The sequence below is a fragment of the Bemisia tabaci genome, chromosome 6 (assembly GCF_918797505.1).
Source record: "Bemisia tabaci chromosome 6, PGI_BMITA_v3".
Taxonomy (NCBI): domain Eukaryota; kingdom Metazoa; phylum Arthropoda; class Insecta; order Hemiptera; family Aleyrodidae; genus Bemisia; species Bemisia tabaci.
This window is the reverse complement of record NC_092798.1, coordinates 9,615,078-9,856,583: the sequence shown is the minus strand read 5'-3', so window position 1 is coordinate 9,856,583 and position 241,506 is coordinate 9,615,078. Positions and strand designations below refer to the sequence as shown.

The window sequence follows — 241,506 nt, the reverse complement described above, 5'->3', positions numbered from 1 at the left end:
CTCTTTGCAAGTAATTTTCATTTTTCTGTCATCTGTGATCGATTACATTAGGATTAAGCCCATATTTATTACATTCCATATGCCTTTTACCTCAAAGTTAATTAGTAGCTTGGGTCCGTGACATTTTTGGAAGGGGCCGAGTAGCATTACGGGGGGGGGGGGGCGCCCGGCCCCCCTATTTACGCCCATGAGTTTAGATAAAGTTAAATTTAAGTAAAGAAAGGTCTTGAATGATTCCTACCCTGCGCTGGGCATGTAATTTTTTACGCGCATAAAATTTATGATAAAGTAGTTTCTGAAATCATAATTTTTAACACTTTTTGCACAGTTTTTGAGAAGTGCCTGAACGGTGCGCGCGGTGGTCGTTAGTGTAACCAGGATAACTAGATAGGTACTCAAATTTATTTTCTTTTTTTTAGAGTTGGGATGTTATTCATGCCTAACAAAGACTCGTAAACTCTGGAATAGAGAACCATGGTTCTAGCTTGGCTTGGGCTTGGCCGGATGTATGTATGTACTACCTATCAACATTGGCATGACCATGGACGTAGGCAATTAGCAATTCAAGGGGCATGGGAGGCCTGGCCCCCTAAACTTTTAAATAGTATCAGTTGCCCTCCCCCGAAAAAAATTGGACTTCTGAAATTAGCCTGAATTCTTTTGCTACGCAATGCAAAACGAGGAAATAGATTTAAAAAATTAATAAAATACAAAATGCACGCACAAATTTTATGAACATTTTCGTTGGAGTAATCTGCAAATGAAACTAAAAGGTAGTCAATTTTTCAAAATTTTCCGGAGAAGGCCTCGCGCACTACCTTCGCACATTGGGATATTTTATACCCCCCCCCCCCCCTCAAACTTTCTGTGAATGGAGTCACGGTTGAATATCACATTTAAAAGAGGGTCAGCACTCCTTAGGAGAATAATCTCAGGGGCGGACTGGATGCAAAATTGCTGGTTGGGCGAAGTTAGCTTGGGGGTCCCACAATGGCCTGGTAAAGTGGGGGGGGGGGGGGTTGAGAGACCTCTTCCGGAAAATTTCCTAAAAAGAGGCCCTCCCAGATTTAATTTTAACCAGTTCTAGCTTAAGATTTTTGAAATATTTGAGTGAATGAAATAAACTAGGTATCAGGAACCCGCACACAAACATTTGTTAAAACATAAAAAAATTTAAATTTTTTTAAAATTTTCTTTATAAAAACAGCCCACGTGCACGTCAATTATTAAAACTCCTGGGATTCTCCTTAAAAACTCCTCCCGGGAGTGTTAATAATTGACGTGCACGCGAGCGTTTTTTCTTAAAAAAAAAATTAATTTTTAAATTTTTTTTATAAGTTTTAAGTATTTGAGTGTTCGAAAGTGACGGACTTTACCTCTTAACTGTGCTTTTTCTTGAATGTACAATATTTTTTGTGTAACGATGTGACCCAGCATTTTATCGAGGGGGGGCTCTGTTCCCCAATTTCAGAGGTCAATATTTCGGGCAGGGATGGGCTGATTTTGAACTAGTTGGTTTCGACGTAGGTCCAAAATTACCGTTCTTTCTGATTCGGATCGATAAATGTCAAAATTGTGACGGGAAGCCCTTCCGAGGACAGGACTGGACCCCCTTACATCATAATACGAAAATTTGAATTTCGCGCTGAAATGACAATTCCAAAATGGTGGACGAATCTGCAGAGTGGTTCCCCTCCTCTCCATTCCCCTCTCCACACCCGGGGTTGTTTGCGTTGCGTTTGCAAGGTGCAAATAAAATTCGTGATTGTTCTCCTTTTCGTTCTTCCATTCATTGCCCATTACTACGAAATTACTAAATCACAATGAATATTCTGTAAATATTGCTCATCTCTGTCCACTTGATGGAATTAGTAATTCAGGAATATTCGCTCTCGCGATTGTAGTTGTGGATCAATAGTGTTTCGTTCTCTTTGATAATTTAGTGTAGGTAGATAGCTCTCAGATAATGACTTTCGTACTTCTATGACATTAGTTGATTTGATTTTTCAATTCTTCCTGGACTCTTCAGAATACATGAAGTAAGTATGTTCATTGAGTTTTACAACTTATCAGCAGCAGTTCTTTGCACTCCATGTTTCCCTGAATCTTCAACTGCTGGAACAAAATGTCCTCTCGATTTCCTAAATTACCAGTTGCACTTCCATCCTCTAATACCTGATGAATTATTCATTTTTACTTTTGCTGGTCATTTACAGTACTCTATTATCTGTGTTTAATGCCTCAGCAAGGCTTTCTGCCCAACTGGCAGTTGATATTGATTGTAATGGAAAGCGGAACGTTTATCATTCGGACGATCCATCATCAACAATGCGTGAAAGAGGATAGATTTCTGTGACCTCTCTCACAGTTTAAATCATTTACCCTGCAATTTTGTATCAACTTTTAACCGCCCTGCCTATCCTTTTAGCCTCAATTAAACCACAGGTAATTCTCTAATTGCATCACTCGCTCAACTTCACCTTTCACTTTCTAACCTCAAACATTATTTCCTCACATTCTTCTGAAATCTGGAGTACACTACAAGTATGTAAATTACTTCTAATTGTGCAATATTTGCCCCTAATTATGGTATATTGATATAGCACACCGATGAAATTTACCGATGTGTAGCAACATTGAGTTTACCTCTTTTTAATTTGGTCATTTTCTCCTGGTCCAAGATCACGTCATATCAACCCAATGTCACCCATTGAATAATTTCGCAAGTCAGTCACTTTTCCATCATTGTTATATTCTGAGAAATTTGATGAGTAAGTAAATGATGAAATGAGTCCCATTGTAGATTGTCTTATCAAGTTTTGCAGTCAATTAAGCATTCGTGTATTGTTAACATCGTGTGAGGCATCCTGTATATTGCCAAATGCTAGATTTTAAAGTTCATGCCTAATGATCTTTAAGTATTGCCCTTAGTTTCCTTCTTTATATGTTAGAAGAGTTGAATTTGTTAGAAATCATCATTTTACATTGACTACATACTTATTCTATGGAAGATCCATGATTGACCTATGTCTTAAGGAATTTATTATCTTAACATACTGCAGTGTGAATAAACATTCTTCTCCATTTGTACTCTGTTATCAAGAAAACGCATCCTTCACAAGGATGTGTATTTTTCAACCAAGAATTCTCCTTACTTCAAATCCTAAAATTTTTCTCTCATTAAGTAAATTCATGACAGTTATCTAAGGTAACCATGCATAGCGTGGGAGGTATTACTGCACTTAAATTTCCTAATAAATTACTTTAAACTCATTCGGTTTCGCTGGAAGGACTCAAAGATGTGAAAGAGGTTTGAATAAAAACTTTCATTCAGCAGCGTTGATGGATTGTTATATTGGATGGACAATATCTTGTCAGTCAAACAACTGTTGTCCTCCTACAATTGGTCATAGGTTAAATTGTCCAATCTCAATGAATTCAAAAGTTTGACAATCTAGATGAAATGACAGCAAGTATCGCAAAACATGAATTTTTGTCATTATTTTTCACGTAATAGTATGATGGAAAAGAACATATCACATAGCTAAAGTATAAACCTTTTGAGTGATATGAAGGATGGTGTCATGCGTGGAGAATCAAGACTAGTATTCTCACTGTGTGACTATTCTGTTTTCATTCTCTCACTAGTACAAGATTCCTAACCATTTATTTTATTTTTTCACAGGATGAGCGGTAATCCGCCAGGAATGGTACCAGTCAGCAAAAAACGGAATGAGAGGAGTTCCTCTTCTAGCAGTGGAGGAAGCTCTTCGACAAATCTCTCTGGTCTCGGTCTAAGTCAAGATCTTTCCAATTTATTTGAGTGTCCCGTATGTTTTGATTATGTCTTGCCTCCAATTCTTCAATGTCAAAGTGGTCACCTCGTATGTTCTAATTGCCGGCCAAAACTCTCATGTTGCCCGAACTGCCGAGGCCCATTAGGTAAGCTACTTGAATACTCAGTAAACTTTGTCGTATCAGTTAATAGCTGTTATCTTTAGGCAAGTCGACATCTTTTTATGCATGCAGAACAGAAGAAGTGGGGATTTATAACCTGAGACTCCGATAAAAATTGTGTAATCACTGCGAAAAGACTCTACCAGTGCAAATGAATATTTAGTGGTTGTCTTCATTTTTGGTGACATCTTTAATGGGAATGAAATAACATTGAAACAAGACTGCCTACTTATAGCCAGTCAAATTTGCAGACTTGCCTCTTAAATTGATAAATCCAGTAAAAACAGCATTTTGACAGTCAGAATTGGGAACCATGAACATCAGTTTGCAAAGATGCTGATTCCTGTCACAGATACAGAATTTGTTGTCTAGAAAACTGTGGGGCATAACTACTCAAAAATGTCCACTATTTTTCTCCACTGTTAAGTAGAAGAATATCCCGTCAAACTTTTAAGTATTTAAGTTAACCAGTTTTCTTTAGAGAAAATAAAATATCCTCATAATAATCAATCAGCAGCGGAAATTATAAAACTTCAAGTGATACTTGATGCTTACATTACCATACTGCACTCCTGATGTAGATGATTATAGGGTTATGCACATGGGGATTCGTTTATGAAAATCTGTTGCGCATATTGATGGCTAGGAAAACGCGTATCTTGTTAGCTATGTATCGAAATCTGCTGCTTTTTTATTTTTTTAAAATTCATACATCGTTCCTGAGAGAACGAAGAAAGTTATATCCTTCTTGGAAAAGTTCATCAAAATTACTATCATAGGTACGTTAAGGCAACTAGAATCTCATAGGGCGAAGAAATACGTATGTCTGGAGCAAGTCGACGGTGTAAGTCGGCAATCACATATCTCATTTGCGGTGTCTGAAAATCTCCGCCTCTATGTTATTTTTTAGAGGAGAACAAATTGAAATCATTCCTTGAAGTTTTTGCAGAATTTTCTTCGCATAGAGAAGAAAAATCACGACAATTTTAAAGAATTGCCGTTGAGTAGTTTTCCGTATAAAAAATAAGGTATGACAGGAAGTCTGCGACGTCGCAAACTGAGTAATGTGATTGCCGACTTACACCGTCGAAGTGGAAAATGGGATGGAAAAAATTTCTGTAGAAAAGGATTTTCTACTTTGAGGAGGTTCTGCTTTAACTAAGCTGCCTTGCGCTTGACCTTACTAACTCCATGCTCTATGTCTTGCAGGCAACATCAGGAATCTGGCCATGGAGAAAGTTGCTGGATCCGTTTTATTCCCGTGCAAGTATGCCACATCGGGCTGTACTATCTCGCTTCTCCACACGGAAAAAATCGAGCACGAAGAATTCTGTCAGTACAGGCCTTACACTTGTCCTTGTCCAGGGGCGTCTTGCAAATGGCAAGGCACTGTCGAGCAGGTCATGCCACACCTCATGTGCACTCACAAATCCATCACAACCTTGCAAGGTAAAGTATAGTAAGAGTTGCTGAATAGTACTGAGTAAATGTTGATAGTAGGCCGATAAGTTAGCTTCTCCCAAGGAAGTTGTTTTTTTTGTTTGTTTTTTTTGCCATCAAAAGGTTTACAGAAGAAATACAATTACATCACATCGAGAGAGAGAGGACCAAAGAAACTGTGAGAATCAAAAGAGTTAAACTATACACTGAATAACTATAAACTAATTATACACTTTGGGTGGCTGCCGGTATCCGCTGTTAGACACGTCATCAGCAGTCCCAAGGAAGTGAAGAACTAAACATTGCCAGAAGTGAAGCGCTGCAAGAAACGTTCTCTCTTTGAGAGTTCATGTAGAACATGCAGAGTATACTGGAAATGGTCAAATTTCTTGAATTTGAACAAGTGAATAATAGGGGTATCTAATACAAAGAAATAGAAAGAGAGTGAAAGGTATCATGGGTACAAAATTCTCTTCCATTTTTTATTTCATTGTATTAAATTCCTTGTAAGTGAAAAATTAGCATTCACAGTTTTTACTTTTCTTTCATTATTTATTTATTTTTATGGCATCATTATTCGTTTCATGTGGCTTGGAACTTGCCTAGACAGAAGGCAAGCCCAAATGCTTATTATTTACATTCTAGCGGAAAAACTTATTGACGGTGGAACTCCTGAACCACACATCTCATTTGCGGAGTCTGAAAATTTCCGCTCCCATTTTCTTTTTTTGTCTGAGAGAAAATTAACATAATCTCGCAAAGTTTCCACAAGATCCTCTTTGCTTAGAGCAGAAAAATCTCGAAATTTTTAATGAATGAAAGCTAAGTGGTTTTCTGTTTAAAAAAGGAGGTATGACAGGAAGTCTAAAACATTGCAAACTGAGATACCTGGTTTGGGAGTTTAACCGTCGTTATATTCTACCAAATGGAAAGGACAACACAGCTTGGTGTCGTTGAACTTTATTTTTTATAAATTATTTTACAAGTATGTACATATTTTGATGTACCGCTGTTTAATTCATTTCCTGTGGATGCTGATTGGCACTGCTCTCTTGGGCATTATCTCTGTCTACTAATTTAGTGAGGGGCAATTTGTTTTCCATTCCTAGTTTCTCATTTCTATTGTTTTTTTTTTTTTTTTTTTGCTTACAGATCTATTTTATTCCAGTTTTCTTTTCCTTAGATTATCGATTTTTTTTTTTTTTTTATTCCTCATTTTTTTACAGTTTTTCTTTTTCCTTTTTAATTGTTTCACATTCACAGTTTTTATTATCAGAATCAGTAAATTTTAACTTTTCGAACAAACCAAAATGAAACCAACCATCGAAAACATGTGAAGGCATGACAATTAACTTGAGGTGGACTACGCCTAGATTGCATTTTGCAAAAAGAAACCAAGAGCATTCCAATTTCGCTAAGATTATGCAACTTTTTTTACTTCGCAATTATTAGCTGATCATCTTTACAAGTTTTATCTGTACTTACTTCCAATAAACTAAAAATTCAAAATTACCTTGGTAAAAAATTTTTGCATGACTACAGTAATTTGATTGCAAAGAACGGGGGTTGCACAATCCCCAGTAACATCGGAATGCTCTTGGTTCCTTTTTGCCAAAGGCAATCCTTTTTTTCCTCTCCTCTTTTGTTACTACATAGGGTGTTCAAAAAGTTTTGCACACTTCCGGATTTTGAGGGAACAAAAGCAGCTATCGATTTGCGGTTTATGTATGCTTAAAGAAGACGTAATTACCAATAAAACAAGACCAAGAACAACTCTCTAGCTTAAAAAATGACAGAGATACAGGGTTTTGAAAATGACATGTAGCGTGACCGCCTCCAGGATTTTTAGCTACAAATATGTTTATCAAGGGAAAAAAAGTTAAATGAGAATTGAGTGTTTTTATTGAAAAAACTTACAAAATCTTACGGAAATTGACGAACTTCAAGTTTCTTCATCGGATGACACGGATGACTCAACATTCGGCTGTTTTTCGAAGTATTTTCCACCACTTTGAACACAAAGCTTCAGCCGCTCTGTCCAATTCACAAGGATCGTCTTTTCGAAGTCTTCTTGACGGAGGATTTTGAAGCTTTTCGAACAGCGGTTTTGATCTAGGCTATGGAATCAAACCGTGTGCTTCTCAGAAATTTCTTTAACTCAGGAAAGAGCCATTCCAAAGCCTAGATCAAAACCGCTGTCCAAAAATGCTTCAAAACTCTCCGTCAAGAGGACTTCGAAAAGACGATCCTTGTGAATTGGACAGAGCGGCTGAAGTTTTGTGTTCAAAGTGGTGGAAAATACTTCGAAAAACAGCCGAATGTTGAGTCATCCGTGTCATCCGATGAAGAAACTTGAAGTTCGTCAATTTCCGTAAGATTTTGTAAGTTTTTTCAATAAAAACACTCAATTCTCATTTAACTTTTTTCCCTTGATAAACATATTTGTAGCTAAAAATCCTGGAGGCGGTCATGCTACATGTCATTTTCAAAACCCTGTATCTCTGTCATTTTTTAAGCTAGAGAGTTGTTCTTGGTCTTGTTTCATTGGTAATTACGTCTACTTTAAGTACACATAAACTTCAAATCAATAGCTGCTTTCGTTCGCTCAAAATCCGGAAGGGTGCAAAACTTTTTGAACACCCTATGTGAGTAAAGTAAAACTTGCTCATACTGGAACGCATCCAGAGCTGCCAAATTTTCTAATACAAGGAGCTTCCGAGTGAAACATGTTATGCAGTTTGCACTTGAATTTTTGTATGTGTTAGGTTTTTTACTGTCTGACCACTAATTTTTTATCACTAGTGTGTTACTATGTCCCCCATCCCCTGTCTTGTAAGTAAATGTGGATATTTTACAGCTGAATGCTGCTAAGCACCATGTACAGGGTTTCAATGGTGGGGGGGGGGGGGGGGGATTGGGAAAATCTAGGGAATTGAATTTTTTGAGGGAAAGTACAGGAATTGAATTCAGAGGGAAAATATATGGATTTTGAATTATAGGGGAAAATATAGGGGATATGTTAACTCTGGAATTTAAAAGAAAAAGTATCAGTGAAAATATTTACTGGGCAAAACAGTCAAAGCTAAAAGCTGCCTGTCATCTTTTTGCAGTTTTAAATAGCTATTCACAGCCAATAGCGCACGTTGATTTCTTAGGTAAATATCTTGATCAACAAATTTTTATGACAGGTGTTTCAACGTCAAAGAATTACTATTCATCTGATTACATGAAGCAGTCAAAAATTTTCATGAAAGTGACGTAAAGTATGCTTTTAAAAAGTTTATCCATTTTAAGAACAGTAGGTATGCCCAATATTTTGTAAAATAGTACTGTGAAATAGCGAAGATGGACAGATTTTCACAAGTCAAAGGTACCTTTTTTAAGTTGTCAGCAACCTTGATCTCGGCAGGATGGTTGAGTTGCGCCTCTGCGACAGTTGCGTTTTAGTAGAGAGTAATTTTCCGCAAATACTGCAGGGAAAACACAGGGAATCTAAAAATAGGATAATAACTAGGAACCCTGCATTTAACCTGTTTTTGGCCACTTGTCTTTTCATAATTTTTCTGTGGCTCGTTGAAGGTGAGCCTTTTATTAACCCCTTACCTGATGCTACCGTAGTGGTGGGTTCTAATTCAAATCTACCTCAGATGAAGAATGTGTCTTTTCATTTTCTCTTTTCTCTCTCTCTTCAGGTGAGGATATTGTCTTTCTTGCCACAGACATCAATGTACCGGGAGCTGTTGATTGGGTCATGATGCAATCTTGCTTCAATCATAACTTCATGCTCATTCTAGAGAAACAACAAAAGTACGATGGTCATCACCAATTCTTCGCTATTGTTCAACTTATTGGGTCAAGGAAGGAAGCGGAAGGTTTCGCATACAGGTAATTTGATCTTTTGACTGTTCATGGAAAGATCTTCCTCAACTTTACCTAATAAGTGGTTCAAACAACACTCAATGTATGATGAGAACCCTAAATCACTTCTCTATAACTTCCTGAAAATAATCATATTGGGGCCGTCCGGTTTCCCATCCTTAGTTATTACAACTGTGATGAGCAGTCTTGAATGAATGGCGTTCAGGATGGTCCTTGAACGATTAAGTATGTGCAGTAATTTCAAATTTTTACATTTTTAAAAAGTAAGACAGTGCAATTAGTTCCCGGGAATTCAACTTGAATTTTTCCAAGAAATTAACCTGCGAATAACGATTTTAAAGTTACTTATTTTGAGCTCTCAATTGTAACGCCCATAAAGCAAATATTTCGTCTGAAAATAGAAATACCCCTATCTTCAAGGCCACTATTGCCATCGTGTGTTGTTCTTGATGCTCTTTATGGTCCATTTGGCCTGTGGCCACTATCAGTGCATGGACTGTTTATCACATCAGGCTAATTGTGACCAATATTGGTGAGGTATAGCTTAAATTTTATCATTTCTTCTTTTCGATGGAGCCAACTCTCAAGGGTAGTTAGTTGTGCTCAAAGAACAAGATCCTCTTCTCATTCAAAAATTATTCATTCTTCAATGATTGTTGCTTAAAGAAAATACCTTTTTCTTGTAAGTCTGATAATGATGCCAGGATTGACAGGTCAGAGAAAACCTGAAAATTTCAAGGAAAATAACGAAAGTGCCGGGGCATAATTGTTAAATTGTCTTTCTTTGCCTCATAGAATGGGTTTGATGTTTCGAATAACAAATTTTGCCTTAAAACTATCTCAAATTATGTCTTTTCCATCCATGTGGTGTATCTTGCCAGGGATTTTTACCAAGATGTGTCAAGGAATTTTATTGTGTAAATTCCGTAGCAGCCTTGTAATGTGTCCGGTTACTTCACATTTCACCTCTTGTATGAGGCATGAAGAAAGTGTTTCAAAACAAACAAAATATCCTGCATTTTACCCTGATTAATGTTGGATTCATATACTAGACTTTGTGGTTAAAAAGGCGACTTTTATAATCAAAGAAGACAGACTTTGAATTGAAAAATTCTAAAAAACGCAAATGTCCAGTGTATGTTTTAATTAGAGCCGAAAATGGATTGAACCCATCAGTTTTAAAAGAAATTTATAAACAGGCAAATTTAATGAAGCCGATTATCATCTCAGCCAATGCCTATCATTTACCTCTATTTTAATCATTCCTCTCGTTTCGTTTTGTTTGCGAATATTTTAGTTATATTTTCTGGATTTCAACTGAACCGTTTGCGTATGAAGAGGTAAAAAGATTCCACAGGAATGAACACATATTTTTTTGATCAACAGGTTAGAATTGAACAGCAGACGCAGGCGTTTGTCGTGGGAAGCCACTCCGCGCAGCATTCACGAAGGAGTCTCTTCTGCAATCGTGAACTCAGACTGCTTGGTTTTTGACACAAACATCGCTCAATTGTTTGCAGAAAACGGCAACCTAGGAATCAATGTGACTATCTCAACTACTTAATGACCTCGGTGGAATTAATCTTATCAGGTTGCTTAGTTTGAGATTGAATTACGTATGTTTTCTTCCTTGATGTATTGATAGTAGTTTTAAGTTTAAAATGACTATCAACACATTATGAAAGAAAAAATAGGTAAGCCAGTCTTACTTAACCCACCCATTTATATTTGCGAGGGGCCAGGCTTTTTTTTATTTCGCAACTTTGTAAACCATTATTATGATATATTTCCTTGCAATGAACCATAGGGAAGAGGAACTCCTCAAGAAAAGGAGTCCCTGATCTTGGCGGAAGTCATAAAAAGTCATTTAGGTATTAGCGTTAAGAGGCGTACATCGGAATGTGATATCTTTTAAATCTAATTGTTTATTTATTTTTATTCACGTGTAAATATCGAAAAGTTTAACATCAAAATTTTCTTATTTAGATTGTATAGTTTCTTTAATATCTCCGAGCTGTAAATAGCCAATCTTGATTAAGAATCCACGTATCTCAAACCAGAGCCCACATGATTCATTGAAAAAGAATACACCTTGAATGGGGCTCTCTGTTTTTTAAAATCGGAATTTTCAAAATTTGCGCCCTTTGCCATCTGCCCACCATTACACAGCGATTTGTGTTCAAGGAAGGGATTCTTTAAGGAAATAGAATAATTTTTGAAATAAGTTGCAGACTCAAGCAGTCAACAGGTTTTTTTGGTTGAATATTTGGCACCGTCCAATGCCTACTCACAAAATTTTTCCACAAATCAGAGCCAAGGTTTATTTTATTTTATTTTATTTGAATACGATGTTGTTTCCGTTTGCTTGCCAGAAATTCAGTGAAAGTTTCATTTTTTTGGCAGAGCCTCCAGCACAGAAAAACTGAATATATGATCAAGTCATGTTCAAAGTTCCTCTGGAAAGTGAAAGGGTTTGATTTACCTTCTTTTTTGTCGATCTTATAAACTTGAATAGCATTTTAATGATCTTCGTGTATGTCTCTCGGTATATTTACTGCATTTGTATGAGTTATGGATGGGACTGTAAGACCACCCTATTATTCAATTTATCAAGTGTTTCCTTAGAGCAGTGCGGAAGAGGGAAAAAATTTGAGTTTGAAAATAAACGCATAATTATTTAAAAAAAATATAACTACAAGAGTCTCGAAGTCCGAAACTAGTGTCTGAGGCATCACATTGAAATTTACATTAATGTATGGATTAAAAATTCTTCACTGGTCTAGGGGAATTTTCTCATAAATGTACATTGCACACTATATGAGAACTCCTTACATTCTACTGTCAATCGTAGGTCTATGCTAGTGTTTTCATGGTTTGAATCAGTGGCAAAGTGTGAATCATTGTCTATCAAGAATTTTCCATTTGGAGCTATGGTAGAGAATCGATTAGTGGGGTGCTCATTGTGAACACCTTAATAATTGATTCTCTTCTGTAAGTTGAAATGGTAGATAAATCACCATAAAGCACGCCACGTCACTGGTTTGAATGCAGCTGTAACATACCTCTATTTCTTCTTCTATTTAGATTATTATGAAGAAAATTAGTTAAGCAGGGATTAGTTCGATCTATAATTTTTATGACCATAGCCGCACAGTTTGTATGAATGATCATTAAACTGCTAATGCTTTGTTAGCATCATTAAAAAATGAACCATCAAAGAAAAACTGTCACAGCCTAAGAATATGAATGATATCCAACATTTTTGGCATCTTAAAAGCGTTCTTTATATCAAGGAAAGCATTTAAAGACTCCTGCATAGAAAGACATTCCGTGTTATTTTAATGTTTTTGCGATTTTAAATCTTTCAAATGCACTGACCCTGAAGAGAACTTTGAATACCGTAATATTCAAATTTGAGAGTTTTTAACATTTTCGAATCGCGACAGTGAAGAGGAGAATCAATGAAGCTAAAATATCAATGGTAATCCAATGTGATTCCGTCTATCAGTGATTTTGTCGCTTTATTTTACAGAAGTATTGACTTGTGCACTTGTTACAACTGATAACTTTTGTTATCAGTCGTCAAAGTTGTAAATTTTTATTATTACAAACCGATGTTTCTTTGCACTTTGTCTACAGGGGTAAACTTGTGTTAAACTACTTTGATGCTCTTCAGTTAAACTCATGTGTGGTTAGAGAATAGCTCACTCTGCCTCCCCAAACCAGTTTCAACTGAGCTTGATGAAGGTGTAAAACTAACTGTACTGTGTTGGCAGAATAAGTTTTCTTTGAATAATTTCTCCTAAAAATTCTTCACACCCTCGAGTCTATAAGTATCAAGCAAATACGAGATACAACTACAATATTATTTGAGTTGTCAAATCAAAGTTTTTTAACTCTGCGGGTGAAGTTTGCAATATCTGTTTTGGTTTAGTAGAATGTCCTCGGGCAATTCTCCCCATCCTAAACAACTTCTTTCATCATTATAAATTGTGTTTGAACTTGTCCAAATGCAAATCTATTGGTTGTAGGTCATTTAGTGTGCTTCTTCTTTGAATAGATTCAGTGGTCACCAACCGTCTTCCAACTCTCCGTCAATTTCAGGATCTATTTTCAGAGCTCTCTTTGCAATTTTACATAGCTTTTGTAGATTTTTCTGTCAGCCCTGCTCATTCTCCAGCTGTGTTTCAACGGTCATTTTCCATTTTCTTTTCAATTTTTCATAATCATTTTTTGTTCTGAATTAATTTTTGCGTCAGATTCTAACATTTATGGATACATTCTGGAAATTTTCTGAAAACAGACACTTTTATCAGCGTAATTTCTGTCCAGTCGTGGTGTAAGTGCCTGCATGTTTGGCAATGGGACCCACGCAAGCTATCTTCACAGTTTTGCATGAGTTTTACTGTCGAAACATTTTTGTTGTTTTTTCATCGGCGAAAATTGACCTCACCGCTATATTTTTCTTGCTTCTTTGTGTATAAATCGCAGGAAATTGGTTTTTTACTTTCAGTGAACAAGAGATCCAAGAATTCAGTAGTATTTTGAGAAAGGTTTATTCTCGTGTCATTCAAGACGTTTAGTTTACCCCTCTCTTTTTCCCTCAGTTTTACTTTTGAGTCTGCTCGCAAATTAATTCATACATTTAAAGAAGAAATATTTCTTTTTGTTGCCGTCACGGTCAGATCACCTAGTGTCTACTTGACATCCTTGCCTTTTGGTTTTTTACTGAGTAATAGACGTTTTACTATTTTAAAAAAGACAGTGAATAGAAATAACACAGATGGAATATTGTTGTTAGGACTGTCCTTTTCCACCAGCTGCCAGGAGAGAAATAATTAAGGAAGTTCCCAGAAAGGCCCATAAAACATGGGCAAGTTCGTCTCTTCACTCTGTTTCATCTAGACAAATAGCTAACCTAGAGCACTGATCATAGTTATGCTGCTGTTTGCACAGATAGCCCCCGGCTCGAGAAGTGAGCACACCTGAATTATTATAGGCCCAGCCAGAATCCCCCTCAATGGGCCTCTAGAAAGGGTATTAATTAAAGCAGTACTTGACATGTTTCCTTTTTAAAATTTCAAGAAGAAAAGGAATCGCTCATCGGAATGCCTGGAAATCAACTCCTTAACAAGGTATAAGTGTTCACCACTAACATTGGTCAAATGGCAAAAATGCAAATGACATCATTCGTATCATTCAACTGAAGTTTGATCCATACTAAAGATTTTTTTAAAATTTTGTTCAGGAGTCGTTTTCCGAAGTTCCCGTCTGTAAATTGTTTTTTACATAAGATTTTGAAGAGGAAACATGTGACTTTTATTCTAGGCTAGACCTTGCCTAGTGGCCCAATCAAAAATTGTGAAATCTGAGTTGTTGAAACATACAATAAAATAGTCGCTGGACTGGATGTATTCAAAGTTGTGTTTTGGGCTCTGATCTAAAGTTGTGTCTTGCGCAAGAACTTGAATTTGGTAATACGATTTCTTTAAGAATTTAAAGAGGCTCAGTTTCACTCACCATAGTTATTTTAATATCAGAGACACAATATTGTATGGCAATTCCAATCATTTTCCAGAACAGCATACAGTTAAGTCAAGAAAGAAAGATAATGTTTTAATCATGATGGCTCTCCGAATCTTTTATTCTCTTGATTACTTATCAAATGTTAGTCCATGGGCAAGTGCGACAGATCCAACGAAACAGTTACACTAAAAAAATCAAGCAGGGACCTTTCATCCCCACCATAAGCTGAAGGAGACAGAGGAGAAAATTCTAGAGAAACCCTGGGTTACAGAGAGATATCCTCATGAACATGATCGCCAAACCATAATTTACAAAGCTTAGCCAGAGAACTGTGCTGTGCAAGTCACAGAAGCTCATTTTATTAAATACTCTATCCAATGTTATTATCAGAAAAGTTGCATTTCAGTTATGGAAAGGTGGAGCGAGCGCTGAACAAACAGGACGCATTTACAAGACAAAAGAATTTGATTTACATACAATTTCCTTTTTAGGTAGATTTTTTTTTCCTGTAAGTGAAGAGTATCAGTATCGGAGAGAGCCCAAGGAATTCACTCATCAATGATGGAAGTCCAAATATGTCTACTATCTCAGATTTCAATGTCATAAGTCTTCACGTATGTTTTATTTTTTTACAGGAAAACTACTCAACAGTTCTTTTTGAAATTATCTGTGAATTTTTGTCACTCATTTTATAAAAATCATCCCATTTTAAAGAGAAACAATTTAATTAGTTTTCCTGAAAGAAAATAAAACTCACAAGATTTTGACTCTAGACGGTAATCGCAGGCTGAAAATATAACTTTGGCTGCTTGAACTGTTTTAAAGCCGAGTTTTCTCTTCTCCATCTCGATGATACAACAGGAAAAATTTAAGATATTCAAAATTTGGAAAATTTAATGTACCTCGATAAATGTATCGAATTAGCGTAGGTAGGCAGAGCCGTACTAGACTTCAGATTCAATCATGTCAATTTTATTGTGTCAGTTCTGTAGCGCTCTTCCTTCTTATGGTGGTAAAGATGACAAAGGTGAGCATTATCAAGAGCTCTTCAAACTTAGAAATGTAAGAGATAGGTGTTAAGATCTCAAGTGAAAGGTACACAACTACAACCAGCGACTTGAAGTTTGTAGTTGAATGAAAATCTTGTTTTAGTGATATTAAGTGTGATGGGTTTATTCTTGATTTAATCAATGCCTTAAGATTGTGAGGCACTAGGGTCATATTCATAGTCTTACCTTCAATAATTCCTTTCTTTTGGAAGGCGCTATCTAGTTCACATTATGATGAAGGAAACCTCTAATATAGCATCATAAAAAGGACATTTTCTACAAACTTCGGGTAAAATTCAACAGTGCAAATTTCGAATGGGTCCTTGCGAGGGATTACAATGATTTGCCACAGCAAAAAATTTAAACTTCAAAAGAGGAAATATTGCATACATACATATATGTCGCTCCTTCAGTGCCTCATGTGCCTGTCTCTCCAAAAGTTATTGGGCAACTGATATCGTTAAGTTTCTTGGTGGACGCCTTGCCACTATCCCCTCATGGAATATATTGCTACTTTTAAAAATTTTAAGATAGGTTTGTACCTACCTTAAAGTTTTTCAATTTTTTTTATTTTATGCTTTGTATTTTTTATAGTGTTAAATCTTTGTAATCCCTTGTAAGGATCTATTTTCAAAGTTACTCTTTTGAATTTTAATCAAGGCCTGTTAAAATCGTCCCTCTATTGATGCTATTTCAAAAGCCTCATTAATCACACTAAAAACCATACTGGGTGTCCGTAAGAAAAGGAGCTTTTTAAAGATAGACTATGAATACGACCTCTCAGTTCTCTCTCTCATCTTGAATTTCTAAGTTAGATTCTATGAACTTCTCACCGGGTATTTCAGTTTTCACGGTTGAACCAGAGGTTCTCTTTTGATACCCAATGATTAAAATTGCTGTGGGTTAGTCAAAATCGTTTGATAGTTTATTCTCGTTTTGTAAGTTGACCATCAGTCTCTCAAGTGAGGCGCATTGTGTTTAGGGTTTTTGATGCATCTCAAAATTTTTCTGTAAGATAACCTAGTTAATGGATTCACTGAAAATAAAGTGATTGTTTTGAAAAAAAACGTTCTATTCTTCATTCTTTTACAACTTTTACCCTGTAAAATTTTCCCTTGAATTTTTTTATTTTAGTGTCTTTATAGCATCATCATCATTTATCTACACATTCTAATACATCTGTCTGAACATCTGAACATTCATCTGAAATTTATTCTTGGTCCAAGAGAATTTAATTTTAGATAGTCAGCACTGAATGTCGAGAATACTTGATTTTCTTCTCCATGTACTGTAATATACTGGAATTCTGACTAGACGTTACCTATTTGAAAGTTTCTAAGCAAGGACAAACACTCTCCTAAAAAACAAGTGGGAAAGTCATCTCCTGCAAAATTTTTGTTAAAAAACTGAAATTCGAAGCATTATGTAATCTGCTGATGAGCTAAGAAATATTGTCCACTGAGTTCATGCCTCTTCTTTTCCTTTTGACTAGGGCATAGGCCCTGTTTGTTTTACTATTAATGTATTAGACCGTATAGTACAAGTAAAATTGATCAAATTATGTGTTAGATTAACACGATAAACAAAGGACGCCGCCTCCACACCGCGTATGGAAGTTCCGCACTGTGAACTGTCCGATAGGTTTAACACATAATTTTAGACATGATTTTTGAAGTAAAGTCTACAGATAAGATTAACAGAATAAATAAAGGAACTTTGATGCTCATAATTAAGTTATGTTATATGTAAGTAATATAAATTATGAGCATCAAAGTTCCTTTATTTATTCTGTTAATCTTATATGTAGATTTTACTTCAAAAATCATGTCTAAAATTATGTGTTAAACCTATTGGACAGTACAAAGTGCGGAACTTCCATACGCGGTGTGGATATAAATCAAAGGCACCGTAAAAATAGACGTACGGAACCATGAAGCGCATGAGATATTCAATTGAGCCCCACTATTTAACGACTTTCGACTTTTCCAGCATCCAAGAGCTTGCACAGCAGATCAGAAGTACCTATGCCCTAAATACATGTATTATGTATGTTATGAGACTCAATATTGCGACTAAAAGTGCTGAGTTTAACCTGATTCAACCAATCTTTAAATGAAAATATCTCAAATTCCTGAAAAAATTATTTTGCAGGATTGAAGTTGGGTGTCCAAAGAATGAGAAAATGTTAACCACCCGGAGGGATATCCCTAGTTATCAAGTAAAGTTTATTTAAAGTTGTCAACTTAAATACTGTGTATTTTTTGTGACAGTTCCTTTTTGATCGAATTTATCTAAACTTCAAGCCCATGACCAAACGGGTTCTTGGAGGAAAATAAACAAAAATATACCTTTTTAAGAAAAAAATTGTTCTGATCATAAATGAATCAGTGAGTTCGAAAACACACCAACTCGGAAAAAAAAATTGTTCAGGAAATACCGAAAACTGCGCAGCGGGGGAAGAAGTTAGTTTAAGAAAAACCTTTTTGGTGTCAAAGGACAAGTACTTAGAGACTTTGTAAAGCACCAAGTTGAAATCGATACACCATGTTTGATGACAGAGAATTAAGCATTTAAAAATTTCCGAGTTGGTGTGTTGTCGTTCTCACAGACTTTCAGATACTGATTTTTCATAGTCTGCCCAGAAAAATTTATATTTTTCGACCTGGATAACGCTTGAATATTTATATAACTTGTTGGCACAAGGTATACTGAACTGAAAAAAGAAAACCGCAAAATAGGATGGTCACCCGTTTCCCTTGAAATGGCCAAAAATTGGTATTTCCAATGAAATACTTCGATTTTTCCCTTTTCCTGTCGCTGTTTCGAGCACTTCCGATTGCAATTTCGAAATTTCCTTTTGCATGCAGATGCATCCATCCATAAGTGTTACTAAACCGTAAAAAAGTGAAAATCGAAAAAAACCCGAGTTGGTGTGTTTTTGAACTCACTGATTCAAATATCATAACAATATTTGGTAAATTTGAAAGTCACCTTTCGATTTTTGTCCATGGGTTCCGCACTGTGCAGCTGTGTGGAACTATAAAACATGAAGCACTTTCATTTGTCCTCTGGGGATGAGAGCCAGCCCTGCCAAAAGCGGCGGTTTTGGGCGGTCATCCAGGCATACTTTGAGAGTGTCGTCAAGATGAGCCAATGTAATGTTTTCAGAATAATTTTTTCATTATTCTTTTAAAAAAAAGGAAAATTCACTGTCCATGCAGTAGTGTATTGAAGAAGTAGTACTTAAAAATACTAGAATTTTTCTTTTTCGAGCCTGAATGAATCATTTGTAAGGTTTATCAATTTTGGAAGAGTCTTATTTTGTAGTTTTGTTAGATCTGGGATAAAACAAATTGTTTTGGGAAATTTTGTAAGCAAGGACAGAACCCCTCTAAAAATTGAGCGGGAAAATTACTGAAACCTGTGGAATTTTGGTAATCACCTCGAATCAAATCCAATTGTGTGTTGGCTAAAGTTAAGCAATAATTCATCATCTTCCTGTTATCGAATGCTGTAGTGTCTAAGTTGCAAAGTTCCATTACTAGTGAGCCGCAAATCTCTCAATAAGTCAGTTCAGATGAGTCATCCCTAACGAAGGGTTGATGGGAGCTGAAATCAATGTTACCAGTTGTATTCATCACAGAACAATTTATTTTACCTGTATAATGATTTTTTTTTTAACTGAAACATTTACGAACAAATCTATTTTTGCTGAAATGAAAACAAATGGCAAAAGAAAAAGTAACGTTTCACTGAAACGACGATAAAAGTTTCTTTTAACATAATTGATTAAAAGTACCTAGACCTAACATAAAAATCACAGTTGAATTGATGTCCCTTTCATCAGTTCAATCTGAAATCTTGCCATCACAAAAATATCCGCCTCAGATCCGATGGAGATGTGATAGTATTACACTGAGGACATAATTTTTTAGCACCCTGCAACAAAAGAAAAAGGGATGTCAGTACATTTGTAAATAGAAATAAGTATAAATGCCAGGACGACACAATGAACGACGCAAAATTGAGATTCTGTCATTTTTGCTTTTACAACTACAAGTACAATGGCTGTATCAAAAATAAAGCAATGGTTTGTTTTTAAACAAATTAAAGTAGGAACTGAAATGTGAGTTTTTAATACTCTTGAAATGAACATTTCAAACTGATTGAAATAAATTTTATAAAATGAACAGGTCTGGCGAACTTAACAGCTTCTGGCAACTGATTCATGAAGAATTTCAGCAATTTCCTGGGCAATGCATTTCAACGAGACTTATTTTCATCGGGTACCATTATTTCATTGTTGGATCTATCCAAAGGTTTTTTTCATTTTACGATTTCATTTGAAAGTTCTTTTTTTTTGCAGAGAAATATTCGGAAAATCGAACCAGACATTACTCTAACCTTCATCCTCTATAGCTGTATCTCAGCAAATTTTTCACAACGTATTTAAATTGAACAGCGCTATCTCCAGTAAGACCTGCGATCTAAGACCCATAAGAATACATACATGACAGGGCTCATGCCACAATGAGGATGGTATATTTTGATTTAAATAGGTACGTTCAAATGAAATGCAAAAAGCATTGTAAGTTAGGTACTATGTTTAGAGGTCTGCAAAGACTTCATGCTAGAGGTTTTTTCTATTGCATCAGAAATGCAAATTTTGCACAATTTTAAGGTAAACCTGTGAAACACTCAGTTTATTTCTGTTTGATGCTAGGTAGCTTCATGGTCTGATTTTGCAGACAAAAATAGTAATTGTGAATCGGATAGCAGTAAAGAAAAACATTAAATAAAATAGAAGGTTTGGTTCAAGAACAAAAACTTCTACGACCTGTGCTCGATACCCATGCGCTGGTCCAATTTGACAAAAAAATTTAGGTTCTAAAAATTTTTGATAATGATAATATGTAATGAGATATTAGAAAAAAACTTACTAAAGTTTGAAGCCAGCATTCTTCACAATAAACATGCCAACAACAAACAGATATGACGGGTTTTTTATAGTGTTCCTGTGGGCAAAAACAAAACAAAAAATATAGAAGTTTGAAGCAAGGCTATACTTATCAGAGCTTAAAAGGTGAATATACATACTGTAAGGATTAAGCAAAGCTTCTGAGAGAATTATCAGTTTTGGTCAAGGAGTTAAGCTCCCTTATTTTGTTCTTAAAGCGGTACCTACTCCGACACAAAATCAACACCCCTTCATTTTAGCTGGGCAACTTAAAACTTTTTGGGGTGAAGATATCTCCTAAGCTAGTATTTTTCCACATCTTTTCAGACCGGTCGCACAATTTTCTGCAGAAAAAGAAATTTAATAGATTTTGAGACATAAATCGTTGCGGTAGTTTATCAACTTCAGGGTGAGCTTGCGTCCCCTACAACCTGCTGAGGAGTGATTTTGCATTTTTTATGACGAGTATTATTTCCATTTTCTTCTTCAAAAATTCAATTTTTTGGGGGGATTGACAAACAAAAACCAAGTCATATGTAATGAAGTTTTTCAATGAAGACTAGAATTAGGCCTGTTAATTTGCCAAGAAATGACAATGTCTGAATTACTCATACCTACAGCAAGTGATGGAGCCACCTTTTTTTTGTTCAAGAGCATTCAAATGAGCAAAAAAATGATCAACTAAAATATTTAGATATCTCGGCTAAAGGGACAAAAGAAAATTTAATGAGCTGACCGAGAAATGTCGTGATCTGAGAATGGTCATGTATGTTTATGCAAGTCGGATATCAGTGGAATTTTGACTCAAAATCTTAAGATTTGATCGAGAATGAATATCGAAGGGCATTTACTCACCATGCAGATTAAACAAATAAATTTATCACCATTCACAGCTTTCGTTTCATTTTCTAATTCTTTGATTCGCCTTTTTAAAGCTTCTACGACTAAACCATCTGTTTGATTCGCTAAATCTGACTTCTTGGTTAAGTTTTCTGTTGAGGACGGCTCTTCCTTGACTTTTGTCATGTCGACATCTTCTTTCATACTACTAGGACTCCTGTGACAAAAAACACTACTGTTAAATAAATATTCTACGGTACAAGACCAGACACCAGGTGTACTGAATGGGTGGTTGGAAAATTAGATGAACGAATACAAAATAAAACTCATAAGAGAGCTTCCACAAATGGATTACATACTTAACAAAGGGAAGCCGTTGATGTCGGAAAGGAGAGTTCTACTCATTGAGGTACGGGTAAAATTTTGCATTACATGGTTCATGCTTTTAAAGAAAACTTTAAAAAGGTAATTGATTTTAAGTTTCATGTTTTATGCAGTATTAAATGGAAACGGAATGGATGTCAACATCTGTCATTTTTAAGAATAACAACTTTTTACAGTCTTTAAATCTTCAAGAGTGATTTGAATAAATTTTTTAACTCAGACACGGTGTAGAGAAGTTTCACTATCTGATATTTCCATGATTGCTGCAGAAAAAAACCTTGATAAAAACAAGGTATTTCCTCTAATTTTTCTTAAGATTCTCATGGAAAAACAAAATTTTTCGCGGAGATAGCAGAAGAAGTTAAGTTTTTCGTCTTATGTCAGATTTTTTGAGGCCAAATTGACTTGAACCAACAATGTTAAAAATTATTGATCTTAGATTAAAGAAAGATGAGATTTTTGGTTTCCATCACCAATTTTCTGACGAATTCCTGGATTTTTCTGGCTATATTTCATTCCCGCATGAGTTCTGGTATTTTCTAGTACTAGAGTGAGTGATCAATCAAGAACCAAGTTACATGTAAAAACAGCAGATTTAGAAATCTGCCCAAAACACTAGAAAACCAAATTAAACGATTTCCAAGAACTTTCTAGAGGGGACCTAAACGAGAGGATTCACCGCACTAAGGACTCAAACCATCTGTTGAGGGTCCCTCTGCCTCTAAAACCCTCAGGAGTTTATTTTTTCACATGTTGAGGAAATAGTTCTGTATGTTTGATTCTCTTTCAGATAAATGAGTTTATTTCTTTCCTATGTCAATAGTTTTGTTTCTTTTTAGGATTTTTTTTTTTTTTTTTAAAAAAAAAATTATAAAGTAGGTAAGTAGGCATAATATTCCTGATAATTTCATTCAATTTATATCACACAGATCCTCTTGAACTCATTCTTTCAGCTGTAAGAAAAAGCTATCTATGAGAATGATTGATGTCTATTCTTTTTAAAACTGACTATACTTACCCACCATTCTTTTGATTAAAATCTCTTTCATTGGTTTTGTATGTTGTGTGTAAATCTCCCGCACTGGATCCTTTTAGTTTAAATGATGTCAAAATTCAAGGCTTTGAAGACTATGAGCAAGTTGTTCTCAAAAATCAAAGGCGCAATATCCTTACCTCTCCTAGACACCTAATTTTTTTCCTATTTTCGAACTAAAAACTTGAATTCCCCTCTAAACTAATTTTTTAGCTGATGCTTTAAGTCACCAAGTTTTTTCTGCTTCTTGCAAAAATGTGAAATAAACTGCTTGTTGCGTTTTCTGAAGAAATCTCAAGGATGAAAATTTAGTCTTGATGAAAAGGAACCACCATCAAACTGATTCACATTAATTGAGGGGCTTGGAAGACGAGGCGCATAAGTGCAGTTTTTATTATTTTGAAAAAAAACGAGTTTGAAGTTCTAGATTTTACTCGGACCTACAGAGAGTTCCGAATACTTTTAAAATTTACAAGTATTTGTCTCACACCTTCATGAACATCTTCTGGAACTTTCAGCTCAGTTGAGCCAAATTGAGGCCAGCAGTTGGGCTTTAAGTGACGGTAAGTTGCACTTATCCCGCATCCCCTTTAAACGAAAAATGCACTTATCCCGTTTGCTGTTTTCTTCACATCAAATGACTTCCAGATAAAATCGCCAGGTATTCTGATAGACTTTACCTTCAACTACCAAAAAACACGCACAACTCAATTTTGATCGAAGACATAATTCTGAGCGCACGATTTTATTTTTATTTCCATCCTTCCTTTTTCAACACAAAAAAACACGAAACGGTCCGGATTTCTGTTTCCCTTTTGCCATTCCTTCCTGTCTTTATCTAATGTGCTTTTAGTGAGGTCAAGTCGTTTTCTTGTATCTCACCTGTTGAAATACAAGAATAAGGAGCTATGGCAAGCAGCTGAGGCGGCTGGGCTCTTAGAGTACCTGTATAGCGAGAGTATAGACAGATGTGAAACTCCGAAAATCCATCAGGCCTTCACCAATGCCTCCGCGAATAAAGTTAGGGCCTAGAAAAGCAGCCAACCTATGAATTTCAATATTATCCAGAGCAATTTATTAATACAATTTTTACGAACCATCGTTTATATAGCCCGTATTTGATTTAGTTTTTGCATAAATTTACTCATTTTTGCGGAGGAACGCTCATTTATGTACATTCTTAACCATCTTGGTTAGAATTGGAATCTACAGACTGGCAGTGAAATTTTGTGCATTAGAAGTTGGTTAGAAGAGTGGCTGCACTTTTGGGCCCTAAGCCCTCCATGAAGCGATCTGTCCATACTCTCGCTATACAGGTACTCTAGGCTCTAAACTCCAGTCTTGAATTTCTGTAACTGCACTTATGCGCCTTGTCTTCCAAGCCCCTCAATTGTCATCAATAGAGAATTTTTTCCATCAAATGATGAGCTGGTCCTTGTGCTAAAATCTTGTTGGAAAACGTTAATTTCTTTCTGTACATCTTGTAAAATTCGTTGAAATCATGTCTTTGTAAACATTGCATACATAAAAAATTCGTCATTTTCTTTCAGATGCTAAAAATATCCTCCCCTTGCCTAAGCACTTTATGTATTGAAAAGACAGAGCCTAAAATTACTATTAAACCAAATGACTGTAAATAAGAGTTGAGAGGGTAAAACTTACTCTTGCATGCGCTCAGAGGCACCATTTTCATTATGACTAGGCGTTGATGAGATAACATCATTTTCACAATATTGGGGTCTACCAAATACAGCAACATCATCTCCATCGACCACGAGATCCTCTTCTTCCTCTGCCGCACTGGCTCGAGTTCCAGCCACCATTCCCACACCTAGAACCAAAATCCAAGGATTAATTATAGGATTTTAGGATATATGCTGTTATACACCATTTTAGTATAACAGAGGAAAATTTTCTATGCATAGTGCAATTATCATTTTGTTTTTCAGTGATTGACAGCTTTTCAGTAGTTATGAGCTCTTTCTCTTTAGATGAAAACAGTAAAGTTTACATCAATTTTAAGTCGGTTTTTACTTAATTAGTGATGATAGACAATAGACATAGCTTAAAATGCTAATTTCTTTAAACAATTTTATGGGCAGGGGAAGGATTCAGTGAAGATATTTTAAGTGCAGAATTAATTTTATGACTTCTGTTCATCAAATTATGCATTTCATTATTTCAAGTGATAATTATTACATTTACTCAGTAATTAGAGTTATTTTTGTTTAGACAGGATTCCGATTAATTCAATAATTTTTCAGGAGAACAGAGTTTCTCTTTTTAGGAAGTGGATTACACTTTTTGTAAGAAAAAGTGTTCGAAACTTGAAGGGAGGAAAGGTCTGAGAATCCATTTTCCTTTTTAATTTTACATCGAAACTAATTGTGCATGAAGAAGTAAATTATGCAAAATATTTATCGGCATTAAGTATATGGATGATAGAATTTTAAGAAACTTGAGGTACAAGTGAAGATCTTTAGGAGTCGATTTCATTGAGAGACTTTAAAATATCAGAGTGAAGTTGGTAAATAAAAAGAATGGGCCAATCTTATGATTCAGCAATACACTGTTCCACATTGATGGCTAAATGCAAAAAAAGCAAGTATCTCTTGTGCAATGTTGAGATATATTTGAGGATGTTTGAACTGAAGTTTTCCTTGGAATTTTGTGCAACTTTTTTTAGAGTGAGTGAACAGGAAATTTCAAGAGAATCTGTAATTAGTTTTCCTTTAAAATAACTCACAGCAGAAACTTACAACGTTGTAATCTGAGATACACATTTTTCGATTTAAGCCATCAATATGTCACAAAGATGAACTGAATGCGAGCAACTTTTTCTTCCAAATACTGACAGTCATTTCTGTCAAAAACCTTTTCAATTTCCGACTTCGCTTGACAAAAATTGCTCCTTCGAAAAATTCTCCTTCATGTACTGAAGTCCTTTTTTTGTGTGCGATAATATTTAGGTGAAAGCACTTATTGAGCACATTTGGAGTTCATTTTCAAATGAGCTCCAAGGTGCCAGAACTTGCCTTTATGCACAATATTAACAGCAATATAACAGCCTGATAATAGAAATTTCATCACTTCGTCATGGAAAAACCATGGTCACCACTCGACTTGGACTTCGAATCTTTTAATCTGCCCTGCTTAGGAGGAGTGCCATCCGAGTATTCAAATTTGGCCTTTTCTACCGATATAGCATATTGATTTTTGAGATTTATAAGTATTTTTCCTCCAAATTTTCAGATGCAGTATATTTTTGAGATCAAACCCTCGGAAAGATTCACTCATTTTTCCAAAAATCAATACTTTCTCAGAAGAAGAAAAGCACTGTTTGAATTCTCACTAGACATCCTTCCTTGACACAGAACTAATGTTATCTGCCTAGCAAGGCAATTCGATAAGTTGACGATAGAGTTTCATCAAACGGCTTTGAGCTTCTAATCTCATCGGAGGACAAACAAACAAGTTCTCTTCCGATGATAAGGGCTCAAATCCAAATCAAATAGACTTCATTTTGCACTAAGGAACTATTATTTCTAGCTCATCTGTAAAAACACTCACGTACATGGGAAAACTAATAGTGCATGCGTTGTTTCTAAAATGAGTTAGAAATTGTAGTTCCAACTTGCAAAATGCAGTCCGAATACGTCTGGACAAGAGTACTTTACCTGTATATCCACCAGTCAGCAAAGAGGCTGCACGTATCCTTCTCTGTCCAGCCCATTCGTATTCTTCGAATGATTCTGAGTAGCCCTCTACATCCACGGTTTCATCTTCATTATCATACTGGAAAAAGTACAACATAATAATCGTCAGTTTTGGAACATTGGACACTTATTTGACTTTAAAATTGAGAACTTTTCTATGACAATTGAGGGGCTTGGAGGACAAGGCGCATAAGTGCAGTTTTTACTATTTAGAAATAGTGAGAAATAGTGTTTGAAGTTTCGAAATTACATGGATCCTCATGGCGGAAAAAAAAGTTCAAACTGACTTTTAGATGCTTAAAAATTGGAATTTGGGAGTGAATTTTTCACAGAATATCCATTAAAACTAGTTTTACTTGAAATTATTAATATCTTAATTTTTTTAAAAAAACTGCACTTTTGCGCCTTGTCCTCCAAGCCCCTCAATTACATTGCTTGACGGAGTAATTATTGCAATATTTGACCATTTGCAGGCGAATGGTTAAAAATTAGAAAATTTTGAATCAAGATAAAATATATTTTTCTACTTTAGCCAACGATATACACAATGAGTATGTAGTTAGCAGAAATTTAGTTTTGTCTGATCCATTCTTTACAGCATACTCTACACTTTTTTTTTTCTTACAGAAAACCAAACTAAAAATTTTGAATTTCTGCAAAGTTAGGCAAGATGACGGGTACAGAGGGTGGGTAACATTTGAAGTTTGAACTCTCTTTTAGGTTGCTACGGAACTACACCCCCCGACCGCTTCGCGCCTAAGGCGTTGTACGTTACTTTTAAGATTTTATATTACATGAAGTAAGATTTGATCAATTATGGCGAAATTTTCAAGTATTTTAGAAGTATAACACACTTCCCTTAGAAACAATTACAATGGAACCTCCAAACATTTCATGAAAAAAATAATATAATCAGTAAAATAGACTCATTTATTAAAAACATGCCGAAAATTTCAGCTTAGACAGGTTTCAAAATCAAAATTATTGTGATTATTGATCACGGCTCCAAGAAAAAAAAAAAAAAAACTGGTAGAGCTGAAATGATTTTTGGTGGCATTGTCACGACAAACTAAGCATACTCAACTCGATGATCACTGTGACTCTCTACGCTTCACCTAAAAAACGTAGGTATCCTCTAGATTGGCTTAATATGTAAATTATACTAGAGGCAAACAAAATGTACCTTGTGCAAACACTTTTCTACATGACCATTAAGGTCTTCAGGGGATCCAGAAATATCTTCGTTACATACCGGACAAGCGACGTCGTCCGCTTTTCTCTTCTTATTTTTTATCCTTAGCCGCCCTTGTCTATTTGTCTTGATTCTTTGATACGTCTGTAAACAGAAAAAAATACAAATTAATAAAAAGAAGAAAAAAGGTACTTATTGAAAAAAGTAAGTAAGAGATATAATGGAAGATACGAGAGAGAAATAAATCGTCTTCCTCTAAAGCCAAGAGTTATTGATACCTTCATGATTTTTTATCGTTATCGAAAGATCCTCTATAGATATATTCCTATATTAGAACTGCTGTCTATCGAATAAGGTCATTCAGTGACGATTCAAAAATCGCATAGATGACGTTTAAAGATTTGACTCCTTCAAGTTACGATGAAACTTGCTGCCCGTATTTTTTTTTTTGGCATCCCAGCAGAGAACCATCAACATAGGACATTTATCTTCGTTTCCATTTTACGAAACTTTCAAACGGTAAGAATGCCCAGTGCCTTTGAGGCTTACTAGGTGTAGCGTTGAAGACGAAATCAACATACAACTATTTGAACGTGAAGGAGCTGTTCTTGCCTAATCGCTTAAATGAAGGCGGAATATGTTCCGTGCGACAGAGTATGAAACTTAATTTCGCGCACGCAGAGCGTGGCTCCCCTTCAATTGAGATAGTAGGCAAAACATTAATTCTTTCATCAAAATAGAGTCTTATCCTAGAGGATTGTCTTGCCAAATCGTTTAGATAGGACAAAAAACGCTACGTGCCGCAATAGGTGATTCTAGATCAGCAACAGAATGCGATTCCCCTTCAATTGAAAGAATAGGCAAACTGCATATTGAAATTATCATATTCTGAACAACTGTAGACCGTATTCATAGTCGTTCCTTTAACAGCTCCTTTCCGTAGGGAAGAGAGGTCTCATGCGACAGGGGTCGATGATATTCCCCGCGTAAAAATTGTGGAAAACCCGCGAGCATTGTGGAAGCCCCTAAATTTTTCCTCCTTTTTTTCCTGCGACATTCGGCATAGGAATGGTAAAATAAGCGTTGATTAAGCCCTTCTAACTACCATACGAAAATTTTCTCCCCATCAGTCAACCGAAAAACGTAACCACTAAAAAACAAAACAAAAAAGTAATAATTTTTTGAGGCATTACTTTTTCGGCTCCCGCAAAATCGTGGAAAACAGAGAACTTTACCGACCCCTGTCATGCGGTGCACATTATGATTAAGAGAGATTTGAAGATTCCTTTTACATATCACCATAAAAAGCATCCTCTTTATGAAACTTGAGTGACATGCAACCATTAAACAATGGAATTGAATCCTTACAAGAGATCACAATGATTTGACACTGCGAAAAATACAAAATACAAGAGCGAATATATGCCATGTTTTGAAAATCTCGAGGTAGGTCCCTGGATCCCACCGATCTTAACCGTTTTCAAAATCATGGAATACTTTCTATTATACCTCACAATTTTTGCAGAAGGAAGATTATTTTAATCCCTTGCAAGGATCTATATTTCCGTGGTTAACTGTTGAAATTTTTTCAAATTTCGCAAAAATTGAACCTTTCATTATACTGCGTTAGAGGCGTCCATTAATTGCAATGCAAACCGCATGGCGTTATGGACGGTTAAGGTAACTATGAATATGACCCTCTTCCTACCTAGTTGAAAGCAATTCCAAATGAGCGGTAGAACTTGGTTCTCCTTCAATTCAGAGGGTAGGCAAAGAGCAGTTCCAACGCGCTGTAAAAGCCGCATCCTTAGATATTGTCCTGAGAACGCTTTCTTTGTGCTCGGCTGACCTTCGCCCTCTTTTCACTCTTTGCTCCCCGGTGAAAAACGTTGATTGGACGTAATTAAAAGTGAAACTCTCGGGAAGAATATGTAAATCGGTGCAACTCCTCGCGACGACGAGTATAATTACTTCCATTCCGTGACAGATAACTCCTTCAGGTTTTTAATTAAAACTTTCGCAGTTCCACTCTCCGCTTCAAAGAAAGCGCAGCGGTCCGAGTTTAAGCTCGAAAGGGAGGCCAGCTTTTTGGATTCGATATTTCTTGGCGCTGAGACGAATCAGGAAAGTGCAGAGCACCTTCCACACTGGAAAAAAAAACCACATTGGATCTAGAGTCCAGACTTTTGAAAACATTGACAGGAAAAAATACTATTGACTCAATCAGATTTTTGCTTAAATCAAAAGGAAATCCGCTCAAATTAAGAGGCTTGGTTCTTGATTTAAGCAAAAATCCGATTGAATCATGAGTATTTTTTCTTGTCAATGTTTTCAAGAGTCTGGACTCTAGATCCAAAGTGTTTTTTTCCAGTGAGAGCACCTTCCAGAGCTTCTTTTCCTTTAAATTAGGTTTTGACCTGCTAAGAACGTGCCTTTGAAAGGGGACTGTATATACATTGGCGATCTTGAAATTTGGCAACATTGTTTTACCTCCATTTAAATGTATACAAACAATCGATTCTTTGTGAGGCACCTTGCCTCACACAATATCGATATTTTTAAGGGATTTAATTGAAGGAAAAACAGTGTTGCCGACTTGCAAAATTGCCACTGATGGGATATGACTGCGTCGTGTGAAAAGGGACCTCAGTCCATGGAGGCAACTTCAAAACTCGGTTTCTGACTGATAAGGGTCCTTTTCTGCCTTACATTTTTTTTTGGATGAAGAGATATTAAAGGAAATCGTTCGAAAGGAAAAACAAATATCAATATGCAATATCCTATTTTCCGTATTACTTCACAGTATTTGGAATGAGTTCTGGGTTTAGCAACACACATGACAAGATTTTCCAAATTGTTTTGCGTTCTATTGTTGATTTGAGTTCCTCTTATTATTTAGTTAAATTTCTCCTGCATCTTAATTTTTAATTATTCTGCAAAAATTATCCATTTGCGAAGTACAATCCTGGCTTTAGCGCCCTTAAACTACGGCCTAACGGTCGAAACTGCAGTAGCGGCAGAGGAAAACCGAGAAACCAAGCGGTGACGCTACTTCAATATTAAGCTTCCATCGCCTTGCTAAGGCGCAGGGATACAACTATTTGAACTCTCCGGAACGCGTGAGGTATCACGCCTCAATTGAAGGCGTTTTCGAATCTTCTGTATTTACATGACAAGATTTTCCAAGTTGTTTTGCATTATATTGCTGATTTGAGTTCCTCTTATTATTTAGTTAAATTACTCCTGCTTCTTAATTTTTAATTATTCTGCAAAAATAATCCATTTGCGAAATACAATCCTGGCTTTAGCGCCCTTAAACTACGAATTTAACCGTCGAAACTGCAGTAGCGGCACAGGAAAACCGAAAAACCAAGCGGGGACGCTACTTCAATATTAAGCTTCCATCGCCTTGCTAAGGCGCAGGGATACAACTATTTGAACTCTCCGGAACACGTGAGGTATCACGCCACGATTGAAGGCGTGTTCCAATCTTCTGCGTTACATGACAAGATTTTCCAAATTGTTTCATTATACTGTTGATTTGAGTTACTTTTATTAATTAGTTAAATTATTCCTGCTTCTTAATTTTTAATAATTCTGCAAAAATTATCCATTTGCGTAATACAATCCTGGCTTTAGCGCCCTGAAGGCGTTTTCGAATCTCTGATACATGACAAATTTCGAAATGTTTGCATATATGTGATTGAGATCCTTGTAATATTTAGAAATTGGATGACTCGGCATACATGTGCATAATACTCGGATTCATCATTCTAAGGGGTAACTTTGTCCACGTGGCACTATTTAGCACGAAATGACCCATTATGTTTCTAAGCCTAAAATCTTTCAGTTTACCTTCATAAAAATTTATGTTCCTAATCCTGCACATCGGTCTTTTTTTCAAACTTTCTCGCATGCATTAAATCTTAGCCCTGGTCATTTATTATACCATCCAACTGATTGTTCCTTTTCATCACAAGGGATTTTCGAACTTGGAAATCCTGGCGGCTACATGGTAAAACTATGGAAGCGTTCATAAATTACGTAACATACTTTTTCGGCATTTATGACCCCTCCTCCTTCCCTCTTGTAACGCAACCACAAACACCCCTTATCCCCTCTTGAGAATGAGATCCCAAAAATTGTGGGATACTGTTGAAAATTGGTATAGCTGGATTAAATTTCAAGTATTTTAAGGATAGTGTGCCAAATAACCTCGAATAAATGAAGATAATACATGCATTTCATTGATCGCGATCGCCATGGCGACCTGCAAAAATTGCCCAAAGTCTCGTAAGATTTTGGGGTTTTTACCAATGGAGAGGATTACGTAACGCTGACAATGAACCCCTCCCCTTTAGAAACGCAGCTTAACGTAGGCTCATGCCCCCTCCCTCTCCCTAGAGCGTTACGTAATTTATGAACGCTCCTTGTGGGTCATAGATGGATTCAGGGGGCTCGAAAAAAAAGTGGAAGAAAAAGGAAGAGAAGAAGAAAGAAAGGAGGAAGGAATGGAGGAAAGAAGAATAGAAGGACACTTAGATTTGGTAATTATTCATGACGATTGACTCAAGCTGCATAGCTTTAAAATTTTGAAAATTTTCTAGGAGGAGCCCCCGGACCCCCCTTATGCCCCCCCCCCCGTTCGAAGTGTCTGAATCCTATGCTGCCATTCTAAGAAAGAACGCCGTATGAACATTCGAGAGTTGCAAAATTTCCTTCAATAAAATGCTTATTTTGGAGGAAAGATATGAATATTTTTCCTTGAAATTTTCAGGGACTTCAGGTGAAATTGCGAACAAAATTATCTGAAAAATTGGAAGTAAAATATTCATAAGTTTACCAGAAAATTTGTGTTTTATCAATTGAAATTTGGCAACGCCTGAAGGTTCATTACGGCGTTTTTCCTTAGCACGGCAGCATGTTGTAGGTGCTTGTTGGGTCACTGATAAGAGCGCACAGATTAAAGTCGAACATTGCGCCTGCGCGCAGATACGAGCATGCGTACAAGAACATTCCAAGACTCACCTCCCATCGCCCTTCCAGGGATCCGTCAACAGCGGCGGCCGGGTCGTCCCTGTGGTTGTTGGTCCTCGGGTGCGGGAGCGAGGGGCGGCGCATCCGGTTCTTGGAGATCTTCGTCAACCGGTCCAGCTCCTGGAGCAGGTGCGACTCCAAGTCGTTGGCCCTGATGCTCACGCCGCAGACCGGGCAGCAGTTCGGGTCCTTGGGCGCCTTCTTGTTCCCTGCGACATCCGCAAAACCGAGACTATCAGTAAACGGAACCCCGAAACCGAACATGGACATGGCGCTCGCGGGGAGGCAGGCGGCCTCCGACATGGTTGAAACTAGACTGCGGAGGCGCGGGGATTTCGAGGTTGACTTGTGTTCCGGAGGGGCTGGTTCGCTTCCCCTCGGACCGGGGTGGTGGTGGAAACAGCCCTTACTAATTGTTGCAGCGGTGAGCCCTGAGCTCCCCCCCCCCCTCGCCCGGGTCTAAGGGTAGCCCGGGGCGAATTCTTGGGAGTCACGAGTCAACCCGGAGCCGGGCTGTCTCGCACGCTCATTCATTCGTGGCTTTTTGTCGTCGTCCCGTGGCTCCCGCACAATGGATCGAGTCGATAGGGGAAGTTGGACAAAATTTGGAAACTTTAAGAGCTTATAACTCCGTTTATAAAAAATTTGAGGTTCTGAATATGGTTTCATTGGTTTCCTCGTGAAATTTCCTTCCAGAAGCACCCCTTGAAACTTAAAATGTGACGAAATAAACGTCAAAATTTGCAGTTTAAGTCAAAAATTTCATGTCCGAGCTCTCTGATTGACTGGATCCACTGTGCGCCGTCGTGATACCAGCTGGTGAGAGATGACTCCGAGAGGTGATGGGTAGTCACCGTCGCCAAATTGCCCGTTTTTCGACGTTAATTGGATCGTTTGGATGGAAAACGACTCAACTATGAGGCGGGAAAAATGCAAAACATTGAGGGAAACTGACTGGTTCCTGGATTGAGTTCCGTTGGGCTGAAATAATTTCTTTTCGATTTTGCACTTTTCACCTCCTCTGGCTATATGATGTTCTAATTTTTGGTGTGAAAAACTTTTTCCACCTTTGCTTTGGACAAGATAAAATGAGACTTTGATACTTCCGTGCGTTGAACTTTCCGTGATGCCTTGAAAAAGCGCACCAGAAAAAATGTTAAAAATATGATAACTTCGGCCTCCAATCGGATTTTCATTTTGCACCCTTTTAGCTCCTTAAAATTGGGTAATTTTTGGCACCTAACACACAACTTCCTTCAGGACAACTATGAAAAAAAAATGTCCTCTCTCATGTACATTACTAGATTGTCTATAATCATTGTTCTCAGTGTGCCGAAACGCACCAAGAAAAATAGCACGCATTTTACAAAATAAAAAACATCCCTCAGGAATTGCGCAGGGGAAAACTGAATGATTTTCACTGAAAGCTACCCACGTCTACGGGGTGAAATTCAAAAAACGAAAGAAATTGGTTGGAGCCGATAGTTTTCAATGATTTGAAAATATCTTGGGCGCAACGCATGTTGTTCAGCTGTACAGAAACTATCAGACAACGATACTGTAGTTCTGCTTCTTTTAGGCTAAATATTCACTTTTTCATGTGATTCAGGGTCGGGGTGCAGAAAGTTCTTCAGTGCAAAAATTAGTCACAAACTCATCCCAAAATTTCCTCAACTCGCTAAAAGTTTAGAGGTAGGTTTGGAGCCAAAATATTTCAAAAATTAGCGCGCTTTCCTCTTTCAATCAGTCTCCGAAGGCATGAAAGGGATGAAAAACAATTCATCGAAATTTCCTCACGCGCTTTCAGATTCTTTCAAGCCACGTGCGAGTACGTAGAAATTTCTGCACCCCTGGTCTACAGAAAGAAGGGACAAATTAAATATACGGGACACAAAAGTGGGAAGTAATTCGATGTTAGCCTCATAATGCGGTGTTTTACGACTTAATCCGGCAATAACGGCGGTCCCGATTCGCGGGCGGGGGGAGGGGAGGGGGGCGGATTGTTATTCTTTCGACGTGCCCCGTGTTTCGGATCTGGTCCGGTCCTTTGAAAACAACCTCGGCCAAATCCTTGTCGCTGGCACCACAAAAATGCCGGAGAGAGTCCACATTTCGATACGATAATAATTTTAACGGCCGACTAAATTATCAACGCTACTATTTAACGAGGTGGACTTATCACTGTAACTGCATGAATTACTCGATCCGTGATTTAGGGTTATGTTCGCATGGTCGCCCCGAATTAGCTCCTTCCCGTAGGCCCCATTTGGTTTACATCGGGGTTGAGGGAGGTATGAGGGAAGTTTAGGGATACCCTTGACATATCATAATATGGATTGCATTTTGCAAAAAGGAACCAGAGGCATTGCAATGATGTGCAGATTGTTGATGATTGTGATTGCAGATTGTGCATTTTCATCCTTTGCAATAAAATTACAGAAAACTTGAAAAAATATGAAATTTACATGGTAATTTTTGTCTTAAATTTACAGTTTTGAGCGAGTAAGATAGAGACTGTCAATGGATAATAAGGTTTTTCTTCCAAGTCAAAAGAAGTTGCACAATCTTTGCTACACTGCAATGCTCCTGGTTCCTTTTTGCAAAATGCAATCCATAAGAAGAACAGTTTTTGTAAACCTCCAGTAAAAAGTCGGCAGCATACTTTTGGAAATGCGGACACTGCTCTTAGGAGGGTTATTATGATAAAAAAAATTTCACTGCTTAAAATACGAAAAAAAAAAGAAAGAAAAATGCCACCAGTTTGTCAAATTCTAATGTTACCTACCTTAAAGTTTCTCAAATCATACATTTATTTGTTCCGCATTTTGCATTTTTTTGGTGGCAAATCATTTTTATATCGATAAAGTTTATTATTTGCTGAGAGTTACAAAAACCCTAGAAATTGGGCTGGAGGATACTTAAATATATTTAGTTGCGCCGACAAATGAAAAATTGAAGAGAAAGAGCAAAAGAGTCTGGAGTAATGCTACTGTTGCGTCTCCAATCCTGCCGTGCTAAGGAAGAACGCCGTATAAGCATTCGAATGTTGCCAAATTTCCTATCGGAAAACATTCGTTTTCGAAGAGAGTTATGCATATTTTCCTTGAAATTTTCAGCTTTTTCAGCTCAAATTTCGAACGGAATCCTCCGAAACATCGGAAGAGAAATATTCGTAAATTTTTCCGAAAATTCGCGATTTGTCAAAGGAAATTGGCACTTCTGTAGGCTCATACGGCGTTTTTCCTTATCACGGCAGAATAATAACATATCCTTTATACCCTTAACATTTATAGGATAAATAGCCGGTAGGTAGGGGCCCTGTAAAATACGATGTCTCTGTTCTCAGGCGAGTGGTAAAAGTTGGGGGCACGACTACCGGGAGTTAACTCTTCCTCTCGTCCCTTTTCAACTCTCTTCCTCTTCATCCACCGGTCTGCTTCAAGCGCACATTCTACCCCACCCCACCGGTCGGAGAAAAGGGGTTAACTGCCCCACCTCCGAGTTGGAAACGGTTCAGAAAGAGGGCACAGGCGGATTCGGGCTTAAATTGACATTTTTCTTGCTCCGCTACCGTGCGATTACCTCCTAATTCCATCTCACCTTCCTCGCTCCTTCGTTTATTCAATTCCTCGCGTCGCGGATTCGTCCTCCTCCTTTTCCTCACCTTGTTCGTTTTTTTATTGATCCACTTTGAAACAGTGTCGCTTCCCGAGAACGCGCTATAACGGCGAAGCCACGAGTGAAAAAATGAAAATCCCCGTGTAAAGTGCAGTCGTTTGATCTGCGAACGGCGGTGCGCGGGAACTCGGGATGGTTTACGACCGGCCGGCAGCCAATTAGGAGCGGATGTGGGTCGGACCTCTGTTGCGAACTGCCGAGATCGCGTCGCTTTTCGCTCGTGAAAACGTTATCGTTGCACTGCGATGGTCGTAAAAAGCTGTACTTTAAGCTGGAGTGAATTTCACCTTGTAATAGCGGTGCAACTGACATTGTGGCGAAAGTTGCGACTTTTGAACTTGTCGGGTCAGGACCCGATTTGAACTGAATTTGGCAATGCGGAACTACGATTTTTGGCTCATCCCTAAAAGAACATTATGTATATGGGGAAATTATAGGTACATACAAGCTGGAATTAATATCACCTCGTAACAGCGGTGCAACTGACATTGTGCCGAAAGTTGCAACATTTGAACTTGTCGGGTCAAGGCCTGATTTGGGCCGCATTTTGCAATGCGGAACTACAATTTTTGGCTTATCCGTGAAAAAACATATGTATACAGGGATATTGATTATTATTTTTATACTGAACCAGTAATGGAGATGTTGCATGTGTGAGGAATTTGCGATTTGACTGTTGATTCTTGAGTAAAAGTTCGCGAGAAACACGATGGTGCCGCTGGTTTTCTCTGAAATCAACTCCCAAGCTCAAAAAAAAGCTCTCAAGTTGAGGCCAAAATGGAGGGAATATCCCACGCTATCCTGAGAGTCCACCTCTACATCAAGACAAACTCTCCATGCAAAGATAGGGAGCAAATACATTGACAGGGCTGCTACTTTATTTGGGGACTCTGAAAACTGAAAACACGGCAACCCTGCTAATGTATTTGCTCCCTATCTTTGCATGGAGAGTTTGTCTTGATGTAGACGTGGACTCTCAGGATAGCGTGTGATATCCCCTCCATTTTGGCCTCAACGTGAGAGCTTTTTTTGAGCTTGGGAGTTGATGTCAGAGAAAACCAGTGGCACCATCGTGTTTCTCGCGAACTTTTACACAAGAATCAATAGTCAAATCACAAATTCCTCACACATGCACATTTCCATTTTGGCTATCCGTGAAAAACAATGTATACGGATATTGATTAGTTTAACTGACCATAATGTATCTATTGCAAAATATCGTTCATTTATGCATTTGCACAAGGTAATCAAGCTCCAGCTTGCCGCGATGTTGTGCCATTGACTTAGAGGCATGTCAAACTATGTGATTTGTTTGATGAATAGATTGGTACTGATCAACATGTTTGGTCAATAGTGACCATTTGGGGGCGATCATCAGTGACGATCCTTGAAAAAAACGCCCGCATTACCTACTTCGTAGCTCCTCTGCATGACAAAGGGGTTACTTTATTTCCACTTGAACTATATTTTCCATTTATCTCCATACTTTCCAGGACTCATGTGAAAATGAAGATACGCCCTTCATATCGAGGTCAATAATATGAACCAAAGTCAAATGAGGATCGAATATGAAGAGAGAGATGCATGTGAAGATCTAAATATTCCCACATGAGACTCACAATCGATGTAAAGGATGTTAATGAGACTCAATTTTAAAGATGATGGACATACACAGTTCAACGCCTTTTTTACGGGTTAAAAATTTGTTTTCTCACGTAGATTTTCGACAAGGAAAAAATACGGCTGAGGCTGTCACTACTCCTACCTCATTTTTTCCAAAAATTTGACTTGGTTCTTTTCTATTTGAGGTGGTCTATCCTGGGGTTGAACTGGCGTGCAATGTATCGCATTCATTAAAGAAGATATGTATATCAGCATATATTAACTTTTCAGCCAAAAAACGGAGGATAGCCGCTGCGCATAAGTCAACAGAACCATTCTCAACAAAAAGGAAAGAGAAAAATTCGTAGAAACCAAAAAAAAAGTTGCATTTAATACGGTCAGCGACTTCGGTGTCGAATGCAGGCAACATTTTCTACGTAGCCAAATCCAGCTTTCATTTCTCAAAATGTTGCAATTTTTTTTTTTTGAAAATTTTATTTGGACACATGCGCAGGGACTGCTATATTTTTCAGTTTTTTTTTTTTTTTTTTTTTTTTTTTTTTTTTTTTTTACGAATAGTCAATATCTGCCAGGATTTTCGACTTAACGGACGCGATGTATCGCACGCCAGTTCGACCACGTCAAGGACCTGACAGGAAACAAATTAATCACCTAAAATCAGCTCACTTTGTCTCAGGTTAAGAGAGAACCTCTCAGCGTCAAGAAAAGACGACATTTTTGGATAGAGCGACGAGTCAGACAATTACAGCGTTCGAAGAGCTCAGAAAAAGGAAAAGAGAAGCGACCTGACGGCTAATTTCGTAAATCATCGTTTTTGCTAGCGTGAGAAGCACAGAGGTGTAAAAATGGAAGACTCGAGTTAAAAAAATAGAACCCGCGGATGGTGGGGGGGGGGGGGGGGCATCATCGAGGCGAGAAGACACCGTTTTTTCTTCCTTAAATAAGCTGAGGTGGAAAAAAAAGAGTGAAGGAAAAAGAGAGACAGAGAGAAAGGTAAAAAAGAAGGTGAGAAGAAAACCCGGACTGGGTTCACCGTCTCTTCCAGTTCCACGAAACGAGCGAAAAAACACAAGTTCCGGCCTAAAACGAGAGATCCAGAGATGTAGACGCGGTCTGAACGAACACGAAAAGCTCCACGAAACGCGAGAGGGGGGAGGGAGGTAGTTTAGTGCCCCCCTCGGGTAGTTTAGTATGAAGAGGGGAGGGGAGGTGCGAAGTGGCGAAGTTTAAATTTAAAGCCCTGGGGGCCGCGGGCGGGAGATAAATGGGGGGAACGGCGGCGCGATTTGCGTCACGGGCATTAATCGCGGCGGAATTAGCGGGGGGCGGGCGGGGGCACGCTCCTCCCAGCCGCGGCCCCGCCCACCGGCGAATCGCGGCGCGCCGCGCCCGGATTGGCCGAGAGCCCGCGAACCGCCGTGCCCCGGCGCCGGATTGGTCGTCGGGACGCCGCGACGCCGCGCGAGGATGCTCGCTCTGGCGTCCGCTTCGATTTGTTGGAGAGCGTGTGGTGCGATTAAAAATCCAGGTTGATTGTAAAACACTGGGAAAAAAACACATTGGATCTAGAGTCCAGACTCTTGAAAACATTGACAAGAAAAAGGACTCTTGATTCAATCAGATTTAAGCTTAAATCAAAAGGAAATCCGCTCAAATTAAGAGGCTTGGTTCTTGATTTAAGCTTAAATTTGATTGAATCAAGAGTATTTTTTCTTGTCGATGTTTTTAAGAGTCTGGACTCTAGATCCAATGCGTTTTTTTTTCCAGTGTATTTTAAAATGAAGCTCCAGTAACGATGGCTGGTTAGGGTTACCTCTTTATGGCTCACAGCGTAAAATAAGTATTGGAAATTGGGATATGAGAGAGTGCCTAGAGAAAAATATCAAAATAAGAAAATAAGTTAAATGGTAGTGATGCACTGCCGTGCTAAAAAAAAAACGTATGAACATTCGAGAGTTGCCGAATGTCTCCGGGTAAGACATGTATTTTTGAGGAAAGTTGATGCTTATTTTTCCTTGAAATTTTCAGATATCTCAGATTAAATTGCGAACAAAATTGTCAGAAAAATGAGGAATTTCGCAGTTAATTCTTTTTTTATTGAGGGAAATATGGCAACGTCTGAAAGCTCATACGGCGTTCTTACTTATAGCACGGCAGTGCAGTTGCGTTGATGCAGTATGAAAGTTCATGACAAACAATCGAACTGCATTTTGCAATTAGGAACTACAGTGTCTGGCCCACCCGTAAAAACACTCATGCGCATAGGAGAAATAAATGGTACATACGTCGTTTCTAATCTAAGACAGACACCGTAGTTTCAAATTGTAAAATGCGGTCCAATTTTTAATAAGATTCGAATTTCACGACAAACGGAAGACCCTTTTTCTTGGAATTATTTACTACTCTTTAGTGCGGAGTCAAACTTCGGCCACTTATTTCAAAATTACTCAGTATTTTAAAAATTGCAGATTTATGAATACATGTTTAACGATAAATATTTATTCGCAAATTTTTTAATTGAAATGTGGGAGATTGCCAAACTTCAATAGATTCTGTTTTCCGAATTTCTGAAAAATTGAGAAATGTTCATTAAAAATATGTAAAACGTGATATCTTCAAGAGTCGGCAATACAATTCACAACCAGGTATATTGTGATTGGACGACAATGTACAGGAAGTTAACATCTATTGATCAATCGACATTTTGAATGAGATCCGTAGCTACCAAGGCGCTAAAATATGGAAAAACGTGATTTTTTCTTAACTCAATATGAAATCCTTTTCAGTTAGATCATATATCAAGTTTGCATAAAGCGAGGTCCATATTTATGAGATAAAACCGGATAATTCTAGTTTAGCATATCTATCATATTGAATGTCACCTTTAAAATAATTTAAGCCATTTGAATGAGCTCCAAGAAAAATGGAATTGGTGAGAGCAAAAATAATCCATCTTCGCGAGACGAATATTTAGGGGACAATATACAACGGATAAGTTTTCTGAAACTTTCAGATGGACCAATACTTTGTGGTGCATGCTACACGTTTATACGAATCGCGATAAAGGCAAACGCGTAAAAGTAACAGCTTACGTTTTTTAGCGTTCGGAAAAGTGCCATTGTTGGATCGTTTTTATTCTAAGCTTATTGAAAAAAAAAAAAAAAAAAACTTTGATAGGGAAAATTATTTTCGTTGAAAATGAAACGTGTAGTAAAACTAGCAATTAAACCGACAATACGAGCCACTGTGGGCTTTGAAAATTTTGTACAACAAGCATTAGAGTCAATCATTTTCACGTACTAAGCCTGGACGAATTGTTGGAAAAACGAGAAAGAATATCCGCCTTCAATTCGATTGATATGCAATATTAGCTACTCGGAAGTTAAAATAGTTGTATCTTTCGTAATAGTTGAATTTTCATCCGCGCAACAAACGTGTTCCTTGTCGACACAAGACAATAGAGTTTTTTCCCGTGTTTTTCTTTACAAAAAAATTAAAAAAAATTAAAAAAAAAAAAACAACAAAAACAACAAAAAAAAACGACACATTAGACTGGGTTCTAGCTACACACAGTAAAAATGTTCGATAGCATGAGCTCTATATTTGGTGTTACAGATCGACTTAAGAGTTCTTTGGTTCGTTGGATAAAACATATTATTCGATTCGTGCAACGGAACATCTCCTATCAGGTTCAATTATTGAACAGTTCGAGGTTTTGAACCGAATTTACGGTTTGACAAATGGAAAGTTCGGTTTGATAAAACGAACAGTTTGATCGTCAAAGAACACTGAACGTTCGACTCGTGCGATCGAATTTTTCTCTCCTCAGAATATACTCATATCATTCACTGGAAAAAAAAACACATTGGATCTAGAGTCCAGACTCTTGAAAACATTGACAAGAAAAAATACTCTTGATTCAATCAGATTTTTGCTTAAATCAAAAGGAAATCCGCTCAAATTAAGAGGCTTGGTTCTTGATTTAAGCAAAAATCCGATTGAATCAAGAGTTTTTTTTTCTTGTCAATGTTTTTAAGAGTCTGGACTCTAGTTCAAGTGTGTTTTTTTTCCAGTGTTAGTGAAGTTGATCGATTAACCATTCGTTTATAGAGGGGCGCTCGCATCAAGAGTCGTGACATTTGTGGTCGTGATGAATAAAAAACACTGTCATTAGGGAGTTTTTGAGCGTAGATCCTGTTAAATGAACGGTTTCACTTCGTTACAGACCTGTAGATGTAGGTCGGATTTACGAGAGTGGAATTGCAACACCGTTTGCTACTTCTCCACTTTATAGCTTCTGATCCGGAGAACTCCGGACGGAAAACGATTCAACCCGCCTCGAGGGGCTTAGAGCGGTCTCGTTGGACGTCCGACGCCATTTTCTGGCTTAACTGTAAATTTGCTCAAAAGGGCAAAGGTGAGAAGCCCCACGTGGAATCATTTATTCGGAGAGAGAGGAAACATTGTTCTTTTGCAGAAACTTCCTTCTGAGAACATTAGCGAGGTTTTTGTGCTTCAGCGTGAACTTCCCTGAACTGAGGAATAAAGTTATGAAAATAAGAGAGGAAAACTGCACTGGGAAAAAAACACATTGGATCTAGAGTCCAGACTCTTAAAAACATCGACAAGAAAAAATACTCTTGATTCAATCAGATTTAAGCTTAAATCAAGAACCAAGCCTCTTAATTTGAGCGGATTTCCTTTTGATTTAAGCTTAAATCTGATTAAATCAAGAGTCCTTTTTCTTGTCAATGTTTTCAAGAGTCTGGACTCTAGATCCAATGTGTTTTTTTTCCAGTGCAATACAAGGGAAATAAAATATATACACCGGGTTATCCAAAAAAGCACTACCTCTAAGGTTCCTGTCTGCTCGAGTTGATCCCCTGAACATTTTGGGGGGCAAAAGTCGTTTGATTTACCACGGAGCAATAACAAAATTACAAGTCTATGTGTCAATTAGTTAAAAAGTTCCAGAGGTGATGCTAGGTGTTGTTTGTACGGGCATTAGGGTCACCACTCACCCTGTATAAAGGTTATTAGAAATGATCAAATAATCGGAATAAAAAGAGTGGCAGTAAAAATGTCGTATATGTATGTATTTGACGTATAAAAGCGAAGCGTTTTATTGAAGTTATGTGACGGAAAATGTGTTTTTTCAGCGGCAACTCGTCGTTTCACGCATGGCAGAACAGAACTCCATTCCAAGATTGCGATGTTGGCAAAAAAAATTTAATTTCGTAAAAAAATAGCAGTGGAATTTTTGTCTAAAGTTTTACTGCTTTTGCACGAAATCAAAGGAAAAATCACAAAAAAACAAAAAAGGAGAGAAGTTTCATTATCATGTATAATTTTGGTTCAATGGAGTTTTAGTTCACCAAGGTTTAATGTTAAATTGCATTCCTTTTTTTTACATTTAAAAAAAAAGAAGTGTAAAACTTTGATATCCTTATTATACAGGGCGCTCCCTGAAAAGGGGATTTTAATATCAGTAGAAGCACTGTCCTCCCTCCCAGGATTTTCTTGCTTAAAATGCAATTTTCGAAGGTAAATGTGGCAACATTGATATATATAGTCACGTTCTTTCGTAAGGAAAACGGCGGACTGGCCCATCTTACGAAATTATTCTTAATTAAAAAAGAAACAAAATTATTGCTTATTGACTAACCAAAATGAAGGCACCAGCCGAAAAATATGATCGCTTAATGAAGATTGACATCGTAAAATGCAAAAAATCAGTTGTTGGGGAGAGGCCGATTATTCGTTTTAAAAGAGCAACATCACAACTCTCGGAAGACCAAAAGCTTTTCCAGTGAGTTGCTAAAGTAATTTGCGTGCAGTGTTCCTTTTCTTCACCTCAAACGACATACTAAACGACTTTATCGAGGCAGGATGACTCGAGGATATCTTGAGCTAAATTGAAAAATTTTTGAGCTCTTTTCAAAAGGCAACTAGAAAAGTCTCAAGCTTAAGAAGCCAAGTGGCGTGAAAAGAGCGAAAAAATCCACTGCGACGGTCGATGTTGTCAGATTTCGACGACTTCAAAACGATGGAAGGCTCGTCGGCATTCACAGCCACACACATAGAGCATTGATGAAAATAAGGTACAGGTATAGGAAAATTATTGTTAACCTACAGTAAAATTCAGTAACTTTGCAATTAAGGGAGATTGCAATAGTTTACCACTACAAAAAAGGCAAAATACGGAAGAAAATAGATTGTCAATTTTGTAAATTTTAAGGTAGGTCCGCACCTACCTTAAAATTAGTAAAAATAATTGAGATTTCTCTTTCGTATTTTGTACTCTTTGTAGTGGCAAATCATTGTAATTCCTTGCAAGGATCCTATTTCAAAATTATACTGCTGAATTTTCCTTCAGGTTGGCAAAAATTGTCCTTTTTATGATGCTATTTTGAGGGCTTCCTAGTCTCTCTTAATCATAGTGAAAACTAAACAGCGGGGTGATTGTTGAAATTGATAGACAAAGCTTAGACGAAAAAGACAAAAGGTATCGAGGAGGGATCCTATTGGTGAAAGCGGATGGTTGCAATGGACAAAGGAGGTAAGTAAATAGACCAACTACCGGCAACCCACGAGAGAACTTATAGTTAGTGTATCATTTTCTCCCTTAATCTATAGGAACCACTCATTTCAACCAACAGGATCCTCCATACTCACTATGTTTTCTTTGTCTATAGCTTTGTCTATCAATTTCAACAATCAGCCCGCGGAGCCTCCTGAAAGAAAGGAGCTGCTTAAAGAACGACTATGAATAAAAGCATCCCTTTCCAAAATAATACTGCTGAATTTTACTCGAGGTTGGCCGAAATTGAGGAGCTAGGAGGACATGGCGCATAAGTGCAGATTTTGGAAAAAATTGAGCTATCAATGGTTTCAAGTAAAACTAGTCTCCATGCATATTCTGCGAAAATTTGCTTTCAAATTCCAACTTTTACGCATCGAAAAGTCAATTTGAACTTTCTTTCTGCCATGAGGATCCATAAAATTTTGAAACTCAAACACGTATTTCTCGAAACAGAAAAACTGCACTTATGCGCCATGTCCTCCAGGCCCCTCAATTGTCCTTATTCTTCTTATGCTGTTTCGAGGCCAACTTAAAGACTCGGTCACTCAGATTTTTCTAGATGGCGTAAAAACGATGTCCACTCGGATCGGTCGTGACAACGGTGTGGCGGAGGGCAGAGGGCGGCGGGTCAGCGTTGAGTGGAGTGAAGTGATCCAGAAGGAGGAGATGAGATCAAAGTAAGGAACTCTGCCGAGCGTGAAATTGCGATGCTCCCGGAATCTCCGGACCGGCCTTTAATCGGGGCTTCATTGATTTGTCAACGACTCGCCCGCCGCCGGCAGCAGGACGCGACTCCCGGCTAACGAAGGAAAAAGCGCCGTCCCAGACTCGGAAAAACCAAATTAAGGGTTTTCGTGGACTCGAAAAATTGCACTGCTCAATACGAGGGAAGCGCCTCCTAAAAATTGCAGTTGGTTTCGGAAATTAAAGGAAATTATTGGCCAGAAAATCGACGGATAGCATCTCCTTCGACAGCCTTTCTTCCGACATCTTGTTAACAGAAGATGCTTGATTGGGTTCCTCCTGAAAGGAAACGAAGTGGACAACGGGGGGTTTCAGAGGAAATTAGGGAGTGCCAACTCCCTGAGGGGCTTTGGGAGGATAGGGGATTTTGGCGGCTAGGTGTTGCAAGAGCGCGCTGTGAGAGCGGAGCTTTTATGTGTGCAATTGTGCATGTAAATGGAGATGTTGCATGTGTGAGGAGTTTGCGATTTGACGGTTGATTCTTAAGTAAAAGTTCGCGAGAAACACGATGGCACCGCTGGTTTTCTCTGAAATCAACTGCCAAGCTCAAAAAAAGCTCTCAAGTTGAGGCCAAAATGGAGGGGATATCCCACGCTATCCTGAGAATCCACCTCTACATCAAGACAAAATTTCCATGCGGAGGTAGGGAGCAAATACATTAGCACGGTTGCCGTTTTTTCAGTTTTGGAGTCCCCAAATAAAGTGGCAGCCCTGTCAATGTATTTGCTCCTTATCTTTGCATGGAGAGTTTGTCTTGATGAAGAGGTGGACTCTCAGGATAGAATGGGATATCTCCTCCATTTTGGCCTCAACTTGAGAGCTTTTTTTGAGCTTGAGAGTTGATTTCAGAGAAAACCAGTGGCACCATCGTGTTTCTCGCGAACTTTTACATAAGAATCAACAGTCAAATCGCAAATTCCTCACACATGCATTATGCAGCCTCGTAGCAGTATGTCCAAATAACGCTGATTTTCAAAGCGCAATAAACATAAATCCCCACTCCGATGAGAACCCGAAATGGACATAAGATAGAGCGATTCGAGGACCCTCTCATCCAAACATTTCACCGAGGCGTGAAGTGGCCGCGGCGAGTGCGGGGCAATTTTTTGTGTGGAATTTTCGCGGGGGGCGGCGAGGGGTGGGAGGGGGTGGCGCTTGGCATCGGGACCGTGTCGGATTAGCCGGAGAGACAATCCTGCGGCCACTTCCACTCGGGACCGCGCGCCCCTCGGCGCCCTTCGCCCTCCGACCCGGGTGTCAAGGGGGCGGGGGGTGGCGAGGGGAGGGGGAGGGAGGGGCGGCTAATAAAACGTCAAACGGCCGTAGATCACGGCTAACCGCGAGATAACAAAAGATGAGTCGGGCCGAATATTTCGCATTCTTCGCGGCGAGACATGACTAATCGTTTATTTGATTTGATATTGCTCCGCGCCACCGGGTCCCGGCCCGCGTTGCCGTTTTCGACGTCGAAATTCCGCCCCGGAATTTTCCAGGGGTGAATTCAAATGTTTACAAATTTCCAATGCAGGTGTTTCGATGAGGAAATTAAAAAATGATTTGTGTTGAAACGCTACTCATTCCGATCACATCCGACTTTTTTTGAGAGATTGTTTAAAGATTGGTTGGCCTTACAAGAGAATGCTCTGAAATTTCTATGCCAAAATAATTAATGAATGTGCTCCTAAAAAAGTAAATTGCGAGCGAAAATGTTGAAATATACAATCACATACGCAAAAATACGAGTGTGTACACATTCGTTAAAGCGTGGCAGCATCACGCTAATATTGGTCCCTTTCTGCAAAACGCAACCATATGGACCACCAGACAGATTGGGGCATTGGCCTTTCAAAAGCGCCTCTTAAATTTGAATTGACGAAAAAAAACCAGTATTTTCTCACTAAAGCGTAGATAAAAGAAGACTGTTGCATGGGTGACCAACAGTCAGCGACCGGTCTATTTTCATCGGAATTGGTTCGGAATTTGATAGCTTCCTTCGAGGCATTTACAATGAAATCCACGAATCAAAAAATTTCCAGTATGAAAATGAATTGGCGAGGCGAAAACAGAGCTTTAAACTCCCATTCCTCTGGCTAAAATTATGAATTCGCTCCTAACATTTAAGGAAAGTGGGGTCGCTTTTGCTTTCATGTAAAATGTTCAAATCTTTCTTCAATATGGCAACAGTGTAAAAAGCCGCACCCGCGAAGGGACCGCCGTTTCAGGAGCTCAGCGGTCCAGCCTCGCTGTAATCATTCAAGCCCTGGTCAGCCGGAGACCGCATACGCAACATGGCCTCTCGAACATAGCTTTCCGTATAACTAAGTCGTTATTTCGTTCTGCGTGGGCTTTCAAACGCGTTGAGAGACCAGCTAGCCTTTACAATATGCTCACTGAAAATATTAGTAACTGAATGGAAGTGAGCAGTAGAGACATTCCACATCGAGGGTTTTGAAATAGAAAAAACCTACAATCTGGAAAACTGGTAACATTATGCTAGATAGGAACACACGATAGTATCAGGAGTGTAACAACGCCCCCGATAAGAGCCCGGAAAAGAAACGTATTTGCAGAAACCAAACATTGTTCCATGAAGACCCAAGACCAAATTTTAAGGGGGGCGTAAAAGTATTCAGAGGAGATTTGCTTGGGGAGAGGCAAATTTTCGAAAACCTCTAAAAGCGCCTAAATGTTTTTTAAATTCATCAAAAATGACCTATGGAAAGACAGATGTCACTAAAAAATCATTTTACAGCTGTTCTCGATATTTTACAGACATTTTAAAAGAAATTTTCCGATTTTTTTGCGCGAATAAATTGACACTCGTTTGATTTTATACAATCCAAAATATACAGTGAATTGAATCAAAGTCACTGTTCCTAGCCGTTAACTGCATGAAGTTGGAAAATGCTTGACGCACTCGGATTTTCCTGATTTTTTTCTGATGGCATCGACTTTCCATCAGGAAAATATCGATTTTCCAGGTCCTCCGACTTATCGGTACGTGCTTAAATAATATATGTCTTTGTACTTGACCCTTCCCTATAAAAAAAGAGGAAGCCCAACTTGAACCACGTGACCCTCGATAGGTCTCTACATCAAAAACAGATACTGAGACGATGGAGCGAGCAATTTTGAGCGACTCCCGAAGAAGGAAAATCGAGAAGCGGTTGTATTATTGAGCTGTCACAAAGGCACAAGCATAAGACGAACGGAAGATCAGGCGATCAGTGAATCAGTCTCAGTCAGCTGCGAGCGATGGACCGGTCTCCTGGACTCAGTTTGGCCCCTCGGCCGACTGACCCCCAACAGTTCTGCTCCGAATTCGAATGTGCCCGTAATAGAACCCGGTCTCGTTTTCCGCCTCGATGCGGTGGCACGCTGTCTACTCGCGATATCCGAACAACGCTCATTGTCAGAGAAATTTCTATGAAGGCCTCATGGAATATCGAATAAAAAATGGAATGATTCACAGCTACAAAAAACGGTGTTCCTGGAAGTTAACGGAAAAAAAACACATTGGATCTAGAGTCCAGACTCTGAAAACATTGACAAGAAAAAATACTCTTGATTCAATCGGATTTTTGCTTGAATCAAAACGAAATCCGTCTTAAATTGAGCTTGGTTCTTTGATTTGAGCTAGATTCTGATTGAATCAAGAGTACTTTTTCTTGTCAATGTTTTCAAGAGTCTGGACTCGAGATCCATGTGTTTTTTTTCCAGTGCCGAAATTGGGACATGCCTTGCTAAAACGAAGCATGAGCTATAGCTGCTCAAATTGAGCAACTTCGTGTAATTTGCAGCAAGCTAAAAAAAAAGCATATTTATGATTTTTGCGGCAAAATGAGTAAAATCACTGCTGATTTTTGGGGTAAAAATTTAATCAGGACGTTTCTGTCGTTCGGTTGCAAATCAAGCTCAAGGTTGCTCGGTCTGGAGCAGAATTGCAAAGCTCATAAGTCGTTCTTGCAGAGAATAGCTCATTGTTGATCGATTCGCCATTGATTTAATGTGACTATCCATGGGAAAAGGTGCCTGAGGCCACACGGCGAAATTTGCAAGGGAGTAATTTTTGTCGAGTTTCGTTGAGAACTCGAATTTCGAAAACTCAGTTCAGGTGCGCCTCAAAAGTCATAAGTTGGGAGTGGTTCAATTCCTTTTCGAGGAAAAATTGTAAGATATTGGCCCCAAATAATGCTCTATAAGATGTGCTTTTGTCAGAAAATCCTTAGGACTCCTGCTGGAATGGTATTAGGCACCCGTTGAGAATAGTTCTTGAGTAAAAACTTATTTTTCCTTCATTTCAACGGTTATGCAAACACAGCTACTTTGAAGTTGATAGTATTGTATCACGCCGAATGACTCTCATTGCGACGTTGAGCTGTTAACTAGTACATTTTCAGTGTATGAATTTGAAAAAATTGGACTGCATTTTGCAATTTGGAACTATAATATCTGTCTCAGTTTAAAAACGACGTATATGTACCATTAGCTTTCCACATGCACATAAGTGCTTTTACAGATGAGCCAGAAACAATTGTAGTTCCGAATTGCAAAAGGCGTCTAATGTCATATAAGCAATTGTCTAGAGACTCTAAAAATCAGAAGAGATAATGGTTTTTACTTAAAGCACAAATCAACAAATTTCGGAACGTTGGATTTAGCGAAATCTGATTATCAAGGTATTTTTCGCTGAACAACATTGGATCTAGATCCAGACTTGAAACATTGACGATATTGTCAAGATTTTCTGAATCAAAGAAATAATGGAGCTGTTCTGATTAGCTAATTTGATTGAAAAGTGATTTTCTGCGTGTTTTAAGAGTTACTCGAAATGGGTATTTTTGTGATACAAAGCATTCAAATCATACATTTTATTACAAACATCGATACTGTCTTGTACTGCAACTGTACTCATGACAAAGTATTTTTACTCTGCATGACATGGAGCCTCTATATATTCCCAAGTCTGCAGTTAATGGGAGCAAGACGACTATGACGACAACTTCCCTTGAACATAGCACTGCGTCTGGCCTTCACCGGCTACTTCAAGTCTCATGAATTATATGCACTTATTAGTCGCAACAGGAATCAACAAGTTTGCGAATAAATCATCTCCCCGTTGGAGCAGAAATGCTAATAAAAATATGTCTTTTTCAGATTTTCTGCACTCGGACTAGCAAGTGCTCCGCGAAGTCTGTTAGTAGTTGCCAGGAAGAGTTATCACTCTCCTTCGACCAAGAACTTCTCAATCTGATGACTCTGATCTCGAGAAGTTTAAATGTTTGATTACATACAAATGTATATGCACGGAGACGGGCTGCAATCTTCGCTACGTCAGTATATAAAAAAAGCTTATTTGGGAAGGGGGGGGGGGGCAACAGAACCGGCGGAATCTTACTAAGATTTTGATCCACATGGATTTTCTGTCCTAGGAACCGTGTCCTCGAAGAACCCTCTTCCTACTCGTTGTTCCCAGAGACAAGAGACCCTCCACTAGTAACTTGGCCATGGTGGAAGCTTTTACTTTCGGGACTTCAGCATTCTACTGTTGACTTACCTACATGGTTGATGTTCAACAACGTGTTGGCAGTTTCGTTTTGCAAACAAGCCGAAAATGGCCGACGTTTGGGAAAGTTGTTTGGCTTATGACGTCATCCGAAGCTCATCATCGACCATGTAGTAAGTCAACAGCCGAAAAATAGGGTGATGACTGTTGCTCGCTCATAATTGTTCATAAGGAATTGTTGAAACCCCGAAAGTAAAAGCTTCCACAGTTCCACCTGTCGCTAGGAGGCCAGCGGAGGGTCTCTTGTCTCTGGTTGTTCCCCAGACAAAGGAGCGTAACTCAATCCGAAGGTTGCAAAATTGACTCAAACAATTAAGTATTTCACAGAAATATACTTGTGCAAATACTGTCCAATTTTTTGTTTTGTTTTTTGCAAGAGATCAGAGGAAAAATCAATGAAATTCTCAGTGAGTAATGCCCAAGATTTTCCTGGTAAAAATACAATTTACGAGAGGAAATTTGGCAACCCTGAGATGTAGTTACGTTCTTTCGTGAGAGAAATGACGTACACTGAAAAAAAAAAAAAAAAAAAAAAACACATTGGATCTAGAGTCCAGACTCTTAAAAACATCGAGAAGAAAAAGTACTCTTGATTCAATCAGATTTAAGCTTAAATCAAGAACCTAGCCTCTTAATTTGAGCGGATTCCCTTTCGATTTAAGCTTAAATCTGATTGAATCAAGAGTCTTTTTTCTTGTCAATGTTTTCAAGAGTCTGGACTCTAGATCCAATATGTTTTTTTTTTCAATGTACTGTGACCCCACAGGGACAAGGCCCTAGATCCATGGACCCAAAAGGCGGTTTATTCCCTGAATTTTTACGATTGAGTAAAAATCTCTCTTCCTCTGAGTGTCCATAACCACTCAAGAACTCGTCATGCAGATTTAGTTATTTCCTTGCAAAACGGGTGAAAACCCGCACAATCTTTCCACAGCGGACATTTTCCCCCCGACAGAAGGGGCACTAGCTCGAGACCACCTCCAAATCGAGTCAAGTCGGAAAAATGAAAAGTCGGATCAAAGCTTTCCACGGGGGAAGGGAGCGAAAGTCGAAACGGATCCCGGTTTATTCGCGAGTCTTTTCCCGTCAACTCTATTTGTTCTGCCGCGCTGAGCAGGGCCTCTGATCTCCGCTCTCGCAAACTGTTTACTTTTTATTTGTAACCCGCGTATTTACAGATCGCCGATGATTCCCTGTCATCCGGGCGTCATCTCTCCCGAACCTATTATCCCTGACACCCCTCCCCCCTCTCCCCCCGGGGGTGCTTCCCCTTGTTACTTCCTCGGGTGCACGGCTACAGGAGGAGTTAATCCAATTAGCCGTCCTAATTCACTTGACTCCCGCCAGCTTTGTTGGGATCCGATCCCCTCCTCGGAGACGGAGAAAAATAAGAATAATATGTTTACGCATGGATTTGCTCGCGACATTGACTGCAGCGCTCGAGTGGCGGGACCTGGAAACAGGTAAAAGGATAACTCCTGGGTGTTTTCTTTGAATTTTTTGATGCTTCGCCCGCTTTCTGGAGGGTCTGGTTTGGATTACTGCTTTGCTTAGGAGAAACGCCGTAAGAACATTCGAGAGTTGCCGAATGTCCTCCATTAAAATGTTTATTTCTAAAAAGGGTCATGAATTTTTCCTCTTGAAATTTGCTGATAATTTAGATCTGATTGTGATCAAAATTTACTGAAAAATTGGAGGAAAAATATCTACAGACTTCGCTAAAAAATCGCATTTTAACAGAGGCAATTTTGAAACGTCTAAAGATTCACACGGCATTCATCCTTAACATGACAGATTAGCCTTCTCTTGGGTTATCATGGAATCCGTTTGATGGGAGATGCGGTTGAGCCTAATTCGAAGTGGATGAGGTTGCACGGGCGAAAAAATTGGTTGGAAGTAAGGGTAAAGTGTGACAAAAAGCAATGGCCTCCTCGTTAGACCAGTACCATCTTTAAACCATACCGAACCTTTTATCAGAGTGTCAAAGGAGACACTCGAAAAATTGAGTCTATTGTTACCATAAGCGCGTAGATCCATTGCCGAGAACACTGAACTTTTTGTATGGATCGTCAGCTGACTCAATTTTTTGGGAAAAAAGGAATTTCCCTCTTGGGACTACCAAAAAAAGTAAAATTTCCAGTGAGATTTTCTTGTTTTTACAATTATTTTTTGTACCCGTTTTAACAAATGGACTAAACATATTGCAATTTGGAACTATGATTTCTGCCTCAGGTTTGAAACAATGTATGTACCATTACCTTCCCTACGGACGTACGTGTTTTGACAGATGAGCCAGAAATTCTAGTTCCGCATTGCAAAATGCAGACCAAATGGGATCGCTCCATTTTCCCTTTGTCTGATTTGTCTATCGCTTTGCCTAACGATTCGATAATCAGCCCATAGGCAATTTCCTCGGGATACCTCAAAACATAAAAAATGGAGTTACGACGTTCTTGCTCTAAATCTACAGATACAGGGTGTCTATCAAAATAGGCTGACCAAAGATAAGTACTTTTACAGTACTTTTTCAGTACATTCCCAAGAAATTCAGTACCTCTTCAACAAAAGAATTCAATACTTTTTCAGTGCCTCCACTTGAAGAAATGCAAAAACAGTTAAATATTTGAATTTCTCGCTCAAATTGCTACCAATAAGACAAAAAAATGAAAAAAATGCCGGACCTTCTTGAGGAATTTCCGCACTTTTTAAGTACTTCCAGACCTCCCTTAAAAAATCAGTACTTTTTCTGAACTTTCCGGAAATTCCAGACTTGCAGCACTAAAAAAAATTCTGGGCGTTTTTACCAAGGTCCGTTGGTACCTTTACCATCACTTTTTTTTACCAAATATTGGTAATTTTACCAAGACAGACTGGTAAGCTTACCTAAAAACCGGCATTTTTACTGTTTTTCCCGGCAAGAATACCTCTTTTATTGGTAATCAATTGCCGGTAACTTTGCCATTATATCTCGGTAATTCTACCACAGTCGATAAAAATATTGGCGTTTTTATCAAGGTCCGGTAAAATTACCGAGAAAGTTCAATAATTTTACCGAGATTTCTCGGTAAAATTACCAATTCCATAAATGGTAATTTTACAAAAAAAAAACTGGGATCAAATAGAGCCCTGAATTCTTGGTAATTTTACCCTTTTCTAAGTAAATACACCGAGATTTTTTTTTCAGGGCGGCGCTAAAATTAATAACGGCCGCGTGCGCTCCGGGCGTAGGTCATCGCAATTCGCAATGTTTTCTTTCTGAAATTCGGGACGGTTCACGGGTTGGAATTAATAAAACCAGCGCGACGAATGAAGGAGCCCGTCGCTCGGGCGAGGGTTCTGCCTATCGCCATTCCGAGCTGCTACACCGCGCGCCCGACACCGGGGGCCGGAGGAGGTCAGACGAGAACATATTGGTGCTCGCTCATGCGAAATATCATTTTGTGCAATAAAACGCCAACGAGATCGCGCTCTCCAAAGGGACAAACACTACAAACATCCGTGTTAGCGGTGCATACGACACAATACATAAAATGATATTAAAATATCGGCTAATATGCCCCTCCTCGCGAGGGTCGGTTACGCCGCGCGCCCCGCGGTGCCGCTTCGTGCCGTTAATTTCCACGTTTTAATGCTCTATTAGTCACGATCTGATTTAAAGCAAGTCGTAGAGAACGATTGAGCTAAGCGATGGAGGTAGACGTAAAAAACGATTCACACAACAGGAAGGTTTAAAATCAATTCTTGCGGGCTGATAATTGCACTGGAAAAAAAAAAAAAACATTGGATCTATAGTATAGACTCTTGAAAACATTGATAAGAAAAAATACTCTTGATTCAATCAGATATTTGCTCAAATCAAAAGGAAATCCGCTCAAATTAAGAGGCTTGGTTCTTGATTTGAGCAAAAATCCGATTGAATCAAGAGTATTTTTTCTTGTCGATGTTTTTAAGAGTCTCGACTCTAGATCCAATGTGTTTTTTTCTTCCAGTGTGTAATTGATAGACAAAGCAAAGGACAAAGACGACAAATGGGAAATGTAGGTCAGGTTTGGTTAAACTGGTCCTTAAGGTTCCAAAAAAGGACCAAAATTGATGAAGCAAGCAGAGAACGAGACTGACAAAATACTATTCTCCATGGTGCCACACAGAAGAGCCGAAAGCAACAATTTTGGAAAATCTTGATGATCATGCACTGAGTATGCTTAAAAAAGCATCAAGATATGAAAATAGTCCCATAGCGATATCTTCCGCCAGACGGTAATTGCCAAATTTCAAAAATGCGAGTTACGTGGAAGAAATAGAGCCAGTGGGCTGATCATTGAAATTCATAGATGAAGCATTAGACATAGAAGATGCATGGAAAATGGAGCGATTCTGTTGGTGGAAGCGGGGTGGTTGCAGTGGGCGAAGGGGAGCAATTATTGACTAACTGACGACAACCTATGAGAGACCCTATAGTTAATCCATCATTTTCACCCTTTGTCTATAAGAACCAACCGCTTCAACCGATGGAATCGCTCCAATTTCACTTTGTGCTCTTTGTCTATCGCTTTGTCGATCAATTTCTATAATAGGCCCGCTGAACGAGATGTATACTGGGTGCTCTTGAATCCTAGTTCATATTTGCACATTGGTGTAATAAACACGAAAGATACAGCAAAGTGGGTAAACTAAACGGAGATAAATTCGCAAAAAAATCACAATAGACTCTTTAGAAATGTCTAAAATTCACTCCGAAATGCACGATGGGCAAGACAAAGGTCTGAATTAGAAAAAAAAACGACATATCACGGTGAAATTACCAAATGACGTACCTCGTTTGCGATGTTATAAAACATTCGCGAACAAATCAACACCATTCCTTGCAGTTTTCACAGAATTTTCTTGGCACATGGGAGAAAAGTCACTGCAGATTTTAAGAAATACCGTGGAGGAGATTTGGCATGCTTGAATATTGATTTCACTTCTTAGTATTATAAGGATCGTGATTTAGTTGAGATATCAATGGAGGAACTTGAGGCCTATCGTATTAACCAACCGCACATAAAGTCTTGGATGCTGCTTAAGTTTTGATACCACTATTCGAACTTCTAAGAATTCTCATTGCATACCCGCCCAATTGAAGGAGAACACTCACTGACACTGCTGCAAAGGGGTCCTTCAGCTGATTTCCTTAACAAAACATATTTCAAAGCGTGGTGTTTGTTAGAGAGTGTGTCAATTGTCAATACAGTTCGATCCCTCACATCGACGGATTATAAAAATATCTTATTACACTTTTAGCTCTTGGGACAAAAGAGTAGGCCATTTTTTTTCTTTTGTTTCCGCCATGACTTACAGAGCATGAAAAGTGCTCCTTTTTCCGATAGAGTGACTGTATCCAAAAATACTGTGGAAAAAAACGTGGTAATACAAATTATGCTGGTTTTTTCATAGCCTGCGGATCTGTAATCCTTTTAGTTATTGAATGTTCGATTTGAAATATGATTAGATGCAGCATTGCAGCTGCTCTTGTGCGTTCCTCTGGTCCCCAAATACCATTTTTCAACGGAAAAATCGCAATACTTTGAAATTAAGTTGAGCCTTTCTTTATAATTCGTTTGCGAAAAATTACCAGGATCATGAACATCAGAGTGATTATCCTCAATCTTGTCGCAATTTTATCTCTATATAATCGCGTTCGAAAAAATATAAAATTTATCTCAATTTATCACGATTTTTTTCTCGATAAATCCGCGATAAATCTCCGTCGATAAAATGGAGATTTTATTGCAAATACATGCGATGGCATCGCAATTCATCGCAAATTCAATCCGAAAATACCGCAATAAATCGACGTCAATAAAATCGCGATACCTTCTCCGATCAAATCGCAACCTGTGGCGAAAATGGCGAATTCCGGATTCGATTCGGCGGCCGCGGACGGAACAGGGGCACTTTCATTCACACGTCAGGAATAACGCCGGTGTGATTCTAATATGATAACTTCACTCTCATTTATCACGAGGTCTAGTTTTTTGGGCCCCCTCCCCGCGACCGGGGCGCGCATTGTTTTACACGTCTGCTCCAAGCTCATCCCTTGCCCTGGGTTCCGGGGCGAGGGCCAAGTGCCTGTTTACTTGTGTTTTGTCGACGTGACGCCTCGTAGAGTGCTTCAATAAACCCGGGTGCTGTTACATTATGAGCCACAACTCGCTCTTTCCTCTCGACGAAATGCTACGTTTCGTAACGTTTTCTTCTCGTCAACGGGTGGGAGAATCGCGGGTTTTACGAACCTGCATACGATTTGTCCGCACAAACCCGAGGTGTGGGGGGGAGGAAATTGTACGTTCGATAATAAATGAATGGACAACTAAAAAAAACCACATATCGTCGTTTCCCTCATGAAAGAACGCAACAACATTGCAATGTTGCCGAATTTCCCTGCACTAATTAATTGTATTTATACCTTAATTTGTGCATTGTTCTTTTTAGCATAAATACCTTCACGTAGACACGCTTCTAAAACTTTAATTCAATTTCTTGTAATGACTCTGTTGAACCCAGAGCCATAGCTAGACTAAATTTTGCAATAAGGAACTACAATGTTTGCCTCAGTTCAAAAGCAACGAATGTACCATTAGTTTCCCTACACTGGAAAAAACACACATTGGATCTAGATCTAGAGTCCAGACTCTTGAAAACATTAACAAGAAAAAATACTCTTGATTCAATTAGATTTTTGCTTAAATCAAAAGGAAATCCGCTCAAATTAAGAGGCTTGGTTCTTGATTTAAGCAAAATCCGATTGAAACAAGAGTATTTTTTCTTGTCGATGTTTTTAAGAGTCTGGACTCTAGATCCAATGTGTTTTTTTTCCCCAGTGTAAAGACATATGTGTTTTTCGGATGAGCATCCAAATTGTAGTTCCTGGTCGCAAAATGCAGTCCAGCTATCAATGAGTAGGCTCTGATGGGTAAAATCACACAAAAATCACGTAGAGCACATTCATATATATCACGTTTTTAGATGCTGAGAAGACTCCAGCATCAAATTTCACCTCTCGGTTTTTAACAGTGAACTTTAATTGTTAGTTTCGCTCTAGCAGCGAATCGCGCTCAGAATTTTCCAGGGCTCGATTCGGAGGCCCGCCGAAAAGCGGAGCGTGCTGCGGTTGCGATCGCGGCGTTAAGCGTTAAGCGTTAACCGCGGCTCGGAGCACGCACTCGCGGAGGAATGCCCGTAAACGAAATTAATTGCGTTTCCCGGGCGTCTGCTCCTCCTGAATTTTTATTAGCCGCACGACGGAACGCGGACGTGTGCCTCGCCGAATAAACGAGCGTTTCGCGCCGGCTTTCGGCTCCTCTCATTGGCTCGAGCTTTTTACCGCTCGCGCTTTACGGAGCTTTACGGCCGCTGACTAACCGTTCGGGACTGCGCCTCCGGTTGCACTCGCAGAGGAAATTGCACCTCATCCGCTGCACGCTCAAGGAATTGGGTTTTAGTGCTCCTCACGTGCTACCAGGATAAAAGATAGATGGGTGTTAGGACTTGCACTTGGATGTCTTTTTGCTAGAGGGGACTACCGTGGGTTACTACGTGGGTTAGAGCACCTGTATAGCGACAGTTTGGACAGCTCGCTTCATACAGGGCTTATCACGGAGAAAAAAGCTTCGTGCGTGGAACCCGAAGTTTAGGTCATATGGATCTCTGAAGTTTTCGGATTGAGCATCTGAACACTTTAGGTCCAGCTGCTGAGGTTTGGATCACACATCTGAAACTTCAGTTCTTACATCTGAAGTACTTCGGTTTTCACATCCGAACAACTTCGGTTCTCACATCCGAAAAACTTCGGTTCTCACATCTGAAGTACTTCAGTTGTAAGAACTGGAGTTTCAGGTGTGTGATCCGAACCTCGACAGCTAGGACCTAAAGTGTTCAGATGCTCAATCCGAAAACTTCAGAGATCCATATGACCTAAACTTCGGGTCCCACGCACGAGGTTTTTTTCTCCGTGTAGGACCCAATGGAGTCGACTTTGGACCAATGCAATGTTTCACAAAAAGAAGCCAACTTCCTTGAAGAAGAAGAGGTCTTGGAGAAAGGAGATTGCACCTGATCCGCTGTGACTCACAGATTCGGGATTTAGTGCTATTCATGTGCCACAAGGAAAAAATAAAGTTGAGCGTCAGTGCTTACACTTGGGCGGCATATTGCGAAAGGGCACCAACTGCCAACTTTCTTTGAGGAAAAGAGCGGGTCTCCAACTCTGCACGTAGAGGAAATGGAAACGAAATAGGACTATGGGTATCGCCCAGGTACTACCAGGAAAAGAGATGGCTAAGTATTAGGACTTCCAATTAGATGGGATTTTACGAAAAGGAGCTAACCAACTACTTTTGCAATAAGGAACTAATAATTCTGGCTCATCTATAGAAGCACCTGAACGCATAGGGAAACGAATGGCACATGTGATGTTTCTAAAATGAGCCGAACATAGTAGTTCCTAATTGTAAAGTGTAGTTAAACTTTCCTTAGAGAAGATGATTCTACTCGTTGAAAGTAATTGGCAGAATCCTGCAGTCAGGCTTAAGAAAAAGAGGGCCGTTGATAAGGAAAAATGTTGAGTGGGCAATCGAAAGTTGTCAAATTTTCTCTGGTGCAATATTTAATTTTGACGGGAATGATGAAGGATTTTTCTTGGAATTCCTGGCACACTTAAAAAACAACATGTGTCCTGTTAGTTTCCCTACAGACTTGTTTTTTTATCGGATGAGCCAGAAACTGTAGATTCGGATTGCAAAATTCAGTCGATTAGTCTATCTCAAACATCTTTTGAATTTCACGCAAAAGGCGTTAAGAACATGCTGAGAATGTTCAAACTCATTTTCCGAGTAAAAATTCTACGTCCGTAATTTCCATTTAAATCGTAAAGTTCTCTCGCATCCTCGAAAACCAGAAAGAACGAGGATCAAATCCTAGTCAGCCTTTGAAAAAAATATGTTGGGGAAAAACTTAGCCCTGGTAAAAATTGGCAGTAGAATGTGTGTTCCAAAATACTATAGACCTAAAGCCGGCTGTAAGATTTCCAATAGCTTCTGTAGCCGGCTGTGCAATTTCTTATAGCCTTTTATAGCCGATGGCGATTAAGTAACAGCCAGACAATAAAGTTTATGCTAAACGTTACTAAATACGGATACTAGGACTTAGTTGGTTTTTGGACTACCGCTCTCTTTTTGTGCCATAGTATCTTGATTTATTTTGCGAGGAAAGCTCCGTACTTTAGAAGGATGCCTGTCATTCTTAATATGTTGGAGAGCCTTCAATTTCTTATGATACTGCCCAATACCTCTGGTGTGAAACAGTTGCTTCAGACGCCACGGCACGCTGCGGGTCGGCTGGCAGGCAGAGAGCGCGAAACTTGCATTGGCGCCTACAAACCTAACAGGGATACTTCATGCATTGCGCAATGCGTGAAGTATCCCTGTTAGGTTTGTAGGCGCCAGTGCGTCGCCGCTCCGCTTTGTGTTAGGCTCTAATATTTAATCTCGCGGAGTCAGCGTTTTTCAACTCATGATTTTGAAATGTTTGCACACTCTGTACGGACCATCTCATTTTAAGTGATGAAAAAAAATATGTTTTAAAGGAAAATATAATGTATGTGTTTTGTAAATATAAAGGTAGTTCCGTATCAAACTTAATGATTTCCAAAGCACACGAATTTCTACACAATTTCTTATAGCCTTTTATAGCCAATGGCGATAAAGTGTAAAGCCCGGCGATAGGAACTACAGCCCGACTGTATACTTTTTTATAGTTTCGTATAGCCCGGCTATATGATTTGCTCCGCTTTCTACAGCCAGCTATATGATTTTCAATAGCCTTTTTTAGTCGGCTATAAGAACTCCTATGGTATTTTGAAACGCAGCTCCTATCGCCAATTTTTACCAGGAAGAGTTAAAGTCTGCAATGATTTAATAAAAGTTCAGCGCTCTTGAGAATTTTTTTATTCTTACAAAAAACGCTGTGTAATTAGCTTGATGCGCAGTCTTTGGCTTTCCGACAAGCGGAAAGGTTGAACAGACGAAGACGCAAAACGCTATTTCCTTGTTTAGAACTTGATTTTGGAAATATCCAAATTGTTCGCCACATTAATTGTGGAATCATGGTGCGAAATTTAAGAAGAGTTAATTCCATTCCGCACAATACCGTCCAGCTAGCGATTGGACAATCAAAGGCTGAAACGCGCATTTTGACACGCGCAACGAATCGGACATAAAAGTGAGGTTAGCCAAAGGCCGCGCAATCCTCGACTCGCCAGGGACGATTAAACCACAAATCAAAATTGAATTAATACCCGCATTGTTTTACGAGCAGCGACAGCCATTCGTCCGTCATTCACACAAACCCACACCCGAAAACAACCTATCGCCCCACTCCTCACCCAGCCGTTACGCGCTTCTACCCACAACAAGCACAATTATCGCGTGGCATCTCTCGCCTTTACGGCCGGCCCCCAGTAACCACCTGCTATTCTCGCTCCCACTTTTCTAAACAAAAACCACCTACATCCATTGTATTTCCAGTAACGTTGCGTGGTTGCTACTTATGAGTGTGGTTTTATGCTCCGTGCGTTTCCTAGCGCCTCCTACCGGGCCTAATGACCACTTAAGTAGGTGTATTTCATTTCACCTCGCCTATAACGTCCCACCTCTAACATAAAGGCGTAACTACACATAACGTTGAGCCCCGTTTTCCATATAAGTTAACGCTTTCTAGGTCTCACAGTGGAAGTGCAGTTACGGCGTTACGTCAAAACGGCGACGATAATTGAGTGCTCTGCCTCGTTCCTCCGGACGTCTTTACCCACTTTTTAATCCCCCCGGGGGAGGGGGGCGGGGGGTCGTGTCAGGAATGAAGACGATTTTTATGCCACCGTTGGCTCGAGACGTAGAGGAATTTCCACGCTACTGAACGGTAGACGCAGCAGCGGTGATGATAACGACGGTGCGTTACAAGCTCGGCGTATGACAGTAACGATGGAGGTCGCGGCCGTTGCATCGTAGAAATTACTTCCCGGACTCCGTTTTCTCGGCTGTTATGACAGCCGAGTTGGTCTTTGCGCGAGGATTAGCCTGTCCTGTCAGCAGTGCGCGTAGCGTGGGTTAGTTGGACTGCATTTGGCATTATGGAATTATAGTGTCTGACTCGGAGATAAAAACACCTATCTGCATAAGGAAACTTGTGGCACATGTGTTGTTTTCCACATGAGGCAGAAACTAGTGTTCCAGATTGAAGCGCTGAGGTGTAGAAAGGGCATTTCTTGGTTAGGGTGTCTCAAACTCTCCGCTAGCGTTTCATTCACTAAGGTAAAAGCAAATTTGCAAATTTGTTGTAACATTGACTGAATATTCTTCATGATTTTATAGTGCTGAAAATGCAAAATTCCAGAAGATTCACCCAGTGTAGTTTCCTACCTAAAATAAAAATTAGTACTGGAGATTCTGAATCGCTGCAACCGAAAAATGCAGTTTCTGTATCTTAAGAAGCCTCAATAGCAAAATGTGGTCCAATAAGCAGTGGTCACAGAATGCAAAGTACATGTTCTCACCCTGTCGTGCAAGACAGGGTGAGAACTACAGAACTTCAAGATCAGTAGTTCAGGCAGAATACAGTAAACTAAAAGCGCCTTCATTTAATGTGATACTTCACCGTCCACACTGGAGTTAAAATACTTGTATCCGATTTTACCATGTAGTGTTTAATTTTTCGCTGTTTCTTAGTGTTTAAAAGTTCAGTACTCTTAATGAATTTTGAAGGAATAGCCACGATCTCAAACATTTTCCGCGAGGTCCGCAGGTATTTTCACAATTTCGTGGATTTGCTGGCGCATTGAACTGTGTTTCGGAAAAACTCAATCGAATAGGTTCTCGATGTCGAAAATATTACTTAGGAGTCCATATACTTAAATCGTAAGTACCTGACACATGCAAGAGCTCCATTGTCGTCGTGATAAAAGAGGGTTACTCATATAGGCGAAAAATGTACCCAGCCCGGAATGTACGAAACTTTGTAGGCTGATAGTACTAGTTGAGAGAGGCTTATCCCTAGCTCCGTTTTTGCAGGAACCCCAGGGAAACAGCGTTGCCATTTTTTAAAGTCGTAACCTTCAAACATCCATAACTTTCGCAAAAATGCAGTTACAGAGCTCGTATTTATACCAAAAAACGCAAAAAATTACGTTCTATCGACCTATGCAAAAGAAATTTTAATTTGACTCCACTGTTGCCACGTTTCGGTCATTTTTTTAATTTTCGTAATTATTTAAAATCACGTTACCGCCTAAAAAAGTGTTTGCGGTTGGTGGGGATTGAATAAAAACCTGTCGGAATTATTGTTCGTTCGATTCCGCATCCATTGATATATTATACTTTTCTGAGAGACTTAGGGAACACGAGTTATAGCGATTTGAAAATTCGGCAACACGCCCGACGCCCGATATTGACGCTCGTTTCGGTACGTTTCGCGACTCCGTGTTAAAGCAAAACGCCTAGACCAAGCAAAATTCGAAAAGTCAGCCCATGATTTGCACTTTTTTGAAACTTTTACACGATTTTTAAGAATTCAAGTAGCGGCGGTGTTGCCGGTTTTCAATGAAAACCACCGCTGCGATCACAATTTAAAGTAGTACTCATTTAATCACGTTCAGCTAACCTAAACTGACCATTTGCGACATGGTGTTCACAACATTGCCTAATTTCCGTCGGAATTCGCGTAGAGGCGGGGTTGCCAGTTTTCATGGAAACCGCCACCGCAATCACAAAAAAAATGTATTACTTATTTAATCACGTTCAGCGTTATTCTGTAGTTGGAATTGTTTATTTATCGAATCGATGGTTTCTGCTATCTCTCTGCAACGGCGGTGGTGCCCGACAGTAACGAGATATCGATATTGTATAGAGATCAAGAGCAATGGATCTAGGTCCCTGCCAAAACTACTTATCGGACCGATTGAGTGATTTATATATATAATGAGTCGCTTTTATAGCGCTCTTTGGCGCTGTGCGAAGCCTAATCGCCACAAAGCTCGGTCTTCCCACAGGTCATCAGGGAGTTGACAATCTCTTATCTCATTAACACCCCTGTCGCCAACCTCTCACTGGGCGTCCCCTACGTTCCTCCCAGGAGGACCCAATCAAGCATCTTTTTTGGCAGCCTCTCTTCCGTCATCCTATTGACATGACCATACCAAACAAGTTGTTTGGTCATGACGTCGAACACGATGTCATTTTCGACTTCCATTATCTGACGCACTCTATCATTACGGACCCGTTACGATTGAGTGATTTGTGGGCTTAAATTTCGATATCTCGTTACTGTCGGGCACCACCGCCGTTGCAGAGAGATAGCAGAAACCATCGATTCGATAAATAAACAATTCCAACTACAGAATAACGCTGAACGTGATTAAATAAGTAATACATTTTTTTTGTGATTGCGGTGGCGGTTTCCATGAAAACTGGCAACCCCGCCTCTACGCGAATTCCGACGGAAATTAGGCAATGTTGTGAACACCATGTCGCAAATGGTCAGTTTAGGTTAGCTGAACGTGATTAAATGAGTACTACTTTAAATTGTGATCGCAGCGGTGGTTTTCATTGAAAACCGGCAACACCGCCGCTACTTGAATTCTTAAAAATCGTGTAAAAGTTTCAAAAAAGTGCAAATCATGGGCTGACTTTTCGAATTTTGCTTGGTCTAGGCGTTTTGCTTTAACACGGAGTCGCGAAACGTACCGAAACGAGCGTCAATATCGGGCGTCGGGCGTGTTGCCGAATTTTCAAATCGCTATAACTCGTGTTCCCTAAGTCTCTCAGAAAAGTATAATATATCAATGGATGCGGAATCGAACGAACAATAATTCCGACAGGTTTTTATTCAATCCCCACCAACCGCAAACACTTTTTTAGGCGGTAACGTGATTTTAAATAATTACGAAAATTAAAAAAATGACCGAAACGTGGCAACAGTGGAGTCAAATTAAAATTTCTTTTGCATAGGTCGATAGAACGTAATTTTTTGCGTTTTTTGGTATAAATACGAGCTCTGTAACTGCATTTTTGCGAAAGTTATGGATGTTTGAAGGTTACGACTTTAAAAAATGGCAACGCTGTTTCCCTGGGGTTCCTGCAAAAACGGAGCTAGGGATAAGCCTCTCTCAACTAGTACTATCAGCCTACAAAGTTTCGTACATTCCGGGCTGGGTACATTTTTCGCCTATATGAATAACCCTCTTTCCGACATCGACACCACTCGATTTTTCCAGACAAAATTCAACACTGAAAAAAAAGTAGCTTGGATCAAGCATGATGATTCTTGAATTTGCCGCCAAGAATTTTTTTTTTCTTGCTTTAAGCTGACTTTTTCTTGATACAAGAAAAATAATGCTTGGGTTAAGCAAGGAAGTAGCTTATATTAACCAGAAAAATTCTTGATTTAAGAAGAAATACTTCTTGGCGGCTTTAAGATTCTTTTTTTTCCAGTGAAGTGCTATCAGAACCACGAAATCCTGTAAATAACAAGTACCACGAGGAAAATTGATGAGATCGTGCGGCAAATCCGCCGAAATTCGCTATTTTTTGCGATTTTCCTGGAATAAAATTGAAACATTTTTGTTACAAAATGAGCCGATGATTTTTTCCTCTCCATCCACGCACCGTGTACAGAGTATACACTGGCGAATTGGAGGCCTCGGGGGAGATGACGGCGGTGAGCGCAGCGTGTCGTCGGATTCGCGCCATAACTCTCACCTGGGAGCGGGCCCGGCCGGTGACAGACGAACAGACGAACACTCGTCCGACTAATAATCAAGAGCCTGGCTGACAAATACATTACCCCCGGGACCCGGGTCCGGTCCTCCGCGGTCCCCACGGTCCCTCATCCGCGCCTCGACAAGACGAGCTGCCTCCGGCTCGTTCATAGTTTTATTACGAATAAAAATCAAGTTGTATACTACTTGCACCGTGCACTTGTATACGAGCGCTGCGACTGCCTCGACGACCTGCGAAGGTGTGTGAACGCCCTGGTCCCCGTGTCCCGGTCCGGTGGTATTCGACTCCTAGATCCAGCCGTGCTGCCACTCTCACCCGAGAGAAAAAAAAAGCTTCAGGTACAAGGACCGAATGACCAAAGTAGGTTGGATTCGATCGACTGTGAAAATAAAAACTTGGATTCTAATCAGACAGACTAGAAACGATCTGAAAAATATAAATGTGATTTGGATTGAATCCAGATTGGTAACAATCCCGTAGAATCGCCGAAAATTCGTAAATCGATCAAAAATATAGGCGTGTTTTGATCCAATCCAGTAAATCGATTCGGACAAAGTATCGATTCCGATAATGGTAAATTCGGAACTCGATCAAATATAACGTGATTTGATTTACTTTCTAGAATCGGATCGGGTACAAGGACCTGAATCGACCGGAAATTCGTGAATCGATCGAAAAATAAAAACGTGATTCAATCAACAAACTAGAATCGATCGACAAACCCGTGAATCGACCGACAAAATTCGTGAATCGATCGAAAAATATAAACGTGATTTGATCGACAATCCAGAATTGATCGACAAACCCGTGAATCGATCGACAACTCCATGAATCGATCGCTAACTCCGTGAATAGATCGACAACTCCGTGTATCGATCGACAAAGCCGTGAACCGGTCGAATTTCGTCGATCAAAACACGTCGACTAATTCACGTTTTTATTTCTCGATCGATTCTTGTTGATCGAATCGGTTTTTGTCTATTGAATTGACACCGGGTTTTTAATAATTTGTCGATCGGTTGATGTCGATCGATTCACGTTCGGCTGATTTATCGAAACTGATAAACAAAGCAACGATGAACAAAAAGGAAAGAGGGAAAATGGAGCTATCCTATTGGTGGAAAGCGCGTAGTTTCAATAGACAAACGAGTGATAGATCATAGAGCAACTAATAGCAAGCCGCGAGACATCCTTTAGTCTTCCCATTCCTCTTTTGTCCGATGAAACTACCCGCTTCCACCAATAAAGTCGCTCCATTTTTCCTCTGTCTTACGTGTCTATCGTTTCAGCCATCAATTAGAATGTTCGGCCCACAGGTGACCAAATTTTGTAAAACCGAAATCAGAAATGATCAGTCACTTGATCGACGATGGAACTGTTCAAGAGAGTGCAATAGAACTAACATATACACTGGAAAAAAAATATCGGTGTATTTACTAAGAAAAGGGTAAAATTACCAAGAATTCAGGGTTCTATTTGATCCCAGTTTTTTCTTGGTGAAATTACCATTTATGGAATTGGTAAGTTTACCGAGAAATCTCGGTAAAATTATTGAACTTTCTCGGTAATTTTACTGGACCTTGGTAAAAACGCCAATATTTTTTATCTACTGTGGTAGAATTACCGAGATAAAATGTCAAAATTACCGGGCATTGATTACCAATAAAAGTGGTATTCTTACCTGGAAAAAACAGTGAAAATACCGGTTTTTAGGTAAGCTTACCAGTCTGTCTTGGTGAAATTACCAATAATTGGTAAAAAAGTGAGATGGTAAAGGTACCAACGGACCTTGGTAAAAACGCCGAGAATTTTTTTCAGCGTACAGTTCAAAACATTTCGAAAAAAAATTAAGATTTTCCAAAACTTGGCAACCTCGGATGCGGGGTGTAGAATGCTCAGATTGAGAGACAAGCAAGTAGTTAAATCCCGGAGATAAATCCGATAACACTGTTGGCGATGTCCTCGTTTGAGGAATGGGCATCGAGTTATGACTGCGGTTATAACAGAGTGTTTTGCTTCGTAAGACTCGTCCGTTTCATATTCCTCATTCATTTTATTGACTCGGCCGCGAGGCTCACGGTAAAAATACCTCCGAAACGGCCACTCACTATGGGTCCCGGCTCGATGACTTTCCAAAGGTCCAGGAAAACAATACCACAGATATTTTTACTGCCGGAAAATAAAATTCCAGGTATGGGGGATGCGTATGAGTGTGGGTGCAATGCACGACAAAGTGAGGAAACTTGTTGTCTTTCGATTGCATTGTGCGGGTTGGAAGGTTAAGTCTACTCTGGAGTATAATTTGTTGGGAGACTATGAACATGTCATTTGATGGAGACCTCTAGCCTGCGTTTCTATTGGACGGATTTGATTTGATCAAACTAGACGCGGATTTGATTTGATCAAACTAGATGCGGATTTGATTTGATACTACATGCAGATTCGATTTGACGGCAGAGACGTGTCAAATCGTGAGCAAATCAAATCTAGTCTGGAAGTGTTTATGCTCATTGTCAGAGACAGTATTTCTTGAAAACCTCGCACAAACAATCGAAGCGATGTAGTTGAGGAAGGCGAAAGATAAATTCTGAAGTCAACACTATTTTTTGCCTAATGATCGTTATGGTGGGCACCTTTTTGAACGGAAAAATGAAATAAAATTCGCCTGGTTATAATTGATAGAGGGCAGGATGAGCATTTTTCTAGGCGAGTTTTTGCACATTGCAGTGGTGCAAACAGTTCTGGGCCTCCGCAATTTTCTACTTAATCATGGGTTTTCGCAAAAGGCCAACATAACGCGCTAATCAACATTTTGTTAAATTATTGGACGTGTGCCAAAGTCACATTATTCCACAAGGGTTGAAAAATTGAAAACCTTTGAAAAAAATGAGAGAAAAAAGAAAGAATGAAAGAAAGAAATGGAAGAAAATAAATCAGGCTCCACAATTTTTAGGACACTTGCATAATTTGGTCGCCGATGGTACCGATAGTATTCTCGCGCTCCACTCATTCAATAGTTTCCATTCATGAATTATATTCATCAAATTTTAGACACCTGCAAATCTTCAACAATGTTACAAATAAGAAATAAATGAAAATTAAGAAAGTAGTCAAAGGCCCTCAAGCCATTCCCGGTACATTTTAATTTTTTCGAGTAGCGATACAACGATAATCACGAATTTTTCGAGGGTGCTGGGCTTGTTTTTCGCGGAAGCTGTGCCGGCGGCCGAATAATTAGATGAAAGGTGAAAGAGGGTGATTCGAGCCTGCTCGGCCGGGGAGAGGCCCGGATAAGACGGCGACGACGACGGATAAGAGAACTGAAGAAGCTAATATTAATTCGCGGCAATATAAACGATATTTAGCACTGATCCTTACAAATTAATAAGCGGAGGAGTCGGGGCGGCCCGAGCTCAAACAGATTTAAATGAATTCGTTTGGGGAACGAGCGACGGCGATGCCGGATTTATCAGGAAAATAAGTCGAGGTGCAAGGATATCTCAATTTGTAAAGGAAAATTCTTGGCTTTGAAACATTATTTTTTCGCATAGCACCCTTCGGACTTCGGTATTTCTTAAATGCCGCACTGGAAAAAAAAACACATTGGATCTAGAGTCCAGACTCTTGAAAACATTGACAAGAAAAAGACTCTTGATTCAGCGATTTAGCTTAATCAAAAGAAATCCGCTAAATTAAGAGGCTTGGTTCTTGATTTAGTAGATTCGGTTAGAATCAAGAGTACTTTTTCGTGCTCGATGTTTTTAAAGTCTGGAACTCTAGTCCAATCCAGAAGAATCTACGCTTAAATCAAGAAAGCCGCTCAATTAAGAGGTTCGTTTTGATTTAAGCTTAAATCTGATTGAATCAAGAGTATTTTTTCTTGTCGATGTTTTTAAGAGTCTGGACTCTAGATCCAATGTGGTTTTTTTTCCAGTGCGCTTAAATTACCGAACACCTGAAGCGCTAATTTCTCACTTATGAAGTGAATTTGGAAATATTTAAGTTGCCACGAGAAATGATAAGCTTCGGAACCATACAATGTGGTGCTTCATTTTCTGCCCTATCTAGTGTTCCGTTCTCAGTGTTTCCTTACTTTTTTAAGGGTAACTTATCGACTTTTTGATTTTTCCAGGACTTCCAGATGCGCATTAACCCTAAGAAAAATGTGATAAAACTAAGGCAAAAGGGTCCTTAAGGTAGAAAAAATTAAAGAGATACCTATGATCCACAATCACCTTGAAAGGGTTGATCATTTGGCGCAAAGAAAACTCAAAAATTTAAGTAATATACCCTTCAACCACACTTCAAAGTCATAGAACGAGAAATCGAGAATTAAAGAAAAAACTGATGAATTTGCTGGTATGCTGATGCTGGTTTCATTGTTTCAAAAATAATTTGATTCCAATGCTCATAAAATGATAGATGATGAAAAGTATGTATTGAACTTCTCGATCGATTTCTCAAGAATGTCAGTGAACCTATGGCTTAGAAAACAGAAAATCGCTCTTTTACACTCAAAATCGGGTTCTTCTTGCTCTGAACAATTTGAGCTTCCATTTGAGGGCTTCTTTTGCTGATTTCCTCACAAATTACTCCATTACCTCCTCAATTGACGTGCTGAGACAAATAATTGGACTACATTTTACGAGTAGAAACTACAATTTCTGGCTCAAATTAGAAATAACGTGTGTACCATAAGTTTGCCTACGTACTAAGGTGTTTTTTGGAGTGAGCCAGGAATTGTAGTTCTTGATTGCAAAATGTAGTCCAATTCAGAAACGCACAAGCTCACAGTGGCGAAGCGATAGTGATCGATTATCGATATTTCCCCATTTGAAGCTATAATTAAGAATCGACTATGAGGGTGTTCGTTGCGAACACCCTGTTTTATCGATCATTTTCCATGAGGTTAAATGGCAGATCAATCGATCTATCGAAAAACACGCACTGGGGAAAAAAAAAACACATTGGATCTAGAGTCCAGACTCTTGAAAACATTGACAAGAAAAAGGACTCTTGATTCAATCAGATTTGAGCTTAAATCAAGAACCAAGCCTCTTAATTTGAGCGGATTCCCTTTTGATTTAAGCTTAAATCTGATTGAATCAAGAGTCCTTTTTCTTGTCAATGTTCTCAAGAGTCTGGACTCTAGATCCAATGTGTTTTTTTTCCAGTGCGCCACACCACTGAAGCGGGTTCTCACAAGTTGCCATCACTACTCCTTCGCATTTCAATCCACTGTAAATAATCGCTTCAAGTCGCGGCAAACAGTCTGGATAAACATCGATACATTTACATGCATTCAAACGGACGAAACCCAGCTACACCAACCTGCATAAGGCGCACAGCGGAAACCAGGTGCGAAAACTCGTCTCTCATTTGAATCAATTGTAATTAATCGAACCAAGACGCTGCGGCGGCAACCTGTCTCGATAAAAATCGATACATTTACATGCATTCAAACGGACGAAACCCAGTTCTAACAACCTGCAGGAGGCGCACTGCGGCAACCAGGTGCGAGTTCCTTCCTCCCCCATCCGACGGGCCGTAATCTTAGATAATAATTAACGTCGACTATTCAACTTACCGCAAAACCCACTTCAATCCTCGCCACTTCTCGCCATTATTATTAAAATATTTTCACCGCCATTTTTTATCCCCCCTCCTCCGCGCCGACCGGCGGCCCGCCCCCGATTACAAGGCTATTAACGGCGGCTTCGGCTCCTTGTTTTATTCCGCCGATGACTCGTGAACATAAACCAGCAACAAAAAAAAAATACCGCGAGGAGGGGAATAAATATTCAATTATACAGTGAAAAATATTCCACCCCACTATAAGCCTCTAATACGGAGCAACATTAGCACGACACTTGGAAGAATGTATTACTGATCTACGCGCACATTTTTTTTATTTTATTATATTATTCTGGGTGACGCACTTGTGACCGACCACGAGTAAAGGGAGCTTAGCTTAGTCCCAAGAGGGAACAATTTCTCAAATCGCTTCATGAAGTCAGAATTTGAGATTACAATTGCATTTAAAAAAAGAAGAAGAAAAACGGATTACATAGACATGCCGTCTGTTCCGGGCTCAGAGACCAAAAATTTCGGGTGCTGACCGTGCTTTGACTGCTCCGTGCTCAGTGGCCGGATCAACGGGTGCTAAGCCCGGAACGTTCGGCCTCTGAGACCGGGATGGCCGGTATGTCTATGTAGCCCGTAAGTACAGCCAGGGGTTTTTTTTTAGTGTAGAGATTCTTCACAGAATTCTTAAGAATAGGCTGGGAGTGGTTTAGTTCCATTTTAGGTCCATAGAGAGGGTGAAATGATAATATGAGAGGGACAATTTTAAGTAAATTCTCCTCGAAGCTGCGTTTTTTGAATAGAAAACGTCAAACCGTTTCAACGACGGGTTTTTTTATATACATTATTAGAATTTTTTGTCACGAAATGTTAAAAGCTCCTTAGGATCCGGTACTGACTAAATTATTACTACATTTTGCGTCTTTTTCGGATAAGATCCCTTTCTTCGTGACCATGCACGTTCAGAGAATCTGAAGAATATTGCAATACTTACGTTTGATCCAATGGGCGCAAAATTTCAATAGAAAACTGATTTTTGAGTGATGTCAACACTTACCTGGAACAAAATCAAAAGAAAATCGAAAATTAAAAACAAAAAACATGGATTTTATTGAAAATGGAACAAAAATTAAGAGACGTGCGATGCAGTGCAACGTTGAGCTGGTGTAGGATTAAAAGCCATCAGAAAAACTTTCGGTTAGGATTCTGCTCCAGGGATGTGATCTCCCTTAATTATTGGCATTGCACGTTTCAAACTGTCACAAAGAAAGCACACAATGTTGTCTCGAGCATACGCCTGAAAAAAGTAAAACTCTGGCCCTCGTTTTTAGACTAGATCGATAACTAAAGTGTAAAACCACGTATCTCTATTGCGATGTTTCAAAATGTCCTCTTTTATTTTATTTTTTCAAGAGGAAACAATCCAACTTTATAGCTTGAAATTTTTACAGAATATTCTACCGATGGAGAAGAAACATCAAGGAAGATTTTCGATGAAGTACGTTGACCTATATTTTTTTAAAAAAAAACCATGAAGTATGACAGGAAGTCTGCAACATCGCAAAGGGAGATACGTGGTTTCACACTTCGGTCATCGAGATATTTAAAAGTTAATATGAGAGAATTCGGGACGGTCAGATCAGGGTAAAAAGGTATTAGGGTGATTTCAGTAGACATTTTGACTTTAGTTACAAAAGATGTAGCGGTAATTTTATGGTTGACTGCACATCTTGGAGGGTTCAACAATAACTCGATGCAACGAATTCTCACACGTGGGTTCTTCTCCTTGATTATTAGTAATGAATGATAGGACCATACAGCCTCACCTTTCTGGCACCTAAATTCACTCTAATTCTCGTGAGGGGATATTCTTTCAGGGCACACGGATACTTTGACCCTAATGAAGGGAGGGGTCACTAACGCCTCGGATTTGGGCTAAGGGTGTCTTAGAGTAGCTTCAACCAATCAACGAAGGGGAGGAAAGCGTACACAGCACAGTAGGCTATAATTGAAACTGATAGATAAAGCGATCGATAAAGAGGACAAGAGAAAACGAAACGATCCGATTGGTGGAAGCGGGACTAATAAGGAGGTGAGTAATAGATTAACTAACGGTATAGCACTCGAAGGACCCTTTGGTTTGTCCATCATTTTCCCTCTTAGTCTAAAACAACCACCCGTTTCAACCAGCAGGACCGCTCCACTTTTTCTCTTTACCTCTTTTGTCCAACGCTGTGTCTATCGGCTTCAATAATCAGCCCGCTGGGTTACATATTCCGGAGCCTCTGAATTAACCAATTTTATTTTGGTTACGGCTGATATAAATTTATGCCGTGAACGAGAAAACGCACTAAAAAATGGCCCCACCTGTATGCAACAGGGCTGAGATGGTGCTATGGGTCCACACCATTTCGCGGGGGAAACGAAGCCAAGAAGTCCCAAAAGATTCTCAATTAAAGTCAAATAAATGTTTTTGATCTAATGATTAGATCAAAAACATATGTACTCATTAGATCAAAAACATTTTTTGACTCTAATTGAACAATTTTTGGAACTTCTTGACTTTATTTTTCCCACGAAATGATGTGAACCCAGCACCATTTCTTCACCTCTTTGCCACGGCGTTTGAAAAATCCTAGATTATGCACGTGCGATAAAATGACCGATACCGTTCTTAAACGGAAAATCGTTGCTTACTTTTATCAAAACGTTCTGAGCTCCATCTAATTTTTCAAAGCTCCACCAAAGAATATCCCTATTTGATCACCGCAACCACGACACTCCAACACGGTGGGATCCCGGGGAAAAAAACCTCCCTTACCACCGTCAAAATTCCCCAACATAATCCAAACTTTCCCAACTTTTCCCAAAGCGCACGGCCCTGCAACCGCGGAGCCTCGCGAAAATGCAACGCGGCGGATCCCACGGCGAGGCAAAACGTCTCGGGAGGAAAAAAAATCCCTATTTACCGTTAAAATTCCCCGCAACAATATAAAATTTCCCAACTTTTCCCTAATCGTACGACCCTGCAACCGCGGAGCCCCGCGAAAACGGCAATGCGGCGGCGGAGCCCATCGAGGAAATACGTCTCGGGAGGGAAAAAAATCCCTATTTCCGTTAAAATTCCCCGCAACAATCTAAATTTCCCAACTTTTCCCTAATCGCAGACCCCGCAACCGCGGAGCCCCGCGAAAACGGCAACGCGGCGGCGCGCGGAGCCCCACCGCGAGGAAATACGTCTCAATACTCGCGCTAATAAATAACTCGAGAAATTTATATACTCGGAATTAACATGAGTTGCGACTATTGCCAGGTAACAACTTTGTTATGTAAAATTTATTTTAATGCCTCACACGTCAGCGAACGCGCTGTGCGTCCGGCCCCGGTGCGGAGTTGTAAACACGACCGCATCGCGAGCCACGAACCGCTTACGACCCCGCTTGAAACACGAAACAGATACGCGGTTTCTAAATTACAGCCCGCGCGGGGGTCGGAGCGGGGGTAGGGGTCCCCGAACGCGGGGGCAGAGGGCAAGCGCCCGATGATCACGATATTAATCGCTGCTTTTACGAGGAACCCGGATTCGGAACCCGAGCTTTCGCTGAGCTTTCGAGAAATCTCCGTTTACGATGTGATCAGTGATGTAGGTCTGGAGGACTGGTCGTGGTTTTGATGTCCCGTTGATCACCGAGTAATGAATAATCTCCGAGATACTGGATTCGATGCTCATCGACCGTTAGTTTTTCTGCTCCTCTCGTCTGGATATTAAACTGTATGCTCATATCATTGGAAGAGTTAAACAGAAAACAAACACTGGATAAAAAAAAAAATTGGATCTAGAGTCGAGCTCTTGAAAAACATCGACAAGAAAAAGTACTCTTGATTTCAATCAGAATTTGCTTAAATCAAGAACAAGCTCTTAATTTAAGGGATTGTCGTTTTGATTCAAGCAAAAATCCGATTAATCAAGAGTATTTTTTCCATGTCAAATGTTGTCAGGTTGTTCTTTCTGCTTAGATATCATTAAGAGTTTCTTTGCAGAATCAAACTGAACACTCTCTCCTGTCAGTCTTGTAACTGGTATTCATTAGAGCTCAACATTTTTGACTTCAGTTGAAATTTTTGACCTTCTTTTCACCGCAAAATAGTGTAGACCCATCACTATGTAACCACCTTGTTATTTTCGCAAAAATAGACCCTTAAGGTCCCTTACCAAATATGCCGAGAGAGCAAAAATTCGATTTTTCCAAAATTATTAGTTACATTTTTTTGACTCTGAACTACAGATATCAGGATAGTAAAATACGCTGCTTTCTGTTATGATATCGAATAAATAAAAATTTCAAATCGCGATCTTCCCTGATACCAGACATAGGCCCGGAACCTCCAGAAGAAAATTTCTGACTGGGGCTTCCCTGAAACAGGGGTGCAGAATCTTTCAAGCTTCCACGTTTTCACTCGCTCGCCTGCCGGCTTTCCACATTTTTCTCATTAGCTTTTCCAAAAATTTTCCCCTCGGCCTAAAAAATGAGGACCCTCTTCTTCTTTTCTTTGATTTCCGAATTCGGACCCCTCCCCTCAAAAATTGTCTCTTCTTTCTCAATTCCATGTATCTTTCCACATTTTTATGAGTCTTTCCGCACATTTTCACGCACACTGGAAAAAGAAACACATTGGATCTAGAGTCCAGACTCTTGAAAACATTGACAGGAAAAAGGACTCTTGATTCAAGCAGATTTAAGCTTAAATCAATAGGAAATCCGCTCAAATTAAGAGGCTTGGTTCTTGATTTAAGCTTGAATCTGATTGAATCAAGAGTATTTTTTCTTGTCGATGTTTTTAAGAGTCTGGACTCAAGATCAAATGTGTTTTTTTTTTTTTTTCCAGTGCACCCGCCCGGGCACGTGCTCGAGTATTTTCTATCACGCCTCCTCTGAAGCTCAGAAACTCGATGTTGGGCAGACAGAAATGATTATTATTCGCTAATCCACAAGCTGCAACGATCCAGGCAACACGCATGTTCCTTGCGTCAACTCCTGCATGTACCAATTCCAATCGTCCTCGGAGTTCTTCGGGCAGTTGGCCGGCCGACCCGCGGCCGCGCGAGAAGAACACGTCGTCGGTTGTCCGAGTCGAAGTGTCGTGTCGCGTCTCGGAAGCAGCGTGTCCCGTCATCATCCGAGACATTAATCGTCGAGTTAACCTTATCCAGCCTCCCGGAGACCGTGCCCCCGCCAGCCCCCCTCTCCCGACCCCACAACCCCCCTCCGCCATCAGGTCAGCGACGATTGAGTCGTCGTCGTCGCTGTCCGACGCCAAATGAGAATGAGTCAATTAGCCCTTTGTTTGCGTCGCAGCGCACACTCGGGCCGGTTGTATGTCTTTATTTAGGAACTTGTCTCTTGGATACTACAACCCCCCTCTACCCGGGGGGGGGGGATGGGGGGTTATGAGGAGTTTTCCGCGGATCTTCCGTGTTCGCGCTGCGAGATTCGCTCGGTGAGAGGATCTCGAAAAGTTGTCCCTTTTTCCGGGAAACCGGGAATTATTTGAGATGCGGTTGGTACGGATGACATAATGCAAACTGGGGCCCGGGTTCATTGCGGAAGAAGAGGTACGTTCTGCCGTGCTAAGGAAAAACGCCGTATGAACATCTGAGAGTTGCCAAATTTCCTTCGATAAAATGTTTATTTTTGAGGAAATTTATTCGTATTTTTCCTTGAAATTTTCAGAATCTGTAGGTGAAATTGCGAACAAAATGATCTGAAAAATTGGGAGGAAAAAATTTAGAAGTTTACCGGTAAATTCGCGTTTTATCAAAGGAAATTTGGCAACGCGTGAGGGTTCGTACGGCGTTTTTCCTCAGCACCGCAGCGTTCATCTCAAAGCGACAGTGTTTCAAGAGCAATTTAATGTCATGTATCTGAAATTTTCATAGAAAAAGAAACGCTGTTGCTTAATGAAGGAACCAGTAGGATAAGATGTTTCCAAATCTTTATGGACGTTTTTTTATCTTTTTTTTTACAAGAGAAAATTTCAGCAAAACCTCTTGAAAATTTCATGGTTTTCATTTTTGCCTCAGTCAACAAACCACTGAAATTGCCAAGATAATCAATACAACTGTTTTCTTGGGGGAGAAAATGTTCCGAGGATGGTCGGCGACAACTGATGCCACTTAGTTTGAGACATCATCGTATGAAGAAATGTCCTGCTGAAGTGCTGAACTAATGTGCTGTTGTTTCTCTCGATGTCAGTTGGCGGTTGCGACTTGCGATTGGCTAATACCTACTAATGAATATGAGTCCAGGTTCGATCCTGGCGGTTAGCGCCTGATTTGTAACGAGATCACATTTCAACCAAAAGTTGTACCTACCGGCCAATATAACCCGCAGAAAAACTAACCAAAAAATATTAACCCCACCCTCAGGTTACTTTCTTTTCTACTTCCCATATTAACACAAAATGTTGGCTACTTTTTCTTACTGTGCATACGTTTGCATCAATGACCCAATTTTTAGTTGTTGTAGACTAAGGTCTCTACCTCCGTAGATGAGAACATATCATACTTTATAATATCAAGTCAGGCCAGGGCCGGATTTACCTACTTGCCGCCCATGAGCCACCTATATTTTGCCGCCCCCCTCTCATTCGTTCTGAAACATCAATAAAAACCATCAAGTGAACGTGCCGGAGGGGGATGGGAGGGGTGCATAAGACGCGTTTACTCGTGTTGGACACATTTTTTGCGCAAGCCCTGTCAACACTACTAGCAAAAGTTCACGGAACTTTGCGCGAAAATTAAGTTCCGTAAACCTATCTCTGTGTGGACAAGGTCTTCCATTTGTAAGAAATGAACGAAAAATCATGCAAGAACAAACATAAATGTGGTTTAATAATTTTAACTTCCGCCGCCGCAACGCGCTGACCGCACTGTGTTTGGCGCAATGCGTGAAGTATTCTTTAGTCTTGTAGGCGCTATGCGTTTCACGCCGACCGCTGCTGACCGCACTTTGTTTGACGCAATGCGTGAAGTATTAATGCAGTCTTGCAGGTGCTAATATGTGTTACATGCCGACCGCCGCGCTGAGGGCTTCTCCTTTTCATCTCAAGTCATCATCATCATTGCTCTCTGCGCCGCGTCGCTCCATGCCAAATTGCGTGTTTGGTTTCTCTCTTAACTCGACTGATTAAAGGTGCTGTCTCTTGTGTCACCGAAAGACGCTTTTTTCATTTGCAATTTTTTTTTCTGAATCCGATTTTTTTATACCTATATTTAAAAAAAATTGCAAAATTTGCCGCCAATTTGCCGCCATGGGCCGCGGCCCATGTGGCCATCCCCTTAATCCGGCCCTGAGTCAGGCAATCAACGCGTAACTCATAAAGCCTGAGGCGCGAAGCGCTTCTTTGGGTGATATCGCGAGGCGGTCAGGGGGCGTACCCCCTAATTTTCCATAGTCCCAATACTGCCCTTAGAACGACGATGAAACATTCTTACACACAAAAAAAATTCTCGGCGTTTTTACCAAGGTCCGTTTGTACCTTTACCATCTCACTTTTCTTACCAATTATTGGTAATTTTACCAAAACAGACTGGTAAGCTTACCTAAAAACCAGTATTTTTACTGTTTTTTTCAGGTAAGAATACCAATTTTATTGGTAATCAATTCCCGGTAACTTTGCCATTTTATCTCGGTAATTCTACCATAGTCGATAAAAAATATTGGCGTTTTTACCAAGGTCCAGTAAAATTACCGAGAAAGTTCAATAATTTTACCGAGATTTCTCGGTAAAATTACCAATTCCATAAATGGTAATTTTACCAAGAAAAAACTGGGATCAAATAGAACCCTGAATTCTTGGTAATTTTACCCTTTCCTTAGTAAATACACCGAGATTTTTTTTTCAGTGGGTCACGAGGCGTACCCCCTTAGGGTGTTCCGTTTTTAGACAACCATCTCAAAACCTTGCTCCCGGGCTTTTTCCCATTCCTTTTGGTTTCCAAAAGATAATTCTGAAGTTTCAGCACCATAGCTTAACTCTGCACTTTCCCCCAAAGCGATGAAAATTTTGGAAGCAATTACATTGGTTTCAATGAGGAGAAAATAGGCCGATTCGCAGAACTACGTTTTTCCGCTGTAAAATGCGCCGAAATGATTTCAAACCTGACCATCTCTTGAGAAGTCATACAGAGGCCTCTTTTGAACGAGAAAATTCCACTTTTGACCCAGAGATGGGGGCAGGATGGGTCACGGTGCAGTCAGTTTTGAGGCGCTGCGCGCAGCAAAATGATTGCATTTGACAGTTTTTGATCAACTTCAAGACAGGTCCTCCGAAGCTAAGGAAGCTAATGTATCTCATAAATTGTAATAAAATAATGTACAAGAGTTGTTTTCATCCATTCAGAACTATTTTCGACCATTTACACTGTTGCCAAATTTACTTGAACCTGGAAGGAAATTAGTGTATACCATGTTCTGCACTTGAGTGATTTTGGCAATAGTGTATAAATGGTCGAAAATAGTTCTGAAGGGATGAAAACAACTCTTGTACATTATTTTATTACAATTTATGAGATACATTAGCTTCCTCAGCTTCGGAGGACCTGTCTTGAAGTTGATCAAAAACTGTCAAATGCAATCATTTTGCTGCGCGCAGCGCCTCAAAACTGACTGCACCGTGACCCATCCTGCCCCCAACTCTGGGTCAAAAGTGGAATTTTCTCGTTCAAAAGAGGCCTCTGTATGACTTCTCAGGAGATGGTCAAGTTTGAAATCATTTCGGCGCATTTTACAGCGGAAAAACGTAGTTCTGCGAATCGGCCTATTTTCTCCTCATTTAAACCAATGTAATTGCTTCCAAAATTTTCATCGCTTTGGGGGAAAGTGTAGAATTAAGCTATGGTGCTGAAACTTCAGAATTATCTTTTGGAGACCAAAAGGAATGGGAAAAAGCCCGGGGAGCAAGGTTTTGAGATGGTTGTCTAAAAACGGAACACCCTAGTACCCCCTAGTTGTTAATAGTCCCAATACTGCCCTTAGAACGACGAGGAAACATTCTTACAGAGCTTTGATTTCAACTCGTCCACCCCGTCATCCGGGTGGAAACCGAACTGCGCCAGGGATGGGGTTAGCGGGTTGACGGGTCCCTCCGAGAGGGGCGGGCGACTTGAGCGTCGGCATCTTCACGAGGGTGCTCGAGTCATGTCGTCAGGGACGGGGACAGCGGTCGTGAGCGAGTCAAAACGTGATTAATAGGACTCAACATCTGGTGCGGGGTGTGTTTGCGTCCGAATCGGCTTAGCCCGATAACCTAATTATCCGGCAATTTGTAATCCCGGCCAACGCGACGCGAGACGAAAGAACTCGTCTTCTCGTCGGACATGCTCTGGGTTCTTATCTGCCACCGATGGAGCATCTGATTCTGAAACCGAATATGATCATTATGAGATGAGCCCTGGAATACAAGCAGTCATATAGAGCTCAGGGCTCATCAAGAAATGGACGTGCCCTGTTTTAGCATCGACCGGTTTGTGTGCGATTAGTCGAATCTGTTTCGACTGTGGGCAAGTTTCTGGGAAGGGTTGCTGCATGAGGTTCTTGCAGGGCACGCAGGACTTACGCGATTCAACACATCGTACATAGTATCTCTGACCACTCATCCTTTCACGTTGCCACTGGTCAATGAAGTATCGGTTATTTTCATTCAACTCGTGACCCTTAGACTGCTGGACTACATTTCGCAAAATAAGGAAAGACTGTGAGAAAAAGCGTTTTGATTTTTCAAGATTGTGTCGTTCCTCTATCTTACAAGAAAAACTTGAACTTTTAAAGGCGTTTTTGCGTAAATTATCTGCAAAAACCGCGAAAATTTTTCCCGGAGACGCGACAGGGTTATCGATTCAGCTAACATCGTACATCCTGTCCCTGACCTGCTCATACTTTAACGTTGTAACTTGTTAATGATGTCAGAGTTCTTGCCATTTTTTTAGGACTGAACTTTGCGATAAGAAAATTGTAGCACTGCAACGTTGCTGAAATTGAGAGTAACTGTTTTCATTTTACAGGAAAAAACGTAAAAATTAATTGACAATAAGTGAGCAAATTGCCCAGAGATTTTATTTTTCATTCAAACGTAGAAGTTGCACAATCTTGGTAACATTGCAATTTTGATACTTCTTTCCTGCAAAATAACATTCTATTGAAAGTCGATCGATAGCTTGTCTAACGATAAAGATAATTCGACAAACGAGCTATAAAGTTTCAATAGTCAACCCTGTGCGCCTTCAAAATCGAAAACTAGGCCGAACACAGTATCGCTATGCACGAATAGTTATTAGTTATCTCAGCTGCGCCGTTCTTTGTTCGAGAACCCTTTCATGAAAGTCGCACGATAGTGGTCTCTCGAATGACTTCGTCAGTTATTGCTGCACAAATGGACGTGCCAAACGAAACTATGTGCATTAACACATGAGCCCTGAGACCCATGATAATATATGCATGACAGGGCTCACGTCATAATGCACATAGTTCCGTTTGGCAGAAATACGTCCAAATCGTCGTCGTTTCCTAGATGAAGGAGCGTAACTGCATTCCAATGTTGCGAGATAGACTCGAACCAATTACATTTTTAGAGGAATATTATTGTGCAATTTTGGTCTAAAATTGTTTTAAATTTTAAGCATAATCAGAGGAAATATCAGAGAAATTTTCAAGTAGAAATACCCTACACTTTCTCACTGGAAAAAAAAGTAGCTTGAATCTAAGTCCAGACTCTTAAAAACATTGACAACAAAAAATGCTCTTGATTCAATCGGACTTTTTGCTTGAATCAAAAGGAAATCCGCCTAAACCAAGAGGCTCGGCTCTTCGAATCGAGTAAAAACTGGATTGAATCAGGAGTATTTTTTCTTGTCAATGTTATTCAAAGTCTGGACTCTAGATCCAAGCGACTTTTTTTTCCAGTGTATAGTAAGATTACAATTTGAAAGTACGGGGTGTCTACTGAAACAGGCTGGCCAAAAATCAGTACTTTTACAGTACTATTTTAGTACTTTTCCAAGAAATTCAGTACCTCCTCAATAGAAAAATTCAGTACTTTTTCAGTACCTCCATTTGACCAAATTCGAAAAATTTAAATTTCTCGCTCAAAAATGACAAAAATGAGAAAATTTCCAGACCCTCTCGCGGAATTTCCGCACTTTTTCGGTACTTCCGGACCGGCCTTAGAAAATCAGTACTATTTCCGGACTTTCCGGAAATTCCGGACTTGTAGACACCCTGAAGTAGAAATTTCGCAAAGTTGAAATGTAGTTACATTCTTTCGGTTCCAAGGAAAAAGGACGAACTTTGAACGGTTGAATAAATTTTCCTGATTTTTCAAGGTTCCTCCCTACTTTTCGACCACTTTCCACCCTGTTCAACTTTCAGAGCACCGTTTGTGGGTCACGCGACGACCTCAAACACAACGCTCCTACCGAGGGGCATCCCCGGAAAGTTCGACTTCAGATCGCCTTGAGTTAGGGGTGCGGGCGAAGAGGGGAGGCGTTCAGTAATGAGCAACTCCGAAAAGCCACTATATTACGCTCTTACACCTAACCTCCCGAGTTTTATTAAATTCGCGCCCGGAATGAATCGAAGTTAATTTTTCAGGTCGGATCACCGGCCCCCTCCCCGCGTGGCGGGTGGTTATAAGTTGGGATAATGGCCGAGATGAGGACCCGCACAAGTGCCCGGGAGTTTAACTTGTCACCGAGGGGGCGGGGGTGGGGGCGCAAAGCCCCTGGAAATCCTCCTTTGATTTACCGCCGTTCCGCGGGGCAATTAACAGGTTAGCCCCGGCCCCCGGGTCCGGGTTAATGCCGCTGTATTTATTTTTAAGGTGTTAGCCAGGTGCCGAAATTCCGCGCCCAAGACCCCGCTCGCGCGCGCCGCCTTTCGCCTTCCAAGGCGCTGCTGCCTTTTCGAGAAAACGCGCTGTGAAATGAGTCGATAAGAAATTGGAGTTCATCTCCTGATCGAGTTAGAACTCTGATTAAATCCTGGTTACTAAACCTTGTGTTTTTTATTTAACAGGGTGTCTAGTTTTTCGTCATGCTGGGAAATCCTAATTTTCCCTGATTTTTGACTGCTAAATCCTGATTTCATAATTTTTCCAAATCCTGATCAAATCCTGATTTTTTGCGGAGAAAAATTAACGGACGTACGACGGATAATTGACGGAAAATAAGCGGACGGCCGACTTTTCTTAAATCCTGATTTTACGACCGATTTTTCCTCAAATCGTGATGAAATCGGGATTAAATCCTGATTGACCTCAAATCCTGATAGAATCGGGTAAATCCTGACGCTAGACACTGTTTAAATTCTAAGTAGTACTACTACTAAGCGAGTAGATTACGTGGTGATTTAATTGAGTATTTTTGGAGCGAAAATCCCGGATAAGCTCGCTTTTAAAAAGTCCAAAGACTCGAAGGAATTTCAAACGCCTCGGAATGGCGGGAAAATGAGGAAAGTGATGTACGAGTACTTTCCTCTGCTAATTTATTTATTGCTCTTGATTGAATAAAAGCTGCACAAAAAGGCTAAAATTGCCCGTTTTCGGGCCCTCGAAATTGGGGTCGGTGTGAGGTATTTTTTCATCTATAGGGTGACCCTTTACACATAATAAAATTTCAGATTGAGTATACGCACCGTTTTTGAAATATGGGGGGGCAAAGTCCCCGATTTTTACTCATATTTGCAGGTATTTTATAGTCGAACTTCGGCTGCTACAAGGTACCGGATGTAGATATTGAAGCGCGGTTTGCGGTGATTTGTCAAGCTATTTCTGGATTATTTTTTCACATCTTTTACAAACCCGCAAATGGTTTTTCGGGGGGGGGGGGGGGGGGAGCTTTATTCATATTATCATGACCGTTCGTATACGTCTTACTGGCATTAATTGCTTCGTTCTCGACTCCTCTCCACGCCGTAATCATGATGGTATTTTCTGTTAGGAATCTTTCTTCTTCTTTATATTTGACCAATTCTAATGTTGTCTCCCCCTTTTTCCCTTTTTAAACCCCCCCCCCCCCAATTCTAAACACTCCCTCTCAAGTGTATATTCCTGTGCGGCAGATATGAAGGTGTTATTTGTGGGGAATTATTTTCTGTCTTTATGGTTGATAAACTTTGACCCCACCTATTTCCTCCTTCCCCCCTTTACCCCTGTTTCACCCCCCCCCCATTTCCACCGTACCTTACTCGAAGTTGTCTGCTCCCTCTGCAGCAGAAATGAGGATGTTTCCGGTAACTATTACACTATCCGATAACTATTATACTCTCACAAAAAAAAGTATTCAAGCATGTAAAAAAGAGAAAAGAGGGGGGGGGGCAGTGGAAAGAGGGAATAAGGTAGGAAATATGAACTAGTGAGGGGGGATGGGAAAGAGAAAAAAGGGTGGGGGGTGTCTCCCTTGTATTGAGTTTAAAAAAGTAAAAAATTCTTCGCTGGAAACATCCTCATTTCTGCTGCGGAGGGAGCAGACAACTTCGAGTAAGGTACGGTGGAAATTGGGGGGGGGGGTGAAACAGGGGTAAAGGGGGGAAGGAGGAAATAGGTGGGGTCAAAGTTTATGAACCATAAAGACAGAAAAATAATTCCCCACAAATAACACCTTCATATCTGCCGCACAGGAATATACACTTGAGAGGGAGTGTTTAGAATTGGGGGGGGGGGGGGGTTAAAAAGGGAGAAAGGGGGAGACAACATTAGAATTGGTCAAATATAAAGAAGAAGAAAGATTCCTAACAGAAAATACCATCATGATTACGGCGTGGAGAGGAGTCGAGAACGAAGCAATTAATGCCAGTAAGACGTATACGAACGGTCATGATAATATGAATAAAGCTCCCCCCCCCCCCCCCCCGAAAAACCATTTGCGGGTTTGTAAAAGATGTGAAAAAATAATCCAGAAATAGCTTGACAAATCACCGCAAACCGCGCTTCAATATCTACATCCGGTACCTTGTAGCAGCCGAAGTTCGACTATAAAATACCTGCAAATATGAGTAAAAATCGGGGACTTTGCCCCCCCATATCTCAAAAACGGTGCGTATACTCAATCTGAAATTTTATTATGTGTAAAGGGTCACCCTATAGATGAAAAAAAACCTCACACCGACCCCAATTTCGAGGGCCCAAAAACGGGCGAATTTGTGCATGGCTCTTTATGGACTTGGTTGAAATTTCCACTAGTTATCTTTATAATTTTACAAGCTGAAAACGGAAAATTTCAGAAAATTCATCCGATAGTTTCCTTTCTAAAATATAAATTAGCAGAGTAGATTCTAAAACATAGCGACCAAGAAATGCCCTTCCTGCACCCAACGCCTTAATTCTACTTTGCAATATTGTATGAGTGGACTTTATTTCATGATTGCAAAAATTCACAAAAAGTTTCAAGGTGTTATGTTGTTCAGTTTTCTGTTAGAAAAAATAAAAAAACAACCCACACACCCAGAAAATTTGTCACCCTGATATGCGCTAGGGCTGATACTGAACGAATCCGTCAGATTTCCTTGGATTTTTATTTTTTCCGTGAGTTAACGGTGAGAGTAATTTTTGGATGCGACGTGGCAAGGGTGGAGACTTGCGTGTTTGTAGAGCGCGGAGCACGGAGCATCCCTCGTGAAATATTTTGCATCATCCGTCACCTTAACTGCCACCCCGCCAAGCCCGCGACGCACTGAGCCCCTCTCCGAAAGCTTACGTATGCTCTTTAAAACAACTTGTTCAAAACAAATACGCGCCACGCCTCCTGTATACTCCTCGAAAAAATTATTTTAAATCCTCTTCTTCACGCGTCATATTTCGCGTCCGTGACAAGCTGGTCTTTTTCAAGCTGGTTCGAGCTTTAACAGCTCAACCTTTTGTTGAGATCTGGTGCGATAAAATAAAATTTTTCTGGAAAGACATTGGAATGCTAATTTCGACTGGCTAAGCTATTAAATAAGAAACAACGATGCTACATTGAGCTACAAGCCAATAAAAAAACAAATGCAGTATATTCAACCACATTATGCTACAATTACAAGCAAACAACTGGCAAAGAAACTTACAAAGTAACATACAAGTAACTTACTTGTAAGTTTCTTATACCATTTTGTCAATCGCTTGCTTGTAGTTGTAGCATCATGTGATTAAATATACTGCATCTGTTGTTTTTTTGGCTTGTAGCTGGACGTATCATCGTTTTTTCCTTAATTTCTAGAAAGCTTTTGGATTTTTTAAATGAATTTTTCCCAAAAACATTCATTCAGAATTTTATCTTTGGTTTCAATGGTTGAATCAAAAATTTCGAAGAAAATACACAAACGATACACACGTGTTACCGTCAAAATCCTAGTCAAACCGCTTTTTGACTGGATTTCGATTTTTGACAATGACATGTTTTAAGTGACTTTTCTGAAAAATACATGTTTTAGTGGTAAACATTTTTCAACATTTGAAAGCTCAAAGGGTGTTCTACCTTAAAGGGAACTTTGATAGAGCAATATACACACATGCCCACAAATACGCATGGAATTCACTCTGACTCAAAAGTTTTCTCACCCTGACGTATCACCATCTCAGACGTAAGTTTCACCCACATTTTACGGAAATGAAGTAGTATGTACAATGTACATCCTATAATAGTATGGCAATCAGTTATGACGAGTGTTGATCCAGGCAATCCTCTACTCCAATTTTCCTCTGTTTATATGCTCATTATCAACCCTCCTCTCACTCTATTCCATGCAGCTGCCACATGGTCCACACTCGAGAGCGTAATGCGCTTTCCGTTCCGTTTAACCGCGAGGAGGAACGAACGGTGGCAAGGAATTCTAGCGGAAGAAACCTCGTGCGGGGGCTCTCTAATGGTGCGAAAGTTGTGGAGTCCTGATCTCCATCCGAGGCCCTCGTTGCCAAATTAGAGGACACCGGATAATCGAATCGTTCATTTTTCTTGGAATTTCAGAAATTTTGGCAACTTCTTTTTGCAGCGAAACATTTTGTATCAAACGCATTTTTAAAGGGCTGCCGAGAGATCATTCCAATGATCTTGGATTACAGTGTACATTCACATTTACATAGGTTTCCTCCTTCTTACTTTCATTCTCTCTCGTCTCACTTTTCTTCCTCTCCTTCTTCTACTAGGCCTTGTCTCCTTCTTCTTACTATCTTTTTCACCTACCCTCCTTCCTTCAATAATATCGTAGGAATACGCATTCTGTAACCTCCGTGAAAATTAAATCGAATCCTTGCATAAGAATTCTGAACGTCAGACAATTGCCAATTTTGAACATTACTTGAGGCAATTTATTTAAGCAAGTACAGAGGATTAAGCGAAGTACCTCCAACAAAACCTCAAATGTAGTTCCACCGATAGAAACCAAGAAAATCCTAAAATCCAATCTTCCATCACTTTGATTTAAAGGTTTTTGAGGGAGCCATCTCGAAGGATCCGCTTTAAGTAGGTATGGGTTGGTATGCTATTCCCTATATGAGAAAGTATTTCAATTCTGACTACGGATACTAATTTTTAGTAACGCGTAAATTTGACATACTTTTTCCTCAAAATACATTGAAGGGATATTAAGTGAATAAAAACTGTTTCGAGAGGATGTGTCCAAAAATCATTTAAAATCTTTTCTTTCGGAGATTGTCCAGACTTAATTTCATAGACATTTGCCTCATTCCGCATTCTGAGTTAGGGTGAGTAAAACCACAAAAAAAGGCAAAAACAGGGAGATGACTCCTCCTACAACATCTTCAAACGTCGGCAACAGGAGACCGACGATTTTCACGCTTTTCCAAACCCCGCGAATCGCGCGTCCGCGGAAAATGCGAATTTTCTCGCAGCTCACGCGTTCAATTTTTACGAAGGTTTCCATATCTCACGGTCCGGCGGAGGTTGGGTTTCCGATCCGCTGCGCTTCTTGACCCGTCTCAACCCCACCGGAAGGAGTGGCGTCCATCTCGAGTCCATCGTATCGCACCGAAATTCACTTTCCTCGAGACGCGAGGTGCAAGCATGTGTAAAGTAAACTCGGAAAGTTCCTATTTTTCCTTCGTCACCTTGTGTCTTCAACCGAAAGACCCAAGTGCCAAAATATCTTGAGCTTTAGTTTCTTCTAGCTGTTCTGACTCAGAGGAGCTTTCGGCGCTGAGGTCCTTTCGTTGGTAAAAGGTTGTTTCATCCCCTGTTTACGCTCCGTTTGACAGCTATTCTTTGGCCAGTTTCCGGTCGCCACTTTATGATATGTCGTCCGACAAAGCTCTACACTATTTGCCTATGCATATATTAGATCTGTCGTGTTGGTTGTCTATCCTGCCAGGCGAGAAATAGCTTAACGCTCTGAGAAACATGTGCTGGACGAAGTGGAATCGTTCGCTGCGCTGTGAGTGAAATGTACGAGTACGTTCAACCACGAAAAATGAAAAAGTCCAGCTTTTTGTTTGGTAATTCACTATTTTTTGTGTGGTTTCCTTCTTTCTACTTTGTTTTGTTCCTTGAGAAAATAAATAATGAATATTTTTTGCAGTAGTAAAGATTTTTGACATTTCAATTTTATGAACCGAGCTAAGTTTTCATGAGCCGAATAGTACGGCTACACCGTCGTATGCGGTTCATCTCGTCGCCCGGCATCAGAAGGCGGATCTAGTAATTTGGCAACAACGGAATTCGTCCATATTATGAACCTGATGGCTAAATAATCGATTCTAGTGTCGGAACACATGGAAACCTTCTCAAGATCGAAACTATTGGCCATGGTTTAAATGGAGGAAAATCCGATAGTTGCCAAATTGCTGGATCTCCAATGCCATCGCATAAGGGTCAGTAACCACACCGTTGTAATGAACCGATACAACGCTTTTCCAGTCACATCGCAATGTGAAGTTACGCCCTTTCATCAGCCGGGGCCGGGAGACGAGATGATCGCATTTCTATCCTCAGCGTATGTTTCCTCTGCGGCCGCGGCATGCGCTATCCTCCTCGTCATAGCGGTTCATTTTTCCGAGCGTCCTCGACAAGAATCTCTAAATCCAAGCACGGTGGTCACCGGGATTTAGAGAAGGTCGCAAATACGAACCAGAGGGCGTGCGCCGCGCCGTCGTCGGTGTCCGCACAATATCTCCCCATCTGAAATGCCGGGCACAGGTGGTTCTACGACCATGTTAATCTGATCGTGAGCATACCCGGGTCACGAATTCGCCACCACCGTTTCGCCCTCTCACTCCCGTGCAGGGAGCCCGGTGCGGCGTTGGAGAGAGATGGAGACAGGTCCCGGTGTCCTTGCCTCGTCGACGACCGGACCGGGGTGAACGGAGACAGGAGACAGGTCCGCCGGATCCGCTGATCCGGTCGCTCAATCATAGATCACTTGCATACAATGCACTACTTGGGGCCACCCCGGTGCAGTGCCCCACTTCCCACCGACCGGGCACTTTGTCCGCTCGGGTATTTGATGGACGTTGCGCATACGCGGTACACGACGAACCGTTCGGATGGACGGAGGTCCACGCAAGAACAATAAGAACATCTATGCAGAGGCAAGGGGATCTTAGTCTCCGCACTGGAGAAAAAAAAAAAAAAACACATTGGATCTAGAGTCCAGACTCTTAAAAACATCGACAAGAAAAAATACTCTTGATTCAATTAGATTTAAGCTTGAATCAAGAACCAAGCCTCTTAATTTGAGCGGATTTGGAGGATCCGTTTATTCGTAGTCATTCCTGAAGAAAAAAACAGATTGGATCATAGAGTCCATACTTTCTTGACAATGTTGACAAGAGAATGGACTCTAGATTCAATGTGATTTTAAGCTGTATATCAATAGGAACGCTCAACATTTACGTTAGCTTGAAGTTTTGACTTTTTCAACGCAAAATAGTGATTGACATCAAGAGTCATTTTATTTTCGCAAATAGACCCTTTCAAGAGTCTGGACTCTAGATCCAATGTGTTTTTTTCCAGTGTGGAGCCAAAATAGATCCGTTGCAAACATTTTGACCGCGTTTAGCAGAAAGGGAGCAAGCCACATCAGCTTTTGCCAACTTTAACTGACAATGAGCAATTGAATTTTTTACAAGAGAACGTGTGTGCGGATACTTTTGAAAATGTTAAGGAATTTGCTTCGAATTATGCAGGAAATTTACTGAAATATGCACAAAAATCCGCACAACCGTTTTCGTGTAAAAATAGAATTGCCCGATCAAATTTAGCGTGGCTAGGTTTCTTTCTGCTTATCGCGGTTCATTTGTTCTGCACAGGAAGAAAAAGTAGCAGACATTTTGTGTTAAAATGGGAAATAAAACACAAGGTAGCATAAACACCCCGTAACTAATTTTTTGCATGGTTTTCCCTCAGGTTACATTGACCAAATCCTTGGGTTGAAAATTTGAAACCTCGTTAAAAATCAGACGCGAGCCGCTAGGATGGAACCTGGATCGCATAGTCCAACACTCTAGCCATTCGCAAGTTGCAACCTCTCAGTGACATCGAGAGAAACAAAAGTACATTACTTCAGCGAGACACTTTCTTCATCCCCAGATGTCTCAAAATAACCTAGGATCTCGCAGGGCCGGATTAAGGGGGTGGCCACATGGGCCGCGGCCCATGGCGGCAAATCTAGGGGGCGGCAAATTTTGCAATTTTTTTAAATGTAGGTATAAAAAAAATCGGACTTAGAAAAAAAATTACAAACGAGAAAAGGCTACAAAATCTCTCATTTCCTGAGAGTATAGTAATTTCTAATTGTGTCGTCTTTCAGTGATACAAGAGACAGCACCTTTAATTAGTCGAGTTAGGAGAGGAACCGAACACGCAATTTGGCCTGGAACGGCGCGACTCAGGGATAAATGATGACGAGGACTTGAGATGAAAAGGAGAAGCCCTCGGCGCGGCGATCGATCGGCATGTAACACATATTAGCGCCTACAAGACTGCACGAATACTTCACGCATTGCATCAAACACAGTGCGGTTATTGTGGTCAGCGTGAAACGGATAGCGCCTACAAGAATGCATGAATACTTCACGCATTGCGCAAAACACAGTGCGGTCAGCAGGAAACGCATAGCGCCTACAAGACTGCGTGAATACTTCACGCATTGCGCCAAACACGGTGCGGTCGGCGCGGCGCGGCGGCGGAAGTTAAAATCATTAAACCAAATCTTGTGTTTGTTCTTTCATAATTTTTTCGTTCATTTCTTACGAATGGAAGGCCTTGTCCATTAGAGATAGGTTTACGAAACTTGACTTTCGCGCAAAGTTCCGTGACCTTTTGCTAATAGTGTTGACAGGGCTTTCCCAAAAAATGTGTTCAGCACGAGTAAACGCGTCTTATGCACCCCTCCCCCGCTGGCACGTTCACTTGATGGTTTTTATTGATGTTTCAATACGAATGAGAAGGGGGCGGCAAAGTACAGGCGGCCCATGGGCGGCAAGTGGGAAAATCCGGCCCTGGGGTCTCGATCGAGTTAAGCAAAAATTTGGTCCAACAACGAAGTTTATTTGGTTACCGAACACCGAAAAAAACCCGGGAAAATAATAAGTCAAAGTATCCCAAAGTAACCGTAAACATGGACATATTTAACATGGTGCTGCAAAGTAACGGTAAACATCGACATTTTTAACATGGTGCACACGTGCAATTATTTTTAAGCCATTTTTCACGAAGAACAACATTTGTTTATGCAGTAGCTGAAGTTTACACCACCGAATTAATTTGAAACGCTCCCAAGAGTAGATTCGGTTAAAAGAACGACAATCCTATTGATTTGCATTCGGCTCAACAAGTCGAAACAAACCCCACATTTGAAACTCCCTATTATTTCCGCTCCTTCCGATTATCACCCCGTTGCGAGTTCGGCAAAGATACTCAAATTTCCCGACACTAAACATAATTGAAATCCCTGTTTCGGCAACACTGGATCCCTGCAGGAGGAACGGGAGTCAGCACTCGGCGCTGGGGATCGAGTCATCATCGGTGTCATCGAGGATCTTGCGGGCACCGGTGTTGGCGGCGGGAGGAACTCATATCGAACGGGATTTTCCGGGATTATCCAGTCTGGGCAGGAGGATACCGCGACCGGGTCCCTGGGGCCGCCGCGGCTGGCGATTCGCGGGGTTGTCGCGTCCTCGGCGAAAAATCGGTTACAATATCAAATGAGACATGTCAACATGAAATCCGCTCAAATTAAGAGGTTTGGTTCTTGATTTAAGCAAAAATCCGATTGAATCAAGAGTATTTTTTCTTGTCGACGATTTTAAGAGTCTGGACTCTAGATCCGATGTGTTTTTTTTTTTTTTTTCCAGTGCAATGCTTGGGAGCAGTTGTAGCAAGTTCGGTAAAATTAGACATTAATACGGATTTGAACATAATGAAGAATTTGCACGCCAATTTTTTTTCGCTTCAACTAAGAGTGCTAAAAGAGCCGATTCCGCAGTATTTTTTATACTTTTTTCTGGAAAATTGTGCAAAACTAGATTCAAAAGTGAAAAAATGCGACGCCTAGTGCCGTCATCCGGCGTCTGATTTCCCATGTGAACACAGGTATTTTAGCAGATTACATAATTTTGTCATATCTCCTCCAATAATTGTTCAATTTATGAACCGAGGATATCCTAGTGTTCAGTTTATTTAAAAGTTTCCACTTAAACACGAAATTCATCAAATTCTAGACACATGCAAATTCCCCATTCCTAGGCTATAGGCAGCAACCAACCGGATATAATTCTGTGGCACGTGGAAGGCGGGACCAACACTTTATTTCCGATGAAATATTTTTATAATTTAGCGTGGGCATATCAATTGGACCCTCTACACCGACAAAATCAGGATTTCAAGGCAAAGTAAAGTTCAAAAACAGGCCAAATTCGATTTAAATCTTGCAACCACCGCTACCCGCAGGAACCGCGACCAGCTGAGGGGCGGGCACCGATTGATTTGTGGTTGTTTAGATTGCTCCACCGTAGGCTGCCGGATCAATAATAAAATTCGCCTACTTAGGGCAGAGCTGAATGGGAAAAACGGTTTACACATGCCATCCGGCGACTACGCTTTGAATCACTTCCTGCATATCCGGAATGAGGATGCTTACATTTTTATTGTTGGTTTTCGATGACAAGAGGATTCGAGGGAAATTAGGGTTGTGGTAAAAAAACAACCGCGATCATTTGACGACTGGCAGTGATGATCCATAAATCAGGTTCATCGTTTTCCGCACAAGCATGGAAAAAAAAAACACAATGGATCTAGAGTTCTGCAGACTCTTGAAAACATTGACAAGAAAAAATACTCTTGATTCAATCAGATTTAAGCTTAGAAGAAAATCCGTTCAAATTAAGAGGCTTGGTTCTTGATTTAAGCTAATATTTGATTTAAGAATCAAGAGTATTTTTTCTTGTCGATGTTTTTAAAGAGTCCGGACTCTAAATCCAATGTGTTTTTTTTTTCCAGTGAGGGAAAGACCAGCATATGAGGAATTTTGTTACAAAAGCCAGTTTATAGAAAAGAGACATTCGTTCAAAGGGAAGAAATCCTTAATGGAATGATTTTAGTCGGGTCAAAAATTAAATTTTTGAGATTTTGAAGGAAATGTCTCTCCAGTGTTTTGACAAATGATCGTAGCAGTTCAATTCATTTTTAGGTCAAAAGAGGGCATAAAATTGCATTAGAATCTAGCATTTAAGAGCCCTGAACGCTGTAGTGAAAAACTTTAAATAGCTCTTTCTCGGAACTAATTTTTTGAACTGCAAAATTTAAACTGCCGCAACCAAAGTTTGGTTTAAAAAATTTGTGGGATTTTTTCGTCTAAAAAGGTTTGTGAAACATTCCACTCTGCTTAGGTATCAAGAATTCAATTCAGGACAAGTGGGTATGAAGAACTCATCGAGCCATTTTAGACAAAAGTTCCTTTCTCCGCGAGAGGAGCTGACATCAGCATGTGACGACATCCTTGCTTTGTATGGAATTTTCTTGAGATAAAGAGTAATTTCACGTAATTTTTAAAAATAACAATTATCGATCCTCCTTAGTGGTGAATCGTCACGACGAAACTAAAATCAGATCATACGATTAAGCGCTCTTTGCAAGTACTTCCACTCACTTACTTCCCGCAAACTATATCCCGCCAACAAAAACCACCCTCGAAAAATTACTTTCTCCGAGTACTCCAGTAAAGTAACTCCACCACCCTCGACATTTTTCCCACGCGACGCCGATTCACCGACTCCAGCACGTCGGGCCGGCGGGGAAGTGGACCAAGTGACGGCGCGGCTGAAATGAGCGTCATAAGCTCCCCGCATCCCCCTCGGCGAAACTTTCCACCCCCGAACTCGCGGCGGAGGGGCGGAGGGGGCGGCTGAAGATGAGCGACGGCGGCGGCAGATAATTACCGATGTCAAACACGTAGCCGAGGCACTGCGTTTTACCCCCATAATTTGTTTGTCCAATATCTAGTATTTGTTTAGTACTCAGTAACATATGGTCGCACCCCCGCCCCCGCAGGCTCAACCCTTCCGGCTCCTTCGCTCGTCTCGCTTTTACGTCTCCGCGCGCACATATTCATCAACATAAATTTTACAATTTCATTACATGCCGTTTTTAACGGCCCCCGCTCCGCCCCGCTCCTTCGCCGCCGGAAGATTTATCCGGCCGTGTACCTTATGGTATTTCGCTTTTATCCCGGCGCACGTCCCGAGTTTCGCGGGGGAGGGCGGTCGCGTTGTGGTTGCGGCTCGGTTCATTCCCGAGGGATAATCGACGGTTTGGCAGCTCATTTCAAACTGGAAAAGGAATATTTTAGGAACTGCACTGGCTATGCACTATTATTGACAAATGCTGTAGACAGTATTGACTTATCAGTGGAAAAACAAGGTTGAAAAACGGGAAACAAGGCTAAAAATACACAATTCATGAAACCCGAGACGTTTCGACTCAAAACTGAGTCATTTTCAGTCGGAAACAATGAACATTTAAAAGAAAAAACGATAAAAAACCTGAGCCCTACATGGTGGTGGCCGGGATCTGAGAGAAAAAAAATAAAAAAAAAAAAAGAACGACTCAGTTTTGAGTCGAAACGTCTCGGTTTCATTAATTGTGTATTTTTAGCCTTGTTTCCCGTTTTTCATCCTTGTTTTTCCACTGTTATTACTGTCTTGGGCTGCTCTTAAAAATGTGTATCTATTGACTTATCTCGATAGGTATCGATTGAATGCCTTCATGCTGAGAGCTGAAACATAAAGAATCCACTTCTGATTGGTTCCTGTTTTTCAGGACTCCGCAGTGTCACAAACTGGAATGAAGATTACATTTTTACCGATTCTAAAGATTGTACTGAAACTGGAATTGACCAAGGAATTAGGGGTATACTTTAACGTCAGGTGACAGACGAAATGACCGAGGGAACGGAGGAAAGGATTTCGGAAATGAGTTGATCAAAGATTACGAAAAACGTTCAATCCGTGAAATCTTCATTTTGGTTTGTGCTAGCTTATGAGCCGACTGTCTTAACTCTCCCTATAAAGTGACTCTAGGTATAAATTAATCTGTCTGTTGCATACAAATAATGAATCTTCAATGATTGATAATGATAATAATGATTCATAATGGAGTTTGCCAAGGTGAAATAGTGCGAAATTCACACTGGGCGCATTAGGAATGTCTAAAATAAACTGCAGAAATGAAGAGGGGAACCTGCTATGTAAAATAAAAAAATGCTATTATCTTAATCAGGTACTTGTCCTAGTAATGTTCACCCCGCAAATCATGTTTCATGTAAGATTTTGGTAAAAAAAAAAAAACAGGAATCAGAATTGTTAAATTCGTCTCCTCACTGGAAAAAAAAAAAAAAACACATTGGATCTAGAGTCCAGACTCTTGAAAACATTGACAAGAAAAAGGACTCTTGATTCAATCAGATTTTTGCTTAAATCAAAAGGAAATCCGCTCAAATGAAGAGGCTTGGTTCTTGATTTAAGCTAAATCTGATTGAATCAAGAGTATTTTTTCTGTCGATGTTTTTAAGAGTCTGGACTCTAGATGCAATGTGTTCCATGCTGTCTATTCCATTGACTACCTCTCAAGACCTGAGCACTGAGATGTTTTTCTGAAAGGAAAAACTTCATTATTTACTTCACAGGCGGAAAAGTCAGGACATGATAACTTAGAATGCGGTCTATTTTCCGTTGAGAGCATCCCGGTCATTACGTAGCTTGAGCGTTTAAAGCCGAACTTAATAGCGTATCAAGTCTGTGAGCTTTAACGCACGGAGCTCCGGGCGACGGACCGGGACCGGAACCAGGAGAGCGCGAAAATCACACCCGGTGCTAATTTTTTCTTCCGCGCGCGGATCGTCACGTCTAACAAACTTAATTCCCAACTCAAACTAGGTTAGTTCCTCCGGTTCCGACTCAAAGTCCACCTTCCCGAATGTGTAACCTGATCCGAAGTCAACTGTAAAATAGCAGCAACGGAGTTCACATCGTTGCCGTTTTGCAAGTATTTTCATTACGTGCACTGTTAGAAATTTTGGAGAAGAATTCTGTGCCGGAATCTACGTAGTGCCCAAAAACCCCGAGCGATTTCCATGCGGAGCGGAATCTACTCTCCTTACGGAATCACACTAATAATACGGAGCGGAATCAACTCTTTATGCGGAGTATCATACGCTTTTATGGTGCTAATTTCACCTCGCATTCATATCGCTCGGGTTTTGGGCGCTACGTAGACTCCGGCACGGAATTTACTCCTCAATTTTAAACAGTGTAGACGTATTTATGCTGAAAGAAACTATGTACAAGGAATGGAATCAGAGGGAGCAATGGAGGACGCAACTTTTTACGTACACATTTACGAATTTTACTCCTCGATTTTAACAGTGTGGCATATTAAGCTGAAAGAACTATGTGCAAAGGAATGGAATCAGAGGGAGCAATGGAGGACGCAACTTACGTACACATTTTCCCTTTTGATTACATTGATTTATGCATCGTTCTTTTTACAATAAATACGTTCACGTGGAAAATCGATTTTAAAAATTCAATTCAGTTTTTTGGAATGGCTCTGTTGAATCCAGGAGACACTGCTGGACTAAATTTTGCAAAAAAGATTTACGATTTCTGGCTTACTTCAGAAACAATGTTTGAGCCATTAGTTTTCTTGTAGACGCATGCGTTTTTATGAATTGGCCAGAAATTGTAGTTCCTAGTTGCAAACTGCAATCCACCTATCACTATGTGCTATAGGCATATGTGGCTTCGATAGGTAACATTATACGAAAATCACGTTGAGCACTTCATAAAAGGACTACATTTTGCAATTGAGAATTACAATTTCTAGCTCAGTTTAGAAACACAATGTATGCATGCATATTCATGTCTCCTAGTTTCATGGGAGACACTGAGTGACGAGTTAAGCTCAAAACTGTTCCTTGCTCATTTTTCCCCAACGAATGACTTAATTCCTTTCTATTTGATTCAGTCCAATCTACCCACAGTATTTGAGTTTAAAATAAATCTTTGCCGAAAGAAAATTGGCAAGCGGGCAAATCAGTGGCCCGGTAAGAGCAAAGAGAAATTCGCTATTTTTAGCCGGGGACCGAGTTCGGGTGCCGCGGAAAATAAAATTTGATTGAGGACTCGGTAGGTCTCGACCTCTGGGGCCACCGATAAATGAACGCAATTATTAAGTTACCTCGGCTCCTCAACGCCGCGCCAGCGCCGCCTAAACGGATTCATTCCCTTTAATCATCCGAATTAACACTTCACTCAAATCCGTCCCACGAGCTCATTTTTCGAATCTTTTTCTTGATTTTTCCACCCTCCGCTCTGAGTAGAGCCTCGACGAATTGATTTTATTTTCCACCTTTGGGTGTGTTTAAAGCGGTAGCGGCGGATCTGTCACCGTGGGGGCAGTCTTACTTTTGAGAGAGAGGAGATACAAAATGAATCTTCAAGTGAAAAAGCAAAATATAGGATTCAATCTCCGATAAAAGTGCAAAAATATTTAACAAAATTTTAGACTATAAAAAAGTTTGGAAAAAATTAAAGGGTGTAAAATGCAGGGTGACGAAATGCCTTAACTCCACCGGGCAACGTAGTGCAGGTCGCGTTGCTGAAAACTTTAGAAATGTAATGGCGATAGATTTATAGCACTATTTCTGCAAATCATTTCAGTTTTCCTTGTTCAGCTTGATCGTGCCAGTAAAAATGATTGCAACATTTGGGTTAGTAACCTAATTTATTGGGATACTACCACAACCATTTGGAAATGCCCATATCATCCAATAACCCTCACCTCTTTTTTACCGCGATCCGATACAATTTCAAGCTTGATAATGCTTGTAAAAATTGAAGTTTTCCAGAAAAATTGGTATTTTCTGGGGAAAATCTGATTTTCAAGTACATCGCTACATGATAAAGCAAACCCAAAAAATCAACCAGACCACATCCGAATTTCACGAGGAAAAATATACACGAATACATCAACGGCATGCTTGAGAATTTGCATAGTTGCTTCTACTATCAACGAAATTAGTTTTAATAGCACCGCAACGTTCGGGTTAGTAACCCACCATTAATTTGACATTCCCGTATCATCCAACAACCCCTACCTTCTTTCTACCGTGTTCCGTGAAATTTTCCCCTACTAGGCATGTTTTCTCCTGGAAGAGGCAGTCACTTTAAGACCAGTCGAAAGAGGCATCCGATAAAACCGCCCCACGGAGGAAAATTTTCCCGTAAAAAACCGGGGAAAATGCGCGGAAAAACACGTAAGCCCTGCGAGACCAGTCGAAGGAGTCTCCTCGGAAAATAATTTACGGGGGAGCGAGGGGGCGGAGGGTCGTGTGCGGCTACGGCAAGTAGCAACTTAATATGCTCGCCACTCGCGCGTAATATTTCGTCGGCGGCGGTGAGTATCACGCTTGGAGCGGGGGTGGCGAGAGAGTGTCGGCGAGAAAGGGGCGGAAAAAAAGGCGACTAATAATTGGATCAGCTGTTAAGTTGGTGGGTAAACTATCAATACCTCATCAAGCCCGGGGCGCAACCTGGCTCGCTTAAGGGCGGATTTGGCGCGGATTTCCAGTGAGCGCCCGCACTCGTATCAACCCCCCCCCCCCTCGCTCCTTCCCCTCCCCGCCCTTATCCACTTATCTATTTTGTTTAGCCCCCCATTATTCCCGGAGAAATTGGCTCCCGGCTCCGGACCCGACGATCTCACCTCTTGTCGCTATAAGCTCGGGCTGAACTCCAGTTCCGCTATACTCATGAGGGATTTTTTCACGCTGCTCTGTATGGAGTTTCCCGAAAGAAAGAACGTAACTCGATGAGCAAGGTGCAAATTTAAACGTTCCGATATGTTCCGTAATCGATATTTAGAGTATAATTTGATTTATGCAATGATAATTACTGAAAGTAACTTTTCCGTGAGATTTAACGTTTATCGATGCACTGGGGAAAAAACACATTGGATCTAGAGTCCAGACTCTTGAAAACATTGCCAGAAAAAATACTCTTGATTCAATCAGATTTAAGCTTAAATCAAAGGGGAATTCGCTCAAATAAAGAGGCTTGGTTCTTGATTTAAGCAAAAATCCGATTGAGTCAAGAGTATTTTTTCTTGTCGATGTTTTTAAGAGTCTGGACTCTAGATCCAGTGTGTTTTTTTACCCCCAGTGATGCGTAAATAAAAACTAAAGTCCAAGTGAGTCGAATCGCGCACTAAACGTCACCAAAACATTCTCTCCGATATGAGAATGTGACAACCTCAATCGCGGAGCTTTTGCACATTGTTTGTGGGGAAGGAGGATCACTGCTCGAAGCCTGCCAAAATTATTGTGTAGTACACGAATTTTGCACGATTTGATTCATCTTAGTTGGACTATATTTTGCAATAGGGAACTCCAATTTCCCGCTCATTCGTAAAAGAAACTAACCGCAAAGAGAAACAAATGGGACATACGTTGTTTCTAAACTGAGCCTGAAACTGTAGCTCCTTATTGCAAAATGTAGTTCCGCAGTTAAGATTTGATTTCTTTAAATCTCTCTTCGAATACAAGGATCAGTTTGACATGTATGTATTTCTAATTTCGATGATGAATAGATCGGTTACTCACATTCTCGTTGATAAAAGAGCCACCAAAGCCTGATAAAAGTTCAACTTACCTGCAACAAAAAGAAAACAGACGAAAATCAGAGACAGGTTGATATTAAAGGCAAAAACAATCGATAAGCACACCCTCTGCCACTTTTTCGAGACAAACTAGTACCCGTGATCCAGGAGAATGTTAGCAATACAATTTTCTTTTATCAACTCTCAATTCGATTTTTGACGATAGGAGGTTGATCGATCATCCTACAGTCTCTCATCCCGACTTTAATGAATACAAAAAGGAAGAGGGGTCGAGAAGGCAATCAAAACAATACTACCGTGCTAAGGAGGAACGTTGTATGAGCATTCGTACGTTGCCAAATTTCTCCCAATAAAATCATTTTCTTGGTACTCTAAGAGAATTCTTCTTTAAATTTTTCCAGAATTTTCTTCATAGTCAATACCTCATTATCACAAGCTCGCTGACCCCAAAATTTTCATTTTTTATCACAATTCTTTCTATTGTTCTGGGCCGATTTCCATGATAATACGGCTATCGACAGATGATAGTCCATAGATGAGGGCCGATTTCCATGATAATGCGGCTATCGACGAATGATAGTCCATAGATGAGTTCGTTCTACTCAGATGTTTATGACCCACTGGAAAAAAAACACATTGGATATAGAGTCCAGACTCTTGAAAACATTGACAAGAAAAAATACTCTTGATCCAATCAGATTTTTGCTTAAATCAAAAGGAAATCCGCTCAAATTAAGAGGCTTGGTTTTTGATTTTAGCAAAAATCCGATTGAATCAAGAGCATTTTTTTTTTCGATGTTTTCATGAGTCTGGACTGTGTAGATCCAATGTTTTTTTTTTTCCAGTGCCCCGATGTTTGTATATCACGTGAAAAAGTTGTGAATTCTCCTATTTGAACAGAGACAATTTTCTTTCCTTTTTTGTAACAGTGTATTTTCAAGGGCGACCAGGCCGATTTTTATGATTTTCGCGACTATCGGTAGACGATAATCCCCAGATGAGCCTGCTGCGCTCATTTTTACATGACCTCACGCGGGCCCTCGAAACTGGCTTCAGAACTTCAGAAGGCGCTAAGCGCCCTGTTGGGAATGGGCCGAATAGCGGCCTCGGGGTGTACCCCATCATGGTTTAATGTAATGCGTCTGAGGATTTCAAAGGAAAATATCTGCGAGGATAAATGGACGGAGTTAAACAGAAAGGAACCAAGCCACATCGGGATCGAACCGAGAAAAAGAGGTTTAAAGCTTAGCTCCTGCATAAGACACAATGTAAAAGATAAACTTCAAGTTCAATTTCTGCAAAATTTGCTCCAACAAAAACTTTGATTTTTTGGCGATAGATAGTACAGCAGTGGTTCAGTTCAAAAGCACTCATAACTCAATTTTTTCCAAAATGTGGGTTGGTTCCTTTCCACTTAACTCGGTCAATATTAAACGAGAGGAAAATTAGCAACGGTGGAAAGTTCACACGACGTTCCTCTTTAGCGCACGGTAGAGCAGCGATTATCCCCGATTGACAACCCGACAAAAAACGGCGTCAAAACGTTCCCGGACTCGAGGATGCGGTCGGACTCATAAACAGAACAACATCAGGGATGACCACCCCCTCCTCCTCTCTACAGCCTTTTCCTCAGGGTCAGCCCGAGGGCCGATTTGTAGCCAGGCGACTCGCTCTAAGCCCGTAAATCCTGCTCCGCTATCTATCATCGCCCGATTCCACCATCCTTCATTTTTTTTCGCGTCCACATTTTTCCTCGTTATTTTTTGAGCCCTCCCAACAACCCCCCTCTCCCTCCTCGCGGCGATGATCACCTTGTCAGCGGATTTCCATCTGTCTGGCTTGTTTTTCCTCCCCCTCCCTCGCGAGTTTACTGACTTTGCTGATCCTCTGCGTGAAGCTGTGGCCACTCTCCCCCTCCTTACGGGCTTGGAAGACACTTCTTGGAGCAGGAGTTTGAAGACTCAATTTCGTCGCGGGATAGAAGGAGCGATAACTGTGGGTAGTTTACAGTGGCGCAGCGCGCTTTGCGATATATCGATTTATCTGCCACTTAAACTTATGGAGATATTTGCAATAAACACCCCAATAATCGATTCTTTACCATAGTCTTCAAATGGGGAAACATCGATATAATCGATCATTCACGCCTCGCCACGGGTAGTTCGGATGCGCTTCGGAGCTGAGGATTTCCTTTCTTGAAAGGAGCAATGTCTGGTAACACCACCATGGGTGTCCATGAACTCGTTGGGATAATTTCAGGAAAAATTCCCGGAATTGAATTTTTCCTGGTCAAGAAGATGAGAATTCCCTGACTTTTCACCGAATATGGATGTTTATTTTTGGCAATAACACGGCAATTTTCTTTAGGTATTCATCATCCATGTAATTAAAAGTGAAATTTCTTATCGAAAAGAAAATCTACAACGCCCCAACCGAGATACGCATTTCTGCAGTTTCACCATCGATATATCGTCACGTTCCGGGCAAAGTATCACAAGCGGCATGCGACGTTTAAAAATTTCCGCCGCCACTTTATTTTTTTACGGAGAAATTGTTCAACGAAGCTGTCCAAAAATTTCACTGATTTTTTTTTGTGCTGCCAATAAAATTCAGTGAAATTTTCGAACAAATTCAACCAAGAATTTCTCTGTAAAAAAATAAAATGGCGGCGGAAATTTTGAAACGTCGCATGGAGCTTGTGATACTTTGGCCAGGAGATGACGATATGAGAAGCATTTGAAGAGTTCGAGACAAGAATAGTTCGTAGATTTTCTGAGTTATTTTCTCCACAATATAGAAAACTTGAGAGCTTCTTCAAAAAGCTCATAATAAATTTCATTTTCATAAATTTACAAAACTTCGTAAACTGTCAAAAGACCATCTACCCCGGGCATCTGATTGAATGCCTGATTTGACTGATTGCCTGCGACACATATATTAAGATAAAAACCATGACCCTTAAAGAACATATCGTTTCCGAAGGTGGCAACACCTGAGGATCATAGTAAGAAGAATATTGGATCGGTGCGCGAGGAAGAAAAGTACAAAAACCGACGTCGCGAACGGGAAATATTGAACGTGGTGACGAAGGCGGGGGATGAGGTTTCGGGGGAAAAAGAGTGATAAGCAGTTGAATCTTGTCAAGAGGCCGTCACGTAAGACCCCATTCTATTGTCAGGATCCATCACCGTGGTCAGGGGCGCGCTTACCGCGGGGTGCCACGCCAGGGGGGAGGGGGGGAGGGCGACACTCGCAAGGGATGATACGCAGATGGGTTTCTGACGTCGGAATCTCGGATTTATCTAAAATTGTCATTTCGCTCCTTCGTCGCGAAGCGGTTTCCCACTTCGACTGGAATCGTTTTATCGTCTCGGCAGGTTGAGAGAGAAGGTGTTAGCGGATAGTGGGAGGGGACTGATATGGGGATCCATTCGGTTACCCCGTTCGCTAAAAAAAAATAAGGGTGAAGGGGGGTGGGAAAGGTGAAAAATGTTTCTTCATTGCGACTACTTAGAAAAATAAAGAAACCAACGTTATGTGTTGACATGAGAACACAAAGTAACCCAGACGTACGGTGCTGGTGCGATCCTGGCGGTCCAGATTATAAACGAGGACACAAATTTTCAACCTGAAGATTTGGTCAATGTAACCAAAAGAAAAACTAACCAAAAACTGTAAATCGCACTTACTGGTTATTTTGTGTCCTACTTTTCATCGTCACACAAAAATACGTCAGCTACGTTTTTTACTGTGCGTAACATTATACTCGGCATAAACTCCAATTTCCGCTAGAAGTGCGCCATGTGAGAGGGCTCGAGATCCCGCCGCGCCGCGAATTAAGTTTTCATTTTTCTGGCCGAACCCGATCCGATCCGATGGGGGAAGGGCGAGGTTATTGGAAGAGCATCCCCGATCTGGCGGAATCCCTGGACGCGGGTCATGCAGATTCCTTGACAGGAAATTTGAATGCTCTCTCTGCGGGGATCAACGGCTTTGGGTCCGTTTGTTGCGCGCCCGTTTTATTGGACTCGGGGTCCTCCTCAGCCCGTTCTCAACTTCGGCAGGGATGAGCCCGCACCCCCCCCTCCTCCCCCGCCCCGCGGGCTTTGCCCGTCAAACGAAAGTTGTCAAACTTTGACTTTGATCTCCCTCCGGGGCTATTCGAGGGAACGCGTTTGACCGATTGTGAATCGGCCCATGTAAAAAACCCAACATATCTGAAAAATGAGTTTTTCCCGAGTAGTTTGTTTCTTCGAAGGACCTCCATTGTTGGTGGGAAGATTTCACGAAAACGCCGAAGGGACGAATGCCCTTCAGAGTCTTGGTACCATGGTGACTTAGACTAGAATGTTTGGTAACAGAGAACGAGTATTGTAAGAGATGGCATTCTTCTCTATATACATGGAGAAAAAAACTTCGTGCATGGAACCCGAAGTTGAGGTTCTATGGATTTCTGAAGTTGTTGGATCACGCATCCGAAAACTTGAGGTCCAACTGCCGAAGTTCGGGTCAGACCTCTGAAGTACTTCGGTATAGATTGAAGGGTTCAGGTCACACATTTGAATTACTTCGGTATAGATCGAGGGGTTCAGGTCACACATTAGAAGTACTCCGGTACATACCGAGAGCTTCAGATGTCTAACCCGAACTTCGGCAGTTGGACCTCAAGTTTTCGGATGCATGATCCGAGAACTTCAGAGATTCATATGACCTCAACTTCGGGTCCCAGGCACGAAGTTTTTTTCTCCGTGATGTGTATTGACTTCCAGTCAGTCCAGGTTGCCAAATATCCTGTGATAAAACACGAATTTCCTGGTGAACATACAAATATTTTTCTTTAAATTTTTCATATAATTTTATTCGCAATTTCACGTAAAGTTCTCGAGAATTTCGAGGAAAAATATTCATAACTTGCCTCAAAAATAAACATTTTATCGAAGGAAATTTGGCAACTCTCGAATGTTCATACGGCGTTCTTCCATAGCACGGCAGTATAAAGCGACCTACATACATACATAAAGGAGGAGCGACCGAGAAATTAAAAAAGTTAGGAGTGACAAGTAGTTTCAGAAAATCAACGAAAGACCGTAAAACAGGGAGGGGGGTAATTTTTTCGCTATCAGAGAATCAGAGCATCAGAGCCTCGAGACGAAACGAGATCAGGGAGGAAGTGATCCAGGGAGGGGGCGGGGGTTGAAGGTAGGAGAAAAACGACAAGCTCAAAGATGCTCAAAGTTGGAAACACTCTTGAAGGAGCACGAGTCCGGACCGTCGTCTCCGGAAAATAAATTGAAAGCAAGATGCCGGAAGAGATACGAGAGCGCGGGACCGGGAGCAAAACAAAGTGAAAAAAACCTAATCTTAGGTGACGATAAAAGGACCAGCCGAAGGATAAATGAATTTATTAACCACCCCCCAGCCCCCGCCCCGCTGCACTTATATTTCGCTCCCTCTGATCCTCTAATTTTTCCATTTTTTTTCCGCCGCCGCCGCTCAACCTTGTTCTTTGGCCGCGGAGAAAGCATAATCAAACTACCTTTGAGCAGTCCAGATTAATTGTCTGCGCCGATGTGAGGCCCTTAAGTATCAAACCCGGCGGAAAATGTCTCTCGAGCAATTTTCGAGGAGGCGAATCATCCCTTATCTGGGGCCTTTTTAATATCCTCTAACTAAGAAATAAAATTATTAATATTAGCTCCGTTCTTCAAAGTCCTTTAGAGCCCTATTTATTTTGCCTCCGTTACTTAATCTTTCGCTGTTTAGAATTTGTTAAGGTTTTTTCCGCCTTTCTCCGGGATGGCCCTCGCTCGCTCGTTACCGCAATGCGGATGAAAGCGGACGGTCTTTTGAATCGACGATTCTTAAAACCGCGTATCTATACGGCTTTGCCATTGGAGTTAAGTGGTTTCCGCTCGGCGGAGCAGCGCTGGGGTAAACCGCCGAGAAGTCATTTGACTTGCACCGAGGATTCTTTCAAAGGCGTATGAAAGTTAGAGCTTCCTTTCGCGTGCGATTCGCTGAGCGATTGTTATCAGATAAGCTACGTTGGCTCTCGCAAAGAGGTTTGAACTTCGCCGCCCTTTGAACTTCTGCACTTGCGGAACGGTTCACCTGTGATGTAAGGCTTGTAGGTGTGTAAGGAGCGGGTATTTATTGAAGGCAATATGTACGTGTTCTTTGTTGAGCAAACTTGGCTTGACTCAGCAACCACCGACCGTCTCGTGAGGTTTCTAATAAAAATTATTCCACAAAGAAAAAGTTATATTTTAATCAAAAAGAACTTTGGTATAGAACAAAATTAAACAAAAATATACATTTTGAGACATTGTAAATAAGATAAACTGTGATTATGAGTTTAATTTGGGCGGTGGAACGCAAATCATTACACGCTTTCACTTCATTCTAAGGATATCTGGCTTTTCCATTCCTACCAAAAAATGTTTATTTTACCTACTGTGTTTAATTCGGACTGCAATTAGTAAGTTTTAGCCTGTGTTCCTTCCAAAAAGTTACATTTTACCTGGTTGAGAACGGGGATGTCAGAACCCCGAATCGCCCGGGTTTTGAAAGGTTATGGTTCTTCCGCTTTGGTTATCCGTTTATTGTGTTTTTTATCCTTATCACCTTTCGCGCTATTGCAATGTTTTCATTGTTAGACTGAGAAAAATGTTTCTTTTTTTGTGGTGTGGTTTTTTCGATTAATGTGAGGAATGTAACGCAAACCGACTACTGGTGTTAATATTGGGCCAATTCGCGGTTTCTGCTCTAAGAATTACACCAAGGTTGGCCAAATATCTGGCCAGATGCATGTTCGATCTCGATACGCCATTTCTAGGACGAAGGAACGTAACTTCCTTCCAACGTTGCAAAACTAACTCAAACAATTCAATTTCTTATTAAAATATACTGTGCAATTTTCGTCTAAAATCGTTCTATTTTTGAGTCAGATCAGAGAAAAATCCTGCAAAATTTTCAGTAAGAAATTACTTAGATTCTCCTGGTAAAAATGCCACGTACGAGGGGAAATTAGGCAACATTGCAAGGTAGTTACGTTCTTTTGAGAGGGGAACGACGAACATAAGTGTTAAACCAGGGTGTCTAGAGTGTCTACTAAAACAGGCTGGCCAAAAATCAGTACTTTTACAGTACTTTTTCAGTACATTCTCAAGAAATTCAGTACCTCCTCAACAGAAAAATTTAGTACTTTTTCAGTACCTTCAATTGACGAAATTCGAAGAATTTCAACAATTTTAATTTTATGCTCAAACTACGACGAAAATGACGAAAATGCGGACCTTCTTGCGGAGTTCCGCACAATTTCAGTACTTCCGGATCGCCCAGAAAAAAATCAGTACTTTCTCTAGACTTTCAGGAAATTCCGGACTTGGAGACACCCTGGTGTTAGTTAACTTTTACTATCGATATTTCATATCAGCAAGTGCTATCTTCGCACCCACCCAGGTATCACCAGGAAAGCTTTCAGGTTTTCCAGGGGTAGCTTTCCTCCCGATACGAATCCAGAGGGCCGACTCAACCCGGAAATTGATAATATTAATATTTATAAGGGCGGCGAAAAAGTTAGGGCCCAAGTTGAAGAAAAGACGGCCGGGGTCGGGGTTATGTAAAAAGTGTTGATCCAGTAATCATGAATTCATGATGTCTGAGGCGGCGTTAAGTCGCGTCGAGGGGCAGCGAGAGGGCAACGGGGCCGAGGGGTGGCGGAGCGAGACCCGGCGCGGGGTAGCGTGAAACCGCTCCGTAAACGGAAGAATGGAAGGAGTGAATGATTTCGCAGATGAGCGATCTCCGAGCTGATTACTCATGTAAATAGTAAGACAACAGGATCGGTCGCGCGGTTGAGCTTCCAGCCGCCGCTGCCAGATGGCGCTCCGAGCGCTCGCATTTTGAGCTTTCGGTAAAGGCCTGGATACACGCTCAAATTTCCGTCAATTTCCGATCAAAATGATGACGAAAATGGCGGTCGAAAGTTAGAAATAAAATCAATTAAAACAGTGGGTTGATTGGAATAAGCACGGTTGCGTGGAAATAAGACGAAGGATGAGACCCACTGTTCCATCATCTACCATCAAATTTTTGAAGGCCGCATAAATTTGATGGTTGATGGTGCGCAACCAGTCACCATTTGATCGGAAATTGATGGAAATTTGAGCGTGTATCCACGCCTTAAGGTTCCTTTAGTCTGGAGGTTTCAAATGGCCTGGTTACACGCTCAAATTTCCGTCAAATTCCGATCAAAATGATGACCAAGATGGCGGTCGAGAGTTACCTAGATTGATGAGTAAAATTAATTAAAACAGCGTGTTGATTGAAATAAGCATGAAATAAGCACGGTTGTGTGGAAATCAGATGAAGGATGAGCCCCACAGTTCCATCATCTACCATCAAATTTTTGCAGGCCGCAGAAAATTGATGGTAGATGGTGCGCAGCAGTCACCATTTGATCGGAAATTGATGGAAATTTGAGCGTGTAACCAGCACATAAAGGCCTGGATACACGCTCAAATTTCCGTCAATTTCCGATCAAAATGATGACAAAAATGACGGTCGAACGTTAGAAATAAAATCTACGGATAACTCCATAATCACCATAAAATCATAAAAAATAAAAAATAAAAAAAAAAAAAACCAAGGTCATAATCTACCATAAAATTTTTGAAGGTCACAAAAATTTGGTGGTTGATGGTGAGCAGTGCGCACCAGTCACCATTTGATCGGAAATTGCTGGAAATTTGAGCGTGTATCCACGCCTTAAGACTCCTTTGGTCTGGAGGGTTTTTACACTGTTCGCGGTTTTTGAAGGCCTGCCGGTTGAAGGAAGGTACCTGTATAAAGGGAGTACGGACTTGTAGGAATATGGAACTCTTGAGGCGCAAGAGGGTAGCCGACCTTTCGAACACGAAAAACACCAGGAAAATTTCGCTGGCAATCTTTAGATTCTAATATCAAACCAAGATTGCCAAGAATGTTCATAAATGAGCGTCCTTCCACAAAAATAAGTAAATTTATGCAAAAACTAAGTCAAATACGTGATTTACAAACGAATGGTCGTAACAACTGTGATGATAAATCATTCTTGATAACTAGAGAACAATGGTAGCATGCACACTACCACTACCTACATAGAGGCGAGCGAGGGAGAATTTCCGCCACGATTTATTTTTACACGGCACTGGGTTCGCCTGCAATTGATACAATAGGCAAAAATCGCTCCTCCGTGTTCGAATAGTGGTAGCAAGAGCCACAACCTAAATACAGGCGAGCGAGCGAAAGTTTCCGTTACGAATTATTGCACTGCACCCGATTCGCCTTCAATTAGCAGGATAGGCAATATGCGCTCCTAAGTGTTCGAATAGTGGTAGCATACATTGTGACCTAAGCTAGTGAGCGAGATTCTACAGCCAATCATTGCGTTGCACCGAATTCGCCTTTTGTTTATTAGGGTATGAATATATGGGAGAGACTCTGACCTGAAAAACGGCACCGAATAAAATATAATTTCGAGGAAACTTTCTAACGCTGAACTTTAAGAATTCTCCAGCTTGCACTTGCTGTGCAAGAATCGAATTCAAAGGTCAGCCGAGCGGTATGTTAATCAGAGTCAAATACTTTCCCTCCTTATTTTTAAGAGAGTTCTACACCCTTAAAACTCAAAATTAACCTTCTATACCATCACACCATGGACAAACAAAACTTTAGGGATAGAAAGTAAGTTAAAAGTCTTTAATTTTTGACGGAAGGATAGCAGCATAAAATTAGTTTTCACTTCCGGTCAAATCTTGAATCTTTCTACGGCAGAAATCTACCCGAAAACTGAACATACCTACGTCTCGCAGCGACCATGATTTTGGCTTTTGCAAAATTAAGCTCGTTTAACCTTGTTTTTTTCATTTTTGTCGCCTTCTCTAATAAGAGCGAGTGAAAAAAATAAAGAAACAAAGTAACCTTTGATGCCTTAAAATATTCAATCTCTACTTGTTCTTTTTCTTATGTTTTTGGTGCTGGTCAAAATATTGGCAAAATTAAGTACTTGTTCTGTGAAGAAAATTAAATACTTTTTGAAGGATTTTTTTTATAATTTGAAGTAGATTCTTCTTTCTGGGAAATTTTGCCAAATTTTTTAAAGAAAAAATCTGCAAGAAATAATGTGCAAAATTCATACTTCACTGGATCTAGGGTCCAGACTCTTGAAAACATTGATAAGAAAAGGACTCTTGATTCAATCAGATGTTAGGCCTAAATCAAAAGGAAATCCGCTCAAATTAGATGCTGTTCTTATTAAGCTTGAATCTTGTTCTGTGAAGAAAATACTTTTTGAAGCATTTTGGTTATAATTTGAAGTAGATTCTTCTTTCTGGTAAATTCTGCAAAATTTTTTCAAGAAAAAATCTGCAAGAAATAATGTGCAGAATTCATACTTCATATAAGTACTTAAGGACCGTCCCCTCCCTAGAAAATCCCTATGCTTCCCAAGTTCTCCTGGCATTACACACTAGCACTGCGACCGCAGGCAAAAAACCTACTCGCAGAACAAGAATCCAGCGAGCATAAGCTCTCAATCAACCAAGCCACGAGCGGCGACACGACGCGACAGGCGACACCCTCGAATATAAACAACCGTCGTAACACAAACAAATTATCCGCGATTAGTCGAGGCAATCAATTCACCTGTTAGCGGCCGGCCGAGCCCGCTGCACCGGGCCACTGTGTCGCAGCCTTGCCCCCCCCCCCCCCCCCCCCTCGGTGGCGGGAGTGTTTTTTGGGGGCGCGACACGAGGCGGTGAGCGGCAAGTAATGGGCCGCGAGATGGACTCTTGTTACGACCGCTCGAGCTTCGAGGCGAGGGGGCAAAAACTTTGACTAATTAGCCGAGCTTCGAACCCCGCGTCCGCTCAGCTGCCCCGCCGAAGTTTCTTCTCCCGGATCGATGCCCGACCCCCTGGTTGTCGACTTCGCGACGGCAAAAATTGGAAGTGTCGCGCGGTTATTAGGTCCGCTCGGGGTTCAAAGTCCTATGTTTTGCGAGGGTTTTCTGCTACAGGACGACCATAAACAACTTGACACTGAGTACGGTAAAAACTGTTTAAAGTTAACGGCATTACCTTGATTGTGGATAGGTACAAGCCCTGCTTGGATGAAAGTCTCATCCTGCGACTCAATGGCACCTACCCCAAATCTAGGTGATGCCGTTTGACCTATCGCCTTAGGCAAGACATAATCGTTTAACTGATCCTTCGCTGTGTAAAGTGTAAAGCAGGGTTCCCAGCAAAGATAAAACGGATTGCATTTTGCAAAAAGGAACCACTAGCATTGCAATGTTGCTAAGATTGTGCAACTTCTTTTGTCTTGGAAGAAAACCCGATTATCCATTAATAGTTTCTATATTTTACTCGCTAAAAACTGTAAATTTAAGACAAAAATTACCATCTTTTCATAGTTTTTCACGATTTCCGCAATTTATTGCAAAAGATGAAGTTGCACAATCTTAGCATCATTGCAATGCTAGTGGTTCCTTTTTGCAAAATGCAATCCAAATAAGAGTCCGCATTTAATATAGGGAAAGTACGTGACCGCTGGATCTGTCCGCGCTTCCTTTTCAGTCAGACAACCGACGACCACTTTTGAATTCCTTATGAAAAATAACATGGGAAATCGAAACCATATATTTTTTTTTCAATTTTTCGGGAAAAAAGATGTCCATAGATGTTCTCGAGGATTTTGTGTCTCTATTAATGTGTTATATGTTCTCTTTACTGCAAAAACACCAAAAATCTTGTTTTTTGAAACAATTTTCTTCCACTTTTGTCAGCGGGACAGTAGAAAATATCGACCCAAGCACTGGAAAAAAAAAAAAAACACATTGGATCTAGAGTCCAGACTCTTGATAATATTGACAAGAAAAAATACTCTTGATTCAATCGGATTTTTGCTTGAATCAAGACAAAATCCGCTCAAATTAAGAGGCTTGGTTCTTGATTCAAGCAAAAATCCGATTGCATCAAGAGTATTTTTTCTTGTCGATGTTTTTAACAGTCTGGACTCAAGATCCAATGTGTTTTTTTCCAGTGAGTGGAAGAAAATTGAAATTTCAAAAAACAAGATTTTTGGTGTTTTTCGCAGAAATTGGAATGCAATAAGGAAATACAATTTCTGATTTTGTTTAAAAACAACGTATGCACCACTAGTTCTCTTATAAACATATGAGTTTTTACACATGAGCTAGACATTTTGGTTCCTAATTGCAAAACGCAGTCCAACTGTAGTTTCAAAAGTGATGTGAGAAATATTTGCGGATACTTCTGCAGCAAATGTTGAACTTGATCTAACTGCTGGCTGGATGTCAATCGCTTAAAGTCGTCATAATGAGGCCCAGAGAGGACACGGATCATCAAGGGTAGTTGAAGAGAGGAGGGCCGAGGCGACAGCTGTTGCAAGTTCCTAATGATACCCGACTTTAACTTCATCTCCGTCCGAAACCCATCCCTCAGCTTTCAGTCACACCGTTGCCGAACGGCCAAAATTTCAGAAAAATCTCATAAAAACGCAAATCTGTAGACATAAAGCTTTAACGCGTGGAGACGATGAAGCCGTAAGATGGTTTTCGATCGAAATTCGGCCACATTCCCAAATTGCGCATAGTTTCCACGTAGTATGACAAACTCCAAGGCGACGGATGAGAAACGATACCGCCTAGCTGCAAATTGACGATTTTACAGGTCACCGAGAGTGACCGGCTCATAACTGACCGACAATTTTGTTATTTTCGTTTTGTTCCGTTTCATTCCTCTACGTTGATTCTTTATGGTTCTTTAAGTTTTTTTCGTTTTTCCAGGTTTTTCGGTTGTGTTTTATACGGTTTGTGACTGGTTATCCGGTGGCCAATATACGTACTGACCTCGCTAAGTTTAGTGCGAAAATGAATTATACACCTGAAGATAGAGCATCGCTACGAAATGGTCATTGCATAATCGAATGGTATTTTGCAAAAGGACAAGCATTTCAATGATGCTAAGATTGTGCAACTTTATCCTTTGTGATAAAGGTACAGAAATCATGAAAAAATATAAAATTTACATCGTACTTTTTGTCTCAAATTCACAGTTTTTAGTGAGGAAGATGGGAACTGTTAATGGATGATCAGATTTTTCTTCCAAGACAAAAGAAGTTGCACAATCTTGGCAACATTGCAATGCTCCAGGTTCCTTTTTGCAAAATGCAATCCAACTTTAATTTGACGAAAATCCACTGATAAATGGAGAAAAGTGATCGAGGATAAGCTGTAATTTTCCTCGCGTAATCATTCAACCTCGATAAAATGAATTCACCTCCAGTTGTTAAACCACTTGGAACCTCGAAATTTGGCTATTTGCGGGAGTGAAATCCCGAGCTTTCGGCGAGCGATTTGGCAGCGCGGCGGGTAATCCGCGGAAGTTGGCGCGAGCCGCCTCTCGCGCGGGCCAATTACAAGTTGGACCCACATCCGCGCCCCCTGAACCCCCCTCCGCCCCCCACGACTCCCGCCATTCCCCGGTTACAGACGTCGTCGTCGGGCCGCCTCTGAACCCGCCTTCCGATTCACGACTCCAAATTCGTCCCATGTCCGCCCGAGTCCGACCCGCTTCCATCGCCGCCGCCTCCAGGCCAAGCGCTTCCAGTTCCATCGATTCGATGAAACGCGTTTTCTCAAGAGGAAGTTTAAAGGATCGGTGGGATCTGATTTTGAGGGGAAAACGAGGGGAAAGTATTACCGCACATTATTGTACTGAATTTTAACAGAATTCTTAGCAAGATACAGAAAAATTGCTTGAATTTTTATGCAAGATCGGTGATTTGTCATCAGTCAAACGAGTAAATCGGACACCTCTTTTCTCTTTCTTTGCGCGACAAAAGGGCGTAACCACGTTGAGACCTGAGGCCTGGAAAGCATTGAGTTGTATGGACAACAAGCTTTATCGAGAAGTATTGTTACGTCCGTACATCAGGAGGACGACGAAATGGAATATATTTTGCAATGAGGAATTATAATATCTGGCTCATCCATAAAAACACTTATGTGCATCGGGAAACTAATGATACATCCCCTAAAGTGAACCAGAATGTGGAGTTCTTAATTTATTGCAAACTGTGGTCTAAATAATAATTGTGTGCAACTCTTATGTTTGGATACGATAGACGTTATCCTTGGACAAAAAAACATACCGACGGAGGTAGCGGACGAATCTGTGCCGATTCGCCTTCAATCGATTGGTTATGCAACAAATATTCCCAGAGGTTCGAATAGTTGCGCGTTCACAACGAACCTTGTCTCGATGCATTTTATCGAAAGACAAATAAAGGGCTCTGGCTGCTACGCAAGTATAGTTTCATGTGGTTTTTAGCGGATTGGACTTCGTGTCTGAACAAAACTTCAGTCATCCAAAAATCTAAATCTGCACCAAAAAAAGCACTGAGTCGGAAAACCGTTATCTAAGTCTGCATAGACTATACTTCGGCTTCATAAACTGAGGCAACAGCTTTTCATGTCACAGGTTTTCTTTCTTATTGCAGAAGTTATTGCCCGATCAACTGTCACAAGGACCATGATAATCGACCCTGTAGAGCTCTTGATGTAAATAAGACAAAAATGAAAGTTTGGGAAGCCATGAAGCTCATAGTAATGAATTTTCGCAACCCTTTCCCTTCTAATTTCGTTTAAGATACAATGAAAGAAGAAAAACCACCACAATTACTGAACACCCCGAGACCCTTCCCAGATATTATTGGATCCCCGAAAACACTTGTAACTCACAGTCGCCGCATTCCTCCAACCCGCGGGATCCCGGCTTCTTCCCCGTATAATCCCTACTGTATTTTGGAAGAGCGCTTTAAGAGCATTCAAACGTTGCCAAATTGCTTCCGATAAAGAATAAATTTTCCGGAAAGCTCTTGAATATTTTCCTTCAAATTCTTTTGCAAAATTCAAAGCCAGTATGATACATTCAAGTGTTTAGAATCTGCGGCCTTCTATTATTAGATGGATTTAGATAGCACAATCATATTTAACAGGAGATTTTTGAAACAACACAAAAATGCAATTGCTTAGGACCCACCAAGTATGTCAGAATTATTAGGTGGGAATGCATTAGAAATTTGAAGAATGAAAGGTAGGGAAAAGCGGATGAGAAGGAGGAAAACGAGGAGGTAAGGGAAAGGTGGGAGAAAGGTGAATAAAGTAAATGAGAAAAGGAAAAGAAGTAGAAAAAGAAGAAGAAGTAGAAAAAAGAAAGGAGCGGAAGAAGGAGAAGACAAGGAAGAAGAACAAGAAGAAGAAGACGAAGAGGGAGAAGACGATGAGGGGGAAGAAGAGGAACGAGAGACGGAAGAGGATTGGGAATACGAGAAAGAAGAAGAAAAAGGAGAAGATGAAGAAGAAGAAGAGGAAAAAGAGGAAGATGAAGAAGAAGAAGAAGAAGAAGAAGAAGAAGAGAAGAGAAGAAAAAGAAGAAGAAGAAAACTAAGAAAGAAATTCGAATGCGCTTCTATCTGACATGCTTCAGGAATCCTCAGTTATTGCACTTCCGCGTTTTTTCAAAACTCCTCATGTAAAATGTAAGGGTCTGAAAGACCCGGGTCGATCAGAGCAGACCCAATCGCAATTTGATCTCGGTTGGTGGAAAAATTCAAGGTAAAACATTAAAACTTTCCTTGAGAATACATTTTTTATCGAAAAACCACTCGGCAACTTCCGAGTGCTCATACGTCGTTTTTCCTTAGGGCGGCAGTATAATCCGGCGCGCTCGCTCGCGCTCGGTGGCGGAGTTAAAACTCGGTAATTAACAAGAATTATTCGTGAGGACGGCCCGTTGTCTCGAACTCTTCAAAGACGGAAGAGCAAAGGCGGGGGACGGGAGGGGGGATGATAAATCGTCGCCACGCCGACAAAACCACCTATGTCCCTCCCGAACAGACCGGGAGTTACGCGGTTTCGCCGGGCGGGCGCAAAACGAGCGGGGGAAGCTGCCGAGAGGGCTACAATCTGGTACTTGCGGAACGAGCCTGTTAAATGAAATTACTGTTTTTGTTTAATTTGATGTTACTGCAACGCAACGCCGACTGCGATACAAGCTACAACCTAATCAGCCATCATTAAAAAGCTTATTTTCTTTTATTATTCCGTTTCACTTCTGCGTCCCCTCCCCCTCCCCGCGCTCCGCGCGAATATTTCACGGGCGCCTCTTTTTCAATTTCGAGGCCGTTTTATCTGCAGTTTAATTAACAATTTCTGGGCATAATAAGCACTGATTTGGCCCCGCTTTGAGTTTGAGACGGAGATGCTACTGCGGTAGAAAAGGAGCGAAAAGCCCTTGAACCCCTGATAAGATCGGCGTCAGAAGAGTGTCTTTTTTTTTCTTTAATTTTTTTCTCCTTCGATGGCTCAGGGAAATGAAGTCAGGGTTGAGATGAGCTTTTTGAAAAAATAGGAGAACCGTATTATCACATCTTTGTACGATGGCGTTTTATTATTACTGTATTTTGCTTAGTGTCCCTCTTGATTTTGAATTTAGTCTTCTCGTTTCAGAAAATGAGGCTTCTTCCTCTCTCTGTTTTTCTTCCTCGCGAAGAGAAAAGATCAACTTAACGCGTTTTGATATTTTGGTCGGGAAAGAAATATTTCGGCTAACAGGGCTCTTCACTGTGTGTAGTGCTCTGGTAATCACCAAGTTTCGTTAACAACCATGTGCGACCTCAGAAAGAAATTCCTGGAATTCTTTTTTGTGCAATACACATTTGAACCCATTGTCAAAATGGTTCAATGCGTCTGGTCCATTTGGTAGACTATTCACGAGTAAAATCCCATAAATATCTTGTTGAAAATATCAGAAATCTCTGAAAACTTTGATCAGTCTTCTACTTATCTATGGGCAGGACTGTGCAGTGATTTTTAAATTTCACGGCTTTCATCTTGCTCTATCAGGGGTAGAAAAGACACAATGGACCACTAGACAAGGTACGAATTCAAGCAATCTGATACATGTTTCTTAACCAGAATTTCACGTAGAACACGATTCACACTACGAAAATTACCGAAATCAACTTCTAACGAAGCTATTAACGTTTTTATTTCGCACTGATTACGAGGAATTTGAACTGCCCGCTCACAAGAAACTCAAAGCTCTACGTGAGTCAAATCGCGCACTACAACGGTTTCAGCAAGCTTCTCAATCGAGCAATGTTCATTTTCCACCATGTGTTGTTCAAACTATTGGTAATTTGCTATAGCTGAGCCAAAGTGTCAAGATTGAAGTTGAAGATTTTTACATCGCAGAGACTGTCATGATAAACATTTAGCGCGCGATGTGAATCACGTAGAGCATTGAGTTTTCATGAGCGGGTGGTTTGAATTCACGCATCAAAAATCATTAAATATCTTCGTCAGGAGTTGATTTTGGTAATTTTCGTTGTGCGTATCGTGTTCTACGTGAAATTTTGGTTGAAAAACATGTATCAGAATGCTGAAATTTGTACCTTGTCTAGTGGTCCATTCAGCATTATTACCATTCACACAGCAGAAAAATTGGATTTTCACCGAACACCAGTGTTAAATACCACAATTCGCGGGTTTTTCAGGGAATTTCCCCCAAATCTTCAGCGATATCCATGAATTTTTCTTTATCCCTGTTTAATTCCCCGAGATTTGCAGATTTTCTTCGTTTTTCCGGTCACGAAAAACTACGGGTCTCACTGTGGATTCTCTGACCTTCCTAAACCTTTCCCATGCTTTTAACGACGAGCAAAATAATGTACCTTGTACAGACAGAGAAAAAAAGTCAGGTTACCTAGACCAAAACATTCGTTGTGTAACAGGGATGCAGAGAGTTCTTTGCTTTCACTAAAATCCTTTGATTTATTTTTTCCTGCATTTTTTTTTCTCTCCACAAACTTTGGTGAAAAGGCTTGGTGTGTATGAAAGAGCCTGCTTCTCCCCAAAAAGAAAACAGCAGGTTCGGCAAATTTCTTTACTAAAACCAATTTACTAGTCGGTCCCGTTCCCTAGCATCTACGCTTTTTCCGGCTATCAAAAAATAGAAAAGGAAAAGAATTAAACGAAAATCCTGACGGCGCACAGTGGATCGAGTCAATTAGAGAGGTCGGACATGAAATTTTTGGCAAAAGCTGCAAATTTCGATGTTTATTTCGTCACATTCTAAATTCTGAGGGGTGCTTCTGGAAGAAAATTCCACGAAGAAACCAATGGAACCACTTTTAGAACCTCAAAATTTTGTATAAGCGGAGTTATAAGCATTTCAAGTTTCCAAATTTTGTCCGACCTCTCCTACTATCCATCTACTGTCCTATCCATTGTGCGGCGCTCATAAGTTCTTGTCTTTGACTGTTTTTACAAAAAAGTCCGGGAATGCGCTCCAGCATTTTCTTTCCTGATGTGACGTGTGAACGGAAAGTCTTCATCATTCTATGACAAAACAAACCAGAAAACACTTGAAAAATATGCACGAAAAAAAAAATGAAATTGGATCCACTCGGCAGAGTCTGACCATGTGCACAAACCGAGAACAGCAGTAGCTCGTCTCGAGTTTTTTAACTCAATTACGCGGGCAAAACACCTCCGGAGGGGCGGCATTCCACGGTCGGCAGATGAAGTTGCAGGCGAGTTCCTCCACTTCGGCGAACCGGTCGCATTTCGTCGCCAACTTCCAACGAACAATGCCGCGGTCTTTTCTTCTTATTTTCGCGACCGGCGACCCCCCTCCCCCTATTGTTCATCCCTTTTTCGCGGGAACAAGTGTTGATTACTGCCTTCCTAAAACAAAACGTCATACAGGCCTTCAGGCGTTGCCATAATTCTTTCAATAAAGGAAGAATTTACTGGGAAAATCGGGAATTTTTCTCGTTAGACTTTTCGGACGATGGGTAATGATGCGCTGGTTTCAGAATTGCGTTTTGATGGTTAAGGCTTAAGGATTAGCAAAAAAATCGTATTATTTTTTACTGATATACAATCTGAAATCATAAAAAAACGGAGTCTGCGATTATAGCGCAACTGACGCATTTTCTTCGCAATTTGCTCTAAAATACCTGCAAATGAGGGGTATCGATAAGGGCTGTTTTACGGCCCACTCTTAATCTCCTCAAATCTACGATTTCCTGCTCATCGAAGGTCTACATTTTGCAGAATAGGTCTTGATTTGGTCCATTCCGGTCTATTTTCGGGTCTAATACTTATAGGTCTGAAACATAGGCCTGAGGCTGATTTTGGCGAAAAATTTGGATTTGCGATTGAATGTCAAAAAATCCGAATTTTTCACCAAAATCGACCCTTGAAACCGTGTTTAGGTCATGCAGTGTTGGACCCGAATAGAGCCCAGAAATGACCAAATCATGATGCATTCCCTAAAATGGCCTGCATTTTGCAATTTGGAACTATAAATTCTGGCTCGGTTTAAAAACAACGTCTGTGCCGTTACTTTCCCTATGCACATAAGTGTTTTTTCAGATGAGCCAGAATTTATGGTTCCAAATTGCAAAATGCAGTCCAAATAACCCCAATAACTGGCAAACCGTTGAAGAAAAAAAAAAATCGTAGAGTTGAGGAAATTAATCTGGAAAGGGCCCAAAACCGATCTTTATCGATACCCCTCCTTTCAAGGCGGAACACGCATATAACTTACCTCAAAACTCCACCTTTTATGGGGGAAATTCGGCAAGGCTCGAAGGCTCATAGGGGGTTTTTCCTTAGGCCGGCAGATTAAGTGATGGCCGGGCGTTTAGCGCGGAGATGAAAGGTCCCGCGGCGGCGGCGACGCTAACTACATTAATTGCGCGATTTTGCCGCGTCCGTCCGTGGCCGGGGCCGGGGCCGTCCGCGGGCATCGCGGTCCGGTTTTTATTTCCCCCGCGCGCGGAGTCGCGGACCGCGCTTGAATAATGTGTCTGCGTGTCACCTGTCATTGTTTATTCTCTCGAAAGCGTCACAAGTCACAAGTTTATTGAATTGTAAGCGTTGCGTCACGTTCCGCAGACTCGCTGCCGCGCTTCTCGCCGCGGAACTCACGTCGTTGCCATCGTTACCCACTGATTTTTCGCGGGAAAACTCCAAGGGTCCAGAAAATGTGGAAAATGCCCAAAAATTTGGAAGGAGGGAACATTTTGAGGGGCCAAAAATCGGAAAACAAGGGAAAGAAGTCATCTTTTTTTAAATTGGTGGGAGATTTTGTGGAAAACTGATAAGAAAAATTTGGAAAGCCGGTTAGTGGGCGCTTGAAAATGTGGAAACGCCCCAAAAATGTGGAAGGAGGGAACATTTTAAGGGGCCAAAAGTCGAAAATCAAAGGAAAACAGAAGAAAGAGCTTGCAGAGCAGAAAAAAATGTGGAAGCTTGGAAGATTCCGCACCCCCGGGAAAATCCACGCTTTTCCTAGGGTTTCGGGCAGTGAAACGTGATGGGTCGGTTACGCTAGTCACACAATCGTTTTTCAATGATTTTAATTTATGGATCAGCAAAAAATAATAAGATATGTTCAGAAGACCGTTCCAATGACCAGATTTCCACATTCAGCGATGACATCACCCTTGAAAAAATGCAGCGTGCTACGTTATCAACTGCGGCGGTGCTAACCAAGGTTTCTTTCATTGTGGTTTCATCTACGATATAACAAAATAGTGCAACAATTGCGTATGTGATTATTAGTTATTGATTAACAGAGGGTGTGAAAAATCACGACATGCACTACCATGGTGGATGACATCATGCAGATGGCGTTTAAGACTAAAAGTTTCAGTCGTTTTGACGTACACGGTGAAAAGATTTTCGGCAAAATTCGACCCCCAAGCCCCAACACGTCGGCACCTGGAGCCGAGATTTTAAGTTCCGGCTGTGACAATTTGGCAGAAATGCCAAGGAATCAGCCTAGTACGTCGAATTATCTACAAATCTGTCGATTTTTCTACAGATCTGTCGATTTTTCTACGAATCTGTCGATTTTGGCAGTCGGAACCAAAATTTTTTTTGGCAAAAATCTCAACAGGTGCCAAGTTTTTCGGGGTGTGGATATTGGCGAAAACTTATTTATTGCGTATCGATCAATTTACACCCCGAGATAGCCTTTCTCGAGTGCATTCGTCTCGATTGCCACTCGTCCAATTTCAAAGCTACGTGCTTCAGAAATGTTTTCGTTGGAAGGTTGGCAACGGGGTGAGGACTTTGGGCCGGTTGCTGCTGGAGTTGGTCGCGCAAGCGCGGCGCGGCGCGGCGTTTGATTGATTCCTGCGAGCTGGAATCCCGGCTTCATTGTTCCAAATTCACTCAAAGCCGAAGCGGCCGAGACTCCGACTCCACTCTGGCTCTGACCACCTCAAATCCCCCCCGCCCCGGTCCCCCCTCCCCCATGGTCCCCCCGCGAATAAATTAGCCCGACAACACTGCCCTAGACAGCGTTGCCATCGATCGAAGGTATGCCTGAAGGAAAGTGCAGAGGAAGGACTTCGAAGGAAGTGCATGAGGTAGGTCCTCCACAAATACAAGAGACCTTCCCTTGGAAGATAGCTTGGTGGAAGCTTTGACTTTCGGGACTCCAAAATTTAACTGTTGACTTACCTATTGGGTGGATGTTCAACAGCATGTTGGGTATTTCCTTTAGCCCGTATCAGACGATCAAAGTAGAGGCTTCAAAGAGACTCGTCGATTGCCCCGACTTATACCGCTGGCCAATGAGAGGGCCAGGGAAGGCATCGCTGAACCTCTTTGAAGCCTCTACTTTGATTGTCTGATATGGGCTTTTGGCAAACATACGGAAGTTTGGTAAACTTGTTTACCTCATAACGCCACCCCATTACGCCGTTAGGGTGATGGAGGGTCTCTTGTCTCTGGTTCCGACTGGTCCGGACCTGTCCGTCGTTTGCAGAGTAGGTACGAATTTGACTTAGTTTTAGCTTAAATTCACTCATTTTTGCGAAAAGACGCTGATTTGTCACAGACATTCTTGGCCATCTTGATTTGATATTGCGAAGCTGAAGAATCGCAGCGACGGTTTCATGGTGTTTTTCGTTAGAAGGTTGGCTGCCCTTTTGGGCCCTCAGAGCTTCATATTTAGACGAGTCAATACTCTCCCCATACAGACACTCTCGGTTCTACCACCTCACTTGTCCACTAAAAAACACTATTTTCGAGAATTTTGGGTTTACATGTTGAGCTGTATGATCCGAGGGATATATTCAACTCCAAGAGACATTTCGACTCTCAAAGTTTTAACTTCGGTTAAAATTACACACTCACTCAGAGTGCTTGTCATATTTTAGCTAGAGGTTAAACCCATAACAAAACTACAAAATGTAATATTAAAAGATATGATGATTTCTAAATATGCAAGTCTTGGGATCGTGAATTTCAAAGAAATCCCGTCAAAATTTTAGAGGGCGTTGCCTTTGGCATTTCCTAGAACATGCCCAATGACAAAAGCAAAGAGAACTCACGGTAGGCGAAGAAGAATTAATTGACCAGTAAACTACAGAGAGACTCACCTGAAACAGAAAAAAAAATCAAATTATTCATCAGTTTATGTTATGGCACAGTTCGTAAAATTGACTGTGGGGGTTAGAAATAAAAAGCGGTACATTGAAATTAAAAGTCACGTTTGAAAAATACGTCACAGGAGCTTTATCACACAAACTAATCAGTGAGAACGAAAACACACCAACTCGAAAAAAATGAATATAATCAAGACACATAAAAAAGTGCACAGTAGGTGAAGAAGTTAGCCCGAGAAAAAGATTTCTGGTGCAGAAAGACAAGTACTTAAAGATACTTTAAAGGTTCAAGTTAGAACAGATTCGCTAACTTCAATGGCCTTTGTTAAAATGGACTGTCTTTGATGAAAATTGGTATTTTCGAGTTACGAGTTGGTGTGTTTTCGTATCATTGATTCAAATGTACTAACATCCCTATGTCCAAATCATCGACATACGACCCAGGTCTTTTACTCCCACGAGGCGGTCTACGAGGGTGCAGAGCGCCCCTGTAGGTTGGGCCACTCAGCGGCCCAAAGGACCCCCTGGTAAACGATATTGTTTCATCCACATCCACAACAAGTATTATTCGATCGAATGAAACGTTTATGAAATTCTTATCCATCAGCGAACCAACGTCCGAACGGGAACCTCCTTCCGACCCGACTCTCCGGGACATCATCCCGCCCATCAAGTTCAAACAAAGCTCGCGCAATTACACCCGTCTCGCAATTCGACGCGGAGTAACCCCCCCCCCCCCCCTCCCGCTCTCGATGAGGTCATCCATCACACCGGGCTTTTAATAACGCCCGCGACGACGACGCGGCGACGGGACAAAAGACGCCCGCTCGCGAGTGGGCGTGGCCGCGCGCGGCCGCCGGATAAAAAAGAACAAAATACCGTCGCGGTCCCCCCCCCCCCCCGGGCCGGCTGGAAATCTAATATTTGCGGCACATAAATCCCCCCTAATAACGGGGCGAAAGGGGGAATGTCATAAATACGGCAATGATAAAATTCGGCGGGAAAAAACTCGAGGAAATACCTATTATTCCCGGGGCGGGCGGGCGGGGGTGGGCTAATATTCATCGTGGAAATTCCTGAGGTCGCGGCGGAAGGGTGCTTGGCCCGGGAGGGGACCCGGGGCTCCCCCCGTGATAACTCACTCGAAACTCTAATAACTGGTGAACATGACTCGGTTGTATCTCGCCGCACGATGGGCCGGGATCAGTCTTTCGTGAATCGACGATGTATGTGAGATATCAAGTGCTCTCGAGTAAGTTTATGGAATGTTGTTGAGGTTGAGACATCACAATGGACGGTATTAACCGAGGCATCGTAATGGACTATTTTCATTAAAGGTCTTGATAGGAGCTCATGATTGGACCAAATTGGAAGAGAGGAACAGAATTTTTGGTGAGCGGAAGAAATAACGTATCTGCTATGGATTTGATCTAAGGGGTGCAGAAAATGATTAGCATTTCCCGTTTTATGTAATTTGCCTTCCTCAACATTTGATGTTTTGCTATATATTGCGCCTCTACATAAAACAACGCGCTTAACAGTTTCCTTCTCCAAAAGTAGTGCGCTGAAAGACTTCCAGCATGAATCAGGAACAACAAAAAATCATGAACAAAAGAAACTAAGAAAGATAACAGGAATTGATGTATGTAGTTGAATAAAAGTAGAAAATATTCATAACAAAATAGAGCAAAACTAAAAACAAAGAGTCCAGCGTGTCGTTTGATGGGCACCGGCGCTCGTCATCACTTCATTAGCCTTCAATTATTCGGTTATGCAACAAAAAGTCTTCGGCGTTAAAATAGTTGCTCGGCCAGCGCCTAGCGTCGATTTGGAAGTTTGGACAATCGATTGGACGTATCTATGCTGCTTTATAATGGAACGAATTAAAAAACGACAGCGTTAATCCGCAACCACGTATCTCGTTTACGGTGTTTAAAAATTTCCGCCTCTCATTCGCTTTATTGAAAGAACAAATCAACATCATTCTTTGAAGCTTTTTTCAGAATTTGTTTCGCATCAAGAGAGAATAATCATGAAAGTTTTTAGCATTGACGTTGAGTAGTTTTTCATTAAAAAATGAAATAGGACTATAGACAGGAAGTCTGCAACGTCGCAAACGGAGATACAAGGTTTCGCACTCGGCCATCGATGTGCGGAGCGAAACTTTCTGATTTTCATCCTCAAAAGTTTCGATCTTGCTCACAGTGCGCTGTGCGGCACATTCTCGAGTTTTGATTTCAGCCCTAAACCCGCGTATGTGGGTGCGACAAGCGACAAACCCGGCGGTTATAAGTTACAACAAAACCGCTTAGTGATTAACAGGTAAAGTTGCCTTGTTTATGCGTTGCTCATACTTCGGTCGATTCACGGCTTATACAGTCGCTCCGCAGACTAAAGACCATCCCTTAGAACGTACCTGCACTTTCGGCTCTACCCTACCGTCCGTTTAACTTTGTGCTTTCCACGGTTCATACTGCCGTGCTGAGCAAAAAAAGCCGGATTAATACTTCAAGAGTTGCTAAATTTTTTCGGATAAAACATGTACTTTGAGGGGAGTTCTCCTTCTTTTTCCTTGAAATTTTCAGATATTCTAGATCAAATTGCAAACAAAATTGTCCGAAAAATTTGAAGAAAATTATTCAAAAAGTTTCCAGTATATTCCAATGATTTGCCACTTGAAAAAGTACAAAATACGGAAGAAAAAATTCCATGATTTTGACAAACTTTAAGGTACGTGGGAACCTACCTAAAAATTTACAATTCTCGCATAATAATAACTTTCGTATTTTTTATTATTTGCAGTGGTTAATCATGTGTATCCCTTGCAAGGACCCATTCCCAACGTAATTGGAAATGTCCTATTTCCATCTCCACGTAGTTCCCATTTCGAAAGTTATACTGCTGAGTTTCACCCGAGGTTAGCGAAAATTTTCCTTTATGTGATACTGTAAGGGTTTTCTTGAACCTCCTTTAATCACACTGTATACTAAATGGAGCCTCCTACAGAAAGGAGCTGCGTGGACAAAGTGATAGGTAAAGAATACATAGGGAGTATGGAGCGATCCTATTAGTTGGAATGATTGGTTCCTATCGACTAAGGAGGAAAATGATGGACTAACTATAGGGTCTCTCGTGGGTTGTCGTTAGTTTGTCTGTTACGATTACCTACCTTCTTTCACCATTGCAACCACCCTCTTCCACCAATAGGATCCCTGCATATACCTTCTGTCTTTTTTGTCCATCGCTTTGTGTATCAATTTCAACAATCAGCCCGCTGCTTAGGGAACGATTATGTATACAGGGTGTCTACTAAAATAGGTTGGCCAAAAATCAGTACTTTTACAGTACTTTTTCAGTACATTCCCAAGAAATTCAGTACCACCTCAACTGAAAAATTCAGTACCTCCAATTGGCGAAATTTGGCTAATTTAAAAAATTTGAATTTCCCGCTCAAATTGCAACTAAAGGGACAAAAAAATGAAAAAATTCCGGACCTTCTTGCAGAATTTCGGACTTTTTCAGTACTTACAGACCGCTCTTAAAAAATCAAAGGGAATTTCCGGATTTTTCGGAAATTTCGGACTTGTAGACGCCCTGGTATACGACCCTTCGATCCCGGACCGTACAGCAGCAAGGGGGGGGGGGGGGGGGCATGACGGCGATCGGTCTCCATGGTCTCGCGGTGTCATACAGAAGTACCAGTGGTGAAGCGTGATTGATCGTCTATCGATATTTCCCCTTAGAAGCTACGGAAAGAATCGATTATTAACGAATTCGTTGCGGACACCCGTGTGTCGATCCTTTTCCATAGGTTTAAATGGCAGATTAATCGATATATCGCAAAGCACGCCATAACAGCGGGAGGCACGTACACGCAATGGAGACGTTGGCCGCGTGCAAGTGCGGGTGGTGAACTTGGGAGCCTTTTGAAAATCAGCGCGTTCGCACGACATAATTCAATTTGGCAATTTGGCACTTTTTATGACTCCAAAGTGAGCGCCCCGACAGACGTTTATCGTCGTTTCAGACTCGTGCAATTTGCGCCATGGTTTTCCCGGCGCTGCCAATTCGCAGGAAAATAGCGGTTAATGGGTTTCTTCCGCACACGTCGGAACTACATTTCGACGTTGCAGAATTTCCACTCGCAAATTGTATTTTAACTAGAAAACTAATGAGAGCTTCTTCCTGTAAATTTTACCAGAGTTTTTCTTCAGTATTAACAAAGAAATTGGTATAATTTTTAACAAAAAATGGACAGAGATATTCTCATAAAAAAATTTATTGAATGACTATTTGAAGCAATTCTGCAACCTTGGAATAGAGTTACGTCCTTCGTCGGGGAAATGACGCCAAGAGATACAGCTTAATGAATGGACTTTAGAACGAAAATGATGTTGAGCACATAAAAAATGTCTAAAATACAGTATACGAAATACACATCTTCTGTGATTCGTATTTTAATTTTGCGGAGACCGATCTGGATAGGGCTGGTACCAGGGCATACCTACCCAAAATCTATACAAGGTGTCATTTGATCTTATCTCCTGGTATGAGCACTAAACAGTTTTTTTCCGTGTATAGGGTTGATTTCCGAGCTTAACTTCGGTTCACCCAATTGGTCGTATATTTCTGCCAAACGAAACTATGTGCATTATGACGTGAGCCCTGTTATGCACATATTCTTATGGTTCTCAGGACTCATGTCTTAATCCACAAAGTTCCGTTTGGTAGAAATACGTTCAACTGGTCGTCTCCCGAGCGACGGGACGTAACTCCATTCTAGGGTTTCAAAATTGACACAATCAATTCAATTTTTCACACGAAAGTATGCGCAGTTTTCGTTAAAATTTTCCTGATTTTCGCATAACACCAGACGAAAATTCAGTGAAGTTTACAGTTTGAAATTCCCGAGATTCTCCTGGTTAAAATCTATTTTTCCGGGAGAATTTGGCAGTACTGAAATGTAGTTACGTCCTTTCGCGAAGTACACGGAAAAAAAAGTTGGCTAGCAAATACCATACTCTGGTTAAAAAACGGCACAACCAGACATAGTATGGTAACTTCCATCAAAATTATTGTCACAATAAGGAAAAATCTTTTAACTTTTGCGGCAATTTTGATGAAAGTTACCATAATCTCGGGTTGCGCCGTTTATGAAACAGAATATGGTAAATGCTACCTACACTGAAAAAAAATATAATAGCTTTTACCGTACTCTGACACAGTGCGATCCGAGTATGGTAATTAACACCAGATTGTATGGTAGCATTTACCACATTGTGGCAAGCATCACTCGAGTTCTAGTGATTACTACTTTAAGTCATTATCACTAAATAGTATCACTGTGTGAATAATCAAATAGACTCATTGTAGCCGTTACCATACTTTTTTTTCAGTGTAAATTTTTTCCGTGTGTACAACGACGAAATATACTGTTCAGATTGAATTGTAGAATTTCTAAAAGGTATTGTTTCAGGATAGGACTTATTTAACTGGAGAGTTTGGACATGCTGAGGTTATTGACCCGAAAAAAGCTGTCAAAGCATTTGCAAAAGAGGAATTCCTTAGAGTCCCTTTATACTGAGAGTCAAGACAATGCGAATCCATTTCGATTGGTTAACCGGATTTTAGGCCTTCACAGTGTCACAAACGGGAATAAAGATTACATTTTCACCAATTGCAAAGATTATAATCTGGAATGGACCGAGGAATTTCGGGTTCCACAAGGAACAAACGGAATGAAAGAAGGAACGGAGGAAGGAATTTAAGAATGAGCCGATCAAAGATTACGAAAAACGTTCAATTTCTGTAATCTTTATTCCCGTTTGTGACTCCATGAGGGGTGTTGTCTTGACTCTCAGTATAAAGGGACTCTAGAATTCCTGGCCGGGGACAAAATATGAGGGCTCATTTGGCGACAAGGCTGCCCCGTGCAGTTTTGTTTGCACACACGTCCGGGTCCGGCTGCGGGGTGTTGGAAACTTCTGTCTTTGCTTTGCTCTCGGCCTAATCAATTCAACACGCGTCGTTTAGGCATGTGACTCCACTTGAGGCATTAGCTAAATGTGCCGAGCTCTCCTCTTTATGACTTACGAGTACAAGCCGCTCGTGCATAAGCCAACGGAACAGCGTCGACTTCTAAAGTGAAATTCTGAACCTCAACTGCATCTGGGACGATTCAGCACTCGCTCTTTGGTTGGTATTTTTGGAAAAATGAGACTGTTAACGAAAAAAAACCTCTGAGCCGAATAACTCAAAATTGAAGCCTTCAATTAAAACAATCGGATCAATTATGACAAAGACTGCATTGACGAAAGAAAATGAAATGAAATAAAAAAAATAAGTAAAATAAAAAAAACATTTTGATAAATAGACCGAAACCGTGGGTTACTTTGACACATGTAAGGCAGATGAAATTGCGTCCTGCTGCACAAAAATGCACTCGTACTTTGTTTCTCTCAATATCACTTAGAGGTTGCGACTTGCCAGGTTCGATCTTGGTAGGTCGCTCCTAATTTTGAGCGTGGTTGCAAATATTCAACCGAAAAATTTGATCAATGTGACCTGAAGAAAAGTCAATCCAAAAAATTAACCGCATGGCCGGATTAAGGGGGTGGCCACATGGGCCGCGGCCCATGGCGGAAAAATGTAGGGGGCGGCAAATTTTGCAATCTTTTTGAATGTAGGTATCAAAAAAAGAGAGAAAAATCGGATTCAGAAAATAAATTACAAACGAGAATTACAACAAAATATCTCATTTCCTGAGAGTGAAAGTATAGTAATTTCTAATTTTGTCGTCTTTCGGTGATACAAGAGATAACACCTTTAAGTAGTCGAGTTAAGAGAGAAACCAAACACGCAATTTGGCCTGGAACGGAGCGGTGCGGCGGTCGGCATGACCGCCATAGCACAGCGCCTACAAGACTGCATGAATACTTCATGCATTGCGTCAAACACACTGCGGTCAGCAGCAGTCGGCCTGAAACGCATGGCGCCTACAAGACTGCATGAATACTTCACGCATTGCGCCAAACGGTATGGTCAGCAGCGGTCGGCGCGAAACGCATAGCGCCTACAAGACTGCATGAATACTTCACGCATTACACCAACACAGTGCGGTCGGGCAGCGGCGGAAGTTAAAATTATTAACCACATTTATGTTTGTTCTTTCATAATTTTTTCGTTCATTTTTTATAAATGGAAGGCCTTGTCCTGGAACTGAACTTTTGTTAGTGTTGACAGGGTTTTCACAAAAAATGTGCCCAACACGAGTAAACGCGTCTTATACACCCTTCCTCCACCGGCACGTTCACTCGATGGTTTTTATAGATCGTATTCGACAGATCACTCGAGTGAGATTATATTGATATCGATTGGTTCAATATGTAACCACAGCCTCAAAAGTCAATTTAGAAATCTGAGGTAACGGGTATTATGTGATCGAGTTTTTATTTTCTCGAGTACCAAATGGCAATGAAAAGTGAAATTGTCAGGAATTTTCTAATTTTCAGCTTTTCTAAATTAAATCCTAAAATGTTTGTTCGAGGTTATGTTCTATTGTTTTGAAGCAAACGATACATCGAACCACTGTCGAATACGATCTATTGATGTTTCAAAACAAATGAGAAGGGGGCGGAAAAATACAGGCGGCCCATGGGCGGCAATTAGGTAAATCCGGCCCTGCTCCTGGTTCCTTTTTGCAAAATGCAATCTATACATATACTTTTTCTTACTGAGTGGTGATTCATTCAGGGCTCATGAATCACTCTTCCTCAGAGAGATTCCGTCCTACGGATCCTTGCTCCATTCACGAAGAGGCAAGCTCTCCTTCTTCTCGCGAAAAGCTCGAAGTCGTGACGAGTGTTCGAGGATGTCAGAAGGTGGCACGGGGGACAGGTGGCAGGACGCGATCCGAAAAACGCCTCATTTGCGAACTCGACGGCAAGATGTGACGCCGACGCGCATCACTCACCGGTGATCGGTGGCCGCTTGTCGTTGATCGGTGAGACGCGGGAGCAGGTGATGAAAGGTGGACGGAAGGGACTCGACACCGAATGAGGAGTTTCCTCCGAAGATCCTGGTCTGATTAACTGCATGATTCCTCTTCTCGATCCGGTTCGTGAGCGGTTTCTGCGCAGTTTTATATCCTTTCTGCGGGCCGATTATTGCAATCGATAGACAAAGAGAGAAGAGAAATTGGAGGAATCCTTTGGGTTGAAACGGGCGCTTCCTCAAGCCTAAGGTGGAAATTGATGGATAACTGGAACATGTTTTGCAATAAGGAACTACTATAACCTGGCTAATTTTAGAAACAACATATTACCATTAATTTTCCTGTGTAAATAGGTGTTTTTATGTGTAAGCCACAAATCGTAGTTCCTCATTGCAAAATGTAGTACAACTCTTCTCTGACATAAGACCGTATCTCAATTTTAACGTGAGCTCTGTTTTGCCTCCGTGTAATTCATGCTCTCTGGGGATGCGAAAATCGAGATACGCCCTTACGTCGTGGGGGGGGGGGGGGAGGGGGAGACGATTTTAGTACCAAGGGATTCTACTAAAATCGCTCTTGAACATCCTTTTTCTGACATTTGAAGGTCTACCTCCGTGGAAAAAGGTTGTAGGTTCCGGGTCACCTCTCCCTGCACATAGTGCTTACTAAGGATAAAAGCCACGAGTAGGGGCAAAAACTATGACTTTTAGTATTGCCATCGAGCATGAATCCTTCTTGATTGTCATAATACCGTTAAAAATGGCAGTGCTGATCAGTTTTATGGAAGAAGGGCGTTTCAACCAAACTTTTAAAAACATATTATTTCTGATACCCGATGTTTCCGACCCTGTTTGTGTGTCACGCACAAAAAGGGTCAAACAAGGGTCGTCTTACAGTATCTAAAATATTAGTCAATTTTTCCACCAAAAATGAGAGGTTTTTTGTTTTTTTTGGAACTTGACTTTCGGCGGTTACGCCGTTCATTTAAGACCCTTCAGAAGATCCTTAAATTAACCTTAATCCTTAAGGGGGCCTTTTAAGGTCCTTTATAGTTGCCTTGAAGGAATCACGAATCTTGCGTTAACACGTGTGGTTGACTGTTTCTCTTCCCCTCTGTCTGCTTCCGCACCAATGATACACCTTCCTCCAACACATGGCAACTTGGCTGATCCTGGAGTCGGTCGCAGAGCTGAGCGGTCAGTCAGCGGTCTTTACGTCAATTTAGCTCACTGTCTCCGGCCGTGTCTACTCCGGATGAAATGTTGTCATGCTGACACTCTGTCGTGGAGCCCGGAGACAGAGCGACGCTCTTCAGCCTCCAGCCGCGTCTATTACAGCCTTGCCATACGGCTGTACTTACATTGAAAAAAAGTATCACAACTCCCAACTATTCTACTCGCTGATTTTGGTGCCAGATATATGGAGTAGTTGCAAAAGCCAGAAACACGGTCGATCCAACCACACTTTCCGGAGGACTCACCGGACCTGTGACTTGTGCAACTACTCTTATATCAGGCGCCGATATCAGCCAGGAATATAGTTGGGATTGAGATACTTCTTTTCCGTGTATGTTGGAGCGATCTTTTAACAGATGAACTGAATCAAAGGAGGTATGCACGAGAGATTTACGTGTTTGAAAGTTTCATGCGGTGCAACTTACTCATGAGTCGTTCTTTTTGGCAAAAATAAGTCCCTACAGTTAATAAAAAGTGTATGTCGCAAGTATTTGGCCATCGTCGGAATTTCGCAAACTATTGGTGAACAAAAACTAGTGAAAAAAAATTCAGAAAAAGAAAAAAACAATATTAGAGTAACTACTAATTCATCTGCCTTCATTATTGTGAAAAGACACTTTTCCTCCGTAAACACTTGATTGTAACATGCGCACTCAAGAAAGTGTGTATAATGAAATCCGTCGTTAGACCCTAGTTGGGTTTGGACCGGACACGCAACTAAACGAACTCCGTGACAAAGCGTAAGGTATCACAAAATTGAAGGCGCGCCGATAACAGTCAATTCGGTCAATAACGAGATCAAAATTCAACAAGCCGCTCATTCAATGATTCGACGGAGAATAGTGTTGACTCCTAGGAATGACTGCAACAAGATGTTGATCATCATTCATCGATGCGTAAGGTCTTTAGTCCTGAATACACGATCAGCCTCAGCTTCAATTTGGCGTAAGTTTGATAAGTCTGATGTTTGGTGAACGTCAGTGCGGTTTGCGGGCCACAAAATATTGACTAACAAACAACTGTTCTGAATTTGATAAAATTCCACTCGTTCTCTCACCCTTCAACTATTTAAATACAAAAGTCAGCTGAAAACGATCTTTACAAAACCAATTGTTGAGCAAATGCCAAACTTACACCAGACTGAAGCTCACAATCAGGCTGATCATGTATTTAGGGCTTTTGAAATAAATAATCTCCGCGAGGCGTCTCCCTCGAAAATTTTTCATTTTCCCCGCCAAGTCCGGCAAAACCCCGTCGATTCCGACCCGCGTTTGAGCCGTCGGCGGCGCGGTTACACCTCGCTCACCGATCACCGGAGCCCCGACAGTCACCGATCAACGCTCGGCAGTCGGCGATGAGCGCGGCAGTCCATTATTCGGACGCAGCTCACTCTTTGTCACGGCGAGTCGCGAACAGCGACTCTCCTCTCTTTCCAACAACCACCCAACTACCAACCCTTTCAATGGGGAGTTAGGCGGTTTCTGATTTCGGGGGCTCGGGGGACGGACTCCCGATCGGAACACGAGCTCGGGACACGAGTCGCATAATATCCGCGGCGGCTCTAATTCATTACCATAAGAACAACAAGCTCGCCTCGCCGCCGACACGCCCGTAAACTCCGTTCCCGCCACCGGTAATCACTGAGCCGTACTTTGCGATCTATCGATTGATCTGCCGCACAGTGGATCGAGTCAATAGAAGAGGTCGGACAAAATTTGGAAACTTCAAACGCTAAACTCAATTTATACAAAACTTTGAGGTCTGAAGTGGTTTCTGGTTTCTCGTGAATTCTCTGTACAGCACATCTTGAAATTTAAAATGTGACGAACTAAACATAAAATTTGCAGTTCAAGTCAAAAATTTCATGTCCGACGTTTCTGATTGACTCGATCCACTGTGTGCCGTTTAAACGTATGGAAAAGGATCGATAAACAGGATGCTCGCGAATAATCGATCTTTGCCATAGCTTCGAACGGGGGAAAATCGATAATCGAACATTCGCGTCTCGCCACTGCCGGTTACCGCTGCACCGGTGGACGGTGGACTTCGTGAGCCGCGGATGGCCTTTTTTCGATTGGGGCTTCGCCGAGCGAGCGGCTGACCCCTCGCGACCCCCGTCGTATTTACCCGTGTTTAGAACTTTCAAATTTCAATTGCGTCGGCTTAATTTGTCGCCGGGGGCTTCGGGTCGAGGCCTCTGAGGTCTCCCGTAGCTTTCCTTCCCCTGGCTGCATGGATGTTTTCATTCGAAATGGAACGAAGTACAGGATGTCTACTAAAATTGGGTGGCAAAAAATCGAAACTTTTACAGTACTTTCCCAAAAAAACTCAGTATTTTTTCAATACCTTCAAAATAAATTCACGCGTGAATTTATACGGAATATTTTAAAGCGGAAAAAGTCGAAAGTTTAGGGAAAAAATTTCGAAAATTTTCCTTGGAAAATGTGTTTTCTCATTTTTGGATGGTCACCGAAATCTAAAGCGTACATGATTCTAATTTTTTACATTTTTTTAAAAAAAAAAAATGTCTGCACAGTTTTCTCTGTTTAAAGAGCTAGCAAACTATGCAGATACAATTTTTTCTTTATATTTAGGCCAGAAGAATGGAAGTAGACCAAATTCATACGCTAATAGAAGACAAGGGAAAAGAATGTTCTCTCTTTCCAATTTTCGCCCTCTTGTTGAAAAAAAAAAAACAAAAAACCTAATCGTCAATCAGCTCGGCTCGGGTCACTCTGCTGATTAGAAACAAAAACATGCCCCTTCTTCAGTGCCTTCTGCACCCATGTTCTATACTGCCGTGCTAAGGAGGAACGCCGCCGTATGAACATTCGTGCGTTGCCAAACTTCCCCAGCAAAAAATTGATTATAGAAAAAAAGTTAATTTTTCCCTAAAAATTTCAGCCATTTTAGATTAAATCACAAACAAAATTGTCCGGAAAATCGGAAGAAAAATAATCACTACTTTTCCAATAAATTCGTATTCCATAAAAAAGAAATCTGGCAACGCCTGAAGGTTCATACGTCGTTTTTCCGAAGTATTGTAACCCACTGCCCCCAAACCAATCTCGGCGAGCCAACGGCGTTGCGTTAATCGGCGAGGCGAGAGCATCGTTAACACGTCAGGGCCCCCGATGATGACTCACCGAAAACCCGGGGGGGGGGGGGGGGGGGGGGGGGGCGTGTGCTGCTCCGGGAGAGCGACGAGCAACAAGCCACATTGTAAAACGTGAATTTGATTTGTAAGAGAATCGAAGGAAAGGCGCTGGCAGATTAAGAGCTCAAACGGACGACCGTTGAACCCAACACTGCCGAGTTGAAGAAAAACGCCGCAAAAGCATTCAAACGTTGCCAAATTCCTCCTTTGAAAAGATGTATTTTTGACGGAAGTTATGAATATTTTTCCTTGCAATTTTCAGGCATTTTAGATTAATTTACGAACAAAATTCTCTACAAATTTAAAGAAGAGACATTCACTGAAAATTCCTGAAAATTCGTGATTTGTCAAAGGGGATTTGGCAACGTATGATGGTTCGTATGGCGTTTTTCCCGAGCACGGGAGAACAGGCGGGCCAACACCACGCCGGGCTCCGGGGACCATAACGCCTGGAATGCGAGAAGAAAACAGAGTCACACTCGGGGCAATTGGCTTTTATGGTTTTATGGACAGGGCCGCCTATTTACAACCAATCTATTTAACAATCTCGAGTGCCGGGACCGCAAGAGTCGACTTACCGGGACCGCGAGCTCCGCCCGGTAACGTTTTCTCCACCGGTCCCACTCGCGCGGGCTCCGGGTATTCGGGAATCGGACGTCGAAGTCGTGCAAGAGGGGAAAACATAGGTTTTACGGAATCGATAAGTTCGGTAGGCGCTTTACGGCGTAGAGGACTCTGTTCAAAGTTGCGAAGTTTTAAAAAAGATCGATATCCGACGCATAGTGGCTCAAGTCAGTAGGAGAGGTCGAACGAAATTTGAGAACTTCAAACGCTTATAACTCCGTTTATACAAAAATTTAAGGTTCTGAAAGTGGTTCCATTGGTTGCTCGTAAAATTTTCATCAGTAGCACCTCTTGAAATTTAAAATGAGACGAAATAAACATCAAATTTTGCAGTTTTACTCATAAATTTCATGTCCGACGTCTCTAATTGACACGATCCACTGTGCGTCGCAGGCAACTAGTCAAATCAGGCAGTCTATCAAATGCCTGAGCAAGAAGTCAAATTTTGACCGTTTCTGAAATTTCCCAAATTTATGGTGAAGAGCTCACGATTTTACAATACCTGGGGGAAAAATGACTCATCAGATCTACAGACTCTTCTTGTTTCAGCCTCTTGCAATGCTTCTCGAGTACTTATATGAATCAGTGAGAACGAAAACACACCAACTCGGAAAAATGAAAGTAATCAAGACACACACAAAGCTGCACAGCAGATGAAGAAATTAGTCGAAGAAAAAGATTTTGGTGCCGAAATACAAGCACTTAAGGACATTTTAAAGGTCCAAGTTGGAACAGATGCGCTAACTTCAATAACCTTTATAAAGATTGAACGTTTTTGATGAAACTTGAGCATTTTTGAGTTACCGAGTTGGTGTGTTTTCGATCTCACTGATTCAAATGTTGAAATTGCAAAAATTCTGTATTATATGACATGCTGAAAATCTCACGATAAATGTTCCTTCAGGAGCTAAAAACCGTTTTCAATCTTTTCTAAGATGCACATCATAATCCAAGAAATTTTAATCAGCTTTAATAAAGAAAGATTTAATCAGAATTTCAATCTATGTAAGAATATTTGACTATTTGCCTGTGGCCTGAACATTGACAAAAAGTCTGATTTTACTAATTGCCTGCAATATATCGATTGATCTGCCATTTAAACCTGTGGAAAAGGATCGATTAACAGGATGCGCAAGACGAACACTTCACTGGAAAAAAAAAAAAAAAAAAAAAAAAAAAAAAAAACCACATTGGATCTAGAGTCTAGACTCTTGAAAACATTGACAAGAAAAAGGACACTTGATTCAATCAGATATAAGCTTAAATCAAAAGGAAATCCGGTCAAATAAGAGGCTTGGTTCTTGATTTAACCTTAAATCTGATTGAATCAAGGATGTTTTTCAGAGTCTGGACTCTAGATCCAATGTGTTTTTTTTTCCAGTGTTTCATGTTTATCGGACAGAAAACGAAACAAAACAACGCCTCAAAGTACGAGGAGCGAACAAGCGTTCAACTTCCGCCCGACTTTATAGGATTTTCCGTGAAATGGTAAGATCCGCGTTCGTAGAATGCCCCTCGCGAGTCAAGTTGAAAAAATCAGAGTGAATGACGGACCTCGACGTGACGTTTCGGAAGGCGGAATAGGGGTGCTAGCAGTTGGCCTAACGAGTAGAAACAGGAAAAGTAACATAATTAAAGCACAAGCAATGTAAATTCACTTAATTAAATTCGCTTTTTTCGCGTTGGATCCACCCCCTCCGCTTGTCTTACAAACGGCACCGCCTTCGACTTATCTGTCGCTGGAAAAAAATTCGTTGTTGCCACTTTCCGAGACACTCATTTTCCTGGTAATTGCTCGATTAACGGACGGATTATTACGGACAGGAACTCATAATGAAGGTTTTTTCCTGAGAGAAGCCATTCCTAGATATCAAAGGCTCATCTGTATATTTTAAAATTAAAAATGCAAGTAATAAGTAAGTAATACAACTCATTTCATACTTCTTTCACTGGAAATTGAATTAATGCTTTGAGGAACGCTCCTTGTGCTCTTGAAGAAACGCTCAAGATTTGTTTATCAAGGAATAACTCGCTTTTGTGGAAAAAAACTGGGAGACACAATGAAACAAACTGAAGTAAACGTCGGTTCTTTCAAGAATTTGAGGGGGTAAATTGGTTATTTATACAATATGAATGGACGTTCACTTGCAAAACGGAACTAAAAGAGTTGAAATGGTTAATTTGCACGCACATTTTTTATCGCTTCATCTGAGAGTGCTCAAGTAGCTGAGCTAGCAGTATTTTTTATAGTTTTTTCTGTTACGGGAAATATTGTAAAAAATGATTTAAAGTGAAAAAATGCACTGCCTAGTGATGTCATTTTCCGATTGCCAAAACATCCGCATTTTTCGACAACATTGGCTTCAGAACCTTGTTTAGGTAGTATTAGACCCGAAAAGAGACCAAAGAAGACAAAATCGTGATGTATTTCGTAAAATATAGACTTTTAACATGCAAAAAAACGTCGAGTTGGGGAAATTCAACTAGGATGGGCCCAAAAACGGCCTTTATCGGAGCCCCTCCTTAATTATTTCATGATTTTGATTTTTTTGTTTGTTTGTTTGTTTGTTTGTTTGTTTGTTTGTTTGTTTGTTTAGATGGATTTTCCTGAGCACGCGGCAACACCGAAACCAGCTAGGGGAGGGTCGCCTTGTGACACGGAGCTGAGCATCGGGGATTGCAACCGAAATAAAATTCACGGAACATTTAATTTAATTCAACTGCGAGGCTGAGGCGTCATCTGACCATTTAGAGCAACAAACAAGATCCCGCCGTGGAGTAAATATGCGATTTTCACAAGATAACACCTCCTCGCCGGCTCAACCCCCCACCCCGTGCCCCCCTCCCGGATCTCATTTACTTTTATTTCGCGCTACCTACTTCACCTTATTCCTCACTTTATTTTATGTTATTTTTAATTTATCGCCTGTGTGTGTCACGCGGAAGCTTTCCCCTCCGCGAGAGGTTGACACTGAGCTTCTGTATAGTGTGAAATGATCGAACGGTTCCTTCGTTCGGGGAGTAATTGCGTTCTTAGGGAGAGCGTCCAGGACTTTCGAGAAGAAAAGGAAGGAAAGAAAAAAAAACCCATAATGTCCCTCTGAGTTTCCTGACCAAAAGCTATAAAATTCCCCGATTAACGAAAAATTTTCAGACGTAAGGGTATATGTCAGGAGAATATATATATTCTGTATGCATTTCAAACTTTAAACTTAGCTTGTTCCTCTTCGAAAAAACAAAGCATGCGCGGAAATTTTGAAACATCGCGATTGATGTATGTGATTTTGCACTTTGGCCATCGGTACGTGTGTTCGAGGGTTTTGCGCTAGCGGTACACTCGTTTCGATGGCAACCCGCACGGCACCCGCACGGCGCACGAGCAACTATTTGAACTCCGGAGAGGATATGTTGCATAACCGATCAAATGAAGGCGAATCAGTATGTGCGCAACGCAGTAGCAGAGTTACACAAGGATGCTTCGACATCGTTCACAAGTTTATGATAATTATGACCTTCTCGACCTCTTATGTCGCGGAGTTCACATCGTGTTCATATCATACTAGCTTTAAAAATACGTAACACCGTAGAACTTGGATGTTATTCAGCAAAGAGCGGACATTTTGAAGGAAACACCGTAATTACGATGTGTGTTTCACACTTAGGACAGTCGATATGCGATTTTTCAAAATATTCTTCGAGCATAGATCTGTTCTGGTTCATGATGATGGCGAACTTATGGACGAGTAAAAGATGCTTTTTGAGGGACAATGCATCCATGAGATTTTCCACCGTAGAGGCCGAAATTTCTCCAGTATGATAATCAAAAAGGGCGTATCTACATAATATCTCCCTTAAAATTACGAGCTTCTCGCTCAAAGCAGCACTGCCGTGCTACGGAAGAACGCCGTATAAGCCTTCAGACGTTGCCAAGTTTCCTTCGATAAAAACCGAATTTACTGAGAAAATGCGCATATTTTTTCCAAAATTTTCAGACTATTTTGTACACAATTTAAACTAAAATATCTGAAGATTTCAAAGAAAAATGTGCGTAAATGTCGTCAAAAATTCCTGTTTTATCCTTAGCATGGCAGAGCAGTTCTCGTATCGAGAACGAGTTCACTGGACTTTTCATCGGGGATTTGTCGGAATCTTCAGGGTCCGAGTAGACACCCTCTAATACCCCTCGCTAATTATGCGGGATCCAAGCCATTAAATCACACTTGCTTCTTGCTCCGCGCAACCCTCACAGCGATGCCACATTTCATGCTAAATTCTTGATTTCTAAGGACTTCAGGCCATGATGACGCGACGATGTGGCAATGGTCCCTTCGTTCCGGGGATATTTCCGCGGGTGTACAACTGACACATCGGAAGCTTCATTATCTGGGCTTAGGTGAGCCCGAGTCCCTTTAGTTGAGGTGTGAAGTGTTAGGGATTTAGTTTTCAGGTCGAAATTAAGGGGGGTGTTTTCTACAAGTGTCCTCTCGGGCTAGCGACTCAGCGTATTCTAATCTGCGGTAAAGTCAAGACCCCTACCATGCAGAGATTTTGTTTTTAACAGTCTGATACATTGTTTTGTGAACCGCATAACTTGGATAATTTAAAGTGGTGTTATGTGAACAACATTAGTCATGACATAACTTGACTTTTTACATAAGTGCTCATGCTTGACATAATTAATACTTCACTTTTTCAAACAATATAACTTATGATATTTTTGCCTTGAGCCATGCAGCTGTGATGATTCCGACCTGTTTAACTTGGAAGGATCTTAAAATTTCTTTCTATTTTGACAAACCTGTCCTTACAATCGGAGAGAGAGAGATTTCTTCAAGTACATTGACCAAACAAAACAAGAAAAGCTACTCAACTTGCAATGTTTTAATATGATTTACAAGGCATAGTTACAGCAAAACTCAAGTTTCAATTTAAAGTTAGAGCATTAATTTTATAATGTTTAAGTATTCGTGATTTCACAGTCTTTTTTATAATTTTTTGCTGATATAGGAAATAGTATAAATATAGATTTAAAAGTCAGAAAATGCACCGCCTAGTGACCTCATCTGACGCATTTCCCATTAAAACACATATATTTTGGCAGATTAGATTATTTTGTCATATCTCAGTTCCAATAATTGTTCAATTCATGAACCAAGGGTATCCTCGTGTTCCGTTCACTCAGTAGTTTCCACTTGAACACGAAATTCACCAAATTTCAGACACCTGCAAATTCTCAATTGAATTGAATTTCAAAAAAAGAAGAGAAACTCTTCTTACCACACTGCGCCTTCCAAAATTACCGCGGCAACACTACACACACGCACACACACACCCTGAAATCTTCAGTTCGCAGGGAGGCAGTAGATTACCGGTGGTGACCGCAAGGAACCGAGCGCCCCAAGCGGGTTGAAAGTCGAAAGCGAGAGCCCTGGGTTGGGGGGGGGGGGTTAGGGGAGGGGCGCGCGCGAGGAGTTAATCCGCGGTAATCCGGGGTAGTTGCATAAACTCCGTTATCGCCCAATCACGGCCGTTTATCCGCGCCACTTCTGGGACCGATGAACCGAAAAAGGGCTCCAAGCGGGAGGGGCGAGGGGTTGACCATTGACACACTGGACTAATCTCCAGTCCATTCCACGCCGCTTGCATAATTCATGGCCGCATCCCCGAGGAGAGGGATTTTTAGAAATTAACACGACGATTTGTCAAGAGATAGCGGCGTCGACACCCCCCTCCCCGAACTCACGTATTAATGCAGGGTCGATTTTTTTTTGCGGGCGGAATCGTGTTGACTGGTTTTTGACGTTACAGGGACGACCTCACTTGTTTTTCTTTTTTTTAAATGAAAGAGCAGCAAGAAGGAGGGGGAAGGCTGCATCATGGTGTAAACAATTTCAATAGTTTTATTTGGACGGCGTTAAGTAGGAAGGAACCAAGCCACATCAGCCATTGCCAATAACTGGGCAATTTACTTTTTTACAAGAGACATTTGTGTGGATTCCAATGGATTGAGAAACAATACCTACCGTGATTTTTGAGACAATTACCGATAGAAACAACTCTTATTATGCCTCTAGCAAAAGTTTGAAACAGGCCTATTGGACACTGTAATTTTTTACCCAATGACAGTTGTGCGAATTTTTGTGCAAATTTCAGTGAATTTTCTGCATAATGCGAAGCAAGTTCATTAAAATTTTCAAAGGAATCCACACAAATGTCTTGTAAAAAATTGAATTGCCAAGTTAAAGGCAATGGCTGATGTGGCTTGGTTCCTTTCTACTTAACGCGGTCCATTTCTACGCTGCTTTCCTAAAGCAACCCTTATATTCGCTGTAGCTGAAGTAGGCCCAAAGACCCATTCCTCTTCTCCGAATTTCCTCGAAATTTTCAGTCAGCAAACACCAACGTACAAGGATCCCTCCGGCAGCCGAAAGCGGGCCATCTCGACGCGTCTTCCGCGAGAAGAATCCGCGGTGCCCAATGACCGGGGTCGGAGCTAGGCGGGGTAATAAATCAAGGCACCCGGGATCAGATAGGTGCGCTAATACGGCCGACCCGCCCGGGATGGGGGTTTTAACACGCTTCTTATCGTCCGCATCGCCCTAATGAATTTATTAGCTCCGCTATTAGGTACCCATTCCTGATACTTGAAACCCGATCTCCGAGTCTTATGACGCGCGCTTTCCGGAATCGTTTTATGGACTCATTTCCTCGACCGGCCAATCGGCATGGAAATTCCACCGCTGCACCGCTGTAATTGGTACGAATTCAGCGGGAAGGTCCCGACGTTTTTTCAGCTGGTTTCAGCAACGCCATGGCTGCAACTGAACTGGTTATTTGAAGAGGAGTATACTGCTGTGCTAAGGAAAAACGCCGTATGACGTTGCCAAGTTTCCTCCAATAATAACCGACAATTACTGGAAAATGCTGAATATTATTCACCAAAACTTTTCAGACAGTTATGTACGCAATTTAATCTGATATATCTGAAAATTTAGAGGAAAAATATGCTTAAATTGCGTCAAAAGTACATGTTTTATCGAGGGAAATGTGGCAACTCCCGAATGTTCATACGGCGTACTTCCTTGGCAAGGCAGAACAGACAAAAGTCAACTTTCGAGCAAAAATAGCGACTCTTCTCAGTCTCTTCGTTCCGTATCAACCGAGGTATCGCGCTTTGAAAAATTTGGCTTATGACGTCATCCACCGCGGTAGTGACACCCTTGGTTTCTTCTACCTTGCTTTCATCCGAGTTTAACGTCGAATTACCAGTACACATGTGTGTTTCCCATCACTGATGAAACTAAGGTGGAAGAAACCAAGGGTGTCACAACCGCGGCTAATAACGTCATAAATCACATTTTTCAAAGCTCGATATCTTAGTTAATATTCAACGTAGAAAGTTGCTGTTTGGACACTTCTTCTCCAAGTTCCTCAAGAATGACCAATAACTCATATTTTCCTGTGTAATACTGCCGTGCTAAAGAAGAACGCCGTATGAACATTCGAGAGTTTCCAAATTTCCTTCGATAAAATGTTTATTTTTGCGGTAGCTTATGAATATTTTTCCTTGTAATATTCAGGAACTTCAGGTAAAATTGCGAACGAAATTTTCTTAAAAATTGGAAGGAAAATATCCATAAGTTCACCAGGAAATTCGTGTTTTATCATAGGAAATTTGGCAACGCCTGAAGGTTCATACGGCGTTTTTCCTTCGTACGGCAGAATTTTCCTTTTAAAACCTCGATTTCGGGGAAAAACACGGCAACGGTGGATTCGGACAGAATCCGCGGCTCAGCACACTGCCGCGCTAAGGAAGAACGCCGTATGAACATTCGGGAGTTGCCAAATTTCCGTCGATAAAATATTCATTTTTGAGGAAACTTATGAATATTTTTCTTTGAAATTTTCAGGAACTTGAGATAACATTACGAACAAAATTACTTAAAAAATTGGAAGAAAAAAATTCATAAGTTCATCAGGAAATTTGCGTCTTACCGGATGAAATTTGGCAACGCCTGAAGGTTCATACGGCGTTTTTCCTTAGCACGGCAGCAGAGGTCTGCGATCTTCAGTGAAAGGGAGAAGGGGTCCCTGGTGGACCGGTGGGAACGGGAGGGAGGAGGAGGCAAGTTTATTGTGTGTTAATAGCGGCAAACGGCATGCATCTCTGCCGAAGAATCTTTTTGTAACGTTTGCATAATTGAGGCATGATGCGTTCCTCGTGAAACACTCTCGAGTCGGCCGACCCGCGCTCGCGCTTTCCAGAAACCTCGGACACCGAATTGTTACCATCTGACGAACATGCGAAAACACATACGGGGATCCTCTCGTGCGCACATTGTTTCATTCTCGATTTCAAAGGGGAGAGTTTTTAAGCAAGTGGTTACTGAATTTCAGGCCCTTGATACTCAAATTCACTACACGAGGTGCGAAATAAAGTATTCTTATAAATGTTTCCTCTTTAAAATCACGTAAGACATGATTCGCGTAACGAAAAGAATTGAGATGAACTCCTGACCAAGGTACTATTAACGTTTTCAGTTGACAGTGGTCTTGAGGTCCACTCCAGGATTGTAAAAATGTTTCAGGCTGATAAGTTTCCTCGAATTTCAAGAATTTATACATCTAAAAACGATAATATCTCGATTAGGCGTTACTTTCAATAATTTTCATTGCTCCGATCGTGTTCTACGTGAAATTTTGGTGAGAATATTTTCATCATCACGCAAATTAATAGAACTTACTGAAATACTTGAATTAATTGAATTACTTGAATTTATGCATCGTTAAACGTTAGATAACTTACTTAGGAGTTTATGTCAATAATTTTCGTTGTTCTAATCGTGTTCTGCATGAAATTTTGACGAGGACGCCAGAATGCATAAATTCGCACACAGCCTTGTGGTTTGCAAAAAAATTTCAGGCTGATAAGTTTCCTTCAATTTCATAAATTATGCATTGAAAAACGTTAATATCTTGGTTACGCGTTACGTTCAATAATTGGGCAACATTTTGCAATAAAGAATTATAATTTCTGGTTCATCCGTAAAAACACTTAAATGCATAAAGAAACTGACGGTACGTTGTTCATACGTTGTTGTACATGTTGTCATGTGCTGGTTACACGCTCAAATTCCCATCGATTCCCGATCAAATGGTGACTGGTGCGCACCATCTACTATCAAATTTCTGCGGCCTGCAAAAATTTGATGGTAGATGATGGAACTGTGGGGCTCATCCTTCATCTGATTTCCACACAACCGTGCTTATTTCATGCTTATTACAATCAACACGCTGTTTTAATTAATTTTACTCATCAATCTAGATAACTCTCGACCGCCATCTTGGTCATCATTTTGGTCGGAATTTGACGGAAATTTGAGCGTGTAACTAGGCCATTACAAATACGTTGTTTCTAAGCTGAGCCAGAAATTGTAGTTCCTAATTGCAAAATGAAGTCCAAATCGTGTTCTACATGCTTCACATGCAGGCTTAAATTCGCACATTGTCTAATGGTCCATTTTCCAATTTCAAATTGTACTTTTTCTTCTCACGAAGTGAAAAGGAGCGCTCTACACTACTTGATCACCCTTTCATTGGAATCTCGCGAAGATCGGAGGATAGATGTCAAAAGGTTAGAGCGCGTCGACAGGGACACGTTCGAGCGAAACGTATAAACGATACTTTGATGGGAGCTGCTGGAGCGAGGCGAGGGCGGGCTCGGGGACCGATTAAAGTTTCCCGGTTACTTCTTCCCCTCGGCTGTTGTTTTGCACGGTAATTAGAATCGTGTGATTTTAACCGAGTGCCCATAAGTTGGGCGCTAACCGCCGAAATTGATTCGAATGAATGGTCCTTTAATTGAAACGCCCGGTCCCGCGCCACCGCCGATCCAGAGAATGAAATTCGTGTTTCTGTTCGGTCCTCGACAGCTCACTTAAACTGGCGTTTTCGCGGTCGGGAAATCTATCAGGGTTGCCACAGAATTTGGAAAATGAAATTCCCTGATTTCCCCGACACATTATGGTGAAAATCCCTGAAAATTAAAGATATGGCAGATGGTTGAGAAGACATATTTGGAAATAGTTTTCCAGCAAACTTTATTGCTTGAAACCTCAAACCCATTCTAGAAAGCAAATAAAGGTGATTCAACAAATTTTTCCTGACATTTTCGTCATTTTCCCTGACATTTCCCGGTTTTCCCTGACTGTGGCAACCCTGTTAAGGGAAATACGTGAAAAAGTGAATTTGTAAGTGAAAAATTGAATTCTGCATTCAGGGCTTTCCGAGTTTGCAAAGATAATACAAAATTTAAAAAAAAAATGTCGGGGAAATTCCCTGACATTTCCCTGAATCCCTGACACAATATGGTGAAAATCTCTGACAGTTGAAGATACGGCAGATGGTTAAAAAGACATATTTGGAAGTAGTTTTCCAGCAAAATTTGTTGCTCGAAACCTCAATCCCATTCTAGAATTCAACTAAAGGTGATTTAACAAATTTTCCCTGACATTTTCGTCATTTTCCCTGATATTTTCCGGTTTTCCCTGACTGTGGCAACCCTAATCTACTCACCTGTCGCGAATGCATGGTGAAACTAGAGAAATAGGCGCCTGGTTGGGTTTCAAATTTCTCACTTCTGTATTATTCATTAAATTTTTTTAATTTAAAGGACAATAAACTTACGTCAGTAATTTTCGCAGAACAGTCTTCCGACACAAAAATCCTAAGTGAAATGTCCCGTCAGTGCATAATATTTTCCAGGATTTTTCAGCTTTCAGTAAACACATATCTTAAAATTACCGGCGCCACCGCCAACGCGGAGAATGAAATTCGTATTCCTGTTCAGTCCTCGACAGCTCACTTAAACTGGCGTTTTCGCGGTCGGGAAATCTATTAGCCTGTCGCGAATCCACAGCGAAACTAGAGAAATAGTCTCCTGGCTGGGTTCAAATATCCCACACTTCCGTATTATTCATTTGATCTATTTTTATTTTAAGGAAAATGAACTTACTACACTAATTTTCGCAGCACAGTCTTCAGATTTAAGAGAGTCAAATTGCAAGAAAAAATGTCAGTTGGTTTTTTTTAAAAAAAAGAAAGAAAAAAGAAATTGTAAGGAAGATTTGCAACGTCAAAATAGAAGTTGCGCAATTGTCTACTTTAGCCATCGATTTGCTGATTGTGCATATACATTAGATCATACCATAGAAAAAAAGGATAGAAACTTGAAACCGGCCGTTTAATGCAGTGTACCGAGGAAATCTGCGCGATTTTGCAGAGACGCGCCTCCAATTCTGCGTAGCACTTCTCGCATTGCCGCGGAGTTGATTTTGTTAAGTGACCCAATCTAACCTAACTCGAGTCTTCTGTGGCTATTCCACGCCTTTGTGACGAATTTAAATCGGATTGGACTTATTAATGAAAGTGAATCAATAACGAAAGTAAACAAACGTCTAGATTCCGTGCATTATCTGATGCACTACTAATTTATTTTTCGATTTTCATGGGGCCCGTTGCAAACTTTGGCTAGAACAAAGAGAAAAGTTGATTCTTACAGTAAATAGCTCAAAAATCACGATGAGCCCATGGGGAAAGTCCAAAATACACTTCGACCATCACAATCTACGAAAGAAATATCCATTTTTTTTTTAAGACTCCTGCTTTAAAAATGATACTGCGGCACAGGTGAATATTCCGTAAGAATAATCGTTCCATCCAATTCTTGTGCAGTAGGATGCTACGCAATATTCAACAATACTGACACTTCAAAGCGCAAATCGTGAGGAAGCACCATGGGCTTTATTAACGCGAACAAAGTGTAATTAAAAACACGCCGTTTGATTAAAATCCCATATCGTCACGTGTGTTTCGGCGGTTTGACGTCGGCCATATGTTATAATTGTGTAGCATTCTAGTGCGCAAGGGCTGGATGGAACGACTCCTCTTGCGAAATGTTCACCTGTGCCGTAGTATTGTCTCTTTAGCTAGAAGCTTCAAAAACGCATATTTTTAACGCAGATCGTGAAATTAGGAGTGTTTCTCAGACTTTCTCAATGCGCTCATCGTGATATTTGAGCCATTTTCTACAAGAAATAATTCTTCTTTTGGCTCTAGCTGAAGTTTGCAATAGGTCTACACAGAGAGAAATTTCAAGACAAAATTTTGGTTAGTAAGGAAAGTAAACAAAAAATAACCCTAGCCTTCAGGCGACAATTTCAAGAGAAAATGCCAGCTAGTTCTTTCGAAAAATTTTAATAAAAAACAAGTAGTGGATATCAACGCCGCTATCGGGGGAATATATTTTCCTAGTCTCTCCATTGTTTTCTGCGCTAAATTCACCGCAAACGTACCAAAATCAACACAAAATTCGTATTAGTTTGTGTTTCACTTCCTATAACATCCAAAATTAACACAAGAACACAACTATTTAGATCTGTACATTAGAACTACAAATCGTCTCCTTCCGGCCAAAGTATCGCAAGCGTTGTGCGACGTTTCAAAATCTATTTGATTTTTTTACAGATAAATTTTTGGTAGAATCTGTTTGAAAATTTACTTGAATTTTATCGGTAGCAGAAAAAAAATTTAGTGAAATTTTCGGGTGGCTTCGTTGAAAAATTTCTCCGTAAAAAATAAAATGGCGGCGGAAATTTGAAACGTCGCATGGCGCTTGTGATACCTAGGCCGCAAGGTGAGGAAATCCGTTTTTCCTTCTGGAACGACAACCCTGAGCGTTAGAGCGTAAATGACTCCATTGGGGAGCAGTGCTGGTGGAAACAAACACCCACTCAACTGACTGCGACTCGAACTATTCGAGGAGTTGTGTTGCTTGGACAATGATTCGAACTGCGGCTCTCGAGTCGCGACCTGGGCAATTCAATGAGCGGGGTAATTACAATGTCCATAAGCGGCGCTAACTACTCCGCCGACCGAGAGACGTCTCCATCCGAGCCACCTCTCGCCTTACTGCGTCGTACCTTCCACCTCCCGACGTTGTCGTTTTTCTTAAGGCCTAGATACACAAGGCGATTAATCGCCGCACTGAAAAAAAAATCTCGGTGTATTTACTAAGAAAAGGGTAAAATTACCAAGAATTCAGGGTTCTATTTAATCCCAGTTTTTTCTAGGTGAAATTACCATTTATGGAAATTTTACTAAGAAAAAACTGGAATCAAATAGAACCCTGAATTCTTGGTAATTTTACCTTTTTCTTAGTAAATACACCGAGATTTTTTTTCAGTGTGATGACCTCAAATTTCCTGATCTATGACCAATTTTCCTGATCCATGCCCAATTTTCCTACTTAGGCTCGATGACATAAAATTTCCTGATCCATGACCAATTTTCCTGATTTTTCCTGATGACATGAAATGCCCTGATCCATGACCGATTTACCTGATGACAACAAATTTCCTGAAATATTCCGACTTTTCCTGACGGCGGACACCCTGAACCCGACAACGTCGCCCCCGAACGGCGAAACGATTCGAACGAGCAGCAACTCCGCACGGGAGATCAATAATTCCAGCTCGGATCCGACTCCAACACTTGTTAACATACTTTCCGACTCGAAAAGCGCAAGGGGGAGCGCGGATAGTGGCGGAATAATTGTGCGGGGAAATTCTTTCACCCCCCCTCCCCCACCTCACCCCTTCACACTGCCACGGAGGAAGACGCATTCGTTTTCGTGTGGAAGCTCCGACGTCTCATTCTCATTCGCGTATCCTTCTAATTAATTATTTATTGCTTCATATCGAACGGTATAATTATGTATCGACGGACCGGGACGGAGGCATATGCTAAGGCAATACGCCGTATGAACCTTCCGGCGTTGCCAAACTTCCATTCATAAAACACGAATTTCCTGGTAAACTTATGAATATTTTTCATCCAATTTCTCATTTATTTTCGTTCGCAATTTCACCTAGAGTTTCCAAAAATTTCAAGAAAAAATATTCATAACTTTCCTTAAAAATGAACATTTTAAATAAGGAGATTTAGCAACTCTCGTTTGTTCATACGGCGTTCTTCCTCAGCACAGGAGAGGGGCCAATGATGTACGAGCGCAATAAAGGAGACAATGATAAGATTTAAATGCGGAGGGAGCCGCCGATGCAAATTACCGCGGGAAATTTAAAGAATGCCGCGCGCAGCGCGATTGTGCGAGGGGCGCGCGGCGCGAGTTGCGGGCGCCGGGGGCGAACGAAAATAAATAGTGGGTTGTTAACACCTACCGCTTGTCGGCGGCGCCGCTGACCGCGCCATCTGGACGGAAGCCCGGTAGCACTTAACGGAGCGCGACAAGTAAAGAGGTGCTTTCGCGCGGGGAAATCTAACGATCTGGGCTTGCAGCCTGGATTGCATTGGTCGGGGACAAAGGGCTTCGTGTCGTCGAGGCATGCATCGTTGATACTGACGTAAATGTGGAGCTTTACATTGTGATTGTGAATACGGTACTACCTCGATGATCCACGATGATTGGGGCTAGGGTACCTTTCCAGGAGCAGACACTTCTTAGAGACTTCCTTTTGGACACCTGAGGACCCATTTCTGATTGGCTTATCCATTTCAAGCGCAATGGAACCGTCTGCGGCTCCAAAATATAGAAATGAGAGAAAATCCGAAAATTCGTTCTTGCATACTAGATTGCATTGGTTAGAGGCATAGAGTTTCGTGTCGTAGAGGTACGTATCGTTGATATTGACGTAAAGGAGCAATGTGGTACATTGTGATCGTGAATACGGTACTATCTCGACAGTCCACAATGATTGGGGCTAAAGCACCTTCACGGAGGTAGACTATTCTAATGGACATTCTTATGGACACTTGAGGACCCATTTTTGATTGGCTTAGCCATTTTAGACGCCATGAAATCGACTGCAGCTCAAAAACATAAAAATTATAGCTCTACCGAACTGCATTTCAAGGACAAAGGGTTTCGTGTCGTAGAGGCATGCATCGTTGATACTGACGTAAATGTGGAACTTTACATTGTGAATACGGTACTAGCTCGATAATCCACGATGATTGGGGGCTAGAGTACCTTTATATAGGTAGACATTTCTTATGGACTTTCCTACGGGCACTTGAGGACTCATTTCTGATCGGTTTATCCATTTCAGGCGCAATGGAACCGTCTGCAGCCCAAAAACATAGAAATGAGAGAAAATCCAACCATTTCGTTCTTGCATACTGGATCGACGAGGGACAAATGGTTTCGTGTCGTAGAGGCATGCATCGTTGATACTGACATAAATGTGGAACGTTACATTGTGCTTGTGAATACGGTACTACCTCCATGCTACACGATGATTGGGGCCAGAATACCTTCACTGAGGTAGACACTTCCTATGAACTTTCGTACGGACACTCGAGGATCCATTTCTGGTTGACTTAGTCTTTCAAGACTCAATGGAACCGTTTGCAGTTCAAAAACATAGAAATGGGAAGAAATCCAGAAATCTGTTCTTGCATATACTGGATTGCACGAGCCAGAGGCAAAGACTTTCGTGTCGTAGACGGATGCGTCGTTGATACTGCTGACGTAACGAAAAACTCTATAATGTAAATGCGGTGAAATCTCGATGATCTATGAGGAATGGGACTAGCGTACCGGTGTAAGGAGAGTAAGTGCACTTGAGGAGCCATCTCTGATTGGATTAGCCATTTTTAGGTTCCATGGAACCGTCTGCCGCTTAAGAAAAAAGAAGCACATTTCAGTTCATCAGGACACTTTCTCAATCCCCGGATGTCTCAGAGCAACCTGCTGTTCCATCATAATTTTGGTCCATCGACCAAGTCTTCTCAGTTGATTTGACCAAAAGAAAGTAATTTAAAATAACAACTGCATAAGCACGGAAATTTTCAACCGCATAAGCCTTTATGCATACACCACATGTCCCACTCTACACTGGAAAAAAAAAAAAAAAAACACACACACATTGGATCTAGAGTCCAAACACTTGAAAACATCGACAAGAAAAAGTTCTCTTGATTCAATCGGATTTTTGCTTAAATCAAGAACCAAGCCTCTTAATTTGAGCGGATTTTCTTTTGATTTAAGCAAAAATCTGATTGAATCAAGAGTATTTTTTCTTGTCAATGTTTTCAAGAGTCTGGACTCTAGATCCAATGTGTTTTTTTCCCAGTACGTACACCACGTATCTCACCATACATACCCCCAACTTCCCAACTCGTGCACTCGAGAATGGCAGCAGTTTTAAATTGTAAAACGTGTGTAAAACACCCACTTTATCCGCTCGAATCTTCGGCGAATCGCGCGCGCACGCCGGTCGGACTTTTCCCTCCCAGAAGCGTCCTCGATAAACGACCGCCACATTTAAATTTCCCTAAAACGGGATACCGTGCGCGCTCACCATCAGATAACCCGTCTCCCCGTTTTAAAAAAAACGAGCAAAATCACGCCCGGACATCTACCGGGGGGAGTTTTAAACTCAAACCGCTCGACGCACAAACCGCGTAAGCGGCAAAAGCTACAAATCCGCCCTTACGCGGTTTCAGAAACACAATTTTCGATCGAGAGGATTAGCTGAACTATCCGCCGGTAAACCCGCCGAAATTGGTCGAGATCCGATCGCGAGCCGGGGGGTGGGGATAAATTATTTCAAGTTTTGAAAGATTGCCGGAAAGGGATGAGACACCCCTTCGGCCCGATCATTCCGAGCGGAAGGATTTCATCCCCCGCGCCCGCGAGTCGACCCGCCCCGCCCCGGCGGCCGAACCGTCTCATTTTAAAATAAAATTACCTCCCCCCTCCACGCCCAATTTTATCTAAACTGGGGTCATTTATTTGATGTAAACACCTGCTTAACGGGAACTTTAATAAAAAAAAGGAGGGGAGGGGTGTTTGCGGTTTTTAAACGTGGACTGAAAGTTAGTTTCGTTTTTTTTTCCTCCCACCCTTTCTCGGGGTTTCAGCGCTCCTTGAGTTCCCTTCCAGTTATGGTCTGGTGAATTATGAAGTTATTATTTTTTCAGCGTTTAACTGCGAAATAAGCCGGGGTCGGAGGGTAGGTTATGCGTTCCGTTCCTCCTCCGACAAAACGACGTAACTCGATCTTAATTCGAGCCTGGAAAAACACGAAGTTAAACGGCCGAGAGGCTGCACCTTAAAAATGCAGTTACAATCTTTATGCGAGCGAGGTGATGATTTTTGTATCATTTTCCTCCGTTTGTTTCCCCGCGGAAAACTGAGCGTAATTAGAAAGCGTAAATTCGATTCGCGGTCTTTATCTCTCATTTTTACCGGCTTCTTGCTAATGGTGTTGTTCGCACTCCTTTCCGCAGGGATCCGCACTGATTTAATCGGAGGTTTCTTTGAGCTGCAAATAACCTTTTTTGGGTTTTCAATGACTTTTCAGAGCGAATCTTCAGCTTTCGCGCAATGCATTCTCGGTACAATAGATACATTTCAAATGAGCCTCTAGACAGGGTAAGAACTGGAGGCTCTAAGCACATGAATCTGCATCAGAATTTCGCGTAGAATTCAATGGTACAAACGGGAATTCATGAAACCAACTAATAAGCGAGATATTTGCGTAAATAGACTGCGCATTTTTGTAAATCCCGCTCGCCTAATATACGAATGACGTCACATTTGTAGCCAATAGGATTGTCGCAGCGCTGCGCAGCGCCGACTGAGCATCGGCCATCGAAAACGTCCAACGCTCCCAACGCCGCGGGACCGTAAACAAACGAAAATTGATAACAGGAAGGACCCAAGCACCCAAGCAACTCGAAATCTTTTAATTTTCATTAATTACAGTCCATGTTCGACTTCAAGAAAGCATTTGACAACCATTTTCCTCGTATTTTACAACCTGGAGCCACAGCCTATCGGCTCATTGTAATGTGCACTCTGAGAATCAGTTCCACAAGTCCAAACCCTGACATTCTTTTCTTTGACCATTCTCTTTTCATTCTCGCCACAATTTAAGTGTTATGCAGTTTCTTTATCTAAAATATGTGGTCTTGAATTCATTCAGGAGTCAGAAGTTTACCTTTCTTTTAGTATTACAGCCCTTTGACCCCTCAAACTTCACCGATATGACCTCATGTAGTTCAAGGTTTCTCTGGCCCGAACCGAGTGATTACACATCTGAGGTGTGTCTCATGGTTCTTCAAATTAGCAGTTTAGAACTAAATTAGGGACTACAGTGACTCAATCCAGTTCTGCTTTCTTGTTCAATATTTGTTATCAGTGTCTGTTCTTTTACGTGACCAATCTAGTGCATGCACTGTTACGCTATAAGTACAGGTATTATTGCTTTTTTCCTGCTGTCAGACCTTTTTCTTAAGCCTGCTGATTCACCACAGAATCTGCCCTAGTTGTGTAAATAATTTGGTGTGTAGTTATTGAGTTAATACCTCCTTGCGGTGATGCAAACTTTCTCAGATCCGTCATAAGTGGGTATTGCATTTAGACGATCACTCGGACCAGATGAAATCACTGCTCTAGCAGCTCCAAATTTATACTTTGATCTCTGATTCACTAATAAATAACACTTTATGGTGTCATTTATATTTAATCAGTTCAAAGCTAATTCGACAATGAATCATCAATGGTCCGATCGAAAAAGGAATTTTCTGGTGCGTGCTATGGCTGAATCGACACTACATTCAATTTTCGAAAGCTTCAATCAGGACATGACCATCCGTCTTGAAGTGAAAATATTTTTCAACCATTCAAGTAGTTCAAAAGGTAAGATATCTGAAGTTACTAAGGTATCACCAGGGTACATACGGATCTATTGTTGGACAGTTAGTGTGAGTATGCTTACGTTTGTGGATAATCATTCATGGCAAAAAGAGGACGTTAATGACAAGGCTAAACTGGGAAACCACTTACCTAAAGTCACAAAGTTTCAGACTTCCTGTTCCTCTTAATTTCTCAATTAAAAAATCATTCAACAAAATCTCTGAAATGTGATATTTTTCCTCTACATGGGCAGAAAATTCAGTAATTAATTCAAACAATATGCTGACTTGCTTCCCTTTGAAAATCTGAACTGGATGTAGAAAGTTTGAGCAACGTATTCAGGATATGTAATTTACACGTTTTGCAAATGATACCTATGTTTGGCCATTAGATTGGTTTGAGAAGTAAATGTTACAAATGTCATCCCTGGTCAATCTGAACTGTTTTTCCCAACTTGTTTTCATGGTGGGATGTAATTCTATGACTTTTCAAGATCCTTTCATCTTTCGGTACCTGAAAAATTCAGTGGACCAAACGACTTTCAATAGGAATCGTTGGCAACTTTACCATTGAAATGATTCTTAGGTGATTTTGAATGGAACAATCTTACACAAACTTTTGTTGAGCAGGTTTTACTCGCCCTGAATTCTTAAAAGAGAGGAAAAATATTTTCTTAACGCTTGGAGGATGATCTAACTATGTTGCAGGTAAGTAGGTGTGATCACTTAATTTCATGAAATTCAGTAAGGCTCGTGGCTGCATGAAACACATAAAACATACTGATTAAGAAATGAATCCTCAAATAATTAGCAACTGTTTTGTGCAATATCTGTTGATTAGCATTTGATGATAACTAGAATACAAAAATTCTGAAATTAAGAAACCAGGAATAAATAACTACCAGAATGGTCTTATCAGATTTTCTCTGAGACAAATTTCCATATTCATTGATGAAGTGTAGCGTGCATTTGAATTCACAATGTTTGGAATTTCCAATAGCATTTAAGGCCTGAGGCACAATTCCTTATCTTTTAAAGCAGGGAAGACACCTTGGACCCTCCATCATTCGTAACTCACAGCTTTCAGATTGGTTCAGTCATGTCTTCGAGCAGAAAAGCCCTTTAAATGACCAATTTCCACAATTTTATAACTTCACCCACTTGAGATGTTGTATTCCTCTTTAGATATATGGCAGGAGAGTATATTCTGAAATTTACAGGACACACATCTCTTCAGAAATAGGAGAGTGCTAAAATAATTATTACTTACCAAGTACCAGTTCCTGATGAATTTTTTTAAGGTTCATGCTTTCGAAAGTTGAGTTGTAGGTAATGTCGATTCAGCCGTAGCACGCACCAGAAAATTCCTTTTTCGATCGGACCATTGATGATTCATTGTCGAATTAGCTTTGAACTGATTAAATATAAATGACACCATAAAGTGTTATTTATTAGTGAATCAGAGATCAAAGTATAAATTTGGAGCTGCTAGAGCAGTGATTTCATCTGGTCCGAGTGATCGTCTAAATGCAATACCCACTTATGACGGATCTGAGAAAGTTTGCATCACCGCAAGGAGGTATTAACTCAATAACTACACACCAAATTATTTACACAACTAGGGCAGATTCTGTGGTGAATCAGCAGGCTTAAGAAAAAGGTCTGACAGCAGGAAAAAAGCAATAATACCTGTACTTATAGCGTAACAGTGCATGCACTAGATTGGTCACGTAAAAGAACAGACACTGATAACAAATATTGAACAAGAAAGCAGAACTGGATTGAGTCACTGTAGTCCCTAATTTAGTTCTAAACTGCTAATTTGAAGAACCATGAGACACACCTCAGATGTGTAATCACTCGGTTCGGGCCAGAGAAACCTTGAACTACATGAGGTCATATCGGTGAAGTTTGAGGGGTCAAAGGGCTGTAATACTAAAAGAAAGGTAAACTTCTGACTCCTGAATGAATTCAAGACCACATATTTTAGATAAAGAAACTGCATAACACTTAAATTGTGGCGAGAATGAAAAGAGAATGGTCAAAGAAAAGAATGTCAGGGTTTGGACTTGTGGAACTGATTCTCAGAGTGCACATTACAATGAGCCGATAGGCTGTGGCTCCAGGTTGTAAAATACGAGGAAAATGGTTGTCAAATGCTTTCTTGAAGTCGAACATGGACTGTAATTAATGAAAATTAAAAGATTTCGAGTTGCTTGGGTGCTTGGGTCCTTCCTCTTATCAATTTTCGTTTGTTTACGGTCCCGGCGCGGCGTTGGGAGCGTTGGACGTTTTCGATGGCCGATGCTCAGTCGGCGCTGCGCAGCGCTGCGACAATCCTATTGGCTACAAATGTGACGTCATTCGTATATTAGGCGAGCGGGATTTACAAAAATGCGCAGTCTATTTACGCAAATATCTCGCTTATTAGTTGGTTTCATGAATTCCCGTTTGTACCATTGAATTCTACGCGAAATTCTGATGCTGATTCATGTGCTTAGAGCCTCCAGTTCTTACCCTGTCTAGAGGCTCATTTAAACGATTTAATCGGAGGTTTCTTTGAGCTGCAAATAACCTTTTTGGGATTTCAATGAATTTCTAGAGCGAATCTTCAGCTTTCGCGCAATGCATTCTCGGTACAATAGATACATTTCAAATTTAAACGATTTTGATGGATGATTTCGGGAAAATCGAAATTACAGTCTAAAGATAAATCATTGAGGAATGTTCTTGCCGAAAATCATCTTCCAAAACTTTGAAACAATAAAATCAAAAGTACTGTTTTCATTTTGCAACTGCTTTCAATGTACCGATATCGTTGATACATTGGAAATAGTACTTTTGACCTCGTTTTAAGACATCGGAAGATGATTTTCGGTGCGAATATTTCATAATGACTTGTCTACAGACTGAAGTTTTGAGTTTCCGAAAATGATCCACCGAAATGATTTAACGTGGAAATATTTTAACCATGGTCTTGAATCAGAATAATCAATTTTTTTTTTTTTTTTTTTTTTTTTTTTTTTTTTTTACGAAAGTTAGGTATGTTTCACACCACTTTTTCAAGGAAAGTAATAGTTCTCGAAGTTCATTTTTCAGCGGTGCTATAGCTACGAAGAAAAGGGGACAAAGGAAGAAAGTGCGTCATTTTGCACAAAGCAATTAATTCATTCACTTAGGATTACCGATTCTGTCAAAGTATACAGTTCCCTAAACAACTAGGTCTACATTAAAGTAGAAAAAAGATATCAAGTACGGTGGAAAATAGTTCATAAAGGCAACTTATACAATCTATCCACTTGATCAGCCAAGAGAAATCTGATAGCTTAGACATGCAGACGTTAACACTTCTGACGAGGCTAAAGCGAAAACCAGGCGAACGGCCGAGCTGTGAAGTGGGATCTTCAGGTAATTATCACCCATTCACGAAAACTGCTAGAGCTCAACTTCACACTGATACTATAGTGGTCGTCAAATATACCTGCACAGTCCGGCTGAATTAAGGTCCATAAATGCCCGTTTTACATACTTTTGTCGAATGTTTAATTGCTCCTTTAAAAACACAGATTACGCGAGCTCTCCTGGCTTCGAAAGAACAGCCGAAAAGAGGAGAGTGAGTATAAAAGAACACGATGCGATGGCAATAAAAAAGCGGGTTTTGCCAAAAATTATGCAACCAGACTCGAAAAATCCTGATTTTTCTCAACGTTCAACTTCGAGTTTTATATCGCAGTATATTTTACTCAAATAGGTATAATATAGACAGGTAACTGATCCACGACAGATTTTCTAATATTCCCTAGATTTTTCCTCAAGACATCAAATTTTCCTATATTTTCCGGCTTTCACTGACGGTAGATACTTACTGGCAAAAGAAGTCTCTTGGACCTGCAGACTCTAAAAAACTTTGATGAGGCAAAAAAATCTTGATTTAATCAGATTTCCGCTTGAATCATAAGGAAATTAGATTGAGAGGATTGGCTCTTGATTAAAGCAAGAATCCGATTGAATCAAGAGCGTCTTTGTTTTTCTTTTTTCCCCCTCAAATTTCTTTATAGTTCTGGACTCTAGATCCAAGAGACTTTTTTTTTCAGCGCTGCTAACGGAACATTCACGTACAATTCACTGGAAAAAAGACTCTCGGATGCAGAATCCAGACGCTTAAAAAAATTGACAAGAAAAAATACTCTTCATTTAATCGGATTTTTGCTTGAATCGAAAGCCAAGCCTCTAAATCCAAGCGGATTTCCTTTTGATTCAAGGAAACATCCGATTGAATCGAGAGTATTTTTTCTTGTCAAATTGTTCAAGAGTCTGGACTCTGGATCCAAGAGACTTTTTCTTTCCAGTTTCCAGGAGGGAACAGCACGGTATCAATAAATGATTTGAAATCAAATCCAGTTTTAAAAAAATCGCAAAATCCTCGTAAAACCTCGCAAGTACGCACTGCCCTCGAGCCCATAGCCGCGGATGACGGAGGGGTGGACTTGGAAACTTTACCGAAAGCGCGAGGAGGGAGAGATAGGAGGGGGTCGGCGGAGACGATTGTTGGGAGGAAAATGAATAAACTACAGCGAGTCGTGAAGAATGTCTAAATGTCTAAAAGCCTGTTAAATAGAAATCGTAAGATAAAGTAACGTTATAAAAAGCTTGTTGACTTCCTCTCTCGTTGAGTTTCAGCCGAGGACGAGCCCCGCCACCACCGTAGCGCCACCGGTTAGTGGTGAAACTCGGCGAGCACCCTGCCTTGCCGGCTTGCACCGATTTGCAAGTGATTTACTTAGTTTTTTATTTAAAATGAGAATTCGCATGGTCATGTTCCTACTGGAGTAACGTTTTTGGTTTTTGGCGTAGAGACCCAATTCATACTCTCGTTCACTATCAAATAAAGCAACACTTTTCAATACGAGACCTCAATTGGATGCATTTATGCTAGAAGGAACTAAGTTGCACACAATTCCTATCCACTGAGTTCCTTTTAGCATAATTACGGAATAATTGCAAGGACCAGTAAAACTTGAGAAATGTACGACATTTTTTAAACGTATTTTTCAGGGGCTTAGGTATGCAACCCGCCCTTAAATGCAATGAACTTCATATTTTGACACCTAATCCTCAATTGAGGAATTCTTTGGAAGAAGGACGTATAAGACTTGCAATGCTAAGCTAAGATTGTGCCACTTTGTGTACAATTTGCAGCGAACCAAGTTACACATACATGTGATTATTTTCACAGAAAAATAAATCAAAATCATAAGATTTTTCCAGATAAAAATCTTAGCAGGGCTTTCAAACTGTTCAACTGGAAACGATGCACCAAGTTTCACAATCTTACCAGCATTGCAAGTCTAATACGCCCTTGCTCCAAAGAACTCTCCAATTACGAATTCCTTATATTTCATTAATTTTTAAAATTCCCGGAAGTATTTCAAGAGAAATTAAATGAAATTTTGGCAACCCCGCTCGGAGCGCGACGGCTGTTGGCGGGACGGGCGCGAAGAAGACGCTCCTCAGCCGAGATGGAACACATTTGCTTATAAGTGCTGTAAAAACGGCACTCGTAAACTCGCTGTAAAATCACCCCGGCCTCGCGGCGGGGGGAGGGGGAGCTTTGCCGAGATCAAGCGTTTTAACGGTTCAACGGATGAAAAACGTGGCTGCACCTTGTTCACAATGTAGCCGCCTCCTCTCCGCCTCCTCCCCCGCCCACCCACCCATTCGACTCGGATGGGTGAGCGTATTTACGGTATCGTTCCGACTTGTATTTATTTAAACAAGTGTTCAATAAAAAAAAGAGCGTAAACCCGGTTGTTTTGTCATATTTTCCCGCTTGGATTTGATTTTTTGGGACTGGGGGGTTGTTTAGTCTCGGCTGCGTCGGGATGGGGCCATGTCAAACTCTCTCCGATTGAGACCTATGTTAATTGGGGAACAGTGGCGGTTTGGCGCACGAGTCGTTAAGCCCTTGTTGAAAAAAATAAAAACTTAACTTGAGTCTATCTTGCATTGAATGATTCGATTTTTTACATATTCTTGTCATCTTGTTACTTGATAGTGTTAAGTTGCACCTGAGTTATGTTTAAAATAAATTTTGTGAGTTAAATGTTTATTTTTGAAAATATTTGTTTAGATTTTGAAAATACGACACAAAAAGTATTTAATTCAATTATCATTCCAAATCTAGATAAAAATTTTAAATCACAGGTATCTATAATGCACATTTGGTTTTACGAATTTTTTCTTATAATCTTACGTGGAACGTTGTGAGAAATTATGGTGATTCAACCCTGACCCTAAAGAAGCGTATTCCGAGCAAATAAACCGAGAATGTCACACTATTGGCACGCGACTAGAACGATGGACTGGATCACCTCCCGTGACATTACTCCAAAACGCCTTCAAAATGACAGTGATACAAATTCACCGACACGATTCTTTCCCACCAAACAGGAGACCGAATCCGTATGTGGAATTTTGAGACCACGAATTTCAGCTGCTCATCCGTTGAATTAGACGTAGATGATCGTACAGGGAGGGATAACTAAGGTTTACTATTACTTACGCCAAAAAAATATGAAACAATTCGTAGAATACGCTTGGTTCGTTTCAGGGAACTACATTCTTCTCAATCTGATCCTCTGCGCCAAAATGGAACAATGTTTTTCAAGGCTGTAATGGAGATGTTGCATGTGTGAGGAATTTGCGATTTGACTGTTGATTCTTATGTAAAAGTTTGCCAGAAACTTGATGGTGCCACTGGTTTTCTCTGAAATCAACTCCTCGAAAAAGCTCAAAAAGAGCTCAAAAAAGCTCTCAAGTTGAGGCAATAATGGAGGGGATATCCCACCCTACCCTGAGAGTCCATATCTACATCAAAACAAACTCTCCATGCAAAGATAGGGAGCAAATATGCCACTTTATTTGGGGACTCTAAAACTGAAAACACGGCATCACTGCTAATGTATTTGCTCCCTATCTTTACATGGAGAGTTTGTCTTGATGTAGACGTGGACTCTCAGGATAGCGTGGGATATCCCCTCCATTTTGGCCTCAACTTGAGAGCTTTTTTTGAGCTTGGGAGTTAATTTCAGAGAAAACCAGTGGGACCATCGTGTTTCTCGCAAACTTTTACATAAGAATCAATAGTCAAATCGCAAATTCCTCACACATGCAACATCAACATCTCTATTCAAGTTATTGTTGAGTTTAAACATTCATCAACACAATTTAAACTGACACTTTTAAGAGTATTGTAGATATTTTGTAAACCATTCGGAGTTTATACATGGAAACTAAATCACTATCGGCAGCGTAACATGCGGCGCGAAATGATCTTCAAATACAAATTTGGCACTATAATATAATAAATATAATATAATATAATATAATATATTTGGCACGTTATAATTAGAACCCGTGTTTGATGCAAAAAAGGACAGTGAAAATGGATAACATTTTGCAATTAGGAGCTACAATTTTTATTTCATCCGTAAAAACACTAAAAACATTGGAAAAATAAAGGTAAATACAATGTTAATAAACTGAGAAGGCTAAAATTGTAGTTCCTAATTGTAATATGTCCAAATAGCCTTTCACTTTATTTCTTAGCTATGTAGAAAGATGGAAAATGACTTTTAGATTAGACTCACTGACAGAAGAAAATGAACCAAATTGATGGATGAAGAACTCACCTGAAACAAAAAACATAACAAAATTATTGTTATTTCAACTTAATATAATTTGGAGGTATCATTGGGCAAATTAGTTCTTTTGCATGGAAACGTTTGTGCGTATTTTCGTGCATTTCAGTACATTTTCTGCATGGTGCGAAGCAAGTTCTTCAAAATTTTCAAAGGAATCTGCACAAACGTTCTTGTGTAAAACATTAAATTACCAAGTTATTAGAAATAACTGATGTGGCTATGTTCCTTTCTGCATAACGCCGTCCATTTAGAAATCAATTTAATTTTGGAACATAGTGCATGACCAAGAATGGGGCACACGACAAGGCATGACGAAGAAAAAACTTCGCAATTTTTGTAATTTTGAGGTTAGATCTGAAAAAATATTCTACATCACAGCGCAGCGCTCCGCGGCTCCCATGCGGAATTTAAAAAAAAAAAAAAAAAATCGTGAACTTGCGTGCTTTATACTGCCTTGCTAAGGAAAAACGCCGTATGAACATTCGAGAGTTGCCAAATTTCTCTAGCTAAAACATGTATTTGTGAGGAAAGTTATTGATATTTTTCCTTGAAACCTTCAGATATTTTAGATCAAATTCCAAACAATATTATCTGAAAAATTTGAAGAAAAATGTTCGCAATTTTCCATGAAAATGCGCTTTCATTGAAGTAAATCTGGCAACGTTTAAAGGTTCATACGGCGTTTTCCCTTAGCGCGGCAGTATAGGTACTATAGAATGCGGCAAAGTCGCTGACTCACTTTCGTTAAAATTGCTAATTAGCAGTATTGTTCCTCAACCCCAATAAAACTCAATTGTAACGTCTTTAAGGTTCCCATAAATTTGAGACGCTCAAAAATGCAATCCACTGAGTGAAGAAATTACAAAAAGTGTCACCGATTCGCGTCATTATTTTTCGGCTGCGCTTGACGCGGTCATCTCCTTCGTCCGAATCCGCGACAGAGGGAAACTGCCGACAGCCGCCCTTTGTTCTTCTCGGATTTTCATTATTTTTGCGGTATCGCGTTGGCACGGGAAATATTCCGGATCCGCACCCATTGTTTCGGCGTGTCGGGGGATTATAATTAGATTGTCATCGCGGGGCATCGGTGCGGTGAGTGGTGAGTGGCGAGTGGTGACCGGTGACTGCGTTGCGTTGACAGGTGGAGGCCCGTGAGTTGCGGTCGCGGTGACCGGCATCCACCGTTGCCAGTCATTGCTGAAAAAGCAGCGTTTTTCTCCGTGGAAACACGTGTTAAATATCCATATTTTACCGCACAACCCGGCAACCATGCCGACGTCGACGCAACGTCAGGCCGTCCTTCCACCGCCTGCCGGGAGGCGATCTGCAGCCATCGTTGACACTCCCGATGGATATAAAAAACAACTTGAAACTCCGGATATAATTTTGCGCGGCGATAAATAAAACTGGGTTCTTTCATTCCAAATTACGAGACATTTTCGCGTTATTATTATATGTATTTGGTTAAAAAATTAGTCGAAGCAAGAAAAAGAAATCAAAGGGAACACGTTTCTTTCTAAGAAAAAAAACCCTCCATTTCAGTACAGATCATATGACTGGATGTTCGCTCCTCCGAAGTTTTTTGTGTAGTAGTTTAAAGGAGCAGTTCGAGGAGCGGATTTTGAACTTTTGAATATGATCATTGTAATTTTCATTTTTTCGTGCCATTTTACCCCAAAAAATTCATTTAAAGAGAATCTCTTACATGCAAGAGATCCATTCGTCACTTAAAAGTTTGTTCCTAAAGTGGACTATATTCAGAGTTTTCTGTCTGAAACTTATGTTGTGATCCTTCACCTCATACCCTATTTAGTGGTTAATGAAACTCTTGCACCTGTGAGAGATTTGCAATTTAAGTACTTGTCCTAGCGTAAAATTTCGCGAGAAACAAGACGGCGCGACTGGTTTTTTTCTGGAACGAACTCCAAAGCTCAGCAAAAGCTCTCAAAGTTGAGACCGTAACGAACGGGGTATTCCACGCTATCCTGAGGGCCCACCTCTATATCAAGGTAATCTCTCCATGAAAATATAGGGAGCAAATACATCAACAGTTGCTACTTGGTTTGGGGACTCCGTAAACTGAAAACATGACAATCTTTATGTGTTAACTTGATAGAGATGGACTCTCAAGATAGCGTGGGGTATCTACTATCCTCTCCTTCACGGCCTCCACTTTGAGAGCTTTCTTTGAGTTTTGGAGCTTTTTCAGAGGAACTATTTAGCACCATCGTGTTTTTGCGGGTTTTTACAAGGAAATCAGTACTTAAATCGCAAATTCGTGCCACATGCAAGAGCTCGTTTGCCTGATCCCCTTAGAACATCAGTTGACGTTCTATCGATTCGCATCGTACGAATGTCCCTCATCCTCCTCTGCCTGTGGTGGCATACAAATCAGTGGCATGGCGTGAATTGCGAGGTATCGATTGTTATGCCATTTAAACCCATGGTAAAGAATCAATTATTGAGGTGTTCGCTGCGAACACCCTGTTTATCGATCCTTTTCCATGGATTTAAATGGCATAACAATCGATACCTCGCAATTCACGCCACGCCACCGATGCGAATCCGACCCGAAGCGGGGGTGGTGAGTATCTGGTAGTTGGGCCTTGCGTATTTTGACACGGCAGATTGAAATGCCACTGGTGACACCGTGTGCGACTCACCTAAGTCGCATGATTATTCAATTAATTGTCACTTGCATTGACCGCACTCCCACTGAACTGCACCCTCGCGCTTCGCTGTGCGCCAGTCGTTTGCAGTCCTCCCGCTCTCATGCAAACCGTCTTATGTTCGTCCAGCGGGTCGATTGTTGAATCGTTATCGAATGCTTCCGATCGATAAATCCCTATCTTAACAATGCTATATATCGATCAAGGTCATTCGATATCGATTCAACAATCGAGGAGCAGCTGCGAGTATCTCACGTGTCCGCGTTTATAGCGGCATCATATCCAAGCGACTTGTACTAGAGGTTCCCCGTTCAGGAGTGTAAAATCTCTCGGGGATGATGGGATCGGCGGATCGCGTGATGGGTGAGGACATTTGAATCAGTGAGTTCGAAAACACACCAACTCGGAGTTTTTTCGATTTTTTACGGTTTAGTAACATTTATGGATAGAAGCATCTGCGCGCAAAGGGAAATTTCGAAATTGCAATCGGAAGTGCTCGAAACAGCGACGGGAAAATAGAAAAATCGAAGTATTTCATTGAAAATACCAATTTTTGGCCAAATCAAGGGAATCGAGTGACCATCCGAATTTGCGGTTTTCTTTTTTCGGTTCAGTATACCTTGTACCAACAAATTATACAAATATTCAAGCGTTATTCAGGTCGAAAAATATAAATTTTTCAGGGCAGACTATGAAAAATCAGTATCTGAAAGTCGGTGAGAACGAAAACACACCAACTCGGAAATTTTTAAACGCTTAATTCTCTGTCATCAAACATGGTGTATCGATGTCAACTTGATGCTTTACGAAGTCTCTAAGTACTTGTCCTTCGGCACAAAAAATGTTTTTCTTAAACTAAATTCCTTGCCCGCTGCGTAGTTTTAAGTGTTTCCTGAACAATTTTTTTCTTCCGAGTTGGTGTGTTTTCGAACTCACGGATTCATTTTTGGGAAAGAGAGGAAAATTTTGTCAAAATACCGAAAAGGATTCCAAAAAGGAAATACTTCTGACAGTTTCGCCGAAAGTGAGGAGCAAGGAAAAAAAGGAGAAAGAAAGAAAAAAAAAGGTGTTTGGGAAAGCGAGAAAATTTTTCGGAAGCGAGCGAGGAAAAATCCCGAATGCGACAAAAAAATGGAAAAAATTCCGGACCTTCTTGCGGAATTTCCGCACTTTTTCAGTACTTCTGGACCACCCTTGAAAAATCAGTACTGTTTCTGGACTTTCCGGACCTGTAGACACCCTGACAACGATCCCAGACAAGAAGAAAAATCATGAAAGATTAGACAAATAAAAAATAAAATATTAAAAAAACCGCGCTTGTTCGACGAGATTCGTTAAAATCTGGCGTTTAGTGTCGATCGATCTGTGAGGTTCGTTAAAGCTTGCGTTTGATTCATATAACCGAATGATTGATGTGCGTTCGGTTTGTAACCGAACCCCTTCTTTCAGATCAAAGTGCGATCATTCGGACGTATTTAGGCTAAAAGGAACTAAACTACAAGCCAACCCTCTTCACACAGTTCCTTTCAGCATAAATACGTCCATTTGAACCAAACGTTTGGTTTGACGAATCGAAAGTTCAACTTGACAAACTGAACACTCCGAAAGACATAGGACACCGAACCTCAGTTCACGGTTGAACCTCTTTTTTTCGGTGTCACCGAGAACCCCAAACTCCGTGCCACGCGCCACTGACCCAAAACGCGAAAAAAAGAAGAGAGAGAGAGAAAAAAAAACAAAAAACCGAATAAGCGGAGTCTCGAAGGAATCCGCCCAGCTCCAAAACAATCCCAGTCACCACTCTGTGCCACGCGCCACCGACCCAAAACGCGAAAAAAAGAAGAAAAAAAAGGAACAAAAACAAAAAACCGAATAAGTGGAGTCTTGAAGGAATCCGCCCAGCTCCGAAACAATTAGTCCAGTACCACATGTACAAATAAGAGGTCCCGTGTGCAGCTTCGTGGGTAAAATTGTTGTGATATGTCATTCTCTTCTTTAGGATGTCTAGAATCAGAATTTCGATGGTGTCAAGTTCAAAAATTGAACCGACGCCCAGAATTCAAGATGGCGTCCAAGATGGCCGCCGCCATGGTGAAAGTTTTAAATTTTGCGGATAGCGTCGAGTCAGATGTCGATTCCTATGTAAAATGACACGAGGAATCCGAATATCACATTTAAAAACACCCCCGACCCAAAGGAGGGCTCCAAATCCAAGATGGCGGCCAAAAATACCACTCAGGGGTACTAGTTTGCCTATACGGGTCCAAGTGCATAGTGAGGTATCAATTATTAGGTTTTCGGGGTCGTAGAGTCCGAAAATGAGGTCCATTTTTCGCTGCGGCCCTCCAGAGACCCTAAAATCAAATATGGCGCCCAAAATGGCCACCGGTTTTACGGCTGAAACACCAATTTAGCGCAGCTATGATAAGCAATACGTTCAAAATTTAGTTTTGTGGGGCAAAGAGTTCGAATAGGAGATCAAATGTTTATTCCTACAAAAAATTAAGCCTCCGAATCGAAAATGGCTACCGACATGGTTGCCAGTTAGAGGCGCAGGCCGGTAAATGACTATTGATATCAAGGGGATTTGCCAAAGGAGCTAGGGGTTTCGATAAGGGCCGTTTTTCGGCCCATACCCTGAAATTCTTCAATTTTACGATTTTTTTTGCTTCTTGGGAGTCTAAATTTTACGGAATGTGTCATGCTTTTGTCATTTTCGGCCTATTTAGGGGTCTAATGCTGGCCTAAACATGAGTCTGAAGGCTAATTTTTGCGGAAAATTCGGGTCTCTTGGCATTCGACGCGCTGCGCCCGCTGTTTCATAACGATCAAATATCATCGGAGGAGCAAATTTTCCTTCAAGTATGTTCATTGAGGGTGTAAGATATAGTCACTCTGGCCAACTTTCGTCGATGGCAACCCTTGCGCTCAGTGTTCAAACGAACTTTTTAGAATTTTCCTGTTTTTCATCATTATTATTAAAATGGCATAAAAAAGGGCTACTCATCTTAAACCAGAAATAGATTCCTTGGCGGAAATTGTACGTAGCCCTCCAAAAAACTTTATAGAATTAAAAGCCCCCCCCCCCCTCCTCCAAAGAAAAAGCCGGTGTTGCCATATTTTGTTGCCTAAAATCACAGAAAACTATTTGTGATTACTTCAGTATTTGGAGGCTGTTCTTCGTCGAGCTCATTCAGCAAAGTTCAAAACCCTTGATTTTTCATACGTAACGATCACATGACTAGTGAATATGCACATGCATTTATCTATTATTATTTTGTTCATTACATGTATTTATCTAAAGAGACTCCCATCGCGGCGCGGCATTGCCACATATCATCGGTAAAAATCGAGAAAATTATTCCGAGTTGGCCCAAGATTTGAGCCATTATTTCGCATTATGCGCATTAAATAAATACGTAGGACTCAAATTACTGTATTCAGGGATGCAAATAGATCATATTTTTTGCAGGTAAAGTTTTTTTTTATGATCTTGGGCTTGCAGGCGACCCATTATCTTACGAATTTTTGACGTGATATTTACGCACGAAGATGCAACTTTGAAACATTGACCGTGATCTGGGATCCGAATAAAAAGTAAGCCATGTGTCAGAATCACGAGTTCTCAATGCTGATTTTTTACCCACCCTGACATGCCCTGCCCTCCGTCACTTTTATTGCCTGCGATCGATCAGAATTCTACTTCCCAAAAATAATTGGAAACTCTGGTTTTCCCGGTTCACTCCTGCCTAGCCTCCTTACCGCTTCCTCATCTGTTGCCTCCTCATCAGGTTCCTCCCATCAGACAACTCATTTGGAGCTACCATTGTAGAATTTTGGAGAAATGACGCGTATTCATCTAGCAAACGCTTAGTTTTTCTAGTTCAGCCTCATATCTGTAATGAGCGAGGTACTAGATGACAGATGCAATATGCGCTGGGCAGTCCACGACTACGCCCGCGTTGGTAATACCACCCGGACATGCCCACAGGAATCTATGTCACTTTCAGGTACGGGGCTCAAGCCCCCCCCCCCCCCCCCCCGCCGAAAGCAAAAAACAGGGGGAAAGAGTGAAGGAAAGAGGAGACAGAAGATGATGAGGAAAGACGAGAAAAGAAAAAGTTTGAGGCCTTCGAAGATATTTATCTCTTTTGATGTAGAGTCTTAAATGAAACCACAGTGTTCATTTGATTAGTATTTTATAAAATTTTCGTCAAAAAATGCGTCTAAATAGAGTTTAAATTTCAAACAATTTCCAGATTTGTTGATTGCAACAATTCGAAAGTATTTCGTGTTAAGGTACAAAAAAAGTTTTTCTGCGGAAATTCATGAAGATCTGTGTTACGGTAGCCTCGAAATGCGTCCAAACAGAGTTAAAATTTCAAACAAATTTCAGATTTGTTAAATGCAACAATTCGAAAGTATGTTGTGTTAAAGGTACGAATGCGTCATTTTTCTGCATTTTATGATAAATTTGCGCTATGAAAGCCTCGAACTGCGCCTAATAAGATTACACATTTTTAAGATTTGTGATCTAATCAGACGCCATCTAAATAATGATGAAAAACAAGTAAAGTCTAAAAATTTCGTTTTCACTATGAGCGCAAGCAGTGTTCCAAACTCACCTTTGAGTTTTAGAAGCCATGGGGCGCATCAAGCCTGAATGTTAGGCGCCATTTAAGATTTTTTAGGGGCCAGATTGACTTTTTGCCTATATATTACGGCATATTTAGTGAAAAATTAGACGCAAATTTAGATGTTTTCGTAACAGAACTAGTAGGTAGCTGTGACTTGGTGAAGACAAAAGCACTAAGGATGAAATCGTGAAGAATAGAAAAAGCTCTCACTAACTGTAATGCTGAAAATTTCGAATGATCACCTAATATGAAAATTCAGATTTTAAAGGGGCAATTTTTAAGGGCCACGTTGGCGCAGAGCCTTCTTTTTTAGGAGCAATGACCGATGTTTTAGGCGCATTTGGCGCGTTGGCGCCTGTGAGTTTCGAACACTGCGCGCAAGGGTTGCCATCGACGAAAGTTGGCCAGAGTGACTATATCTTACACCCTCAATGAACATACTTGAAGGAAAATTTGCTCCTCCGATGATATTTGATCGTTATGAAACAGCGGGCGCAGCGCGTCGAATGCCAAGAGACCCGAATTTTCCGCAAAAATTAGCCTTCAGACTCATGTTTAGGCCAGCATTAGACCCCTAAATAGGCCGAAAATGACAAAAGCATGACACATTCCGTAAAATTTAGACTCCCAAGAAGCAAAAAAAATCGTAAAATTGAAGAATTTCAGGGTATGGGCCGAAAAACGGCCCTTATCGAAACCCCTAGCTCCTTTGGCAAATCCCCTTGATATCAATAGTCATTTACCGGCCTGCGCCTCTAACTGGCAACCATGTCGGTAGCCATTTTCGATTCGGAGGCTTAATTTTTTGTAGGAATAAACATTTGATCTCCTATTCGAACTCTTTGCCCCACAAAACTAAATTTTGAACGTATTGCTTATCATAGCTGCGCTAAATTGGTGTTTCAGCCGTAAAACCGGTGGCCATTTTGGGCGCCATATTTGATTTTAGGGTCTCTGGAGGGCCGCAGCGAAAAATGGACCTCATTTTCGGACTCTACGACCCCGAAAACCTAATAATTGATACCTCACTATGCACTTGGACCCGTATAGGCAAACTAGTACCCCTGAGTGGTATTTTTGGCCGCCATCTTGGATTTGGAGCCCTCCTTTGGGTCGGGGGTGTTTTTAAATGTGATATTCGGATTCCTCGTGTCATTTTACATAGGAATCGACATCTGACTCGACGCTATCCGCAAAATTTAAAACTTTCACCATGGCGGCGGCCATCTTGGACGCCATCTTGAATTCTGGGCGTCGGTTCAATTTTTGAACTTGACACCATCGAAATTCTGATTCTAGACATCCTAAAGAAGAGAATGACATATCACAACAATTTTACCCACGAAACTGCACACGGATGCACATGTGGTACTGGACTAAATCCCGGTTTCAGCACAGGAGACAAGTGACGGGAGGAGTAAACCGATACTGGATCGGTGGTGACGCAGTGTGGACTCGAGCCTCGCTTCGGTTTGACGGTTGACGACACCGTGCGGTCCGGGTGCGGGGCCCGGGGCGCCTTCGTCTTGTTGCGTTTTCCGGCGACGACGCTGGCGGGGGGGGGGGGGGGGGGGCGAGCTTAATATCCGTGAGAGGGAAGCCGCAGCCCCACTGCTCATCATCGGATGTTGTGGTGCCCACTCCGCTCCCAAGGACCGCACTTGCTCCGATTTCACTACTCCTCCGCGAAAACCGCGTATCTCCAACAGGGTTTACGTTAAAGATAATTGGTTTTTGCTTAGTATGAGTAGTCCTCTTCGCCCCATTCTAATTATCAGGTTAATTCGCCCCGTTTCTGGAATGTATTACCGTCATTGCACCCTAGTTACTAATACCACCGAGGACTCTTTTGGGGGAAGCAACACGATCTCCAGTATCGATGCGAGAGAAATCTGCCGTGCTAAGGAAGAACGCCGTACGAACATTCGAGAGTTGCCAAATTTCTGAGTAAACTAGGTGGGATTTCGTAAACTAGAAAAAAGTTTCTTGGACCCGGTGTGCAGAATCTTAAAAAACTTGACAAAAAAAAATACTCTTAATTTAATCGGATTTTTGCTTGAATCAAAAGGGACATTGCTTGAGTTAAGATGGCCTTCGATTCAAGCAAAAATCTGATTGAATCAAGAGTATTATTTCTTGTCAAATTTTTTAAGACTTTGTACTCTGGATCTGGAAGAGACTTTTTTCCAGTGCATGGAAAAGAGGTATTTTGGGAACGACTGAACCTAAATCAAGAATGAAGGCATCCCACTTTTATCTCCGTCCATCGGTGAAAAGGAATACCCGTTTACCACACGTGCACCAAATCTCAGTGCTGAGTGCGGACATCCTCCGCGCTGTCAGGTGAGTGTCAGGGAGTACGTTGCATCCATTCATACGTTCTCCCTTGACGGAGGAACTTGTACGGGTTCCAAGTTCCTGGTGCCTCGGTGTAAATCAACACTCATAAACATAGTGTCAAAGTCTTCTCTCTTCTCAAAACGCAGTTCACTCCAAGCGTGGCCCTCGGGATTCCTCCACTCTCCCCCCGAACACACTTGCGGGGAGAGGGTACTCCCCGGAAAGACGCTTGTAATAGCAATATCGGTTGCGGTTCTGAGGTTCGCAGTGCCGCGCATGGGGGATTTAAATGTGACTGGCTACGATAAAATAATCTTAGCCCGTGAAAACTCAAATTTGACTCATTGATATTGGGCCTGCTGTAAACTTCAGCTTCACTGAAAAAAGGATCACAATCCCAACTATGCGCCTGGCTGATTTTGGCGCCAGATATAAGAGTAGTTGAATTAGCCAGAGGTATGGTTGATGCAACCACACTTTCAGTGGACTCAACTGTACCTCTGACTGGAGACTGGTGCAACTACTCTTGTATCTGGCGCCAAAATCAATCAGGAGTATAGTTGGGATTGTGACACTTTTTTTTCGTATGGTGGAAAAATAAGAGTAGTTTCTTGTAGGAAATGGCTGAAAAATCACAATGAGCACAACGGGGAAGTCGGAAACTCACTCCTAACTTGGCGATCTGCCGTTAATTATGCGTTTTTGAAGCTTCCTGCTTTAAAAACGATACTACGGCACAGGTGAGCACGGGAAAGTCGGAAATTAACTCCTAACTTAGCTATCTGCGAAAGAATTATGCGTTTTTTAAGCTTCCTGCTTTAGAAACGATACCACGACACAGGTGAACTTTTCGTGAGGCACTGGTATGCTACACAATATTCAACATGACCGACGCCAACCCGCCAAAATACACGTGACGAGACAGGATTTTCTCAACCGGCTTATTTATGTTGTTTTTGCTGGTTCAATTTCCTGCCATTTTGAACTTAAACCTCCCTCTATTTTGAAACGGTGATGGATAGCAGCCTGCGCCTGCAATCTACGCCAAAAATTGTCTCTTTTCATGTTCTTCGTATCGAGGTATCACACGACGAGGGTTCCCATTTAAAATTTGAAGGTTTCCTCCTACACTGGAAAAAAAGCACATTGGATCTAGAGTTCAGACTCTTGAAAACATTGACAAGAAAAAATACTCTTCATTCAATCAGATTTTCGCTTAGATCAAAAGGAAATCCGCTCAAATTAAGAGGCTTGATTCTTGATTTCAGCAAAAATCCGATTGAATCAAGAGTATTTTTTCTTGTCGATGTTTTCCAGAGTCTGGACTCTAGATCCAATGTGTTTTTTTTTACAGTGTACCCCTCGTCCCTGGAGGAAGGGGGGATCAACCCCCCCCCCCCCCACCCAGGAACAAATTCATAAAAAAAGTCAACGCTGGCGAGTCAAGTGAAATCAAATAAACCTTAATAACAATCAGTACTTAAAATTTCTTAAACAATTGAAAACAAAATGGTCTATACGCGACAAAGAAGAGATTTCCGGTTTCTGGAACAGCCTCCCTGATTTCTTCGAACATTTTTCATTCCCTGATGAATCCCGGTTTTTCCGGGTCCTTGTCACCGCGTAGCCCAACGGTCCACTGCAGTTCAACCGCCCCCAATGAGCTCACGGCCGGGTTCTTGACACAAAGTCCGAAATAGTTTGCATCCGCGTTTAAAAAGCACGTCCGGCGCGGGGGAGGGGGCGGGGGGTGGGGGGTTACCCGCTGCCAAGGTCTTTTAATGACGCTCACTAACAATGCATAACTAGAATCATAAAGTAACGAACTGTATAATCCACGAATCCATCTCACCTCGCCTCCTTTTTCTCATTTTCCCCCGGGAGCCGATCAGTCAACATCAGCCCCGCGCCTTCTTATACAACCATTTCTATGCATAAAAGAAATAACTCACTTAACATGCCGCGTACGAGCGCTTGCTCCTCCGCGCTTATCCAAAACAACGTATCTGCATACGGATTCTGTCGGTTCATAGGCGGTTTTTGCGTGCAGTCTTGCTTTGGCGAAAGAGATAGCTCGACCCCGGCCTCGCACAGTGGGAAGCGACATTATTGGGAATCAAACGTGACATTTTTTATTTAAACTGCGAATTTTCACGTTCATTTTGTTACAATTTAAATTTTACGGAGTGGTTTTAGAAGAAAATTTAACGAGAAAACCAATGAAACCACTCTCAAAACCTCTACTTTTTGAATTGACGAAGATATAGGCTTTTAAAATTTCCACATTAAAGTCCAAGTTTACACACTAACTTGCTCCAGTGTGCCCCGGCTTGCCCAAGTACGTCCCGAATGAAGTTATGATAATTTATTCCGAGTCTCTGCGCTTGAGAATTTTTTTTGAAGGTGGTCATTTCCCAATGTGACCCTGCTAAGTGAAAATCTCATTGTCCCGCTCCGTTTTATTTGTATTTCCAATTTAATCGTACTCATTTTCGGTGTTTCGACCTCCGCCGATCGGGAAACGAAAGATTTTCCCGACGATGCGCCGGAAAAATACTGTAAAATTTGATCTGTTATCGGTTGATGTGAGAAAGGGTATCGAGAAATGTCTCCACTAATTTCCTCGTAATTTGTGCACTGGTCACGTGGAGAGGACTTAAAATAAAGATATCAGAGCCAAAAAGGGTCAAATGCGTTGCACCGTTGCCAAGTTTCACATTGAATTCTTTTGAGTAATAGGAAGTCATGAACGATTTCAATTTTTCTTTTAAAATTGGACGGCTTAAACCACGATCGGCCTGATTGCATTTCACGTGGTGTGTTTCTGTCACGTTTTATCTTCCCTTAATACACATTTTGTCTCCGTAACACGAATCAGAGCAATACTACGCTCACTATGCCTTGACTTTTTTTTGGGTCAATTTTCAATGTTTTTGAAGAACGCACTACGAAAACAAAGCTGAATGATGCTCACCTTTCTGTTTAAAAAAAAAAAAAAAAAAAAAAAAAAAAAAAAAAAAAAAAAAAATCTGTGGAGATTTTTTTTTTTTAATTGCAGGAAAACTCCCTAAAATTTTCAATACAAAAAAATCCACCTTTAAAAAGCAAAGAAATGCGTTTTCAAATAAAATGAAACTTCGAGAAGTTGGATGGCAAAACGGCAATTCAACCCTTTTGGCTCTAGCCCCTTCAAATAAAATTCATGTTCTGTAATTTGTTCGCGTTAATGAACGCTTGGATTCGAAAACATTTTGGGATTTTCTTTTCAAATATATTAGGCGTATTTTACTGCATACAATACGGGTCTACTGTCTACTAGCAGAGAAGTATGGTGTGGTCAAAAACCTCTTAAACCGCAGATTCTCTTTCTGCTGAATTACGTCTTTCAAAAAGGTATATATAGGATGGCAGACCTGCAGAAAATAACAGAATTGAAATTTAATTCAGGTCTGGGTCACAGTGTCAAGTGAGGTTATTCCAGTTATTAAGGGCGTCATTTCGATCAAAATTTTGTCTAGGAGCATTTTTTTACGCTGGGAGAAATGTCAGACTCATTTAGAATTTACTTGTGATGCGTATATTTAAAGTGCTGATGAGTTTTAGTGTTACAAGTGGTAAGATTGCACTTGTAGCAGAAAAAAATTTTCGTAAACATGAAACACATCGCGCCAGGGCCCTGCCATTCAATCCAAACCTCCTATCTTCTATCAAACTACACTGCCGTCAGAAATGTTCGACTTTTTCAAAGGACTACAATACATCCTTTGGTGGATACAAATGATACAATTAGAGGTCATTGGGTTTTTTTAATATCATTTCAATTTGCTATCGTGAAATTAACAAAATCAGCTGCCTAACGTAGCAACTCCGCAGGACCTTCAGGTATCTTTGACGTGAGGCCCATCGAATATATTCAAAAGGTTTCTGCGTCTCGAGGTTTGCATGCATTTTTCACCGGCCGATTTTTTTGTATTCCTCTTTTTCTTACATATTTTATGCCCATAGAGAGAAAAAAAATGAAAAAAAAGTCCCTTTCACCTCTCATTCTCAGACTTCCGTTGAAGGTCCAGCTATTGATACATATGTTTGCTTATTATTAATTGTTGGACCTGCAGACTGATTTGACCGGATTAGTCAATGAAGACTATACAACCAAAATTTCAGCTCCATAGCCTGAAAATTCTTAGTGCATTCGTCTCATACTCTTAAAATGTAAATATACTTTTCCAAGTTTTCCCTGGCCAATTTAGAGAAATCTCTCGGATTTTTGAGACATCCCTTGATAAAAAAATGTACAATTCCAAGATTTTTCGGTCAGCAAGGACATAGGCTGAAACTGGAGGACTCGACACGGAAAAATCCGCGACATTCTCAAAGGCAATTTTTCTCGACTTTCGATCGTTTCGTTCATTATCTCCCAGATTCCTCGGTTTTACCCGATCATTTTTCCTCACTTTTCCCGGTTTCCCAAACCATAGGCACCCTACAACTATGCTTTATCCACACATTCCCATAACCTCCAGCGATAAGATCACCTCGTCCGCGGAAACTCCTTCCGACCTCGATAACCCCCCCCCCCCCTCCGCGGTAAAAATGCCTCGACCAATCGGCGCGGCGCTTTCTCCGCGGGCGTTCGCGTGCGATTACACTCCAAACGAATACCGCAGGGGCGCACAAGCGGAACCGGCACAAAGGAAACTTACCCAGCGTTGCCGCTCCGTTCGAAAAACCCTAATTTCTCCCGGATTCCCACGCTTATAACCTCACAAACCGGCAACATTGGATTTTCCACCGAGTCGTATGCACTTTGAACGTGTCGTTTCGAAAAAGAACCATGCCGATTTTCAGATGAGCCGCGGGCTACATGACGTTACTAGCGTTCTGAGGCTCACCTAAAAATAGACATGTTCTGTTACAGAAACATCTCGTTCTAATATCATATCGTCGTATATTCCGAGCTTTTGTTGGGCGGAGTCGCGGTGCGAATCCAATATGAGCGTGCATCCGTCGACAAAAATGAAATGTAATAAAACCCGTGGCAGGGGGGGGGGGGGGGGGGGCGTTGCATACGAGAGCCCGGATCATTGCGTTTCCGTCTCTCTTTCCTTTCATCTCTGGGGCTTTCGCGGTTTTGTTACGGGCGGGTGGAGCGACGGTTTCGAGCGGGAAAATGGACGGGTTTGTTGGAAAAGTTGGAAATCGGGCGGTGTTATGAGATGAGAATTGATAAAAGGTATTATCTGCATCGGGAGATCAATCCCGCGAAAGTTGTAACCGAAAAGTATGAAAAGCCGGTTATTTTTCGGATGATAAATTGCGAGACGATCGTTTTTTGCAATGGGAGATGTAAACATTTGAAATTTCGGTCGCTTGAATGGTTTGAATGCTAAAATTTGTTTACCCACGAGAGCAACACAAAAAAATATGCATCCAAAATCATGTAATCTACGCGAAATTTTGCGGTAAGTTCATCTGAATGATCGGCCCAATAGAATTGGGCTGATTATTCAGTTGGAATTCCCGCGAAATTTTTCAAATTATTCAAATTGGCCGATTATTCGATGGAAATTCGTAATCACGGAAATCTAGATATCAAGACCCGTGTAAACGTGTAGCTCATATGGTTGTTAACTGACAAATCAAAACCACGCCAAATCAGTGACTTAAAATGAACAACGAAGGCAGCTATTGTATGCGGAGGCGTCAGAAAATCCTGAGTGCCTTCAATCCTTCACATATGCAACCCGGGCATCCATCGAGCACGAATAGTTGCATGCCATGCGCCTTCAACATTCACCTAAAATGAAAAGTGTACAGCAGCACGCACGGTCTTTGGCGGAGTCGTTCGAGAAACCAAAGCGCCTTCAATCCTTCACATATGCAACCCGGGCATCCATCGAGCACGAATAGTTGCATGCCATGCGCCTTCAAGTTTCGGGAATCGCTCGAGGGGACGCTACGTTATAACTCTTGTGCCCTCGGCCTTCCTGAAATATCTCGTCACAGCTCTCTAGAAATTCCACAAATTGACATTTATCGGTCGATACCTGCATCAAAACCATATAGCATTTTCTTTTAAAATTCGGCACTACGAACCGATTTTTGAATAGCGTCATGAGTGTCAGGCCGATTTACCGCGCTGCGTAAGAACGCCGTTATGGACATTCAAATGTTTTCAAATTTAATAAAATAAAATATTTATTTTAGAGAAAAGTTGTGAATTTTTCCTTGAAATTTTCAGGAGTACTAGATTAAATTTCGAATGTAATACTCCCATATTCTCTAGAATATTCGTATTTTATGAGAGGACATTCGGGAATCAAACGAAATGACGACCAAATTTTGGACAGGATGAGAACTTTCTGATTTCCATCTTTTAAATTAGGTTTTGAACGACTTTTGATAGATTATTTCTCAAAAAGTACACTTTCCAGAGAGTATCATGCATTTATACCTCGATACATTTCCATGGGTTTAAATGGAGAAAAACAATGTTGCCAATTTGCAGGATCCGCCAACGGTTTCCCCTGGAAGTTCTAATCCTATGGATATTCCCGGTAGTGCAAACCGTGCTTACTGCGTAATCTGGCAAGCATGGAAAACATCGAGGTCTCGAACAACCCCCATCCTTTTGAAAAATCGGTTACCTTCAGAACTCCGCTTCGGGGCTCGATCCCGGGGGGCAACCGGGGGGGGCGGGGGGGGGGGCGCAATTACGACGGCGATAGGGTCGGCGAAGGCCGGTGAGGCTCGGGCGTGGAAGCGCATCGATCCCGCGAGTCGGCCGGAGGGGGAGGAGTCAGGGAGGGTGGGCGGAGGCATCCGCGCGGCGAATCCAGGTGAGGATCCTCCGGGCGGGGGACGCGGGGGTGGAGGCGGGCACGGCCAAAGCTCACCGCGAATACACATCTCCGCGCCGGGAGCTCCGCCGGATAGATAAAAAGATGTGGGAGGGGTGCGGCGGGGGGCTCCCTTCGAGGGATCCTCGTTCCAGGAAAGCTCAAAGCTTCCGGGTCGCCCGGGACCCGTTCTTCGTCCGGGCTGGGTAACCACGGCGAATCGATTTCTAGGGCGGACTCCGGGTTGAGCTGTGAATTGAATTCTATTCGTCAAAAGGGAGCTCACTGATAAAAAAATTCCTCTTGGACCAATGCCGCGGTGCATTGACTTAAGAGTGCAGTTTCTTGTCGCCGGATTTAAGAGTCTTGAACTCTTGTTTGAAGCGGATTTTGCATTGATTCAATTCAAAAGCCGCTTGAAACAAGAGTCCTGACTCTTAAATCCGGCGACAAGAAACTGCACTCTTGAACCAAGAGGTTTGTTTTACCAGTGCTGTTTTTGTGACGGCGAACGATAGAGAAACATACTGCCGTGCTAAGGAAAAACGCCGTAAGAACATTCGAGTGTTGCCAAATTTCCCTCGATAAAATGTTCATTTTTGAGGAAAGTTATGAATATGATTCCTTTAAATTTTCAGCATCTTTAGGTAAAATTGTGAACTAAATCATCTGAAAAATTGGGAGGAAAATATTCATACATTTACCAGGAAATTCGCGTTTTATGAGAGGAAATTTGGCATCGCCTGAAGGTTCATAAGGCGTTTTTCTTTAGCATGGCAGTATATTCACAGATCATGTTGGCGTAAGACCAATAATCAATATCCCCCGGACGTGTATACCTAGGAGGTAAAATGATGCTAGGTCCACACTATTTGGCGGGGAAAGCAAAGCCAAAAAATTCAAAAATTTCAATTAGAGTATAAAAATTGAGCTCTAATGAGGTACAAGACTGAGAAGGGAGAGAGTTCAGCTCAGGCAAATGCATTAAAAAACTGAGCTGGAGTTAGGCCGAGAGATATACATATGTATAACGCCTCGGGCCGAAGAAAATACCTGAAGATTTGAACTTGCTGGAGAGGGTAGTAGTGTAATGCGTTGTGGATTTTTTACACGGATCCTTAAGACAGGGTTGCTACAGAATTCAGAAAATCAAATTCCCCGATTTCCCTGACACATTATGGTGAAACTCCCTGACAATTCAAGATGTAACGGATGGTTATGAAGGCATAATTGAAAATAGTTTTCAGGCAAAACTTGATGCTGGAAACCTCAAACCCATTCTAGAAAGCAAATGAAGGTGATTTAAAAGATTTTCCCTCACATTTTCGTTATTTCCCCTGACATTTCCCGGTTTTCCCAGCCTTTTTAAAATTCCCGGACATTTCCCGGTTTTCCCTGACTGTGGCAACCCTGTTGAGAGAAATACATTAAAAGTGAATTGGCAAGTGAAAAATGGAATTTTCTGCATTCAGGGCTTTTCGAGTTTGCAAAGATAATACAAAAGATTTTCTGCTACATTTAGGAATGAGAAGTTCAAAGTTGGAAAAAAAAATAATGAAAAAGTTACCGGTACACGAAACTATCAAGGTGATACGGTCGACTTCCACAGCAGAATGTTCCTTTCCCTTCACTGGGAAAAAAAAACACATTGGATCTAGAGTCCAGACTCTTAAAAACATCGACAAGAAAAAGTACTCTTGATTCAATCAGAATCTAGCTTAAATCAAGAACCAAGCCTCTCAATTAAAGCGGATTTCGTTTCGATTCAAGCAAAAATCCGATTGAATCAAGAGTATTTTTCTTGTCAATGTTTTCAAGAGTCTGGACTCTAGATCCAATGTGTTTTTTTTCCAGTGCTGCATCCTGTGCTTATTCGAACCTTCGATCGGTTTTAAAACACTCCTTGTTCTTATTCTCATTCTGTGTAGGGGAAAATACAGTGGTTTACCAACTCGTTCGAATACCTGGCGCCTCATCGAACGCCAGTCAGATGGAAAGGAAATCGCTTGATCTAAGTTCAATTGAATACACTCCTTACAAAAATAAAGAAAAAACCGGAGGAAAAACGCGAGAGAGACGTCCATGTTGCCGCTTTAACAGATATTATTCATCTTGCACTGCACAATTTACTGTATATGACTTCAAAAACTGAGCGGTTGTGCCATTTTTTCTTGTAATCGTGTTGAAAAATCACAAACAAGTAAATCTACTAAAATTTAAGGACTAGCGTGCTAAAATTTAAATCATTAATCATGAACTCAAAAATCATAATTGCCTATCTCTCTGGACTTTTCCTTGATTTCTAAGATACATTATTACAACTTTGTCAAAATCCTCTGACCTCTCTTTGACTGTAAAGCAGGAAAGAAATTTTTCGACCATTTTAAAATGATTAAACCTCGAAACGTTGGGCGCAATGTTCTTCTCGAAAACATTTGACACGCAGATCGTTCAGAGAAGCGGATTTTAAAAATGGATCGCATGGATTTTGGAAGAATGCCACATGAAATCGCACCAAAATTTTGCAAAATCATGAATTCATGCCAATATCACTTGATGATGCGTAGAAATTGCATAATTTCAAGGCTACTTAATTCAACTCGCCCTGAATAAAAACCTGTACTTCCCTATCCTTCATAAAAGTTTTCCCTGCATTTTCCCCCTGCGTCTCCTCCATTTTCCCTGCTTCTTTATCAACTTGTTAAAATCCGTGCTATTTTTGCTCGGTGGACATCTAAGATAATGGACCACTAGACAAAGTACGAATTTCAGCATTCTGATACATGTTTCTTAACCAAAATTTCAAGTGAAACACGATGCGCACAACAAAAATTACTGTAATCAACTCCTCACAAAGATATTTCATGATTCCTAATGCATGAATTCAAACCACCCGCTCATTAAAACTCAATGCTCTACGTGATTCACATCGCGCGCTAAACGTTATCATGACAGTCTCTGCGATATAAAAGTCTGGCAACCTCAATCTTGACGCTTTGGCTCAGCTGTAGCAAATTGCTTATAGTTTGAACAATACATGGTGCGAAATGAATATTGCTCGATTGAGAAGCTTGCTGAAACCGTTGTAGTGCGCGATTTGACTCACGTAGAGCTTTGAGTTTCTTGTGAGCGGGCAGTTCAAATTCCTCGTAACCAATGTGAAATAAAAACGTTAATATCTTCGTTAGGAGTTGGTTTCAGTAATTATAGTTGTGCGAATTGTGTTTTACGTGAAATTCTGGTTAAGAAACGTGTATCAGATTGCTTAAATTTGTACCTTCTCTAGTGGTCCATTTTTACTTTTTCAACCTCTTGTTTCAATGTTCAACCTTGAAAAAGGCAAACCTGGAATCAGAGCAAGAGCCCTCGCGCCGTCAGAGATCGAATACGCGTTCGCTCCGTTGGTTCCTCTTGGCGGGAAAATCGGGACCCGCACGAGACGAGGGGCGAAAAGAAAAGAAAAACAAATCACGCAGCGTCTTGACCCTCAAATATATTTTTTATAAACAAAATCAGTGAGTGAGTGAGTTCGCATTGAGAAAAGCGACAAACGCATAGCACACTGAAAAAATTGTTACGACGGACTTCCGATTATTCGCAGTTTGGATCGTTCGTGACGCCTTTTAAGCGCTCAGCCGATAGGCAGCGCTTTTTGATTTCGACTTGCCTCTGAGTACTAGTATACTAGTGCTAATGCGTTTAAATGGCGCACCAGCTCATCGATGTATAGGCTTTTTGGGGGGGGGGGGGTCCATTTTTAAAATAAATAAAGCTGTGAAAGCTGTATTTTATGCTTTTAACGTAATGCGCAGGTAGTTTCGATCGTTTGTCTACAAGAAAATTTCTTAGCTTTAGAGTAATTCTTATCAAAATTGATCGTTGAACTCCAATGAAGCCTAAAAAAACGCGCCTGATGAGCTCAACGGTGAGCTTATTTTCGGGAAACGAAAAAAACGCGTTTACGGTTTCCTTGGAAACCTTTGTTTGCTATCAGCTGATGTTTTATTTCCATTTCCCAGCCAAGTCGACGGAGTTTATACTTCCTTTCTTCACTAAATACATTTACTAACACCTGAGCGTTTTTCTAATACGACAGTATTAGAACTTTCCCGCTTGTCTCTTTTTCTTTTCTCTCGTGAAGGGTCACGGGTGCGGTAATCTAAGTCAAATTTGGATACTCACAAGGCCAAAAATTAACTTAACTAGCGGCTAGTCCTTAATGGGGCCAAATTAAAGGCAATCGAAATAGAGCTCTTGCGTGTGTGTGAGGTTTGCAATTCAACTACTTTTTCTTACGTGAAATTTTGCGAAAAACACGATGATGCTACCGGTTTTCTCTGAAATCAACTCCAAGGCTCGAAAAAGCTCTTAAAGTTGCGGCCGCGATAGAGGGGAATTCCCACGCTACCCTGAGGGTCCACTATTATCAAGACAAAGTCTTTATGCAGAGATAGGGAGCAAATACATTAGATGAATTCTATGGTATCGTTAACTTTTGAAAACCTATAATTTTTTTTTTCAAAAACTGAACTCCTGAACTGCCCGTGTCAACCTTTTTCAAAAAATTTGACTTGCTACGCAGTCGGCAGAAATTTTGGAATTAGAAAAAAAGCAATAGTGTATTTCCTTCGTGAAGTACACGAAAATCTCTCCTCGGTCCCACTACTTCTCTGCTATCATTTATACACCAAACTGTCAATATGTTGTCAATCAAACAAAAAATTAAATTGAATCTATAGAGCATTATTAGACCATTTTCCCAGTTCAGAGCATTCCAACGAAAATACATTGTTAAATTAAGCGACTCGAGTTTTTCGCGACCATGATCAGAAACCATAAGCTCAACGACCACCTCTTGAGGCGCGTCATGGATGAGCGTGACATGGGGAGTAAAGACGTAGGAAGTTCTCTCTGAGCTTTGTGGCGTCAACTCATCAGCTCCCTCGCTCCCGACTCCCGACTGATATTAAGTGGCAAAGACAACGACAACTGCTCCACCTAACTTTTCCGTCTCCAGGGTTGTATGTTTTCAGTAGGATTCCCATTTTGGGCCAGGTTAATGTCGGTATCCGCTAGAACGTATATTCTTATGCATAATATCGTTTATTTTTTAGTAAGTGCAGTATTTTTTGCAAATTCTACCGATCTCTACTTTCTAAGGTGTTAGAGACCTATGTATTGGTAAAGTACCTGTAAATAAGCCTTTAAACTAATATCCAACCAGTCATATCTCGTGACAACGATTTCGAAGAGGATTTAAAAAAAGAACGTTATGCTTTCAAATAAACATTATTCCGAGCATCATTTTGACTGGAAATGGCCAGCAGGGCCTTGAAAGTAGAACGTTGTTTCCAGGGAAATGTTATTTAGAGGAACGTTAACGAATCACGGCTGGATGTACTTGACTAAGACTAAGTCACTCTGCACTTTATCAAAATTCCCGAATTTCCTGACCGTCGGACAAACTTCCACTTAGATTTCATTCATTTAATTACGCTGACTTTTACTAAACTATGGATAAAACTTCCACTTCTACATATAGAGATTCAAACATGGGAAAAGGCAATCGGAGGTCGTTCCCGCTGCATTTACAAGGACATTGGCTGAAGTTGCTAAACTGTTGCGATACTTGTTCAATTCCCTGACTTTTCAGGTTGTCTAGACCACCAAAAACCCTTATAGATCACAACGATTGAGCATATTATTGCAAGCAGGTGAGTTGGCTTTCTCGTTGTTGACACTATCAAACCACGCGCCTCACTCTTCCTAGATCTCCATGCCAATGTCACATTTTACTTATTATTTAAATCAGGCCTGATCGTCGTTTCTGCAAAAAAAAAAAAAAAAAAAAAAAAAAAAAAAAATGTTTGATTTTTCTTCGTTCTAGCAAGAATATTATTTTCAAAAAATTCCACACGAAATGTACAGCGGTGCTCCTTGGAAAAACTAAAATATAAGCGGAAATTTTGAAACACCGCAACGTAGTTTGCGGCCGTGCTAAGGAAGAACGCCGTATCAGGCGTTGCCAAATTGCCTTCGATACGGTACACATTTTCAAGGTAGCTGTTGAATGTTTCTTTTCCACTTTCGCATAGAATTTCACTCGCAATTTGATTTGAAGTGTGTGAAAATTTCAAGGATAAATAATCATAACTTCCCTCAAAAATTAATGTTTTCTGAGGGGAAATTTGGCAACTCTTGAAGGCTCATAGTTTGGTTTGGTAGTCTGACGTTCCCACCAAAGATTTTTTTTCCTGTATGATGCGATCTAGTCCATTCACTGGGTTTTTGTTGATTCAGATGTTTTCCCCTGACCACGGCAACTTTGAAGCCGAATGAAATATTTGAGTAAACGCAAGTGTTGACTTGTCATTTTCCGTGAAAAAAAAACCCGTGAGATTGATGAGCTGAAAAGTCACGTAAGTCGGAAAAAATGAAGGTTAAAAGGAATGTCAAACAGCCGTCCGCCCGGAGAATGCATCCTGGAGACAAAAATGTATTGGATTACTGGTCGAGTGGCCGGTCTTTTTCCTTATGAGATTCAGCGCTCATCACCTCCGATTTTTTTCGGAACGTACGCTCACATCGGTGTAAACAATGAGAGCCAATGAGAACTGAAACTTCAAAGCGGCTCACAGTGGATCGTGTCAATAGGAGAGGTCGGACAAAATTCGGAAACTTTGAACGCCTAAAACTCCGTTCTTACAAAACTTAGAGGTTCTAAAAGTGGTTTCACCGGTTTCCTCGTGAAATTTTCTTTCAGTAACACTCCAAAAAGTTTAAAATAAGACGAAATAAAAATCAAAATTCGCAGATTTTATCAAAAATTTCATGTCCGACCTCTCTAATGGATTTGATCCTCTGTGCGGCTGCAGTAATTTTGTGCCTTCCAATCCCAGAGATTTCCACGAATTTTGAGAGCACAATCCAGGTCACGCGATGAGAAGGGCTATATATTACTGCCTTGCTAAGGATGAACGCCATATGAGCCTTTATACGTTGCCAGACTGCCTCCAATAAAAAACAAATTTACTGGGACAGTTGTGAATATTGTTCTTACAAATTTTCAGACAAGTTTGTTTGAAATTTGATCTAAAATATCTGAAAATTTCAAGGGAAAATATGAATCACTTATTACTAAAATACATGTATTGTACGAGGAACTTTGGCAACTCCAGAGTGTTTCTATGGCGTTTTTCCTTACTATGGCAGTATCGCACTGCAGCAAACAGTCTGGAGGAAAAATGCTGTAAAAACATTCGAGAGTTGTCTTTCCAGTCGAAAATTGTATTTTTACTTAGAGCTATTGAGCATATTTTACTGAAAATTGCACAGATTTTTCTTTAGATTGGACCAAAAAATTAGCCGAATTTGGGGAGAATGCATTAGCGTATATTTGTGAAAAAAATGAACTCTTTCGGCAACTGTGAGATTGAATTCGTCGCCTTCCGGCAAAAGTATCTTAAGCGTTGTGTGACGTTTCAAAATTTTCGCCGCCATTTTATTTCTTTACACAGAAATCGTTGGTTGAATCTGTTTGAAATCTCACTGAATTTCATCGGCAGCACAGAGAAAATTCGGTAGAATTTTCGGACAACTACGTAGCACAATCGGACGTATTTCTATCAAACGGAATATGTGTATTATGACGTGGGGTCGGTATATATATATATATTCTCATGGACCTCAGGGCTCGCTTCTTAACGCATATAGTTCTGTTTGACAAAAATACGTCCAATTTCTCCGTAAAATAATAAAATGGTAATACTTTGGCAGAAGGTGACGATATCATGGATTCAATGCCGCATTACCTCTTGTTTCACGATGCAGATTGGTGTTATTAGGTAAAAGCCAGAAACTGTACTTCTGTAATAGAAAAAATCCTCCAAAGTTTATGCTCCGGAATGCGCCCTAGAGTGGTCGTGATTAACCGAGCAAATTAAAAATTGGCGAAAAACTCGAGGATTCATCGACGAACGGCATGAGAGCCTCAGGCGAGCAATCCGCAAGTAAAAGCGTCCCACAGTGAATCGAGTCAATAGGAGAGGTCGGACGAAACTTTGATGTGTGGATGGTGTGCAATTCGTGATTCTGGAGGCCCCGAAGGGCGCTAAAACGCCCGTTCGGCCGATCGAATCACTTGAATCGCGATCCCTCACTTGTGACTTTCACACGAGTTTTTGTGTGGATGGTGTGAATTTCGTGATTCTAGAGGCTCCTAAGGGCGCTAAAACGACCGTTCGGCCGATCGAATCACTTGAATCGCGATCCCTCACTTGTGACTTTCACACGAGTTTTTGTGTGGATGGTGAGCAATTCGTGATTCTGGAGGCCCCGAAGGGCGCTAAAACGCCCGTTCGGCCGATCGAATCACTTGAATCGCGATCCCTCACTTGTGACTTTCACACGAGTTTTTGTGTGGATGGTGTGCAATTCGTGATTCTGGAGGCCCCGAAGGGCGCTAAAACGCCGTTCGGCCGATCGAATCACTTGAATCGCGATCCCTCACTTGTGACTTTCACACGAGTTTTTGTGTGGATGGTGTGCAATTCGTGATTCTGGAGGCCCCGAAGGGCGCTAAAACGCCCGTTCGGCCGATCGAATCACTTGAATCGCGATCCCTCACTTGTGACTTTCACACGAGTTTTTGTGTGGATGGTGTGAATTTCGTGATTCTGGAGGCTCCTAAGGGCGCTAAAACGACCGTTCGGCCGATCGAATCACTTGAATCGCGATCCCTCACTTGTGACTTTCACACGAGTTTTTGTGTGGATGGTGTGCAATTCGTGATTCTGGAGGCTCCTAAGGGCGCTAAAACGACCGTTCGGCCGATCGAATCACTTGAATCGCGATCCCTCACTTGTGACTTTCACACGAGTTTTTGTGTGGATGGTGTGCAATTCGTGATTCTGGAGGCTCCTAAGGGCGCTAAAACGACCGTTCGGCCGATCGAATCACTTGAATCGCGATCCCTCACTTGTGACTTTCACACGAGTTTTTGTGTGGATGGTGTGCAATTCGTGATTCTGGAGGCTCCTAAGGGCGCTAAAACGACCGTTCGGCCGATCGAATCACTTGAATCGCGATCCCTCACTTGTGACTTTCACACGAGTTTTTGTGTGGATGGTGTGAATTTCGTGATTCTGGAGGCTCCTAAGGGCGCTAAAACGACCGTTCGGCCGATCGAATCACTTGAATCGCGATCCCTCACTTGTGACTTTCACACGAGTTTTTGTGTGGATGGTGTGCAATTCGTGATTCTGGAGGCTCCTAAGGGCGCTAAAACGACCGTTCGGCCGATCGAATCACTTGAATCGCGATCCCTCACTTGTGACTTTCACACGAGTTTTTGTGTGGATGGTGTGCAATTCGTGATTCTGGAGGCTCCTAAGGGCGCTAAAACGACCGTTCGGCCGATCGAATCACTTGAATCGCGATCCCTCACTTGTGACTTTCACACGAGTTTTTGTGTGGATGGTGTGCAATTCGTGATTCTGGAGGCTCCTAAGGGCGCTAAAACGACCGTTCGGCCGATCGAATCACTTGAATCGCGATCCCTCACTTGTGACTTTCACACGAGTTTTTGTGTGGATGGTGTGCAATTCGTGATTCTGGAGGCTCCTAAGGGCGCTAAAACGACCGTTCGGCCGATCGAATCACTTGAATCGCGATCCCTCACTTGTGACTTTCACACGAGTTTTTGTGTGGATGGTGTGCAATTCGTGATTCTGGAGGCTCCTAAGGGCGCTAAAACGACCGTTCGGCCGATCGAATCACTTGAATCGCGATCCCTCACTTGTGACTTTCACACGAGTTTTTGTGTGGATGGTGTGCAATTCGTGATTCTGGAGGCTCCTAAGGGCGCTAAAACGACCGTTCGGCCGATCGAATCACTTGAATCGCGATCCCTCACTTGTGACTTTCACACGAGTTTTTGTGTGGATGGTGTGCAATTCGTGATTCTGGAGGCTCCTAAGGGCGCTAAAACGACCGTTCGGCCGATCGAATCACTTGAATCGCGATCCCTCACTTGTGACTTTCACACGAGTTTTTGTGTGGATGGTGTGCAATTCGTGATTCTGGAGGCTCCGAAGGGCGCTAAAACGACCGTTCGGCCGATCGAATCACTTGAATCGCGATCCCTCACTTGTGACTTTCACACGAGTTTTTGTGTGGATGGTGTGCAATTCGTGATTCTAGAGGCTCCTAAGGGCGCTAAAACGACCGTTCGGCCGATCGAATCACTTGAATCGCGATCCCTCACTTGTGACTTTCACACGAGTTTTTGTGTGGATGGTGTGCAATTCGTGATTCTGGAGGCTCCTAAGGGCGCTAAAACGACCGTTCGGCCGATCGAATCACTTGAATCGCGATCCCTCACTTGTGACTTTCACACGAGTTTTTGTGTGGATGGTGTGCAATTCGTGATTCTGGAGGCTCCGAAGGGCGCTAAAACGACCGTTCGGCCGATCGAATCACTTGAATCGCGATCCCTCACTTGTGACTTTCACACGAGTTTTTGTGTGGATGGTGTGTAATTCGTGATTCTGGAGGCTCCTAAGGGCGCTAAAACGCCCGTTCGGCCGATCGAATCACTTGAATCGCGATCCCTCACTTGTGACTTACACACTAGTTTTTGTGTGGATGGTGTGTAATTCGTGATTCTGGAGGCTCCCAAGGGCGCTAAAACGACCGTTCGGCCGATCGATTCACGTGAATCGCCATCCTCACAGCTGTTTGTATGGAAAATTCCATTTTTTTTGGAAACAATTCAAGGAAATCTCCTTGTAAGAGTCTAACAAGGCTTGATAACTGCCCTCGATAATATACGTAGCGTGCATACAGTTCGAGAGACGTGTTTCCCTAAGATTTTTGCGGTTGCCCCTTAAACGTCGATTTTTGTAAAAAGTTTTTTTTAACTATGAGCGCATCATCTAACTAAAACCAAACCAGGGTTAAAATGTGTCCTATAGCCTCCTTGATAACATATCAAAATCTCGTTTTAGTTCGGCGTTGCGCTCGGTGTCAAAAAAGCCTCGGAGTGATAGAAAAACACGAATTTTCGCTAAAATACGCCTGCAGACCTATGTTTAGGCAACCGTTTAACACGTATCCAGTGGCCTATGGGCTAAATCATGATTATTTCCGTAAACTGCATTGAGTCAACTTGGGAAACCCGCATTTTCCAGATTCTAGGAGGGGGCCAAAAAAGGCCCTTATCGATACCCCTCCTTTCCACCACTGAAATGTTCATTTTTAGGAAGAGTTTTAGATATTTTGAGATGTTCAGATAATTTATATCCGATCGCGAATTTAATTCTATGAAAAATATTCAGTCACGAATGCCCTTGAAAATTAATATTTTACAGCAGGAAATTCGGCAAGGTCTGAAGGCTCACACGGCGTTCTTCCTCACCACGACAGCAAAAGCTAAGTGGTGACGGGTGAGTACAACGGTGGAACCGCTGCGATGTTGAAAGAACACGTCCCCACTCCACTTCCGATCCGAGCAGTGGCGTGGCGTGCTTTGCAATATATCGATTAATTTGCTATTTGAATCGATTCTTAGCTACAACTTCAAATGGAGAAATATCAATAATCGATCATTCACGCCACGCCACTGAATCCGAGCAGTGTACTATGACGCAAGGTTCTAAGATTTCCACTTTTTTGAAATGACTAATGAGAGACTTGTTCATGGAGGAAAATTAATTTCAGTTGAAACACAGTAGCAGTGTAAATGAATACCTTGTTTCGGAAGTTGCCCAACTCAAAAAAAAAAAAAAAAAAAAAAAAAAAAAAAAAAAAAAAAAAAAAGTGATAATAAATCCGGAAAACGGAGAAAACTGAATCCAGTCGACAATTTTCGACGAATTGAAAGTGTTTCAGGGCCGAGTTATACTCTTCCCAAGAAGAGCCCCATACCTGAAAATATGAAACTTTTCGGTCCTTTCATGGCGCAGTATGAACTTCGGAGTTGGGTACTTTTCGGAGCAAACGCAATCAGAAAAACTATGCGTAAAATTACCATATTACAAGAGTGTGGTACATGCTCTTCCGAGTAATTCGATTACATTATGCGATAGGGAACCACTATTTCTGGCTCAGTTTAGAAACAACGTACATGCCATTCGTTTCTCTGTGCAGATACGTGCTTTTATGAGAGAGCCAGAGATATTGGTTGCTTATTGCAAAATTTAATCCGATTTTAGTTATAATCATGATGTAATAGAAGTACTTTTTGCCACTACGATATTAATACTACCACTTGACGGCAACAATACTACTATTATTAGTTATGCTGGTTCTTTCAGTCCTGATGAAAGGAACTCAATTGGAACATCGCCAGCACAGTACAGTTGACCGAAGTAATTTCTCAGTGCTGAATCCGCGTCTATTTTTCCATTGTAAAAATAAATGAAAGAAAATAAAAAAAACAAAAGATGCGGCAGCCCCTAAAAACCATCAAAGCAGAATTTCCATTTTTACCGAGTTTGGCAGTTTTAAAGCCACGAAACTCAAATTGTAAGTCGTGCATGGACGTCGTCCAGAGCCCATCATTGTTTTGAGCCCCCGGTAACCTCATGAATCTCAAAATAGTCACAGTTTTGTGGTCAAATAGCTCACGTAGACGTAGGTGAGGTCGCGTCTCTGCACAACGTGGAGACTTCACTACGAGAGGGTGAAAAATTATTTCTGATATAATTTTCACCGTTGCAGTAGACTTAAAATCCAGTATACTATAGAGTAATCGATCAACAAATCAGTGAATCGATAGACAACACTGTGGATCGATAGACAACTCTGTGGATCGACCGACAAACCCGTAAATCGATCGAATCACGTCGATCGGTTCACGTTTTTGTTCTTCGATCGATTCTTGTCAGTCCAATCGACACTGGTTTTTTAAATAATTTTTCGATCGAATCGGTGTCGATCGGTTCACGTCAATCGTCGGGGGATTGAGTCAATAGGATCGGTCGGACAAAATTTGAAAACACTGGAAAAAAACCACATTGGATCCAGAGTCCAGACTCTTAAAAACATCGACAAGAAAAAGTACTCTTGATTCCATCAGAATCCAGCTTAAATCAAGAACCAAGCCTCTTAATTTAAGCGGATTTCGTTTGGATTCAAGCAAAAATCTGATTGAATCAAGAATATTTTTTCTTGTCAATGTTTTCAAGAGTCTGGACTCTAGATCCAATGTGTTTTTTTTCCAGTGAACTTTAAACGCTCATACCTCCGTTTATACAAAACTTCAAGGTTCTAAAAGTAGTTTCATTGGTTTCCTCGTAAAATTTTCTTCCAGTAGCACCCTTTGAACTTTAAAATGTGGTAAAATAATAAACATCAAAATTCGCAGTTTTCGTCAAAAATTTCATATCCGACCTCTTTAATTGACTCGATTCTTTCACGTTCTTAGTTTTCAATCGACAATCCACACCCGCCTCGGCGGGCGGGTTGGCTTAGCCCCCTTTCAGCAACCTTTGGGTTATATTTCAGCGATGGATCCCTGTGATCCTTCGAACTTGACTGAGGCAACCCCTGAAAACGCAGGCTGAGGGTGGCAGCTGGAGTGCCCGAGAGGAAAAACTTTTCCAAGAGCCATCACGCACCGCAACGGAGACGAGCATCTGCCGCTAATACTCAACGTTAACTCATCCGGACAGCTGCCGATTCGAATGCAAAATTCGCCTACTTTTCTATGAATTCAGTATGGCTGATACTCAACGTTAACTCATCCGGACAGCTGCCGATTCGAATGCAAAATTCGCCTACTTTTCTATGAATTCAGTATGGCTGATACTCAACGTTAACTCATCCGGACAGCTGCCGATTCGAATGCAGAATTCGCCTACTTTTCTATGAATTCAGTATGGCTGATACTAAACGTTAACTCATCGGGACAGCTCCCGATTCGAATGCACAATTCGCCTACTTTTCGATGAATTTAGTTAGGAAATTTTGAAAATCACACCTTCATCGGCGGCGCACAGTGGACCGAGTCAGTGGGAGAGGTCGGACAAAATTTGGAAACTTCAAAAGCTTATAATTCCGTTCATGCAAAAATTTGAGGTTTTAAATAAGTGGTTCGATTGGTTACCTCGTGAAAATTTCCTTCAGAGCCACCCCCTTTACTTTAAAATTTGACGAATTAAACATCAAAACTTGCAGTTTTAGTAGAAAATTTCATGTCCGACCTCTCTAATTGACTCGATCCACTTTGCGACGCGGCGAGCTGGCGATTCGATGACTCGAATCGGAGCTACTCCATTCGATTTTCGACACAGCTTTTGGATAAGCTCTGCTGTGCTGAGGAAAATCCAGCGGCGTGGCGTGCTTTGCGATATATGGATTGATACGCCACTCAAACCTATGAAAAAAGATCGATAATTAGGGTGTTCACAGCAAACGCCTTAGTAATCGATTCTTTATTATAGCTTCAAATGGCGAGATATCGATAATCGATCGTTCACGCCACGCCACTGGGGAAATTGTCGTATGAACATTCGAAGGTTCCCAGATTTCTCCTGACTCGTGATAAAATATTTATTTTGGAGGAAATTTATTAATATCATTCCTTGAAATTTTCAGACACTTTGGATTAAATTGCGAATAAAATTCTCGAAGAAATCGGAAGGAAAATGGAACTGAGTTGAGCAGAGAGGAACCAAACCACATCAGCTATTGCCTTTAACTGGATAATTTAATTTTTTCACAGGAGAAAGTTCGTGCGGTTTTTTTGTGTCTTGGGAATTTGCTTCGTACTATGCAGAAAATTCACTGAAATTCACACAAAAATCCGCACGACCCTTTTTATATTAAATATTTCATTGCCCAGTTAAATTTGGCAATAGCTGATGTGGTTTGGTTCCTGTCTGCTAAACGCTGTCCAAATATCCTTATTTATCCCGAATTTTTTTTTATCAGGGGAAATTTGGCAACGCCTGAAAGCTCATACGGCGTCCTTCCTTATAGCACGGCAGAGCTGCCTCCTTGCCGGTAAGGGTTGCAAGTATGGTGAAATATCAAATTTTCCATGATGTCCTTTGCTTTTCCTCAATTTAACAGATGGGCTGCCCGGCGTTCATTCCTTAGCAAGGAACACTGGAAAAAAAACACATTGGATCTGGAGTCCAGACTCTTAAAAACATCGACAACAAAAAATACTCTTGATTCAATCAGATTTAAGTTTAAATCAAGAGCCAAGCCTCTTAATTTGAGCGGATTTCCTTTTGATTTAAGCTTAAATCTGATTGAATCAAGAGTCCTTTTTCTTGTAAATGTTTTCAAGAGTCTGGACTCTAGATCCAACGTGTTTTTTCCAGTGAAGAGTAGCGCGTAAATATACCCTATCTTCTTCGATTTTCTCTGATTCTTGCAACCCTGGTGCGAAGTATGGGTGGAGGTTGCTTGGTCATAGAGGGTAGATGGATTAGGAGGGGAGCCTTCGGACACTTGTCCGATCTAGTTTGTGTTCCTAGATTTGCTGGGCGGTCGCTTCGACTGGAGGTCCAGCTTTTCCGAAAGATTCGGGCGTGTCCTGCCAGGCTTGAGAAAAACGTCATGGAAAATTCGCGTCGTAAGTTGATGATATATACGCAAGCAGCTCGCACTCGAAAATCATGGGAGTCAAAACCCTCCGGTAAAATATCACAGTCTAGACAATAGGCCCGTAGACAAGGTACGATTCTGATACATGTTTCTTAACCAGCCACTGGCCAAAAAAAAAAACACATTGGATCTTGATCCAGACTCTAGAAAACATTGACAAGAAAAAATACTCTTGATTCAATCAGATTTAAGCTTAAATCAAAAGGAAATCCGCTCAAATTAAGAGGCTTGGTTCTTGATTTAAGCTTAAATCCTTAACATTAATGAAACGCTTAATCCAAACATTTGAAACTCATTAGTTGTGAACCGCATGACTCCGTTAGTTTAAATATTAGAACCAAACACTGAGCGGAACGGCGGCTTGCATGCCGGTGCAAAACGCGCACTGGCTCCTACAAACCTAACAGGGATACTTCACGCATTGCGCAATGCGTGAAGTATCCACTTAGGTTTGTAGGCGCCAGTGCGCGTTTTGCGCTGCGCTGGTCGGCCGCCTGCCGCGCCGCAGCGTGCCATGGCGCACACTGGAAAAAAACACATTGGATCTAGATTCCAGACTCTTGAAAACATTGACAAGAAAAAATACTCTTGATTCAATCAGATTTAAGCTTAAATCAAAAGGAAATCCGCTCAAATTAAGAGGCTTGGTTCTTGATTTAAGCTTAAATCCGATTGAATCAAGGGTATTTTTTCTGGTCGATGTTTTTAAGAGTCTGGACTCTAGATCCAATGTGTTTTTTTTTTTCCCGGTGAGAATTTCATGTAGATATGATTTGCGCAACGGTAATTATCGACCTTGGATATATTCCGAACGGATTCGGATATCGAAAAACGCGAAAACACAGGTTCAATAATTTAGAGGGGGCCTTCCTTTCGGCACATTTGCATTTTGTGTTCCCCCTCGGGATTTCGGCGCTTTTCGATGTATTCGAAATTCGGCCGAAATACATTCAAGGTGGAAACTTCCTTCCGGCACGCCCTGCATACATATTTCTGCGGGCTGCTAATTGAAATCCATAGACAAAGCGATAGACGAATAAGAAAAAAAAATAGAGCTATCCTATATTGGTGGAAGCAGGTGGTTCCAATGGACAAAGGGGGTAAGTAAATTACTAACTAACGGAAACCCACGAGAGACCCTGCAATTGGTCCATCATTTTCCCCCTAAGTCTATGACAACCACCCGTTTCAACCAATACGATCGCTCTATGTTCCATATGTCTTCCTTGTCCATCACTTTGTCTATCAATTCAAAGATCAGCTCGCTGGGATTGGCAAACCCCTCGCGAGGTTCGTAGTTGCAAAGGAGGTAAGTGGTACGTAATAGACTGACTAATGGAAATCATCGAGAGACTCTGCAGTTGGTCTATCATTTTCCCCCTAAGTCTATAACAACCAGCCGTTTCAACCAATACGATCGCTGTGTGTTCCGTATGTCTTCCTTGTCAATCAATTTGTCTATCAATTCAATAATCATGCTGGCTGGGATTGGCAGACCCCTCGCGAGGTTCGTGGTTGCAATAGACAAAGAAGGTAAGTAATAGACTGACTAACACTGGAAAAAAAAGAAGAAAAAAACACATTGGATCTAGAGTCCAGAATCTTGAAAACATTGCCAAGAAAAAATACTCTTGATTCAATCAGATTTAAGCTTAAATCAAAAGGAAATCCACTAAAATTAAGAGGCTTGGTTCTTGATTTACTTAAGCTTAAATCTGATTGAATCAAGAGTATTTTTTCTTTTCGATGTTTTTAAGAGTCTGGACTCTGGATCCAATGTGTTTTTTTTCCAGTGAACGGAAACCATCGAGAGACTCCGAAGTTGGTCCATCATTTTCCCCCTAAGTCTATAACAATCACCCGTTTAAACCAATACGATCGCTCTATGTTCCCTATGTCTTCCTTGTCTGTCACTTTGTCTATCAATTCAATAATCAGCCCGCAGGGGTCAGCAGACCCCTCGCGAGGTCCCCTTACTTCCCGAAACCTAGAATTTTCCAGGCAAACGTGATTGCATTTGAGATTCGGCGCTGGAGCGATCTATTAACTAATGCGTCTGATTCTCTATGCATGAGGATTCCTCTTGAGCGGCGAGCGATCGGAGTAGGCCAAGAATGGTCGAACGCATTCGCGAGACAGCGTCGAATTCACGCGACCACTCTCGCGGTTTCCCGAATCCCGACTTCCCCGATGTCAGGAAATTCTGACGGACCCCCACCTCTCCCCCGTCCAAGAGGTGCATCTCTTGCTATTTCACCGCGGCCACATTTTTCGGAGGGCTCGAATTTTCCACGCCTTCGAAGCGTCGCGAAAAGCCGTCGCCCGTCGCACGGCGAAATAATTCATCGCTGGGTGAGACGTGAATCGACGAATCCGTCACTGAGTAACGTACCCTCTCGATTAATTGTAGGCATTGGCCGAGTTTTTCTTTAGGGGCATTGGAAAAAAAAAACACATTGGATCTAGAGTCCAGACTCTTGAAAACATTGACAAGAAAAAATACTCTTGATTCAATCAGATTTTTGCTTAAGTCAAAAGGAAATCCGCTCAAATTAAGAGGCTTGGTTTTTGATTTAAGCAAAAATCCGATTGAATCAAGAGTATTTTTTCTAGTCGATGTTTTTAAGAGTCTGGACTCTAGATCCAATGTGTTTTTTTTTCCAGTGCGTTGATTGTCAGAGGTGACGGGATTATACAAGGGAAAATGGAGGAAAATTAAAGAAAAATAAAAGGAAAAAGAGAGAGAGAGGAACGCATCTCGCGTGGTAATATCAATGAAGAAATAGTTGAAAGTACAACCAAATCGCTTTGTTTATGTATTAGAATTTATTCATGCATCTTATCATGTATCAATCATTTTCCATCAAAATCGTATCATTAATAAATGCTAATACAAAAAGCAATGCGTGTTTCCGTGTACTATCTACTTGTATCTTCTTTTTTTTTAAAAAAAATTAATAAATAATAATTAAAACCCTAAAATATGGTGTCTAGACAGGCAGATTTTTTTTTTTCAAATTCCCCGATATTTCCTTGATTTCCTTTTTCCACGAGAATATTTCCTTTGTAAAACTCGGAGTTCCCTCTCATTTTCTTTCGATTCTCATAGGGAAAAAACAGGAATTTCCTCAAAAAGTTCGCGGGAAAAATCAAATCATTCGACTACTTTTTTAAATCCACAACACAGCACAAATTTTAATAATGCATTAATTTTAGGAAATGCATTAATTTTATTTTTATTTTATTTTATTTTTTTTTTCTTCACAGTCCCTGTGTTTAGCACCAATTTCAAGACAAATTCCCTAATTTTTCCAGATATTTTTCATTCCTTGATGAATGTGTTTCCCGATTAATCTAGGCTCTAGACACATTGCACTTAAAATGAGAAAAAAAGGAGAGTACGACTTACAAATCAAAGGGAAAGCAGGTAGAAAGAAAAAAGAAATATAAAGAAAAAAGGAACAGGAGCAAGGAGGAAAAACTTAAAGAAGAGGATAGAAAAATAATGAGGGGGAAAATTTGCCAAAAAGTGTCATATAAATTGAAAACAGTAAAATCGAAAGTAGTTAGTTAGTTAATTCATTACGACGATCAGTTTAGAATATAATAATATTCCATCAAAAATACATACTCTACAACGGAAATTTTAAAGCTCATAAAGCAAGTAAATTTAAAAAATTAAGGTAAATTCCTGGTCTCCGACGTAGATAGCCTGGTTGCTGATCGTCGCAAAAAATTAATTAACCAACTAACAATTCTATAAATTTCTTCGTTTCCGATCGAAGAATATGCTTATGATAGAATACAAAATAAGCAGAATAAATAAGGATAGAAAAAAAGAAAAGTCAAAGCAGAATTTAAGAGAGAAAATTTGAAAAATTACCGCTTCATCCTATTTGATCTTTCAAGAGAAAATTAGTGGGCACATTTACACACGAAGTTTGAGAGGAGTATATATGAGGACTTATCTGTAACAATAGCGGATATGAAAAATTACCTTTTCGAAACACATTCAAAAAACTGTTTTGGCATCGAGAAAATGTTGAGAAAATACTTGAGATGTGATCTTCGAGATCTGTACATTATGCCAGAGCCAAACATATTAAATTTTTGTGTGAACAAAACAGTTTTTTAAGCGTGTTTCTAAAATGTAATTTTTCACATCCGCCATTGTTACATATAAGGCCTCATATATTCTTTTGCAAAAGCAAAGGAAATTCACGCGGAATATCGTGCGACAACGATATAGTTAATCGTCCCTCAGGCCTCGTCTCCAAGGGACGTTTCATGGGATTTGTCCCGAGGAAAAACCTCACTTGCAAAGTTGGGAAAAAAATTGAGTTAGTCGATACTAATCACAGTGCCAACTTAGAGTCATTGTGGAGTCCCAGGGGCGACTTAAAAAGAAGAAATTTTGCTGTGTTGTTGAACGGGGAAAAAGCCCAGAAGTATCATTCCTGTGATTCGAACTTGGGAAAAATCCCGCGAGACGCCCCGTGGAGACGGGGCGTCACAAAAATAACTTTGACAAGAGATTTGAAACCGAGACATATATTACCGAGTCTCGATCATCCGCGATTTCGAATATCCGCGGTCAACGGAAAACGCGTCGCGCCAAAGAACTTCTAGAATCAGCGGCTTCCCACTTTCCTTAATTTGCGTTTAAAGGTCGATGGAAAAAATTTCCTCTCACACTTGCACGCTGAAGCATTTTCTAAGCCTCATACTAACCGCCCTATGATTAACGTGGATACCTTGAGTTTTGCAAGGCGAATGGACATACTGCCGAACTAAAAGAGAACACCGTATGAACCTTCAGGCGTTGCTAAATTTCCTTCGATAAAATACGAATTAATTGGGAAAGTTTCAAATATTCATCTTCCAATTTTTCAGACAGGTTTGTCCGTAATTGCATCTAAAATATCGGAAACATTTTAAGTAAAAATATGCCTAACATTCCTAAAAAACACATATTTCATTGGGGGATATTGGGCAACCCTCGGATGTTCATACAGCATTAGATCAGCAACAAAGGAGGGGGCGCTATTCAGCGTTTCAGATTCGCGCGAAGTTTTCAAGACTGGTTTTTCAAAACTGTTAAGATTTCAAATAACGGAGCCAGGCACATACCTAATAATGTAGTTGGCGCTGAAGGTAATTTTAAAAGAAAACGAATGCTTTTTAAAACACATACACGCGTCGCTTTGAGAGGCTAGATCGCTTGCGAATTGTCCTAATGCGATTGCCGCGGCTTCAGATATGCGGGAAATTTTCCCTTGTTGAATGTTTTAAGATATCTTCAGGCCTGAGGAGAGGCTCCAGGACTATTCGACGATTAAAAAAAAAAGTTAAATAAAAAAAGGATGGAGCCTTTCACTCTTGTTGTCGAAATGAATTTAAAAATTCAAATCGGCATGCATAAAATTGACCAGAATTCCTCTAACGAAAACCGGCATCTCAAAAAAAATTGGCAAAACGGTTTAAAGTGCATTACACGGTGGGTACATAATTTGAGAGGGTGCTCCAAATTTTACACTGCGACCTGCGATCTAGGGGTTTTATGATCCTTGAGTTTCAGCAACCCTACACAGCTTGAAAAATCAACTGAAGGAGTAAATACGCTGTAGGGGTAATATTCATTAGGTAGGAAATACACTTTTGACCATCCATGTGTAATAGTGCCTTAGGTCACGTAAGTATTAAGAGAACGATTTTTGTACTTAAAGTTGAGTAAAAAATACGGTTTTCAGTTTCCTGTAACAAGTGTGTTCTTGGATTTTAAAATACCTTGACTCATCCTGTCCTGACATTTCAGGTTTTTTTAAACATAATATTCCCTGAATTTTCAATTTTCTTTTCCAGCATGATTTCTCAAAAAAAATTATTTTCACGATTAAAAATTTAAGCAAAACACTCCTGAAATTGCAAAAATGCAATTTCTTCGACTGGAGAATTTCAAAGTTCCGTAGCTCAAGTCCCTGAATTCTTATGATTGCAAGTAAAGTTCCCTAAGCCTCTCACAGTTCCTCACGAAAAGGAAAAGTGGTTAGAAGGTTGCGCTCATCTTTTGCATCTAAGTATTTTTTTTTTTTATTTGAAATTATCGCATGATTTTGATGATAAAAAAAAAAGCCTGGTAGCTAGGTATTGAAGCTAGGTCAGTACCTACATTTATATTTTTCAGCAAGAGACAAACGAATTTACAAATGAGTTTTTCTCTTTTAATTATACTCAGATGTTGGCATTCAGCTAATTTTTCTAAAAAAAAAGAAGAAAAAAAAAAAAAATTGGAAAACATATGCCTCAGCAAATAAATTAATAAGCTAGGAAGGTATTCTAGTGCTTTCAAACGATATCTTTGACCAATCTGAGTAATTCTTCTATCAAAAAATTACACCTAGATATTATTTGAGGTTTTTTTTTAATGTAACTACTGCTCAAAGAATAGTTTCTATCGGAAGAATATTTGAGTTGAATATATTTTAAGTTTTTTGGATTAAAAAAAAGAAACAAAAGAGAGAAAAAAGCTAAGGATCTAGTCACTTAGATGGATGTTCTAGTTATTTAGATGGATGTTCTTTGCGAAGATTGAGCGGGACATTATCATAGAACTATGTACCAAAATCTATCTTACCAAAGTATGATTTGGCTTCCAGCACCAAAAGGCAACCCACACCAACAAAAAAAATCTAGTGAAAATGTTTGACTTACGTTTAATCCTTGCATCTTCCGGAGTTGAACATTCAGTCCTTTCCGATCCAGGGGTTCCAGCTCCATCACGATCATCACCAGCACCATCACAGCTCTCATCCTTTGCAGCTGTGCTTGTGGGCGACACAGATACACTTGCTGGGGAACTGGAGTCTCCTCGCTGATAATGTCCCGGCGAAAACATATCACTACCGTTATTATTATCGAGTAAGGAACTATTCATGGTATCAGCGTCCATTTTTAAACACTTGGGAGGCGCGAAAGCCGAGGGGAAGTTTTTGTTGGCAGAGGAACTCAATGGCTGAAAAGCACCGGGGCCAAATGAGTTTCGCGGATCGAGACTAGGGTGTAAGAATTGCGGCTGGAGGTGGTGTAACAAGTGGGCAGGCAAGCCAGGATAGGAGTCGATGAGCCGCAGCCCAAAGCTTGACGCGTGGAATGGGACTTGAATATCTTTGGAGTCAGCCTAGGTACAACAAATAGAAAACAAAATGTAAGAATTAAAAAAATATTCATTCCAGGAAGTCGAAGCTAAATCACTGCAACCATTTACAAATTAACACAGGATTTCAAGCAGAAGAAACATGATGTTTGGGCCATACATTTTCAAACAATGCTAATTTTTTTTATGACTATGACAGTTTTCCCAGAAACAAAATAGTGATAGTATCTGGAATGTGCACAAATCTATAGTCTTCTCTCAATTTGATTTGAATTCAAGAAACAAATCGACTCGCAATAATTTTTTAACATCTCATGAAATGCGAGAATTGGCATTTTTTTCCTGCTTGTATGAAAATAAAACTTTGGTTGTGTTACATGACAGTAGGATATTAGATGCTCATTGAAAAAAATTCCAAAAATTTGCTGAGTATTTGGTCAATTACTATTTAGTTCCTAAATTCCGTAGGTAAGAAGTCAAGTAATATTTTTCTCACAATAAGCAAAAAATTCTTCTTTGATAGACTATCATGCTGAGGCTTACAAATGTGCATAATTGAGAACGATTCCTTCATAAAATTTACGAATTATCTTCAACCATCAACATTTTAGGGTCATCTTTGGAGAATCTCCTCTTTTTACACTGAATTTCACCTTTGACCACATGAAAGAATACAGATTGTATGATAGGTGTTCTTGCTTTAAAACGGTGGAAATAGTGTGGATTTTCAAGGAAGAATCGAATTTCTGGATTACTGTTACTTCCAGTAAACCTCTGGATCTTTATAACAACAATATCATTCCTTGCAATTCAGCATAAGTTTTCAAATCTCAAATAATATTGATAGATTTTAACTGAGCTGCTTATTAGCGAAATAAGGGTTGTTTAAAGAATACAATTTAAAATTACCTGTGTATTGAATGGTCTCTGAAGTCGCAAGGTCTCAGTTAAGCCCCCAGCTTGCGAGAACACTACTAATCCAGGCGGTGGTAACGGATTTGGAGCGTAAGCGGAATTTTCCATCTAGAAAATAGAAAGGAGCTCCGTTACGAAACACAACATTAGATTGACACAGGGCAGGAATCAGTTGCATTGAACAGAACATTTTCTCAACAAATCAGGGGCTAGACAATCACTATGAACTAAAGAGAGAGAAAGGATTACTAAAGGATTAAAATTACTGATATTCCAACAGCATAGATCAGACAGTAACTTGGATATGAACTGGAGTTTGATCAACTCACCCCCTTGACAGGAAAACATTTGCAACCAAATACACTTACTCATAACTCTGATTCCTCTATAAAATACACATATAACTGATATTCAAGCCCAAGCATTTATGTATAAAATTGGGGGGAGGAAGAACATATTTAATTGTGAAAAACAAATTATCAGTATTTTCACACAATCGGGATGTAAACACTTTTGTATATAAACATTGCACTGAGGGTAACATAACCTAACTCAAGCCGCACACAACGAAACACATGTTTTCGGTGTGATTACATTTATGACAGTAGATGATATGTTGATTCAAGCGAAGTTGAAAAAATTTAAAGAGATTTCCTGCTTTCAGGAAAAATTTATCTGGTAAAAAATTATACTGTGGGGGATTTAAAATTTGTGAAAAACTTGGAAGAATCGACAGGCTGGGAGGAGAGGGGCTCAGAATCGTAGGTAGAGAGAGTACCTTTAATGTGTTGTTTGGGACTAAGGTAAATAAAAAATTAATTAACAGGAAGTAAAAACATTGCACATGCACTTTGAAAAATTTTTTTGAGAGGTAATTCCTTCTCTGCAATCTTCTAAATGAAGACTACACGGGGTAGCTACTTACCAAACAGACGAAGATTTCACGCACTGAATTCTGGGTAAAAGAGAGATGGCGCGAAAATGAACATTTCAAATATTAGTTCCAAAAATATCCACTGCGCGCCACTAGTCGGACAAGTTTGTTTAGAAAAGAAGCTTTTCACCTGCCATTTCATGAGACAGGTAACCTGCAAAGATTATGTTTTTTGACGAACAACGCATCAAACAAATAGAGTTGAAGTGCATTGTATAATCTTTTTTCATAAAGAAGTGATTGTTTACATCGAAGGTGTAGGACGCCTTCGAAGCGAGGTGTTTGCGGATGCGGTGTTTTGGTCTTTGAAGTCATTTTCTATTTTACACAGCAATGTTATTGTTTGAAATTTTGTGATTAGTGATTTTAATATGTTGAATTTTAGAAAATGTATCATATCAAATTTGTGCTTTATTTTCGAGTGTTCTTCTGTCGGTTGAACTATTTCTCTCCCTGTTAAAACGACGGCTTAAAACCTTTTGTGATGTGACCAACTGAGCTCTGTCCTGTCATGATGGTTTGAAATACAAGTGCACTCATGTGGAGAGTTTGGAATCTAAAAACCGGTATTTCTACAGGGTTATATGCAGCATTTGTCTTAAATGCAGATCCACCATTCATTTTACATTTCCCTACTTATTTTCATCCTTCTGAACCCAACAACGCAGCTGCAAAATGGTAAGTGCATCGTAACGAGCCTCGAAGGTTTCGAACGCTCTACCTCAGTTTGTCTCAGATTCTATAGTTTTTAATTCACCCAGACTTCTAGAATTGATGGTATATGTTCCCATGAAAATTATAAGTTGAATCAACCCTTTATATCTGTACCAAAAGTTAACCATCTGTGTTCTCTAAGAGCTTGCGTGTTGTATGCTTATTAGCATAAATCATACAACTTTTTTTCATATGGTTGCGATTATAATCATTGAATGAAGTTTGCGCGGTCATGTGAACCCTGAGCTCTATTAATACATTACATCAACATCCCCACCAACCGTACTGAGATCGTATTTTGACAGGAAAAAGATACTTTAGAAGGCATCAAGCAAATTTTATACTAAAACTGGTTTTGTTGTTCATTTTTTACATTTAACGAAATCAACACTCGGACAGAACGCAAGCTGTTTGTCCCTGGAAAGTATTTTTCAACTCTGAAGATTACAATTAATTTGTTTAGTTCTTACACCTTTGTATCCTGATTGCCTTGAAATGTTTAGTTTAAGTTTCTACAGGACAATGGCCATCGACACATAGAAACTTAAACTAGACATTTCATGGAGATTGTGATACAAAGGTCTACTACACAAATTGAAGATGCTGGGTAGTGACAGACTTTCTAAATTACAATTAATGTTAAATGTATACTCATTATATGGACGGAGAAACTACCAGACCGCATATCTCGGTTCGAGACGTTGTAAACTTCCTGTCATACTTCTTTTTTTTAAATGAAAAACTAATCAATGAAAGCTCTTGATAACTGCCCTGATTTTTCTTCTCTGCCAAAAGAAAACTCGGTGAAAATTTCCAAGAATGATATTTACTTGTTCTCTTTTAAAAGAATAAAATGGGAGGGGAGATTTTTAAACAAGATACATGGTCAGGTAGTTTCACCATCAATGTATTTTTGACGCATTTGGAAAGCCACTGTGCACAGAAACCAAATGAAGCATCATCTCATCTTACAGTTGCACAGGTACTCAGTGTTTAATTTGCTAGTACACAGGCAGCGAAATAAGCAATATCTGAAGGCGTAAGTTTTGGAAGGAAACAGTGCAGTAATCCTTTACTCTGCAGATGAGCAAAATTTGCACTTTTTTCCGTGTTATTAATACAGCCTTCCATCTGTGATAGATAGTAGAACTCACCCCTTTGATTTTCTTGCAGGTGGCCCAGCTCTCTTGTATACAACAGTTAAAGATGTGAGATTCGCGAATATGTCCAACCCTAGGAAAAGCAATATCATCTTCAAAGTGAGTGCATCCAATTTACTTCTACTTTAAGGGATTTTTTAATTTAAAAAATAACCTTTTTTAGTTGTGGGTTAAAAGGAACATTCTTCTTAAGGTGCAGTCTCCCAGGAAGTAAAGAAACATCGATATATCTCACAAATTTTGCTAAAACTTGAGTTTTACTTTTCGCTCTTTGTAAAAGAAAGATAGCTGAAACAGTGTCCAAGCATATTTCAGCAGTTCATCGGTGAAAAATCTCTTCTAAAAACCCTAAATCAAAGCTAAATGAGACTTAACCAGAAAATTCCAGTATGATTTGACTAATCAACTGCGATATTTTGCGTTGAGTCTCATTTGGTTTTAATTGAGTGTTTTCGCAAGAGATTTTTCATCAATAGACTGCTGAAGTATGTTTCTACACTGTTTCAGCTCCTTTTTTACAAAGAGTGAAAAGCAGAAATGTATTATTAGCAAAATTTGTGAAATACCTCGATATTTGTTTACTTTCTGGGAGGAATCACCACAAAGGACTTTTCTTTTACCTGAACCGCAGAGGATCGCTACGGAATGCATCACTGTTTTATCCCGTTCCACTGGCGCGTTCCAGCCCATTCCATCTGTTCCAGTGAAACACTTGGACCGCTCTTCCGAGGTGGGTTGAGGCCGCGGCTAGGCGGTCGAACAGGCCCAAACCGCAAAGATCCCAATCCATCGCGTTCCACGGATAAAAAAAAAAAGCCCTTAAGAAGGAGCACACAGACAATATATTTAAGAGACCCTGCACTACTATCTCCCCGCTGTGTAAAAGTTACTTTTGAAAGTCAAGGCTCAGATTAGCCTAATGACTGTTGACCGAATAGTCGAACAATCCTATCCTCCTTTGCAAAATCTTTGCTCAGCAAAGTGCTTGTCCGAACACTCATCCGTCATCATCAGGCGAAAATTAGCATTGACATCAGAAATGAACTTTTGCCCCGCCGTATCTCATTGCTATTTCTGATTCTTTAATGTGAGTACTTCGGTCTTTCTGTGAGTGTACAATGCTACTAGAATCAAATCATCAGTCATAGTGCTTGAATGGAGAATGTCCCAGCCTGGAATCATCAAAAACTTAGACATCAAATCCCCTCTTGAAATTTTCTAGAAAAAAAATCCTTTCATCAACTCTACATTCAGCTCTTATTTTCTGTGGCTTCTAGGACTCTGGAGATGGTATCGTAGCTGTGGACTTCTACTACAAGGGCTCTCGGGTTTGTTGGACAGATCGCTTTCTAGGAACAATTCAATGTGTTCACTACAATGGCTCTCAAGCCAGAGAAAAGGTATGTTATCTGTCAGTTTCTTCTTACTTACTGCACTCACGATCTATTATTTGAAAACAGTTAAAGCTGTCACTAAATTTTTGAATATTTATGTAAACATTAAACGATTCTCGGGTTAAAAATATAGCCTGAATCGAGATAAAATCCCTCACTTCAAAGTCAATTGAGTTAAGAAGGTGTTCAGAACCCTTTACAGCAGGGAACAACATGCATGATCTTAAAATTATGTCATAGCGCTCACTAGGTTTTCCAATTTATCAATCGAAAAAAAAGAAAACTCAAAAATCTTGAAAATACTACTTACATAAATCGGCCAGTGAATAGGATATTACATCGTCACCTTCCAGGCAAAGTATCACAAGCGCCATGCGACGTTTAAAAATTTCCGCCACCATTTTATTTTTTTACAGAGAAATTGTTCATCGAAGCTGTCCGAAAATTTCACTGAATTTTCTTTGTGCTGCCGATAAAATTTCGTGAAATTTCCAAACAGATTCAACCAACAATTTCTCAGTAAAGAAATAAAATGGCGGCGGAAATTTTTAAACGTTGCATGGCGCTTGTGATACTTTGCCTGGAAGGTGACGACATACTGAATGAGTGTTTTGAAGTCTTTTATTTAAACTTATTGAAAAAGTCAATATCGCAAAGGTAGGAAAAATAAATTTGCTCAGCACAAAACGTCTAAAATTGATGAAGTCATTTATTATTCCTTGTAACTAACAAAATTCAGTCAAAACTTATTGTTTATCTAGTTTTGTAAGTTTGAATACTCTCTCAATCTATTTTTTATCTTAATTCCTATGCGCGCTTCAGGTTACTGTGATAAATGAGGGGCTCATTTCGCCTGATGGTCTTGCTTGCGACTGGCTCACGGGTAAACTGTACTGGACCGATGGTGAAACAAACAGGGTTGAAGTTGTTACCATAGATGGAGAGCACCGCAGAGTTCTTTTCTGGGATGAAATCGACCAGCCACGAGGGATAGCCCTTGCTCCACTTGATGGGTAAAAATCTTTCTCCTCAACTTTTTTGTGATCTTTTTAACATTTCGTGTAATGCAAGTGAAATCAGGGGAGAGTTTGGATTGGTTTGATATGAAAGATTTTTTACCTAAAATACACTAGTAAAATATTTCTGTACCCAACAAATAAATTCAGATTGGTTCAATTACATTGGATCAAAATTAAAGGTATCAATTGAGTAAATTAACTTTACTTAAGGTGTCCTGATGAAACTTTGCAGTCTTATCCCCTTCTTTTTGGTTTCTTAAGTATTGACACATGCAGCCTGGAGAACGTAACGTAAGCCCCCCCCCAGACGGCTGGTAAATGCTTCTCCTACCCCAGATGCTAATCCAATCTCAGAGCGGTTCTCATGTCCAACATTATTGGCTCCCTGAGGACATTATTGTGCTTGTATAAGCATTTTTTCCTTTATGATGGGAATTCAACATTTCATTGTGAATTAAATGTGGGATGGCAAATAAGCCATCAACACGTGGGTTCGGCAGCAACTGTTTACAACTCCACTCATGAATCTGAATAATTCACTATGACTCTTAATTTGTACAAACATTTTTACAGGTTGATGTTTTGGACTGATTGGGGTGAGGTCCCAAAAATTGAAAGAGCTTCAATGGATGGCAATATAAGTTCCCGGAAAGTAATCGTCAACGAAAATATCTTTTGGCCAAATGATATTTCTATCGATCATGCAACGAAGCAAATTTATTGGTGCGATGGGAAGCTGAAATTTATTGAGGTATTCCACTTTTCTTTTTATCTCTTTACATGCTTCAAGACCCAATCTGGTCTTGAGTCACTTTTTGCTGATTCCTCGATTTCTTTTTACTGTCACTTCTCTGGCACCAGGCACAAGCTCAGATTTAGTCAGAATTTTTTACAGATAGGGAAAAAGTGATGCTGGACTGCTGACTATAGAACAATTGAATGTCTCTTAGTGCTTGTCATCAGTGGGTTGTTGAGGACCCAAGCCAGTTTGGAAACCCAATACTTAATACCATGTTCTACCATTTTTTTTTATTCCTAGTTTTCAATGGGAAGAGGCGTTTATGGGTTGATGACTGTCGAAGACATTAGCTTACAAAGTAACAAGAAAAAAATTACCAAGAGCGGTGCCAGGTATTTAAATATTCAGACGAAGCTGCATAACTGAGAGAAACATGGTCTAGTCACATTTTCAAACTGGTTGACTTCATGTAGAACATTCATAAGGGGTGTTGATAATCGAACTATTCTTTTACATAAATGGGTTCTTGGTTCTTTTTCAGTAAGATCTGAATGCAATTAATCTTGATTTCTGGTGTCTCACTTTTTTAGGTGATGGATTTTGACGGGAGAAACAGGAAAGCTGTCATATCCGATAAAGGCATCTATCCGTTCGCATTATCAATCTTCTTAGACAAAGTTTATTGGACAGATTTTAGAACATTGTAAGTTTTTCATCAACTTCATCTTGTTTCTGCAGTGCCTTCTGCAAGTTTATTGTTGATCTTGAATTTATTCTTTAGTTCTCTCTCCTTTTTTTTAGCTGCAAGAGTTCGCTAATCATTAATGTCCAGAGTTTTTTGACTAATTGTGGAAATTCAGTTTTGATGAGGCCTTTTTACGTTCCATAAGGAGTTTATGTTATCAAGACTTTGGAATGAAATAAAATCCAAGTTTCATAACTTATCGTAGCTTTTCAAATTATTGCAAATCATTAGGATTTATAAAAGAAATAAAACATAATCAACCAAAAAAGATAACCTTACTTGTGAAAATTGAGCACTAAGTGTAATATTATCCTTGTTGAATTTGTTACCAATTTAGTTTAAAAAGGAAAGCAAAGTCGTTAGCACCTCTACTTAATCAGAGTTTCTCCTTGCGTATTATTGTAATCTTTTTTTTTTTTTGCAACTTATCGAACCTGGTTTTTTACTGATGCTTCTCTGTCCTGTTCATCAGATCAGTCCATGTAGCGGATAGAAAAAATGGAGGAGGGATGAAAGAAATGATCCACGGTGACTACATACCCCTCGACCTTGCTGTTTGGGACCGTTCGAGACAGCCATCAAAACAAACTCCTTGTGATACGAACAACGGTGGTTGTTCCCATTTGTGCCTTTTATCAACGAATTCTCCTGGATATTCGTGTGCTTGCCCAACGGGTGTAAAATTGCTGAACAGTACAACATGTGCACCAGGTATAATCAGACATTCTCTTCCCTTAATTTAAGTTGCTTATCCTCTCTATTCTAAGTAAATCATTTTTAAGACGCTAGATGGACGGGGCAAGGAAGGGGAGTAAGACGGTTGATGGGCAGGAGTGAGAATGGGGAGTTCAAAGGTCAGAGTTTTTATATGATAGAGTGGGTCGTTACTTTAATAGGTCTTTATTTAGTCATGGACAGCTATATGTGGCCCTGTCAAGGTTGACTTCCAAAAAAGGAATAAAAATTCAGAGTAAGGAGAAAATCTTTAAGAATATTGTTTGGCGGAAAATTTTTCTTTGAAACATCGTTTTGTTTTTCAATTAAAATTATTTGCTCATTAACTGCCAACGGGCAATTTCAAAAATTTCGGTGGTAGCAAAGTGGCCTTTGGGGGCGTGCAGCGCCCCGGGGGTTGGGCCACGTAGGGGGCAGAGCCCCCGAGTTAATTATTATTGCTTAAAATTATTTAAGTCTGTGTTCAATCTCACCTTTATTGAGGAAGGTACTGTTAAACTTCAATATAATGACCTTCACTTTTAGGACTTTTCCGATATAACACCGATTTTCAGTGGTCCGGTCATTCCAAAATTTTGGAGTCAGGGAAAAGTAAAAAAAGTCAGAAGAAAACTAAGGACTTGAAAGTATCGAATCCTTGTATTTGCATGAACCTGTTGGGGAAGATTTTGCTGTTTATTTTGCATAGCATTCAAATGAATATTCACGAGACAAATAGTCTTGTTCCTTTTCAATTCCTTGTTTCTCAGGTTTTTTTTTTTTTGACAGGTGTTCAAGAACTTCTCCTAGTAGTTCAAAGAACGGATATCAGTCGCATATCGCTGGACTCACCAGATCATACAAATTATGTCATACCTCTTACCAAAGTTAAACATGCAATGAATATCGATTATGATCCGGTCGATGGGTACTTTTATTGGACGGATGACGAGGTTTGTTTCTTCCTCTATTATTTTTTTTTTAATCTCAATCAGTATGTTTGGAAATATTCCTGTCTTTTCTGTAAATAAAAATTCAAATTCCATTATTTCTAATTATTCTCTACAAAAATATCGATGGTGAAACCGCAGAAATGCGTGTATTGGTTTGTGGGGCTGCAAACTTCCTGTCATAATTTAATGCCTACATGGGAAAATACTGAATATCATTTTTAAAAAACTTCAGCATTTTTCTTTTATGTGAAGAGTATTCTACAAAAACTTCAAGCCATTGTGTTTTTTCTGTCTCCTTTTAAAAATTAAAATAGGAGCAAAGATTATGAAACATTACAGCCGATATACTCATTTTTTCAATTTTACTGTTGATTTTTAAAGAGGCACACTTGCAGCTTATAATTTTCAGACCTCAAGATCTTCATTTGTACTTTTTTGACAAATCTTTCCAATGTCTCCTCTGCATTTCTGATGCCTTTTTTTTTCTATGGTACTAATTAAATCCTCATCTTTAATTTACTTTTGAATTACTTTTATCATTAGAGCCTGTAGAACACCTTACCCAGCCATAGCCTCCAGCAGAATAATAAGTGATTTTTAAATGATGTATACAAATTATTTCTAGGCAAGAGGCATACGGAGAGCAAAGCTGGATGGAAGTGGCCAAGAGGATATTATAACAGCAGAAGTTGAACATCCAGATGGTGTCGCAATTGATTGGATCGCTCGGAATTTGTATTGGACGGACACAGGCACTGACAGGATTGAAGTGGCTAAACTTTCGGGCTCTGTTAGGAAGGTTTGTGTTTGTCTTATCTATTCATATTAATTTTTTTTTCTATTTCCATTGTTAGTGCCTGTAGTATGTATTAGGATCTCAAATAAAATAAACAGTTGCCTTGTATGAAGGTTTCAGAGCTCACCCCTTTTTCCTTCTAGGTTAAAAGCAGAGAGTTATCAGGTCATTCACCAGAATGTTATTTTAACAAGAAATTTTTTGGTACTAATACTGCTTCAATGGAACCAAGTTGTGGATGCAATAATTTTCAAACAAAAGTGGCACTCTAACTGAAAATTCAACGTGCTCATGAAGTTCGATGGACGTAGCTTTCTTGGATCATTCCTTTTGCGTGTTAAATTTGTGGATTTTGACATCCCACCTCTCCCAGGCTCAATGTTGATACTCAATAATGCTGTGTTGATCCCCTCTAAAAACTACAAAACACCAGCGTGCCCCCTCCACAGTCAAGAACCAATGGTATCTGGCGTATTTGCCCCAACTATCTTATTAAGGTCTCTAACAGTTCGAATATCTACATGCGCAAGAGTAGCGGAACTTCAGGGCTCCGAAGAGGATGGTAAATTATAGCCTTTTTGCTGCTAAGACCATTCTCCCCAATATCAATCCATCAGCATCTCTGAAGACAACAGATAAGAATCATCCGAGAAAATCACTTAAAATCGTCGTATAAAGCTCACCTCTGTATACCCTTCCCAACCTCTTAAAAAACACTTGTGAGAACTCCTACTTCATAAAGCCTGAACCTTCGAGGCTGAAGGTAATTTACGTATGGCCTATTTTTGTGAAGTTATCTCAGATTTTTGAAGCAATTGTTAAATTAGCCATTTCCATTTTACAGGTACTCATCAACAGTGATCTAGTTGAACCAAGAGCTATAGCCGTTGCTCCAGTACACGGCTACCTATTCTGGTCCGACTGGAATGAAAAGAGACCGAAAATTGAAAGAACAAATTTGGACGGTTCCGCAAGAGTTATTCTGGTGAAAGACGCCATCGGCTGGCCGAACGGTATCACATTGGATTTGGAGAATAATAAGCTGTATTGGTGTGATGCCAAAACAGACAGGATCGAGGTATTAACTTATGACATATCCATGCTGCAATTTTTGAGAGGAAGAGAATAACAATTAATAGTAAAGCGAAATAGTCTTGACAAGGTTGCCGTAGTCAGGGAATGCTGGGAAAACGGAGGAATGTCAGGGAATTTTAGAAAGTCAGAGGAAATTACTTAAATGTCTAGGAAAATTTGTTATGTCACCTTTTTTTGCATTGTGGAATGGATTTGACCTTTCAAACAACAAATGTTGCTTAGAAATTGTTTCGAATTATCTTTTTAATCATCTGGCATATCTTCAATTGTCAGGGAATTTCACCAAAGCGGAGAAATCAGGAAAATGTCAGGGAATTTAATTTTCTTAATTCTGTGGCGACTCTGTTTTGAGAGGTATTCAGGTAAAAATAGAAAATTACATTTAAAAATAGCAAACCAAGGAAAGATGGAAAAGTTAGCTCAATTTAGCTTTATCATTGCAAGAGCTTGTTGTTTGCAATCAAAATGAGCCCATCAGATTGGGTCATTGATGCCACTGTTGAGTGTTGCTGATCGAAATTAAGAGGCGCCTCCAAGTTTTTATTATCTTAAATTACGAGCAGTGTATCAACAGACTTTCCGATACTCTGTTCGAATTTGATGTTGATAAAAAAATAACAGTGCCAACCAAACTCACGAGGAGAAGAAAAGAGCGAGTGTAATGATGACTAAAGTAGGTGAAGTGGAAAATTTTTCGTAGGTCATTCTCTTCACACCTCACTAATTACCTAATTTTGTTTGTGCTAACCGTAGGTAATCAACATGGATGGTACCAACCGACGAGAGATTCTCAGTGACCTACTTCCGCATACCTTTGGTTTAAGTTTATTGGGCGATTACTTGTACTGGACTGACTGGCAACGCCGCAGCATCGACAGAGTACACAAGGTAACGAGCGTATAATTCTTATGAATTGCAACCCACTAAAATCTTGGCAAAAGATGGTAAAATTAATGAAAAAAAGCAAAAATTCTGAAACATTGCAATAGAAATTCACCAGCGATATTTTCTATAGTCTCTTGTATAACAAACTTTTTCAGGAATTTTAAAATTAATGTATTGCTTTGCGAAGATGAGATAAAATTTTAATGTTTTTGATCATGTACTTATGCATATTTGATTTCCTCTTTTAGGTGACAGGTGATAATCGACAAGTTATTGCTGACCAGCTGCCGAATATCATGGGAGTGAAAGCAGTTGGACCTGGGCAAAATTCAGGGTGGAACCCTTGCAAAGATAACAATGGAAAATGCAGCCATTTGTGTCTGAATAAACCAGGCAACAATTATGTCTGTGCTTGTGTAATCGGTAAGTCATAACTTGTGGAATGTTGGTCGTTCAAATTCAATATTTAAACTATGGCACTCCTGCTTCTTAAGCTTTTGACATTGTCTTTCAACTTAACAAAGTTTTCAACTTACTTGTGAACACTTAAAATTTGTTTCTTAAGAGAGGAGTATAGCTCTGGTTTCATTTGTTTTCCGCAGTTTATGATCTCTTATATATAAATCTTTTCACCTCATTAATTCCAAGAAACCTTTATCATTTTTCTGGTTTTTCCCAAAGTTTGCAATAGTGCCAGATATGAAATGTGTTTATGCCCTCTATCATCAAAATCTCCTTTTTTATTTTACAATGCACATGTATTTTTTACAGCATTCTTATGCAACTTTGTAATCCCAAGTTACAGCTTTTGAAAGAAACAGCGCTGTAAGATATCATGTTCAAATTCGGTCCTATGGAAGTTTTGGGTCGAGGAAATCAAATTTTTTGTTAAGTCACAATTTGAAAGTCATTAATTTTTGAGTGTGGGAATTATTCATTCTGCATGATAACTTTGATTTTAAAAGGATGTTATACCAATACTGTGGTCTAATTTCACTTTTAATCTTCAGGTCATGAATTAGCGGCTGATGAGAGAACGTGCGTGGTGCCTGAGTCATTCTTACTTTTTTCAAGGAAGGAGAATATTGGTCGAGTCAGCATTGAAAATAGCGGCATTGATGCCATCATACCAATCAGCGGTGTAAAAGATGTCAGGTGAGTTTTTTCAAGGATTTATAATTTTTTTAAACTTTTTTTGTTTAGTAATCTCGTGAGCAAAATAATTGCTGCATCTTCAGTTTTCCACAAATTATGATGACCTGACATTTTTTTTGAAAAGCAAAGTGACAAAAACATCAAGTTATTGCTTTTAAGTCTCAAAGACAAATATCTGTGATTATCAAAAAAATGTCAGTCGCACTAATCACAGAATCAAGTTTTGATGCTTTATTATTGCAGATTAGCTGAAAACAGTAGGATCTGTCCAGACCGCAAGTTTCTACGTTCAATATTAACCGAGATATCACCCTTTGAAAAGTCGGGTTTTTGACGTCATCCACCGCGGTAGTGACACCCTTGGTTTCTTCTTCTTTTGTTCGAACAGTGATGAAGAGGGCACAATGCGAAACTTTAACAAAATTGAACATAAACCAACTCAAAGAACAGACAGATTTGTGCTTTGAGGATCTTCTTAACAGGAGATAACGCACTCGTTGCGGATAGATTAGGCGGTCAGTCAGTTCACCACAGTTTGTTTGTGTTTAATGTCGTTGCGCATTGCGCCTTTGTATCACTGACCAAACAAAAGAGGAAGAAACCAAGGGTGTCACCTTTGCTGTGGATGACGTCAAAAACCCGACTTTTCAAAGGGCAATATCCCGGTTAATATTGAACGTAAAAAGTTGCGGTTTGGACAGATCTTTCTATTTTTAGCTAATCTACAAGAATCAAGCATCAAAACACGATTCTGTGACCAGCTCAACTGACCCATTGCCACCTACTTGTTCTTTTTTTGTGAGGGAACTACCTGATTTTTAACTCAAGATTTGTGCTGAAGATATCGCTGAATTACAAAGGATATCCAATTAAATACCCTTCTCTCTACAAGTAATTTTATCCCTCTTAAGAAAAAATTTGTGAATTGGAATATACTGAAACACTGAAGGTGAGAAGTGCTCTTTTTGCACAGAAATCCTACATTTTCATTGGTTTCAAATTGTTAAAATCTCATTTCAAAATCAATCGGAGTTACCACAAAACTACGTTTTTTTCCTTAAATTTCTATCATCTATGTAATCCTCAGCTTCAGAAGAAAAATGTGTCAAGATTTGTTTCAATTCTACTGTCGGGACTGTCTCATTTATTTGGTTTCCTATTTTACAGTGCCTTAGATTTTGACATCAGCGATAGTAGAATCTACTGGACGGATGTGAAAATGAAAGCAATTACTCGCGCTTTTATCAATGGATCTCAAGTAGAGCGCATCATAGAATTCGGGCTCCATTCTCCGGAAGGCCTCGCTGTGGATTGGGTCTCTCATAATATCTACTGGACAGATATGGGAAGTAAGCGCATTGAGCTGGCAAGACTGAATGGCAGTTCTCGGAAGGTTCTGCTGTGGCGAAATATTAATGATCCTAGAAGTTTGGCCCTGGATCCCAGAGAAGGGTGAGTGTCTATCTTTTATGCATCATAATTCTTCTATCAGTTTTTGCTTTACCTAACATATTAAGATAAAACTAGAAGTCACCCAAATTTTTGCATGTTATTTTAATGCTTATTGAAAAAAAATGAACCAGGTTGTTGTTTCAGAAAATAATGATAGTCATGTCGAAATATATATTGCTCTTTCATGCGTCCGAGATTTATGATTTAAGTAATTTTTCTCACCTAAAATTTTGTAAAAAACACAATGGTGCCGTCGATTTTCTCTGAAATGACTTCCAAGCTCCAAAAGCGCTCTCTAATTTGAAGTCGCAATAGAGAGGATCTCCTCATTATGCTAATAGCTTTTTTTTAGAGTAAACCAATGGCACCACTTTCTCACAAAATTTTACGTAAGAAAAAACACTTTATTCGCAAATTCCTGATGCATGCAAGAGCACCATTGCATGATCTTTTTGTCATGAATATCCAGAATCCTGTTCAAAATCATCATGGGTTTATAATCTAGAATGCCTCAGAGTCAAAAGTTGCAAAATGTGTCAGTAAATAAAATAAAATAAATGGAGGTACTGCAACTGATGAACTTAAAAATTCTTAAAATTAACAACTCTATTAATAAAAAACAAAGAAACTCTTACCAAGTACCCTAATTTTTTTGTTGCTTAAAAATGAAAAGAAAATCTCTTTTAAGTATGTGCTTAAAGGTATTTTTAAATTTTCTTTCCAAACAGTTTTTGTTCCTTGTGTATGTCATTCGTGATTTTCATGTGTGTAACATCGGTGATCTTTTCTTTTAAAGGTACATGTACTGGAGCGATTGGGATGAAGGTGGAACCATTGAGCGTGCTGGAATGGACGGATCCATGCAGATGACGTTTCTTAACAAAATTGGACGTGCTAAAGGCTTGACAATCGATTACGTAGAGAGGAAAATTTACTGGACTCTTTTCCTTCAAAGTTCTGGTGCAATTGAAAGTTGCGACTTAAATGGCAATAAGCGTGTTACACTTGTGTCCAATGATATTGAAAGACCTTTTGCTCTGACTCTTTACAAGGTGAGGTTTTTTTTTATCATTATTTTTTTTATTTATTTAACAATTCTTTCAGAATTTCCCTTGGATATCAAATTTTATCTAAAGTAAGACTCCTTCATGTTAGCAGTTAAAAAAAAGGTTTGTACACTTGAAAAAAAGCTTTTTTAAAGTCTCAGCTTCCAATATTTGAGACTCAAAATCATGAGATACCGGAGCAAATTTACGCCCTATCTTCGCCAAAAAAAAAAAAAAAAAAAAAAAAAAAAAAAAAAAAAAAAAAATTATATAAACAACTTATAAGTTATTCTTTTAGTTAGTAAAAAGTCTATCCTGGTAAAAAGAAACACAATATTTTTATTTTCCACTCAGAACTCCAAGCTTTAAGGTTACTTTTTTTATGGCCAGTTGTACGTAGAAAAATTTTATCTGATTTATTTGAAAGTTTTCTGCCATTAATAGGAAATTTCTCCCAAGGTAGAAAGACCAGCCCAGTGCATTAGCTGAAATTTTGCATTCTTTTGCACTGTATTGGAACAGATTTTATGTAATTAAGGAAACGAAGCTTTAATTTTCCATATTCTCCAAAAGTAGCAGAAAAATAGTAAATTTTCTTTCATTAAAAACTTACTTAAGCTGGACTCAACTTTAATTCTAGATTAAATTGTTTGATGCAGCGAAGTGTTGAGTCTTAATTTGTTGTTATCTTTTTAGGACCACATGTATTGGACTGATTGGAACAAAGGGACCATCGAAAGGGCGAACAAAACAACAGGCCTGAATAGATCCATAGTACATTATCATCTGGAACATATCACAGATCTCCTCGTCTTTCACGAGTCTCGCCAGAATGGCTCGAACCAATGTGCCTTCAACAATGGAGGCTGCAGTCACCTGTGCCTTGCGCGTCCAAAACCCCAAGAACGTGCCTGCGCTTGTCCAACTCACTATCAACTGAAGAATAATAATTGTGAAGGTTTGTGCCGTAGTAATCAAAGTTCCGTTTCAAGTATAAGTTTGCGTTTTTCATAGCACTTCCATGTGCTCTGCGACACCCAGCTGCCACTCAGTAAACAAAATAAAGTGTACTTTCCTTTGGAAGAAGAAGATAAATTATCAATAGCATGAACTTAAATATTTACTTGATGTAAGGTATCAAAGGAGTTAACTGGCTGACATTTTTGACGAAGTTGAGATGTTTGCCTATTCTAGTAAAGCTCTTCCTGGGGTATTCTTTGTACAAATTTCAACCCTTGATCTTAATTTTTATCGCTTTCAACATCTGAGTTTGAAATTAATTTGTGTTACAAGCTTCCATGTAAGTTTTTAGTTTTCAAAATGTCTCCCTGAGAGTCAGAAAAATGTCATGTAACTTTTTCATTCTTGATACCCTTGCGTCAAGGTGAACCTACCAGAAGTAAATGAGCAGCAAGATATTGAACAAATTTTTGTCCAAAATATTGTTCCCACCTTTACCGTCTAGTAAAAAGTCCAAACCACTATCTTAAAAAGCACTTTCCAGCTGTCAAGCTGTAATATTTTTGGAAAACTGTGAACTGAGGCTGAAAGTATCCAAGTTTAAAATAATACTTTTATTTTTGAGGTCAAATGGCACATTTTTTTTTATTTGGATGGGGCATTCCCAGCTGAAATTTAATCCTAGACTTAATGGCTCTGTTGTTTTGCTAAAGTGTAAATTGGAATCATAATTTCAGCTCAATCAAGGTGTTCGACATCTTGATGTTTTTTTCACTTTTAGCGTAGGATTATCCCTAGGTCTACTTGGTCTCTGGTCTTCGTTCCACTGACAGGTTTCATCGTTTGACTCTAACTATCAATTTTCTCTGTTGCAGCTCCAACTTCTTTCTTGATGTTTTCTCAAAAGAGTGCCATAAATAGATTGATTCTTGACACAGTCGATTGTCCTGACGTTCCTCTACCTATTCATGGACTCAAGAACGTGCGTGCCATTGAGTTTGATCCTGTTTCGATGGTCGTTTACTGGGTAAGTGGTGTCTCATCACATAGAAACCCCTTAAAACTCTATGATAATCATCAGCGAACTTTTCGTCTCAGCGGAGGTGTGGACATAAAGAACCAAGTTTAAATGCTTCCGCACCTTATCATTTTAGAAAATTGAATGTTTGCACCTATACGCTCCAAATGTTGACAGTCTCATAGGCAGCGCCAGTGTGAAAGAATTTATCTCAAGTTTGTTGTTAATGTCAGGAATGCTGATAGTTTCTTTTGTCCAAGTTCCTGTAAGATCTTGTGTGGAAACCACAATGTTTCTCTTACTCAGAACAGTAAATAGAAATACAGTGGAAATCGGATACAACAACCTTCTAAGGACCGGCCAAACTTGGTCGTTATATCTGATTGTTGCTATAACCGATACTCAAGAACATTGAATAAATGGGATCGCAGCCGTGGGCATTTCCAGATCGCAGGTCGTTATAAACGATATGTTGCTATAAGCGATGTCGCAGTATCCGATTTCCATTGTATCTGAATATCCCCAAAAATTTGATTTATTAAACAAACTTTTACAAAAAACATGAAAACTTTTTCAGTTTTTCTGCCTTTTCAAGCATGATCTGTGATGCAGAATTCTATGTTCTTGCATTTCTTGTAATCAGAATTTCACTGAGGTCAAAACATGAAGACGCCTCTGGAAATTTCCATGACTTAAAATCTCATTGCTCTGTTGCTATGACTTCATAGCAAACTTGAAGTGTATTTGAGAGGACATTTCTCATAAAAGACCATCTATAGGAAAAGCAACCCTCGTGCCAAGAAACTTAGAATCGAGATGTATCGACCATGAACCCCTCAAAACTTCAGTGTAGAGTTTTCCCCTCAAAATTTCAGGAGGTATAGTTTTTCTGTCCAAAAACCATGAAACAAATCTATTAAAACCTTTCTATCGAAAATGAAATTCTATTTTGTCAACCCTGTCCAATAAAAATGACTTGCCTGAACAAATTTGTCTGTATCGCACAAATGTCCGTTTCTCTCCCAAGACGTCCCTATTTGTATACATCTCTCTATTCAAGTTACTTTCAAGGACATTTCAAGTTTTGACTTGAAAAAAAGTTTCACAATTTTAGCTAACAAGAGCGCCATCTTTGCAAAACCTTTCTTATTACCTCTTTCACTAATGTAGTACGTTTATATTTTTCAGGTTGATGGTCGAGCTCAGTCGATTCGGTGGAGTGAGTTAGAGGGCAGCAACACCGGCACGCTGGTTGGAGGCGGCGGTGGAACGCAGTTCGTCTATGACCTGGCACTAGATCCGTATAACCGGCTGATTTATTGGAGTGATCAATCAGCAGACATTATCAACGCCACTTGGCTAGATACAGGTGCCTCGCTCGGGACGATCGTCAAATTCACCGAAAATGAAAAGCCGAGAAATATCGCTCTTCACCCGGAAAGAGGGTATGCAACTTTGCTGTATTCTCATCACTTCTAACTATCCTCTTTAATAGTTTTGATAAAATTAAAGATATGATATATTTTATGGATCGTAAAAACGTACCCTCTTCTTCGTAGCAAAAATTAGAGGGGCAAAATAGCAGTAATATTCTTGTGGGAAAATAGTGAAATTTCATCGAATATTTTACAGAAACTCTTCGTAGGGCAAATAATTTTACACTCAAAAAAGTAGAGTACATTATAGAAACCTTGATTATGCATCTACCCAATGACCTCCCTTATGCTTTGCGATATTCCACCCTCCTTTTTCAAGAATCTCAATTTTCTATAGTTTTTTTTTCTGCCAGGTAGATACAAAATAGTGCACAATGGACCACTAAACAAGGTACGAAGTTAAGCATTCTGGCTTATGTTTTCTTGCTAAAATTTCTTGTTGGCCACGATTTGCACAACGAAAATTACTGAAATTAACTCCTAACTAAGACATTTAATGTTTCTTGATGCGTAAATTCAAACCTCCCGCTCATGAAAACGCAATAGTCTACGTGAGTCAAATTGCACACTTAACTTTACCATGATAATTTCTGCGATATGAAAATCTGGCAAACCTCAATCTTGACGCTTTGGCTTAGATATAGCAAATTGTTTACAATTTGAACGATAAAGGGTAGGAAAGGAACAATGCTTGATTGTAAAGCCTTCCAAAACTGTTCTTAGGCGCGATATTTGACTCACGTAGAGAATAGCGTTTCTAGTGACCGGGCAATTCAGAATTCCCGTAACGAATGTAAAATTAAAACGTTAATATCTTATTTAGGAGTTGATTTCAGTCATTTTTGATGCAAGAATCGTGTTTTACGTGAAATTCTAATCATGAAACATGTATCAAAATGCTTAAATTTGTACCTTGTCTAGTGGTCCATTAAATTAAAATCAATGGCGCCAACACCATCAAACTCCATAGGTGTTTTGTACTAATTGTGTGTTTTTCTTAGACTTCTGGAAATTTGCACATCTTTCTCAAAATTTGTGTAATTTGTGAATAAAGGACAGAAAAAAGTCATGTAGCTTTGAAAATTTGTGGGGGAAGGGGTATTGAAATGGGAAGATGAATTCAAAAAATAGGAAAGCCTAAAAGTTTCTGCATCCCTCTTTAGAAAGATGCAGGAATACTTTGATTAGTGTCGATTTTATCAGCTTTCTAATAAAGAAAATGTATGAATTTTTATCCATGCCCTTTTTCCCCCATTTAAATCATTTGTATCACCTTTTGCACAGATATTTGTTCTGGACCGATGTCGAAGGCTCAGGGCGTGTTCTGAGAGCGCGAATGGATGGCCAGAAGAGGTTAGTTATTGCAGCTGATTTACCAAACCTGGCGGCCCTAGCTGTGGACCGGGTGGAAAACGCTGTCTTCTTCACCTATTCTAACAAAATTGATCGCACTGATTTGAATGGAAATAAAAGGTAAATTCATCTGCTTTTTCATCTTGCTTTCTTTAGTGCTTTCTCTAATTTGTAAATTGTTTTGGAAGTTATCGTTGTCCCTCATCACTGTCAATTATTCTGATCTCCAAATTTGTTTAATTCAACCTAGATCTTCGCAGGTTTATCAAGTAACACAAGTATTGAAAAGTTGATACATTTTTAATTTTTTCCTTCAAATTTGAAGAAACTTGTTGGTAATTCTATACATCCTGGTTAAAATGGTTTAAAGCTAACCGTATTTTATTTTAATCATAAGTTTTGCATTAAAATATCAGAAAGCATTTTATAATACTTCTACTCATCACTGAAATTGAGGAAACACGCCTCTTGATTAAGACATCGCAAAATTTAGCTTTTATTATTTTTTTTATTTTTCTTAAATTACCAGACTATTTTATATAAAACTCAGAGAAAATATTCTTGAAAGGCCCAAGAAAATTGACACAAAATTCTGTGCAGTAACAATTATCACCATTGTGCAAAAGTGTAAAACATGTCAGGAAATCAGCAATCTTACAAATAAACGTGTGTGGTTCTTGTAATTTTATAAGTAATTGATAGTTGTGATATAGCATATGTGTATATGTGAATAGAAGTAGTAGTTAAATAAACTTAATTCTGAGATTCTAAATATTTACAGGTATGAAAGGTTTCCCTTGGTCATACTGACTATAATTACATTATTAAAATATATTTTCAGGCTAACACTTGTCAACGGTGGCATTTCGCAAGTAGTCAGTTTAGTTGTTTCCGGAAATTACATTTACTGGGCTGACAAGGAGCAACAATTAATCGAAAGAGCCAACAAAAGAAACGGCGAAGACAAACTTATTGTTATGTCTCGCGTGTACAACCTCTCAGATCTTCTAGCAGTTCTCACACCAACTCCTCAGGTAAATGAATAAATTCTCAAGCTTGAATGCGTCTAACTGTTCAAATTATTCAAAAATTTCCAAAGTCCAAAAGTTCCAAAAAGTCCAAGCATCTTGCATCATACATCTCACCAGGCGTTTTTGTGATTACAAATTTAAAGTCAGAAGCACAACAGAAGCTTAACTCTACGTAAAGAAAATTATTCTCGTGCACCAATTCTATCAAATTCCTGCTTTTATGGGTGTCATCCATCAGTGAGTGGTTTTGCAAGATAAAATTACAAGTAAAAATATTCCTTTCAGTATCGTTGAGAGTTGGGTTCAGCCTCTCGGGAATAATGGACGGATTCACTCATTTTTAAAGTAAATTTAAGAAAGTAAGTAGGCTCCTCTATCATTTGTTTATTTATTTATGTACTTCATTTATCGTTTTCAAGCAAACGCAATTTAATATTTGGGTAATATTTTCTTTATTTTATTCCATGGTTGCCAGAAGTTCCTAAATGCTGACGTCTTTTATGATCTGGCGTTTTTACTTGACTAAAAATATTTAATTTTTCCCTTTTCATCAATGTGTTGAGAAGAGAAAGTCATCATTTCTGAGAGCTGCCTCACTAGCCAAGATGTACCTCTCCTCTGTTGATGAGTATTACATTCTTAGTCCTGTCTGTAACACAAATTTCTTTCCTATTTCAGGAGCTGAGAGCGCATCCTTGCACGCATGAGAAAGGGGAAAGACACTGCTCCCATGTTTGTGTGGTCAACAACGATCGCAGAGAGTGCGGTTGCCCTCCAGGACTTGTTCTATCCGATGACAAAGTTTGCTCTGCTTTACCTGCTTGTGGAGCAGATCACTTTATATGCGGTTCTCCGTCTCCTGATTGCATCCCGGCTGCATGGCGCTGTGATGGTCAGATGGATTGTCCGGATGAATCTGACGAGCTCAACTGTCCAGAATGTACACCCGATCAATTCAGATGCACCTCCGGTCCTTGCATTGGTGAGAGTCATTCGTTTTTCGAGTTACAAAAAACCTGTGACTTACTGCCGTCCATTTTCATGTAGTTTGAAACTAGAGTTCCCGTCTCCATCCTAGACTTTTACTCTCAAATTCTCAAATCCAAATCGACCATCACTTCGGAAGAAAAAGAATCTAATATGTTTTAAATTTTTAAAAGGATGGGCACATGTTTGAACTCGAGCCTTGAGTGATCTTTTTTCAAGAAAAAATTACCTACGTTCCCCTTGGAGGAAAATCAAAGAACTCTCTCCAAAAATAGTTGCCCTCTCTGTGCAATTTACGTTAAAATAATAAATGCAATTTTGAACACACGAGTCAGGAAGATTGAGGAGTTATCAGCGGTGTAAATTTCTAATTTCAGCTCTAATAGTTCTAATCCTGAAACTTTGAAGAGGGTGCCACAGTCAGGGAAAACCGATAAATGTCAGAAATGGCGCAAGTGCCAGGGAAAATTGTTAAATCACCTTTGTCTGTTTTCTAGAATGAGTTTGATGTTCCGAACAAAAAAATTTGCCCAAAACTATTTGTAACAATATCTTTTTAACCATCTGACATCTTCAAGTATCAAGAAATTTCATTTTCTAAATTCTGTGGCAACCATGTATGAATCTTCATCAACAGTCAGCTGATTATAACATTTCACCCAAAACTGGTACAGTCATCAAATGGAATTACACTTTTTATTTTACTGAGCTCTCAACTAAAATGATTTTGTTTGTTGGCTTGTAGGTCGGGACAAAGTTTGCGACGGAATAGCTCAGTGTTCTGATGGTGCAGATGAGGCACACTGCTGCAGTCTGGAAGTGATGAACTTCTTGAAGTTCCAATGTGCAACAACCCCTCATTGTATCCCGATGAGTACAGTCTGCGATGGTTTCCGTCACTGTCCAGATGGATCGGATGAAACTGCCACTGCCTGTCAGAGCGCAGCGCAGCAGAAACCCCAGGACGACCCCCTGAACACCTCAGTCATACTTGCCATTTCTTTCTTGATTATATTGTTCATTTTTGTTGTTTTCATGATTATCTTCAAGCTGAAAAAGAAGTAAGTATCCTGAATGAATGACTAAAGGTTTTTCTTAGGCAGTCCCGCTGGTCTAGTTCTCGACCCAACTTATTGGTAGCAGCTGAATAATGTAGAATATGCCCATTATAAACAGCAGATTGAATAAAGACAGGGGTTCTTTTTGATGAGAAATTATTTACAAAATTCCGACGAGTGCCTCAGCAAAGTCTTGAATTCACTTTTTACCCAACAATTCATGCTTGAAATTCAGTTCGAAAAGTGTATTTTAACAAAGGTGTAATTTGATACGTATGTGTCACCTTAATTTGATAATTTCTTGCATGATCTGAAAAAAGTGGACATGATTTGGCATGTCACTTTTAAAGGGTCACATGATTGGTTTTTTTACCTCTTCCTCATGTTTTTCTCTGAAAATGTTCAGGGTCAAAATTTTCAGATTAAAAGATTGCATCCAATATATTTACCTGAAAACAGAATGCTCTTCCATTAACGTATTTTTATAGAATATAGGAGAGTATATTTTTCAGTGAACCAAAAATGTATTTTTCAATCAAACCTGACAAAAAATGTGTTGACAAATACTATCTTGAAAAGTAAGCTTCCAAGGCTAAAAGTCCCTATTGCTGCAAGTATTAGTTATCGTAATCTTTAATTTTGTCTCTTGGTTGTGTATGCACTGTTACTAACTTTTTTGGTTTTGCTATCAGGTATACAGAACCAGCGCCAATTTCATGTGATGATTCTGTAGCTGCACCCTTATCTCCGAAACCTATCCGGAACGGCAATAATACAAACTCTCTACGCATGACGAATCTGAATCCTGGAAGTAGCTCCGGGCACTCGGACTCACTTCTCCGCTATCCCCTGAACCCGCCTCCGAGCCCATCCTCAACCGTACAGCGCAACGATTACCGCTCGCCTCGATATCGTCCTCCGCCACCCACGCCTTGCAGCACGGACGTCTGCGATGAAAGCGACTCAAATTACCGGGAAAACGACCCGTTTCCGCCTCCGCCGACGCCTCGCTCTCATTCCTCCGATCCACCCTCACCCTCCTCCAGTACTTACTTTCCTCCCCCTCCGTCCCCAATCAACCGGTGATTCTATCCAGTTTTCAGCTGCCTTTTTTTGTAGGAAATATTGTATTTTTTTATGTTTTTTTACCTAGTAATTTGTCCTTACTGCATGGTGTCTAGGACTGGAAGTAACCAAGATTCATCAAGGAATGAAAAATTCCAAGGAAAAATCAGGCAATCTTCCAGAAACCGGGCATCTTTTCTTCTACTGGTTAGAGCTGTTTTGTTTTCAAATTTTGCAGAAATTTAAAGCACCTATTGTTATTAAGGTTAATGGAATTGCACCTGAGCCGCCACTATTGAGCTCTTAAAAAGACACCTTTGAATCTTCAATTCATCATGAAAATAGAGCAGCTTTCATGGACCAGATAATATGAATTCTAAGAACGCTTTTGAAATTTAAAATTTGAATGTGCGCCTAAGAATCGGGTGAAAGATGAAAAAATTTGATATCGGTGTCTGGAACTCTGGAGATTTGTATGGTTTTTTTCAAGAAAATCCTGGGGAAATTGGAGAAAATTTTGGGTTCTCATCAGGGAATGAGCTCCTAAAAATCAGGGTCAAAAATTCTAGACACCATGCCTTACTGTGCATCTTGTGTATCCCTTCTTGTGATAGTAATGTGTAGATCATCCTCAAGGTTGATTCACGACCAGAATCTGTCGGTAGGCTGATTTCTTTCGCTCATCGCTAGTTTTATTCGGTAGAGTTGGAGTGTCTAATATCATTACCTTCTAACCTAATTTTTACAAAGAGACCTTTTCTACTGCTGAATATGAATTATATCAGATAGCATCCCTGCATCCCTAGAGTGAAAATTTGTGCTTTCAGTAGTTAAATAGTTTAATAGTAACTCCAGAGCTGATATGAAACGCTGAAGCGTTGTAGGCATCAAAATTAATTCTTCGCAGTAGTTTGCCATAACCATTAATTAGAGTAAGTAGGATTGTGACATATCTTGATTTGAGGCTGTTATTCTTTTAAAAAATTTGACTATCGACAGGAAGAATCATCGCTTTCAGTTTTTTGTACAGAACACTCTCTTTTTTGTCCTCACATTGAGTGCTGACTGGGATCTCATATTTTTAAACGAATGCTGTAAAAAGTTTTTGCCGTTGCTCAGCAATGTTTACATGATTTGCAAATCTGTACAGTTTTATCTGTCTCTCTCTGATTATTATATCTTTTGGTTCTTTTTTAGAAGCCTCTCAGTCTTTCAGTTTTTTCTATTTTTACGAAAACCTGTTGAGAGTGAAACCGCAAAAACATGTATATCAGTTAAAGTATTTTAAGATTTCCACTGATAATGAGTACTTAATTTTTTTATCAGAGTGCCACTTGACATTATTTACAATATTTTCAGAGAGTACAAGAATTTTAGATGAGCAAAGAAAAGTTGTAGGAAATTTAGTGCAATAACCCTCCAAAAAAGAAAAAAAGAAGAAGCAAAAAGTGGAACTGGAAATCTGTTTTATCGTCAACTGAAAGGTATGGGTTTGTGGTGCCACTTAAATCGGCGTGCACTATTTTGTATAGAAATTACCATCTTTCGACTTTTGAACTTTTCACAGAAACGCTTCAAAAAGCACCTCAGCGTTCTTTTTAGCTTTAGCGTATCTCCTTGTAAATATTCGTGAAAACGTTATCATCAATCGCTTACCAAAAAGATTGATTCAGGTATCAACGTTGTATTTATTTTTGACTTTTCTTAACGTCTTTTTGTTGGTACTGATCTGCGATGAGCATAGAGCCACTGCGAAGAAATTTTTAAAAAGAAATTCTTAAACACGTAGTAGCGTTTTCTTCGGGAAATACACAAACATTTATATATGTATAGTAAAGGAATGCGTTCAAGTAGTATAAATTTGTTTTTACCCATCCTTTAATTTCCACTTACCCTGTACCCCTCTCAAATTAACCCTTTTATGAATGAATTAAAGCTGGGCATCACATCTTCCCCAAACTTTTGTTTGTGTTGGGACAAAATGTGATTGTAAAAATTTTTCCCCTCCATAAAATCATCACTTAATGTTAGGCTTTACACCCACTCCTCCCGGTCAACTACCATCACCGAAGATCTCCCTATCCTTCTAAATTCATTAAATATTACTTGAATGCTCCCTTTGTCATCTACCACGAAGGATTGTATCTCGGCCGTCCTGTTTCAGTTTTGCTACGAACGTTCTATTTTTTCATTGGAGAATCACTGCGCCAATTTGCCTGAAAATTTGGGTGTCTTTTTTTTGCTGTTGTAAAAAAAAAATCAATGAAAAGTTCCGACACATCCATGCAACGGTTCTTCTGTAATAAGAATTCTGAATCAGGACAATTGAGGTACGTTTCTTCAAGTAAAAAATGACGCTTTCTTTATTTTTAGCATATTTCTTATATAGTTCTGCTCTTTAGTAGATAATGTATCATCTTCAGAGTTGAATTGCAAATTGACCGGGTCCAACAAAAACGGACCAAGTTGCATTTTAGGTGAAAAACATAGTTGGGATTAGTTCTGGATTTAACTACTTGTAAATTTTCTCCGTTCAGAAACTGTAGGTCAAGAAAGAATATTTTGAACATGAAAATAGTTGATTAACTCTGTCCCAATAGTATAGAATCTTATGGAGGTATAAAACTGCAAAACTCTTCTCCTCGTTCAAACTTGATGTAACTTGGTGCGTTTTTGTTAAACTTGGTCCTAACAGTCTTGATTACCAATTTTAAGTAGGTATACAAGATGGAATTTCATCAGTAGTAGATTAAAAAATGTGCCAAAAGGTTTGAACTTAAAAACGGTAACAATATCATGACGTATTTTAAATTTTTATATATTTTTGAACATTTTTATGCATGTAAAAATCTTGTTGTGTTAACGCTATAAAGACTGTATTCTCAATTTCAAGACTAATGTATAAGTGTCTGAATTCTTTGAAAGTTTCAGGTACAGGTGTTCCTTTTTTTATTGATTGACAACTAAACACCAAATTCATAATTTAAAATTCAAATAATTTCTGACATCACAGTATGTATTTTTGTATGTAAATGTAAATTGATGTAAAAGTGTTATTTTTTAAAGACTTTCATCAGCTTCAACCAGTTATAGGTGTAACAAAACCTCGCAGAATTTCGTTTCCCCTTTCCCCCACCAAAAAAAAAAAAATCTTTAGTAGCCCTCTTTTTTTCATTGAATCCCATTTGAATTTTAACTAATTTTGTATGGTTTTTTGAACTTTTCTAAATTTTCAAGTTAATCCCTATCCTAATTATTTATTTAAGAACAAGTATGTTTTTCTTAAGCATTACTCTCAGTATATATACTCAATATACTGGAGGTGAACAGTTTGATAATCGCAATAGGAAGTATCAGGGTTTATAAGCATGCAAAACATATACTTTTATGCCTGGCTCAGGTATTTGGTAGCTTGATTCTGTTGTTATATATTCATATTTGCTTTGTTGTTTGCTTTAATGTTGAATGGGACTTAAGTAGAAGGCATAATTTTCAAAATTCTAGCAGTTCCCAGACCACCCCATGAAAGATTTACCTGTAAATGTGGAAAATTAAGTATTTTTACTTTTTTCCTTGAGTAAAAAGTTTTTCGAAAGCCTAGAAGTTGGAAGGCATTTTTATACTGCTTTCTTAAGTGGGAGGTATTTATGCTGAAAAGAACCATACGAAAATGAATTATATGACGGAAAAACCAGGCACACAGGATTCACGTGTTGCATGGCTCCCTTTGACATAATCAATTTTCCGTTCTTTTAGCATAAATACGCCCAATTGGTCTTCTAATTTGGTTATTAGTCACATATCACCTATTTCAAGTGCCTTGAATGATTTTGTTCTTTGAATAATTTTTGCAAACTTTATCAATTTTAAAACTTTCTGTTTTTATTCAAGGTTTTTTTGCCCCTTCGTCCAAGTAAAGTTTTTCAGTGGAGCTAATATTCCAGCTATGATTAATTTTTTGTACATCATATGTTACGAAAGAAGGAAAGAAAAAAAATTCACATTGAACACTATTACGTTTCTCCTATCATCTTAACATCCGCATGTAGGAATTTTATCAGTCTACATATTGAAGTAGAAACTAAATCCCTCTTAAAAATGTTCAAGTATACTCGAGCTGCTCTGAAATACCACCCCACAGTGACATGCTTTACTTTCGACTAAAGTAAATTACTTACTTTTGAAAGTTGTAATCTGGAGACTGATCATCGTTTTTGATGATTATACTTCGGATTGAAGTCAGGTTTTAAGAATTGAATAATTTTAATGCAATAATTTCTATTTTTATGTTTTTGAAAGAAAACGAGTGTAAATGGTGTTTTTAAACTGTTCTAATTATTCTTAATTATTATTTTATTATCTTCGTTAAGTGTTATTTGTGCCAAATTTGACACTTTGAGTTTCTTAGCATGAGGCCCTCTATTTTCATCAAAATATCAGAATTGCCAAGGAATTACTAAATTTGATCTTTTTGAAATAACAAAAACAAAAAGAAACTGAATAACGATCGTACCTACATAATTTTTGACTTTAAGCTATTTCTAGAAAAAAATGAATGAAGAACATCGTTACTTTACTGTTGTAGAAATATTAACTCTCAAATGCATACTTTTTTTGGATAAGTGTTAAATGTTAAGTTTATATTTCCGAGTGACTCTTGAATCAGGACTTCGGAAATAACTCTTCGTAAGCTTTCCTTAGCATCGATCATTCTTATACTGTGACCGTGGGTGAGTTATTCGTTGGTTTGACTCCAAGTTAGTGACCTTAGTAGCATTGACTGTCAAATTTGAACCGAAAAATTACAAAAATTTGTCAAAATATCAGCATCTCCTGCACAAAAGAATCCAGCTAGATAGCATTGTTTCATTGTTTCCTATTCAAATGTTATTTTTTCACTGGAAAGCCATCACATGGTATTGTCATTGATTTATCTTTACACTTGTGAGAAGGGACACCAAACATTTTCAGACGCTTAGTGCGATGATTCTCCCATGAAAAAAATAAAATGTTTGTAGAAATATTTAAACAGTGCAGACGAGATATGTTCTTTTATGCGGGAAACGATGATATACAAGTCAGGAAACCCTTCTTTTTATCGTAAAATTTGAGTATAATTTACACAGACAAAAAAAAAAAAAACAGTCATGAGAAAAATTGGCATCAAAATTTTGTGAGTAAATTCTATCAATCACTTTTATTGATGCTAAACACCAAATATACTGCCTAGCCATGTACAAAGTGATGTAAAATTTTTGTCATAAGTTACTTATTCAAAAAGATATATAACTTGTAAGAAAGCAAGGTAGCATCTGACAAAAAAATGAAGTAGAAAAAGTTTCCTAACTCAACAGATGTTTCAACAGTTCTTTCAAGTTTTCCAGTTCTTTGGAAATTACAAGTTCTCCAGCTTATTTTTTCAACAGCGAATGCTACCAGGGATGAATTTTTATCAGTTTTGTGAACGATCTTCCCTCCCTTGTACCCTTATTTGGACATCTGCCTTTCGAGTAGACATCTGCTTTTATAACTTGTGCCTGACTTATTTTCTGTTCATTTTTTGTCTGTATTTGAATTTTTTCCATATTTATTTGCCCTGTGTTACTCACAATTATTTTTATTAAATGTTGAAGATTTGAATTTCAATTGCATTTATTCAATGTTTATCAAAGTGTAAATTTGTTATATTTTCTGTGAATACTTGTACAAATTGTAACTATGCCCGTGTTGTAAGGTCAATGTTAAATACAATTTAATGTTTACAAATTTTCATTCTATGAGTCTTTCATTGAATAGGTGACTTTCTTCGCAGTTGAATCTGTACTCTTAAAATGGATTTGATCACGAATAAGGAAAAAGAGATTACTGAACGATGGTAATCTACCCAAGCAGCACAGTGCAACGAAAATATTGAAATAATTATGCAATTTAATGGGATAAAATGACAATATTTTTACATCCTTTGGTCAATAAATGTCGATTTCAAACGATCAATAAAATGTGTTCCATGTGTGAGAAAGGTAGGCAATTTGCATCACAAAAAAAAAAGAAATTACCACTTATTTCAATTTTAGTGCAATAAATTTCAATGAGAGAAGACTCTTCAATTGGTGAATAGACAACATACTCAGCACTCCGATACAATAATAATTTTACCGTGTGATTGCACTTTTTTGCAACCTGTGCTACTTGGGTAATGTTCAGCGGTTTTTAGAGCATTGCATCTCCAATGTTAGTGCCTGAGGCAGTTATGTATTTTTTATGCAATATGAAGAGATGAGCTGCGCAAATCACACTATGATGGATTATTCTGCATACACAGAATTCTTCAATTAAACAATCGTGTAGAATTTACGAAACAAGAAAGGAACTAAATTGAATCAAGCGTTTTTTGAGCTGTATCATATAGGTATGTATTCTCTTTTTGCCAAAATTCTACGTTGACAAAAGTATTAATGTACGTAGTTCTTAACAGCAGAGGTTAAACTGTACAGACTGCAAAATTATTTTTAAAGTGAGCCTCATGGCGAAAGCATTTCGGCATTAAAACCTTTTTTCTTAGTTTTAACCAGGCGTGGTTTTATCCTCTTCTGCTGAAGTTTGTCTACTTGTCAGTTGAGGCATTTTTTGTAGAGAAGTAATCAAGGTCTGCAGATTTGGGCCGGTGCATTGAGAGCACCAGTAGACCATGTTTTAAGAGGGCTAAAATGCGATTAGAGAGAAAGTGGGTTTTGAAGAAGCGGAGAAATGAGGGAAAAGGGCAAGAGAAAAGAGGATGAAAGAGAAGTAAATCGATGGCTGAAGTGCGAAACCACCTATTTCCACCGCGGAGTCTCAAAATATCCGCCTTTCTTTTTTTTTTTTTTTTTTTTAGAATTTTATGGTTTAAAATCTATGCAGAAATTGCTCCGCCCATGAATCCGAGAGAGTAGGGTCAAGTTGACCCGGCTTGGATTTCTAGGGGTACTATAGTCGTCAAAAAAAAAAAAAAAAAAAAAAAAAAAATCGCTGACACGACACAACTTCCACCAAATTACCGACTGTTAGGCGAGCGACCTTCCGGGCGCTTGAAAGGCTTCTAAACATTGTTTTTTTCTTTCAAAAAATTATTGATTGGGACACATCATAGCATATTTTGAGCAAACTTCACCTTAACTTCTCTCAAATTCAAAAAATAACAGACACCTCAACGCGCATTGATGACAGCGCTGCAGCGCAGAGATACAACTATACGTGCTCGATGGATGTCCGTGTTGCATCTGCAAAATTGAAGGCGCGATAGCGTGGGCGTGAAATCGCAATGCTCCACTCTATGCTGTATCCTATCAATGAGATGTCACTCAGACTCGGGAGAAAAGTAAAAAAGAACGAGGCCCGAACACGCCCCTTCCATCTGCGGTTGCGTTGCTCACCCCTTGAAGAACCAGCACAAATCAGACAAACGGAAACAAACACAATACGGAATAGAACAAGGGAATAGACGCGCGTTGACGACGGCGCAGAGATACAACTATTCGTGCTTCATGGATGTCCGTGTTGCGTCTGCTAAATTGAAGGCGCGAAGCGTGAACTTCCAATGCTTCGCTGTATGCTGCGAATGAGGTGTCGCTCAGATTCGGGAGAAAGTTAAAAGAAAACCAGGCTCGAAAGCGTCTCTTCTGCTATCTTCGGTTGTGTTGACACGCGATTTTTTCTCTTTTTTTTCGATTCGATGTCTGATATTTCTCTAAAGATGTACTTGTAGACCTACATCTACAGCTCGTATTTAACGGCCCTTTCAAACTCGCGGGGCAAGTGTTTTTAGCCAGCCTCTGGTCGATTTGACTATCCCCGGGCGTCTAAAGGCTAATCAGTGCAAAATTGCGAACGAAAACGGGCGTGAAAGAAAAATGAAAGAAAAAGAAGGCGGAGCGTCGAAACAAGAGACCTGGAAAAATTCTTACGTTTTATCTAGCATAGGTATCTTTACTAGGGATTGGCACCCCTCTTTACCAAATTGTTTCCAATTCGCCTTCACGTGGCTCCGCCGCACTTTCGTCGATGCCAATACTTAGTGGCGAGGCGTGAATGATGAAAAGAAAAGTCAGTTACATTAAGCAGAAACCCGCTACCATTCAGCGATTTTATTCTTGATGAAAAAAAAAAAATCTTCTCGATAGCATACTTCAGAATTGTTCTGCCTAATTCAAATCATTTTTTTTCTAATGATACACACAAATTATGCTAAACGTTATTAAATACGGATGCTAGGACTTGGTGAGTTTTTGAACTACCGCTCTCATTTTATGCCGTAGTATATTGATTTATTTTGCAAGGATCGCTCCGTACTCTTAAAGGATGCCTGCCATTCTTAATATGCTGCAACACCTTCAATTTCGTATGATACTGTACAACACCTTTGTTGCGAAATAGTTGCTTGAGGCGCCGGCCGTGCCACGCTGCGACGCGGCAGGCGAGCGGCCAGCGCGCAACGCGCATTGGCGCCTACAAACCTAAGGAGATACTTCAAGCATAGCGCAATGCGTGAAGTATCCATGTTAGGTTTGTAGGCGTCTGGGCGCGTTGCGCAATGCGTGAAGTATCCCCTCAGGTTTGTAGGCGTCTGCGCGCGTTTCGGACCGGCAGCGAGCCGCTCCGCCCTGTGTTGGGCTCTAATACTTAAACTCGCGAAGTCAGCGATTTTCAGCTCATGATTTTGAAATGTTTGCACACTCTGCAAGGATTATTCTCATTTAAATTGATGAAAAAAAATATGTATAAATGGAAAATATAAAATGTGTTTTGTAAATTTTAAGGTTGTTCCGTGTCAAATTTAATGATTTCCAAAGCGCTATAATTTTTTATTTTATTTTTTGTGCTTTTACTGTGATGCAGCAGCATGTTTTACGCGCAACCAAACGCTCAAAAATGGACGTATTTGACTCTAAAAAATCGATTTACAAATAAGTTAAAACCAAAGATTACGTGCTTTTTGGTTTTCCTCCTCTTTTATTCACTATTCTATAGTAGATTTGAAGTATAAATATAACAAAATAAGTTGCATGTCTGGTTACTATTTATGAAATTGTTATAAAGTGTAGATATCCTTTACGAATGAAAACTCAAATGCATTATACATTTCTACGCATTTGGACCAGTATAGACAAGGTGCGAATTCGGCTTAAGTATTCTGATATAGGTTTCCCGACCAAAATTGCACGTAGAATACAAATCCCGCAACAAAAATTACTGATTTCCACTCCTAACTAAGATATTAACGTTTTTCGTTCCCATCAGTTCAGTCGGTTTGAATCAAATCTTGCAATACAACGAGTTGGTTGAAAAAACTGGTATCAGAATGCGTAAATTCGCACCTTGTCTTCTTGTCCATTGAGCCATCGATGTTAAAAAGTAACAAACTTAACCGACCCCGAATTCCTCCATAACCTTCACGATTCCCCTCGGCGAAATTCGGAATTGGCTCTGCGTTCATCCTAGGCACGGCGGCATATTTCAGATAGTTTTGATTCCATGATGAGGGCGTAGCTATGCTGAAAGCCACTATGGCGTACCCAAACCCCATGCACATAGTTCCTTTTAGCATAAATACGTATAAGGAAAACTGTGAAGATGGTCGCGCGCCACGCGGCGAACAATGGATCGAGTCAATCAGAGATACGACTAAAACTGCAAATTTCGATGCTTGATTCGTCACATTTTAAATTTTGAGAGGTACTTTTGGAAGAAAATTTCACAAGAAAACCAATGGAACCATTTTTAAAATCTCAAAGTTTTGATTTTACGGAGGTATAAGCTTCTAAAGTTTACAAATTTTGTCCGACCTCTTCCGTTGACTCGATCCACTGTGCGGCGCGGGTTCCACGCTCCCGAGGAATCCCCGTGGGTTTCCCCGTTCTCACGGTGGTGTTGAGCTTTTATGCAGACTAATTCCAAGCTCATCAATAATGCCGTTTATCTTTTTTTAATTTCATATTTTGTTTTTCCCCAGGCGTCCTTCCTTCCTTTAATTTGCTCTCTCAAAGACCAAATGTAACTACTTGTTGTCTTGGCCTGGTGGTACGAGAGTTTGTGCAGCGCAAACTTGAGGCACATTCTTCCAGCCTCTTCTGTCACGATATTCCTGTGAGTACTCGTTCATTTCATTATCATATCATCTTTAAAAGCTCTCCAAATCCCTATATTCTCATTTTTTTGGTCACAGTTCGTTCTACTGGACCGATTCACATGATTTTATTGGCTGCCGATAGGAGATAGTCCCTAGATGAGCCCGCTCTACTCATGCCGCAATCACACGCTGAATTTGGCAGCTGAATGTGGCAGTCAACAGTCAGCGCTCAACAGCTGAAATCTCACTAATTCGAGTTATTTTCATCCAAGTGTGTATCAAATCTATTCGAATAGTTCAGACAAATCCGACTTTATCCGATGGTCGCTGAGAATCGCTGCTGAATGTTGCGCGTCACGCGCAAATTTCAGGCATCCACATTCCACATTGAAGCCACATTCAGCTCCCACACTCAGCGTGTGATTGTGGCATCAGACTAATCTACGAGGGGCACGCGAAGCTATCTTTAGAGGGGTTGGGTTGGGCCGCGTTGGGCTCCATTTTTCCAAAAACTGCACTCGTGCGCCATGTCCTCCAAGCCCCTCAAATGTATTCCCTTATATATGTCGCAGGCAAATAGTAAAATCAGGCATTTTGTCAAATGCCTAGGCAAATAGTCAAATATTCTAACTTAGATTGAAATTCTGCTTCTTTTCCTAACTTCAGATAAAATAATTCATTGCTCCTGCAGGAAAAAATTCTCAGTAAAAATTTGCACACACAATAGTATTTTAAACAAATTTTAGCTCCTGAAGAGACACTGATCTTGAAATTTTCAGCATGTCGTAAAGTACAGAATTTTTGGAATTTCAACATTGAAAAATATGAGAAGCAATTGAAGAGGAAGAGCCAAAAAGACTTCGTAGGTTTGATGAGTTATTTTTCCAAAAATAGTGAAAAATCGTGAGCTCTTCGCCATAAATTCACAAAATTTTGTAGACCGTCAAAATTTGACTATCTGCCTAGGCATTTGACAAAATGCCTGATTTCACTATTTGCCTGCGACATATATAATGCACTGGAAAAATAAACACATTGGATCTAGAGTCCAGACTCTTAGAAACATCGACAAGAAAAAGGACTCTTGATTCAATCAGATTTAAGCTTGAATCAAGAACCAAAGCCTCTTAATTTGAGCGGATTTCTTTTTGATTTAAGGTTAAATCTGATTGAATCAAGAGTACTTTTTCTTGTCAATGTTTCCAAGAGTCTGGACTCTAGATTCAATGTGTTTTTTTTTCCAGTGTGATTGTTCCAATTAGTTTTTCTTCTAAACCTTTCCGACTTTTCGTTACAGGTGAGAGGCATTACACATCAGACAATCTACTCATTTACGACAGCCAAAATGGTGCGGAACATCCACTCAGTATTCCTATTGGTCTGCGTCACATTTTTGGTGATCATCTCATCTCCGGAGAATGGCGCGGAGGCCGACGTGTACATCGGCAGTTGCAACGCTTTGACAACGACCAATAACTACATCCCGCATTGCGAAGATGAGTGCAGACGCCAGGGTTTCAAAGGCGGGCACTGCGGGAGCTTCCTCAGAGTAAACTGTTGGTGCGAGCAATAACCGTCACAATACTACCATGCCCAGGAAGAACGCCGTCCCAAGTAGCATTTTTCAACGGAAAAATCGCGACATTTTGAGATTAAGTTGCGATTTATTTAACGATTTTTTTGCGATAAAATCGCTAGGATTATCAACATCTGTGCGATTATACTCAATCTTGTCGCAATTTCATCTCTGTAAAATCGCGTTCGATACAATGGAAATCTCATCTCAATTGAATCAATGAGAACGGAAACACACCGACTTGGTAGCTCGAACATGATCAATTTCCACTAAAGACAGTTAATATTACAAAGAGGTCATTGCAGTTTGCGCATCTGTTCCAACTCGGACCTTTAAAGTTTCCATAAGTACTTGTCTTTCGGCAGTTAAGTCTTTTTCTTAAACTAACTCCTTCACCTACTCTGTAGTTTTGTGTGTATCTTGATTATGTTCATTTTTCCGAGTTGGTGTGTTTTCGTTCTCACTGATCAATTTATCACGAGTTTTTGTTGGATAATATTGCGATAAATCGCCGTCGATGAAATCGCGATTTTATTGCAAATTTATGCGATGAAATTGCAATTTACTGCAAATTTTTTATCCGATAGTATCGCAGCAAATCGACATCGATAAAATCGTGATACATTCTACGATCGAATTGCAACTTATCGTGATCGCTGCTACTTGTGGCTACTTAGTGTATGAGCATTGGCAAGTTGCCAAATTCTCCCGGATAAAGCATGAATTTTGAAGAAAGTTATGCATATTTTTCCTTGAAATTTTCAGATAAACCAGATTAAATTGCAAAAAAATTCTTTGAAAAATTTGAAGGGAAATATTCACAATTTTTCCAGTAAATTCGGTTTTTATCGAAGGAAATATGGCAACGTCTAAAGGCTCTTACGGCGTTCTTCCTTACCCGGAGGTTTGCCGATGAAAAATGACTGATTTATAGTGATTAAGTCCATTGGCGGATCAAGCAATTTGGCAACACCGGATTTCTTCCATTTAAACCTTTGTAAAAATATCGATTCTTGGAGGGGTCAGGTGCTCCGACAAGAATCGATTATTTAGCATAGGTTTAAATGGACAAAATTCGGTGTTGCCAAATTGCTGGATCTGCCTCTGATTAAGTCATCCAATATTCGACACATTCGATGGCTCCACTTACCTGGAATCAATTGATCAAATCATTCTGGATCATCTGTTGACTTGAAATTTTTTGTATGCGTCTATTGTGTTCTACTTAAAATTCGAATGAAAAAACGTGTGTTGTGGTGCTTAAGTTTTATCCTGTTTGCTTAGAAGTTCATTACTTAGGGAAGTATTCAATCATTGCTCCTTTCCCTGTGCATATAAAATTCGATCTCTCTGGGCAATTTTGGTCAATTCGAGAGTATTTTTTAATAATTCTTAAAATGTAACAAAAGATTTGCCATTGTTGAGATGACTTTATTATTTAAGTACTTCAATTAACTGTAATTGTAAATACCAATTTTCTAATAATAAAAAAAAATAAATCTGAATATTTGGATATGTATTTTTGCTGTCTGCACGCGAAGGATTGGGTTGATCCTGGACCGAAGCTTTTAATTTTATGGGTAATTAAGACGAAAATTTGGGTGATATTTCGCCAGTAAATTCGATTTTATCCGGAGCTATTTGGCAACGCCCGAATGTTCACACGGGGCACAGTGAAACGAGTCATTGAATGGAGAAGTTGGATATGAAATTTTTGACTAGAATTGCAAATTTTGACGTTTATTCTGTCACATTACGAGTTGCAATAGAAAATTTCTACGAGGAAACCATTGGAACTCTATATACTTTTGAATATTTAAGTTAACAAAGATATGCGAGCTCTTGAATTTTCCACATCATATCCGACCTCCCGACTGACTTTTTCCACCGTGCGGCGCACAATGGAACATAAGTCCATTGGAGTTTACGGACGAAATGTGTAAACTTTAAAAGCTTATAACTCCGTCGATAGAAAATTTTGAAGTTTTGAAAGTTGTTCCATTGGTGTTCTTGTAAAAGTTTCTATAACAAGCACCCTTTAAAACTCAAAGTTTGATAAAATAAACATCAAAATACGCAGTCTTAGTAAAAAACTACTGAAAAGTAGTATTAATACTACTCGAACCACCGTGCGGCGTTTGCCTTTAGCATAGACGAGTAGGAGTCTACCCGCCTCGGCGGGTATTGGTCAAGGCCAAGGTCACAATTTATCAGTGGCGCGGCGTGCTTTGCGATATATCGATTGATTTGTCATTGAACCTATGGAAAAGGATCGATTAACAGGGTGTTCGCAACGGACACCTTAGTAATCGATTATTTACCACTGCTTCAAATGGGGAAATATCGATAGATCGCAAAGCACGCTACGCCACTGGATTTATTTATTTACAATGCAGCTTTTGACGTCTTCAACGCAGAACTGATTGAGTCGGTCGCTTGAATTAGTTCCAGTTATGATGTAACCAAGCAGGTCATTAACTCCTGGGAGCGGGAATGTGTTTTTGCTGATGTACCAAGTGACGTCATATTAACTCCAAGGCTGTTAAAATAACGTCTGTTTTTTTAAGCTTGCGCCCGCTGGATTTGAACACGCATACCTGGTTGCGGCGCGTGTAAATGAAGGGGCCTCGTGCTCTCGAGACACCGTCTTATTCTGCCGTGGTAAGGAAAAACGCCGTATGAACCCTCAGGCGTTGCAAAATGTCCTTTGATAAAACATGAATTTCCTGGTATATATATGAATATTTTTCCTCTACTTTTTCATATAATTTTGTTTGCAATTTCACCTAAAGTTCCTGAAAATTTCAAGGAAAAATATTCATAACTTGCTTCAAAAATGAACATTTTATCGAAGGAAATTTGGCAACTCTCGAATCTTCATACGGCGTTCTCCCTTAGCACAGCAGTATTTCTAACAACGTCGTCCCCCAAACGAGGGAACGTGTCTCCATTCCAAGGTTGCAAAATCTACTGATACATATTTTTATTCGCGCGAGAATGGCAAAGTCATTACTGCCCAAAATACTGTTGATTTTTTACGGTAATCCGTGGAATAGTCTGTGAATCCTTTAATGAAAAGGGCACATTAGTTTCCAAGTAAAAATACATATTTTGCACGAAAATTCAGCAACATTGACTTTAAATGAGGATTGTATTTTTTCTCTATGAGCTTTACAAAGCGTATTTGCATGAGCACATGTAAACAAAGAGAAAAAGAAT

General features: G+C 40.2%; 4 protein-coding genes across 7 annotated transcripts; 3 read left to right on the top strand and 1 right to left on the bottom strand.

Annotated features, from left to right (window-relative positions):
* Window positions 1-1,706: 1,706 nt before the first annotated feature.
* On the top strand, window positions 1,707-16,918 carry LOC109038624 (E3 ubiquitin-protein ligase SIAH1A). Its single transcript, XM_019053733.2, has 5 exons — window positions 1,707-2,039; window positions 3,686-3,942; window positions 5,167-5,406; window positions 9,090-9,282; window positions 10,663-16,918. The coding sequence occupies exons 1-5, from the start codon at window positions 1,984-1,986 to the stop codon at window positions 10,838-10,840; spliced, it is 924 nt and encodes a 307-aa protein (XP_018909278.1). The 5' UTR covers window positions 1,707-1,983; the 3' UTR covers window positions 10,841-16,918.
* A 2,561-nt stretch (window positions 16,919-19,479) lies between these two features.
* LOC109035200 (E3 ubiquitin-protein ligase Rnf220) lies at window positions 19,480-203,857 on the bottom strand. 4 transcript variants are annotated; one of them, XM_072301295.1, is made up of 10 exons: window positions 203,823-203,857; window positions 202,892-203,005; window positions 201,541-202,006; window positions 33,002-33,219; window positions 27,965-28,117; window positions 26,743-26,860; window positions 24,728-24,896; window positions 21,664-21,865; window positions 20,792-20,866; window positions 19,480-19,790 (listed from the first exon to the last, which is right to left on the bottom strand). In XM_072301295.1, exons 2-10 carry the CDS (start codon window positions 203,003-203,005, stop codon window positions 19,719-19,721), a joined length of 1,587 nt encoding a protein of 528 aa, XP_072157396.1. In that variant the 5' UTR covers window positions 203,823-203,857; the 3' UTR covers window positions 19,480-19,718. The 4 variants fall into 4 exon arrangements, with proteins under 4 accessions (XP_072157396.1, XP_072157399.1, XP_072157397.1 ...); XM_072301298.1 differs by having other exon boundaries at window positions 28,034-28,117; XM_072301296.1 differs by lacking the exon at window positions 203,823-203,857 and adding an exon at window positions 203,676-203,815.
* Window positions 203,858-204,105: 248 nt separating this feature from the next.
* arr (low-density lipoprotein receptor-related protein 6) lies at window positions 204,106-232,378 on the top strand. Its single transcript, XM_019048098.2, has 23 exons — window positions 204,106-204,509; window positions 205,719-205,804; window positions 206,983-207,105; window positions 207,922-208,112; window positions 208,692-208,869; window positions 209,448-209,560; window positions 210,075-210,313; window positions 211,106-211,269; window positions 211,895-212,068; window positions 212,910-213,143; window positions 213,914-214,048; window positions 214,294-214,468; window positions 215,056-215,200; window positions 216,368-216,652; window positions 217,449-217,704; window positions 218,395-218,656; window positions 219,534-219,685; window positions 220,865-221,121; window positions 222,397-222,585; window positions 223,307-223,499; window positions 224,175-224,478; window positions 225,229-225,544; window positions 226,234-232,378. The coding sequence occupies exons 1-23, from the start codon at window positions 204,434-204,436 to the stop codon at window positions 226,625-226,627; spliced, it is 4,641 nt and encodes a 1,546-aa protein (XP_018903643.1). The 5' UTR covers window positions 204,106-204,433; the 3' UTR covers window positions 226,628-232,378.
* A 4,210-nt stretch (window positions 232,379-236,588) lies between these two features.
* Window positions 236,589-239,792, top strand: Drsl1 (Drosomycin-like 1). The gene is made up of 2 exons (XM_019045947.2): window positions 236,589-236,728; window positions 238,009-239,792. Exon 2 carries the CDS (start codon window positions 238,057-238,059, stop codon window positions 238,282-238,284), a length of 228 nt encoding a protein of 75 aa, XP_018901492.2. The 5' UTR covers window positions 236,589-236,728; window positions 238,009-238,056; the 3' UTR covers window positions 238,285-239,792.
* The last annotated feature ends 1,714 nt before the right edge of the window (window positions 239,793-241,506 follow it).

Coding starts and splice junctions, on each gene's coding strand:
- LOC109038624 (XM_019053733.2), top strand. CDS start 1,984: ATGACATTAGTTGATTTGATTTTTCAATTCTTCCTGGACTCTTCAGAA. Junction 3,943..5,166: donor GAACTGCCGAGGCCCATTAG/GTAAGCTACTTG, acceptor TATGTCTTGCAG/GCAACATCAGGAATCTGGCC. Junction 9,283..10,662: donor GCGGAAGGTTTCGCATACAG/GTAATTTGATCT, acceptor TTTGATCAACAG/GTTAGAATTGAACAGCAGAC.
- LOC109035200 (XM_072301295.1), bottom strand. CDS start 203,005: ATGGAAAATTCCGCTTACGCTCCAAATCCGTTACCACCGCCTGGATTA. Junction 33,220..201,540: donor GGAAGATGCAAGGATTAAAC/GTAAGTCAAACA, acceptor CGGATGTCGCAG/GGAACAAGAAGGCGCCCAAG. Junction 28,118..33,001: donor CCCTGGAAGGGCGATGGGAG/GTGAGTCTTGGA, acceptor TTCTGTTTACAG/ACGTATCAAAGAATCAAGAC.
- arr (XM_019048098.2), top strand. CDS start 204,434: ATGCAGATCCACCATTCATTTTACATTTCCCTACTTATTTTCATCCTT. Junction 208,870..209,447: donor GGAAGCTGAAATTTATTGAG/GTATTCCACTTT, acceptor TCACTTTTTTAG/GTGATGGATTTTGACGGGAG. Junction 215,201..216,367: donor AGCGGTGTAAAAGATGTCAG/GTGAGTTTTTTC, acceptor CCTATTTTACAG/TGCCTTAGATTTTGACATCA.
- Drsl1 (XM_019045947.2), top strand. CDS start 238,057: ATGGTGCGGAACATCCACTCAGTATTCCTATTGGTCTGCGTCACATTT.